Source organism: Populus trichocarpa, chromosome 14, assembly GCF_000002775.5.
Source record: "Populus trichocarpa isolate Nisqually-1 chromosome 14, P.trichocarpa_v4.1, whole genome shotgun sequence".
NCBI classification, from domain to species: domain Eukaryota; kingdom Viridiplantae; phylum Streptophyta; class Magnoliopsida; order Malpighiales; family Salicaceae; genus Populus; species Populus trichocarpa.
Window position 1 is genome coordinate 4,441,938 of NC_037298.2, and position 282,494 is coordinate 4,724,431.

A 282,494-nucleotide genomic window follows, 5' to 3' on the forward strand; every position below is an offset into this window, starting at 1 on the left:
CTGGCTTCCCAGGCAAGGATAGCCAGAGCATCCCAATGCCACGCGTCTCGGACCTGGGACACAATTGGCACCTTCAATATTAATTAATCACATGCTAATTCTCGAATTACCCTCTAACTTACATATAACTATGGCAGAGATCCTGGAGTTTTTCTTCTTCTTCTTTTTAGCTTATATTTTATAATAATAATAATAATAATAAATCTGCAGTTCTGACGGTCAAGTTTGGAAGTGCTGATTAAGGCAGGGATGTTATTAAACATGTTCAAATTGAATCCAATTTAAAATTTCAATGCGGACATCATATATGTTCCCTCTAATTATTTATACGAGCTTTGGCTGTATTCTCTAAAGACAGCTACGTACGTAATGATTTAAGAATTCGAGTCTTTAATGCTATTTAATTCACAAATCAATTCCTATAATCTACGGCAATGACATAACAAAATTTGAAAAAATAATAATATAAATACACAGTACCGCTGTTTCTTCATGTCCAAAACACAAATCACTATCAATCATTTCATTCCCAAAACAGTGAGTTACTGTAATTTTCTAGAATCAATCAGTTCACCTTGGGCCATGGTGATTTAAAACCTCACAACAAATCGGGGTTTCACACGCTAAGTTTGGAGATTAACAGGCCAATTTAAATTGACTTCAGGCAAGGAAAATCTAGAACAGTTCGATCAAGTTCATCTCTACTTGCTAATATGTCAAACCAGTAACACTGACTATGACTGTGGTCTAGGACGGACAAAACCAGCTCTAAGCTCTTCGAACGAGTGGTCTTCTTGTTCCAAGATTTTTCTTGCTGTTTTAGGGGCACAAGAAACACAAGGGGTGGCTGGTGTCAAGGCAGTCAGCATAGGAACTGAGGTTGTTGGAGGAGTTGAAGCCACTGGAACAGGCAGCGTATTCGGGTTTCTGTTTTCATCATCTACAGCATTGACCGATTTTGAAGGTGTGTCCATTGGTGTCCTGTTATAAGGAGGCATTGCCTTTAAGGTTCCACTTTGTGATGATTTCTGATCCTCCATGAAATTAACAATGTTGGCCCTAGAGGACATGGACAGAGAAACAGGAGACAGGGGCTTCCGGACCAAGCTTGACTCATTTTTGCATGCCTTTGCAGCAGAAGTAGCGTGGCGCTTCTTTCCTAGATGACCAACAATCTCTGAATTTCTCCTACCTACGAAGTTTTTTTCAGCTTGAAGGGTAAAGGATAGAAAAATTCAAAACTGAAAATTTTGGAACGATTGTTATGTGCTTATGGCTCTCAAGTAGCATGCTAATAAAGTGTCTTGCTTGCAACTGACCAAACAGTCGGTTCTTCCAGCTGAAAATGCCAGGTGCTATCCACCAATTTAACATTCAAAATATCTTCCTACTCTTGTGGATCCCACTAACCTATGAAAGCAAAAAAAGAAAGAAAGAAAGAAAGAAAGAAATCTGATTGATTGAGGATTTACCAGACTGAGATGCAAAACCACCATTCTGCCCGTATCTTAAATAGCTGCATCGATCTAAGACATTGCCCTTTTTGTTTGGATTTACAAAGGGAGATGTTTTTCCAGATCTGTAATTTGGAACCATCGCTCCACCAAGAGAGAGTTTCTGATTAATTGCAACTCCTACGGAAGTTCTTGACGGCTTCCTTCCGCTCTGTGATGGACTGGGTTTTGACCCAAAAAGTGCTTCCTGCTCGGCAATCAGCTGTACCTGAAGCTTCTTCTGGTCCTAAAAATACAATAAATAGTTACAATAAGATATGTGAGAAGATGTTTAGTTAAAAAAACCCCATACGCTTTCCTATATAGCTAAATGAAGTGAGGGCCATACTCTTTGCCTTATTCTTTCTTGCTCCTTCTCTTGCTTTAGACTGCTGTACTGCTCAAGCCTCGAAAGAAGTCGTCCCTATAAGCAATAAAGGATCAAGAGATCTACAATTTGGAATGAAGATAAAATCAAGAGCAGCGAAGATGTTGAACCAAACCAATACAATATTGGATAAACGACCAAATCCGATTTTGAAACATGGCAACTGATCTCTTGCATCAGTCTTTTATAGGGTCAGAAGCACTTACACCATCATAAAAGAATGGAATTCCTCTTTCTTTCTCCCAAGCCATGGTCTTTGAAGTCAATGCCTCAACCATTGCTACTCCACGACCAAGTGAAACAAAGTAATTCATTTAAAAGATGTATGACAATTGAAACCCAATTTTGAAGCAGTAAATAATCTATTTTCAAACTGCTCTGAGAAAGCTTGCATTTGTGAGGTCATGCAGAGTTTAACATCTACTTGAAAATTATACAGTTATGACAAAATATGCTTACCAGGAATTTTGTTAACCATAACACGGGCTTTCTCAGCACGTTTCAAGGTAAGATGTGCTCCTCTTCCGTAACTGTAACGATTTTCATCCTAGAAAAAGCAACATGTAAGGAGGTTTAATCGAGAAATGAAGAAAAGTAGAACAATAATTTAGTTACAAAGACAGTGAAAAAGTCCAACCCTGTTGTACTCCTCAAGCCAAGACTCTTCATCACATGCAGTCAACCACTTCTCCACCTTGTCAAGTATATCTTTCCTGCTTGAGGCTTCCTCTTTAACCATTGCAATATCAAGCTCAATCTCTTCTAATAGATGCATGGGGTCTTCAACCCCTGCAAAACGATAACCACAAAACAAAAGGACAGTGATCTAGGTGCAAATCTTTGAGCAGAGAAGTCGGATTTGAACGAGAATTTAGAACACAAGGTTGTACTATTAAACTAAGGAATTAAAAGATCTGCACGGACAAGAAAACATGTCAATCTTATTCATTATTGCCACATGAAAGCACTTCTTAAACCTGGTTGGCATTGACATTTTAAGATATTCAAGAGATCTACCGGTACAGTAATATTCATACTGCTTGGAGCATACTTCAACTTAGTACTTACCAGATGCTACAGCTTCAGTGGAATATTTTGCAGCAGTGTATGCTTCCAAGACCAAGTGTGTTTTCCAGCATATCTCCTCTAGCTCCAACCTCTTTTTGAGGACAAGCTCTTTCACTTTACTTGATTTGAGTTTCTCTAGCCTCGACACTTCCTCCTCAACCTGTGACACAGAAAAGTTTAATAAATACTTAAACACCCATTAATTCTTAAAATGAACTAAGTGAATTGCAGTAGATTAATGAATTAAACATTAGTTTCAACTCACGTGGTTTATAAAGTCCATGGAAAGCTTATTAGGCTCACTGATCTCAGATTCTGAAGCAGCAATTTTACTAGTAACATTGTCAAACATCCTTTGCTCCTCCATTGGAGTGTCCATCAAATTCCAAAGCTCTACAAGGGTAGTTGCAAGAACTCGAAGCTGGTAGAATCCCAAGTATCAGAAGGACCAAGCACAACAAAAAAACTAACAAGCGTTTTGCAACAATACACAACAACTTGTTCCCGCCCCCCCCCCCCCCCAAAAAAAAAAAAAAAATAAATAAACCAACCTTCTGCATTCTCTGAATCTTGACCTCTCGCAAACGTTGTATCTCAGAAGTTAACTTCTTAATGGTATCATCAGTCAAGTCTTTCACTCCTTGGCTGTCATCCAAACTTGGATGGATATCATGTATTGTCTGTTTAAAATCCATCCCAAGAACTCCACATATGGATTTTAGGCCATCCACACGGTCCACTATCTGCTTAAGACGGTTGCTCTACAGATGATTCGTATATTAAAACCGGTCAAAGAACCTCGCTTTTGCACCATAAACACCCAAAAACATAAGAACCAAAAGTTCATAAATCGCACAGCACAAATTATCAAAATGGATTCTAACACAATGTTCATAAAAGCATGCCGAATTGCTAAACATGCAATATGAATATCTCAAAATTCCTTTATTTTCTAGTCTCTTCCTTTCACGATGCACAAAAAATAATTAGATCTCCCCAAATTACTAATTAACTTCTTGATGATTAACAATAAATAAATAAATTGCACAACATACAATACTAAACAACTAGCATCCTCTCAACTTCTATATACCGAATCAACACGAAAAAACAAAAATAAAATAAAAATAAAATACCTTGTTGTTCTCGAGCTCAAGTAAGCGTTTCTCGAGTGCATCTAATTTCTTCATGGACAAGTCAGTCCCATCCATGATCACACCTTCAGTGGACCCAAAAATCTCACTCGAAACCTTCTGTAATTTCCCCACGACCTCAACAAACAATTTCCTCCTCTCTTCTTTCTTATTCCTCATTTCCTCGACTCGCGGCACAATAGCTCCATGCTCCTCTCTCAAACTCACCCTCACTTTCTCCTCCTCGCTCTGAAATTAAAAACAGACAAAAATTAAAGTAATTTTTTAAAAAAAATACAAGAAAATAAATGTAGGCTGTTCAGAATTTTCAGTTACTTTTACTGGTTCTTCACCAAGAACTGAGCGGATATTTTCGATTTCCGATTCAGCGAGAGCAATTGATTGTTGCAATTCGGATCTGCGTTTGTTCGCTGCGATCACTTTTCTCCGGTACACTTCGACGCATTCTTGTTCAATTTCGTAAACTAATTTATCCCTTTCAGTATCCGCCTCTCCTACTTCACTCCATATTTTCTTCAATTCTGTTAGTAACAAACTGCAAGTTGTTTCAATACGCGAAAATTGGTTGCTGTTGTTGCTGTGATTGTACATGATGGTGGTGGTGGAGGCGGCGGCAGTCTGTGGGTGGGTGGTGATTGCTTGGGATTTTGGCTTTTAAAGGGAAAAGTAACGCTTGAAATTTGATGGAGGGAGGGAGGGAAACGAGGGGAGAGAGAAATGGAGCGGGATGAGAGGAGCCGTTATTTTGGGGAAAGGGAGGAGAAGAGGAGTATGATTTTGACACGTCAGTGAGGTGAGTGGGAAGGTTGGTGACGTGGCTGAATCAGGAGGGGTTAAGCTTTCTAATGAGAGTTTTTTTTGGGGAAATGGTGGTGGACACCGCAGGAGCGATTTTTTGAATTTGAATCTGGGAATAAAGATTTTTTATTTAATTTCAGGAATGAAATTTTCTGCGAAATGACGTGTCGTTTTCATGAGATAAAAACGACATCGATTTGGCGAGCAGAGTCTTATTTCGAGTATTCATTTCCTTTCGTTGGTACCATAGTCATAAGACCGACTTGGAAGGAGAATCGGGACACGGGTTGGGATTGGTCCAACTTCTTTGGAAAACGGGTTGGGATTGATATGCGTTAATCTAATTTTTAATTTAAAAAAAAACCCAAAACAATATTTTTTTAGTAAAAAAATATTTTTTTCTACTGGCACAGCCATGACTAAATCTTAGATACCATTTACGCGAAACGATCTTTTAGACCCAATGGTTCGCAAAGAATCAAGAAAATAATTAAAGCACATCAAAATGATAAACGAGCTCCCGGAAACGTTATTTTTACATGGCAAGCACAAACTGCAAAGAAAATAGGCAGGAGACATTATTGATTAAAAAATAATTGCAATCAGATCAAGGCCAGCAAATTTAGAAAGGAAAAAAAGAAAGAGAAAAGAACATCAAGTAACTAAAAGTGTTTGGAATAATGGTTGTGGTTGCTTTTCACTCGAAAATATATCAAAATAATATTTTTTTTTATGTTTTAAAATTTATTTTTAACATCAACACATCAAAATGATATGAAAATATTAAAAAAATATTAATTTAAAACAAAAAAATAAAAAAAATTAATTTTTTAAAAAAATGCTTTTAACACAAAAACAAATATGACTTAAGTACGGATGGAACCACCCGATCACAGAAACTGCAGCTTCTAATCAAAAAAAGAAAAAAAACTCATTAAGATCTTGGAAGTTCTGTTCTGAATAAGCATAGAAGAAGAAAAATGCAGATATAACAGGCCTATCCAAATCTATAGATAGCGAATCCTTTTCGTACAGAGATCGAGGGATTTAGCTTGTAGAAATAGGCTACAAGGGCCATTTTCTATAGACTTTTTTTGTTTATTTATCAATCTATTCTGATTTTAGAGATTTCTTGGTGAACCAAAAGGCAAAAGCCTTGTTATCTTGTTCCCAACTTGAATTCTATTATATTTTTTTTTATGATTATTTTTTAAAGTATTTTTTATTTAAAAATACATTAAAATAATATTTTTATTATTTTTTAAAAAAATATTATTTTAATATCAGCATACTAAAACAATCAAAAAATCATTAAAAAAATTAATTTTAAAAAAATATTTTTTTCAAAAATATAATACCACCACAAAAACAAACACTATCATAATATTACATACTTCAACATCTCAAAATAAACAAGCATATTAGTTGCACTTGCCCACTTCAAGCTCAATCCAGGTCAAGCTGTCCATAATCCTAACCTGATATCCAAAACCAAACCAAATAAAGATAATCATCTGCAAGATTAAATAAAAGCAAAAAGTAGCCTTGTACTAAAAGAAAAAAAATCAACTTGCAACTCCATGTCCACTTTGAATTCAAATCCCACCATGTACCGCCATGTACTTGACCACCAATGAGCCCAACATGATACCATAAACAAATTCATAACACTAAATTCTTCAGAGCTAAATTATACAAGGTAGTGAATTTCATTTCATTTGAAATAATCGAAATATCTCGTTCAAGTTCAAAACACATAACAAACAAGAACAAACTTCATCCTGTTCAAAATCCCGATCCATTCTGATATGGTTTTGTTCTATATGTTTCGCGATTAAAATAATATATATTTTGCTCTTTTCCTTTTAAAATAATATATTTTTCCTAGAAAATAAGAGATTGGAGACAGTTTATTATATAGGCAGTTGTGTGTCTTAATAGATAGTAGTAAGGGGTGAAATCGGTTTCTTGGGTAAGGTTTAGTTTTTTTATAAAATGATAAACATAATTATTGTTGTTTTATGATTTTGTGATTTAAGTCGATCTAATATGTTGTTATTTTGATAATTTTAAAAAAAATATCTTGAATTGTTTTTAGTCAAATTATATTTTTAACAGTCGTTCAGGTTGCCTTTGAACTTGTTGAGTTAATTGAGTCACATCAAATTAACTCCCGTATTTCTACCCGTGTTCAAAGTTTAAATTGTGTAATTTCAAATTAATTTATTTTTAGATTTAAATTAATATTTTGAATTATTGACAACTTTAAAACTATTTCAATTGAATATAGCCCCTTCAAATAACCAGGAAAATCCAAATGAATAGGGGCAAACAACTCAAATAATCTCAAGTAAAAATTATAAATTCGCAGCATTTTGTACTCTTTGCCTTGCCTTGCCTTTTTTCTCTCTCTTCATATTCATCAAAATAATTGTTCTAGAATGATATAAATTTCTTGAGCTTAAATGAAGAGAACCTGTCAGGGATGGTGGAATAAAAAAATAGTCACAACATGAACTAACTGTGTTCTCAAATTCTCATCTCAACTTTTTGGATAAACAGATGTTAATTAACTAAATTCTCATCCAAACAAATGCAAGAATGGAAAAATATTGCATTTAACAGGTTGATCTTAAAAATAATTTTTAAAAAATAAAAAGTTATTATTTTAATATATTTTAACATAAAAAATATTTTAAAAAATAACTATAACTATATTTCCAAACTCATGTTGTTCTTTATTCTATCTGCCTCAGCCTGCAATTGACGAGGGAAAAATAAAATTAAGGGACTACAAAACCAAATTTTGAGTGAATTTGATGTCAATAAGAGAGAGAGAGAGATGTATAACATGAAGATCACATTATATTTTGTTGGGCCTGGTTTATATTTGATAGAGGGAGAGAGAGATGTGTAAAAATACATGTTTTAGAGGTTGATTAAAAGTTTAGTAATGATTATTTTATAAAATAAATTTTGTTTAAAAATACATTAAAATAATATTTTTTTGTTTTTAAAAATTATTTTTGATATTAATATATCAAAAAGATCTGAAAATATTAAAAAAAATTAACAGATTTTTTATTCAAAATTTGCCATACTCTTATTTAAAATACCAAATAGGAGTTAAGACAGTAGTTTTGTTAATTCAAATAGAAAAGGAGGTTGCAATAAAATAATTTCGTGTAAATCTATCCATCTAAATACACATGCAAAGGAATATTCTCATGCAGACAATATCCTAACCACTAAAAAATAAAGGAATAATTCCACCAGAGCTTTAAAAATATATATGAGCACCTTAGAACAAACTAACTTAGGTGGGGGGTCTCGTAGCACCAAATCGAGTGATACTACCATGTCCTCCAGGTGTCCCAAATTCATGCATCCTGTCAGCAAAAACCCTTGCCAATTATTGGATGAACTGTCTCTGCCAGTCGAAGCAATGACTTGGATGAGAAGAAGACCTTTTTTCTTCTTTTTTAACCATCTAGATCAGGTATAATGATAAGAACTTTGAATTAAGAGGTTTGCTTCTTCTAAGATCTCAGGTTCGAGCCATGTGGTTGCTTATATGATGATCACTGGAGGCTTATATGATCGTTAACTTCAGGAATTATGGGATTAGTCGAGGTGCGCGCAACCTGACCCGGACACTCACGTTAAACTAAAAAACAAAAGAAAACTAATTTTTTTATTATAATTTTTTAAAGGTGAAGCCCCAGTAGCCTTTTGAGACAATATTTTATGGGAGTTCATTTCTGAAAATACCAATTGATTAATATATATTGATAGATTCCTTGTCAAGCAGTAGTAATAAACAAACTACTGGTATCAATGGTAGACATTAGACAACTCTCCCTGCAAGAAAAACGTAAAACTAACACCAGCTGTGCAGAACGATTTGTGTTTTACATGAATTGTATATTTAAAAATATTTTATTAATTAATAAAAACTTTAAAATATTAATTAATAAAAAATTATAATTTATATATATTTTTAAATGTAATCATATAAACCACCGGAATACGAAACAGTACTTGGATTTTATCTACTAATTTATTTTGTGGATAAGTGTATCATTGTATTTATTCATTCTTTTTTACTACACTTTTTAGACGCGGTCACTGTATTTGCTACAATTAGAATAAACAACTAGGTAGTTTAGTTTCCGTGTGTTGTCTTGGGTTACTTTTAGAAACGTGTATTATTTTTAATTGTAAGACAATTGAAGAATAAAAAGCTTTTTAAACATGCATAACTGATATCATTAAAAGATATATAATTTAACTTTTAAGTAATAAATATGTAACATATAAAAAACTTACTTAAATTATTTTGAATTTTATATAAAAATTAAATTATAAAATGTAAAAAGACATTAATATAACATAAACGTTATTTGAGCAACTCAAGACAAAATGTAGCATGATGAACAAAAACAGTATGAAATCCCAACTTTAAATGAGAAGTAAAGTCCCAACAACTATTAGCAAGTAGATAGTAATAAATATTTGTCAACTCCTTGTTACTGTAAGGACCTGAATAACTTAGTTAAGTATCTGCAAAAATATTTTATGTGTCTGGATCCAATGTATAAAATGATTAAACATTCGCCTTAAAAGATAATTTTTCCTCCAAAAGAAAGCAACTTAAAAGCACCTAAAGCCTTTAAACTTTCTTAGGCAAGCATTGACTAGATAGTTTCCTCCATCAGATTGTGTGTGTGTAGCAAAAAAACTCCTAAGTGTAAATCGAAAAACCTTAGCACGCATTTAATTAAACAATCCAATAACCATTCTGTATAGTAATGAAAAAAAATTCATTAACAATAAACAAGAATGAAATTGAGAAAATCAAGCAAAAAATAAAGATTAAGATATCTCACATCGAACATGGGTAATTTACCTAGTCATGTTTAATAAATTCATCTATCAAAATAAATTTGTAATGAAAAAACACATAAAATTTATAATAAAAACCAACACACACACAAAATTTATTGAACAGTAATTAAAAAAATAACAATGCAAGGCTGTATATATGAAAAATCTAATAAAAAATGTATATTTTTTAAAAAAATTTGTATAAAATTAAGAAAAAATCACATATGAATCATACCTACCTAAACATAAAAACAAAATTTTATTTGAAAAAATATACACAAATGATGCTTTATTTTTTAAAAAACTATATGGAAACAACGAAAACACCCTTACATGCAGCATTATTTTTGTTGAAATCTAATGGTAATCTTGTATTTGAACTGTTTTAATAATAGAAAAAGACGGAGAAACCTCTCAACACATTTATATTCCTCCCCTAGGGGAATGACTACATCTTCTTTGTTTATTTTTTTAAAAAAGACAAAAGACGCCTCCAACTCAAAGGTTAAAAATTTGTGTCCTGAACGATAAAATCAATATCTATACTGTAGCCCAAAAAACCCGAAAAGAATATTGTTCCCAATCATTCTTTTAATGTCAAATGTATTTCATGAAAAAGACAATCCTACCTCCAACTGCATGCTTATCAAGTTTTTTTTGTAGGGACAATTTCGTCATTACACTACTCCAATCCACAATAATCTGTGTCTGGGTGAACAATCATACACTGAGTTTTAGTTTTTATTGTAATAAAACAATGACACACGGTGATTCCAAATTACATGTAATAAAACAATACTTTCTATTAAGAAGAGACTGTTGGGCATTACAACAACTTTTATTTTTTTATCTAATCACATAAAACACCTGTTTGGTTAGTTAAATAATTGTTTTTGTATAAAATCTCATATATAATTGTATTTCAAATCTTGATTCTATAGAAGCTAAAATAAAATATTTTTAATTCATAAAGATCTACTTTTCACATCAATTTTAATCAAACATATATTTTTTTAAAACTAGAATTAAAAGTGTTTTTCTTAAACCTATTTTTTCAAACCGTTATCCTAAAAACTATCACAACGCCAAACATATAGTAAGAATCGAACATAATTGATCTTCACTTCTTCAGTCGTGCTATATTCCTAGAAGCTGAAAAAAGCGCGTGTTTGATATCGTGATGTATAATATTTTTTATTTTAAAATATATCAGAATAATTTTTTTTTAGATTTTTTATATTAGCATGTAAAAACTCCTAAAAAGAAATATAAATTTAATGAATTTTTAACTGAGGAACACTTTTCAAATTCATAAAGTAAAAAAAGCTACCCGCTCCAAAACTATCACGCATCCCCAGTGTATAAAAATTCAAATGGAGTAGCAAAGTTTAAAATAATATGTCATTGACTAAACATATAATTAAATCGGACATCATCAAATAGAATAAGATCGGGTTTCAAATTCAATATGTTTGATGCACACATCGAATATCATTTCACAAAGAACAAGAAATAAAACAATATTTGTTGGGGGAGATACGACTAAATATATAATTAAATCAAACATAATTAAATCAGAATAAAATTGAATTTTATTTTGTTTGATGTCCGTATTAAATATCATTGCAAACAGACCATGAATAACAGATTGAAAAAGACAAAATGAAACAAGAAATCAGGAGAGATAAAAAAAAAGAAGTTTAGAGAGAGAATGAAAAGTAGAGTGAGGTTAGACTTTTTTTTTATAAAAAGTCTCTGATAAATTTAAAACGAAAAAGAAAAGATAAAAAATAAATAAAAAAACCTTGAAATTTCAGAGTCCCAAAATGTCAGAAGATAGACAGTGAACATACAACAACGACAAAAAACTCTCTTGTTTAGGAAGTTACCTAGAAACCCCTCTCTTTCCATTTCTCACTCTCTCTTCTTCTCTTCTTCTTCAATTTCTCTCCAAACATGAATCCTCCTCACAAAACGGAAACTGATCTCTTCCATAACCACCATGACCTGGTCCCGCCACTCCCTCCTCCTCCTCACCAGATCATCATCCCAACTCCTCAAACCCAATCACAACCGTCCATTCAAGACGACCTTTCCCTCCCCGAAATCGTCCTCTTCTGTTCCCCTTCCTCCCCCGATAACTCACCGAGTCAATCCTCCTCCGACAACGACGACTCACTCAGTCACCACCAAAACAACCTCCACCACAATTCCAATCGTATCCTCAACCCTCACGCGCCTGCCTTTATTAACCCTGAGCCACACATATCCACACAGTTCTACACGTTCAACGCTGAATCTCACACTCTTATGATCCGTTGCATACTCGAGCAGCGCCTGGCCACTCCCGACGAGATCCGGGCGGCGACGCCGTGCACGGTGTTGAAATCGTGGCGGAATGTCTGGAAAGATAGGAACGAAGACACCGCTTACCTAACGGGATGGAAAAGGATTCAGGAGAAGTTAATGGCGCATGTGGACTCTACATCTGGTAACGAATTTCTCTGTTTTAAAAATAATTCACAGCAATTTGTTTCTCATATTGATCAATGGCAAGATATAGTTACTAGTTTCCACGGCGACGCCGATTTAAAACATTTAGGGTTAAGAGAAACAATAGAGAGAATTAAACAAGTTTGGACTGTAGGTGCTAAGTTTTATGGAATACCGGAGAGTTTTATTAGGGTTTGTGTTGCTGCCTGTCCGGTTTGTTCCACGAGCGAGGGTTCTAATTCGCGGAATAAACGTAGGCGTTTTGAGTACACGGAGTCATTTGATGTGCCTGCGAAGGAAGTTCCAACGAAGTTACAGCAATTAGCAGCAAAACATAAGGTTGTGCTTTGTATTAGGCAGAAATATATTAGGTATAAACCGTTTATGGCAGAGGTTAAGGATTATGCCTGCCATAGGGCGGGGGAGCCAGTTGCAAAGAAGTCAAGGATGTTGAAAAGAGAGCCTTATGCGTCAAAGAGGTGTGGGTGTGGGTTTAGGATTAGGGCGATTGTTCCGATTACGAATTATAATGAGAAGGATAAGACGTTTGTGTATCAAGAAGAGGGGATGGCAATGTTTAAGTTGTATGCAGTGCATTCAGGGCATGAACCGGGGCCATTGGATGGGAATGCGAGGATAATACATCGGGTTGTTGGGCATAAAGGTGGGTTTATGATGGATCAAGAAATGGTTTATGGGGTGCGCGAGGATGTGGATAGTGAAGGTTTTGGTTTGTTGGGGAAGGATGATGGGGAATTTCGACTTTCAGTTTTGCAGCAGGTGCAAGAGTTGAGAGCTGAAATTGGGTTATTAGAAGGGAGATTGAGGAAAATCCCGAGTGAATTGTTGGGTTCGGTGGCTCAGGAATTGTATGATGTTGTCAACAAAGTTAGGAGCATAGGGGATGAGAGTTCAAAGACAATAGGGTTGCTTTCGCACAAGTCTCATTCAGATGATGTGTTAGTGGGGGGAAATGATCTGGCTCACTGGACTGATCACCATGAACGGCTATATGGGAATGGCAAGGAGGCAGAATTGATCGAAGATGATGAAGATAGTTTTGGCCGGACACTTGGGGATGTTGTTCCCTGGGACCAGATGAGGGCAGAGTGTAGGAGTGAGAAGGACCTGTTGAGTGAGCCGTCTAAGCCTGAAAAGTGGTTGAAGTGCAGTGATTTTGATGAGAAGAGCATTCTTGACTGTGAAGATACTAAACTAACCAAGCCCATGAGACATGATGAGGGTATAGTGACAGATGTAGGTCTTATACAGGTTGATAGTTTCTACCATGAGAATGCTAAATGGTATGATTCACCTTGTGGGTTGGACACCAGTGCAGATTGTGAGGACAGTGAATTCAGACATGGGGAAATTGTGTAGAGTCCTCAAGAGCCAGGTTAACCTGCTCTAACTTAGGGATTGAGATTAAATCATGCCCACTATCCATTCTGACCTCTGGAAGTGGGCTGTACATTTATGTATACTGAAGATTGGAGCTTCTCACATGCTTCTGGGTATCTTTTGTATACTGTACTGTAAATTATGGCCAACTGGTCCGATCTGCACGTATCTTATTTATAACTATTTGTTAACAACTTTGTGGACCTTAATTTTCAGCTGGTTCCTACGGGTAATGCGTATCTGTGATGTGTTAAAAATTATTATATGTAATTCTTTGAGAATGTTTATGTATTATATACCCAATCTTTCTTTCTAATATTATTGCTTGAAGTTGTGTGAGGCTTCTCTCCCTCCCTCCCTCTGTCTCTGCTCGGATATCTGTATTCTTTTCTTTGATGAAAAGCTCTGAAACATTAGCTTAAAATGCTTTACTTCTCTGAATTACATAACCAGCAATTAAGGCTGTTTTCTGGCTTGTTTATTGTCCTAGCTGTTACGATTGTCATCAGTTGTGAAGCTCCTAGAACATAATTTCTAGAGGTGCATAGATTCTCTCTTGTTTTCTTAATTTGCTATGTCATAGTCAATATAAGGCTTACATGTGAGCAATTGTTACATAATTTTCTGCCTTAATGTAAAGCAACTTTCATTGCTGTAGATTAATCATGCACCATTAGCAATCTGTTTGCATTCTTAGGTCTTGGAATGGGCCTGTATGGGTATTAAGTGAAAAGGTGAACTTAATCCATATGCCTTTAACAGTGAAATTCAATCATATATCATGTGCATAGAAAGTCTACTAAATCTAATATGTTCATGGCCAAGTGGTTTCTTGCTGGACCCTCTATTGTATGAAGTTGTCGATGAACTTGTAGTGGATTCCTTTTGTGTGTTTAGTAAAAAGTGGTGCCCCTTAGCTTATTTGTATGGAAATTCGATGTACAGGCTTCTTACATCACTTGCACAATTTATATTTGCGGTTTGCTTTTTGGAGGGTATCTTTCTTTCCTTCTTCATCTGCTTATTTGTCCTTTTAACTGAAAGAAAAAAAATAAAAACAAATCTTAGTTGATTTGTCCAACCTTTGGAAATTTTTAAATCTTGGTGGTGTTAGTTCCTTTTACCACATTATTAACCAGAGAGCAGGAGTCAAGGATACATCTCCTACTCTTCCACAATTAATATCTGTGTTCTCTTAAAATGGGTGCTGTTCTTTTTCTTTAATCTCAGGATAGTGTTAGTGTGATTTCTTTCAGCATTTATTGTGAGTTGGCTCTTTGAGGTTCCTATTTAAAAGTTTCTGATCAGACAATGAAATTTTGTTCTCTATACATGATACAACATTTTATCAAATTGAAGAATTTTTCAATTGTGGACAATGCTTTCTGGAATAGTTTTGCACACGTGTGCACCGAGACTTTCAACAGTCTATGCCACAATCTATATTTTGCACTTGGAGGTTCAAAAAGATGAAATATTAGCATGAGCTATGTATTTGTGCATGCAGACTGAGGCTCTCTACTGCTGTTTTGGCAACATCAAATGCAATTCAATTTACAAACAGCATGTGTCTTAGATCTTTTTCTTATGCTTTTATCTTTTATTGGTTCTGGATCTGGAAATCATTCAGTATCATTTTGTCTTGAAACTTTTTATCCTGTTCAATAAAAAAGAAAGTGTGATTTTTTAGCTAAATCTTGCATTGATGATGTTAAAATAGGAACATGGTGTGTTCATTATTCAGATCACTGATAAGTTGTTCTTGTAGGTGTTCTTTTCCTGTGCAGTTTTTCTTACATGGTTTTATCTAAAGGTTCAGATCATCGTGATAACTATTTGCAGAAGTGTTTCAATCTTCAGTACTGCATTGATCGGATGCTTATGAATGAGGAGCAATGACCTGAGCTTGCTCTCATTTTTCCTATGAAGAATTTCAACCTAGGAATCACAATGGCTATGTGAACAGCTTATGGAGGTGAGCTCATAAAACCCCTTTTGTTGGATTCTATTAATCCCGGGAACTGGTTATTCCATTATTAAATCTTGAAGGCTCCCAAATACTGAATTTTAATTTTGTATCACATGTATCCAGGTCTGGCTTACATGCCCAGCACCAGGAAGGCTTCTTTCTTGGCATATCCTTGCTACTAAAGCAGCTGGTATGTTCTTTAACAATTGATTCTAAATTTGGTCAGCAACATATTCATAGTAAAAATGTCATCAAAATTTTGCTGAAAGAGTGGAGGTGGCTGTACACATTGATTTACAGGATTTGCTGTTATGCACACAAATTTCTTAACAATTTATTTATTGCTCATGGCTTTCTGAAATAAATAGACGTGACATGTTTATCTAGAAACTCTCCTTTGCCATTGTTACTTCTGGAAATTCTTTGCCATAAGAAATGCCACCATTCTTATGGCAAGCTGAAAGGCACCTTAAGGCTTTGAGCCAGGTTAAGAAATTTATAGTCTTTTGGTAGACAAGCCATTGTTCTATTTATGCTTTTTGACATAAATCTGGTTCCATAGTCATAATGTTACTTCTCCTCTTTTTTCCATGGCTCTACATGTTCATGCTAGCCCCGGTCCCTACACTCACAAATCAAGACATTCTTAAGAGATACACATATCACATACTGACTCCATAGTTCATTATTCATCATATTCTATTGGCTTTTTAACTCTATAGTGCCTCCTTTGTCCTTTGAATAAACTTATTTAATCTTCATTTTTTAAAACAAATTTTTGTTTTGTTTCATTGCTGATGCACAACCTTATACTATCTGTTCTGGCTAGGCCAGACAAAAGTCCATTTGGAAGCACCTTGGAAACCATGAAGGTATTGCTTTGAAGATCAAAGAAGGCATACAGTAGGAAAAACCTTTGAGTAGGATCCAAATCCTAGGAGAAAAAAGTTTGCGTTTTTTGCCCCCCTAAAGAAAAGATGAGTACTATCGGAACACTTAAATCAACTAATGTTGTGTTTTTATGCTTTACTTCTTCCTTAACTTTGGCTCCCACATTATTTTCTGTTTCCGTTCTCTATCCTTATCTTAGAGGTCCAGCTCAGATATCTAAAATGCATCTCCCTTTTTTATACTCATGTAATTTCCTTTTCTCATTATCATCTCCCCCCTATCCCAAGTGTTGGATCTAGGATTTTGTGTATATCAAGGCATCCAAGATTCTTTGGAGCTTGATCACGCTAGTCTTTGGGGTTTAAAATTATAATCACGGTAGATTGCGAGCTACAACTAGATGTCATTTGACTATGTTTCCTTTTCTTGACTACAAGCTTGTGAAAGCGTGGCTGGGAACTAGAATCAAGTTCCCTCACATATTTGCTCCTTGTTCCTGCATGTTATATTGAACGCCATGTGGCTTTGTATTGAATATGCTTCAGACAATATTTATGAAAAATCAACTTGCCAATCGTACTTCATAATCAAGGTTCGATCTATATGTGATTTGCTGACAACAATGCTGGAAATTCCTTCTTCAGGGAATTACTTAAATTTGTTGTCAAATGTTGGAAGAAAAACAATTCAAAATCCCCCTTCGCCGCCTGCTCGCTTATTGCTGCCAATTATTTGATGGATGCTCATGCTCCAGGCACTGCGATCACGTGGACTTGCTCATCCATCCATGTAACTGGGCCTGATATTGGATTGATGTGCTTTTACACCAATTTTAACAAGTGGAATTCTCCCTAAAACTAGATCATGGTCTTACTGAAGTGAAAGAAACATTAAAGGTAGAGATATGAAATATTACGATTTTCATTAGATTGTGACCCATACAAACGGAGCTAACAACACTAGAAGGGCAACAGAAGCCAAAGCCGATCGTATCCTAAAAATTCCAAGGAGAGTTTGGAGGCTTAAATCTAACTCGTGGCAAGCATATAGACACAAACTCCCGAGTCAGCTCTTCACTATTAACTTCCTACTCCGATGGATTATAGAAACCTGTCATTTCTGTTGATGTTTGTTGCACTTGTAACTGATCAAAATGCGTTGATATGTTAGAGCTTGAAGCTAGCTTTGTGAACGATGGTACTTCTGAGGATGAATCAAGAGTTGTTTGAGAGGGGCTTTGAGCACACTGAGATGGTGGCTGAGGCTGAGGGAGGCGCTGCAATGTTGAAAGGTGGGCTTGAATGAAGGCCAACTCTGCTTGCAAATTCAATACCTGTGGTGACAAGATAAATTCTCATCAGAATCCTTACAAGTAGCATCCAAGTTTGAACTTGCAATCCTGGAACAAAAAGATATCGCCTGTTTTATGGCTCCTCTTTTTTTTGGATAGTAGGTGAAGAACACAAGATGCTCTTGGAGCTGCTGCAAACATACATCGAACGTAGAAACCGGACAAGGAAAAAAGTTCAAACTCTCGGACTTGTTCAAGCATCCTTGTTCCCTAGCTCTTAGAGCACATTCCGTTGATATTAATTATATTTTCCATATATATTGAACTCTCGGACTCTCTCTCGAGGTGCTTGAAGTAGTCAATGCTAACAAAGCAATGGCATTTTACCTAATCCAATAAAGCAAGCACCCAATAATTAAGTGGTTATCTGCCCAACGAGCCTAAATGTAGAAATCATAGGCGCTCCATGAACGACTGTGCGCTATCATACACGGATTTTTCAACAAACTATTCAAAATGAGAAACCCTAACAAAACCCACTAACAAAGGTTTGATCATGATAAAATGATCCGAGGTATATAAATAAATTGTCTTCCCGTGTGAATGCAAGACTTTTGGGCTCTAGCCAGTAGATTTACCACCTTAGAACCAACACATGGGTCTAGGTCCCACTACTATTATAGCTTCTTACAAGGAGACATTAACCCTCCTTAATTTGTTGATCATAATAAATGCATCAAGACTTCGACTTCAATATGTGGCAGATTACGAGTAATAATTATTAAGGACTATACATCAAAGTCAAAACCATAAACACTTAAATATTTCTCGAGCTTGCTGAAGTTTGCTTTGTACTCCGGCAAGCAACAAGATCCCCCTTCAGTCAATTCTCTCTCGGAGTTTTACCATTCACAGCTCAAGTTAGCTTAAATTTCACGCAATTTTGTTGAAAAACCATGATTAATTTTGTTACACCCCAAAACACTAATATATATTCACTCAAAAAATGCGCAAGAGTTTCACTCAATTCATTACATCGAGAAACCAAGTGAGAAGTAATGTTTGGAAGAAACCAAAGAGAAGTTAGTGAACCCTAAGTAGAATCCACAAGAAAACTTAACTTCATGTAAGAGCAGTTTGGGCCTAGATAACAAGAAACCCTACAGAAGGTTCACGTTAGCAATAATTGTTCAAATTCACGTATAAATATGCCAAACCAATGACTTGACGAACTAGTGAAACTGGCAAATAATAACGTGCAAACCTCGACCAGCTAGATTTACCTCTACGGTTCTAGTCTTCAAGACGAATCGTTATGCTGCCATGAACAAGACAAAGCCTGACGAACAGTTTGACCCATGTTGAGAATTCCTTCTAGCATAATTACTTGATGACGATCTAGTTTCTGATTTATCCATATATGTACAGCTCTATTTCAATTTTCAAGGACTACAAAAACAGAAAATTCTCTACATATGAACTAAAGGGGCCAAAAGCAAAACTTACACTATCATATTTAACGAAGTCTCTCCAAAGAAAATTTATCATATGAAGGTCTTTTGAAGGTAATTTAGAGGAGAAAGAAAGCAAGGGAAAGTTCTAACACAAAATCCCTTGCAGTTAATCATAACTTTGAAGCATAAAACACAAACCATTTGTAAGCGGCACGATCGATGTTGTCGACCCCAAATTAATTATGTCAATAGATGAGTACTCTTAGTACTAATAAGCTACAATTAATCTAGACAATATGGGAGCTTCAAGCTTGGATATATATATGTTAATCACTCACAATTTTATTCTTCTACCACCGTTCTGTGCAAGTTTAGAAGGGGATAAATGAGGAAGAAAGCTAAAGATGAAAACCCTGACCAAACTTAGCCTTCAAATACTAATTGAAAGGTTTTTGGCCAATTATCATCAAGAAAAAATATTTACCTGTTGTTGGAGAGTGAAAATGTGACCTACACAACCATAAACAGGGTCTCTAACCCTAGCCAAGGCCTCATAACAAAGAGTAACAACAGCATCAAGACGCTTGTGAGCAGGAATGCGCAAGAGCAGCTTAGAAGCATTGCTAGCACCAAAGACCTTGTGCACTGCTGCAAAGTGAGCTGTCCCTTGATCAGGATCAAAGTATGGTGCAAAAATGCACCCTTTTACACACTTTTTCCTGAGGAACTTGCAGGCACCACAAGGCCCACTCCCATTATTTGCACCAGCACTCATCATCTTCTCTCTGCAGAAATAATCCACTTCCTTGGGGTTTCAGTTTCACTCTTTGTGGGGTCTAACTAGCTAGATAGAAGATAAAGAGGGAGAGAGATAAAACGAAGGCATGGATGCGTATTTATTTACTCCTTTAGAGACCATAGAAAGGTCTGTTTAATTTTTACTACTTTGTTTTTGTTAATTATTAAAAAAAAATTGAAACTTTGGTGAAGGGTCAATAATGTGAATTGACTGGTTAGTTGAATATTGTTTTTTCATAAGAAAAACAGTTTTACTTTTTAACTCCTTGATATTAATTATTTTACCTTATATCCAAATGAGTTAACACGCATACCTTATTATTTTAAATTTAAATTAAATAAAAAAAATGCCCTTTCTTTCCTTCTTTCTTTTTTTCAATACTAATTAAAATCTAAGAAAAATAAATGAAGACTTTCATAATAATTGAGAAAGATTTAATATAGTTGGTGAAAAAATGATGGAAAATATATATCTATTATTTTTTATTAAAAAAACACATAGCTAATCATAATTAAAAAACGTGGAGGGATTAAATTTTAGCAAGAGAATGTACTTGCTAATTAAAACTTTAAAGCCACGGCAACTACAGAGGAAGCAGAGGGGGAGCAAGATTGCGTGAAGCAAACATACATGCGGTGAGGGACAGTGCATCAACATCCAACCGCCGCAGCTGTGGCCACGTGCGAGACCCCACGTGGGACAAACATCCTATCCTCCTTTCCCATCAAATTATTATTTTCTCTGCAGTCACTTCCATGATTTTATCAGAGATGGAGATGGTAAGTCGTGAAAGACAGAGGGACTCCCCCCTCCCCAGCTTTTAGAGCTCTGTTCCCTCTCACCTTGTCATCTTTGAGTGTAGGCAGAGCACTCAAGCAAGAGCTAAGAGTGACTGCAATAGTGCTAGGAGAGATCTGCAGAGTGTAAATGGCTACTGTTTGCGTGTAAAGACATATCTACTAGCACTGTAGCAGGTGTGTGCACTTCTTTTTTTTCTTCTTGCCTCAGTTCAAGCTCCACTGTGAAAATGATGAATGATTGCATTCATCCATGGCGTGTAATACCTGGGGAAGCGTTTGTTTTTGCGTACAAATTATATTTTATAAAATTTTAAATTTTTTATTGTGTTTCTAAATTATTTTAATATGTAGATTATTTTAAAAAATATTATTTTTATATATTTTTAAATAAAAAATATTTTAAAAAATAAATATTACAATAATATTAAACACCATCTCATTCAGTGTTTAAATGAGTCTAGCTAATTAATTGCACGGTACATGTATCGATAAAAAAATTGCACTGAAATTTACTAAAGAAGTCTTGCCCCGACTAATAATATGTTTGGGAGTATAGTTCGGGTTATTTTTTAAAGTGTTTTTTGTGTTGAAATGTATTAAAATAATTTTTTTTAAAAAAATAATTTTTGAGATTAGCACATCAAAACGATTCAAAATATACAAAAAAATTTTTAAAAAAAATTGAATTTTTTAGAAATGTGGGTTGACCCGCGTTTCCAAACAGGCTCTTAAAACATGTTTTATTTTTTATTTTTTTAATTACTTCAGGTTTATTTTTTAATTAATTTTCAAAATTTTATTTGAGTTATGTTTTATTTAGCTCCTATGTATTTTTTATATCAAATCAAGACGATAAAAAATTGATTATTCACAAATTTATTCAAAACTTTCCCGTTTATAGTGTTGTTTTTAATTAGTCCAGTGACTGTAATCTTAAAATTTGAAAAACTCTAGTTTTTTTTCTATAATTTAGAATTATAATTTTTAGAGCTTGAAAAGAACATAAATTCTTTTTTAATGCTACACACTACACTATTCATTTACTCCTGGAAACTATCATATTTTTCTAATTTCGTGCTCATAAAAATATTCTAAACATTGATGTAGAATATAATATTTTTGTAACAATTGTACTGTGACAAGCATAATTGCACGTCAATTTCTTGTACCGTAAAAAATATCATAATATATAGCCTATCATGACTACCTCCTTAAAGGGCATATATACAAAATGGTGCCAATATTTCTGGCCCTAGCTAAGCGGCTAATATCTCAAGCGAGAGCCATGGATCTCAAGATCCACACGAAGAGATCCCTACGGATGGCAGCGAGTAATATTTATACCTGAACTCGAACTTAAAATTTTTACCTGAATTTGATTGGGTATAGATTAAAACTGACGCAATTAGATTTCGAGTTTCCATGAATATTCATTGGGTATTCAACAGCTTGAATCTTTGATTGGTTTCTCGAACAGAAACCCAACAGTTGTTGCTGCGTTCAAGTCTATATGATCAAAGCCTATTCTAGCAGTGAAAAGCAATTGCAGATTTTTTGCCCTCTTGATCCTTCTGCCATACATAGGCGAGGACATGGATATCAAGAATATGCTTTTCAAGTTCTGTGACAATTACACAGCAAAGAGTAACAAAAATCAACCAACTAGCCATTCTCAACAGTAAACAAGCTATTAAAATTATAGTTCAAGCAACTCAACAATGATTTTCTTTTGGAAAGGCTAAATGAACATACCCAGTGATGGATCAATCTATTTCATACTAAATTTTTTTATTTTTTTATTAAGGCCATGACTAAAGGGACCAAGAAAAAGAAGACCTAACATAATGGCTTAACAAGAGTCAAGATCCATGGAAAGAGGGTCTGATAAGATGTCAAACTTAACTCTCTTGGGCTCGGCTACATGCCAGGCCCAAACACCTATGGGTCTGTCAATATGTCGGGCCTAATGTCCTTGAGCCCATGATTGCTTTAGAGTCAAACATCCAACATGAAAATCTAGAATCATCATTTCCTTACACTCTAGTTGTTCAAAAAGTCCTCTAAGAATCATTCTTTTGTCAATCGACATTAAAGTTGATTGTAAGGGTTGATTCCATTGACATTAATATTGTATATAAAATGATGTGAGGTCGTCCTCTATAGATACATAATACTTCCATTAACATTAATGTCGTGTAAAAAAAATTTACATCAATATTAATATAATAGTCTCCCTCCTTATTTTGATGCAAAGAAAAAAAAGACTTATGACCTCTCGAATAAGAGGAAGAAAGTTCAAGGTATAAATGTTATAAATACTCTTGTAATAACATGGGTAAATGATTCACAATCTTCATTCTCTTATAACATACTCTCAGCATTTATCAAACATAAATTAGGAACAAATATTTTTGTTCTTAGAATTCAATGCTTATTTACTATGAATCATCATAATAAAAGTCATTAATTTAATCATTGGAGGGTCTCTCAATCTACCAAAAGAGGTTGTTTTACAAGATATCTACCATTTGTCATTAACTCTTTGAACACTCAGTCAAAGAGAAAAGAAGACTAACGTGAACACATGATTATCTGTCATACAAACACTATGAAACACAAGTTCCCTAGTATTTTGGATTCTGAAGCATCATCACCAGCCTTTCTTTAATGGTTCGATTTGTAAAAAAATAAAAATAAGAAACCTAAAAGAAAAGAACAAGAATAAGAGACTATAGGAGGCTAGAGATGAAATAATGTGTACTATAGAAAAGAAACCAAATTTTATATTTATATATACTTGGTATGAATGTAAAATTTTGACATTTTAAGGTTATTTATGTAATTTAGGTCTGGGCTGGGGTCAGATAGGGTTCAGTTTAGGCAGGACAATATTCATACCCTATCCAAACCCGAATAGAAAAAAAACTTTTATCATTTAAAGTCAATTCGAGTTGATACCCATATGTATATAGATGGGAAAATATTTTGTGAAATATCTGAGAAAATATACTATTTATAAATAGTATGAATCACACCATGCAAATAGTATTATTTATGAATAGTAAAACAAGGTGAAATAAGGTAGCTCGATTAGACCGAACCAAGGAAAGAGAGAGAAAGAGAGGAGAGAGTGGAGCTCGGTCTTACCGAGTTTAGGGACTCATGACTCGTTTTGAATGAGTTTTTTATAGTAAACACTATTCATAAATAATAAATGAGATTATGTCAAACTAAAAAATGTGATAGAAACAGAAGAGAGAAAGAAGAAGGGGTGGAGTTTGATTTGACTGAGTCTATGTACTCTAGACTCGTTCTAAACCAGCTTTGAGAAAGAAAAAAAAAGAAAAAGCTCAATTGATTCTCGACCGAATCAAGTGTGTTGGACTCGATTGGGTTATGAGTCTTGTGACCTTACCTAGTCTTGTGGGACTCAGTTGGGCTGGCAGACCTAAGCTCTTCTTCTCCTTTTGTTTTTGCTTTTTTTTTTTGTTATGTATTATCACTGATTATTTCATAATGATGCCAATGAATGATGCGGTCCCGGTTTCTTACATTGAGAAAAAGACAGTAATATATTTCAATCCATGACATTTTGAATTGTTAAATATATTTACTTATTATATTGTGAAATACTGTCGCATCATTTGGAAAATTCGTTATTATGTCGGAGAAGAAATACAATTTATTTTTAAAAATCATTTTTAAATTACAAGTTAATAAGTACTTTTTACTTATTGGATAGTAAAAATGTTATCTTCTTTGTAAATTGAATGTCCCTATAAATGCACAATAAACCATAGCAAACACTTGGATAAGACATTCGAGGTTTTTGCCCCGAATAAATTTTTCTTCAATAAATAAATTCCTGCCATGAATATAAATTTTGTCAATTTTTAAGGACAACGAGACAGGAAAGTCTGCCAGTCAGTCAATCACTTCTCGATGACTTGGACGAGCAGGGAATAAATCACGTCAGTACACGTGGCATCCCGCGGATGGTCCTCTTCTCGTCCTCTCTCTTCGAGAAGGAAGAACATTTATGGATGCTCATGCCAGAGTCTGACGAAAAGTGAAAGAAAGGACATGCTAATGAATTGACTAAGGTAATTCATCTCCATTTTTATTTTTATTTTTATTTTTATTTTTATATATACATAGAAATAAGGTTCCTTGCCACTTGGCGTTTACTAAGATTTTACTTTTAATCAGATGTTTTAGCATCTGAAAACAATTTTAATGTTATTTGTTCCTCGGTAAAGAATACGAAAAAAAAATCTTTAAAATTATCTTTGTTAGGAGCAAAATTAAGAAAATAATTAATCTATTATGGATCTATTTCATCATGTTTTATCCATATTCCAATTCCAATAAAATAAATCATGGAACCAAAATATTACAAAAAAAAAAACAACAATAAAGAGTTAAAAAAAATCGAGCTCATATGAGTTGCTGGTTAAAAACGGAATATAAAAATTGATTTAAAAATACATTATTAATTCTAATATTATATTTAAAGAATCTTAATGCTTTAAGATTCTCAAAATTAGTAGTCTTGTTTTTTGCTAAAGTGATACGGAGGACAATTAATGTGCTGAGAAAAATGGTCCATACAAAGAGGTTCACACGAAATTACAAATAAGTGCCTTTTAGCCCCACTTTCTCCTCGTGAATTCTCCTCGCCCTTAACCACTCTGACTCAAAATAATCCAACCCAGTTCTCTACCATTTTTTTTTTAGATTAACTAGTTTATATATTCGATTAATTTTATAAATTCTAAAATTAATGATAGTAATCCTAAAGAAACTTGAACGAACTCATAATTATTAGAATACAAATCCAAAACTTGAATAATTAAACTATTCTTCAGAATTAGTTATCTACCGTATAGAAATAGGCTTAGGTCGTGATCAGGACGAGCAACTCCTCCCTTGCCCTAGGAGGAAAAAACAACAAAGAGAAGTTTAGGGGAAATCTGGTATAATTTATGTTTTTGTTTCCATATGTTTAGACACATGAACAAGAAATCTGTATGTTTTAGATTTTTTTTCTTGAAGCAGCTTGACTGTGGAAGTTTTTGGCACTCAGTTGTTGGTTTTTTGAAGTTTTTTTTTTAAAAAGAAAATAAAATGAAAATGAGAGCAGGTGGCCTCCTAATCATCCTGGCTTAATAATAGAATAACATCGTAGCAAACTGCCCCAATTTTACTGTAGTTTTTTGTTTTTCCTGAAGGTTAAAACTTAATCCCAACACGTACGGTGGCTGGTTCATTGCCATTCGATCGAAAGCTTATGAGCTAGCGTCTTAGGCATGCAGAGATAGAAGAATGGATTCACATTAAGAATTAATCCAGAAAAAGGAGATGAGGGTGTGGGGGTTTTCAAGTTTCACCATCATCATTGCACTTGCTGATCAATGATCTTGGGCCAAACTCTACAGGCCTTCGAAGCAAACATTTCTTTAGTTACAGGCTTCAAAGCTAAAAACAGGATGAATGCAATGACTGCTCTCTGGTTTTTTCTTTTCTTTTTCCTATGGCATTATTGATATGGGTACGACATGGGACGACAAACCCAATGATCAACTTGACAATCAGAACAAATATGAACATCTACCATCGTTTTTTTGTTACAAGAAATCCAAGCTGTGGCTGTCTTTCACACATCCTTGGTGACTGCTTGTATTTTCCAACTATGTGCCATGATTATTGTATATGGTTTTTATTCTGGAATTTGGGTAATATGTTATTTGTAAGGGAACATGGAGTAAAGTATGTTGCTCCCATTGAGATTACAAAGTGTTCATGACTCATGTGCAACAAACACCCTTTGCTGGAAAAGAGAAATGTCTGAGAATGAAAACCTGTTACATGGGCCATTCAACAATATACTAAACATCGTATTAGATTATCAAAAAAGGACCGATTTTTCAAAAAATTTAATAGTAATGATCTCTTTAAATCAAAAAAATTCTCAAGACCAAATCCCACCCGAATTCTATAGTAATACAAATTAATGTTGTACAAGCATTAATTTAATTTAAAGCATCAAAACTTTCAAAAGAATGGTCAGCATGATAGATTTCCTTGACAGTTTGACGAATATGACTTTAAAGGTGACAAAGGCATATCCATGGATTTCATGATTGTTCCAGTCCTAAATCTTTCTTCGACTAATTGACTACAATAATAATAAAAAAAAAACTAATTATTTCCTTCATAAAGTCCTTTTACTAATAAATTAGAGCACTTAACAGCTGCTTTGCCATATTTTATGGTGACATCCTTTAACGCATTTCTTTCAACATAAATTTCAACGACCACAGCTATAGCTATTGTAAACAATTTTTCTTTTTCTGATTCCTAGGTGTTGACCGCACGAGTGGCACAAATTAGAAACTTCAAACTTGTGGGGTCGGTCTGAACGAGACTTGCATTTTTTTGAGCTGTGATCAGGTTGCTACATGTTCCTGTTTGTAAAAGTTTAGACAAGCCTAATCACAGATTAAGGTTCAAGAGTAGACTAATTAGGAGCTTAAACAAAACTAATTAAGGTTCAGGAGTTTTTCGGACATGTTGCCAGATAAGTGGGCTTTTCTCAAATTCTGTAGGGACCTTGTTTCTCAAACTTCCTACATGATACATGATAGCTGTGATATTCAAACTATGTTTGCAGCTCTAATATATATTCAAATGGTTTTGTTTCCATCCTGAAATTCATATTGGACTCTTCTGTGGATAATTATCTTGAAGTTGAATAGCTTTAAAGAAAATTTCTTAGGTTTTGATGCTCGAAGATTAATCAGTCCTTCAAGGAAAGACAGCTTCTTGAAGCATGGGTCCATGGCTCTGTGTCACATGCGGTGGTCACTGGTCAGTAGAGGCTCGGTGTGTTATAGGATTGCCATGCTAGTGTTTCAAACAGTCAAGACAATTGGCCTTGTAGTTTAAGTTATAGAGTAACTTTGCGTTTGTAGATGGGCTAAACCCACTGTTTACATCATATGTTTTTACCGATTCATTAAAAAATAAAAAAAACCTTCTATTATCGATTCCGTTAATTCAGCATGAGTGTTTTTATTTTCAATTGATTATATCTTAGATTAAATAAAAGAAAAAATAATTTAGGTTTTCTTCATGGTGGATTATCCATTTGATATTATATTTTTAACTGGATTAAAAGTATAAAAATAGATTCAAGATTTACCTCATTATATAATAATAAATCGTGCCTTTTTTCCTCCAAAAAAAGTAAACATATATATTCCATTACACAAAATTAACTTTCTTTTCCTTTAAAGCGTTGTACTAAGCAATCACAAATTGATTTTAATGATTTTTGTTTTTATAATTTTATTTAAATTTTGTTGTCTAACATGTGTTGCATGATATGCTGATGTCGGCATTATATATATATATATATATATATATATATATATATATATATATATATATATATATATATATATATATATATATATCAGCTGTGTGCATTTGAAATTTGTATGAACGTTCAAATCAGCAATATTGTGACTATCGTGATTGTCATATCATGGTAATGGATAAAAAATTACGGGGAGAGGAAGAGGAGTGGGGAGGATAAACTCAAGGAACTGCTACAACGTAAGCAACTGGTGACGAAAGTTGTCAGGAGGGTTTAAATAGTGACACGTGTCGGTCAAACTAACAAGCTGTCATGGCTTCTTGTTCACAACACCACAAGGTTGGACAGGGCCCCGGACAACGTGGTGACTCGCCGTTACAAACTGTTGCTGATTTCACCTCTAGATTCAAAATGAAAATATAAAAAAATCAATTCTTGTTTATTATATATATAAAAAGATTGAAAATGAACTGAATTTATTTCACAGCAAGCGGTTTTTTTTTTTGATGAATTGAAAAATCATTCTTAATTTGATTTTCGGATAGTTTTTAGTGTTTTTTAGGTGGTTTAGTTGGGTTTTTTTTAAGGGTGTTTATTAAATAGTTTTTGGTCAAAATAAATGAAAAAAATAAATTTTCTAGCTAAAAAATATAGATCTAATTTTTCAGTCATCACAACAATAATAAATTATGGGCAAACAACTCTACTTTTATTTTATTTTTTCAAAAAATAAGTGCAAATAACAGGTCATTTGTATCTAAAAAAAAAAAGACTGGGACATCTAGGCATGGGCGGTTGGAAAGCCCCGTACATGGGCTTGTTTTTAAAGGCCCATGCATATTAGGTCACATAGACAATAACCCATGTGCTTTGACCTTTTTTTATTTCTCTTTCCAATCTTATCATTTAACTTTTTTGGCAATTCGTATTATTATATAATTAAATAAAATATAATTTTTTTTAAAAAAATATTAAATCTAGTGGAGTTTATGACATAAATCACACGTTTGATATTTTTGGTTTTAAACCCTGAGTCGATCTAATATGTTGTCGTCTCAATATTTTTTTAAACCGAGATGTTATTTTGAATTTTTTTAGAACATTCAATTTATTTTAAATTAGTTTTCATAATATATTTTGGTGTAGTTTTTGTAGTCTTGATTTGTTTTTGTTTATGTTTTATATGGTTATTATAATCATATAACAGGGTTTAAAAAATTAAATCAAGTGATTCAGAATTAATCTAATATGTTTTCTTATTATCTCAATTATTAATATTATTTAATCCTCATCATATTATTACATGTCCTTCATATTGTTTTTAAACACAAATATTTGTTTTTTTGTCACTGGTGTTATTTTTAATTTATTTTTGTGTACAAAAGAGTTTTATACGATCCGCAGCTTTAACACACTAAAGTAACCTAGTTATTCCTATAAATAAAAAAATCTATTAATGATGCGGTGAGGTGCGTTACTTCCTTTTTCAATTGAACGGCGTGTCGAGCCCCAACGTTGAGTTTCTAAGATCCATGAGGTCATGGTTTATGCCCGGCCGTTACATTCTTATTCACCGACTCAAATGTGTCAGTCTCCGAATTGAGCGACTTTTGAACGCCGAGCGTCGGCATTTGACCTCTTTTAGAATGACTGGCTGGCTGGCAAAGTATCGAAGGGACTCAAATGATTCCTCCTTTCTTTAATTACTCTTGATTTAGTTCAAACATTAACCACTTCTTTATAATCATGATCTGATCCTGTAATCATCAAAAACAAAGCAGAACCTACTTTAATTTGTTTCCTTAACATGAACCAGCTGTTGAGGGGATGGCATGAATGGATACTATTAGTCAAAGCACGTCAGCCTACTCAAATCTTAGCAAAAATTAGTTTCTCGATGCGTTCATATGCTTGACATCTTAAAATTATCTTACACATATATTATATAATATATCCATATGAGCTATTTTAAGTTTTTGCGTGATGCAAGTGTGGCGGAAATCTCTTTTATATAGATACATGCTGTTCTTCTCCAGGTATATATCAACCTAGGTTAAAAAAGAGAGGGTTTATATCAATCTATTAACACATTCATTTTTTAAAAATAAAAATGGAGTGCACTCAGCTTGATTTGGTCTATGGATCACACAACGAGCAGATATGACTAACGATTTGCATAGGATCCGGGATTTGCTGGGAAAATTAATTAAATGGCCCCGATAATATTTAATCCCATCAAATAAGGTTCATATTGTTGAGAGAGCGACCTTTAGGCATAGCAATTAAGCTATGGAGGTGAATCTGTCAAGTCCCATTTAGATATCAAATCCCAGCAATAAACTTAATTAATAAACAATGACTCGAATCAATATAGGTAGCTGGTGCGAGATGGCATGAATTTTTAAGATGGCTATATATACAGGGTCAGACTTTCTTCTGTAATATGATAAAAGAGCAGTAAATACACACACACACACACCCCTAACATTGCTCGCATGGATTTGTTATTACGTACTGGGTCTTAATTTCCAGTGAAGGTTTTGAGTTACTGTGAAGAAATAGCAAGAGGGAAAATTAACATGTTCTTGTAAAGATCCTCAAACTCTTGCCAACTTCACCGAAGCATCGCTTGTTCAGTAAAATACTCTTCTTGACAATTTTAGCGCCCAACATTTCATGCATGATCTTTCTACCGAAGGAATAAATATTTAACCTTTTCGAAGGTTGTGCTATCGATCGTGGCTACATATATAGTTCTCATCTTTCTCCAATTCTGATGGTCTACGGTACTGCATCATACATTAGGGTTTTTTTTTTTTAAAAAAAAAAGTTTACCCTCCCCCCCCTTTTTATTCTTAAAGAGGTTCCCTATATAGGTTTTACTTCCATGATTTCAGATAACTATAACTCTATAAAATTCCATTTATTTTCTTTAAATAAATCAGGTTGATAGAATTTTAAAGAAGTAATTTACTTAATTTTTTGACCTAGAAAGTGGAGTAACTATAACTTTGTGATAAATATAAACTGGATTTATAGGTGCCAAAAAATGGAAGCTCTCCATGAATTCATTCTCAAAAATAGTCAAAGGGATTAAAGTCTTGGTGCATATATGTTAATTGATGAAAATGTATGGTTTCCATTATGAAGAATCTAGCCCACACTTTTCGATGATAACAGGTAGAAATATCGTCAATTCGAAGTAATTACTAGATGAAATAGACCGGATTTTACACTTGAATTATAGTTTCAAAAGTTGGTATAGACAAACCACCCTTGCGATGGAAATATATAACGGCTTAGATTTGTAATCTGACACCCACGGTCGATCTGTTTTCTAAAAAAGTATATATCTATGCAATGCAAAGGATCATTGATCGTCACAAATACACATACACACACAAAATGAAGATCAGGGGGGATTGATCATTTGTCAAATCACAATTAATATCATTAATTCCTCATCAGTACCAATTCAGCCATTAATATTTTAAGGTTTAATCAGTATTGTAAAGCACATCACGGCAACTTGTAAGAGAAAACCAAAAAAAAATGATCACTCGTGTGTTTACCAAGTTAAGTTCTGTGTAACTTAAGCAGATCAACCTTTCCATTCATAGGATAAAACAAACATATGGGGGAGTTCATGAATTGACAGGGAACGATATCAGGAATAGTTTCCTGACTTTTTTTCACAAAACTTGTAAATTGTAATGGGCACCCGGCCCTCTCTCTAACCCCAAGCCAGGCAGGAGTTATATTATCTATCAGATCCTTTATTATTTATTAAAGATAATTACTAAGAATAAGAAATATTATGTAATTAAGTACAGTCTTTTAAGAATGGAATTAATTAAGCCTGTGGGTATTGATGTCTTGCTATACTAAAACCCCAGTGGGTTAAATTATTTGGCTTATAATATAGAAAGGAAAGGGAAAGTGAGTCATTTTCAACCGAGAGAGAGGGATGGTTGGCGTCTTTTGCCCTCTACGCAGCTTAAACCACGCAGCGGCAAATATAGACACAGACCCATTGACACGTTTCGCCCTGTGAAATCTACTATTCCCTTTTCTTTTCTTTATATTTTCAAGATAGCCAGATTCATTCATAAATAGCTAAAAACCAAAGTTAAGTGCTATACAAAGATAGATATACATCACTTTTTTATTAACTGATCATCAGAGAGAAATGAAAGAAAGATCAAACTTTTAGAAGAGGAGAGGGGAGAACAGAGATGATGATAAGTCTTGCTAGATAGACAAGAAGAGAAAAGCTTGAAAAGGAGAAAAAGAAAACAAAAAAAAGGACAGTTGAGAAATATATATATATATATATAGAGAGAGAGAGAGAGAGAGATATATATATATATATATATATATATATATATATATATATATATATATAGAGAGAGAGAGAGAGAGAGAGAGAGAGCTTGGCTTATCGCATGTTTGCTTCACGCAAGCAGCTAAATTGGAAGGGAAAGGTTTGCTCTATCGCGTGGCTTTAAAGACTTCACAAGCGTTTTAAATCCCACCATTAAAAAAAAAAAAAAAAAACCCAACAAACTCTAACCCCAAATACCCCATAACCAAGCACCATCCACCAAACCCCAGACCACCACCACATACACATACCCTTCTTCTCTCTTATATCTCATTCTTCAAATACAAACCCTAATTATGTGACAAACTACTATATTTACTTTCTTTTGTTTTTAAAGAAAAAGAAAAGAAATGAGTACCGCAACTACAAACCCTATAAATACTGGTGCTGGTGGTGGAAGTAGTGGCGGTGGAGGTGGTGGTGGCGGCGGTGGTGGCGGTGGTGGTGGGCCATGCGGTGCTTGTAAATTCTTGAGGAGGAAGTGTGTGCCAGGGTGTATATTTGCACCTTATTTTGACTCAGAGCAAGGTGCAGCACATTTTGCAGCGGTGCATAAGGTTTTTGGTGCAAGTAACGTGTCAAAGCTTTTATTACACATTCCTGTCCATAAAAGACTTGATGCTGTGGTCACAATTTGTTATGAGGCTCAAGCTCGCTTAAGAGATCCAGTCTATGGCTGTGTTGCTCACATCTTTGCTCTTCAACAACAGGTAAATTAAATCTCTTTTTAGTTACTATTTTATTTAATTTCATTGATCACAAAAAAAGAAGTTGTCATCTTTCTCAACTTGAAAACAGAGAGACAAAGTTATTTCTGTTGTTTTCTTTTCTTTTGCTTCTTAGTTGAGGCTATTAAGCACACCACTTGTGCTATTTTCTTGACACTTTTAATGTTGCTTGACACTTTCTACGTCTTTTGATTGCTTATGGTGGTATTAAGTCCGTTCTTGAAATTTGTTTTTTGAAGCTTCCCTTTGTCAATGCGATTAGCTGTTTTGCACTGTTAATCTTGCAGTTGACTTTTCTCTAGTTTTCTTCGATGAAATTAATTTCATGGGGTGGTTTATTTTGTCAATTTGTCAAACCATTCATGCAAGTTAGGTCAATTACCCTTTGCAAGGTAGCAAGAGAGGTGTCTAGCTCAGCTGTTCCAAGCCAGTGAGAAAGCAGATTCACTTGGCCCTCCTCTGGAGCTGCTCCTAGCGAGGGGAGAGAGAGCAAATATGGGGTTCTAAATTTTGTGTTTTTTCGTGCTGCGGCACCACTGCTTGGGGGATAATTTTGTGCTTTTAACTGAAATCAAGAACGCGTTTTTGATTGACAAATTAATCAAAAGCCTGAGGCGGTTACTATAATGGTATAGGCTGGAGTTTGTGCCACTTTTCTGTGCAAATCGTGGATTTGCAGTTATTCTGGGGATGGTCGGTTTTCTTGTTTCTAGAAGGTAACCTTTTGGGGTCAGGGCAATTAGGAGTCCCCTTCTCCCACTGCACAAATCGTTGGATTTTCACAGCAGGGTCTTTTAGGGGTACTTTTGTCAAGTTATGGAGCAGTCGAAGCACTAAAATATTATTTTCCTTCCATTAAATCACGAAACACTCTGTGATTGTTCTTCTTTGCATGTTCCATTAAATTACCACTTGATTAAACATCCTTTTTTTTAGTTTTTTTTTATTTAAATCTAGTACTTAGAATGAATGAGCTGATATGAACCAATTGATGGCTATAATATTTTATTTTCCCAATTCCTTTCTGGGTTTGATTATGCCGTGTATTTTACGAATAGATGGAATTAATTGGGCAACATTGCCCAATTGTTTTTCTTTTCTTCTTGAAAAAATTGTTATTTTATGGCAATTTGATTTTTTATACCATGATAATTAAGGGAAACGTACAGTGGCTGTTTGAGTCTATACTGTATAGGGCTTATGTGTGTGTGTGAATCTAAAATTTAGAAACAATTATTGGCTAGAACCAAGTACAACAGCCAGCCTCTCCTTCTCGTATTTCAATGTCAATAATGCAGAAGAATTCTGTGCTTAATCTCCATCTTCTATTCCTTTTTCAAAACAAATCTTTAGTTGCTCGCAACACACCATGTTCTTGTGCACATAATTCAAGCACCCTTTTGGCATAAACAAAGACGAGGAACCTCAAACTTGTGTCATGTTTATCTTTATAGGTCTTCGTTATTAATTAATCAATTTATGTAGTTCCATGTGTATTTCATAAATAAATAAAAATAGTTCCATGAATAACATCATTACTCGATTAACCTTAATTGTCTTGTTTTTGGAAGTTTGTTTTAACTTGTCTTCATAAATTAACTCTCGATAGAAAACACTCAATCTTGTGTTCAGTTATGGACACTACAACGACGACGGTTAAACAATGCACACTTATTCAATTCTAGTTTATGTTAGCTAGTGATTAGTTATTGTCTAAAAATAAAAATAAAATAAATGAAAATCATGAGTGCAAAGAAAACATATTTTCTTGTATTTTTTAGATTATAGAAATTATTATAAAGCTATCTTATAAATATGTTTATGTTATATTTGTATTTGTATTTGTATTTGTATTTGATTGTTTTTATTTTTGTCGATCAGACATGTTTATATATTTTCTGTATATGTTACTTGTCATAATTCACTAATCAAATATAATCTAATGACTAAATTAATTTTTCCGAGATGTACTAAATTGTTTTACGGAGTAATAATAGTAAAGATTTAGTCGGCTAACAAATGGATTGTCTTTGTTCTCTTTTGGCAATTTTATTTCTTACGCAGGTAGTAAATTTACAAGCAGAACTCTCATACTTGCAAGCCCATCTAGCAGCATTGGAGGTTCCGTCGCCACCTCCTCCGCCCCCGCCAACACTAGTGACCCCGCCTCCACTCTCAATAGCAGACCTACCATCAGCCTCTTCAATTCCCGCCGCGTACGATTTATCATGTCTTTTTGATCCAATGATGCAACCCTCATGGTCCAACATGCAGCCGCAGCGGCAAATGGATATCCGTCAGTTTGGAGGCAGCGGTGGCTCATCAGGAACTGGTGGCGGTGATCTCCAAGCATTGGCGCGTGAACTCCTTCATAGACGAGGATCTCCACCACCCGGGTTCATGTCATGTAGTGACACATTAGCATCACCATCTATCTCTAAATGAGACTGATCGACCTTATATTAACAAAGTACTTGTATTAATCAAATACCAACCAGGAAGCTGGATTTCCATGTTATTTTCACTGGCCATGCATGATTTAGTCGTTTGATAATTGATCACCATTTCTTTCTGTTCGTTTCTGTTTTTTGTTCATTCCTTTTCCCAGTGAAATTCTTCAGATGGGGACGTACGTACGAGTTAAAAATTAAAATTCTTATTCCAATTGCCGCTCCCAGTAGTATTCCAAGTTATCTGAAACAACAAATATATATATATAAATAAAGTTTTTCACTTGTTTTGGTATGTCGTTGATAGTGATTGAAAACAAACTTTTAATGCCTTCGATGCGGTCTGGGCATTCAATTTTGATAAAAAACCACACGGTCTTTCCTCCTTTGATAAGGAAGTTTCAAGCTACTATATTATATGGCTGTGCCTTGATTAGGATACTTGATGGAAGGACGTATAATTTGATGGTCAATAATTATTTTGGTTAATACATCCATCTGTCCTTGTGTTTTAAGATTATCCTCTCGAGTATATCATTTTAAGAAATATTCACTTTCATATACTCACATGTGCCCTTCTGCTATTTAAATTTTAAATGAAAATGCCCCAACAACAACCAAGAAATAAATAAATACTTAAAAAGCCTAGAGAAAACTTTCAAACAACGATATCCATAAACTTCTTAATAGAAATATGTTTACCATAAGAAAATAAGTTTTGCAGGATCCGAGATTGGTTTTCAAAATTTTAAGATTTTTATGAGTTGTTTCAATTTTTTCAAGATGTTCCAAGTTTTTATGTTTCTAGGTTTTTCATTTTTTTTTGTTTTTTTTTTCAATTTTTTTTTGCTGTTTAATTAATGGTTTTTAAAAATCCATTTGGTGTGGTATTCGCAATTCATAGACGTTTAATCAACTTTCAGAGGAGTTCGTTTTTTGAGCTTTGGGTGGTTTTGTTGGTTGCGTCTTAGAGCTTTGGACGTTGGGTCTCGAGTATTATTTCTCCAGCTCTACTGATTTTGCTTCCTATACTCGTCAAGATTTGCTAAGTTGGATCTTCGAATACCCTTTTGCCTGCCATTAGGCTAATGAAGTGTTTGTTTTTTCATGCCAGAATTGTTTTTTAAAGTTATTTTTTTAAAATAAAATATTAAATTAATATTATTTTTAAATGTTTTTTTTTATATAGTTTTGATATAGTAATATAAAAAATAAATAAGAAATAAAAATTATTTTAATATATTTTAAAGTGCAAAACACTTTAAAAATATATCATGTATTTCATTACAAAACACGTTTTAATATCCTTTTGGTGTATTAATTATTAATCTATATATGGCTTATAAAAAATATTTTTATATATATATTGCAAATTGTTTTTTCTTTTGATGGTTTGGTAAGGAAGTCTTATTTAAAAATAAATAAAAATACATATATGAGAGAAATATGAATACAGAAAGATATACAAGAAAGAAAAGTACTTGGAAATTAAAACACGCAATGCATAAGGATGTATACATAAATGAGAGATTTTAGGAAAACATTCTGATGCAAGTATGCATAAGCAACTTTAACTTTAATAGGGTGTTAAATTACGCAATTTGGATTCAGTTTCCACGCCCAACAATGGTGCGAGAGGACACGAAGCCTTCTTATTACGAAATCCACTTGGGGTCTAAAATTGTTATTGTTCACCACAAAGGGCATTAAGATGGTGCTAGAAGGATTATGTATGGGAGATCCAAGCACCTAATAAATTTCCCAATTGGACATGGAAAAGATAGAAAGAAGAAAAAACGTTGGGTACATTTTCAGTTGCACGGTGGTATATATATTCTGCATCTCGGCGATGATAATGACGACCATAAAATGCATTTTCTATGAATATATAGTCTCACTAGAAGAATTCCCAGAGGCCTTTTATGGGTTCGGGACATTACCTCGACACCAAAAAACTGGAAAAGATGCGGAGACCTAGGCTTGAACCAGCACAAGTGGAGAGCATCAATGGCAAGATTGCCGAACATAGTTCCATTTCCATTTCTTGGAAGTAAGAATTATAGGTCCAAATTTAAGGCACACGACTATAAAATTGTTTACCGTGGAAAAAAAGTTGCTTTGTCACTTGTCCGAAATCTTCTCCGCGGGTGGCAATCAACAAGACATTTTGCGATTTTTTTTTAATTAGTTTAATTTTTACTTATATTTTGGAGATTAGACTACAATATATTTCTATGTATTTAATTATCTCTATTATATATTCCTAAGTTATATATATTATTGTCATATCTTATAAACGTTTATGTTAGAATATATATGATATCCAAGTAAAAAGAAAGTAAGAATATCGAAAATGAAGTACATAAGAGATAGAGATGGTAATTATACCCAACTCTACAGTCTAAATACTCAATTTATTCGGATATGGATGCCGGGAGTACTGTACCCTTCGACCCAATGGAGGTTGGCCTCTGAAGTTAGAAGGGCTCCATGGAGACGGATGTGGAAGATCCTCCGCCTCAACAGACCTCCATTGCATCTCTAAGAAGAGATGGATTCCTCAAATGAGGAAGCTTTATGACCTAAAAACTGAGCCACTCTGTTTGCTTGTCCTGAGACATGAATAAAAGAGATGTCTGCTAAGGAAGATTTCCAGCCAAAAATGTCATCAACAGGGAGGCCTACATGGTAGAAGGACTCTTTCCACTTTGAGAAACACCTAGTTATAATTTGCGAATGACATTCCACCTCGAGGACAGTGACGCCAGTAAATATCCCGAGCTAATTGTAATCCAAAAGAAGTGCCTGAGCTTCTGCATCTACGACTCCATTGTGGCCCTTCACTCCAGAGTCGTTTTTCCTTCATATATACGTCGAGGAGGACGAGTTCGGAACAGAAAAGCGATCACAAGTGGACTACCCAGCTGAACCCAAATCAGTCTCACACCTAAGGCCTAGCCCAACCTTGAGACGATATCTATCCTAAAGATTTATTGAGTGGCCAGGCCCAGAAATCACAGCCTAGAGTCCTTAAAATCTAAACTACAAATATCTTGGCTTAACATCTTGCCTTGGCAAAAAATGAAGATAAATTTAAGAACAAAAAAATTGCAGAATCACCAGATAACATTTTGACTCAATAGGCATATTATTGCTGCACAAGTTCTTTGAACAATGGTGAAAAGTCATCTTTAACCTCAATCTGTGTTGATATTACAATTCAAATGAAACTAGGGGTAGTAGCGGATTGTTGACTGGTTAGGAAGAATTACTCTTTCCACTAAAAGAACAAACATATTATGCTGCCTCTATTTTAAAAAATAAAATCTTTTTTTTAATTGAATTTTTTTGTTTTTTTTATTTAATTTTAAATTAATATTCATAATTTAATTTTTTATAAAGTTATCACAATCTATAATAAATATCTTTTTATTTGGTTAGTGTTTAATTTTACAAACATCTATTTTGATTATCATATAATTGTTAAATTCTATAGAGTTTATGATCTGGATTGCGGATTTAATGGGTTGAGATGCAAAATTCAAGTCAATCTAATATGTTATCATCTTAATATTAAAAAAAAATATCATTTTGAATTTTTTTTAAAGTCAAATCATGTATTTTATTATTTGTTCAAATTATCTTTGAACTTATCAAATCAATTAGATCATGTCAATGTAATTTTTACGAGATTAACTTTAAACTAAAACTAAATAAAGATACGAAGGGAGAATTTAAGGTTGACCTGTTAAACCGTTTTTAATAACTAGTTTTTTCAGCAAGCGTAATATCAATTAGATCACGTTAATGCAAATTATCCTTATACTTATCAAATAATTCCTTTGAGTTCGAAAAGTTTTTTTTAGACTAAAAAAATAACTAGTTTGAATCTATACCTAACAATGAGAAACCTCTACATCTTACCACCACCACTTTAACTTCCTGTCAATCATGAGCATATATACAGGAAAGCAAAAATTTTCCATGGATGCAGCAAGATTTGGAGACAAATCGGAACCCTGAGAATTTCGCAATTGACTTACCCCGCAGCATATTCTCTCAAGACAAGCTCCACCTCTTTCACGACCCCGAGTCTTCCGAACCACTCAGCTAGTACTTCTGATGCTTCTTTGCCAATGATGAGTTTCTCTCTCTCCAAACCTATTAGAAAGTCCAAGGCCTGGTTGAGCTTGTTCTCCTTTTCATATGCAGCCAACACCAGAGCTACACATCTATCAGTAGGTTCAATGCCAGCCCTCCACATATTTTCGAATGTAGCGTATGCATTTTGACTTTGACCTGCCATTCCATAAGCATTTAAGAGGACTGCACACGTTCTATCATCAGGAGGAATACCCGCAAGCTGAATTGCATCGAACACTCTTTGAGCTCCATCAGCATCACCAATAATGGAGTACGCTCTTAACAGTGCCTTGTAAACTTCACTTCCAGCACGAATTTCTTGAGCGTCCATTTCTCTAAGTATCATCTCCCCCTTTTCAGGCATTCCAGCTCTGATATAGGCCATGATCATCGAGCCATATGATCTCCTATCTAATGGTTGACCAAGAAGCTTTAGCTCTTCAAAAGTTTCTTCAGCAAGAGTAAGATTGCCACCTTTGCTGTACATGTGAATCATAGCAGTTAACGTTACCTGATCACTTACAAACCCTCTCTCCTCCATGGCTAAGCGAGTTCTTTCAGCTTCTTCAAGCTGGTTGTTCATCCCATAAAAATGAATTATTTTGGTATAGTCACGAACATTAGCCTCAAAAGATTCTTCTAGAAGGGCAATTTCTACCACCTGATAAAGATGCAAAAGACCATGAGCTTATATCACATTGCGAGTTTAGAAACTCTGCCTGCACACAAAATAAGAACACTAGTATTCAAAAACGGAAAAGGTTTTGTACCTTGAATAAACTCGAACTATGTTAAGCACGAGAATGTTTTACTGCACAAATTATTTATACACCTCATTAAAAGAACATGTGCTTATCTTCCTGGATGTTGCTAAGAAAGCCATGGCATGTAACATGTTGTCAAGTAAATTCATCTCACTTCCTCAAACCTCACTAAAACTTAGTCCATTGGTTCTTGTGGCTTTTCTGTAAAGGAAAGGGCTATTTCCTGTGATGTCTTGGAAGGAGGAAAACAGCTAAATGCCAATAACTCCTTTTTAAAATGTCTTTATTTGCTGGTTACTAGAGCTACTTGCTGATAATTTCCTCATCGCTGCCGAAGAGGATTGGCAATTTTTTTTGTTATTTCAGTTGATTTTTTTTCAATATTGAACAGGTTGTGAAGTGGTCTTATACATACCAGATAGGGAAGAAGAAGCGGTCACCAACAGAACTAAAAAATAACCAAATGCTGAGTTTTTTTACAACTATTGAAATATCTCTCAAAGTGAATATGAGCATGAATTTATATACCCTCAGGATTTTAACAAATATAACATCAGGAACTATGAGAATGATGGATACAACTCATGAAATCTGCAGGATTGAATGATAATAACAGAAAAAAATGAACTTCAAGAAAAATGAAGGAACATGAATAGGAAAGGATTGAACATCAGAAACTGTGATGGGACAAGCAAAAAGGAAGAGAAGTAAAAAAGTGGACATTAACGGGTCCTCTCCACCGTTTTCTTTTGATTAAACAACCCCGGCGATTGAACCTATCAGCAATAAGAGAACTTATATTCATATGTGGCGCATTAAGCAAGAAGCCAGGTGCCCTTGCTTGCATCCTTCACAGCTGTGGATGAATGGGGGCATTTCTTGAACGCCATTGATAAATTTATGACAATATAAGACTGATATGTTTACCTTAAAAAAAAACACGTAACAGCACTCCTTCTCCATTTAAGCAATCCAAAAATCTAGCCATAAAATAAGAATCAAAGGTGTCTTGCGGACTGTGCTACATTCAATATATAAATGCTCCGAGTATTCATGTTTGCTTGTGCGTGTACGAACCACAGAAAAACAAACATAACAAACAAGCCAAACATAAAGTTGAACATCTGATTGATTCTGAAACAAAACAAGAAGCGTACAGCTAATTTATTGCTCCATGGACGACATAGAGGTTGGTTAAAGCTGTCTATATAATATTCAAAATTCAAAATATTCTGACAAGCCATTCATCAACAGAAAAAAAAGATTTTGTATTTTAAAAATATTTTTTAAAAAATTTTATTTATTTATTTTTTGTTTCAAATTAATATTTTTTTAGTATTTTTAGATATTTTGATGCGTTGATATAAAAAATAATTTTAAAAAATAAAAAATATTATTTTAATATATTTTTTTTAGTAAAAAATACTTTCAAACAAAACTACTCTAATCACGCTAAAAATAACCAAACATGTCACAGATGAAGATTCCTCATCACCGAATTAGATGAAGTAATGAAAACATAGATTCCAACAACAACAAACTCATTAAAAAGTAGGACTAATTAAACTCAAGATTTAATTACATTCAGTATTATTGATTTTATTAAAATTCTAAATAATGTTTATTTCTGTATTTTTTAAAAAACTTGAATTTTTTTTTTTACTTTAAATTAATTTTGTTTATATTTTCATATATTTATACTAGAATCAGAAATAAATTTTAAAAAACAAAAAGTATTTCAATATATTTTCAAAAATAAAATCACATTAACCAACGTGATCTAAATGACACTCCAAACAAAGTAAAAAAAAAAAATTCAGAGACAACAAATAGAACCCATCTAAGTATTTACATAAAGTCCATCGTAGAATACTTAACTTTGCCGGACAACAAGCATTAACCTTAAAAATAACACTCATCATTCATGTTTCAAACTTCATTCCAAATTCTCCCTGTACATCTTCCAATCAAACTTAAATAGTAATAATCAATGGACAAAGCAAGATTTAAGCAAGTGATAATCAATGAAGGCATTCAATTAAAGTGGAAAAAAGAGAATACCTCAAGATAAAGTGGATGTTCCATCTTGTTCAATTCCTTGAGAATAGAAAGCCAATCTTTTCTCCTTGGCTTCATAATCTTAACCCAAGCACTCAACAAACCACGCAAACTACCTTTCTTGTCATTGAAACAAATTATCTGTCTCATAAGCGCTTTACATCTTTTGGTCATCTTAAATGGCAGTTGAGATATGGCCTGTTTTTGTTCTTCTGGTATATTAGGACCTATCTCGACCCACCTAAACTTAGGTTTCTCTTTTCCTATTTCTCCTTCCACTTTCTCTTCTACATTGATAGCAGCTAATACAGGCTGAATTTGGGACTTGCAAGAAGTTAAAGTCACAGGTTGTTGACATAATGAGTTGCCCAGAAAGTGAAGGTTACTGGTTTTTTTGGGTTCGGAGTGTAGTGGGCAAGTTGGAGATGAAAACGGGAGAATGTTAATAACATAAGTGGCCATAGCCAACTTCGGGCATCAAAAAAACAAGACCCGATTGATCTTTTTGAGAGAAAAAAATTAAACGGTGTCAGTTGAATTGTGATTATGAGCAGATCTATGAAGAAATTCAGGTAGGCAGAAAAACTTCTTTGGATTTTCTAATTCCCCAGCCAGAGCCACAGCCAGCAGAAGGCAGAGGATGCCATTTCTTGTACTGTTGCCACTGAAAGTTTCTTTAAAAGTGAATTGTCAAGCCCATTTTAGCTTTTCAAATTTGGGAAGCCTGCTTGCTGGGATGTTGGGCCTTTTCCCAGATCACGCCCATTCTCACCGGGACCTTACCCGCTTTTGAATTATATGATCTTTTGCTTCTGTATACTCGTTATTTTTCTTTTTTATGCTAGGATTTTGGAAGATAGGTCGGATAATTTAAACTGTTTATTGCATTAACAGCACACACATATCCAGAAATATCATAAATTCGTGTTAATTATGAAATTTACATCTAAATTTGAATGAGAATTTATTTTAATTTTAAATAAAAAAACTGCTACGATTATAATGTTTTATATGTCTATCTTTACTTTTAAAGGGCTCTCCAGAATAATGATGAAGGATGGCGTTAGGAGTTTCCTTTTCTTCCTTTTCCAGCTTTTGGTCCGGGGATAGTGTTGTCCGATGCATGATGATGAATTCTCATGGAGGACAGCGGCTCATGATGCATTGGAGGCATTATCAGCGCCATTGGAACGGATAAGCCATCAAATGATGGTAATTGCCTCGTTCCATTGCATTTGTTGATTGTCGTTGAGGCATGGGCAGGAAACAATTGGTGATCATGAAGGAGTTTTTTAAATAATCGCAATATATAAAAAAATAAGCTAAATAAACATGATAATTAAAACATAAACAAAATAAATTAAAAAATACATAGAAAATAAGAAATTAAAAAAAATTCAATTTAAAAACAAAAATTAAATCACGCTTTACATTTGATCAGTCAAGCAATGACCCACGCAAGAGCTTTTAATTATTATTTTTAAGTTAATATGATGGATGACATGTTGTCCCCCCAATCATTTTTTAAAAAACACATGCTATTTGAGAATCTCTAGAATCCAGTTATTGTGATGATTGAAAAAACAGGTCCCAAGTCCTTTTAAAAATAAATTTATTTTCAATTTATTTTTTACCTGAAACAAGAACCTTGTTAAACTAATTTATATCACTCAAAAACATAAAAAACCGACATAAAATCTAAAATTAACTTAAAATTCAAAATCTTATTAGGCATATATCTATTTTCTAGATACTTTTAATATTAAAAATGATTTATCTCAACTTTCTTTATTATATAAAATTATTTGATATAAAAATCAATTAATTTGATGAATGTAATCATTATAACGATTATTTTCTTTCTGTATTAGAATCTGACAACTCTTTTTCTCCCCTCTCACAAAAAAAAAATTAATGTCTTTGTTATATCGTATAATAATAATAATAATGTTTTCCTTTGCTCCAGCTCGAACAATGAGATGAGATATTGAGATCTTGATCAAGCTCAGCTCAAATGTCGAGAGCCAGAAGGAAAACACGTCGTAACAGCTGTATATATTACATGGGGGCGGGCTTATCAAGGCCCGTAGGTTGGCCTTTTGATCGATTTCAACAACTGGCATTTCAATTTTCAACACTGAATTTTCCCAGTTTTTTTACGCAAGTTTTACGAATTTATAAGAGCAATTTATAAAAATATTTCACATGTTTCCTTTTCCCTTCAATTACAGACCATCGATCACAATATCAGTCATCAATTAAAGTCAATGAAAATAAATCAAAATCCACTAATATATATAACGAGACAAACCACAGTAATATTTTTAAGATTGTTAAAAAAACCTCATGGTTTGTGGAAAAAATAGAAAAAGTGTATTAAATATATTGCACAGAAAATACAAAATTCTGTATTGAATTGGAAAAGGAAAATGAATATAGAAAACATGGAACATCAAATAAAACGAAAAAAGTTAAATAGGAAACATAAATTTAAAAAGTTATATTGGAAAAATATGAAATATACATGCATTAAATAATTTAAGGATATTACAGTCTTTTAAAAATACTTAAAGATACGACAATCAATCAATTTTTTCTATAAAGTTCATGCTTTTACATATGAATTTATTAAACTCATTATCAGGTTAAAAAAATGTCAATAAAAATGACTAAAAAATTAAAAAATAAAGCGTATAATTAATAGCTTAATTTCCCCCCTTTCTTAACACTTAACGTGTGATTTTACACCATTTATAGCTTATGCTAACAAAGAAATTAATTAAAGATAAAATTAAGAGCAAGAGACTAAAACCGGAGAAAATAAAAGTAGCATATCCAAAGCAGTATAAAAAATAAATTAACAGGTCAATTTATATTTATTATAAAATGATGTTATTTTGAATAAAAATAAAAAATAAATTATTGAATCACTTTAACTTTTTCTGATCAACTTGATTGATATGCTAAGTTACATATAGATTTAATTAGATAAAATCTTAAAATAGTTTTTTTTATTAAAAAAAACAACACTTGTGAAATTGCGTTTAATAAGTGCCTATTTGGATATGCTATTCTACTGATTTTTAATGAAATTTTCATTATTATTTTTTAATTAATTTAATATATTATTAAAAATTCAATAAAATATTAATTTAATATATTTTAAATAAAAAATATTTAAAAAACTACCACTTCCGTACAGATCTAAATATGCTTTAAAATTGCTTGGAAGCGAACCGTCCGGTCTATCATGAAAGAACAAAAAAAAGTCATCACAACAAAGCACCCAAACTGTAAATCTCGAAATCACCCACCCCTAATCCCCATTATTACCATCGACCTGTCATCAACATCACGTTAAAGATCCCTAACCACTCTAGAGTACACTCTAATCCATAACAAAAGCCAAGGGCAATTCGGTCACACAATTTAAAACCATGGACTTTCCCGTAAGAGACAAACTAAACCCAAAACGCGATCTAAATCTTAAAATCACGGAGCTCCCCCCTCCCTCTCTGTGTCTCTCTTTTCTCCATTTCCATTTCCATTTCCATTTCCATTTCCCTCCTCTACGATTCACTTTCTCTCCTCTTCATGCCATCAAATCTAAACAAGCCAAACAATCCCTAACATTCCCTCTCCAGATCCAAGCTCCCCGAGTCACGAGCTCACTCACCTTCCTGACTCGGGAATGGCTTCCACGGAAGCCGATTCCCGGTTAAGCCAGGTAGTATCTCCTGCTTTAGAAAAAATCATCAAAAACGCATCGTGGCGTAAACACTCGAAATTAGGACACGAATGCAAATCCGTCCTCGAAATTCTTACTTCACCAGAACCCCAAGAACAACCTCCTCCGACTTCCACTTCCGACGACTCCTCCCCCTCCGAATCCTCTCTACCTGCCCCACTCCACGACGGCGGGTCCCACGAATACTCCCTTGCAGAATCCGAAACAATCCTCAGCCCTCTGATCAACGCGTGCAACACTCAATTCCTCAAGATCGTCGATCCAGCCGTTGATTGCATCCAGAAATTGATCGCCCATGGGTACATACGTGGAGAAGCGGATCCCACCGGAGGTGCAGAAGCGAAATTGTTAGCTAAATTGATCGAATCTGTGTGTAAATGTTATGATTTAGGGGATGATGGTGTTGAATTGTTGGTTTTGAGAACCCTATTATCGGCTGTTACGTCTATTTCCTTAAGGATTCATGGAGATAGTTTGTTGCAAATAGTGAGGACTTGTTATGATATTTATCTAGGGAGTAAAAATGTGGTTAATCAAACAACGGCGAAAGCATCGTTGATTCAAATGTTAGTTATTGTGTTTAGGAGAATGGAGGCTGATTCTTCGACAGTTCCGATTCAGCCGATTGTTGTGGCTGAATTAATGGAACCAATGGAGAAATCTGATGTGGATGGGTCAATGGCGGTGTTTGTTCAAGGTTTTATAACCAAAATTATGCAGGATATCGATGGGGTTTTAAATCCGGGGACACCGAGCAAGGCTTCAATGATGGGGGCACATGATGGGGCTTTTGAGACTACGACTAGTACAGTGGAGAGTACAAATCCGGCTGATTTGCTTGATTCGACAGATAAGGATATGTTGGATGCGAAGTATTGGGAGATTAGTATGTACAAGACGGCTTTGGAGGGGAGGAAAGGGGAGTTGGCAGATGGGGAAGGGGAAAGAGATGATGATTTGGAAGTTCAGATTGGGAATAAGTTGAGGAGAGATGCTTTTTTGGTGTTTCGAGCACTTTGCAAGTTGTCTATGAAAACACCACCAAAAGAGGCTCTGACTGATCCTCAGTTGATGAGAGGGAAGATTGTCGCGTTGGAGTTATTGAAGATTTTGTTGGAGAATGCTGGTGCCGTGTTTAGGACTAGTGACAGGTACAACCTATGTTATGCTTTTATAGTGTATACATTCTTGCTGGATTTTGCATTTTGTTGTCCATTAATTTTTTTTTTCACATTTATTTGAAATTTATTGTTATAAACTTGTTGATATATTTGATCACAATGTCATGTAGAATGATAGATACATTTACACCATTTGGAAGCTCTTGAAGTATTTCTTCTATGTAGCCATATACAACTATTATTGAGCGGAAAACAGATTCATTTTAGTGGATACATGTGCATTCTAGTGGTTTTGGTTTATTGTGCTGATGACGAAGAGATGGAGCTACAATTGTTAGATAGTATATCAAAGAGATGGAGCTACAATTTTTAGATAGTATATCCATGATAAAGAGTTCTCAAGCTAGATCTCAACTTTTGTATCAAAAGTATTTTTTCTATGCAATTATACATGACCATTGGTGGCTGGGAAACAGATAGATTCTAGTGGACACAGATGCATTTCAGTACTCAGTCTATTGTGTAGGTCACCAAGATGAAGGTACAATTGTCAGATAATATTTCCATAAAAAAAGTCTTCAAGGTTTTAGATCTCAAATGCATCCAGCATAAGCCTCCTTGTTTTGAAATTTGGTTAAAAAGCTGCCATTTTTATTTCCAAGCTTCATGGAGAGTCTATAGGTACAACCTTCATTAGCTCATGCAGAATCATCAACACTGTAGCTCAAGCAGGGTCTGAATTGGTCTAAATTTGTTGTCAGAATGATCTTAAGATGGAAAGACAATTGAACTACTGGGAGAGATAGGGTGGAAAACTTGTGGAGGTCAATTGTTGGTTGCAAATGGTATGCCAACAGTAATATGTAGCTGTTTATGCTACCCGGTAGAACTGGTACAACTTTGGCTGTAAATGGACTTCTCCCTTTTCAATGTTTCATGTACTGTTTTGTGCTGTTAAGATGCATGATTATGGGATCCTGGGAGAGGTAGGCAAATAGCTTAATAATCTTTTCATTTTCTGTTGTGATTGGGGTTGGAATATGTTGCAGAAAGCCTGATAGAAAAATGTTGTGTGGCTACATCATAACCTAGTATTGTTACCAATTTCAATGGTTAAATAATTAAACCCAGGAGAGGTAGGCAAATAGCTCAATAATCTTTTCATTTTCTGTTATGATTGGGTTTGGAATATGTGGCAGAAGGCCTGATAGACAAATTTTGTGTGGCTATATCATAACATAGTGTTCTTGCCAATTTCTATGGTTAATTACTTTTATCCAGTATTTCTCTCTCATTTCAAGGGATTAAGGAGTTTATTTCATGGGTAAGAAAATTGCTTTAGCTGAGCACTTGGAATTCCTGATCCTATGTAGGACAAATTATTGAGTGCCTTTTGGTTGGATGTAAGCCATGAAACCATAGCGATCAACTTATACTTTAGTTGAATCTTAGTTTAGAGGGTGAGTCAACTATTCCTATTTTGCTGTAACTTGGATTCTTTCTCCTCTCTTGGGCTCAGAGCTACCGTGGTATTATAAAGGGTCAGGTATCTGGTTATATTTTTGTGTGTGTGAAAGTCTCATGTGGTCCTCTTGCTTAATGTTTTCACTCTGAAGTTGAATAGTATTATTTTGGTTTCAGTCCAGTCCTTTCTCTATCAACAAGTGGCATTCTTGTGCTAAATGGTATTTGATGAAAAATGAGATTTATCTTTTATTACTTCTATGCATATGCAATTATGTTGCTTATGAAGTGCTACTCTCATAATGAAGTCTATCAAAGTTAAATTTGTGATGTGTTAAATATACTTGATTCTTGTGCTGAAACAGGTTCTTAGGTGCCATCAAGCAATATCTATGTCTTTCACTGTTGAAGAACAGCGCTTCGAGTCTAATGATCATTTTCCAGCTTTCTTGCTCCATTTTCATTAGTTTGGTTTCAAGATTTAGAGCTGGATTGAAAGCCGAGATTGGAGTATTTTTTCCTATGATTGTTCTAAGGGTTCTGGAAAATGTTGCTCAACCTAATTATCAGCAGAAGATTATAGTGCTTCGGTTTCTAGATAAGCTCTGTGTTGATTCACAGATCTTGGTAGACATTTTTATTAATTATGATTGTGATGTCAACTCATCTAACATATTTGAGAGGTATGTTTTCTTTTCTTGCTATAGATATCTGAGTTTGTAAAACAATTGATCTATAACGTTGGCAAAAATATCAAGGTTTAAACCATTTGATAAATTATGTTTTGCTATCTTGATCATTCAGAATGGTCAATGGACTCCTTAAAACTGCTCAAGGCGCCCCTCCTGGTACTGCTACTACACTTTTGCCACCTCAGGAGGTGTCCATGAAACTTGAAGCTATGAAGTGCTTAGTGGGTATTCTGAAATCAATGGGAGACTGGATGAATAAACAATTGCGCATTCCCGATCCTCATTCTACCAAGAAACCTGATGCAGCTGAGAACAGTCCTGAACCTGGAAGTCTTCCCATGGCAAATGGTAATGGGGATGAGCCTGTTGACGGATCGGATTCTCATTCTGAAACCTCCACTGAAGCATCAGATGTTTCAACTATTGAGCAACGAAGGGCTTACAAGCTGGAACTTCAGGTAAGTGATTTAATTGTATTTATATGCTGGCTACTGCAAATGGAATCTAATTTAAAATTTGTGGCAGGAAGGTATATCTCTTTTTAATCGGAAGCCTAAGAAAGGAATTGAGTTTCTAATCAATGCAAATAAAGTGGGCCATTCAGCAGAGGAGATAGCAGCCTTTCTTAAAAATGCATCGGGCTTGAACAAGACTCTGATTGGTGATTACCTTGGGGAAAGAGAAGATTTGTCACTGAAAGTGATGCATGCTTACGTGGATTCTTTTGACTTTCAAGACCTGGAGTTTGATGAGGCTATCAGGGTCTTTCTACAGGGATTTAGGTTACCAGGTGAGGCACAGAAGATTGATCGAATTATGGAGAAGTTTGCTGAACGTTACTGCAAATGTAATCCAAAAGTTTTTAGTAGTGCTGACACAGCCTATGTCCTCGCTTACTCTGTGATAATGCTCAATACTGATGCTCATAATCCCATGGTCAAAAGTAAGGTGTGTTCAAATCCTTTAGTTTATTCGGTTGGATATTTCTGATAGTGTGATGGATAAGTTTGTACCCTCCTCTCTCACATAGCTCTCTCTCTCTCTAAAAAAAAAAGCAGATGTCAGCTGATGACTTCATTAGAAACAATCGTGGCATTGACGATGGGAAAGATCTACCTGAGGAGTTCTTGAGATCATTGTTTGAACGAATATCAAAAAGTGAGATCAAAATGAAAGAAGATAATTTGGATCTCCAACAAAAGCAGTCTTTGAATTCAAACAGAATTTTAGGCTTGGACAGTATCCTAAACATCGTGATCCGCAAGCGGGGCGAAGAAAAGCATATGGAAACAAGTGATGATCTTATCAGGCACATGCAGGAACAATTTAAAGAAAAGGCTCGGAAATCTGAGTAAGAATAACTGGCTCTCCTGTTCTCCAAAACCCCATTGCTTTTCCACCTGAAACTTTATGGTAACTGATCCCACTCTGTCAAGTCATCTGGTTCTGCACCTTATGGGGCTCTCCAATTTGTGTGCTGGGCAATAATCTTAATGAAGCTAAAGGCTCTTAATTATACTTTTCAACAATTGTTTTACATGGTTATAGTTCATTAGTGCCTCCTGAACAATAAGCAATCCTTTGTGATAGAATTTTTTATCAAGAAAAATCTAACCATGTTTATGTCTTGATTATGCTCTTGGTGAAGTTGATATTTGTACTTTGAACAAAACTGTATATAATTCTCACATATTTATACGGACCTGGCAATTTGCAGGTCAGTTTATTATGCTGCAACAGATGTGGTGATTCTTAGATTCATGGTTGAGGTATGCTGGGCTCCTATGTTGGCAGCCTTCAGTGTGCCTCTGGACCAAAGTGATGATGAAGTGGTGATAGCTCTGTGTCTTGAAGGTATCCGGTGTGCTATTCATGTTACTGCTGTGATGTCCATGAAGACTCATAGAGATGCTTTTGTGACTTCATTAGCCAAGTTTACTTCACTCCATTCTCCTGCTGATATCAAGCAGAAAAATATTGATGCCATCAAGGTTGGTATTTGATATAATATCTTATAGATGGCCCTTCAGATTAACTTAAAATAAAATCAGTATTGTTTTGTGAGCCTACTTATCTTAGGCTGTCTTGTTGAGATTATGTATTCCTTGTGCTGCATGGGAGTGTATCTTTCATATTTTATTGGCTTTATGAAACTCCCTTTCTTCAAATTTCAACGTTATGAATCTTTAGAAGTGAATGGTGGGAAAATAATAGTAGGATGGAGTTAGAAGTAGGCTGAATATGTCCTTTTTTCTTAATGGATAAATTAATAACTTTTGGAGGAGGGTTCACACTTGGGATCTCTTTTTTGAATGGGAGGTTTGGATAGCAATAGGCTACCTCTGCTACTATTTCATGAATTAGGCTACCTCTGCTACTATTTCATGAATTATCTTTTTGCGGGAACAAAATGGTTTAAATGAATGAAAATGTAACATGAGAAGAACCGATAGAAGGTTAGTAGCCTTTATTGATGGGTCTGTGCTAGTAGTGCCAACCTTGTGTTAACAACAAATGCACATGCAGAAAGTCTGCAAGTTGTCACAAGAGCTTTAACTACCAATGATCTGAGTATTATATTCTTCAACTTCATCCCAATAACAATTTGCTCACGGATCTAATTTGATTTGGGTTTGCACTGTTTATAGGCAATAGTTACAATTGCAGATGAAGATGGGAATTATTTGCAAGAAGCTTGGGAACACATTTTGACATGTGTCTCACGCTTCGAACATTTGCATCTCATGGGAGAGGGTGCTCCTCCAGATGCTACCTTTTTTGCTTTTCCCCAGAGTGACTCAGAAAAGTCAAAACAAACTAAGTCAACCATCCTCCCTGTTCTGAAAAAGAAGGGACCTGGAAGGATGCAGTATGCAGCTGCTAGTGTGATGAGAGGTTCATATGATAGTGCTGGTATTGGTGGAAACACAGCTGGGGCTGTTACTAGTGAGCAGATGAACAATTTAGTCTCCAATTTAAACATGTTAGAACAAGTTGGAAGCTCTGAAATGAGTCGCATATTCACACGGAGCCAAAAGTTAAACAGTGAGGCAATAATTGACTTTGTCAAGGCTCTTTGCAAGGTCTCCATGGAGGAACTGCGATCAGCTTCTGATCCACGGGTCTTTAGCCTTACAAAGATTGTTGAGATTGCGTAAATTTCATCCGACTTTTTGTTTGTTTATTGGGCCTCTTTCACCTTCCTTTTTTTAATTTTTTTTTAAATTATCTGCTACTACTGCAGGGATTACATAATAAATTTGATTTGATTTCTTATCACAGGCACTATAACATGAATCGTATCAGGCTTGTATGGTCAAGCATCTGGCACGTGCTTTCTGATTTCTTTGTAACCATCGGCTGTTCTGAAAACCTTTCAATTGCAATTTTTGCAATGGACTCTTTACGTCAATTATCAATGAAATTCTTAGAGCGGGAAGAGTTGGCAAACTATAACTTTCAGAATGAGTTTATGAAGCCGTTTGTTATTGTTATGCGGAAGAGTAATGCTGTTGAAATCAGAGAATTGATTATCAGATGTGTCTCACAAATGGTTCTCTCTCGTGTCAATAATGTTAAATCAGGATGGAAGAGCATGTTCATGGTATTGAAATCTGCCACTTCTTAACTTTATTTATAATGAATATACTGTTAACCATTAAATTTTAGACCTCAATTTGATGTTATGAGATATCCTGCTTGCTATGTTTTTCACTCTTACGCATCATATTGCTTCAGGTTTTCACAACAGCAGCTTATGATGACCACAAAAACATTGTACTCTTGGCCTTTGAAATAATTGAAAAGATTATTAGAGATTACTTCCCATACATCACGGAAACTGAAACAACCACCTTTACAGATTGTGTGAATTGCCTGATAGCATTCACCAATAGTCGATTCAACAAAGACATTAGCCTTAATGCAATTGCTTTTCTTCGATTTTGTGCCACAAAACTTGCGGAAGGAGATCTTGGATTTTCATCAAGGAACAAGGACAAGGAAGCCCCTGGGAAAATTTCAATACCTTCACCTCGGACTGGAAAAGATGGAAAACAAGAGAATGGAGAAATCACGGATAGGGAAGATCATCTCTATTTCTGGTTCCCTTTGTTGGCTGGTAAGGAAACTGGATAAGTTGGCATTTGATGTTATGAATCTTTGTTTTATTTTCCTCACATTCAGATTTCCATAATTGCAATCCTTTTTTGACTATTAATTACTGGTGGCTGGTTTGTGCAGGTTTATCAGAACTTAGCTTTGACCCTAGGCCTGAAATCAGGAAGAGTGCCTTGCAAATTTTGTTTGAAACTTTACGCAATCATGGCCACCTTTTTTCTCTACCTTTATGGGAAAGAGTCTTTGAGTCGGTCTTATTTCCTATATTTGACTATGTGCGGCATGCAATTGATCCTACTGGAGGCGACGCCCCTGAGCAGGGGATTGATGGTGATACGGGTGAGCTTGATCAAGATGCGTGGCTCTATGAGACATGCACCTTGGCTCTCCAACTGGTTGTGGATCTTTTTGTAAAGTTCTACAACACTGTCAATCCGCTTTTAAGAAAGGTGCTATTGCTTCTGGTTAGCTTCATTAGGCGTCCTCACCAAAGTCTTGCTGGTATTGGTATTGCGGCATTTGTTCGTTTGATGAGCAATGCTGGAGATCTTTTTTCAGAGGAGAAGTGGCTGGAGGTGGTTTTGTCATTAAAAGAGGCTGCCAATGCTACACTCCCTGATTTCTCTTACATTGTTAGTGGAGAAGCCTCGGTAATAAGCCATGAACAAAGTGACGGAGAGAAGTCTGGTGACATGCCTGATGGTGATTCAGAGGGGCTGATGGCGCACCGTCTTTATTCTTCTATATCTGATGCAAAGTGTCGAGCTGCTGTTCAACTTCTATTAATTCAGGTACTCTTTAATTATTTTATTTTAATATCGTTTTGCGCACAATTTTATGTGTTGGTCTACTAGTTTGAAACAACAAACATGCTGTTTGTGGGTGTTGTGCTCTCCCTCTGCAGCTCTGCTTAGGTGTGAGTTCGATGGAAACACATGAAAGAAAGAGAAAAAAATGGAACTTTCCAAGGACATAGTGTTGAGATTTAGTATGAATGACTCTGCAAGGGGTTCCTAATCTGAAGAAATAAAAATTTCTAAACATAGGCATCCCTACTTTTTCATAAAGTTCTGAAAATTGGCTTTTTGTTATAGACAAATTGAGGTTACAGTTGAATAAATGAGTTTAATCTTGAAATCTTGTTAAGGTTGTTCACAAAAAGGAGACATGCACACAAATTATAAAATTCTAAAACAGTGGAAAGTTGAAGGGCTTCAGTTCCTTCCCATATACTGGTGTGTGTCTGCCTGCATGAGGGCTTGTGCCTCAACAACATGAATATTCTGATGGTTTTATAAGTTGATTCTTTTTTACTTTTCTTGTTGAGTAATTGCTTGATCAGAAACATTGAGCTTTGTTTTTCAATCCACTGAACATGAAGTGTGAGCATTTTATCATTCTAATTGGCAGGCGGTGATGGAGATCTACAGCATGTATCGGTCTCACCTTTCAGCTAAAAGTGCCTTGGTGCTCTTTGATGCTTTGCATGACGTGGCATCTCATGCTCACAGTATCAACACCAATATTGCATTACGTTCAAAGCTACTAGAGTTTGGCTCTATGACCCAAATGCAAGATCCTCCACTATTACGCCTGGAGAACGAGTCCTATCAAATTTGCCTAACATTCCTACAAAATCTTATACTGGACAGACCTCCAACTTATGATGAAGCTCAAGTGGAATCCTGCCTTGTCAATCTCTGTGAGGAGGTTTTACAGTTTTACATTGCAACTGCCCATGCTGGACAGACATCAGAAACTTCTCCCAGTGGCCAATCCCAGTGGCTGATTCCTTTAGGTTCTGGAAAACGAAGGGAATTGGCCACACGTGCTCCTCTTATCGTTGCAACTCTCCAGGCTATCTGTAGTTTGGGAGATTCTTTGTTTGAGAAGAACTTGGCACATTTCTTCCCTCTTCTTTCAAGCTTGATAAGTTGTGAACATGGGTCAAATGAGGTCCAGGTTGCTCTCAGCGATATGCTCAGCTCATCAGTGGGTCCTGTTTTGCTTCGGTCTTGTTGATCTTGGTGAGATTCAACTGCATTTTGGGTTGTCTCATATTTTATCCATCATAGTTCTCTTTTTCTTCATTTTACTTTATTACAACATGTTAATGGAGATATAGATTCGTAGTGTATGAAGAGTTAGATGGTTATGGATCAGCCAATACATCTGAACCTTGCTGTAGTTTATTCAGGAGCCTGGCTCATCCTTTGTTCAGAATTCACAGATGCCATTAGTTTTGATGTTGTATGCTAGTCATTTTTTTTCCGGGCCTTCCGATCAACAAATTTGAGAACATTACTTTCCTGTAAAAAGCTGCGAATTCAGCATGTGAGGTAAGAGGCCATTTTCTTGATTCTTCGATCACTTATTTTACTCTGGGTTACTTCAATGTTCAAGTTTTGTGAGTTAAGACTTGGTTTTTGGACGGCTATTTTTTCTTATATACTTGAACGAGTCAAGAGTGCTATTAGACTGACTGAATTTCATATATGCGTGAGGTAGTTTTATATAAAATACGAGTTCTTTAATTTGCAGGGCTGCACTTTTAGGGCATGAAGGTAAGCATTGGTTCCGAATTCTGATGCCTGGATTATTTCAGGCCGAGTATGATGGCGAACTCGATGTTTCGTTATCTTGAGGGGGTAGAAATTTGATGACACCAATTATGTCGCTGATACGCACATAGAAACTACATATAAAAAGGCCAGTACTGCAGTTCTCACTCGTATCCTAAGAATTATTCAGCCTTATAATGTATACACACGGCTGTCCAAAAAACCCTAAGTCGTAGATGCCACCGACTAGATCAAAGTCCATGTAAATACTAATTTGCTATGGCTTCCGCCGGTTAAAAAAGAAATACGCCGGCTCTCTTTTGACCAGGACTTGATCTATTCTTCAACGACTGCTGCATTCTCAGCATATGATAATCCCAAGGTAGTGACGAGAAGTATTGTCTGTATTTTTATGTAGGGCCTAATTGATCCGAAGAATTATTGCAAGACGACAAACTAAGTTGCTAATTTCTTTCTACCATTCCCATCCATATAACCCAAAACTTTCCACCATTCCACTGCATAGCCTATCTTCATCCTCGGCATTCCTACCATCATCCCCCCATCACCCGCACGCACAAGCCAATCCATGCTGAATTCTTTCAGAACTTGCTTGAGCTCTCTACACAGGAGGGCGAAAAACTTTCTTCAACAGCCGAGAAACACCGAGAGAGTTAGTAAATGCAACAGGAGAAAAAACAAAAGATTATTGTCATCAAGTTTTGATTTGCTAACTTACTCTTTCGCGGCCATGGAAATGTCCAACCAATTCAAACAAGTTTTCAAGGTCATAGACGCGAACGGGGATGGCAAGATATCTTGCCATGAGCTCAGTGAAGTTCTTCTGTGTCTTGGATATGAAAAATCAAAAGCAGCTTGGGAAGCTGAAAGAATGGTGAGAGAAATGGATTGTAACGGAGATGGATTTATCGATTTAGATGAATTCATCAATGCTGTGAATGACGATGGAAACTTTGGTAGCGGTAACAAGGAAGATTATCTCATGGATGTTTTTCTAATTTTTGATACCGATAAGAATGGCCTAATCTCGGCGAGGGAGTTGCAGACTGTTCTTACTAGCCTCGGATGCAAAAAATGCAGCCTTGAAGATTGCAGGCGTATGATAAAAGGGGTCGATAAAGATGGCGATGGTTTCGTGGATTTTCATGAATTTCGATCGATGATGACAACAAGTGCAAGCTGGCTAGAAGATTAGCAAATTTGCTACGTACGTTACCCCTTTTTCTCTTTTTTTGCTGTTTTCTGCTATCTTCAAGCACAAGTGTTCAAGATTCGAAGCCAAATGTAAATATCAATGATTGAATGGAAGAAGCAGCTTTACGAAAAGTTGGGAAAACCCTCACCTTATCAAATAATTGAAGTGGCGTGGTTTGTCATTCTTTGCATGCATGAAAACGTACGGGCCTTTAATTTTCAAAGATAAAAATCTTGTTTCTGATGAGATATCTACATGGAAAATTAAGGCTAGCTAAGTGCTTGTCAATTTTATCACCGTGATTTATACACGATCATGGACGGTTGTTTATGCTTGTGTAAATAAATCTAGTTTTTGTAATAATAGTTATAGTGGATAGATAGAGTTCGTCCACTGGTGAATTGAGACCCTCCTGTCTAAGATTTTCGTGAATCTTATCCGCTTCACTGGCCACAAGTTCCTAGACGCCATTCTTTCTATATGCAAACAAACATTGTGCTTGTCATGTTTCTTACCTGTCAATTTCAGAAATGGGAATTTCTGTTCCAGCCCTCCTTGTCCTGTCATTCTCTTTGCCCTTTCGGAGCCCTTTTGTCCCATGCCATCCTCTTCGCCAGCAAGGTTTGAAGTGAAATTGTGGAATAATTGGGCTTTGAAAATGGGCCTAGATCAATCTTCTATGATACATTACTTCTTTCTTAAAAAGATCGCAGTATATTCACACACACAAAAAAAAAAAAAGGCATTCCAAATTTGTTACTACAGAATAATCCACCAATCATCATTGTAAGTACATGGAAATTAGTTTCTTTTACCAATAGCTAGTGCATAAAAATAAAAAATAAAAAACTAAAGAGGAAGACAAATTCACGGCATAGCACGGGCCATGCTTAGTTCTAAACTATAGAATTAAGCCTAAACATGGCAGGCTTTAAGTTTATGGAATAACACATTAAATTGGACTGAAAACATTTTAGCCTAAGTCATTTTTTGATAACGTGACCATAATTAGTTTTCCAAAATTAATAGCAACCCAAGAAAAATTTCCCACAACAGCATGAAGGTAAGATCAATCTCAGCATTTTCGTAATTCTTCCATTTTTCTTTGGATCGGTCAAATTAGACTAATATATTATCAGATCACTGACTGGTTAGCTAATAAGTTTTATTAGCAAATGACATTTTCCTTCGCTTTACGATTCCTACATACACACACACACACACACACGACGAGATTGTAGTGATGATTAACGTTTTGGAAAAGGTTTTAACGTTCTAGGTACTTTAAAACCCTTCTTTATGCTTTGTTAATTCACATTCCATTGCTGCTTTGAACAAAATGATTAGTGTTTTTTCCAATTAATTATTTTAAAGATCATATGGGCTCATTACATTGACCCTTTTTCCAGCAGCACATGTCAAGAACAATAATTTTGCTTTCCTGGCATGTATTAGGGCATTGAATTTTCTTCTGGGGTTCTTCATTATATCATGTTTTTCAATAGCAATTCTTTTAGAGAGCCGATGAAATAGTGAGAAAGGAACTTGTTCTTCTCATTGATAACTTTTAGAATGCAAGGACTCCATATAAAAATGCAAACCGATCATTAGTTTAGCACATTGACATTGTCTTCCAACACAATATTTCACATAGTACGTACTACTGTATGCATTAAATATATATCCTTGCCCATAATTGCTTAAAAAACTATCAAACTGTCAGAATTACTTCATCCGACTTTCATACATGAAAGGGTTATCAAGTCTATTTCCACTCTGTCATCTGCACTCCCAAATATGTAGGAACCAAATTTTATAAAGCCTCCCAGCTAGTTTTATAACGCCTTAGCCAATCATTTGTCGATTGCTTTAAATATTAGGTTCATCGAAATTGATAGTGGCTAAAAATAGGATCCATTTACAGGTTTTAGCTGGAGAGAAATTGCATTCCTGACAGGCATCAAGTTCTGTAACGCTTACTCAAGAAAATCTTAAGTGATGGGATCACAAGTGAGTATGGTTTGGTTCATGCATGCCGAGAATGGTTTTAGTAAAAAAATTCAAGTGTTAGCACTTGTACCACTAGCACACCAGAGCCTTCAATAATTATTAATGTAGCAACAGTTGACCTGATTCGTTCTCTTATGCCCTGTAAGCTTACATGTGACAGGATATGTAATTAATGTCTTTAGGGATACCAATGTCAAAGAAGTTTGAGACTTCATGAGATAAGCCCTAAAAGAAAAGGATAGACTTGAGACTTGATATTGTTCCTAATTGACATGGAAGAGATTAGCGAGGCTGGCATCAGTTTCCCCATCAAATTTAATAATGAATCAATTAAGGAGCAAATCAGGGTTTACTAAAATAAATTAACAGGCCTGAATTAAATTAATTAAGACGAGAAAATGTGAGAAGAAATGGTTGACAATATGAACTAGCAAATTGCATTACTAGTGTTAAACTTTGAAAGAGGAGGTCATATAAGCAGTCGAGGGGATCAAGAGACAAAAATGATTCCAAAAGGGATCGCTATCAATCACATGGGAACCTCAATTTGTTTGGCTATTTAGTGTCTAAAATATTCGTGGTGCTCGAGGCGGGTTCAATTAATTAATTAAAGCATGAAGCTTTCAATTGGATTTCCATGGAGGACAGGAAATGGTTGCAACAATCTCAAGTCACTTTGAGAAAAAAAGTGGTTTCTCAAAGAGTGAGCGAACATGCAACATTATGCTAGATTCGAAGAGATCATCGACCATTGGTGACCTTCACACGGAAGTAATGGTGTGTTTTTCTTTGATGTGGTCCATACTTTCTCCATGGCACTAGTTTAGATTTACTGAGATATTTTTTTATTAATTTGGACAAGATAATGGGTTTGATTTGTTTAATAAAAGAGAGTGGATTAAGATAAGCATATACCCTATGTTGTCGTTGTATTAGCACGAAAGGCGCAATAATAGTTTTCTTCTCTTTGATTTGTACGTATTTTGTTTCTATTTGTTAAGGGAAGACTAAGTCTTCTTAAATACCTTGGTGCATATTCGGTATTTTGATGCATATTGTTTTGTTTTTTTTATAAGTATTTTTTGTTTAGAAATGTATTAAAATGATTTTTTTAGATTTTTTTATTTTTAATATCAGCACATTAAAATCATCAAAAAACACTAAAAAATATTAATTTGATGTTTTTTCAAGTCAAACATACTTTTAAAACACACCTAAATACATTTGAAAACACAATATCAAACAAGCATTTAGAAAACCTGTGATGTTAAGCGATGCTCCTGTCAGTCAACTAAGGTGAATTTGATTAACCCGGACTTGTGCGCAACCCTAAATTTTAACCATCATTTTCACTATCAATTATGTAATCACTCAAAATATTTTGAGTTTTTGTGGAAGGACAAGAAAACTGATGTTGAAGAGAATACAATAAAATGTTAATCGATAAATTATACAAATTAAGCTACAGGGAAAATAGTTAACTCAACATTTTTTTGCCTCCGGAATTCAAAAGTAATTCTGCCTCCTAAATCGTGCAACCTCATTGAGTGGCATTGTAAGTATTTTTTTGGGTGAATTTAAATAGAAAAAAAAAATTCTTCACATATGCTTACAAATTAATTATGAAGTAGAATAAGCATATATAGTCATCCTTTATATATATATTCGTTATTGTTTGATAATTAAAATTTTGATATTAAATTAAAAATTATCTTAATTTGAAAACTTAATTTTCTACGAGTTATAAAGATAAAATTTATATTATTTTTTTATTATATTACTGGAATATTACTCTAGATGAAAGAGAAGATAAAAGGTTTTGAGAAGTTGCAAAGAAGGTGATACGATGGTCATATATGGATTAAGAAATTCGTAATGGATGTGAACAACAGTGGGTGAACAATGAGGTTTTGTTTTCTGGTTCCAAAAAATGCGATTTGAAGAGAGCCATCATGCCACTATTTGATGAACAAGTCCAGGATTTGGGTATCTAGGAAGGGAGAGGTGATGGGGCGCCGTTGACTACGTAAGAAAATGATGGTTTGTATGCTATTCTAACCATAGAACATATATTCAAATATAATATTTAGCCTCTTTTGTTTGCTAGCTTATTGTTTTGATGAAGAGATTATAATGAATAAAATTATTTTTTAATAATTGAGGTCATTTTCTTTGTTGGCTTGTGGTTAATTCATGTGAGAGAGAGGCCATGAGAGGTGGTTAGCTGGCTTATGAACCTGATGAAGGGAAGATAGCAACGTTAAGGGGAGGAGATGGTGGATCGGCGTTGTCTCGGCGAGGACCCCTCCCTCCCTCTCTCTCGTAGATTCTTTTTCATCCAATCACCAAACTCTTTTCTAGTGCATCTTTAATTTTATTATTTTCGTGACGATATAGATTAGGAAAGGGTGGACTAAATTGATAGCTTCTGGGAACTATAAGAAAAAACGGTGAGAACTAGAAATTTTACCCAAAAATAAAGCTTATACTTAGCAAAATACAGAAAAATATATATGATCCATAATTTCATGTATAAATTTCTCGATTCTATTCTCAATGAGTTAAAAGAGAGTGTACATGAGTGTGTGTGTAACAGGGACGATGGAAAGTAATTTATTTTTAGAATGATGGTAAATTAAATTTTGAATAATAGAAAATATAACTAGTCATCAATTAATTTATTAAAGCCATTGATTCTGTAATGTTTAATCTTCATCATTGATTGATAACTAGTTTTTTTTTTCTTATAATAATCGAGATAATATGTATTAATATAAAAGCTAGAGCCATTGCGATAATGATACTAGAAAAAAAGAGTTCAATGCAAAAAAAATAAAATAAACAGATGTAAATATTATCTAATTGGATCATATTAGAATATCTCATAAGCCTTTATACAAATCCATGCATGTATAATTGAAATTGGAATTGTTAGTCTTCAACCATAAAGCCAAGCAGTGTAGAACAAATTGAAAATTAACTGATCAATCAAGGAGTTTTTTTAAAATATAATATTATTCCAGTACAACCAGATTCCCCCAATAGATACCATAAGTAAGCATAAGGATTGCCTAACTTTAAAATCTTCATTTGAACAAAAACTTTCACTAAAACAAAGCTTGGTTCGTAGAAATTTACTTGTTTACGAGAATGTTTCTTGTTTTTTTTTAATGTTTATTTGAAGACTTCAAGTTATTTTCTCTTATATTGTAGGAAGTCTTAGAAATTTTAGAGAAAAATTGTGAAATGGTCTCATATACCAACATAGAGAACTAGTTTTATTTTTATATTTTGTTTGGAGATATGATTTGTTATAACTAGCACTTATTTATTTATTTATATATATATATATAAAAGCTTTTTTTTCAATACTTATATAATATTTATTGAAATCCAATAAATATTTCCTAGGATGCTCAGCTTACAGAAATATCCACGTTTCACCCCAAAAAAAATGATCATGCAAAAAAGAAAAAAAAAAGTAGCTCTACAAATACGCAAAGGGTATAGGAAGAGTGGCCTTAATTTTGGTTTTGTCTCCACATGGTAGAGATATTTATTGACAAGTGGTGAATGGTAAATGGCAGAATGGGAAATGGGATTGCATTGAATGTAGTGTCAATCCGACATGGTTGCATCAAATGAGCTTCATTGGATTCAGGGCGTGGAGGTGATTGTTATCATTTTCGCTGTGACTGTGACTGTGATTGTGATTGTGATGGCAGCCAGTACATAAAACTGCCCTGCAATCTATATAGTATTCACCAGAAGTGGAGACAACTCCTCCTAATTCTCTCCTATTTTCTACTCGACCTCTAGCTTCCTTCCATCCATTTCACTCTCCAGCTAGCTAGGATGTGCAATATGCCACTCGTGCATGCTATACAGACTATACTATCGTTCTTGTCGCTGTTAGCTTAGTAGCCTAGCTACCTCTTTCTCTGCCTCAGCTCTCCCATTGTCAGTCGTTCTGTTTTCACCTTCTCTTTTTGTCAGCGCCACCCACGCTCTTTTACCTCGCACACTTGTAAGCCCACACGCTATGGTTTGTGATTCAACAACATACAGCACCATTGACGATGCAGTCAAAACACACATGTCTGTTTTTAGCAAACTTCTGCTTCCCGCCTCGTGCCCCTATCCAATGGGAACCTACCTAGTGCCTAGCTATTTGTAGCATCGTAGATATGTAATTTTACCTTGTATACCATAAAAAAAAAAAAATTATGGTCTTACACATAAAAAATTAAAAATTACACATACATGTATATCGAAAAATTCAATTTTTGTGTGAAGGTTTTTCATTCTTCAACTCTAAAAAAACATCTATGAAAGAGAATGCCTTCTAAAACCATAGAAAAAACAAGTAATTGAACATTGCGCACCGACCCAGTTTTTCCGATTTGTGCCTTGATTTAAACTTTTTGGTTCTTGTCATGCTCCAATTTGGCCCTACAGGTTAGTTTTGTCCTCTCCATCACTTCCCTTGTCGATTCCCTAGGGCTTTTACAAGGCAATTATAACAAACCTTTCTGAATTACCCCTAGAACAATAAATTTAATAATTAAGGAAGCCTTCATGTTAATTAGAAAGTCATCAATGTCATGCTATCTTGGATAGTTTATATATATATATATATATATATATATATATATTCAAGCATTGGAGTGTACTGTGTGGATCTTTTTTAGATCACCACAATATGCTTAGAACCAATCACATTAGATTATGCTCATTCTTGAAGTGACAAGTGGGCACTATATTGTGATAACTACGTACATACGCATCAAATACATTACTCATATGGGAGATATAAAGCATACCATTCAAGAATTCTTGAAAGAACAAACTATTTATTTGATGGGTGCAGTGGATAATATTATTATTATTATTCATTATCGAAATAATTGATTTGGTTCACTTGTAAATCAGATTCTCATAATCTCCGTTTTTATATCATGTTTTTTTTATAAAATCGACAATTATAAAAAAAAAAATCAGATCCTCTTAGTAACTCCACAAAATGGGACTAAGTTATCAAGGACGCAATGAATGCACATCTTTTATATATATATATATATATATATATATATATATATATATATATATATATATATATATATATATTCACGAGAGAGAGAAACATGGAACTTGCGATCCCTTGTGTTGCAAGGGACTTAATCCCCTTCCCTGGCAATCCGGGTAGCAAAAGTGAAGTGGGATGAAAATCAAGGAGCCATTAATTGCCATTATCAGAAACGTTGATACCATTTCACAGGCAAGATTGGGGCATGCATGTGCGTATGAGCTGGGATGCTTCAACGCTTTGACAAAAACCAACGGTGCCTGACGTCTTATGCTGACCACCCAGCTGACTAATTGCACTTCCCGTTAAATTATTTCCATTCCCTGCATTGATGGAACTCTTGAACTCCTACTAATTAGTAGACAGAATTATGATATATATTCAAAGTATACACGGTGATGGTGTTTTTTTTTAAAAAAAATCATAATTTCATTTGCATATTATCGATCAACTACTTAATTCCTTAATTTCACTATATGACACTAAGAAAATCGTGTGTGTGTGGGGGGGGGGGGGATTCAAATTCAAACGACCGTTATAGAAATTTAATGCAATATTGGATCTCTTATTGTAAAATATTAATTTATTTTTTATAACTATAAATATTAATTTCTATTCGTAATTGACTTTATTTTTCTTTGAGAAATTCTATTTTACAAGAAAAACAACAATATTAGATTAGAAGAAAAATGTGAGCCATATATTGAAAACTCTGAAACTAATTTTCACATTTTCAGATTAGACCCATTTTGTTGATAAGATTAAAGACATGTGTTCACTGATCATATTAATTATCCATGCTCTGATTTAACCAATTATTAATTAAAATTCTAATGAAGATTAATGATTTGCTTTAACAATTAGGGAGTTGGAAACTGTTCTTACAATATATTTTAGCAGAAGCTAACAAGAAATATCAAGATAAGAAAATAAAAAATAAGAATCAAATTATCAAACTTGTTCGCAAGTTCAATAATATAATTCAGTAAATGCTAGCTTTAACATAAAGTGCACTTCCAGATTAAATAGAGCTGACAGTAGCTTAGTCTAAATTACTCGACATTCATTTATAATGAAGTCGATCGGGTTTTAAGAAATAAACTCAAGTTTAACTTAATTTAAAAAATGAAATTGAGCCAAAATTAACCTTAATTAATAATCAAGATTTGAGGAAAGTGATATATATCTGCATGCCCTCTTAATTTTTACCATGCATGCAATGCTGATATATGTTGAGATCAATTAAAATCCACTGCATTAATCAAATTAATTATCCCTGTTGATGATGATGATGACGACGACAAGGAGGAGAGGGAAGGAGCTGGAGCTGGACATCCCATGATCGGCAATCATGTGGACCCAAAACAACGGCATTCACATCAACATCAATGCATTTGCATTCCAAGAAATCAAGAGTCCCCCTTAAGACACGCCCTGACTGCCCCCCTGACCTCCTGTAGGTCCACCCCAATTTCCCATGACCCACCCACTTCTTCCACTGAAATAACCCCCCTATCCTTCCATAGAATTGCTGAAAACTGCCACTTCTGGAAACATGAGTTACAACTAGCTAGCTCTTACATAAATATGATCAGTTTTAGTTTTAGTTTTTGTTATGTTCTTTGTCATCTTTGCTAATAAGTCAAAAATTAACATCTTTAATCTACACAGTACTGCAAGCAGATCAGTAACTCCTTCCTTGTTTTTCACTTGAAACGAGGTTCGAACGTTTAAAGGGTATGCAAAGAACAGGCTGATAAAATCGTCTAAAATGTAGAAACAAGCTGCAAGCTAACAGAGCGAGAGGAGAGGAGAAAATTTGTAGAAAGCAGGGCTTCAAGTACAGATTTGAGGCACGACAAAATGATCTTTCACAGCAGGGCCTTTCAAGACATTTTGAGGGGCGAAAAAAAGAGAGAAGACATGTTGGGACCCAATAGTGTGTGAGGGACAAAGGAGTGAGAGAAAACCAGTAGGACCCACACACAGCCCATGCGCACGCTGTCTTACCAAAACAAAACCCATCTATCATCGACCCGATGGTATTAACCGCCCTTGACCTAACCCTAACCCAACAATACCCTATCTATCTATAGTTCCATACCCAAAACACAAGAAGAAGACCTTCTCTCTTTCTCATCACCTAGCTTTCGCTTTTTTTGTTGTTCATTTCTCCCAAAACTTTAACCAGCAGCTCTCTCTATCTTCTTAGGATAGTAACTCGCTGCACACTTCGAAATTATAGCTTCAAGAAAAAAAACACATAGAGAGAGGGAAAGAGATCAAGATGGGCTTGATCCAGTTATATGTTTTGGTGGCTGATGCTTAAGAGACCCATCTCTTTCCATCTTTTGTGAAGGTTTCTGTTGGATTTAATCCATTTACAGGACAACCAAAGAAAACAAATCCAAAAAGGAAGCGAAGGGACAAATCAGGAACCAGCCAAGAATCTCTCCACAGCTCTCTCTCAATTTCTTGGGCTAGTTTTTGCATGTTTCAGCTAATTTAATTAGGTTTGCTTTCAAGATACCAAAAAAATGGATCCGGTTTCAGCTCATGGGCGTCCTCTTCCTCCTCCTTTCCACACAAGAGATTTTCATCTACATCAATTTCAACACCACCAACAGCAGAATTCTGAAGATGAACAAAGTGGTAACGGTGACTTAAACCGTGGTCAAAAGAGAGAGCACGATGAAATCAACAATAACAACAACACAGTTGAAGGCCTTGAATTGGTCCCTTCAAGCAGTGGTGGAGAAGGAGAAATCAGTAGAAGACCAAGAGGTAGACCTGCTGGGTCTAAGAACAAGCCTAAGCCACCAATCATAATCACAAGAGATAGCGCAAATGCCCTTCGATCCCATGTCATGGAAATCGCTACCGGTAGCGATATCATGGAGAGTGTATCAACTTTTGCAAGGAGGAGGCAAAGAGGGGTTTGCATTTTGAGTGGAACCGGAACAGTAACAAATGTAACACTTAAGCAACCAGCTTCCCCGGGCGCGGTGGTTACCTTACATGGAAGATTTGAGATTTTATCACTTTCAGGTTCGTTCTTGCCACCCCCAGCTCCACCAGCTGCCTCAGGATTGACAGTTTATCTAGCTGGTGGTCAAGGCCAAGTTATTGGAGGAAGTGTAGCTGGCCCACTTCTAGCATCTGGACCGGTGGTGGTTATGGCTGCTTCTTTTGGTAATGCGGCTTATGAGAGGCTGCCTTTGGAGGAGGATATTGAGTCGCAAACACCGATGCTCGGAAGTGGACCTTTGGGGTCACCAGGAATTAATAATATCGGCCAGCAACAACAGAATCAGCAGCAGCAGCAACTAATGCAAGATCCGAAGACATCTCTCTTTCAAGGGTTGCCACAGAATCTACTAAATTCAGTGCAACTTCCAGCTGAGGCCTATTGGGGCACAGGCGGCCGCCCTCCTTATTAGTAACAAAACAACAAACTTGTGGTTTTCTCTTTGTTTCCTGAATTAACTTCTAAGTCATCAATCTCCATTCTTCTTCTTCTTCTTGTATGCTTTAAAAGTTAGGTATCTTTCTAAGATGTTGTTGATCGTGTTGTTCAGCTGCCTTTGATTGAAGAAGGATGTACAAATTTGTGGGTTTTTTTTTCGCGGGTTTGGTGTTTATCATATTAGTAGCTCTTTGATTTAGCTTGAAGATGAAGCAGCATATCATCAGGATATGACATTACGATTATCTCTATTTCCCTTCATTTTCAGTTGCAGTTCTGGTAACTTGCCAAATAATTTATCTTCAATATTCTTCAAAGGCAACCAAAAACTTGCCCAGGTCTTTTTAATTTATTTCTTCTTCTCCTTATGATTGTGTGCAAACTGCAGTTTGAGAGGAGGTTCTGTTACATGATCCAAACACAATTATCTATCAATTCTTTTGGAAATAAAATTATATTATAGTTTTCCATTCCTAGATTGCAGTGAATTAATATTATATCTTCATCTCTGAAATTTCATTTTGTTTTCTTAATTTTCATACACATAAGATTACATACAATAATATATAGCCATTATTTTTTTCCCCTTTACACAGGTCCCAAAAAAATCCCCACTTTACAATACTGTCATCAGTTTATCATATTTATTTTTAAGGTAAGGACAGTTTCAAGGTTGGTGTAGGGGGAGAGGGAGTGGCAAAGCCTGATCACTGCACTTGAAGAAAGTCAGGTGATATATAGGAAGTTATGGGCTTAAGGGGATAAATTGTTTGTTTGTTCGTTTGTTTTTTGCTTTTTATGTGTGACTGGTTAGGGTTTTTAGTGAACATTAAGGAAGCAGTACTGGCATGGAGATGAACACTGGGTACTGGGTTCCACGTGCACTGCTCTGTAAAAGCTCCTTTTCGAGGCAACATTGATATATATATATATATATATATATATATAAAATAATTAAAAAAAAAAAAAACTTCGATGCAAAGGCAGGACAAACAGACCTCAAGCGTTAAAACTCTCTCCCCCTAAAACTGTCACTGCAAAGGGTAGGGACGAATCAAGAAGCAAGGTAAGCATTATCAAAGAAATGTTTTTGTTAAGAAAAGACTGAATTCTTGAGTTGATATATACCCCTTGAAACCCTAGATTTTGTTCATAACTTCTTTGCACTGAAAAAACCAGCATTGAATCGTTCCTTTAATTTATCAATTAGTTCTTCTAGCTAGGAGCCCAAGGATTTGATTTCATTTACCTTCTTCACTATATTCTTCAATGTATTAGTAATTAAATTGATTAATTGATATCTCTCTCTCTCTCTCTCTCTCTCTCTCTATATATATATATATATATATATATATATATATACAACCATAACTGTGTGTGTCTTTATTCTTGTCTTGCCATGCTATTTTATCTGCTAGTTGGATTAGCCAGTGCTTTGATTATGTGTTTGGAGCATTTCCCAGATCCTCTTATCACTATATATATTTTAATTACAAACTATCAGATTGTACAAGGTTTAAATTGAGGAAATATATATATATATATATATATATATATATATATATATATATATATATATATATATATATAAAATAAGTCACCTAGGTTTTGTACCTCTTGGGGGAGATTATTATTATTATTACTACTATTATTATTAGGTGGACCATGTTTGTTGTACTTTGCGAAAATGCCATTCTGGTTCTTCATGATTAAAACATCTTGATTCTTTGAACTTCACTTCAATGATTAAATCTATCTGTATATATAAAAATACTGAGATCATTCCACTCTTATAATGTTTGCCTTTTGCTTTGCTTTCTTTTCCGGTACCTTTGTCTTGAAAGAACTCCAAAATTGATGACTTTATACCACGGCGCACACACCCTGCCTTTCCTTCACCGGGCCCTTTCCGATTAGATGTTTTTTTATGTAATTTATCCCTCCTCGGAATATGATTGTAGTTTAGTGCTTGGGAACTTGTCCCACTGTGTCTTCTCACACGTTATTTTCTAAAGCTATAGTCATATAAATATTAGACTTGCAAAACATGACATAAAGATAATTAAAGAGCCCAATTATGAGGAGAAATGGGATACCAGGATCGATAGAAAATTTATGAAATCTCTATGGTCTAATAGATTGTTTATTCACCCAATTTACCATAGAAACAGAATTAGATTCAAAGATGAGATTTCTCTAGAAAAATCTTGTATAGAAAATCATTCAAGAGCTTTGATTGTAACAAGCAATTCAGCTTCATTTGAATCTTTAATTCCTATATGAGCAGAGAGAAAACTCATCAGAAGGCCATTGTGATCACGAAAAACCCCATCAATACCAGCAAGACCAGGTTTGTCAATAGAAAAGCCATCAACATCCCTCTTTAGTACTGTAAGTGGCTTAGGTGGATACCAACAAAAGAGGAGATCTTGAACACTTTTTATTTAACCATCAAACCAAACCATCACCCTAAATTAATAAATCAATCAAAGGCACAATAAGGGAAGTCTTAAAAAAAAAAAAAAAAACTTTGATCCACGCACATGCAATCTAGTTAATATTGAAAGAAAGATAGTATCATAATCATGCTGTCTATTATTGAAGAGGAATTCATTTCTAACAAGCCAAAGAGACTATGAGTGCAAGAACAACATAAACCATACATTTCCTTGGAGTTTCCCCATAAACAAGATGTTTTCATTGATGAAAAAGGTCTGATATATTCCAAGGACAGCACCGAGATAAACTCTATCAATTAATAAATCTTGCCCAAACACACCAGTGTGTATAAAAAGGTGGTCAATAGTTTCCTAAGAATCCAAGCATAGAAGACAATCTTGCTTAAAGAACACCCCTTCTCTTGCTTAAAGAATACCCCTCCCGACCAAGACACCATCTCTAGTATATATTGATTTCGCCAAGAATGGTCATCCAGCTGAAGATTTCAACCTTGAGAGGAATCAATCCTTGTCACATACCATTGAAAGAATTGCATAGATTAATCTGACTCAAAGATGAAAGCATACAGCACATGGATTTGACTGAATAATCACCATTAGAATTAAAAATATATATAGATGTGACGTTGTGCATATTGCTCAGCTTCTGTTTAATTATCTACATCTTTCATTCAATTTGTTCTTTTGTTTTTCAAACCTCCGATTCAGATCCCTTGCAGAAATGAGGGCCCTTTTGCTTATCTTATACTTCTACTTGGTATTCCTGTTACTTTGACCAGTTTCAGAGTTGCTCAAGAACTAGGAATGCGAGTAGTTAACTTGCGAGTGCATGGTTTTGAAGGTCAGCGTAACCTTTTGCAATAATCAACCAAGAAATTATTAAATGGGATTAGGTATAGATGGACTAATTAAAGCAATTACATCACATTTAGAATCTAGCTGCCACAATAATCAATAACAGTACAAAATTAAGACTTAATATATATCAACAAATCAGATAACGTTGATCCACAGATCTGTATGCTTAATTTAAGGTAAATATACAGGTGGCTAGCTACTCAATATAACTCATCAAACAAATATAAATTTTAACAAAAAAAAAAGGTGTTTTCTTTTGATAGATGCCTGGTTCGTAGGGTTACTTTTAATTAGATTCATGATTAAAAGCTAAATATATAATGTCACTGAAGAAGCAAAGCTGCCAACAGGTTTCTGGTTTAGCAAAGAGCTCATGGTTAGATCCTGCTTTTGAAGTATTTGAATTTGAAAAATTATATTTCGTTGCAAAAGAAGGTCAAAATAGTCTGAAAGGTAATATCTAAGCCCAGAAAAAAGAAAGTAAAACAGCCATGTTTTTCATTAATTTCAGACGGCTCAGTGCATTGGAAGGATTAAAGCCATGTCCAATTAAGAGAAGGGTAAGTCTATATAAATCACATATGCAAATGGCAGTCCTAACGTCTTATGAGGATTGTGAATATGTTCTTTAAATTTTAAATTTGCGTTATCAATTCCTAGCATGATGTTTTGATTTAAATTAACCTTAATTCTTTGCTCTTGCAATGTGTGACAAGCTGTCAAGCTCATTAAATATAACGATTTATTGAATTCTTAAAAATGGTTCCATCCTAAGGAAATTAGAAAACATCTCTATCTTACAAAAAAAAAAAAACCTCGGAGGGATGTGTTTTTCTGAGTAATTGATTTTGCTATTTTTAGTTAACTAAGTACTCGTTTGTCAAATTGTGATAGGTTTTGTTTTTCAAAGTGCTTTTTATATTTTTTTTACCTGAAAAAAAATTAAATTGATGTTTTTTATAATTTAATATACTGATATCAAAAGTTAAAAAAAAATCTAAAAAAACATAATTTTAGTGTATTTTTAATTAAAAAACATCGTGCATTATATTATCAAACACAAACTAATCCTTTAGTTAAATTCTATTTATTGAGATTTTTTCTAATAAGGTCTTAGAAAAGTTTTGTTCTATACCTAAATCAATGTATTTAAGAAAAAATATTTTCTCACTAGCACTCTTAGATTTTGAAATAATTTTGTGATTTGGGCTCTCAATCAGAAAAGGGTGTGCTTTGAAAGACCCACTAAAAGCCCATTTATTTTGCGTAAAATAATTTATGAATGGAAAGTATTTTACATGTAAAATATTTTTCAATATTTGGCTTAAAATAAAATATTTTACATGTAAATATTTTTCAATGGTGGTCGTGAGATGGCAGCAGTGATGAATAAAGTGGTCGTGGTAGTGATGAAGGAGAAGATGATGGTGACATGGTTATGGTGATGAGAAGATAATGGTCGTGGTGGTGAGAAGATAATGAAGAAGGTGGTGGTGAAGTGGTGATGGTAACATGGCAATGATAGTGAAAAAGATAGTTATGATGGTGGTGGAAGAGAAGGAGGTGGTGGTGATACGACGATGATAGTAAAGGAGTTGATGGTAAAGTGATGGTGATGTTGGCGGTGGTGAGATAATGATATATAATTAATATTTTATATTGATTAATTTTTTTATAAAATATTTTATAAAAAAATAAATATTAAAAAATATTTTTCGATAACAAACATGAGACCAACGAATGCTTTTTCACTGGTCCGTGGTAAGGATTGTAAGACATTGAAAGCCTTACACGGCTTTGATTTGACATCCGGGGGTTGCCATGCGGATGTGTAGTTGACTCCTGGGATTTCCATTTTTCAAAACTTAAAGATAAAAGGGATGTCTTTGTTTCATTTAACTGATAAATTCATTTACGTCGTCGACCCCTTGTAAGGTAAGGGATCGTGAGTGGATATTTAGAAATGTAATAATATTATTTTTTAAATTATTTTTTATTTAAAAATAAATTAAAAAATACTTTTAATATCAAAAAAAACTAATTTTTTTAAAAAAATAATTAATTAATTTTTGCCGGGCCCTGATACTCACTCCCCCCTCTTCCTGGAGATTCATCATTATCAGATAATTAAACTCAAGATAATTGCTTTCGCATTCATCATTATCAGCGAATTCTGCATCCAACTTAAGATAATTTGCTTCCAACCAAAATTGATTAGAATCCTGTTGGATACAGTTGAAAAACATTCATTCCCTCTAACAAAAACACATCTCTAGAGACAAGGATCTACAGTCTTGACTATAGCAATGCGGAACAATGAAGATTTTCATTGCTAATAAATAAAATGAATTTACACAAGCTGAAGTTCAGCTTAGTCCCTTGTCCTGCGGGACTTCAACTCCAGCTACAGATATTTTTTTTTTTTTTCATAATGGCTACAAATCTATTCTTATCTCAGAACTACCATTTCCCTTCCTTTCCCGCCATCCGGCAACAAATATTAATACACTAGCACAACAACAAAGATTATAATCCCCCAGTCTCGCTTCTTTACACAAAAATTGCGAGAGGATTCCAACTGATCAAGCACAAAGAACGAAGCATGAATCTTGACCAATCTATACAGCAATCAAATAACCAGATTGGCCCACAGAAATGGATACGAGAAACTAAATGCGTGGTCAACACTCTATCCGTAACCGCCGCATTTCAGACCTGAAGGTGGAACTTGAATTCAAAGTCCGGCGAGCAAGGGTTCTTATGTCCTCTCGAGAACAATCTCGTGAGATACGAACTAGCTCCCAAAGTGCACCTCCACTGATCATTTCTTTTGCATTTACTTCTGAAATACAAGTAGTTTGGTGTTTCAAGGAACAAGTCCGAGGGAGTTTTTCTCGACTGAAAAGAGGAAGTGGCACTTACCTTGCTGTGCTAGGTGGCATAGGGCAAGCTCAATGTGGCGTCTGATTGGTGCAGCTTCATTATTGGCATTTTGTACAATCCATGGAAGTGCACCATCTTCTATAAGAAGAGATCTGCCACTTTTTAATCCTGTGGTAGGCCAGCATAATGTTAAATATTAAAAATATAGATTTTTACACATTTTCCCATATGAATATGCTCATAACAGCAGACTATGCGCTATCAGATATATTATCAGCCAGGGTGATTTTGGACTGGATGGCACATTATCTACAGGTAGCTAACTTCTTGGTAGAAGAATCCAATCAGCTGAGATCATTTAATAGCATTCACTTGAAAAAAAATAAGGTGCAATAATTATCCCCTCAACCCTTATGTTGACCTGGTGCCCGGCAACCAAGTAAACCCACTTGAACAAAACCCAGGAAAAGCGCTAATCAGAAACTTCAACCTAAAATCAAACATTATACCAGAAAATATTTTCCCAAGTCACTCATGAATATATAAACTTTCCCTAATCACAAATGATAAATTTCCATTTTCTGATTTGACAAACTAACACACAGATTGAATGTAACATCAATGCTGTTATGGTCCAGATAAGCTTGTTTGCAGACCTTAGATACTAAATTTCATAGTCAAGCTCAAGATCATATGAGACTGAGAACTAACCTTGAGTAGATGCTCGGGACTCGCATTTTGCAAAGTTTGCAATCCCACGAGCAACTTGGGAAAGAACATCAGGATGTCCACATCTCTCCATTCCTAGCAAAGCCCTTATCCCACCTTCAGACCTCAACTTCATTTGTAGCTTATCTGTGGGACAAAAGGAATATAGGATAGCAATAAAGCACAATAAGTTGATATGACATCCAGTTTAAGACACTGAAAGCATACAATTTTCATTTGAGTCTCGAATCACATAGAGGAGGCAAATTAAAAGCTGCAGCAAATGTATTTCTCTCAGTGGCATCTTTTTAGCACTGCATATTTGCTGAAGCAAAGATAAAGAACATGTATTCGGCCTCCAGAAATTATTAAATTAACTTTCTTTTATGAGTATGCTCCAATTGTTATTGAACTTAGATTGACAAAAGAGAGACTCAATCCTGAGACCTTATGCCTCTTGTTCATGAAAGAGTGCTACTAAACTACAAGCTCAATGGTAAATTATCAAACCAACTATTCATCAAGAATTGATAACGACATGGTGTTAGATATACTCCTTTACTGAAACGAGTTCTATATTTTCATTCTTGGAATCCTGTCTTGATGAAGGTTTCGTAATCTTTTCAATTCTATTTTATACCTAAGTGATCTTCTTACAAAGTTAATTTACATGAATGACCAAAAATATGTGACAATAAAAGAAACAATATCATGACACAGCAGAACAAGCAGTATACCGTTTCCACACAGATTTGCAATAGCTCCAGCAACCATGCGTAGAGTTTGAGGATCCTCAGCATCAGCTGCTGTCATAGATAACAAACTAATTCCCCCTTGAACCATGATTAGTTCTTGATTTGCTTCTGGAAGAAAGGCAACAATACACAAAACCTATATATTTAGGAGCTGATTGGTGTTGGAACCATTAAGCAATACATGTGAAGATGACAAGAGAAAGGTATGAGTGACAATTACCATTCATTGCAAGATTGGCAATTGCACCAGCTGCTACCCTGCGAATAGTTTCATCCTCAAAGCTTCTAAGAAGCATCAGCAAGGAAGTAAGACCACCAGATTCAACAATCTTTTCTTGATTTGCTTCTGCATAATATACAAGGTGAAACACAAACCAGTTGCATGAAACAAAAAAAAAAGGCATAACAAAGTATTATAGTATGAACCTACGATCTACCACAACCCAACTCATCCATTACCACAGTAACTGAGTACTGACCTTCAGCAGCTAGATTAGCCACCACTTTTACAGCGTGTATTCGTACATTGGCATCTTCTGATTCGAGCAGCGACAAAATTTTTTGCAATCCAACTGTAAAAATTCATTTGTCACAAAACTTAAAAAAAAACATGGACCAAAAATGGTTTATGATTTAGTGAAGGCATTTTATTACCATGTTCATAAAGGGGGGCAATAAACACAAGGACCAAAAATGGTTTATGATTTTGTGAAGTATTTTATTACCGTGTTCATAAAGGGGGGCAATTGGAGCCTTCTGTCCATTCACAGTCTCTTTGAACTGTAAGTGCCTAACTTGTGACATACGAGGATCAACACCATTGAAACCATTTGCAGATCCACTTCTTTCAAGACTCTCTTTTGCCTATAAACATGGAATCAATGTAACCAGATTAAAGTTAGAGATGATACATGATTGTTTGACTGTGGTTAACAAAGGCTAAGGAGGGACAACTGGACAAGGATGTTGCATCTTGTAACCCATTATAATTAATAACTCAATCTGTGAATTAAAAGCATATTTAAAAATAAAACACGTCCCTCTGAATTAAGAGCAAATGATCATGGTTTAAGTTGTTATGCACACAAAAAAGAAAACCGCTAAATATTTCTAAATCGAATTATACCTGACCAGCTTCAAAGGTTAATTGCAATAACTGACTTTGTAGGATCGCAACTTCTTCTTCCAGACTCTTTTTCTTATAAGCTTCATCCTCCAAGATCCTGTGAAGCCTTACAATCTCTGTGTCTCCACCAGCCTAGTGCATGAAAAATAATCCCTTGTGCATAAATAATGAATAACTTTATTCTTCTTTTTTTGGTCAGTTGGGGGTTGATGATGGAGGGTTTGGTAAAGGTTAAGAGAGGAAAGGCAATACAAAGCTTAATCCTTACCCCAGGCTGCATAAATTGTTCAAATTGACTCTTAAGTTTGTTGAGCTCATCTTCAGCTGCCTTTCTTAGCTGAATTTCATTTTGAAGTAACTTTCTGAGCTCGGAAACTTCCTCAGAAACAGAGCCCAGCTCCTGAGAAATAGAGTGGACACAGAAGAAAAGGCTGGGGTAAAATTGAAAATATTTGGCAAATCAATTGTTAGAAGGCAAGATTAAATGCATTGAAAAGGGTTAAGATATAACAGCAACACATTCATTGCATCACAGTGCCACAAGTCCATTGCAGGACCAAGAGATTCTGTGCTGTACTATAAATGCAGCATCATAATTATCAGGGACACACCGGTCTGATGACCAAAAAATTACTTTATCAAAGGTCAATTTATACACCAGCTGGATGAAATGAAAAGTTTGAAAGGATTGAGTCCTAACTGCAATTCATAAATTTCAATATACGTCAATAAGCATCCTATTGTTAAACATCATGGTCATAAGACTCCATTCTCAACAGCAACAAGTGCCACAGAAAGAGTACCTCTCCATTGCAATTACCATTGATGAAGCCATCACAGTCATGCCTTCGCTGATTTGCTACCAATTTTTCCTCTAGCTCCTTGACAGATTCCATGTATTCCATCTGACACTTTAGCCTCTCCTTCTATAAACAACAACAAGAAACTTGAAGGAGTGGAAGGAAAAATATCATAGTAATCAAAATAATAGGGCTCCAAGTTGATGTTAAGAAGTAATAGGGAATGAAAGGAGCAAACTGCCAAGAAGAAACTCCTTGCTAAAGCATTTAAAGTCCCTGAATTTTCATTTTTCTTGCTCTTTCCAAGTTCTAAACAAACACTAAACCCTGAATGAGTTTATAAGATAAATAGTATTGACAAAAAAGAAAAACAAGAGTGCCATCTATGATCATTGCAGCCTCAGCTCTTTCCACTTTTGTACAAAAGAACAAGATCAAATGATTAAACACAGTGCTACTTTTTAAAAGCAATATGCAAGGCTCTTCTTCACATGAAATAATCAATAGCTAAACTGACCTCTAACGCTTCTGCAAAGTTCCTTTCCACCTCAGTAATTCGATTTTGTGCTTCTTGATTTATTCTTTCAACTTCATTGTCAAAGGCTTTCTGCTGCCTTTCATTTTCTGCAATGAGCTTGTCCACTTGTATTTCAAGCTTTCTAGATAAACTTTTGTAATCAAACTCTTCCTTTATTTTCAACATGTTCTCCACCTTCATTGCCTAAAGACAGATGAAGTAACATTTGCAATCAGTTGGTTGTTTATGCTACATGCAATGTCTAACATACACTTCTACATTGTCATCATAAACACACTATGCATAAATTAAAAATCTCATTAACAGGGATGCCATGTAAAAGCAGAATGAAGTCATGCGGTAAAAAGGTTGAAATACAAATCTCACAATAGCATTTGTACTTTGTCCATTATAACAGAGAAAGAAAGAAAATAGTTTGATGGCAGGTACTGCAAAAATTGAAGACATAACACATGAATCAAAAGTGCTCACCCTTTGTCCAAACAATATAGTACTTGAAGTTTCCCCCCGATGGCGTGGTGATGGGCCAATGGTCACAATTAACGAAGTTCTTGCTGTGCCTGCAGTGGGATGACATGTGACCAAAATATGAATGGGTATTTTTTTGCAGAGAAATCTGGAGTAAGAAGCAAGTTTATTTATGAAATAAAAGTTATTGAATGGTAAATTTGTAGATTAATTATTCCTCTCAAGAAAAAAAAGGGTAGGTTAATGGTTCAAACAATCCCTAATTTGGATCATCGACAACATCTAATGAATTGATCCAATCAGATAACATCAAAGCCTGAGAACAAATTGACTAACAGGCGACTCACCTCCAAATGAATCTTTAAGCAACCTCGTAAGTTTTGAATCACGAATCGGAACATGGGGACTATTCTCAGCCAGTGCATTTATGCACTTTCCTAATGCACTGAGCGAGAGATTAATAGACTTGGCTTCCTCCAGCATATGTCCCTCACTTCCTGTCAAATGAGGAAAGAGCATATGTTAAGTGACTACTGACTCATAAAACATGAGAAGCAGGTTTAAGAAAGCCATTTATTTCCACCTCATTTATCTCCACACTTAAAACATGATTGTCAGAAACCACACTCCACCTCATTTATCTCCACACTTATAGTACATAGGATACAAAGAAAAGGTAACATCTTCTGATACACACCTGACTTGTGAACACGTTCTGAACCTGCCAGATCTACCAAAACCAGCTTGCTTTTCCGAACAATAAGTTTTGAAGGTTTGACCAAGTGAGATGCATTATCGATTTCACTTGAAAGAGCATCTTCTCGTCCAGCAAATGACCTCTTAACATGAACCTGTAACAGATGCAAGAAGACATCAAACAGAAAACTAAAGAAAAACCGGATCAAGAGCATCAAAAGTAAAGAACAATTATTCACCATCAGAATAGCATGACTACGAGAAGATTCAGTATTCAACTTTGTATTTGCAGCAATTCTATTAGCTTCCCCTAATCTTAGCAGCTCCACAATACTCTGTTGGTCCCTGATTTGTACAACAGTTGCCCCAGGTAGTGAAACATCACCAGTTTTTGGATCTTCCACGATGGAAATATTATCATTTGCTGGAACAAGAAGGTCTTGGACGGCCTCCATGTAAAGCTATATGTATTTGTAAAGAACAAGAATGTTAGGTAACGTGTACACATGAACTGTAACAGGACAAGAACAAATCAAACATGATGAACTTTAGAAGTGGTTTTGTTCAATTTTTCACCAGCTAAATGTAGCAAAAACAAATAAAAAGAGATCATACAGTGGTACAACCATCTTTCACATAACTTGAGCCTAACCTGCAAATATGACACTGAGACAGAATCGGTCTCTGGAGAGATATCTGCTAAAACATCCTCCATTGCACGAGCCATGATACCACGAGAAGCTGTGTCATCATCTCCCAGGTGTCCAAGAGTGAAAGTTTTCCCAGTACCAGTCTGACCATAAGCCATCACTGTCCCATTGTAACCATCTAGAACGCTCTACCAAAAAAAAAAACTCACATCAGTACAACTTTTACATAAGACGCAACAAATCACATATGAACATCCAGCGTGGCTTTATAACCCATACAAAAAAAAAAGGAAGTGAGCAACAAGGTTCAAGGATGTTAGAATGGGACTAGAATATAATGTTTAGAGACCATTTGGCGGCAGCATTGTTGCTCAGTTCAGCAATGTATACAATAAATCAACCAAAATTAACCAACCTCAACAACAGGCTTAGCAACAACTTCATAAACTCGCTTCTGCGACGCAAATTCAGTAAGCACATCATCGAACTCATACGTATCAGCGTCCCAATTGTTTTTCCGAAGCTTCAACCTCTTAAGCTGAAATAGAACAAGAGCCGCAAAATCCATTACTAACACCACAGTCAAGCTGAAAAATAACATCCAAACTCAAATCAATACTCTAATAATGACACATTGAAACTACCTCTGGCTGCAACTCAACACAATCAGCAAAATCCGCATCTGCTGCCAACTCCTCGGCATTTCGTGGCCGCAATCTCACTGCGACTCTAACTCTTCCCGGTACTGTCAAAACCATTTAAAATTTAAAACCCACAGCACAAACTGATACTCTTTCACAACTCAAAGAGAGATCCGTTGCCATGAAGAGAAAAGAAAAGAAAAAAAGCCTTTACCTAAAACCGCTCTAAATGCTTTCTACTAGTGATCAACAAACTGATACTCTTTCACCACTCAAGCTTCGATGTGAATCAAAATGTAGTAGTAGAAAATAAAAATAAAATGTAAGGAAGGAACTGACCTCCGTCGGCGGTGGCGGAGAAGTTGGAAGGGTAGCTGCGGCGGAAAGGGGGAGGAGGAGCGTGGGAGGAATGGACTCTGGATTTGAACGAGGTAGATTTGAGATTTGAAGCAGTGAGAGGTTTAAGTGGTCTTTGAGCGCTGCTGCTGCCATTTCGAAAAGCACCATTACAGGATGATGCCATGATATTGTTACTTATTCTTTTTGAAATTACTTAGGTTGTTTTCCGTTCAATCTTTGGCGGTGTTGTTGATGTTGTTCTTCTGGGCTGGGCTGAGTGCAGTGGAAAGAAGTAACAGGCAGGGAGGGGTTGGTGTCCGGTTGCGGGGTGGGATTTCGGGGGTTCGGTGGATTCGAAGTTCAAACAAAAGAAATGATGGAGAATGGGGTCCGCTTTTGTCTGAGTATTGCAAAAGACAGAGATGGTCTTGCCAGGTTCCCGGGTCCCTGCACCCCTGTCCCTTCGGTTTTTTCGATTTTTGTTAGAACTTTAGATTATTATTTTTTTTCTTCTTTTTCACTTTTATTTGAAGTTTAAAATTTAATTTTTTCTTGTAGAGGGAGGAGAAATCTATGCGTTGCATCGAAGTAATCTCGTTTAAGTGGTGAAATCTCGTCTTAATCTCTAATTTATCTTATTGTTTACAGATTTTGCGAAATTTAAATTTTTGGTCGCGGCTGGCTAACGAAAATGCTCTTAGGATTGTTCTTTTATTGTATCTCCCGTTATTTGGAAAATACAAATTCTAAAGGATAATTTTGGCTCATTCCACAAATGAAAACACTAAAAATAGAAAATTCTCGAGGAAAATTCTTTTGGTGTCTCGTCAACATCTAATTGTAAAATTATTATTATTATTATTATTATTATTATACGTATACTAAAGAAAACCGTTTTTTCCTCTCGAAATGGCATAAAGCCATAAACTGTAATTTTTCCTAATTTCTTTACTGTAGTGGCAACATAACGTGGCAGAAATTGTAATTTTTGTTTTTTTAAAAACAATTTTTTATATTTTTTTCTTTTTTTACCTGTATTTTTATCATTTTATACTTGTTCTATTTATTTTTATTTTTTTAATATTTTTTTAATTTTTCCTTTTTTTTTATTTATGTTTTTTTAGGAAAAAAATATTATTCTTCATTTTTTACACTCTAAATATTCATCATTCTATATTTGTACTATTTATATCATTCTTTTTGTTCTTATTTTTATTCTCTTGTAATTTGTTTACTATTTTTTTTCTTTACATTTTTTTTAAAACACAATTATTATACAAAGATTGTTCATTTCTTTTACTATGTTAAAAATTAGCTTGAGATCCTATATGTTTTGATTAACGGATATGATCTTTGTTGTATTTTATTATATGTTAATATCGACATTTTGATTCATGGCTATATTTTTTATTTGATGTCAAAAAACACGTTAATAACACTAACACCTACACATTAATTCTTTTGCGTTGAAAAAAAAATTATTTGACTTGCTCGAGGCGAGTTAAATAGCCACATTAATACTTTATTTTTTGTTTATTGACACCGGTGATTCTTGACATATATAATTAAATGCATGCATAAATTTTTTTAATTAGAATTTATTTAACAAAATACTTTTAAAAAACTTATATATTTATTTTTTTTACTAAAAAAAATTATTTGATTCATAACGAAGCATGGCTCGAGTATCTAGTAAGAAGTAAGAACTAAAAGTGTATTTAGAATTGTGGTTGTAGTTGCGGTTGCGGTTCAAAATGTTTTTTTACTTAGAATTACATCAAAATAATATTTTTTTTTATTTTTTATATCAACAAAACAATATGAAAAAATAAAAAAATAATTTGTTTTTGTGTTTTATTATTGTTTTTTAAAGTGTTTTTTAAACTATTTTTTAATTGAAAAAAAATATCAATTTATGTTTTCTAGTAATTTAAATGTATTGATATAACATGGGGGTTAAAGTTTTAAATCAAACTAGCATAAATCTATTATAAAATTCGTTGATTTTGATATAAAAAGATCTGCTTTTGATATTTGAAAGGTAAATCTATCTTGTTGAGGTGTACTTGACAAGAATATTCAAACATGAAATATTTGTAAATAAATTTTGGTTTCTAATTTACTAATTCAGTTTAAATTGCATATAAATTATATGAAATTGAAACTTTGATGGTTAAGTCGGATTCACGCAAGTGATCATGAATGTTTTTTCTCTGAAAAATAAAAATAGAAGGTTGAAATTTGGCTTATTCGATGAAGAAAAAAATTTATAATCGCCATCTAATTGAAACAATAAATGGTCATAATGTGTACATCTTATAATAATGAGTGAGAACATGGAGTAGCATAAAGAGAAACCGTACATTAATTCATCTTCAAACTGGGTTTAGGTTTCATGAAAATTCAAATTTTTTTTATTAAATTTTTTTTTATTGGTTTGATATGCTGATATTAAAATTAATTTTTTTTAAAATTAAAAAATATTTTACTATATTTTTAAAAATATAAACATTAAAACACTTCCAAGCATCCTACAATGTTGCAGCTAATTCTGCTCATGTATATTCAAACATGGTTTGTGGTGGCGGTGTACTATTTTTACCTGGCTCATTAATAGTTCCATATCGCTAATAACTCTTATATAAATAAATAAAAATGCAGATATAATTCATTGAAAAATGTTCTTTTCCCAACAACATTAAAAATACTGAGCGGTGATTAAATTTGAGCTCAAAATTAAACTGATAAATAAAATATTAATTCTAGTAGTTAATCAAGACACCATAGAGCATGGTTTTTATTTATAGCTACAAAGATGGTTTATTATGGATTGTTATAAAAAAAAAAAGCCTCAAGGGTGAGGGTGTTTTAATATTTTTTATTGGCTAATTAGTTATTAAAAGATTGATTGGGTTTTTGTTTTTTTTTTGCATCATAGTCAACGAAACTTAAAGTTGTTGATCTAGAATTTTTGCTTTTCATAAACTTTTAAGCAATGAAAATACATTTTTACCTTCGATATCAAAAAATTATTGGGTTGATGGACAAATATTTTTTTTAGTTTTTCCATTACTTGAGTACAATTAAAGTGGGTTTTTGGCTCTATATTAGACAAATAAATCAAGTTTACACTTGGAGGTATTTTTGTGCTTTCACACATGTTTTTTTGTTTTTGTAGATACCAGGATCACGGGGCGTTTAGTATTTTTCATGTTGACTTGTTGTTTTTTTTAATTAAAAAAGATATTGGCGCGTGCACATCACACTCTAACCAGTGGGTGACGTTAGCGTCATTCAGGAGACGCACGTGATGTCACTCGGTAACCAAACCTGAACATTCATCATCTTCTTGGATGTGCTGTCATATCTTCTTCTACATGGTGTGGCGCATGATGAAGTATAATGGTCGAATTATCGCTAGCAATCGTTTTATTTTTTCCCTTCTTGTCTCTCCTTTCATGTAAAGTGCATTAGTGTTCTCTCTTTTTTTGATTTTTCAATTTTAATCCTCGTTATTTAAATTTTTTATTTCGTTATTGTTCCTTCTATGTAAGTTTTGTTTTTTTTTTTTTAATTTAGTCATTCAATTATAATTTCTTATATGTTTTGTTTTTCATTTCAATCCTTATTCTTTTTATTTTTTTATTTTTTCCTTTGTTCTTTTGTTAAAGTTTTTTTTGCTTTTAATTTCACCATTCAATTAGAGTTTTTATTGTTTTTTTTTTCAATTTGATGATTTGATCCTCATTCTTTTAATTTGTTTTTTATTATGTTAAAACTATTTTTTTAATTCAATTTAACCCTTCAATTTATTTTTTTTGCCTAAACTCTAATTGTTATTATTTTTTTATTTTCACTCTTATTTTTTAGATTCTTTTGCGTGGTTGGTTTTTTTTTTTTTAGGTTTCATCTCTAGACGTTTGATTTGTTAGGATTCGACTTCGTGCGATCTTATCATTTTGCATCGGTTTTTTTAACAATATTAGTTCTGTGATTTTCTTCAATTTCTTTTATAAGGTTCTATCCCGGTTTCATGACTTAGATCACGAGTTTTACATGCCTTTTTAGAATATATGTTTTTATTTAAATTGTCTTGTCGTGTTTGATTTTTCAAGATATTATTCCAATTCATCTACATTATTCTTTTTTTATTTTACACAAATAAACTTTATTTTTTAAAAAAAAAAATATTATTTTTTAAATAATATTTCTTATGTGTTCAGCCTTGAGTGATTTTTTTAGAGTGTTGATTTATCCAATAAGTTACGTTCGTGTTTATCTTTTAGGTCATTGGCTTTTTACGGTGTTGATTTATTTTTTATTGATTTAAATAAACAAATTCAGTGAACACATTCGGATGAATATTTTATTTTGTGCTATAGAATATCTTGATCCACATTCATATCTCCATTTTTTTATTTATCTTTTTGTTATTATTGGTGATTATTTATTTACATAAATAATTATTAATTTATTTTATTAGATGTTTCATATAGTTTTCGGTTTATATTTTGAATTTTTTTATATAAAAAACATATTAAAATGACCTGTATACCTAATATTTTTTCTGAAAAAAATTATAAACAGCAGATCACATGCATATTATTGTGATAAATAATGAAAATCACATGAGGCTAGTTGTCGCTGATAGCCTTTTATTGTTTGTTTTCGACCTACGTGTCTGGTAAAGAAACTACGTACAATGAGAAATCCAGTGCAGACTCAAGACCTCCCTCGTGAGCTCACTTAATGCGCCGACTAACCAGTGTAGTGCACCGGTGAGGTGCCGCCTATGCGAGAGAGAGAGAAAAAAAAACCTGTTTGGCTCCCCATCTTTTTGCTGTTTAAAGATGGGAAGGAAAGCAAGTCTTCTTGAATTAGAAACCAGAATCCCTAGTACAAGAACCGAAACTAGAGTTACTGTGTTAACAAGAACTTGAAGGGGATAAGTAAAACACCATGGAACACAACACAAAACATTGATTGAAAAGTGTAAAGATGTTTTTGCTCTTCTCAGCGTAAAAACAAGTGGTTTTTTAATTAAGGGTAATACAATCTTGTTACATGATCCACCATTTATTATTGATAGAGATAAATCGGTATTTTTATATTTTCTGAAATTACTTAGATATTGTTTGTTTGTGCAGTTTACTCGTGTTTTTTTAAAAAATTAATTTTTTTTGCTTCAAAATATTTTTTGTGTTTTTTTATTGTTTTGATATGCTAATATCAAAAATAAAAAAAATTATTTGATACATTTCAAAACGAAAAACACTTTAAAAACAATATTTACTATAATGTTGAACACTGCCTTAATCACCCGTAAAGAAAAAAAAATGGCATCCAAGGGTTTTTTAGTCTTTTATTTTTTTTAAGCATACCGAAATAACTTCCTTGAAATAAAAAACTTTTAGGTTGGTGTCCAGGGTTTTTTTATTTATTTTTCACTTTTTTTTTTATATATATATATATAATCAAGTTGACATAGGAGCAATTTGGTGTTTTAATAAATATAAAATATTATTTAAAAAATAAAAATTGCACGCGTCAACAGGTGGGAGGTGCTCAAGCCATTCAAGCAGTGTATAAGGAGTCGTTCAATAGCCGAAAGGTGGCTTTCGAAGCAATGTTTGAGTCATCCTGGCGGCCCCTCTATCCCTATATAGCACGTGTAACCAACGAACCTCTAGTTTGACGATGATAACCTTTTTTTCTTATTCTTCTTTTCTCTCGCCTCCTCGATTTTCATGCATGACCCTCTAGGTTTTTTAAAGCCGTCCTTCAATATGTTTTTCCTTCATAATAATTACTCTTTGTTTTTTTATTACTATTTATTTTTATTTAAAATAATTTATAAAAATGAATTTTGTTTCAATTTCATATTCTTTTGATTTTTTCATTTATCATATTTGATCAATTTTTTTTCATTCTCATCCCTTGATATTTTATTTCATTTTAATTGCTAGTTTTTTTAAAAACACAATTGGATGATTGAGAATTTTACTTTTTATTTTTTTTGGGTTTGCATTTTATAGGAGTAATTTGATCTTATGATTCGGGTCATATATTTTGAAAATTAGCCTATTTTTACTTGTTTCCTTTTCTAGGTTTTTTTTTTAATTGTTTTTTTTTTTTTTTTATCATTCGATATTAGGTTACTTTGCCTTTAACTTCACACTTTTTACCTCTTTTTTTTTTTTACATGAGGTTATCATGAGTTGCAGGCTAGTTAAGTTAACTCAAGTTATTTTTTATATTATTTTTAAATGAATTTTTAAGCTTTGCCTCTCATCATTTAGTTTGCTAGAGAGTTGATCTCCATTGTTTTATTTATTTTCTTGCGAGGTTATCTCAACCTCACAATTGAACCATAGATTTGACATGTTGATCAAAGTCAAGTTTTTTTTTATATCTTTTTATTAAATTAATTTTATTTATAATTCATCATTCAATGTTTGACTTGTTAGTAATTGAGCTTCAAATTTGTTTATATTTTTCTTTTTATGAAATTATCCTAATATTATTCAATTTTTATTTTGTGATCAATTAAGATTATTGAGATATTTTAAAATTATTTATAATATATTCTTTTATATTATTGATAAACGTATATTTTTTGTTATTAGTTTTTTTATAAATATATTATTAAATTAACTAAGTTTATTTAATCCATTTAATCAATAATATATGTATCCTATTTTTTCCATACTCATTTAACAATACTATCATCTTTTAAACATTATTATCATATTAGCCCGTGTTTTCGTAATGTGCCATTAACAATTGTTATTACAAATATAAAATAAATATGAAGATTATAAAATGCCAGATCCAAATGCTACTGGGTCTGACAACAGAGCCAGATTTAATTTTATTGGGTCTAACTGACTTACTGGACTTAAATGATATTGGGTATGGTTGCAAACCAGACCCAATAGCGGGAGGTCTGACTACCAAGCCAAACCTAACATGTTTTAGAAGTAATTTGGGTTTGGTTTCCAAGCCAAACTCAATAACAATGGGTTTAACTATCAAGACAAATTCAATAATTTTTGACATAAAAAATAGAAAAAACAACGCTATCAGTAACATTTTTTTACAAAAAAACAGCAAAGATAAACAATATTATCTATAGTATAAATATTTTATATTTACAGTGGCCCATAATATAATGAATTTATATGTATATTATATGTACAGTATTTTTTCCACGTTTTTCAAAGTGCAGTATAATTTTATATATATATATATTTTTTAACACTGTCCACTACTTATCACTAGGCCACCAATTTGGTTTCCATCAGGCGAATATTCGAGAAGATGGTAGAATGAATTAAAATATATTAAAGTCGGCAAGATTTTGATTTTTGAGAGTGTTACATCATATGGTGTAGTGGGGCCCAGAAAACTTGGGAATCAAGCTCGAGTTAAAGCACAGTGTAAAGAAAGGTTGTTGAGGGTAGGGTAATAGTTGGTTTTTAAATTGTTTTTTATAAATATATTAAAATAATATTTTTTTATTTTTTAAAATTTAATTTTAATATTATCATATTAAAATAATTTAAAAATAATTAAAAATTAATTAAAAATAATTTATTTTTCAAATCTTGAAGAATAACATACTGAAAGTCAATGTTAAGGTTGATTATGCACTAAAAATATATTAAAATAATATTTTTTTTATTTTATAAAGTATATTTTTATTAAAAATAATTTAAAAGTAAAAAAAATAATTAATTTTAGAAAAAATCAAGTTACTTACAAAATACAGCTGGAAAGACAAACAATATTCTTTCTTCCTCATCTCCTACCTTTTCATTCGAGCGTGGAAATTGAACGCGGCCCGAATGGTGGGATCCACAACCTTCAACTTTCTTCTCAACGAAGTAGTCGGTGTTCACTTTTCTATCAAATGTCTAGACAACTTCACAACTTCTCCTAGGAGGTTATCGGCTCGCTCCCTGTTCAATACAGAAAGAATCTCTCTATCTTCCCCAATATATACTCACACGCTCACTCCCTCTTTCATCAAACCCAATCCCTCACCCACCTCTCGTCCATGTCAAAGAAGAAAAACCGTCCCTCCCTCTCTTCTCTGCTAAACAAGAAAAACTGCCCCTCACCGGTTGGTGATCCTGCCGATCCTTCCTCTGTCAATAAGAATGGCAAACACCTCTCCTCCCTTTCAATTTCAAACCTCCGGAACTCGTCTCGAATCAGGTAGCGAAAGAAGAACAAGGGAGGCCTCGTGCCTTTCTTCCCTGTTTTAGGAAGAGGAATGAATTACAACATCCCATCGGGTGAGTCAAATTTTACTTGTACTGCAACATTTGAATTTTCATTTTTACGCCCTCGATCTCCTTCTCTAACTGTCATTTTGTTTTCTTAGTTATGGCAAATCCGATCACGGGGTGTTGTAGACACCGGAAGTTGGATACGACTTCCATCCAACCAATGAAGAATTAGGTAATTATTTATAATTATCTAATTCTCATTGATCCATCCGACCAATGAAGAATTAAACAATTAATTATAATTTTATAATAAATGAAGACTTAGTTATTATTGTAGAATAAATATTGATGCTGTAATCTACCAGTCGACGTATCTTGCTTTATATATGCTACATTACACTGTTAAGTAACTTGCAGTTTTAGTGGATTCTGTCACCGTGACATTTGCTTAATTTTTCTTTTCAAAACTTGTTCCCTTCCTTGAGTTTATTAGAATGACAAATGAATTAAAACATTAATTTTAATCTATGGTATTGTTGCTAGTTTTATTGCTCTGCAAAAAGAAAAGCAAATCTCACTGTCATCACACTAAAGTTTCATGCTGGCAAGTGCAAAAAAAAAAAATAAAAAAAAAATGATAATTTTAGTTTATTGCTTTGCAGAAAGAAAAGCAAATTCCATTTTCATCACACAAAAGTTTCAAGCCGGCAAGTGCATAACATTTTTTAATGTTAATTGATAATTAAGAGTATTATACTTGCATGCAAATTCCAGGTAGCGAGCAGTGGGCTGATGGCCCCGGCTTACGGGCTCTTGAGCCCACATGTTCTCACAGTTTCGAGCCTGTTTTGACCAGGGCAGCGTTGGTTGGATCTTTGAACACCCTCTCCCTCTCTTTCATGGGCTAATAATCACAATGAGGCCCATTTCATATGGGCTTCCCACGATAAACAATGACACTATATAGCGGCCCGGTTCATATAACAGATAGTGGCATTATATGAGCTATTCTCGACCTCATTATTTTATCCGCAAACCTTTACTTTATTTGAGAGTGAAATCGATACTTGGCCAGTAATTAATAAATTCACAATTTTGATACCAATTTTTTTTAAAAAAACTAATTATATTCTTCAAATTTTAAAAAATCTCAATAAAGTCATTTCTTCCATGTTTGAAGACGCATTCCATTCAGATTATATTATTTTTTTTAAAAAAACAATATCATTTGTAGAGAATTTAATATTTTGACTCCAGTTGAAAACTTAAAATTATTTATTGTATTAACAATCAGTGTTGGAAGATAGATACCACAGAGTAGTTCTTTTGTGTGACTTTTAAACATAAGTTCTTAAAGAACTGTTTGAAAATGGAAGACTTTTAAATTCCAAAAGACAAGAAAGTCAACATCTAAATTTCCTGGCAAGTGACCATGGCATCGACCATGGAGAATAATAGCAACAGTCCCGTTTAGTGCAAATTCATGTAACAGTGGATGTGGAGAATCCCGAATTGTTGAAGACTAAATACAAAGGAAAAACAAATTAAAAAACAAAGTAGCATGAAATAAAAAATAAAAATTCAATTTTATACATGTACAATCAAAAAAGTTTAATTCATTGAAGTTAGGTTTATTATGATCTTTCAGCCATATATATATATATATATATATATATATATATATTATTATTATTAATTGCTAGTTTATTCAAAAGTAGTTATATGTAACGGAACCAGCGCTTCATCCACAACAACAGGCCAGCCAAAACAAGAAGTCATCTTCCACGGTGCAACAAAAACCCGCAACCTTAGCTCTATCTCGTGTGCGCAGCCGTTCCAGCTGCATCACAAAACTAATATTAAAGGTTATTTACTGATTATACAGACAACAAAAACCGGGTTCTTTTAGAATGTCAATCAGCACCAAGTAATATGATGCTTGTAACCAAAACCTTAACTTAAATATGGAACCACTTGTCCTAACTAGCTCGGAAGAAAACAATAATTTATTTCCATTTAATCAGATAAGAATCACACTAAGAGATTTTTTTTTTGCACTCGATAAATTATTTGCTTACATTTATTTATTTTTGAAAAAGAAGAAAAAACAAGGAAAACCACCAATCAAAAATGGAAAAGTGTTGAAACCACTAGCGCCACCTGTCACTTCATAAATGAAGAAGCTCATCCCTAAAACCCCTAAACAAACACCACATAAGCATACTCCTTTTGCCACAGCCTCCGCTCCTTCACACAACGTCTCCTCTTCTTCTTATCTCTGTCGGAACCTGGCGTCATGTCCGCCCTCCACCGCCGCGGCTCCGCCGTCCTTCAAGCCGCCGCCGCCGCCGCCGCCGCCACCACCACGATCACCACCCCCATCTCAACTATTGTTACCATCGGTACCATTTCCTGAAATCCCAGCCCTGTCTCTTCATCTCTTAATCTCATACTGCAAAAATAATAATAACAAGAATTCACTTTCAATAAACAAGAAAGGAAAATAAGCTTAAAAATTGCTGCTATGAAGAGCTATAGCGTGTGCTTGAGGGAGTCTGCTCTCCAGCTTCCGCGCCATAATTGCGTTGATAATTACAAGAGGTTTATCTGATCCCCTTATTAATTCTCTTATTAATTTCTTTATCTGTGTAATTTTTTAATTTATTTTTTGCATTGTACATCGCCGTGTATATTATTATCATCATTATTATTATTATTATTTAACAGGAGGAGTGGAAAATGGAGGCCTCCCCAAGCTGCTGCAAAACCTAATTTGCATCTTCCGATGCGCAGCTTTGAAGTTAAAAACATGTAAGAAACTGACTTCATTTATGTCCTATTGTGAGTTTGATGAATCAATTGTTTTTTTTCTCTGTTATCGTTATAATCCTTGAATTTAACACACATGAACTTACAGCCTAAGACCTGGATAAATTATGATCAACGTAGACAAATCAGGGGCAAGGCATTTAACTGTAACTATGTGAACGGATTGTTTATTTAAAGGCTTCATGAGAATATACGTGTTCCCTTTCAAGAATTGATGCCATAAATGATTATGTGCTCTCTTCTATTGCAGGACATCAGCAGAGGATATGAAATCTCTTAGATTGATAACAGCCATCAAAACCCCATATCTGCCTGATGGTAGATTTGATCTTGAAGCGTATGATGCGTTGGTGAATATGCAGATTGCTAACGGCGCTGAAGGTGTTGTAGTTGGTGGCACAACTGGTGAAGGTCAGCTGATGAGCTGGGATGAACACATAATGCTTATTGGCCACACCGTCAACTGTTTTGGTAGCTCAATCAAGGTGATCGGAAACACTGGAAGTAACTCTACAAGGGAAGCGATTCATGCCACAGAGCAAGGTTTTGCGGTCGGAATGCATGCTGCTCTTCATATCAATCCATACTACGGAAAAACCTCCGTGGAGGGCATGGTTTCTCATTTTGACAGCGTGCTCCCTATGGGCCCAACTATTATATACAATGTGCCTGGCAGGACTGGCCAAGATATCCCCCCACGCGTTATTCATACTATAGCTCAGAGTCCGAACTTGGCAGGCGTTAAGGAATGTGCTGGTAATGACCGGGTTGAACAGTATACAGATAAAGGAATTGTGGTGTGGAGTGGGAATGATGATCAGTGCCATGATGCAAGGTGGAACCATGGGGCAACTGGAGTGGTTTCTGTTACTAGCAACTTGGTTCCGGGTTTAATGCGCAGACTTATGTTTGAGGGGAAGAATGCTGAACTAAATTCAAAACTCCTGCCCCTTATCGACTGGCTATTTCAGGAGCCGAACCCCATTGCATTAAACACAGCTCTTGCTCAACTTGGGGTTGCTAGACCAGTTTTCAGACTGCCATATGTGCCTCTTCCTTCGGCTCAGAGGGTAGAATTTGTGAATTTGGTTAAGAAAATTGGCCGGGAGAATTTTGTAGGAGAAGAAGACGTTCAGGTTCTCGAAGACGATGACTTCATCTTGATAGCTCGTCTGTGTTAGTCAGTTTCTCTTGTTGAGAGTTCTAGTGTGGGTTCGCCTATTTCTGGTAACAATTAAAATAAATATTTGTAAGATTACAATAAACATTTGTAAGAAAAAGTCTGGAAAAAAAATAGCCACAATTCCCCCTTTTCTAGTCGTGATTTGTTTTAACAAAACGTCTTTTTTCTCAGCAATATAATTTTTTTAATAAAAAAATGAAGGCGGTTAAAATAAATATTAATGGAAAAATTTATAGATTTAAATTATAAAGAAAAAAAAAAATCTCTTTCATGTGAACTTCCTTTTTTACTCATATATTATGTTTCTGTCCTGACAAAAATATTTATTTATATCAAAAGCATTGTTTTTAAATAAAAATATATCATAATTTAAAAGGCAAATTTTAATAACAAAAAAAAATCATGACATAAAGAATGATTATATATATATAGTAATAAAAAAATAAAAAAAAATAGATATTTGACTTTTATTGAGTATTTATGAGCAATTCTTTCTTAATAAGAAACTACATATTAGATTCAATTATAGCTATATTATCTATTCAAATATTTTTTTCAAATATTTTTTTTAATAATTTTAATTTTTTTAAATTTTTTTTAAATTATTTTAAAATGAAAAAAAAAACTAGAGGTTCATTTAAAAAAAGATGAGGCATGCCTAGGCGTCAAAGAAAAAACTTGTGTGCTTGCCTTAAAAAAAGCACAAACTGGGTCATGTCTATTTTTTTTTTTAAAAAGTGAGTCATATTGTTCATTGTAACAATTTTTTTTGTTATCTTCCATGATTGAAAAATCTAGATTTCAGTTTTTTAATCCTCAAATTTTAATTTTTAACTTGTTTTTATTTAAAAACACAGATTAACAACTCAACATTCATTTCAACAAAATTTAGTCATCTCATGGGACTAAAAAATTTGGGTTTGAGTTTATGGAGCTCAAAAACTCAATTTTATACTTGTTTTCATCTAAAAACACATATAAATAATGCTTTGCAATAAAAATTAATAATTTTATATGATTGAAAAATGTTTTTGAAATCTCAAAAGTTTATTTTTAATTTGTTTTCACCAAAAAAACATATCTAATGATCTTTAATGACCTATTTTCAATCATAAATCACTCTTTAAACAATAAAAAAAATTCAAAACTAAACCATATATATACCGGATTACACTTTTTAAAATGAATCAATTGAAATAAAGATTAATTTTTTTGTGCCCGACCCAAAGTTTTTTCTCATGTTTCATTTACTTTATCACCTCTCTTTTAATTTACTGAGACCAAAATAACGTGAAAAAAATAAAGTTTAGGATTAAAATATAAATAACTAAAATTACAGGGATTAAATTTAAAAAATTAAGCGACTAAAATATATGAAGCTTAGGACTGAAACATAAAAAATTAAAAATAAAAGGAGTATATAAAAAATCTGAAGAATTAAGGGACCAAAATATAATTTTGTCCGCTGTACACTGTTAAATGGAACGGACTTCCACTGTCAAATAAGCTAGGCTCTGTTTGGGGTCATGCTGAACTGTTTTAAGAATAAAGAAGGACAGAGTGTAAGGTGGTGGGTTTTTGGACGAGTCATGGATGGGCGGGCTAACGCTTTGCTCAAGCCCACACTTATGCATACCCAGGCCCATTTGCTTTTCGGGACAACAATAAAGTGAAAAGGTTTTCAATAATGATTAGTTTGTAGGTACAAGGCGTCACAGAACAATCTCATTGGGTGGTGTAATTAATCTTACCGTTACAAAAACTTCCTAATTTAGAATTGTTAGACGGCGGGGGGGTCATAATAATTTGCCACTTCTTATTGGGCCTGTTTGCTTGGGCAATCTATCACATCCAAATCCAACTTATTGTGGGCCAGGTGATAGCTGGACTCTATGATCTTTTAGTTACTGTACGAAAATGGGCCAGGGATAAAGTGGGCCGGAAATGCCTCTTTTGCTTGTTCCCTTTCCCGTTGAAATGTTGGGTATTTCTACACTACATCTAGGATGGAAAATATTTTATTATATTTTGTTGCTTGTTCAATGCTTTTGTTATGAGATATTTTTTACATGAACCTGGAGCTGGAATTCAGCTTCAATGGCAGCGTGCTAGAAGAATCCATTGTCATAACCAGTGGGTGCAGCAGAAAGTAAGGCAAAGTGAATGGTTAGGCAAATTCAAGGGGTTAGGGGAGTTTTTTCTGGGCTTCAACAGGCAGGTCACGGGTCTGCAGAACTTCACCGTCCGCCCTTAATCATCCCTGTTTCTTACTCATCAGCTTACAAAGATGACCAGCTCTAACCAAAAACTCCAAGAAATTTAAGATACAAAAAATAAATACTAATTAGAAATAAAAAGTGTTTTCTTAATATTTGGTTCATTTAATGTTTTATTTTTATTATTTTTAGGGTAAACTGAACAAGATCTCTGTTTTCTATATTTTAAGAAAATGTATTTAATAAACATGCTTTCTTAATTTTTTATAGAGCAATAATCTTTTTAGAACAAAAAAGAAAACTAGAAATAAAAAATGAAAAATTATTTTCTAAAAGTTAACACTAAAAAAAAAAATATTCCTTGATATTTCCTCACCTTATATTTCAAAATTAATTCCACTAATACATAAAACAATAAGATAATTGCAAGTGTGTGATCGCTGATGGATATCAAGCGGACGAGCTCTTTCTTGTGATTTAGCTATATATTGAAAATAGCTATTCATCCATGGATGGTATCACTGAGTGTGTCCGAAAAAAGAAAGAAATAAAACAATTACCTTATTTATTCCCAATATCCCAATAATATTAACGAAACTACTACTAAGCTTACTAGTCAAAAAACAAAGAAGAAAAGAATAAAGGACAAGGTGAGAAGATAGAAAAAGATTAAAGAAGGCAGACTCTTGCTTCCTATTAATCTTCTTGTACTTGATCTGCATACAGTAACTTCTCCTACATAGATATATGGTCATATATATTAGTTGTTGCTGTGAGCCAAGTGGTCATGGCGAGGATTAGAGCGCTTCTTTTGGAGCTGATAAAGCAAAGCTTGATTTTCCTGGTGTAGAAGAAATGCTTTCTTTCTCAGCTTCTCATTCTCTTCTATGATGCTTTTATTCTCCATGTACAGTTTCAAGTTCTTGATTTCCATCTCTTTCTTGACCAGTACCAGTGCCACCCTCTTCCCTTTTGACAACCTTCTCCTTCTGTTACATCATACAGTATTTAATACTCAAATTAATTTGAGATCAGAGACAGAGAGAAGTATTAGAGAGAAGTTGAAAGGAAACTAACCGGTTGAGTCTATGATATCGAAGGTTGTGTCCTTTTGATGGCTGTTGATTGCTAAGAGCAATATACAAGGGACTGCATGGGCTCAGTTTCGAACAAGTACCAGTACACATTTTCCCCCCTTTAAAGTTTAGTTTCTGCGTCACAGAGAAATGGGTGACTGTTCTTTTTCCTGTAAAAAGATACGTAAGGGGGGAAAAAGGAGAGCAAAGATTACAAGCAAGGTGGGTTTTGGGGCTTGTAGTAGATGGTAGAAACTAAGAGAAACCAAATGTGAGTTATATAGATGGGGTAATGCGGTCGTGCTTGTATCTGCATATGAAAGAAAAAGAGAGAGAAGCTTTTCATGATAATGATGGCATGAGGACTCATGATTACAAAGGCCAGCAATCGACGAGGAATGCCGAGAAGATGAAGGAAAAAAAAGAAGAGGGTTCTCCTTTTCTTTGGCCTTTTTTTATTACCATTTCAGAAAGTCTACAGACCAATAAGCTGGTTGAATTGGTGGGGGCTTTTGTTGGGCACACAGAATAGGACTATACAATCTTAACAACTTGAAGTCACTTTTTTTGAAATTTAGAACTTTCCCCTTCAGTTTCAACACGACTGTACAGCTTCTAGTTAATGTTAAGATCCTAGTTTGGAAAATACTAACGCGTAGAAACCATTCCATGTGCTGCAATGATGAACATGATTAATTAATTAAGCTGCATATAGATTTGGAATTCAATCTAGCTAGGGCAGATTAATTATCCAAGTTCACATGCATAATTAGGGTAAAAAATGCCCACCAACTATCACTGCAAACGTGAAACAGATGGCTTCCTGGAGTGTAAATAAATGCATGATGGAGCTAGATGGCAAAAATCTAGTCCTAGCAGGCACAAAATTAAGACACCCCTGGTTTTGCTCTACCGTAAGATAATAAGCAGCTATGCATGCTTTGTTGTTATCTCATGCCTCGTTTGCTTGTGGGAAAGCAGCATGCTTTGTTGATATCTCATGCCCCGTTTGCTCGTGGGAAAGCTTTTTTTTTTTTTGGGAGCTGGTTTCGATGGAAAGGGAGTTATTTTAAAATAAATTGGAAAATATTTTTTTAGTATTTGGTTATTTCAGAAAAAATGAATTAAAAAATAATTTATTTATATATATATTTTTAAGTTTATTAAAAAAATAAGGATTAAATTTGACAAATCAAAAAGTTGAATTAGGATGAAATAAAAAAAATATAATTTCATAAATTATTTCAAATAATAAAAATTACAATCAAAAGAATAGAGATTAAAAAAAATTAAAAGAGAATGGAATTTAAAAATAAAATTGATTTTATAAATTAACTCAAATAAAATAAATAACAATAAAAAATAGGGACTAAATTTGATATATAAAAAATCTTAATTAATAAAAAAGATAAGAGAAAAATAAATATCAATTAAAAGAATGAGGATCAAAGTTGGTATAAAATTCAAATTAAATCAAATTCTAATGGATAAAATTAAAAAAAAATTAAAATAAAATATATAACAATCAAAAGATTGAATACGAAACTTGATATAATTAATAAATAATAATATATTTTTGAATTTATAGTAACTTTAAAAAATATTTTCTGTACAAAATAAAAATAAAAGAAAAATGTTTTTCTAGAAATCAAATAATTGTTTTTTATTAAATAATATTTTATATTGATAAAAAATTTTAATTATAAATAAAATTAAAAATTTAGAAAGTTTTCGATAACACGGAGTCCTTCTGATTTCGGATCAAGTAGTTATTTATTAACAAATGGAGCAGCTCACCATGTTTGACAAGCACAAGAACAGCCACCGAAGAGTCAACACAGTGGATATTCATTAATAATTAGGTTTTGTATGCTGTCCAGAGAGAAAGAGAGAGAAAAAAAACAAGAAGAAGGATTTTAGTGTGGGCCTGAAAAAAAGTTATAGTCTGTGGACCGGACCGGCTAGTCAAAACTCAAGAAAGCCGTGGTTTCTTTTCCGTTAATTAACCTATAACCTTGAGTAGGTGCTGCTTGGTACAATGCTAATCTAACAAATGTGAAAAGGATTCATCTTTGCTGTTTTTTCTTGATGGATTGTGATGGATATGTCAGGTGTGTTGTTTTTTAAAGTATTTTTTTATTTAAAAATATATTAAAATAATATATATTATTTTATTTTTTAAAATTTATTTTTGACATTAACATATTAAAACGATCTAAGAATATAAAATAATAATAATTTGAAGTAAAAAATAAATAAGAAAAAGTTATTTTTTAAAAAAATCAAAATAATATATATTATTTTATTTTTTAAAATTTATCATTGACATTAGCACATTAAAACGATATTAGAATATAAAAAATAATAATTAAAAGAAAAAATAAATAATAAAAAATATTTTTTATTTTTCTACTGCAAAAATAAACAGGATCGAGCCAATTAAGAGCGTGTTTGGCAGTATGGTTGCAGGTGCTTTTCAAATAACTTTTCGTGCCAAAATGCATGTCAATGATGTTTTTTCATTTTTTAAAAATTATTTTTGACATCAACACATCAAAACGATCCAAAACGTACAAACCATATTAAATTTTAATAAAAAAAAAATATATTTAAATTTTTTAGGAACGCAGCCGCAGCCGCGTTCCCAAACATTCCCTAAATTAAAGCATGTCATCTCAATCTAAATGAAAGAATCCGTGAAAATTTTATATCTCACAAACAGTCTCAAAATTCAAATCTTGGTGGCTAATTAAGAAGGAAACATGGCCTCTCAACAATATTCAAATGAATCTCGTGTGTATTTGTATATTCTATGCCTGACCTTATCTTCAAAAGATGATGATGTCGTGAAGCAGGGGTCAAGTTATTTAACAAATCGATCATGCCAAGAAATTTGCCCGTAATTAACTTCACTCGAGCATGGAAAGAGCAGATTGTCAAAAAAGCTCCAAGAGAGTTTCAATGTCTAAACGAATTGTTAGACATATGGACATCGTGTATGAAAAGGTTGTTCTTGAAAAGCAGGCACAACCTTTGCAAATTGTCTTTGCTCTTTTCACTACAAAGTCCTTGCCGTATTAATTAAGCTCTCCAAATACTTTTTTTTTTTATATATGTATAAACAAATTGTTCAAGTTCAAACAGAATTCAGAAACTCCATTTTTCTCCTACCTACTCGTTATGCTTAATCATTTGCATTAACGAGAAAAAACGCACTAACAAGAATATTTAATTGTCGTGGAAACGACTTAGGTTGCATGCATTGCACTGTTTTTTAATCATAGTCAACGTGTCGGTCATTAATTACCAGATAATTCTTGAGAATTATCCAACTAGATGGAGCCACTTGCTCACCACACCCAAAATTGATCACCATTGTCGCGTCAGGATGTGAACAGACCACACGCTTCTCCATTAATCATGGGAATTTATGTTTTTGTGGCTTGTCTCACTTATTCTGTTGATGGCCGGTTAATTTATATCTAATCAGAATTATTAAGTACTTGGGAGCAAAACCACTAGCGTGGATTTTGGTTATGGCGATAGCATCTCCAAATCTTCTCAAAAATTTAAAAATATGTTTTGTATTATACTCCAATCATATTTTTAGAAAATTTTGAGTTGTTAATTTTTTGTAGTTTTAAATTATTATTTTTTTTATTTTTGAATTGTTTTGATATACTAATATTAAAAATAAATTTTAAAAATATAAAATATATTATTTTGATATATTTTCAAGGAAAAAAATACTTTAAAAAAACAACTTTTATTACACTCACATGCATATCCAAAGGATTTAGGGTTTAATTAAAGGCTATTGTCTTGACCCTAACTTTTAAATGAAAATACATTGTTAAATAAAAATTATAACACAATTTTCATGTTAGCATATGGTATTATGCGGTGAATCTGGTTGGCTAGAAAAAAAATAATTTTCAAAGAAGAGATTATTGATTAGGATGTACAATATTTGTTTTGATTATTCATCGTTTGATGTTGTCTTAAGACAAATGATGGAAACTATTAAGTAATATACAGAAATATTATACTTGTTCAGAGTTTAAGAAAACATCCTTACTTAGTCTAAAATATTTGTATATATTATTGCATGGTTTTATCTACTTTTTGCCTTTTCTTTTTTTAATATTGTATATACAACTTTTTGTTTTTCTTCCTAGTTTGTGATTAATTTAATGGCACTAGCACCAATTAATATTAAACCCTCTACTATTACAAAAACAAAAAAAAACACAACAACATGGAGATTCACGAGGTAATCACGTGTGGGAACACAAGTGGGGGCAGTAGCCAAGGAAAATGACCTTGGAAACGGAAGATGGGGTTAGGGCAAGGATAGTACAGAATCGAGGAAGAAGAGGGAGTAGTAGTCAATATGGTTAGGTTTTTCTTTTGTCCCTTTTCTTCATGTAATCGAGTACCACTTCCATCCTCATTTATTTGGAAAACGAGCCTCCTCCATTTGGCCTCATCTTCTTATCCACCACCGTCATCATCACCGCCCCTCCCCTCTCTCATCTATAAAATACTAGAGGTGTCATCATGACCATGATAGTGGTGTTTTTTTGTCCAAGTCGATCATGTTCCGAGCCACTTCACATGGTCCCTGAACTGCCAATTGGACACTTGGCTTGGTTAGCCCGCCATCCAGTCCACAGTGAACTAAAGACTAGATCATATGGTACTAGCTACATGGCATCGATCGAAGGCACAAAAAAAGACCACGATGCTGCTGCGCGAATTATACATGGCGTCGAATTGGCTGTGCCTATCGCTGACTAACTATATGTGTTTTTTGGTGTTATTTCCCTTGTGTTAGCTAGCCATTCATGTGCATGTACCTGCGTCTGATGCTGAGTTTTAATGCCTCATCATGCCCTCCCTGAACAGAAAAAATGAACCAGCTATTCGATGAGGACCTGGACCACAGGCCTTCAATGCTCATGCCTCCTCTCTTGTTAATTTGTAGGTATATGAATATAGTCAACTGTAAAATCAAGAGCTCTCTATTTTCAAAATTGATCTAATTATACTTGGACGACCACAGACAATAAGATTATTCTTCTTCTCTAATCATACCAGTGCTCTTTCAATTTTGTGTATGTGCATCTCTCATTCAGTAGAGACAAACTATGTTTTTATGGGCTCCTCTCTGTGACCTCATGCCCTGCCTTCAACTACTTCAAATATTCGAGAACAGCTAAACTGCATGTATATATTGTGTGTTATCAGACATCATTCGTTTTGATTTGATATTTCGTTTGTTGTTTGGTGTTTCGTTTGTTGTTTGTTATTGTGTTCTTAACTGTGTCAAGGTGTGTTTTGAAAATACATTTATCTTGAAAAAACATTAGATTAATGTTTAATTTTTTTGAAAAATAAAATTGAAATTGAAATTCTTGCAACAGAAGTCGAAAACTACGGTAATTAAGGAAAGAGACAGAGAATATTAATGGGTTTGCAACAGGAATTCAATATCAATTAAACATAAATAATTAACACAATGAAGAAAAACCCTAGAAAAATGAAACTATAGTAAAAATCTTAATGGGTTTGAGAGACACGGTGGATATTAGTTTCACATGCAACATAATTATGATGGTGAAGAAGTTGATGATGACTGTTCGAGCACCTCTCCCTATATCCCTCTACTCTCCCTATCCCTCTACCAAATGTGGTCCAAATCTTCCGACGCCAAGTTCAAAATTATTATCGATGAAGACCTCTGATGCTCATTACCCCTCACATTTCATTTCAACACTCATTACCACTCCGATTAAGATCTTGACTCTTTGCCAATGCCCAACTTTAACATGTGGGGAACTTGCACGGGTACTTCAGCCTCCAAAAGAAAACGTTTCCAAGGTGTCCTTTAATGCGAATATGGTCTTGGATGAACAATCACACTCGGTCATAAATCTGATTTCCAACACTAGAGCTCCGACTGAAGCATTCATGAGAAGAAATATATCTCAATCTTCTAATTTATATTCCACAGACACGAGCTCACGATTACTCTCACCAGATAAAAAGAAACACTAGGAGATGCAGCCGAGTTTCAGAGCTCAAGAAACCTGACTTCGTCAAGTAAATTATCAAAAATCCCAGTTCACAGAAGAAGCGAGAACCACCTATTCATTTAAAACTGGGGATTGCGATGACTAGTTATGAGGGGGTAATCCAAACGAATAAATGCTTGCTAAGTATATTTCCCAATGGGTATTGGGATAAGTATGGATAAGAAAAAGAAAAAAATGCTCACTAATTTGGCTCTAGCCTCTAGGTATAGATACCTTTGACTTGTAGGGACCTAATTAAAAAATGTAAACATGAAGACAAATATTTCCTCTAAAAACTATGAACACCAACAAAATCAATGGAGGGCTTATTTATAAGACTATTAAAAGTAAGGACCAAAATAAATTTTATCATATAATATTTTAGACAAATATCTAAAATGTACATTAATGCTCTGTATGGATGTATGGATGAGTGAGGGTATGGGCTGAGCTATAAATCCACCGCTCAATACCGATCTATAAAAATTAATAATATAAACTCAACCAAAAAAATAAAATTATATTGTATAGATCATATTTACAATTTGTAAGATATTAAAAATTAAATTGAATATAATTATAAAAGCAAACACAGCCCAGCTGAAATATTACATTTGATCATTTACTTGCATTGCCAAAGTACCAATTGCTGCTATGATTGCCGTTCAAAAGTAAAGTTCTTGTATACACACAAGTAACTAATAAATACAGAACGAGGGAATTGAAAGGATAAAAAGAGGGTTATACAGAGGTCGGGTCGGGAGGGGGATGGAGGGTTTGAGGTGGAAGTTCAAAAAAAATGGGCCTCCAAGATTTACAGCTATTACTGTATTCGTTCCTTTTGCTTGGTGCCATCACTGAGAATCTTCTTGTGTGGCATCAGTATCTTCATCCATTGCATCATCCAGATTTTTATCCTCAACAGGTTTATCACTACATTCAGTCTCTGTATCCGACATAGATCCACCTTCGGCACATTCCTCATTATCATTACTGTCAGAACAAGCCTCCGTATCTGAGTTAGAGGAAGAACCGAGTCTCTCCTTTCCTCCATCACAATCACCATCCACATCAGTGCCAAACTGATCTTTTAAATCAGGAGCAACAATTCCAATCATCTCACTTAATGCTCGACATTCACGATTCCTTCGGATGGCTACAGCATCAGAAGATGGCGTACTTTGACTCTCAGCCACTTGACCATTAGAATCATGACGATCAGCACCGCGTTTCTCATCATCATCTCCACTTCCAGGATATTCATTATCGCCATGGACTGAAGGAGCAGTGCTGCAAGCCCAACTGCCAACAACTTCCGAAGCTAAAAGGTCTTGTGTTCTGATTATGCCTCCAGGTTCCGTATCTTCCACATCCCTCTGATTCTCAGGGAGATTACTTGATTGAGAGTGATGCAAGCCATCAAGATGAATTGTCTGAACGTGCTCATCACCTTCATGCACACAATCTTCACCTTCAACTTGCATTGTGTCCCCAGCCAGAGAGCTATATTTGTTCAAATCAAAATTCCTCTCCCCATCAACACCTAGGCTTTCTGTTTCAAGAACTTGCTCCGTTCCAATGGTTTCTCCTTCCAAAACAGGTGCTGTGCCAACACCATCAATTTCAGAACCAAAGCCGCTCTTAACGTGATGCTCAGCACTAGTAAATTCTTCCTCTCGAGTATCTTGGTCTCCTTGACTTCTGGTATCACAGTCATGCTTCTCAGTGACACTTGCTCCATCACTAGAAGTAACAGTTTGGTTCCTGTCAAATCTCTGAGCTGAAGGACCTAAGCCAGCCTTTGCCCTGCTGTTGCTATGATACCGAGTCATTCCATTGTCTCTCACCAAATTGCCATCCATGTTCCCGGGATTTAAATTCAGATCAATATCCACTGATGTGTTATCATAATTCTCCTCATCTTCCAATGTCCTTTGCATTGCCTTCAGTTGTTCCTGCTGCTTGGTAAAGAGTCCAGATATCTCCTCGGTCGTGGAATAAAATGCCCGTAGCTGTGTCTCCCTGTATCAAAGTCATATTTTACAAATTTACAATGACACAAGGCACCATATATGTGTGCGTGTGTGTATTGAAAACCACAACTTTTTTAATTCTTACCTAAGCATTATTCTTTCCCTGGCACCTTTTAACCTCCGTCTTTCAAACTCAAGATCCCGCATTGCAGCATTTATCTCCAGTTCAAGGGTAGAAACTTTAGCCCAAGCTTCTTCTCGAGCCGCCTGCTACCAACAACAAAAAAAATATCAGCTTAAAAATCAATGGATTTCACTAAGGTGCCTAGGAAATTTTTAAGTCAGATGATTGTTCAAATAATTCTTGGCAACTCAACCACACTAGTATTCATTATTAAGCAATCTCGTTGGAATTGATAAAATTGAATATATAATTTACAAAGTCCAACAAGAAGACTCTGGCTCACATGCCTCAACAACATATTACTGCTGATAACAAAATCAAAGCAATTCATCTTTGACAGCAGTTTCAACAGAAGTTGATTCTAAGATTTTGATTGGACTAGTTATTAGTGAATTCACATGGAACTGCACATAAGCGTTACCCCCCCCCCCCCCCAGCATTCCCTTTCAGAAAAGAATTTCAATTGGGAATGAATTTACAATAGCGAAGAATGAGAAGTAGAACATATCTGTCAAGCAGACATTTAGAAATTAGAAGTGTGGGTGTTGAGGTCAGAAAGGACATTGCACATCACAGTTTAAGTGCTCATATTGAAATTCAGATAATTTGACGAATTGAAAAGAGAGTATTCATATATACCTTTTCGTTCTCAAGTTCTTTCCTCAGCCTATACGTTTCTTGTTCAAGTTCATCCACTCTCTGCTTAAAACACATCATAGCAACACAGAAATCAGTTCCAGAATCAATTTGCAAAAGGGGCTTATGGTATGGCAAATCCAAGCATCTAATATGGAGGTAATATTACTTTTCTTCCATTTGCAGAGGCCAGTTGCTCTTCACAAACTTGAGCTTCTAGCTGGCGAATTTTATTGTCAGATGCAACCAATTTTTGCCGTGTTTCTTCCTGTAGGATAAGATATCGAGAGCAGATGTTAAAATCATTCATATATGATTTCGAAATCAAGTGAAGTTAAGGCAGAACATACCAGTTTGGGCATCAAGGTTTCTACTTGTGAGCACCACTTTTTATCTTTTTCCTGAAAGGAAACGAATATTTAACAATTTCCAATTAAGTAAACACCTATAATGTCCATACATAAAGGACAATAAAATTTACAACCTGAAGCTTATTGATTTCTTCTTCCAGCTCTCTTTCCTGTTGCAAGGCAGCATTAGATAGTCGTTTGACTTCCTCTTGTGCCTCAGACTGAACTCTCTGTACTGCTGCCTTTAAATCAGAAGTAGCCTTTTGCCTTTCTTCTTTTCTCTGATCTCGTTCTTCTTCTAGTTGTGCCTCGAGTTCAGCTATAGATGCCTTTTGACTGAAAACAAAAATTCAATTCACTACTGTATTAATAAATATTCTTGAATAGTTTTTGCATATATTCTCAAGTGAAGTATCTGTACAGCTAAAGCATAATCCATTCATTCTCCTCTGAAAGTCAAACCAGACTAACAAGAAAGTACATGACTTATTGTTCAAAGTCCACCCCACTCTTTTCACCGCTTGTGCTGATGCCCAGTAGCATTTAGGTAAACATAGGACATATAAGAAAAGAAACGAAAAGAAAGAAGAACAAGGACGAGCATAGTTGAAAGATTATTATAAGTGAAAAGCAACCAGTCAGTTAAGGACATGTTATCCACTTCTTTGCATCACTTTTGACAATGTATGCTGGAAAGATAACTTTGAAACCCATGATCAATGCATAAATCTCTACAATGTAGCACAAGTAATTGTTTAATAAAAGTTGCGAAATAATAATACAGGAAAATATCATCAATCAGCTTGAGCAAGCTCCTTACCTCTTCATTACTTCGTTTGCTTCATTACATGACTGCCTAGAAGCAGTAAGCCTTTCGTTAAGGTCTTCCAAGACATGTTTTTGTTCAGCTGATATTCTATTGACCTCAACAAGCTCCTTTTGTTTGGCATCCAACATATTTTGCAATTCCTTAATGTGGTCAAGGTACGATTTTGCAACAGATTCTTTCATCTCTTTTATTTCCTGCAGAGTGAAACATAAATATTACCTCAAAAGTTTTGAAGGGAAATGGCTATCGCCCAATCACAGTTCAATTGAAGAAGGTTGCAAAAAAAAGGAACTTTTGAGGTAGTCCTACCCTCTAGCGTTGCATTAATTGTCCACTGCCCTAGGTCTCAAGCCTATGTTGATCGGAAGTGAAGACATTTACCGTAGTATTAAATGGGTACAAAGTTTTGAAAGGAATAAACCTAACTCATAAGCTACAATTCAGGAAAAAAGAGAGAAATACAGCTTGAATCCTCACTAAACAACTCAAAATAAAAAAGTAAACAAGTTAAATATCAAACCTAACCAGCTTCGACATCAAAATATTTCCTTAACACATCAGAAAAACTAAAACTCTTCATTAGATTAAAGCACCACTATTTTTCACTATGCTCAAATCAAATCATGACAAAGAAGACTTTTAAAAGAGCATACATTTTCATGACGATCAATGGTATTTTGCTGCTCGTTGCGCAAGGTGTCAATTGTAAGGACTTGATTTTCCAATTGCTTCCTTAATTCCTGCAAGGTGCAATACTAAACATATTAAAATTCCATTACAGAAACTTTTGATGGCCACGATTCATTAAGGACTATCTAAGCCATCAATAATAAAGACAGGAATCAAATTAATGATACCTTGTTTGACCGTTGAAGAATCCGAAAATCATCAAGAGATATAGGACCCTCAGGAGCACCAATTCCAATACCTTTCATTCTCTTGTTTTCCCCAACAATATCCTCTGTGCACAAAAGTAAGAAAACATCACTTTAAGGTCACAACCTTCAGAAGTGTTTTATGCAGATTGGCAATCGTACCCAACAAACCCCTGGTCCAATACAAACATTGCATCATGGTTGCCACAAAGAAGAAGACTAGAATATGTCTTAACTAATACTTCTAATGTCCCCAATATTTTTTAAAAAAAAAAATAAAAATAGCAGCAAGTGCAGAACCCACATGTCTAAACATAAATACAGAAAAACAAAATATTAAAAGAAACATCACAGAATTGAACATCCGGCGTAACATCAAGAACACTGTGATAAAAATACCTGCTTTTCTTTTTGCAACTGCACCTTCCATTGAAGAATTAGACCTAACAACTTCTCGATATACAAATGCAACTGCAAGTTCTGTAACCACGCAACACGTGAAACATTAATTGTCATGAATCTCACTTAAAGTTCTCTCTTTCATATGTTTTTCCTCAATGCATTCTTTTTGGAACCAATCACTAAGGAAAAAGTAATTGGTCCTGGTAGATCAAAAGGCAAAAATCATCCTACCATGCTGTGGAGGAGCAGCAAAGGATATAATATCCCCATGTTGAACTTTGCCTTCAGGGCTACTCTTAGTCAGTTTCTTCCAATTAAGATAAGTCCCATTCGTACTACAAAAAGGTTTTAAGCATTCAGAACACCAAATTTAATAAATGTCAGGGCGACAAGGAGTTAAAACGCGCAAACAATCATAACAACCTCGTATCTTTCAAGAAAACAGTTACATCAGATAACTCGGCCACGGCATTTTTCCTAAATATTTTACAATGATTTCCGCTAACAGCATTCGCTTCAACTTGAAACCGCGTATCCTCAACTAACCTTCCAATACAATGCTCCTCCCCGGTCAATACAATATTAATACCCTAATTCAGTAAAACAAAACAATTAAAAAAATGTCAAGAAATCAAAAATTAATCAAGAAATAAGAGATTAGACGAAAGATTATTTAAATCTTATTACCTGAGCGCGTTTACGGGCGTTATTGGAAATAGCAGTGAGGACACCCCAGACGTTAGGATCAGGGTTAGTGAGAGGTTGAGAAGAGAGCTTGGAGGCTACTGAGAGTATGAAATCTTTGGGTGTTTGTGGTTGATTCTTGGGCGACGCGTCATCCTGGGGGTTAGGGCATGGAGGGGCATGTTGTGAGGAGTCTGATTGTGAGAGTTTTTGAGCCGACGGGGTCTCAGGGTTTTTGTCTCCTACCACCATTGGAGAGGGAAAGAAATTGGCGGGGATTTTGAAAACCCTAGTCTGTTGTGTATTTTTATGTGAGAAATGGGAAAGTGACTGGATAATAGCTGAGACTGTCAGTAGCTTCCATGGGAAGATTGGGGCTCTCTCCGATTAGGTTCTGTGAAATTACTGCAATTTCGGATAATATTACTGCAATTTCGGATAATATTATTGGGCCTTAGCCTCTTGATTAGGAAATCATTATAAAATGGACTCGGCTGTTGGGCAGTGCATATATTCCATAATAATAGTTAATTATGACTTTAGTCCCTATTGTTAACGAATTTAATTAGTCAGTCCTCTTGATTTTGAAAAATACTATTCCATCTCTATATTTTTAAAGGTTTATTCCATGTCATTTTTCAATTTTTTTTTTATTTTCTCGAAAAATAAAAGAGAAGTATATAAAATGGAACACTTGATCAAGAAATAACTAAAAATATATTTTTGGAACAAAAACTCTCATATTCTACATGATTACACTATAATTAACTCGATAAAAATTCTAAGAAAATAAATGAGAAAACTCCATAATAATACGATATGACTAAACCTATAATTATTGTAATTAAAATGATAAAATACTAATTTCAAATGTTTGCTGTTATGTTTTTTTTTTCATTTAATAATTAAAGATATTTTCAGATAAATTTATGCATCAATAAAATCAAATTCTTTTTCCGAGACGATTTTAATACCCTTTAAAGAAAATTATATGAACCACCAGCCCGATCAAATTTGTAGGATTGAATTGTTCTGTTTTTTAGGAAACATTTAGAACGCTCTCAATCTCTTCCCATATTTCCTTTTTCTTTCCTGGCTTGAATCCATATTTGTTAATGTTCAAAGGTGAAAGGCGCGATATCCAGGAGCTCAATGCCAAAATCACTTCGGAAACACAAGAACGTATCCCTGCAATGAACATTTCGGAGCTAAAGGAAGGCCATTGAGCATTTACCATCATTTGAGAAATCCCCGATGCTGCTCTCCATTATCTTCTCCCGTTCTTTAGCATCTCTTCTGGAGCGTAGTAGACCTTCAAAGATTTTCGCAGTTAAAGGTAGGCCGTTGCACTTTCACACTACGTCTGTGCCAATTCCTTCCATGTCCGGACGTGATATGGAACTTCCATCATCAAATGCATATTTCGCAAACACCAGCCATGCGTCTCCTTCAGTTAATTCTCGTAGACGACGAGTTGGAACGGTGGGCTTGACTGATGCTATGCCGACACTGCGCGTTGTAACAGCAATCCTGCTTCCTTGGGCCTCATACTCATCTACCAGATGACTTGACAAAAACACCAGCACCTGATCCAAGCTGGTCTGAGAGCTAGCTTCCACCTCCAATCGCTAACCTTCATAAGCAATCTAATCCAACAAATCCCTGGCTGCTTCATAATATGCAGTATCTCTAAGCTCGTCAGGCCACTCTTTCACATATGCCTTGGTGATCTGCTTCTCCTCGGCATCGTTGAGAACTTCATTAACAATGAGCATCAATATCCTCAACTTCTTCATTAGCCTACCGTTAAGTCTTTGCGCTTTGAAGAAGTCAAGAAGCCGACGAGAAGCCATTCTATCGAACTAAACCTGGAGGGAAGTGGATAGAAAAGCTCCTACTAACGCAACAGTCATAGCTTGTTTTCAGCTGCTTGTGAAGTGGTATGAGAATGAGAGAGAAAATGGTGGAGGAAACAAAGAAAAAGAGGAATCGAGATTAATTAACCTTCGAAGTAAGCAAGAAGTGTGTTTCGTTTTCTCGGTGTGCCTATTGATTCGGAACATAACAACACTTTCCAGCAGCAAAATGCCTTAATGCGTGGGCTAGGGGTTTACTTGGAATCGGTTGGTTTAATGACGGAGGCCCAGTGCAAAACAAAGAGAAGTGAAATTCGATAGGGGCCTCACTTCCTATCTCCTCTCTCTCTCTCTGTCTATTCTTTCCATGGCTAACTATACGCTTTCTTCTTTTCATCAGCAGTCCTTTCCGTCACCTTCTTCCTCGAATTTCCACTAAACCAAGACACTTCCAAGCAACCATAAACCATCGTCAGAAAAGGACTTACAGTTTTAGAAAAGGGGTTCATCGTAAAGCAATTTGATCCTTCTACACTAATCAAATATGATACTGCAACTAAGAGGTTGGTGAAAATAAACATCGCCCACCAAAAACTCAAAACCACTGCGTGATCTTCTTGTTCCCTGGTCTGTTTTAAAGAAGCAAAGCACTGCCATATACAAGCAAAACTCGCAATCCATAATACATATGATTAACCTAACAATGATTATATTTCTTCCTAACAATGATACCAAAAGTACTTTCTTTAAATGTTACATTTCTTGCGGCATAGAAGATTTTGCTTTACATTATCCTGCAGGTAATACTCGGTGCCCGACTTTGGTATCTCCTTGATAGCTCTAATTAAGTTCAGCTGTTACTGTTAAGAGGTGAAAAGTATATCCAAGAGATTCAATCCTAAATCAATGTTACAAACACAGCAGTATGTATCTCACTGCAATGATATCCAGACATTCTGAGGTGGCAACTAGCCAGCAAGTGGGTTAGCATGTATTGTCACGCGATTGATCCTTATCTCTGCAAGAGGTCTATCTCCTGGTCCTGTTTGAGTCTGCACAAAACCAAACAGCAGTCAACGTTGCTGTATCTGGCGAGAAGATGCAAAGGTAAAACATGTATCATGAAAAGTAAAAATCACAGCCCTAACACGAGTAGCAAACAACAAGGTATATCAATCTTTTGAACAGAAATTCACTGCCCCAAGGCTAACTATCTCCTTTTCTTCCAAACAGGGAAAAAGAAAAGAACCATTAACCATGGCTAGCACAGCCTACCTTTTCCATGATATCAAGAACTTCAAACCCATGAATTACTTTTCCAAACACAGAGTACAAACCATTGAGATGGGGTTGCTTTGCATAATTTATGAAAAACTGGCTTCCATTAGTATTCGGCCCACTATTTGCCATTGAGAGTGTACCCCTCGCATTATGCTGAAAAGAAGAGAAACAAAGCATCAGTCATTTAGCATTACCCGCATCACACAATTGGCATTAGCATATGCCCAGTTCTAAATTGTATAACCTATTACAATAAATGCAGTATAGTAGTATACAGCTAAAAGCAAAACAACGAGAGCCAATACAACTAACAGTCTCCAACAACTCACACCTCAGTCTGTTAGCATTGATTGAATTGGAGGATGATGATAAATCACCACACTCCAACCAGCTACTTAATATGTTTTAGCTATCTTGTGACCATGCAGCCAACAAGAGAAAAAAGAAATCAAGTTTATCATTGTCTAAGCCTCAATATCAACCATACTCTTGTTTCGTTTTAGAATCCTTGAAGTAAATGTCCTTTATAGAGGCGAGGGCTTGGTTTGTAAGGTTTACAAAACGGGACAATATTGTCTCCGAGGATAACACAAGCGAACCCACATCCTCAAATCTTACAAACGTGGATACTTTCATACAAAAGCAACAGCTCTATTAAGAATTCTTAAAGGGTGACAATAAAAATTCCCAGAAAATAAATTCAGATTGCAGAATGCATAAAAAAAGTAAAGAAGCTTCAGACAAGATATATTAAAATACCTTGAGAGATTCTCTGATCTCGTCATTGAACTTCTTTCCCCAGATACTAGTCCCTCCTTTGCCTGTCCCTGTTGGATCTCCACCTTGAATCATAAACCCTTTAATATTTCGATGAAATATGGTTCCATCATAATACCCACTAGCACATAGAGCCAAAAAATTCTGTAAAAAAATCCAAAACAAAGCCCAAGAACTATAGGTTAAGCTCTTTAACTTAAAACCTACTTCTATTTCTAGGGTTTAAGAACTTGGAAAGAATTTCTAGTTACAAACATAACTCCTAATTACGGCAACAAGTAACAACACTGAATTTAATCTTTCAAGACACAGTTACCGACTGACCTCGGAGGCTTTGGGAACTTCATCACATGCGATTTCGCATTTGATATCCCCAAGATTTGTGTGAAGAGTGACCGACTGCAGAGCAAAGCAGATAAACAATTCGTTTATTAGTTAAACGAGGAATGTAGTTAAGGAGTTCGATGAAATTTCGTAGAGAAAACTAACCATCTGTATGGTCAATTAGCTCACAGATAGGCAAAGCCTGTTTGTTTTCTGGTCCTGGTGGATGCTAACAGCTTCAACAGCTTAGCGTTCGACACCTTTGAAGAGGAACAGAGCGCAATTTATAGAAAGTGATAAGGGCCCTATTGGGGTTTATGGTTTTGGGTCGTGATTTGTTGTGAGCCTACTTTAAAACTGGGCCTTTGGACCCATTTCAATTGACGGAAGAATTAAATCTAATAACCTTAACATTGTTTTGAATTTGATCTGCTTTACTAACCCCCACCCATTGCCTGAATCTTGAACTACGATCTGTATCTTGAACAATGTTGAATCCTAAACTAGTTATTAATAAAAAATAAAAACAGAAGGGGGTTTTAATGTATCTTTTCTTGTAAAATATTATTGATTAGAATAGTAATTTTTTTATTTTTTTAACAATTTATATTTTTTTAATTTCAATTATATTTTTTAATATTAGATTCATTGAGAAGTGGACTTCAAATTTTTTAATTTATTTTTTTTAAATTATCTCGATTTTATTATCTGGATCACGAGTCTGATGAGTTAATTCGAGTTTTTTTCTTATTTTTTTAATTAATTTTTTTTTAATTTTATTATTTAACATTAAATTGTTTAATAATTAGACTTCGTGATTTATTCTAGATAGTTTTCTATAAAGTTATATTTATTTTATGACTCAGATCACCGGTTTGATAAATTAACTCAAGTTGATTCAATTTTTTTTTGTGTTTTTATTTAATGATTATTTTATTTTAACTTTATATTTCAACGTTGGATTTATTAGGAAATAAATTTTATAATTTTTTTTAATTTAATTTTTATAAAATTATTTGAACACAAATTTAATAAATTAACTTGTTTCACTCCAGCTTTTTCTACTTTTCTCAATTAACAGGAAACAAAAAGGGGGGGGGGTTATCTAGTCTTTTTGTATAGACACGGAAAATTGATGGGACAAACTTGACTTTTAACTTTTATTGTGAATGAATAATTAAATAATTTAACTAGCTTTATAAATAAATAAAAATATCAACTTTAATCAAGGGGTCTTTTAAATATTTTTATTTCTCAAGCACGGTTAAAACACTAAACTATCACAGGAAGCAACGAAAATAAAGTTTTTTTTATTTACATTTTTTTTTTGTTACATCAAGTGTCTACGGGAAAATTTTGTATTTCACATATATAAAATATTAATAGAAAAAAATGTGGTTGGCCATTGATGCACGTTAGTATCATGCCATTTATATTTTATATACAATTTTATTTATATTTTTTTAATTATTTAATTATTTTTTTATTGATTATTTTCTTCAATTCCGTCCTTAATCATCAGGTTTTATATGATTTTTATATCAATTTCAGTACTCATTCTTTTGATATTTTTACACCTTCTAATAATTAAATTTTGTTTAAACTTCACCAAACATCATTTTATTTTATTTTTTTTCATGTCGAATTGACCCTCGTTACTTTTTAATGATGTTTATTTTGTTTTGAATCTTTATTCTACTACATTTAAAAAAACAAATTATCTCTTGACATTTTTTTTACCAGGCCATGGGTTTCGAAGGCTAACATAAGTTGATTTTAATATTTTTTCATGTCATTTTATAATATTGATTTTTTAAACTTTATTATTCAATATTTAGTTATTGTGAAATTGGTCATCGTGTGTTTGTTTTTGCTTTATTTTTATATATAATTATCCAAAATTTATACTTATAATCATGAGATTGGTAAATTAACCTGAGTTGATTTATATTTTTTTATTTTTTTATTGATTTTTCTCAATTTCATTATTAAACACCGAGTTAACTAAGAATTATGATTTAAAATGTTTTTTTATTTTCTTTTCATAAAGTCACCACACCATCGTAACATAAATCACAAATTTTACATCTTAACCTAGGTCATCTAAATATTTTTTTTAAATAATATTTTTTTGATTTTTTTAATCAAATTTTGTTTTTTTATCCAGACTTTAAACTTATAAAACTAATTACGTCATCAAATTAATCTGAACATGTTTTAAGTTTTTTTACCCCTCTTGAAAAACATGTTAATATCATCTTAATATTAAAAAAAAAAATGATCCGAAACTTGCGATCTAGTCTATCCTGCAACATTAGAGATGAATGGAGAAGAAAAAAATATACCGGTGATGTGTGTATCACCCAACGGCCCCGCTTTCAATCCATCCATTTCATACACATTAGTTTTATTCGCTACTATAAAATACTCTAGTTTCTAAAACAATTTGCCATCTAAATTAAAAATTAGTTATTTATTATTGTAGAATATGTCCAATTTTTTTGTACCCCGACACACCCCACCATGTAGCTTGACATGCTGCTTTTGACACTCATTATTTTTTTTTTTTTAGTTTAATATGAGTATTCAGACCAACTTGCGTGCACCTCAACTAATCCCACAGACCCTAAAATTAACGACCATGTAAACCATCATATAAGCAACCACAGGGCTCGAACCTGAAACCACAGAGGGAGCAAATCTCTGATCCCAAACTCTTACAACTGGACCACCATCTAGATGGTTACATTTTTACTTGTATCTACAGGTGACAAAATCAACAGCACAATATTTCGAGGATATCAATCGAGTCACCGACCTTCAAGAAATTCACGAATTTAAAAAAAGAAAAGGCAAATAAACACAAATGTGATTCGACAAAATCCCAAAGCAACTAAGACGGTAAAAATTAAAACCAACAAATTAAAAAATTTAATTTTCAAATTTAACTCATTTTTATATTGTTTAAATTAAAAATTATTTCCATTTAAATATACAAAAAAGTAGAAAAAAAATCAAATAGAATTACAGAATCCATACCAATCGAAACCTTAAACAACCAAAAGAGCTTATATACTAATCTTGTGATTCTTCCATTAAACTAAACACATGCCCAGCAGAAGCTGTAAGTACTTTTAAGTTTTAAATACAAGGCTTGTCCTGTGAAGCAAATGCACCCACCATATCTGGTCACTGCCAAAGAGTAGACTCATGCTTTGACCATTTTCAACAAAACATTATGATTATAAATAAATAAATAAATATATATATATATATATATATATATATAAAAACACGTTGGGATTCTGGCTTTCTGCTTTCTAGCCAAGCCCATTTTGCGCAGAAAAATCACCATTCTAGTAACATCTATCCTAACCCTTTTGACAAACCCTAAAATAGCACGAACTTCGAGATAGTGGACCCCACGTTATTGAAAGGGTGGATCCCACAACATCTCTCCACGTGGGATCCCATCTAAAACCAACAGTTCCCCAAGCACCATCACAGAAAAACGAACAGATCCCTACATTAAAATAATGTAACGCGTAGCACTCGATGAATGAATACAACAATAGGAAATGTACTGCCGCTAAAATGCGCAGCTGACTCACCTCACCTCACATCACCTCATCACTGATAAATTCAAAAACAAAATAAATTAATAATAAAAATAATCCTCTCTAACAAAATAACAACTCAAAATCCAATAATAAATAAAAAGCAAATTAACTGAGCTAGATAATTACGATTCAGGACATGAGAATCGAACAAATTACAGTGGCAAAGACAGTGACCTGAACAGGTACACTCACGTGAACAGCAGCACTACCATCCGCCGTGCTATTCTCGGATCCAAACGGCGTCTCAGCTGGGGCACCACCAGGCGTCTCCACAGGCGGAGCAGGGGGTGAAGCAGCGAGAGGAGATGGAGCCTCAACACTAGCCGGAGCTGGACTCGATGCAACCGGACTCGGACTCGGTGCACTCACCGGTTCCCCTGCCGGGGCTGGAGACGGAGCTTTCCCGAACAACTCAACCGGTAGCAGCACATTATCAACAGTGAAAATCACTAGCGGTGTTGAGTCAAGGACCGTTTCAGCAACTCGCGACGGACCGATTCCAGTGTGTAGAGTCACCGAGTCACCCGCACTTGTAACCGTCAGATCGAACTTACCTGCACCGTTACTAGCCAACGTAGAGATCGGGTCTTTGCTAGTTTTCAAACTCCCAAACGGACTGTAAGTAGCCGTGGCATGGTACTGTAAGAGCGAGACTATTTCAGCATTGGTGAGCTTGCTCAGATCAGGTACTCCAGCAGCCTTGAACGCCTCGTCGTTTGGAGCAAAAATAGTTAAACCTTTATCCGCCGCTGACTGATACGTTTTAATGACACCGCTAGTTTGTAACAAACTCGCAAATGTTTTGCATCCAGCCTTTTCGAGTAACGCCGTAATGTTCACACTTGACGGTGTTGGGGCCGGAGCTGTTAAAATCCCTGGAGCTATAATCGGCTGGCTGATTTCAAGAATTGAAATATTATAAGGGACTTGCTTCACAGATTTAGTGTAAGAGGAATCAAGTTTCGAGCCGGGAGCAGCGGAGCCGAAGCCGACTTTACCACCTTGGAGATCTGTAATGTTGACGAATCCGAGGTTACCAGGGGCATTTCCAGTAGTTTGGTAGAGAGTGGTGGATAACGTGGTGCCTTTGGAGATCTGATGGAGTTTAGTTGGGTCATAGTAATCAAGGACAACAAGAAGACTAAGGGCATTCTTGATGACTGAAAGTGGATGTTTGGCTGCAAGAGCAGTCATAGCCCCATTGTTGAGAGCCAAGACAGTTATTGTCTGGCGAGTGTTGATTTCATCGGCTAGTTTTGTTTGGGTAAGGTACTTGTTGAACTCGGAGTATTCCGGGAAGCCTGAGAGAATGTCGGTTATGTTGTGGGCTAAGATGGTGGAGACGAGTGCTGATAGTGTGAAGGAAAGAAGGAGAGAGTACTGTAACGTAGCCATGGTGGAATTTTGAGAGAGGGAATGAGAGTGAGTGGGTAGGCGTGGAGAGGGAGTGATAAAAAGGGGAAAGAGGAGAGGAAGGGGTTAGTGGGTAACCAGAGTTAATTGTGGTTGGGTTTAAAGCTGGGTTAGTGGTTGGGGGGCGGGGCCATGTGAGGGGCAGGCATGCTTTGGTTCACAGCTGGAAATGTTAAAGGGCTTTCTGCATGGATTGGTGGCAAATGGTATTTGCCATTGCTCCTCCTCTTGTTTGTGGGGAAAATGATAAGAGTGCCCTCACGGGTGGTTAGCTTGGTTCGTGCCACTGCCACGTGGAGGAGATCATAAAAGCAAGTGATATTATGATGGTTTTGTTGACGGAATGGGTATAGTAACGGTTATGAAGATGTTTTGCTCAATTTAGGTTGTTGAATCAACCAAGGTAAATCTAAGTCAAATGATATCATTTTATTTTTATTTAAAAAAAAATCAAGAGTTGACCAGGTTAGTTTTTTTTAACTAAATTAACATGTAACTAGAAGCACTTGATTTTATCGTATCTATAATTTTTTTTATAATTTAATTTGAAATTCAACCACAACATAATTATAAATAACAATTTTTTTTATTAATTCATCGGATTAAGCTGGATTTAATGATTATAATTTTACTGAATAATTACAGGACCAACTTTGTGGATTGAAATATAAATTAAACACCTTTCCTAATCAAGTTTAGCTCTCATGGCTGGAATTAATCATCATTTAATCAAATCTTGAATCAATTCATAAACCGGAACGGAAAGGCGCATTTATGAGGAAATTTTTGATATCTTTTGAATTTGAATTTGAATTTGAAATAACAAGAGGGGGACAGATTAACTCAGCAATTGATCCAGTAGCTGAAGAGCAGAATTTAAAAGAGAAATCATGAAGATTCTAGAGAGCTTCCAACGTCCAGATTCATCATGGCTGGAGACTAGGAGGTGGACCATCTGATATTATGCTGTTTCTACCCATAAACGAAAAATCTGACTTGTTTTTTCTAGATGAAAAATTGCTATATGGCTGTCGATGAAAAAACTTCATGTATACACCATGTTTTCCATGGCTAGTTGATGTGCTTGGCTGGTAGTTGGTATTCGTTTGAAGAAACAAGCTCCATAAGGAACAATCAACTCTATAATACTTAAATTAATATGTGTATACAAAAAGAAAAAATATAGATTGCATGAACTAGCTTGGCTTGCCCTAACTTTCAATGGTCTGGCCTGACTTATCTTTGGCCTTTGTCTCGTTGTGGTTGGGATTGTCTTCACTTTGTTGCTTGTTTTGTGATTGGTTAAATTTATACACTCCAACCTTACAATTTTTTCATTAAAAAAAGGTTGTATTATTTATAGAAAAAATAATGTTTTTATTTTTATTTTTTTATTAATATGAATGTCATGGTCAGTTTACGCGTACCTTGACTAATCCTATGAGTTTTAAAATTAATGATCATGTAAACCTCAAATAATTATGAGATTTATAAAACTTAAACCAACAATATTTAAAAATAAATCTAGAATCTTTTATTAATTCAATTATATTTTTAGGATTAAAAATAATATTTTATTGTTTGTTTGATCATGATGGATCCGAATTAATATATCAAATCATGTGTATGAAAAGTTTGTATGGTTGATGGATTGTACTAAATGATGTGAAAATCTTCCTTGCTGGTTAGTACGACGTCTCTGATAAAGTAGATTCTTCTTTGAATTTAATTTTTCATTTAAATAACAAAAAGAAGGAAAGTGAGCTCCAATTCTCTTTATTCTCTGCTTGATACAGTCAACAAGTTCGTGATCCTGAAAAATCTGCACTCTGTTTATATTCCGTATGATCTCAATATGCAGGCAGGCTGTCACAGAAAACAGCATCGAGTCTTCTAAAACTTTCATAGAGTAGCAGACTGTGATCTGGGTTATGTGTGGGATGGTTTTTGTGAATAGATTTAAGTTTTTTTTTTTTTTTTTTTATCTTTGGTTGAAAAAAAATATATATAAATTCACTTTGTTAGAAATATCTTTTGACTTGCATTAAAATCTTGTCATGGTTTTTTTTTTTCACTTGAGATTACGTTGAATGTATTCTAGAACTTTAATGATTTTTTATTAATTAAAAAAAATAAAAGAATAATTAATTTGATATGACTTGATAAAAAACCTAAGTCAACTTGATATAAAATATGAGTAAAAAATTATTGATTTTTTTTAAAAAATTAATCAAAACAAAGTTATTTTGATTATTTTATTTTTAAAAACGGGCCAATCGGGTTGACCTTCCTAGCTCATGACTTGAACCTTGCCTCTGATCAACTCTCGATTTGAGTTTTAAAACTATGATGTCAATCACTTTTATCTATGTATTGACTTAGATTAACCCGTAGTTGAGACCTTGCCCCAATTAACCCTCCGGGTCAGGTTTTAAAATTATAAAAATAACAATTTTTATCCTTAAATTGCTTCGGGTCAACTTTGGCTGGCCCTCTTGATTCGTGACCTGAGTCTTGCCCCTGGTTGACCTCTGAATGATTTTTCAAAACTATAATAATAATCATTTTTATTTTATGTTGACTTAGGTCAACCCGGGCTGACATTTCCAACACATGACCCGAACCTTAACCCAAGTCATTCCTCAATCCGGGTTTTAATACTATGATTGTAATAATTTTTGTTCTTATATTGACTTGGGTCAACAATCAACTACACTCGTGATCAAGGCATTGACCTAAGTCAACTCTCGAATCAAGTTTTAAAACTATAATAAAAATAATTTATATTTTCATGTCAACACGGGTCAACCTGGGTAAACTCACCTAGTGACCCGGGTCTTGACTAGTAACTCGGGTTTTGCAACTTCCATGTTTTTATTTTTTTTAGTTTTAAATTATTATTTTTTATATTTTTAATTCTTTTAACATACTAATATTAAAAATAAATTTATTAAAAAATATTTTAAAATAAAAATTATATTAAAAAACAATCTCCGCCGAAACCAAAACCGTGACTAAAAGACACCGGTGAAGGACTTCATTTTTCTTCTGTGAAGAAAATATAACGTGACAGGTAGATTGTCCACGGTCCATGCCAAGGACGTGGAAAATAAACGGAAGTTAAAGAATGAATGTACCAAATCACAGGCTGTTTGTACTCGATCAAAATAGGACCACATCAGGTTTGATGTATGGTTCTCGAGCAATCACATATTTGTCGGCAGCAACGCAGCACCACACGCAAGCCAAATCCGAAATTGGCAAAATATTATATATACTGTATGTTGCTGCTTTCCAATAGATGCCTTGTGACTGTGTGCCCCCTTAACATTCGAAGCCTCTATTAAAAGGCCCACTTGCTAGTTGGGAACCCACGCTGGAATCAATTGGTTTTCCAAAAGTATTTGGTAGATTTTGGAAACACTTGAAAAAGATAATGATTTATTTGGGTAAGCTTATGCGTATTTTGACTAATCTTGTGAGTTCTGAAATTAATAATCATGTAAACCTCCAGTTGCCCTGAGGTTTGTGAAATTCAAACTGGTGACATTTAAAGAGCAAATCTAGAGTCTGACCAGTTGAGTTACACTCTCATAGTCTGAATTTTACATATAATGCAATCGATAGGTCGGTCATTTATATTTTTATAAATAATTTAGCTCATTAACTTACCCCAACACATCAATTCTAGTTAACACACATTCATGTCATTAACTTTGTTGATTTTAACTTTAAATTTATGGTTTTAAATCATTTTAACATGTCAGTGTTAAAAATATTTTTTTAAAAATAAAAATATATATTTTTGATATATTTATAAATAAAAATACTTTAAAAAGTAATTAATAATATACTAACAAACAATCTTAGAGGATGCTTGGGATTATGGTAATGATTGTCTTTTAAAATACTTCTTGTTTGAAAATATATTAAAGTAATATTTTTTATTTTTTAAAAATTATTTTTAACATCAGAATATCAAAATGATATAAAAATATTAAATTTTTTTTAATTTGAACCAAGAAAAAATTAAAAAAATTAATTAATTTTTTTTTTATAAAAAAACACAATGTTAATCTTAAATCAGTCTAAGCGAAACTTTGAATTGGTACAAATGATTTGAATAGTTTCCTTAGGTGGGACCACGACACGATGTTCTGTGGATTGAGCTTTTGTCAATCTTAAACTATAAGCCCAGATGTATATTTTTTGAACAAAGCCCAACTGAAACTATTATTGCAAATTCCATCCTTGCGCTATCTTGGGTCAAATGAGCCCTAGGAAATATGAAGTTTCTGGTCCTCTAATTTTGAAACACAAAGCCCTGAAAAACCAATTCAAACGACTTGACACGTGGACACTCCTTCAGGCACTGGCATAGTCCACCTGTCTAAAAACGGATCCCACTTGTTCATGCTAGATAGTGCGGACCCACTAAACAGAAAGGTCATTGACGTGTCATGTTCTTGTCAGGATTTCTGCAGGACAAAGCAAGCACGCTGACAAGGCGCGTGTAAGTAAGCCATCATCAGGATGTCACGCAACATGGCAACAAGTAGTGCTCATGTGGTGTTGTACTTCACGCTTGATTTATTTGAGTGGGGGGGTTTTGAAAAGGACAAGCTACATTTTAGTTCCTGTAGATTTAGTAATATTCAAATTAGATCCTTACAAATTAAAATTTCTCACTCCTATGTAAAACATAGTTAAGAACTCCTGGACGATTATAAAAACGAGTTAAGAAACTAATTAAAAAAATGAACCAGTAAAGTGCCGCCAGCTATTTAAGATTGAAGAATCACACTAGAGTTTCTGGAGACTTAAAGAGATTAAACTATATATACCATGATGAAATGTTGTGAAAGTTGTAGGGTCCAAAGTATAGTTTACCCTAGAAAAACAGTCACGTGCATTTTCCTTTTGAATTTTGTCTGCAGCAAGCAAGCACGCAAGGCAGTTGATTATGGTCAGAAAATCTGACACCTCTTTAACCTCACTCATAAGGGAGATGCCCTATGCTCGTGGTTAATTAAAGAGGTGGAGCTACAGCCTTTTGTTTTGGCTTCTGAATTCACTTTTTGAAAGAAACCTCTGCCTCCCTCTCTCTCTGTGTCAATGCCCATTAAACTCACAGTCAGGTACACGATCCTGTGTCTGTTCTTGTTTTTGTAGATACACGACAATGGAGAAAAGAGTATCTGAAGAATCAGCGCCGTCGATGAAACTGTCTCTTGGGATTGGTGCTGGTGATCATGGTGATGATGATCAAGATGATAGACACGTGTTCCCACAGTTAACAGAGACTCAGTTGCATGAGCTTAAACAGCAAGCTTTGATATTCAAGTACATAGTAGCTGGTCTTCGCGTGCCTCCTGATCTTGTAGTTCCCATTTGGCATAGTGTTGCTAGCAGCTCTCTTGGTTCATTTAGTGGTGCTGATATTTATAGGCAATTCCCAAGCTGTAAGTCAATATTTTTTCTTTAGTTGTTGTTAAGTCACTAATTTCCTGGGCGAGGCTTGTTTTAATTGCTTGATTTTTCTTGGGGTTTGAGGTTAGTGGATTTGAGCTTCAAAATGAGGTTAGTGGATTTTGTTAACTAGATTTTTTTGTGCGTCTTTAAGCTTACACATGCTTAATTAAAGACCTGGCCTTTCTTGGTTTCATGGTGTTAATTGGATTCATTTTTGTTTTATTTGAAAAAGTGGTCTTGCTTTAAGGCGATTGTGCTTGTTTCTAATTTTTTTTTCTTGTTCCAAGGAATGTGATTTAGAATTGTTTCCAGATGCTTTTGTATATGCAAGCCTTGAAATTTGTTACTATCGCCCTTTTGGGGGGTAATGCTTCTGTAACTTGAAAATATAAGTTGAGATTAATAGTCCTACACAACATGTCGCATGCTGGGATGATCTTATCTTTGTTTAGCAGAGGTTGGGATTTTTTACTCGATGTAACACCCTTTTGGGGACTCATGCTTTTTTCGAAAAATGATGTGCGGTGGGCATGGAATCTGAATTTTATGTTTGTTTAGGTTAATTTGTTATAAATTTAAATGAATTTGACCACCTGTATGAATTTGCTTTCTTATGTCAGTTGTGGGATTAAGTCCTCAGGGATTTGATTATAGACAAATGATGGATCCAGAACCTGGGAGATGTAGAAGAACTGATGGGAAGAAATGGAGGTGTAGCAAGGATGTAGTTGCTGGTCAGAAGTATTGTGAACGCCATATGCATAGAGGCCGTCAACGTTCAAGAAAGCTTGTGGAAGCTTCTCAAACTGCTGCTGCTTCTGAAAAACCATCACCTCACAATTCAAGCAAGAATTCAGACAATCCAACCACTCATTCTTCTAATTTAGCCAAAGTAAGTTCACAGATAAAAGCCCCACCTCTTAATAATACCCCCACCATTTTAACCACTTGCACCACAAGTTGCAATTCTGACATTGAAATCACTGGCATGAGCTTGGCCACTACTGCTAATTCTGACTGCAAAAACCCCTTTACAACCATGACTACTAGCATTGTTACCGGCTACAAGAACACTGCAACAATGATCGCTAGTGCTGTTCATGCTGACATTACAGCCACTGGTAACGACTACAAGAGTAGCATCAACTTAAAGAGACACTACATTGATGACAGAAACAGTAATTGCAGCAACTCTGTTACTTACAAGGGTATAATCGACAGAAACTGCAGCAACAAAAAAATAAAAAATGCTGGTAGCAATGTATCTCAAGGATTGAACTTCTCCCCGAAGAGTGTTCTTCAAGGTAGTATACATTATGTGAATTGAAATTACTAGTGCTATGAGAAGAGATTTTCACTCTAGCTTGTGTATATTTGACTATACTTTTCAAAACAACAGGACATGTTTAATGGTCTGGAAAGAGTTAGTTAATTTCTCAGTGAGTTCCATATTGGCTTCCTTACTGACTTTCTCACCATTGTTGTTAGAGTTTATATCCAACTGAAGAAATGCGGTCTTAGTTTGTAGTTCACTCCATTCCATTTCATGAAAGAATGCTGTATGTTAGGTGGTGTAAACTCAAAAGTAGTGGTTGCTCTCTAGATGCGCTGAGCAATTTATCCCTGCCTCCCTGGAGGCTTCAGTCCGCAATCTAGTTAGTGAGTCCATTATAAGTTTAATTTTTATTGCTTAAGCAATCTGTCCTGTGCATTTTCATTGAACAATTGGATCATGGATTATTTGCTGGATTTTTTCAGCAGCGCTAGACTCGGGCCTCCTTTCAAAACCATTCGTAGAATGATTTTGGAGTAACAGTTTGTTTTGTTTTGAAGATTGGATTCACACGTTCATTACTGTTGTTTTCAGTTCAAGGTTGCGGCGCCTCACACATTTACATGAATGATGTGGAACTTGAACTGGGAAGGTGTAGAAGAACAGATGGAAAGAAGTGGCGATGCCGCAGGGATGTTGTAGCTAATCAGAAGTATTGCGAGATGCACATGCACCGAGGTTCTAAGCAGCACTTGGAAGCGTCCAAACCTGCTGCAATTCCCGCTACAATCCCATTTGTCCCTGGGAATGTTCATTCATATCCTGCAACGAACTTGCCAAGTAAAGCAGATCGCAGAAGCTTAAACACCGATCTCTGTATTTCGATCCCAACAAGTCCTCAACTGATCATGACCAATGATGATACAAGAACTATCAGCAATAGCAGTGACACTACCATAAGCGACACCATGGTTGGTACCTATCAAAACAAAAACCTTTCTTCTTAGCTTGTTATTTGGATTATGTTGAGTTTGTTATGAACGCGTTCCATTATCATATGAGATCAGATATGAGATCAGTTTTTTGGTGTTCTACCGAGGAAACAAGGATGCCTTCGTTGCTCTGTTGTAATGAGAAATTGTGTAATCAACGAACACCTAATGGTGTAGTTTGTTATATTATATCTTGTAACTATGCTTAGCTCGACTAATTGGTTCTTAAATTGTCCACTAGAGATCAAGAAAAATGGTTCTTCGGTGTGCATGAAATTCAAATGGGATATACATATGTTTTGTGACTCCTCAAAACGGTATTAGGAACGTATCTTCCCCCCGCTTCTACACAGCAAGGGGCTGTGTAGATACAGAAATCACGAAAATTTATCTGGATATGGTAGATTCTATGTTCTACGATAATTTGCATTAGGGTAATAAAATAATTGCTTCTAGAATTTATTTTGAGAAAGCAGGTTGTTTCCTGAATTAAAAAAAAAAGTGAGAATTCTAAGACTTTTTTAACTTGATATCATGATAAAGCATTATTAGGTGATCTGTTTAAACCCTAAATTGGAAGGAATTTAGTCTTTTTAGTAATACTAGAACAGAAAAAAATAATAATTTATAAATAGTTTTTTAGCCCTTTCTCTTTCACTATCTTCTGACTTTTGGATAATTTCAGGGAGGTTATTGTAATTTACCTTTTCTTTTGTAATTTGCCCTTTGATTATGTTTGCCAGTTCAATATTTTGTGATAATCTAAATGATTGTGAAGATAATCCTAGAGGGGCACCACACCAGGACTGGTATCAACACATGCAGGTAGTGGGGATCCCAAAAGTCCTCCTGGTGGTGACAGAGCCAGGTTATTAAAGAAAGCTGAAGTTATGGAGGCGGCGGTAGAGATTTACGAGGAAGTACAATCCGGCCGTGGGGTCAGAAGTTTTATCCAAGGCAGAAGACTTCCAACTTTTCCCTATGTTTATATCACACCTCTGCTGTTAATCTGCAATTAATTCTAGTCAAACCATGTGATTAAAGTTACAAGAGGTGTAAGAGAAGAATAACGTTTAATTCCATCCTATGCAGACAACTGATATCAGCCACATGATACAAAAATATATTAAAAAATATATTTATTTTTTTATAAACAAAATGTATTTACAAATTTGTGCATTTCAGTACTTCTGGAACGTAAAGTGATTTCTTACAATTTGGATTGTTTGTTCCCAAGGCTGATTTTACAATAGTGACACAAAGAAAGAATCACACTCCTAGAGGCGATTATATTCTGAAAGGCAACATGAGCATAATGCAGCAACACAAGGATTAAAAAGAATCATCAAATGCAGGTGCCTTTCTTGTGATTAGTTGACAGGTAAAAGCTGACGTGAGAAGCGCTGAATCGAGTTCATGTTGTGACAGGAAGTCAGTTGGAGCCGAATTCCTCGTTCCATCGTTCAAGGTCTCCCCACTTGCTTTTGCTTAAGCTGGGTCTGATTACAGCCAATGCCTTCTGAAAGTCTTCATATCTGAGCGGTCTTACCTAATCAAGCAAACACCACATAGCATCAATTTTACTCAAAATCTAGATACAATCAATGATAGATCTTCAATTTTACTCAAAATCTAGACACAATCAATGGAAAATCTAACTTGAGAAATATATTTTACTCAAAATCTTAACCTACAACGCATTTAAAAAGACCAAGCAATAATTTCAGAATATCTCTCAACTGCAGTCTGTCCACACACCAGAAAAAACAAAATTGTCATGAGATTGCAGTTGCAGCGTTTTGGGCTTGCGCTCAAGAAGTTGCAGGCTCAGGTTAGAAGGTGCCTCAGGAGTGAAGGTTTTCTTCGGGAGATGTGTTTCAGAAACCCTACTCCAGACAAACTACGCTTGAACAATAGCATTTTGAGAGGGGAAAAAGGATTACTTACTTCCAAGTTTGGACCAAAAAGAGGGCTATTGAAGATGAAGTGAAAACCAAGTTTGGGTATGACAGTTTAAAAGTCACTCATCTGAGTTCTTTTAATAGCTTGGAATTAAATTCAAATGCTCATATTCTAAAACAAGGGATATCCTCAAGTGTTAATAAGTGAACCAGCTTCAGTTTTTAGCAATACTGGTGATTATGGTTTGAAGGTCATGCATGAAATTAAGGTCAAGAAATCTTCAAATGGATATGGTAATGGATTCAAATCTATCAACAACATACCATACATGATTGCCTAAGATTATTTATGGCTAATTTACCAGATCATAAAAAGAGAAAGACCATGTTTTTAGCTGGATTACCTGATTTGCCTTGACAGTGAGAATGTTTGCACCAAGCTCCCTAATTGGCATCATTGCTGCCTCTTCACACAAGGCTTGTAAATCACTTCCAGAATATCCTATAAATTACAGAGTTAAAAGGATTGAGATATTAGTTTGAAAGTTTTATTCACTGTCATTAATGTTTGAGGATCACTTTTGTTACAAGTCCTCTAAGTGGCATGCATACATTGACTGTCGGCCAGCTATAATACATGTCAAGGACTTTACACATCAAAGATTTTCCTATCAAATGACATAAGCATTGAATGTGTTCAGTAAGCTATATTGAGCATATCCTATAAGCAAAGAGCTGAAGGGATTTAGTTTTTAGTTTGAATGTTATTTTTTCCTACATGTCATGGCCATCCAATAAATGCAATATTCAATATGCTATACGAGTACTAGTTATCTTACCTTCTGTCTCTCTAACAAGCTTTTCAAGGTCTCCACCTGTCACACATTGTAAGCTGTAAATTATCACATTGAAGTAAAACAGACACTAACCATGATGCATACAAAATTTGCTTTTCCAATGCACTGTTTCTGTTGGATTATCTACAGTTTGGCAAAAAAAGTTTGAGATGCTGAAAAAAGGCAGATGCTCAGCAAAATTGATTAAAATTGAAGGTTGGTTGCACAAAAGAAACATAGAAGGATGCCAAAAAGAAGGGTGTGGGGGGGTAAATAATAATTAAAAGTGTGCAAAAACGGGTTGATGTTGGCAATTCAAGGAGTAAAGGCATGCTAAGGTCTATTATCTTTTTAGAACTTACCAATGATTTTCAAATGAATATCCATTTCATGTTAAAAGATGACTATGATTGCAGCAACCAGCTTTTTTAAGCATTGCTCTGAATTTAGAAACTAATTTTCTCAGGACATTTCAAATGTCTTCTTAAGTTATTGTTTCAACCTATAATGAATGAGACCACAAAACCAAAGCAGGAACAACATATTCTTAAAGCATGGTATGCAAGGGTATGGTACTTTTCAAATAAAAAAGATCACTGACAGCATGAATTAGAGAGAGAGCACACAAATACCAGGTAAGGAAAATGCTCGGCCCTTGAGTTTATGTTTCAAAAGAACCCTTCTAACGTTTCCATCCGGTAGAGGTACATATATTCTTTTTACCTGTTCAGTATTTCACATCAAACTCAGTCACAAAAGTTAAATAAACTAAATTTAGGAGAGAAAATTGATTGAATTCATATAAGCAACATATGAAGATGATTTTATCCAATAAGGAAGAAGAATCCAAATGAAAAAAATGGCATAATTTGATTCTTCTACCATGCCCTTTTGCTATATAACAACAAACACTTTTAAGACAAAAGCGAAGTACTGATGAGTTAGATTATTGTGAAGGTGCCGAGGCACTTTCTCAATGCACGGAGAGTAGGCTGTAGTCAGTTACAGAGGTGGTTTATGCTCAACCCATCTAACTAAACCAGACCTAACTAGAAAAATCTGAGCTGATACCACCTAAAAGATAGAGGAGAGAAAAAATACTTCAAATTTGATATCTGTGCCTACGATGGGCCTGAATATACCAAATGGACAGATATCTTCTCTCAATCCACGACATCGATAATGTAGTTATCAGCATCTCTGGCACAAATGCCTAAGCTCATATTATTGGATGGAACTATCTAGGCAACATTAGGCTAGATGGCAGCAACATTGAGGGGAACAGGGACTTAATTGGAAAAACAAATTGATTGCCTCAATCTTTGATGTTTGGGACCTAGGCTTACAATAGACTTGAATGATACAAATAGAAAACAAGCCCTCTCTCAATCCACATCACCAGGAAGGCACCTGATCATGAATACCAAGGCTCAAATTATTTTAACAGTCCTGCCTTGGTAACATTAGGCTGAACAATGCCAACATAAAATAAGGATGTTTTGTTGAAAAGAAAAGTATTATCCAACTCATTTAAATCAAGCTGCAGCAAATTCATGGAACAGTATACTGACCAATCTCCTAAGAACTGCATCATCCAATTCCTGCGGCTTGTTGGTGGCACCTGCAATAGAATTTCACAAGGATCTTAAATCATGTAACCACAATGCCTATCACAACTATTTGGAACCTATATTACATGTCATCTTGAGAGTAAAATGAAAAAAATAACTGGATGTCAGTTTGGTGTTGAGTTCTGTAGAATGATGCATGCTATTGAAAAAGAATAGATATACTTGTTTCTTAGGAAAATGAATATTTAAGGCTAGGAGTGATCCAATAGAAAAGGAAATGAAGCAATCACTTCATGAAGGTTCCATAAACTTCAACAAGAGTGTAATTTGAAAAGTAATGGGAAATGCTGAACCAGAGAAGTTGAAGTTTACAACTTGTTTCCTTGACTGCAAATTTTCTGTAGACAGAGGAGTTTGGCCGGCCACTAATGCATGTGTGTTCCATATTTAATTGATCAATATCATTTGGAAAATAAAGCAGACACCATGATTACAAAGACAAGTTTTAAAGTAGAAGTTGGAGCAAAAGTCAACACAGCCTCCATGAAAACAATATGGAAGTGAAGTTGAAAGACCCAAATGCTAAGAGCCACAGCTCGATTACATAAAGCTTACCAATAACAATTACTAAATCATTAGGATTAGAGGTCACGCCATCAAATTGTATTAGAAATTCAGACTTCAATCTTCGGCTTGCATCATTCTCATTAGCCAACCTTGTTGACATAATACTGTCAATCTGTTAACAATCAGGATAAACAAAATCATTATATCTGCAGAAATACGAGACTGGCATTAGCCATAAAAAAAGAAAAATAACAGAAACTGAGAGCGAAACACAACTTAATTTTTAGCCAACACCTAGCATTACACTAAGGACTAAGAAGGGAATATAAAATATAAATTACAGCAAATACAGAACTTGTGAACAAAGCCTTAAATCCCAAATACAAAAAGGATCGAGCTTGAAGAACAACTAGGATGATAGTGGTGTGCTGGTAGTGGCGAGAAAAAGAAAGCCAAATGTAAACAGATTTTAATTTTAACTCAAGTCACAGCAGTGACAGAATACAGCTGTCCAAGAGAAACCAGTTATTGATACCAAGCGAAGCATAAAACTTTACTGCAAATTCCCTAAATAATAAAATCACCATAGATACTACCAAATTGCAATACCAAACAGATAGGAGTTGCAATATCAATTGTTTAATCCACTAAACAACCAATGTCAGCCAACTATTTTAGTCAATCCACTGTTCTTGACCAAAATAAATGCAAGCACCACACATCGTACATCAGAATAAAAGAAGAGAAGCATGGCTTCAGTTGAAATTGACCATCATAAAACAGTTTGCAGAATGAGTAACATACTTCATCCATGAAAATCACAGATGGCTGTCTGGATATAGCAACAATAAAAAGAGTACGAACAAGCTTTTCAGCCTCTCCCACCTAATTCATTACAAGTAAAAAAAATCATTAGACAATCTTTAGAAGGACGCAAAGAGCCAAGAACACAAGGCAGAATGCTTTTCTTTTCCTGATTTTAGTAAGGAAAAAAGAAGAAGAAGAATAGTACCCATTTTGATGTTAGGGAAGATGCTGAAACATTAAAGAATGTAGCTTCAGACTCTGAAGCAACTGCTTTGGCGAGCATGGTTTTCCCATTGCCAGGTGGACCAAAGAGAAGCAGACCTGAATAACAAAGATCGAGAGTTATTATTGATGAAATAAGATCTTAAGTTTCATAATAAATCTCAATATATAAATCTTTGTTACCTCTAGCAGGTTTCCGAAGGCCAGTGAACAAGTCTCTTCTCCTAGTTGGCAAAATAACCATTTCCATCAAACTTTGTTTTGCCTTCTCAAGTCCAGCTGAAAATGACTTACATCACTAAGTCTAAAATGTAAAAGTTAAAAAAGTTGCAAACAGAAACAAACAAAGAAATTAGTTGTCGCAACTCCTTACCAACATCTTCCCATTTAACAGAAGGACTTTTATCCACTATTGCTGTGTTTATCATTTCAATCAATTTTGCATCATAGCCATTACCAGAATCTTGCCTTTGTTTCGAGGTTATAGCTTTATCAGTCTGATTCTTGATCACTGGAATGTTTCTAGTGGAATGAGCTGACTTCTGTGACAGGTCTTGTCTAGAATTTGATGATGAAACTGCAGCAGTAGGCGCATGAGTTAAGGTGTTCTGCAAAAATTTTGGGAAATAAAAAAACATATGGATAATAACATAATCAACATCACTTGGAAATCCAAAACATCCAAATTTTGCAGATACTTCAAAAAGAAAATGATAAGCTTGTTGAGAATCAAAACAACAACAAAAACAAGGAGAACAATGTCGCAAGAAACTTTGCAAAATTAGATATCTAGTTGTAGGTTCCATCGAATCCTGGATTAATCTTTATTACAAACTGTACTTTGCTGTTTCTATGGAAAACTTTATCTGAAAAACAGGACCCATTCTGGTTGTCGGCAGTTACTATTATGCATTGATTCCAGGTAAGGATTTAAGTTTAATCAAGTATTTGAGGGTAGCTGTCTAGGCTAAATGAAACAGAATTACCTATTCTGATCATGAGCTGTAGAGAATTGGCAATTTTCTAAGGAAAAAAATAATTCAGTGCTTACATTTTTCTTTCTGCTCAAACAATTACACGCAGTGATTTTACTTTGACATCCATATATATACTCGTGAAGCTGAATTTTTGACATCATAAATGACTGCAAGAAGACATCCATTTCTAGCAAAGGGAGTATCCACATATCCATATTAAATTCCCTTCACAACAATTGTAGTCCATAGAGACTCTTCAGTATACATAAAAACCTAAAATTCCTAAATACACATTGTCAGCAGTTTTAAAATCAGGTTCAAATTGCAAGCAGCACCTAGAGGTTTTGATATAGTAAGAAAGAATTCCAAAGTTCAACACCACTAGGCTACAAACAAAATCCTACCCTTATTCGAACCATAAGAAACCAACTCCCTTCATTAAATGTTCAGTCAGTCTATAAAAAACATCAAAATCCACAAAAAATTAAAAGATTACTTCTTTTTAAATATAAACTTACAGTGGAGCCAAACCAAACCATACCTTGCTCGTTGAAGTTCCAGCTGATAAAAAAACAAGAGAAAAAAAGAGGTATTAATATCATCACTCTACATCAATCATTTCAATTACCAGAAATTGTTTTCTTCTTAAAAAAAAATAATAAAAAAAGAGCTTGCCATAATCAATTCATGTCTAGAATGATTACCTCCTCGCCGATTTAAAACTTGTAATCTCTCAGAAACTTGACCTTGCCATTTGGATATTTTTTGTCGATACGATTTCACCTTCTCCAGCTCCCTATTTTGAACAATTTAAAAAATAAAAAACCCAATAGTTATTAGCTACAAAAGAAAAAAATCAATCAGGTTAATTACAATTTCTTAATTGAAATTACCTAGGGCTAATATAAGAAGGCGAAGGTGTAGAGGCAGCTTCGATGAGAATCCGTTGAGCGTTTTTGTAATAAACAATGGCGTCATCAATTAATCCCCATTCTTCAGCTCTAACGGCTTTATCGATCTCTTCCGTGGCTAGATCGAAGTATCCTTTCAGTTTGTACGCGATTCGTTCGTTAGAAACCCTAGTGCCAGGGTCCATGCCGTCCATTGGAGTAGAGGTCGACGTAGAGTTAGGGTTTTGGTGTTGTGAGTGTGAGTCTTCTTCAGGAACTGAGAAGATTGTACTTAGCGAGTCGATTATGCCTTTCAAGAAGCTCATTTCTCTAAGAAGAAGCCGGGCATGGAAGACAGAAAAAGAAGTCATGTCAGAGATTCGAGAGAGATGATTATCAATGGGCCGGCTACTGGTCAAAAATAATAAAAAAAGAGCAGAACATCTTACTGCTGGGCCTCAGAATAAGGACTGGTTATGTATGGCTCAAGTATCTACTTCAACCTTAAAAGTTAAAAGCAAGCCGTCTCAGCCTGCAATGGAGTCTAATGGGTTTGTATGCACATTATGCAACGCCCAACACTTTACCGTCAGGCTAGGATATAGGATATGCGGGTGGCATGTGTTTGTTAAAAATTTGATTTTTTTTTGGTTTAATATTAATTCTTTAATATTTTTAGATTTTTTTATACGTTAATATCAAAAATAAAATTTTTAAAAATATTATTTTAATATATTTTTAAATAAAAAATACTTTGAAAAACAACTACTATCATAATATCAAAAACTATCTATGCTCAATTATTTTTTTGGATAACCATGGATGTCCGAGCTAGCATACGCACATCTCGATTAATCTCCCAAGACCTTGAAGTTAACAACAATGTAAGTCTCCAGTAGTCCTGAGATTTGTGAGATTCGAACTAGTGATTCTGAACAGCAAACCCAAAACCTGACCAATTAAGCTACACTTCTCGAAATATATATGCTCGGGTTCTATAATAAATGGTGATGGCAAATTAGAAATAGGATCGGGTTGTGCCATTAGATTGGGTTTTGCTAGTACCCGTCAGTCTGCTTGGGTTCAGCAGAGGACTTTATTCCCTTACCAAGACTAGAAAATTTAATGATGGGCAAGCATTAAAAAGATGGCTCAACAATAGGATTTTCCAGCCTGAATCACCATTCAAATTCGTCATGTTTCATGTCTGTATGTTCCCTAAGTTTTTTGCGCGCACAATTTATTGAATGAAAACGTTCAACGAAAATTTTCAGTGCTGATTTGAAATACACGCGCGTGTGTCCCTTCAAATCAACAACGGAGAATTGCCGAGTAGCAATGGATATTTCGTTGCTGATCAATCAGTAAAGCACAAATACTGTCCATCGCTAATTTTTACCGGCAACGGATTCTAGTTGTCCGTTGCTGATCATACCATTTTTTTTAGTAGCGTGGCATTCACCATCAGGGGCTATTCGAAAGATATATACCCTTCAGAAAGTATAATGTGTTTGATTAGTGCAGAAGATATTGATTAATCACAGGAATTATTACTTAATACGATGCATATATAAAATGACGAGTCTCCGATTCCTTAACGCAGAAGGTGTTGATTATTTCATAAACAAAAGTAATCGTGCCTTGCCATTCAAAGGTATATATTATATTTTAGTTGCTGCAGTGGTAAAAAAAAGAAGAAGAAGTCATTACCTGAAGAAAAAGTCATCTTATCTTATCATATTAAATTGCTTGTTTAGTATTGAGGATGAATATGCTTTTTTTTTTTTAATTAAAATTTAAAATTTTATTTATTTTAAATTAATAATTTTAATATTTTTGAATTATTTTAATATAAATTAAAATAAAAAACAACTTCTATTGGATCTGATGATCAGTGTACCGTAATCAAACTCTGATTTAGTATTCGTGATTTAGCAAGCATAATGGACCTTACTGTTGAAATTATCATAAAGACCATAAATATTTGTTTGCTTGCAGCTGTTTCCTTCCTGCATTTCACTTTCGATGATGCAACCTAAGCTTTCTGATAATACTGATTATATATTTAGCTTCGTAGACAACTTGAGCTGCACAAACTCTCACCACAAGAAATGGGCATTCTCTTCACCATCTTCACCGTCACCGCAGCAGGACTTCTCTTTATCATTATAAGCTTCTTGTATCTCACATTTCAAACCTACTCAGGAAAATCCATCAAGAACCCCAACTATCCACCAGTAAATGGCACGGTATTTGGCCAGCTCTTCTACTTCAACAGGCTCTATGACCACCAAACTGAAGTTGCCAGGAAACAGAAGACTTTCCGGCTTCTTGCTCCAGGCCAGAGTGAATTGTACACAACTGACATAAGGAACATAGAGCATGTATTAAAAACAAAATTTGATAAGTATACAAAAGGTAAGTATAATCAAGATATTGCAACTGATCTTTTTGGTAAAGGTATATTTGCTGTTGATGGAGACAAGTGGAGGCAGCAGAGGAAGCTTGCTAGCTTTGAGTTCTCGACGAGAGTTCTTAGAGATTTTAGCTGCTCTGTGTTCAGAAGAAATGCTGCTAAACTTGTCAGAGTTGTCTCCGAGATGGCTATTGCTGATCAGATTTTCGATATGCAAGTAAGTTCAACTGTTTTTCTTTTTTCTTTTTTTAATTGGATTGATTAGACTAATTTAAAATTGGATATATAAATGTTTGGATCTTATTAGTAGAGAAGGATGGTATAAGAGGGAATAAAATTTCTGCAAGTGTTCTGAAATTGTACAGTTTTAGTCCATAAGAACTGATCCATAGAATAAAGTTCTGAAATTGTGATCATTTTCAATGTGTGGGTTTGACTTCGTAAGCCAAACAGGTTCTCCATAGTTTTTGTTTTTTAATTAACAGGTATCATTTATCTTCTATTGACATAGCACAGAAAAGAACACTTCATCTGATCTGGTATTTCCCATTGGTAGGATACACTGATGAGATGCACTTTGGATTCTATATTCAAAGTTGGGTTCGGAGTGGAACTGAATTGCTTGGAGGGGTCAAACAAAGAGGGAATCGAATTTATGAAGGCCTTCGATGATTCAAATGCCTTGGTCTATCGGCGCTATGTAGATCCACTGTGGAAACTGAAAAGGTACTTCAACATTTGCTCTGAAGCTTCCCTTAAGAAGAACATCAAAATCATTGATGATTTCGTGACCAACCTGATCGGAACAAAGAGAAAACTACAAGCCGAGGAACGACTTTATGTGAGTGTTTCTAGTGCTGGACAATTCCCTTTAGTGAATTTAAAGAACTTTTACCTGTTCGGTTGTTCAAGAACTGACCAACATGTATTGATAATTGAAGAACGACAAGGAGGATATACTGTCAAGGTTTTTGGTGGAGAGCAAGAAAGACGCCGAGGAAATGAATGATAAGTATCTGAGGGATATAATTCTGAATTTTATGATTGCTGGCAAAGATACCAGTGCAAATACCCTGTCATGGTTCTTCTATATGCTTTGCAAGAACCCGCTAATCCAGGAAAAAGTCGCGCAAGAAGTGAGAGATGTCACAAGCAGTCAAGATGATGTGGTTAATGTTGAAGAGTTCATTGCAAACATAACAGACACAACACTCGAGCAAATGCATTATCTTCACGCAGCGTTGACAGAGACCTTGAGGTTATACCCTGCTGTTCCTGTGGTAAATTTTCAGAGAACTCATGGACTTCAAAATTCTTTAAACTATATATATTATTTTTTATGGGCGATAGTGGTTGTTTTATAGACGCATCAAGAGAATCACTGATGCGATTATGCTAGTAACATGGTTTTTTGGTCTCAAGGACGGGAGGTGTGCAGAAGTGGATGACATTCTTCCTGATGGCTTTAGAATGAAAAAGGGTGACGGACTATACTACATGGCATATGCCATGGGTAGGATGCCTTACATTTGGGGAGACGATGCCGAGGATTTTCGGCCAGAAAGATGGCTCAACAATGGGATTTTCCAACCTGAATCACCATTCAAGTTCATAGCATTTCATGTTAGTATCTTCTCTTCGTTTGTTGCAGACATAACGTGTCAAACAATTTCCGAAGTTGTTGGTTGTCCCCTTGCAGGCAGGTCCTCGGATATGTCTGGGCAAAGACTTCGCGTACCGGCAGATGAAGATACTATCAATAGCCCTTCTTCGGTTCTTCCGCTTCAAATTAGCTGACGACACAAGAAAAATAACTTACAGGACAATGTTCACACTTCACATTGAAGGAAGTCTGCATCTTCGTGCTATTGGAAGGACCAAGTCATGAAGAAAAAATATGTCAAGCAAATAATTATGGCCTGGTGAATCTTGTTTGTACTGTATACATTGATACACATATCAACTAAACAACTGTGATTTCTACCGGTATGTTAGCTGCTGCTGTCGGACGACTTTGTCACCTTGGTGATAAAATTTGCGGGGAAAATTTTCATTTGTCCTATTTTCCTTTTCTAAACTATGTGCCACCAGAAACAAGCAGCTTGAATTTATCTAATAATCGTTATCAAGCTTTAATTTAGCATTAGTGACTTTAATTTGAATCATCACTGTCCAGATATTCCTTGTGCAAAAGATAAGGAGTGCTCCGTTCTGTTTCGTTCATGTCATTTTCCTAGCTTCCACATCCAAAAGTTACAGCGCATGGGATGTTTCCAGGCTAAGCTTTAAAGCTATTCCCCTACACATATTTGCCTTATCTCAACAACCATTCATTCCAAGAAATGGACATTCTCTGCCATCTTCACCTTCACAGAAACAGCACTTCTCTTTATCCCCTCAACCTTCTTGTTTTTAGCACTCAAAATCTTTGCTGGCAAATCTACCAACAATCCCAACTATCCACCAGTTAAAGGCACAAACTTTAACCAGCTTCTCTACTTCGACAGGCTCTATGACTGTCAAACTGAGCTTATCGTTTCTAACTCTGGAGTGATTGTGTATTCTTTGATGATGTATATCAATTTCTTTTATATATAATCAAGTATTGAAAATATTTATCCCAATACAATAATAAAATTAATGAATATATACTTTTAAAAGATATTTTTCCTTATTAAAAGACATAAAAAAATTCATTTACTTAAAAAAATAAAAGAAAAATAGCTCAGCTGGTCTCATCAAACTATAGATGAAAGATCTATATACTCACCATCCAAAAATTCATTCACTACTAGACCATAAATAAATCTTCAAGAGAAAACTTTTCACTGAAAGCTAATAGAACCATCCAAAAATACAAAGCAAGATTTATTGTTAAATGTTTCAAACAACAAAAAAAATATAAATTATTTTGCTACATACTCACCTATGTTAATAATAACTTTTATATGAACATTAATAGTTATTACAACTATTAACAAATTAGAAATATATTAAATTGATGGGAAAATAGTTTTTTAAATGATGATTTTGATGGAGAGGCTTATATGTGTTAAAGCAATCTTTTAACAACTATTAATGAGCATAATTGGATTTGAAAAAGTTGTGTTTGAGATTAAGTCTCATTTCATGAAACCAACTCTGATATCATGTTAAAGCAATTCAAATTAACAAAAAACAAATACAAACATATGAGAGAAAGAGGCTAGAGTTTTCATTAATCACAATATTCTGAATTGTTTAATTAACCTAAATACAAAGAGATTATATATAGGTTAAACCGAAAATACTATTCTACCCTTAATAAATAAAACAAGATAAATACATATATATATTTCTTAACAATATGAACATTAATAGTTGTTACAACTAAGAGGTTTATTGTTAAAGAAAAAGAAAAAAAAAAGATTTTAAACTTGTTAAGTTATTATATGGTTTGAAACAAGCTTCTAAACAATTACATGAAAAGTTTGATAATGTTATATTGTTAAATGAGTTTAAAATCAACAAGGTTGATAAACATATTTATGTAAAAAATACAGATAAAAGTTATTGTATGTATTTATATTGATGGATGTTAATTTTGGGTAACAACAAATATGAGATCAAGTTTCTCAAAAAAAAAAAAAAAAAATTAACTAATATGTTTGATATGAAAGACTTTGATATTGTAGATGTATACTAAAAATAAAAAATTTATAGGATAGATTAATACTGTCTTAATTTTATTATGTTGAGAAAAATTTTTAATTTTTTTTCTTCTAAAAATGACAATAACACTATCAAAACATTCATGAATATAAGTATATATTTGTCAAAAAAAAACAAAGTTGAAGAAATACTACATTTGAAATATTCCCAAATTATTTGAACCTTGATGTATATTATGAATTGAACAAGATCAAATATTGCATATTTAGTTAACAAATTAAGTAGATTTATCAATAATTGAAGTTTGAATCATTGAAAAACAATAAATAAAATACTCAAATACTTGAGATATATTTTAGAATATGTACTATACTATACTAAGTACCCGACAATACTTAAGAAATATAGTAATATGAATTAAATATTCGACGTTAAGGATTCAAAATCTATTAATGGATATATTTTCATACTTGGTGAAGCAATTATGTCTGGGAAGTCCTCCAAAAAAACATGCATCGTAAGATTCATGATAAAATTAGAGTTTATCATTCTGGATAAAATTAAAAAAAAAGCTAAATGACTTTAAATTTTTCAGAGGATATTTCATGTTGACCAAACCTAGTATCAACAATTTATATTCATTGTGATAGCTAGTTGATAATTGGAATGACACGGACTAACATGTATAATAATAAGTCTATATATATACATAGTAAATATAGTATTATTAAACATTTTTTCTCTAATGAAATTATTTTTATTAATTATATAAGATTAAAGAAAAATATTATGAATCCAATATATAATTTATGGAGAAAAATAGACTTAAGAATTACAAAGATAAAAGAATATCATGATCGGAGATTCTAAGATTTAGTTTTAATTAATGGCGATTTTAGCAAACAAAGAAACCTGGTTTCTTTCTATACCCTTTTACATATTTATGAAGAGAGCTCAAATGAGATACTTTCCTTGGAAACAAGGCTTCAAATTGCGTCAGGAATGGCTCGAGACTTGTCTTACTTGAATAGAATTGGAGAAGCCAAGAATTTGAGTTTTTTTTTTTTTAAATTTAAATTAGCATAGACGGTAATTTTTTTTTGCAAACTATTATAATTGAAAAAAATTAGGAAAATAACACTTTGGGCAGTTGAGATATTAAGAAATTTAATAGGTTGCACTATTCTCAATAGCACAACTTAATATAATTAAAAGAAATAAATGGTTATGATACTGGGATTAGCACAACCATTAAAAATATATATAAAAAAATTAAAGAATTGTACTACTAGAAAAATTGTAAGAGTTGCACTACTCCCTGTTAATTGTGCTATTAAATTTAAATTGGTACATAGGAGGTGTTTGATATTACCGTCCAACTAAGTTTTTGAAAATATTCTATCTTTTTAGTTTTAAATTTTTTTTTGTATATGTTTTTAAATTATTTTGATATATTAATATCAAAAATAAAATTTTAAAATAAAAATAAAATTTTAATGTATTTTCAAACAAAAAATACTTTAAAAAGCCATTTTTATCACATTCCCAAACAGGTACTTAAGCCGTGTTTGTTTTTGCGGTGTTTTTGCGCTTTAAAAAAATATTTTTTTTTTCAAATTAATTTTTATGTGTTTTTGAATTATTTTGGTGTGTTGATGTTAAAAATAAATTTTAAAAAATAAAAAAAATATTATTTTAATATATTTTTAAATAAAAAATACTTAAAAAAATAATTTTAATTATAAATATTATCCTCGTGCTGGTCATAGACCACTATTTTCGTGTACAAGGGTCTCTTCCTATCCATTACAAAGAAAGAACACGCTAAAACTAACAATCAGGGGACGACGATTAATTCAATCTAGACATGTCTATGCACCGTCTGATATTAGAACACCAATATTAGGATATGGCAATAGGCGTGACGATCTAATAGTTAATTTTTTTTTTTAATTTTAAATATTTTTTTTATATTTTTGAATAATTTTGATATATTAATATTAAAAATAAAATTTAAAAAATAAATAAATTTATTTTAATATATTAAAAAAATACTTTAAAAAATAACATTTAAAAAAACAATAAAGAAAGAGGAACGACACGGAGGAAGATACATTGGAGGGGTAGCAGGGGTTCTTCAAGTTTTGTTTTTTATGAAATAAAAAAGGATGAAAGTCGAATCCATTTAAATATGAACAACCACCTTCCTTGTTTCACATGGTGTTAGCTTCAACATGGCCTCCATTGACTCTCTCTCTAATCCATTCACCCTCTCAGCTTTAGTTCTAATCCTATCTATTTTCACAGTCCAACTCTCCATTAGAAAGTTGAACAAAAAGCAGGAAAAACACAAGTACCATCCAGTTGGTGGCACGGTGTTTAACCAACTTCTCAACTTCAACAGGTTGCATCATTACATGACTGATCTTGCTGGGAAATACAAGACTTACAGGCTGATCGCCCCCTTCAGAAGTGAGGTTTACACGGCTGATCCTGTAAATGTTGAGTACATACTCAAAACCAACTTCGAAAATTATGGCAAGGTATCTATTTCTTCTTACTGTGATCTATTTCGTTAATATCAGTACCAAATGCTTGGTCCCTGTTTTTATGATGTGGACTGTGTAAGATTAGCCTGATGAATTCAACACCCAGTTTTGAATATTCTCAAAAACCCTGCTAGTACTGTCGATACTCGACGATACAAGAAAACTTTGGAGAATCCAAAATTAGGGGTTAGAATTTGAGAATTTGTTTTGACTGTTCACTTTTCCATGGGGATTAGATTCCAATGGCTGAAAGGGTAATGGTTTAGCTTGCTCAAACTTTGTGCAGGGGGACCATAATTACAACAATCTAAGTGGGTTACTAGGTGATGGGATATTCACTGTTGACGGTGACAAATGGCGCCAGCAAAGAAAGGTTTCGAGCCATGAGTTCTCCACAAAGGTTTTGAGGGACTTTAGCAGTGTGGTCTTCAGGAAGAATGTGGCAAAACTTGCTAATATAGTGTCTGAAGCTGCAAAAGCTAACCAGTCAATGGACATACAGGTTAGTCTTTGATCCAATGTCATAGAGTAAACATCATGAAATGATTTTCAAATTGCGTGACCTCTTCAGCAGGACGGATCCAAGATACAATTTCAGTCGGTAAGTATATACCTAAATTAATTAAGATCTGAAAAGGTCAAAAATTATAAGTTATTAATATAAAGTTAAAAAATTTACATATATTTTAAAAAGTTACTCCACAAAATTCTATTTTTTTTATAATTCACAGTTATTCCGTACGAGACTTCATGTATTGAAAACGTTGTAAGATGTTCTCATTATCAACATTTTCAAATATCTCTTTTTCAATATAAATAACCAAACAATCATTTAACAAACCATCCTTATAACTAGCCATAAACTATTTATTTTAACCATCCAACACATAACCATAAATTATTTATTTCATCAATTTCTCACAATTTTTTTCTAAGTTACATTGAAAATTCAACTACAACTAAACAACACAATTAAATGCATTTCAATTATTGTAAACAAAACAACACATATTAAATACATATAACTAACAAACATTTACTTTGGTTTTAAGAGTTCTTATCCCCCGCTTATATGACCGGCCCTACTTTCACTACCAACACCTAATTTTTCTTCTTCAATTGTGCTTTATTTAAAGCCGTTTACATCCTATTATTCCAAGAACATCATATTTTCATAATTTCACTTTTCTTAATTTAATATTTAAGAACTCTAATTCAAAATTTAAGAATTTTGCATAAATTTTGTTAATTTTTACTTAAACTTATACAATCGAGTTTATAATGTCTTGCCCAATAATAATATATGGAATTCGAATGTTAACTAGTCAAAGTTTTCTGCTTCTCTTTTTTTCTTTTAATGTCGTGAGTTTTCTCTCTATTTCTTTTCTCTCACTTGATTTTCTCTTTAATTATTGAGTTAGATATGTTCAATGTTGGAAAAGAAGGATATGGTGTGGTAACTAATTTATAAGAACATACACAAGAACAAAGCTAAAGAACAAGAAGAAGAATGAGATGAATGATATTTTTATTAAAAGTTTTTTTAAAAAATAAACCTTTATAGCTCTTCTTTATATCTCTCTATACTTGTGTATTATGTTTAAGATTATAACCTTATTTATAGGTCCCGAGTCTTAGATAATCAAGGAATTAAACTATTCAAAGGAAATCCTAATCTAATAAGTAATGTAACATTCTAATTAAACAGTATTCTAATAAACTAGTCTATTACAAATCCTTCTTCATCAAGGATTCCTACATTAATTAGGATTCCTCATTTAGATAATATTAAAACTCTTACAAACTCTAAATCCTAGTTAATATTGAACTTCAACATTCAATACTCACTACCTCATCTATATCTTGGTTCCTCTTCAGGGTTTTAGTAAAGAATCTCTCAATTTTTTTTTCTTTTCTAATGTTTTTTAGCATTGGCTAGCAGCTTCAAAGGGAAGAAGAAGCTGAATTTCCAGTTTTTCAAGCTTATTTATGAAATGAGCTTACATGTTATTTTTAGTCCGACTATTGATATTCTCGCATGGCCTTTTTAAATTTAGAATAACCTAAAGTTTTAACCCAAGATAGAGCAATGTATCAGGAGGCTCCTCATAAACTTTCAGCCCAATCTGATGACCGGATTGAAAATTATGCTTGATAGTATAAAATTGATCAGTAAGTGATTTTACATCAAAATTCAAATTTTCTTATTTAATCATTGCTAGAACCATATCAGTTGTTTTAATAAGTTCTCAAAGCCATTTTCTTATTTCAAAATATATTTATTTTTTCTTTTCATCATGTTTCATTTACATGCTTACTATAATTTCACGGTAACGTTACCGATTTTTAACCGAGGCTTCAACCAACACTTTTTCACATAGTTCTTTTTCAACTTTTATTTTTCATTTCCGTTTTAATTCCTTGAAATTATTTTCTTATCATCAAAACACATCCATTCAATTTATTTTTTTTAATTCTTCTATCCATTGAAACCGTTACCGGTTTTGGCATGATATATATTTCATTTGAATTTTTTTTGACAGCGTGGGCAAGTGCCCACATTGCCCACATTCTGGATCCGTCCATCCTTCTAAGCTTAACTAGTTGTGCAGGATCTGTTTATGAAATCAACCTTAGATTCGATATTCAAAGTTGCATTTGGGGTTGAGCTAGACAGCATGTGTGGATCCAATGAAGAAGGTGTCAAATTTACCAGTGCTTTTGATGATGCAAGTGCATTGACCCTTTGGCGATATGTTGACGTGTTCTGGAAAATCAAGAGGTTTTTTAATATTGGATCGGAAGCTGCATTGAAGAAAAACGTCAAAGTGGTTAATGACTTTGTGTATAAACTAATCAATAAAAAAATTGAGCTAATGCGTAACTCAGAAGAAGTTTCTTCTGTGAGTATCTCTCCTTGAAACTATTATTTCTGATAGATTGCAGAGGCATGAATTTTACTTGATCTTACATGGAAAATGCAGTTAAAGAAAGATGACATTTTATCAAGGTTCCTGCAAGTGACCGAGAGTGATCCAACATACTTACGGGACATAATTCTCAATTTTGTGATTGCTGGAAAAGACACAACAGCAGCTGCTCTATCATGGTTCATCTACATGTTGTGCAAGTATCCAGCCGTGCAGAAAAAGGTTGCACAAGAAGTAAGAGAAGCAACTAAAGTGAAAGAGATCACAAATTTTGCAGAATTTGCAGCCAGTATTAATGATGAAGCTCTAGAAAAGATGAACTATCTCCATGCAGCAATTACTGAAACTCTTCGACTGTATCCATCTGTGCCTGTGGTAAGAAGAAATTATGTGCACTTGCAATTCCTGGCTGCAAGAAACAACACAAATAAATTTGTGACTATTTACGAATTCTTCAAGACTGAAACTACGATTCTTGAGAAATAAATGCCTTCAATTCTCGCAGTATACTTGATGTTTCAACATGCTTGTATAGAGTTAATAATGCTTCCTGGATAATTGTATAATTTTTTTGTTTCTGCATCTCAAAATTCTTTGCTTTGCAGGATGCGAAGGTTTGCTTTTCTGATGACACTCTACCAGATGGCTTTAATGTGAGAAAGGGAGATATGGTGGCTTACCAACCTTATGCAATGGGCAGGATGAAGTTCATATGGGGCGATGATGCTGAGGAATACAAGCCTGAAAGATGGCTCAATGAGGATGGCGTGTTTCAGCAAGAAAGCCCTTTCAAGTTTACAGCTTTCCAGGTTAGTGGAAATAAAGATCTGTCTAATTCACTTGATTAACATTCAAATAAATTTTCTGCTGCCTTTGCTGTGCAAATCATTAAGATCTATTTTCAGTGCTTGCTCAGCTTAACTTTATGGACTCCCAATCTCGTTGACCAAATGACTAAAATCTGCCTTTCTGCTGGTTAACAGGCAGGGCCACGGATATGTCTTGGGAAGGAATTTGCTTATAGGCAGATGAAGATCTTCGCGGCTGTCTTGTTGGGCAGTTTCATTTTTAAACTCGCTGATGAAAGGAAACCTGTCAATTACAGGACAATGATTAATCTTCATGTTGATGGAGGCCTCCATGTTTGTGCCCTCCACAGAGACAGTGCTTAGCTCAGTATATCTGTAATGGTATTACATCAATAAACATGGGCGTAAAACCCAGCCCAAACCATCCAAGGTAAAAGAGGTTAAACAATGTTTTCCTGGTAAAGCAAAGACTTGAAAAATCAGAGGATTTATATGGATCTGTGGGGAAAATAAATCCATGTTTGTTCAAGGAACTGGCATTGAAGACCCCTCGGTTTGATTTAGAGGTGGATTTGGATATAAATCTATTACTAATAGGCACAATAATTCCATCGTTTATTGACCCCCATAAGACGACAAGACGGATCATGCACCTTCTTAAGCAACTGCAGAGATCTCTGAACTTGTTTAAACAACAGAATATCCATTAATTCATATATAAATATGAAACAATGAAGCTATACCTTAGAAGGGGCAGTAAGCTTTGGGGGAGCTTGGACCACATCTCCAAACTGTATCTGCTCACGTCCAGGAAAGTCCTGACTCTCCTCGGATTTCTTTGTTTTTCTTCCACATATTAAAATGTGATCATGTAGATGTTCAACAACCATATGCTTGAACATGCCTGTGAATGGGGTTTAGATACTAAAATTTGAATTCACATGCAGCCAAATTAGAAATGAAATTGAACAGAATTTCAAGTACACCAAGTCCACTACATGAATCCTTGTAGCATCCTCTTCAAACTAGAGAAAAAACCTACAGGGGCCATAATAGAGTGATATCCTCCACTAAGTCCTTGGCAAGTTTAATGCATTAACCCGTAGCCTTAACATTCTGCCCGCGGCAATTATAAGTGCATGCCCCCCTAACAAAAATCCTACCGTTGATCCAAAATTCTTGGAAACTCTGTGTCGACCAGCTGACCACAAACACATCAGGTCCGAGTATTGCACTCGAAACAAATAGTTAACATTTCTAAAAATAAAATGCAGACATAAATAGCTGTCATGAAGTAGCTTTCATTGCAAAAATTAGGTTAGTCACAGGCACTACCATTACAAAAATCACATTAGCTTCCTGAGTAAAAGGTTTTCCCTGTAAAAATGAGATAACAAGATGAGACCCATGGCACATACTTGCTCATACTTAATACATCCCAGAGAGAGTCTGAGGGCCACATCATGAGTTAGATGCAGAACTAGCAAACTCAGTATCTAGCTCCTTCCTCATATGAGTGAATCAGTGAAAGCACTCTACTCAGCAAAGCCTTATTCCCAAACATAGTTGTGATCAGTTACATGGATGATTTCCCTCTACTCTATTCTGTATTAGCCAACTTTCTACATGTTTCATGGTGGTATAAGTACCCAATTCTAAAGCAATTTTAGCAATGTAAAACAGTCATAATGACAAAAACTTCAAGAAGTCAAGTTTCAAGTGAGCATGAACTTTCACCACAAGAGTTCTCCGCGAACAATTTTCGACCAATCTAATTCAATGTTTAACTTTACGTAGCTAATAACACAGACATGCATGTTGAAAGAAATCAAGCATTACTCCCAAGTTGTCAAGAATTCACAAGAACTAGAGGTGTGCAGAAGTGGATGACATTCTTCCTGATGGCTTTAGAATGAAAAAGGGTGACGGACTATACTATATGGCATATGCCATGGGTAGGATGCCTTACATTTGGGGAGACGATGCCGAGGATTTTCGGCCAGAAAGATGGCTCAACAGTGGGATTTTCCAACCTGAATCGCCATTCAAGTTCATAGCATTTCATGTTAGTATCTTCTCTTCGTTTGTTGCAGCCATAACGTGTGAAACAATTTCCGAAGTTGTTGGTTGCCCCCTTGCAGGCAGGTCCTCGGATATGTCTGGGCAAAGACTTCGCGTACCGGCAGATGAAGATACTATCAATAGCCCTTCTTCGGTTCTTCCGCTTCAAATTAGCTGATGACACAAGAAAAATAACTTACAGGACAATGTTCACACTTCACATTGAAGGAAGTCTGCATCTTCGTGCAATTGGAAGGACCAAGTCATGAAGGTAAAATATGTCAAGCAAAGAATTATGGCCTGGTGAATCTTGTTTGTACTGTTTACATTGATACACATATACAACTGTGATTTCTACCGGTATGTTAGCTGCAGATGTCGCACGACTTTTTTCACCTTGGAGATAAAATTTGCAAGGAAAATTTTCATTTGTCCTATTTTCCTTTTCTAAACTATGTGCCACCAGCAACAAGCAGCTTGAATCTAATCATCGTTATCAAGCTTTAATTTAGCATTAGTGACTTTAATTTGAATCATCACTATCCAGATATTACTTGTGCAAAAGATAAGGAGTGCTCCGTTCTGTTTCGTTCATGTCATTTTCCTAGCTTCCACATCCAAAAGTTACAGCGCATGGGATGTTTCCAGGCTAAGCTTTAAAGCTATTCCCCTACACATGTTTGCCTTATCTCAACAATCATTCATTCCAAGAAATGGACATTCTCTGCCATCTTCACCTTCACAGAAACAGCACTTCTCTTTATCCCCTCAACCTTCTTGTTTTTAGCACTCAAAATCTTTGCTGGCAAATCTATCAACAATCCCAACTATCCACCAGTTAAAGGCACAAACTTTAACCAGCTCCTCTACTTCGACAGGCTCTAAATGGCCAAGAAACAGAAAACTGACCGCTTCCAACTCCGGAACAAAGTGAGGTGTCCACGCATACAAGAAACACAGAGCATGTGCTAAAAGCAAACTTTGAAAAGTATAATAAAGGAAAGCACAATCAAGATGTTTTTACTGATTTTTTTTGTGAATTGAAATTGTTATGATATCCCATGTAATCACCATTGGAATTCTGGTGCACACATGCATTGTAATTATACGTAAGTTATGGTTTAACTATTAAGTAAAGCTCTACATATTTCGATCTATATATATATATATTCGGTGGCCAACCAATCATAGACTTCAAAATAACAGCATAAAAAATGGGCATATTAAAAATAATATTACTTCCTCAAATATAAGTGATAGTATTGTTGTTGGTATCGGATAATAATCTAAAACCATATTAAATTTATATAATTTATAACTATTTGAACTATAGCTAGTAATATCAAACATTAACCAATTCTCTCATATTCAAAAAAAATAAAAAAATACATAATTTAATAAAATTCAACCATTCTCACGTATTCTCTTAAAATTATTAATTCTCACAAATTCTCACAAAAAATTATCAATTACAAAAAAAAAAAAAATACATAATCACTAAATACCCAATTCATTAAATTTATACGTAGTTGATGTAATTTATAAATTCAATTGGTATAATAATATCTAATTAATATAATTTATACCTAAGTTACTGGATTCAGGTAAAATATAACATCACAAAGTAAACCCTAACATAACGATAAACTTGTTAGTGTTACTCAATTAACCGTCACTTTCCTTCCAACCTACACAGCGTTGTCTATGTGATTATACTACTTCTACTGGGCAGAATCCATTAAAATATCAACATCCATCTTCCTTGTTTCACGTACTGTTCAACTCCAACATGACCTCCATTGATTTTCTCCCTGATCCGTTCAAATTCTCAGCTTTAGTTCCAATCCTATCTGTACTCATAGCCCAACTATTCACTAGAAAAATGAACAAAAAGCAGAAAAACACAAGTCACATCCAGTTGGTGGCACGGTGTTTAACCACCTTCTCAACTTCAACGGGTTGCATTATTACATGACTGATCTTGCTGGGAAATATAAGACTCACAGGCTGCCAACCCCTTTCAGAAGTGAGATTTACACTGCTGACCATGTAAATTAATGTTGAGTACAAACTCAAAACCAATTTTCATTTGTCATATTTTCCTTTCCTAAATTGTGTTCTACCTGTATCAAGCAGTTCAAATTTACCCGATTATCGCTATCAAGCTTTCATTTAGCAGTAGTGATTTAGGACCAATGAACTTTAATCTGAATCACCAATATTCAGATATTAATCATGCAAAAGACAAGGAGTGATTCTTTCTGTTTGGCTCACGTCATTTTCCTTGCTTTCTAGTACAGAAGTTACAGCGCAATAATGTTTATAGACTAAGCTTTATAGCTATGGCCCTACCACGTATTGACCTGATCTCGACAATCACTCATTCCAAGAAATGGACATGCACCCCGCTATCTTCACCTTCACAGCAACCGCACTACCTTCTTGTTTTGAGCACTCGACAAAATCTGTACTGGCAAATCTGTCAAGAATCCCACCTATATACCATTAAAAGCCACACTCTTTAACCAGCTCCTCTACGTCAACAGGCTCTATGACTGCCAAACTGAACTTTCCTCTTCTAAACTTGGAGTGTAATGTGCATTTATTATATTGGTTTTTATACATAAATTAAATACCAAGGATTTTCATTCTAATATAAAAGTGGAGTCAATCGAATGTTATAATCTTTGAAGATATTTTTTCTTATAAAACTACATAAGAAATCCCTTTGCTTAAAAAAATGAAAGAAAATAGCTCATGTAGCCTTCATCATACTATAGATAAAAGATCTATAAATAACGATGAAATTGAGCTAAGGAGTATTATGAAGGTGGAAATGATAAAAACATTTCATTTTGATTTTTTAACTTAGAAAATAAGCCTAGAAGATAAGAATCATTGAAAAAATGAGAGCTAATAGAATCATAAAAAAAATATAAAAAAAACTTGTTATTAAAAATTTCAAATAATAACAAATAAGAATTATTTTGATATATACTCATCTATGTTAAGAATAACTCTTATATGGATGTTAATAATCAATTGTGCAGCTATTAACAAGTTAGAAATATATAAAATTAATATAAAAATAGTTTTTTTTTAAATGATGATCTTGACGAAGAAGTCAAATGGAACAACCTGGAGGGTTTGTTGTTTAAAAAAAAAATGTAAACTGGTCAAATTATTATATAGTTTAAAATAAATTTTTAAACAATGACTTAAAAAATTTGACAAGTTTATGTTATCAAATAAATTTAAAATCAACAGGGTTGATAAATGTGTTTATGCAAAAAACACAAACAATGATTATTTCATTGTATGTATTTATGTGGAAGGCAAAATTAACTTTAGGCAACAATGAATATATTATTGTCACCATTTATTTTTGTGTATGAAACTGCGTTGAGTACATTTTAAAAGTGTGTTTACTTGAAGAAACATTAAATTGATTTTTTAAAAATGTTTTCCAATAGTTTTGGTGTGCTAATGTCAAAAATGAGAAAAATATAAAAATATATTTTAATACATTTTTAAATGAAGTACTTTTGAGAAGTACCATGCACCTCAATACTAAATACACGTTATGTTTATAAAAAAAAAGTGTTAACTGATAAGTTTAACATGAAAAGATTGGATGTTGTAGATGTCATACTAAAAATAAAATATTTTAAGATATATGATAGATTTGTATTGTCTTAATCTTATTATGTTGAGAAAATTATTGATAAATTTTTTAAAGATAATAATAGCACACTATCAAAACATCAATGTATATAAGTATACAATGTTGAAAAACAAAGGTGAAGGGATACTCCAATTGAAATATTCTCGAATTATTGAGAACTTAATGTATGTTATGAATTGCATAGGACTAAATATTGCATATTCAATTAACAAGCTAAGTGGATTTACCAATAATCCAGGTTTGCATGATTGAAAATTAAGCAATAAATATGATACTTAAATACTTGGTTTACATCTTGGACTATAGGTTACACTAGTATAATAAGTATCTGACAGTACTTAAGAGATATAATGATGCGAATGAATATTTGACACTATGGACTTAAAAATCAACTAATGAATATATTTCCATACTTGGTGAAGCGACAATGTCTTGAAAGCCCTTCAAGAAAACATGCATCGTATGATCTATTATAGAATTAGAGTTCATTGCTCTCTTGATAATGTTTGAGAGGAAATCGAGTGACTTCAAAACCTTTGAGAGGATATTTCATATTGGTTGAAGCTGGTGCCACATATTTGTGTCCATTCATTGCGATATCTAATCAACATCTGAAATGGCAAAATATAGCATGTATAATGGTAAGTCTAGATATATATGTCGTAAATATAATACTATTAAACACTTATTTTCGAATAAAATTATTATAATTAATTATGCAAGGTAAAAAAAATAAAATTATTATGAATTTATTTACTAAAAATTTAACAAGAGAGCTTGTATATAGTTCATTAAGATTAAGAAGAATTGGCTTAAAATTTTTGAAGATAAAATAGTTGTAACCCTACGGGCTGAATGAAGATTTCAAGATTTAGGTTTAAGTGGTAATGAGTTTAGTAAACAAAGAACCTAGTTTCTTTCCTCCCAGCATATTCTCGTGTAGAGAGCTCAAATCATGTACTTTCTTGAGAAACAAGGCTTTAGATTACGATAGGAATTGCTCGAGCCTTGTCTTATTTGCATAGAGTTGGAGAAGCTAATAATTTGAGTTTTTTTGTATGAAAATAGCATAAGTGGATTAATTATGATTTTTTTATTATTAATTATGCTAGCTTGTATAAAAAGATTTCCACTTGTGCTACTTTTAAGAAAAATCTCCAAAACTTTTTAGGGATTTCAAGTCCTGGGATGTATTGCTTGATCAGGTAAAGTAATTGTAGAATGGTACTGAAGGCAATATTGATACAAAAAAAAAAATTTAGTTTTCCACTTGAGAAAATCTCCAATAACTTTTAGGGATTTCAAGTCCCGGAAAGGATTGCTTGTCATCTAAAGTAATTGGAGAATAGTGCTGAAGGGAATATTAACGATCTAAAAGAAATAAATTTAAGAAAATATCTTTCTGTGATGCATGATCATGCATGTGAATTCCCTGTTTCTTCAGTCGCTATCGGGGCTGTGGCTTGCAAGATGGGGTCCTGAAGATGCATACATTTCACCCACCCAAGAACAAAAGTTGTGGGGGCGGCTGGTTATGTTTTTTCTGGATTCAGCTGAGACAAATTGCTTGTTGACAGCTAGAGATCACCACGGCATCTTACCTTGCTCTTATCTTTCTTGCTTCAAGGGATAAGATGAGCCCACCATTCTGATAAGATGCCACCGTGCGGTTGCCAACCATCAACTTGCAAGGATCCCATCTCGAATTCGTTATCCTAAATTTGTAGTTCAACGAGGTGAAGTAGTGGAGTTTCTTCCTTTCCATTGCAAAGAAGAAGAAGAAGAAGAAGACGAAGAAGAAGCAGCTTTGTCTGAAACTAATTGTAGGAGAAGGCATGTTTGGGAACGCGGCTGCGGCTGCGTTCCCAAAAAATTTGAATTTTTTTTTAATTTTTACTAAAATTTAATATGGTTTGTATGGTTTGGATTGTTTTGATGTGCTGGTGTCAAAAATGATTTTTAAAAAATGAAAAAACATCATTAGCATGTATTTTGACACGAAAAGTTATTTGAAAAGCACCCGCAACCACACTGCCAAACATACTCTCAAGTACCAGCAGAAAAGGTTGCATTAGTGTGGGTGGAGTGTAATGGATATTTTTTTTAATTTTTTTTATATTAGCCCATCAAAATAAAACAAAATAAAATAAAAAAAATTAACAGGTAAATTTCTTTTCTAAATACACTTGTTCGAACTATGAACAAGTAAATCATCTTTAAATTTTATCATGGGATGAGGGGAGATTAGAATTTCTGAAAGACCACATAGTATTATTTTTTTCTTGGCAAACTGATGTGTATAGAAATAGCAAATTAATAGATATGATTCTTTCCTCCAAGAAAGTGCTTAGAAGCATAATAGAGTAAGAAAAGTTTGTTGATTTTCGACAACTTCAATTACAGCTATGTTTGCTAACTGAATTTTTTTAAAAGTATATTTTTGTTTAAAAATATATTAAAATAATATTTTTTTAAAAATTTATTTTTAATATTAACACACGATTTGAAAGCACATAAAAAATATTAATTTAAAATAAAAAATAAAAAAATAATTTCTTTTTAAAAACAATTTAAATACATTAAATCAAACAGGTACCACATGAGTTTTTAACACGATAAAGCTAAGTGAATATTCATTCCTCTGACCATCACACAGGTACTTAAGTGGATATGGCAATAGGCGTAACGATGTAATAGTATTTGATTCAAACTTTATCTTATGCCAACAATTGTCAATTGAGATGACATTACCTTTTCAAGTACCATAGTTTCCATGATGTAGTGAAAGATATTGATTCTCTCTCTCTCTCTCTCTCTCTCTCTCTCTCTCTCTCTCTCTCTCTCTCTGGTCCAGTTACACATGAATAAAAAAAAACAAGATTTTTATCTAATTACAGTAAAAAAGGTGAAGAAAAAAACATTAACCTCACTCTATTTCAACTATAACTGGGTTAAGATGAATCAGATCAAGACAAAATAAATGGAATATAATCTAGCTAGGTGCTTCTTTAACAAATCTCCAAGGGTACAAATTCTTAAACTTCCTTCGGTGTGCTCAATTATAAGAGAAGTTAAGGAGTTAGGGTTTATAATTTATATATGAAAAAGGGAGAAACTAAGAAAGAAAGTATTGTGTTTTTTTTAAAAAAAACTTCTTTTATCAACAACTTTTCTAGGAACAGGGCTGAGTTTGAGGATTGATGCAGTCAATCTTGTGAAAATTAAAAGTTTTGAATATTCCAATGATAATCTTACACTATTAGATGAGAATTTAATTTAAATAGACTATGTAAATAGTATAATAAATATTTTTATAAACTAATAAGATAAATTTAGGTTTAAGAAAAGGTTTTACTACACCAAACTAAATTAGCATCTTAAAATTAAGATAATAAGAGATTTAACTATTAAATCGAGTTTAAATTTTTTCAGGTGATTTTACATACAATTTTTCTATAAAAAGTCATTTTAATACTTATTGAACAATTATATCTTTTAGAATTAGACCCAGAAGTTATTGTTTGGATTAATTTTATTATTTTTCTAGGATTTTTTAGATTTATTATTTTTATTTCGAATCCTGTTTTAATTTCCTTATTTTTTTTAATTAGATTTTAAATTGTTTTCTAGTAGAGATAGATTTTCCTAACTTATATAAAGGTATTGTAAATCTTTTTTTTAAAAAAAAAACCACTATATAGTTAAATTATAGAGAATACAATGATAAATTTAAAGTTTATATCTTCAAATCTTTTTGTTCAGTAAAATTTCTGTGTTTTTTATATTATTGATGTACTAGTGGCTTGCACAGGCGTCAACTTTGAAAATTAAGTTTTTACTGCTGAGTTAGGAAAGCAGGAACTCCAAGAAACTATAAAATATTATATGATTGTGATTATAATTGATTTGATGTTCAAAGTCCCCTTGTAATTTATGCATCGTCTCCTTCCTCCTACCATTATTTCTACATCTTCTTCATTTTCTATCCTAATTTTTTTAACCTGTAGATTTTTTTATTTATTTTCAAATTCATAATAAAAATTAAAAAAAAACTAAGTCTTCAACGTTTTTTCTTCTCCACCGCATATCATAAAACTAAGATTTATGGTTTCTCAAAAACTCAAGCTACTGTCATTTTTAGTTTTCGTATTTGAATAACAGGAATCCAGAGTTATCGAGAAACCACATTTTCCCAATTAATTCACTAATTAACTCAATCTGTGGTCAAAAGAGTTTATCAAGGACAAATCTTTCCCTCATCAACAACGACGCATTCAGTGCCAGCAACGAGTTTGAATCATTTACATTTCTTCTCTTATCCGTCAGTAAAAGAAAAAATGGGCTAATAATACAAAACCTTTGCTCCCCTCTGTTCATCAATAATTCAACCCTATGCCACCATATATATATATAATATTGTTACTTCAAAATCAATGGCCATCAATCACGATGACATCTTACCTTGCTCTTATATTTCTTGTTTTCTTCCTCCGATAAAGTGCTCAGAAGCATTATTGAGTAAGAAAAGTTCGCTGATTATCGACAAGATTCCAGCTGGGCCTTGCTGACTGAATTAACATTTTCAGCACACGAGTTTTGAACATGATAAAGCAAGTGAGCATTCACCTGACCGGCACACCGATATTAAGATATTGCACACCATCGCCATCAGTGGAACCCCACAGCCTCATCACCATCAACCCCTAATATTATCATTGTAAATCCTCTTCTTCCATCCTTTCCATATCACAATCCTTAAGTTACAGTCTTGCAAACCAAGATTACGCAGTTCATAGTTTGTGGCCTTTTCCGACGTGTGCTGTTATGGCTGACGATGAATGGAGAAGGTGAGCAAGAGAATATCAATGAGGAGAGAAGAAGTGGAACGGCTAAGAGTACTATATGTGGGAAGGGTAATATGGGGTATTCATGTCTAATTACTTTTTTATTTTCTTAAATACATCTAAAGTTAAGAAAACTCCATTATATTTAACCAGCTTTTCCCCGTAATCTATAAAAGCATAGTAGTAGTTATTTTAATTTTTAAATATATTAAATAATATTTTTTAATATATAAAAATTATTTTTGATATTGTATATTAAAATAATCTAAAAATATTAATTTAAAATAAAAAAAATAAAAAAAATTCAATTTATAAAAAAAACACTTCCATAACATATATCAAATACTATCGTCATGCCGTATCAGCACCCTCCTGTTAACAGCGTTGAAACGCCGTTAAACCTTAACACGAAATGGAAATCTCATTAGGAAAAAAAATATCTTAATTTTTTTTCACAATATTTTATCTTGTCTTTTTAAATATCAAAATTTATATTAAACAGTTGACAGTAATTTAAATATTAAATCAGTAACATGCAAATTCAATCAACGGAAAAATTAAATTTATTATTATAATTGATTTAATACCCATATTAGCCTTATAACTTATATATCTTCTTCCTCTTGCTATTATTTCTTTCTCAATTGTTATTTTTTTATTCGAGTTCCTTTCCAAAACAAAGATGGTTACTGATGACGCTGGAAAAAAATTCTTGGGAGGAATATAAAACTGAATCTGAAAAACTTACTGACCCGACAATATCTTTAAGAAAAAAAATTTAATGCTTAAGTTAATATAGTATTTGAGGAAAGTGATTTGTATTCTCTATACTTAAATGTTTCTTAAACACTGTTTAAATCTTGTATTAAATTTTTGTTGTATTAGAATTGTGTTGAGTCTTGTGTTGTCCAGAAACCTAAAGTACTTTAGAGAGATATATTCATATAGATATTTTTAAGATAAATATTTAAGTTTTAATATATTTTATATAAATATTTATTAAATATCTAAGTTATAAGATATTTATGTAGATGTGTATATTGTATAAAACATTATATAGACTTGATTGAACTTGGTTCAAGAATTAATATTATTGTATAGTTTTTTCATGTATCATCAAAGTCCCTCAAAGTCTTACAAACATATGTGTTAGGAAGAATTAACCTAGCAAGAGAGAAAAGGAAAATACTTAAAATGGATAATGTTACCCTTTGGGTGTACAATCTGCCATAAAAGGTTGTTTGTGGATGTATACATAGCCACCGGTGTTGTCATGGATGTAGCTGCTGACGTAGCCATAGGCCTAACGCTTGCTTAGCCGTTGGCATGTCATTGGCGTAGCCTTGGACATAGCCATTGGCAGTCACCGATATGTTGTTGGTATAATTAATGCTGTGTTGGGGTTTTGTTAACAATGAAAAGAGCTTTTAAAAAACAAGAATGAACTGTTTTTTTGTTCGTTCCTCATATGCAACATCATTGACGAGGCTGAAAAAAATCCTCAGGAGAAAGAAGGAAGATTGAGAGCATTTTTCATATGCTAATAAAATTAACTTAAAAATTTAAGTGAAAAATACTTTAAAAAACAATATCCACATTAACTTCAAATCTCAAACTGTGCTGTAAAATTTGTTCGGATATCTGCATACATGTTAAGCTCAAACACAAGAAGACCAAAACTAAATTCTGATACTGATACTGTTTCTCTTCTCTTTTGGAAGCTACAAAACTATAATTGATTTAATACCTAAAAATAAACAATCTAATATCAAATCTCCAATTACCTATAACACAATTTAAATTAAGCTAGAAGCTTAGATTCCTGGAAAACCTAGATCATACAAAAACCAATTCTAACACAATCTTCAAAACAACTTAATCTCTATCATTATTGATTCCCAAACTTAAATCTCATCAACCTAAAAAACTATAACAAAATCGATATAAAAATAAAGAAGAGGCACCTACGAATAGTGGGATCAAAGAAGTAGTAGAATTAATAAATTATGGATTATAATTTCAAATAGAGTTTAATTTGTGGTCTAATTCTAATTTAACAACATGGGTGTGATGTGATGGTCCAGAAGAAAAGGACGGGTGATGTTTTATTTTCGTGTGATTAGCCAATGTGAAGGAAGAGAGAGAGAGAGAGAGAGAGAGAGAGGCAGAAGAAGACGAAAAGAATAAAAAAAGTAGAAGAAAAAATTACGTGAAAGATATTTTTATCAATCTTTAAATTTTGAAAATAATGAGATGAAGTAATGCCATGCTCAAACAAAGAAGAGTCGTGATAACTAACCGCTACTTTCCTTACAACCTGCCCAACGTATGACTTTGGCTATTTAATCATGCTGCTTCTACTGGGACGAATCCATTAAATTATCAGCAATCATCTTCCTTGTTTCAGATACTGTTCAGCTCCAACATGGCCTCCATTGATGTTCTTTCAAATCCACTCAAATTCTCAGCTTTAGTTCTAATCCTATCTATATTCATAGTCCAACTCTTCCTTAGAAAGTTGAACAAAAAGCAGAAAAAATACAAGTACCATCCAGTTGCAGGCACGGTGTTTACCCAACTTCTCCACTTCAACAGGGTGCATCATTACATGACTAACCTTGCTGGGAAATATAAGACTTACAGGCTGCGCGCCCCTTTCAGAAGTGAGATTTACACTGTTGACCCTGTAAATGTTGAGTACATACTCAAAACCAACTTTGAAAATTATGGCAAGGTAATTTATTTCTTCTTACTGTGATCTATTTCGTCAATATCAGAACCAAATGTTTGGTCCTTGTTTTTATGACGTGGATTGTGTAAAATTATCTTGATGAATTCAAGAACCAATTATGAGTGTTCACAAAAAAAATTGTTAGGGTGATGAGAATTTGAGTGGGGATTTTTGACTGTTCACTTTTCCTCAGGATTAGATTCCAATGGCTAAAAGGGTAAAGATTTAGCTTCCTCAATCTTTGTGCAGGGGGACCATAATTACGACAATTTAAGTGGGTTACTAGGTGATGGAATTTTCACTGTTGATGGTCACAAATGGCGCCAACAAAGAAAGGTTTCGAGCTATGAGTTCTCCACAAAGGTCTTGAGGGACTTCAGCAGTGTGATCTTTAGGAAGAATGTGGCAAAACTTGCTAATATAGTGTCTGAAGCTGCAAAATCTAACCAGTCAATGGACATACAGGTTTGTCTTTGATCCAATGTCACATCATGAATTGATTTTCAAATTACGTGACCTTCTAAGCTTAACTGGTTGTGCAGGATCTGTTTATGAAATCAACCTTAGATTCGATATTCAAAGTTGGATTTGGGGTTGAGCTAGACAGCATGTGTGGATCAAATGAAGAAGGTGTCAAATTTACCAGTGCTTTTGATGATGCAAGTGCATTGACCCTTTGGCGATATGTTGATGTGTTCTGGAAAATCAAGAGGTTTTTGAATATTGGATCGGAAGCTGCATTGAAGAAAAACGTCAAAGTGGTTAATGATTTTGTGTATAAACTAATCAATAAAAAAATTGAGCTAATGCGTAACTCAAAAGAAGTTTCTTCTGTGAGTATCTCTCCTTGAAACTATTATTTCTGATAGATTGCAGAGGCATGAATCTTACTTGATCTTACATGGAAAATGCAGTTAAAGAAAGATGACATTTTATCAAGGTTCCTGCAAGTGACTGAGAATGATCCAACATACTTACGGGACATAATTCTCAATTTTGTGATTGCTGGAAAAGACACAACAGCAACTGCTCTATCATGGTTCATCTACATGTTGTGCAAGCATCCAGCTGTGCAGAATAAGATTGCACAAGAAGTAAGAGAAGCAACTAAAGTGAAAGAGAATACAGACTTTGCAGAATTTGCAGCCAGTATTAATGAAGAAGCTCTAGAAAAGATGAACTATCTCCATGCAGCAATTTCTGAAACTCTTAGACTGTATCCATCTGTGCCTGTGGTAAGAAGAAATTATATGCACCTGCAATTCCTGGCCGCACGACACAAACAAAAAGTTATAGTAGGAAAACTGATTGACTGTTCGAATATGTTCAAATAAATTCATGACTATTTACGAATTCTTCACGACTGAAACTATGATTCTTGAGCAACAAACACCTTAATTCTCACAGTATGCTTATGTTTGAACATGCTCTTATAGAGTTAATAATGCTTCCTAAATAATTTTATAGTTTTATTGTTTCTGTATCTCAAAATTCTTTGCTTTGCAGGATGGGAAGATTTGCTTTTCTGATGACACTCTACCAGATGGCTTTAACGTGAGTAAGGGAGATATGGTGGCTTACCAACCTTATGCAATGGGCAGGATGAAGTTCATATGGGGCGATGATGCTGAGGAATACAAACCTGAAAGATGGCTCAAGGATGGCGTGTTTCAGCAAGAAAGCCCTTTCAAGTTTACAGCTTTCCAGGTTAGTTGAAGTAAAGACTGGTCTAATTCACTTGATTAACATTCAAATAAATTTTCTTCTTCCTTCGATGTGCAAATTATCAAGATCGAGTCATCATTAAGATCTACTTTCTGTGCTAGCTCAGCTTAAGTTTATGGACTCCCAATCCCATTGACCAAATGACTAAAATCAGGCTTTCTGCTGGTTAACAGGCAGGGCCACGGATATGTCTTGGGAAGGAATTTGCTTATAGGCAGATGAAGATCTTTGCGGCTGTCTTGGTGGCCAGTTTCACTTTTAAACTCGCCGATGAAAAGAAACCAGTCAATTACAGGACGATGATTAATCTTCATGTTGATGGAGGCCTCCATGTTTTTGCCCTCCACAGAAACAGTACTTAGCTTTGTAGATTAATCTTCATATTGATGGATGCCTCCGTGTTTTTGCCCGCCACCGAAACAGTACTTGGCTCTGTATATCACTATATCTGTAATGGTATTGCATCAATAACATGGGCGTAAGGCCCATGGATGGTAATCGCTATCAATGGTTTGGGTTTTTATTATATTAAAACTTATTCTTTAATATTAATATCCTATCTATCATCTTTTAGGTTCTAGATATCTATATATGTATATTTATATTGTTTATTATATATAAATTAAAATTAAATAATAAAATTATAAATGTTGCGCTAGCATCTCGGGGTGTGTGTGTGTTATATAATATATGCAGTACAAATGTATATTGCTCGAATTAGAGTTAAGTTCGAATTTAATAATATTTATTACTTATTTAAATTATCATCCCAAAACCCAACGCCAAACCATCAAAGAAAAACAGGGTTAAATAGTGTTTTCCCGGCAAAGCAAAGACTTGCAAAATCAGAGGATTTATTCAAGAAACTAGTATTGAAGATCCCTCGGTTTGATTTAAAGGTGGATTTGGATTGAAATTATATATATACTAAAATAAAACGTTGTTTTCATGTAGAAATGAAAAAAAATGTAGATTTTGCCAATTTGTTTTTAGTTGTAAAATTGTAATTTTTTATTTTTTTTTAGAAAACAAGTTTTTTATTTATATTTTTTCTCTTTGTACTTGGTTTTTTTTTTATCATTTTACACTTAGCATGTTTATCACCATTTTTTTATTTTTATTTTTTTTGTAATATCTTTTTAGTTTTTCCTATTTGTTTTTTTATATTTTTTGAAAAAAAATATTATTTTTCTGTTTTTTACACTTTGAATATTTATCACTCTACACTTGACCTATTTATATTTTTTTTTGTTATCTTTTTTCTTTTGTAAATTGTTTTCAAATCTTTTTCCTTATATTTTTTTTTTAAAATATTATACAAAGAAAATAATGTTTCACTCCATTTTTCTACTACGTTAAAAATTAATTTGAGATTTTACATGTTTTTATTAACACATGATATTTATTATATTTTATTATATATATTTTTATTAATCTTTACTCTATTTTATTACATGTAAACATCAATTTTTTTAGTCACAGTTATATTTACTACTTAGATGTTAAAAAAACAAATTAATAACACCTAAAAATTAATGTTAATAAAACCTAAAAATTAATTCTTTTATGATAGAAAAAAAATTATTCGATATACAACAAAACAAGTTAAATAAACACAACAAGTTAAATAAACGTGTTGACACTTTATTTTTTATATTTATAAACGCAAATAATTTTTAATGTATTTAATTAAATACATATATTAACCTTTTAATTTATAATTAAAATTTTTAAATAAAAAGACACATTTTTTTCAAATAACTAGTCTTACTATGAGGCACAACTATTCCAGCGTTTATTGACCTCCATAAGATGACAAGCCTTGTTCATCTCTCGATAGATGTAAGCTTCAAAGTTGCATGATCTACAAACAGAAATTATTCGTTTATAGCATCAAAGCCTTAACTCCGAATCACTTTGCCCAGCAAAGACATTGTAGTTTATTAATCAAATAATCGAAAAGTCAGGCCAAAAACGTTTTCAGTCACTAAATTTGAAATGAATAAAAGGCTTTGCCAGTCACAAATTAATGATGATTATCGTCTATTATGCCCAGCAGGGATGAAAAAGGGCCGAACCTTTTTTCTTAACTCAAAGGAGAAGACCAAATTGGATCACAGAGAGCCGTCCATGATCAAACTCTTATACATTAGATAATATACAAGCAAGAAAAGACGATAAAAACAAGATGGATATGCATTATGCTCGTATCATTGCAATGACGTTGTAGTCACAGGAGGCGGAAGATGAAGCCCTGGTCTGGAAGTCCACCCTTTGCGACCCCTGTAGGCCTCAATAGCTTGTAAACGAAGCCTTTCCCGAGATGCGTCATGGACATTCTTAAGCAACTGCAGATTTCACAGAACTTCTTGTTTGAACAACAGAATATCTACTAATTCATATATAAATATGAAGAAACAATGAAAGCTATACCTTAGAAGGGGCAGTAAACTTTGGGGGAGCTTGGACCACATCTCCAAATTGTATCTGCTCACATCCAGGAAAGTCCTGCCACTCCTCGGATTTCTTGTTTTTCTTCTTCTTTGCTTCCAAATACCTACATGTATTAAAAATGTGATCATGTAGATGTTCAACAACCATATGCTTGAACAAGCATGTGAGTGGGGATTAGATACTAAAATTTGAATTCACATTCAGGCAAATTAGAAATTAAACTGAACAGAACAAGTGCACTAAGTCCACTACATGAATATTTGTACCATCTTGTTCAAACTAGAGAAAAAACCTCCAGGGGCCATAACAGAGGTGGTATCCTCCACTAAATCCTTGGCAAGTCTAATGCATTAACCTGTAGCCTTATGATTCTGCCCAAAGCAATTGTAAGCACCACATGCCCCCCAACAAAATTCCTACCGATGATCCAAAATTTTTGGATACTGTGTCGACAACCTGACCACAAAATTTCAAGTACGAATATTGCACTTGAAATAAACAGTTCACATTTCACAAAATAAAATGCAGACAGGAATAGCTGTCATTAAGTAGCTTTCATTGCAAAATTAGGTTAGTCACAGGCACTACCAGTGTTGTCAATGGCAAAAGGCACTAAAAGACGCCAAGCTTGTAAAATGCCCAAGGTGTTAGGTGCACGCCCAGGCTCTCGCTGAATGAACCAAGGCGATATGCTATAAATTAAAAAAAATATATATGTACAATATTATATTATAATATATAAATCTAAAATATATATCTTCGCAATTAAGATTAGATCATTAGAAAATATAAAATATCATAATATAGTCATATAAAGTTATATTTTTCACCCTTAAAAAAAGATAATTTAAAGTAGCAACAGTGTTGTCAAAGGCGAAAGGTGCCAAGCCTGTAAAATGCATGAGGCACTAGGTGTTCGCCTAGGCAGCACTTCATTAAAATTCATCGCCTAAGGCTAATAGAGGTGTTATGGCCTTGCTTGTAGCGCTTGAGCAAGCACCTACGCGCCTTGTCACTGGGCACTACCATTACTCACTGGCATCTATTACAAAAATCACATTAGTTTCCCGAGTAAAAGGTTTTCCCCATAAAAAAAAGATACCTATGGCACATACTTGCTCATACTTTAAACATCCCAAAGAGAAAGTCCAAGGGCCACCCATCATGAGTTAGATACAGAACTAGCTAACTCAGCATGTAATCACTCTACTCAGCAAAGACTTATTCCCAAACACAATTGTGAATAGTTACGTGGATGATTTCCCTCTACTCTATTTTGTTTTAGCCAACTTTTTAACATGCTTTCACCGTGGTATATGTTATCCAATTCTAAAGCAATTTTAGTAAAATCAGGGGGTGTATGGACTTTCACGAGGAGTTCATCGTGAACAATTTTCACTCAATCTAATTTAATGTTAGACTTTACTTGGCTAATAACACAGACAATTATGTTGCAAGAAATCAAGTATCACTTCCAAGCTGTCAAGAATTCACGAGGACTAAAAGAAGAGGGATGGCTTCAAAATGCTTACTTTTTCTTGCGCTCGCGGCGTTTCTCAACAGTTTTTGATTTATGCAGTCCCATTTCAAACCTAAGATCATTTACTTGCTTTTTCTTCTTCTTCTTCTTCCTCTTTTCATCTCCACTACCCTCCACAATTTCTTCGACACCTTCATCTTTCACCATTGTAGCTTCATTCCCTTCCTCATGAGCTCGTTTCTATATATATATATTTTAAAAAAAAACATTCATGCATAACCAGAAACAAAAAGAGAGAGACAGACAGACAGACAGAGAGAGGCATTTATCAGTTTCTTAAGAGCTCAAAAGAAGCACTTACTTTCTTAGCATCACCGACTTCTTGTTTCGTATTCTCTTGACCGGACATTGAATTTTTAGCAGAGTCTAAAAAAAACAAAAAAAAACGTGTAAGTAAAAAGACAAAAAAGGGGGGAAAGAGAGAGAGAGATTGGGAGGTGAAGGAGGGTGTAGAGAGAAAGGGGGTACCGTCGTGAAGCTGAGAGGTTAAAGAGATGAGTTTGCGGAGTTTGGAAGGGAGAGCGTCCACTTGGGAGGATTTTGGTGGGGGAGGTAGTAGAGAATGGGATCCTCCATGCGCCGCTCTGTAGTTTTTCTCTCTTCTTCTTCTTCCTTTACCTCCCATCTCTCTCTTTCTTTTTTCTTTTTAGTTGCTATCCCTAACCCTAATCAACTCTACTGCTGTTGGCTGGCTGCTCCTCTTTCAGGTTTTTTCTCTTGCTTTCAACTCTTTTTTTTCCTTCTTTTTTATTAATTTTCACCAACTCAGTGTCAAGTAAACACTATTGCGTGGCGATCAACTTTCAATTCTTATGGGACCCACTTTATTACCATAACTATTTATCATAGATGTTAAAACTGACCCGGGTTAATCTAGTACAAGTCTGTGATCATGGATTAATCCGGTTAATACAAATTAATTTATTTATTTTTTTTAAAAAAAAGAATAAAAATAAAAATAAAAATTTTTGACTTTTTATTTTTTTTTATTTTATGATAACCGAGTCATTCGTCAACTTAAACTTTTAATTAACTCAATTCTCATTCTATTTTTATTAAAACTAAACTTTAAAAATATAGTTGAAGTTATTTTTTAAAGTAATTTTCATACTAAAATACATCAAAATAATATTTTTTTATTTTTTAAAAATTATTTTTAAATTCAACACACTAAAATAATACCAAACATTAAAAAAAAAAAAATTTTACACCTCAATCAACTTGCAATCGAACAAGTTTTAAAATAATGGTATTTGTAAACAACATTGCTATTTCTTTTCTTCTCTTTTTTCTAAGCTATCGTCCAGTTCATCATTATTAACATTAATAAACACCAATACTGTATTATTATTATTATGGATGCTTCAAAAATAAAAATATAAAAACTTTTCTATCCGATGCACCAGGATTCTTATTTTTGTTCTTTTTCCACTACACAAAAAATCAAGCTCTCACTATTCCCAAACAGCATTTACAATGTCATGCAAAATATTTTTTGAAAGATAACAATGAGATCAACGCCATTAACTTGTTCTTTCTTAACCAGAATCTTCAGCTATCTATATTCAATTTTGACAGTAATTTGAGCTTATACATGTGTACAAAAGATGCGAGGTGGAATGCAGTTGTGTTTCATTTACAAAATCATAAGAAAAAAAGTGATGGCCAAAAAAGAACTACTCAACCCTCGGGGAATCAACTCATCGAAGACAACAAACTACATCTCAACAATGAATCAAAAAGTGCAGTAACTACAGTGGGACTCAACTCATGGACATGAAGAGCTGTTCCACTGCTAAAATACATGTGTTACATCCACAGGACAGCCGCAAACTGTAAATTTAGCAATCGACTTGGTATCTGATCCGGGGCAGCAAACATACCCTTGTATACATTAGTGGCATCCTTGGTAGTATTGCGTATCTTCTGTATTCAACTAAAGAAGTATTTCAATGGCCTAAACGCTGCGATTTTATAAGTGGGCTCAACCCGTCGCCTTCCCAACCAAGCTTGAGCATCTGATCGACCACTTTCAAGCTCAACTGCAAGCAGCAATCAAGGGAATCACCATAAGGTTTCACTAACAACAAGCATTTCGATCACAATAATGACACGGTCAATTAGATCACTAACAACTGAAATAGATTACAAAAAGTTGAACCATTTTCCCACCAAAGCATTGTTTTCAAATAGACATAAGAAAGCAGAGTGAACTGAAGAATACAAATTTGTGACAACACTGTAATTACTTCAAAATACATAGGGCCAAGTGCACTGGCGTTTCATATGTTGCCATGGGACGGTTTAGCAAGTTGAACACACGATGATTAAATAGAAGATTTTTGGGGACAAAGGCCCCTTAAATGTTCTAACTAGACCAGGAGCACATTGTCAGAGAAGTAAGAATATGAACAAATTGAACTTACAGCTGGATCAGTGAAGATTATCAACTGTTTATCTGCAGTTGATACCAAGAGATTTGTGCTATCATTGTTTAAAGCCAGAGCAGTAATATCCTGGCCTTCTCCAAGTTTCAAAACATGAAATACCTGGACACAAATTGGCATGCTAGTTAGTAAAACTCAATTAACTGTGAGACCTACCAGGTATATCATGAGCAAAAACTTAATAGCAAAGGACACTTTAGAGCCAAGTGAAGTATTCGTGGGGCACTACATTAAATGTCTATGCATTCATGAATGCCCAAGACATATAAACAACAGGTCTGTCCATTGAAACAGGAAGGAAAGCATCCTTTATTTCTTAAGAATCTTAACATGTAAGCATTATTAGGTCGGGTCACAGAGGAACAAACATTTAAAGGTACAAGATTTGCAGCACTTGAAAAACTAAGATAGGTCATGCATATAAATGATTTAAAATTTTCTCGAGTTCTTATACCTTCAATGTATAAAGATCCAGGAAACAAATTGAAGGGGAAGGAACATCTAATCTGTTATGTTCACCAGTGTCCTCTGATTCCAGATTAAAATCTGCAGCCCCTGGCTTCTTCAAGCTTATTTTTTTGTTGTTATTAGAGGTTTCATCGTTTTCCTGATATGAGTTCATGCCAATCAAAGCACTCTTCCCATCCACAGAAATTTCAATGCAACTAACACAGCCAGATAAAGGAAGTTGTGCTCTAGCAATTGGTTTCCCGTTTAGAGTATAGGTGTTCAGAGAATTTTGACATTTGTTCCAGGTCATCACAACCCCCTCGGATGAAAGACAAACAGAGTGGGCCTCCACACCAACCAGCCTTCTGATCAAACGGCCCCTTCTTATAGAATGCAACAGAACATCTGATGATTGGGAGCAAGAAACAACAATCCCAAGATCTGAATTGACACAACAACACATTATTTCTCTGTGGTGACCACGTAGAACATGTATGGGACCCTCAATGCGACACCTCCTGCTTTTTTCTGCCAGGTTAGTTGCTGTAGTGCTACTGGATGCAGGTGGTGTGCCTGTGTCTGTGACCTTGGAAGGCTCTGACATGCTGCTTGAGCTTGAAGTGAATGCCCTGTGTATCTTCCAGAGTAAGACAGTAGTGTCCCGTGATCCTGTGACGAGATAGTTGCTATCTGGTGAAAGAGCAAGGCAAGTAACTGGAGCACAATGCGCAACTGCAGTTTCTAGGGTTTTTGCACCATCTGCTGATAATAGCTTGATACTGTTATCTGCATGCCCACCTAAATACAGTCGCAGATGATTGGATATATTAGTTTATCAGGAAAATACAAAACAAATTCCATATGATAGCGAGAAATTTTTTAGTAAGCTAGGCACACAACTAGAAATCAATCAAAATAAGAATTTATACAACAAAAGAAACAAATGACAAAAAATAATACAACTTATGTATAGATGTTTGACTACAAGCACGGATCAAAGGGTGGAAATTTTCCTTATTTCTATAAAGTATCAAGATGCCAAGCAGTTTTCAAAGTGAAAAGAGAGTGAATAGAAATAAAAATGAAAATCAAAGTGATTAAAGAGTGCAATGATGATCTTTCACATAGAATATTTTCCTTTACCTTCTTAGAAAGAAAAAAAGGAAAATGCTTGCTTTCATTTGATTGAAAATCTTGCATAAAGATTTCCAAGTGTGCACCAGTTTTTGATACTTTCATATGATTTTTGCAACAATTTCATTCAGATTCAAGCTCTAGAATTTTCTATATTCCCTGCCTATTTAAACCCTTGAGGTTTTCCCTGTCACACCCTGATACATCCAATATACAATCACAAGGTTGGAGAGCAAAATAACCTTGTAAACCCAGTTTTTGTTTTATTTCCTTTTCTTTTTGCATGATAGGGATTTCTGTTTAAAATAATTCTGTTATAAGTGAAAGAGATACAATAAAAAAAATTAGAAGCCCTGATGACCTATATGATGTCTTGAGAACAGAGATTTCAGTTTCCCCGGGCATTGAACATTACATCCCAGGCATAAATAAATAAATAATGGCATAGCATCCAATATCATTGTAATGGCAATTATAAATGACTCGCGTGTTTTAATGCAAGTATTCAATATGATACTGAGTAGTGCGCACTGCTAACAAATGACACCTTTTTTTCAAATTTGAAGTGGTAGCTAAGACAAGTGAAACTTTCAAGGCAAAAATCTCAGATTTATATCCTTAAAGATTTTTCACAGCTTTAGGAAAGAAATGCAAGCATCTTATTCCAGAATAGAGAATGTGTACGCACACAGCATGTGGATCAAATGATGCTTACCAGTAATGATTTCTTTGTCATGAGTGATGGAAACCACCGCTTTGCCTCTAATTCCAGATGAAGCAAATGCTAGTGCTTGGGGAAAATGCCAATCATCCCCAACAGATCTGGATTGCCCTTTAAAAATTCGCATGAATGTTCCACCAGCAGAGCTTGTTAAGGCCTTTCCATGTTGAAAGAGAAAAGGTGCACCATGGCCATCTGGTGTGTTGGGTTGCCACTTGTGCTGGGCAATGTGCGCTGCTGGTGCATTTATATCAACAATTATAACAGCGTCTGAAGATGCATGAATGGAAGCTGCAGGTAGATTGCAGCGTTCTGGGGCCAGAACGGCATATGGCCTGACTTCTTTTGGGTTCCTGAAAATAGTCTGACATAAAAAAAATATTGAATCAAAATAATGTGCTACAAATTAATACTACTGATTTTTATGATGGAATATCCTAACATGCAACCTCACTGATCCAAAAAATATGTGCATAACAAGATTTTTATTACTATCAAAAGGACCATCAACTGTTATCACATTGTCCAAATTGCATCTAATGGATCAGCTATCTAAATGTCTGACATTTCTCCAGCCTCTAATCACAGTGAAACTACCATAGCACTAATCCTGGGACAACCAATGACATGTTCCTCCTCCAGCTTACTCGATCATCACGTCACCAATTACCGTGACCTTCCATTAAGAAGCAAGCACTAACCCCAAAACAACATAGATGGTTTGTACACAAGGTTAACTCCTCAAGAATTAGCTATTTTTCAGAACTTGTTACCCAGCATATCCAATTGGTTGTTCTTAGCCAATTTGTATCATCTTAGCATGGATTCTATTGGTGTGGATTGATAGCAGGTCTCTGCAGTAGTGTCTTTATCCAACAGAACAAACTAAATCACAGTAAACATGCATGGCAAAAGGCTAAGTTGAAGATGAACTGAAACAAGCACTTTGACTTATAGATGCTTATAAGAGAATCACAGGCTTCTACAACTGTATCAGCACTTTTAAAACTTAAATCTTCAGCCAAATTCAGACCTGTAAGTGAAGAACATCTGATAAGGGCATTCGCTTCAAGTGAGGAACAGTCAAAAGTTGGGATGGAGTCTGTCCAAAGTAAGCAATCTGGTCTTGTGTGGCACGTTGTTGTACCTTTTGTGAATAAACAAACAAATAAGAAATAAGAAACAAAACATCGGCTTAACAAACAATAGAGGATGGCAGAATTCACTTACTGGGTCAATGATCTTGTCAATATCAACCGCCCCTTCATAGGTGATGTAAAAGAAAACATTGTTTGCTGCTATAGCTTCTTTACCACGTTGCTTATAGCTGCATGATCCAATTCATTAAACAGTTGAAATGAAAAGGCCAGAGTTAATTTGAATATAAATTAAATTTGTCCAGAGTAAGATGTTCAGATTGCAAATAATGAAACCCAAGGGCAAGAATGAGAGACGTTACTCGGACAATTTTGCTCAAATCTTACCCAAATACAAGATCAATCCATTCATGCAAATGTGTAGACGCGTGCTCACTCTCAAGAGCCATCTGATGCTTATGGATAAAATCAGTAGTATTTTCAGCCCAAGGAGGAAGTTTGACAGAATCTGAAAGAGCGTATTTAATCACAGTAAATATTTCAACTCTGTAACTTCAAACTATGTTTCACTTACTTCACTAAAATATGAAACATACCGAGCTTTCCACCCAACTGTGTCGTACCAAAGTCAATTGAATTTTCATTGGTTAAGATCTCAGGAAGATAAAAGAGCTCAGGAACCTAAGCCAGACAAGAAACCACCACCCCCAAAATGTTAAAAAAAAATATATATAGTTTATTAATAGCCAGTATTCAAAGGAAGATACAGGGAGCAACTTATTATCATAGAAAAGAAAATTGTAGAAAGTGTGCATACAAGAACAGCACGGAGAAATGATTATTATTAACATGAGACAAAGAATCACGCCAAGCATTAAGATAAAGAGGTGCCTTTTATGCTAACTAGCCAGTTTAGCATGGTGCATTATTCAAGTTGTTAAAAAGTTGACATGCCATTACTTTGCAAGAAAAATATATATAGATGAAGTTTATCAAACTAAATTATGTGAATAAATTATAAATTCATAACTATATATAAAAGCATGAACTTTATCAAAACATTTGATTTGACAAAAATACACTCAATGTTTTATATATTTTGATAACTAATTAAGTCATTGTATCACTTATAAGAAAGAAGAAATAAAAAAAAAATATTAGCCATTGTATCACTTAAAAATACACTCAACGTTTAATTATTAATTTTCAATTTTTAGATTTCTTTCTTTCTTTCTTTCTTTTTCATTTCTAGCCCTTCATTTGTAAAAATAAATAAATAAATAAATAAATATCACTACCCTTTATAGATACTATTATGTATTCATAAAAAATAAATAAATAAAAGGAGCTAGCCTTTTTAAGATACTATTATGAATTCACAAAAAAAAAATTATTATCTTTGCCTTAGTCATATGAATACTATACCAGCATATATATGATAAAAAATAATAAATATATATACAATAAAGTAGGCAACTTTTACTCTTTTTTTATGACTCTTAGCAATTATTGTAAGGGTGCCTGGAATGTATTTAATTTGTTTCCTAAAATATCATTATCAAATTTTAGAATCAACTAGAATATTTTATACAACTTTTATGATAGGCATACAAAACAAGTGCCGGGAATACCAGTAAAATATAAAAATAAATAAATCCTCTCACAAGTAGGAGTCTTATTTGTATCTAACATAATCCTTACCATTAAAGAAAATAAAAAACAAGAGGATGATTTTCTCTTTTACTCAAGGGTTTTCGAAATGTGATGGATTTTTTTATGTTCAATTATATTTTTTACCTTTTTTATTGGAAAGCAATTTAGTAGAATCAATTGTTTCACAGATTTCGTGGCTTGGGTTAAGATTGTAATTTACAAATATGTTCTCTATTAAAAATGATAGAGAAAAATTATAAAATTAATATTACTATTACTATTATTATGCTGGCAATGTTTTCCTTACCTATTTTGTTTGAACAGTTCTTATTGAATAAAAAATAAAAGTTAATATTATATAATCATCAACACTTTAAATAAAAAACCTTTGACTTGTTAGAAGTAAAAGGTTAAAAAAAGGGCAAGAAAGAAGACAAACTCGTGGGGAAGTAGGGTAACATTTTTTATCAAGAAAGGTAACATTAACCTGTTAAAAAAGGAAAAATAATATGAAAGAAGATTGATTATAGTATGGAACATAAGGTATGTTTTTATTGTCATGAAAGGTGAAATTAACGGTTAAAAATTAAGGTGATATAATATGAAAGTAAGGTGAGTTAAATGTAGTCATTAAATAATATGATAAAGGCATTTTACTCTAATTAAATGTTTCCACAAAGATAATGCTTTTATGGATAGTTATAAATCTTCAAACAAAATAGATGACATACCAATTCCTTCACATCACTCATGTCTTCAGTAACTCCTTTCCAGGTCGCAGCAATATCTGAAAACATCCGATCTGCATGATCAAATTTTCCACCTTGAAGTTCAATTGAAAGTGTTGTAAACGGTTCAACTCTAGCAAGATAATACAAAACCTGTCACAGAACAACCATAAATCATATAAACTGCAACAACTGCATATCAAGCATTCAAACGGTACAAACCACTCTTTCTCTCACTTATTTCTACTTTTTTCAAGGAAGGACAATTGCCTTACTGTTCCAGATAGCATTAAACAACATGCCCAAATGGCATTATATTTGTTGATATGAGCAGAAGAATACAAACAAAATGCAATGCATCAAGGGGGAAAAGGCTCAAATACAAACAAAAGAGAGACAATATTCAAAAATCAGAGATGGGGAAGGGGGAAGGGCACAAGGCAATCAGGCGCAACTGATCATGTAGTAGTGCCTCCAGCTGGATGAATTTGGTGCACAAACCTAAATCTACGTAACAATATAATGCCACAATTGAGTTAAATCCAAACTCCAAGATACTAAAGAAGGTTCCTTAATTCAAATAAAAGCCCAAACATCTCAACTCCACACTACATAATACGTAGAAAATAATATTTATATTTTAAAATGAAATATTATTCATAGAAACATACATGGCTCCTGGTATTTTCAAAACCTAACATTCATCCAAAATCTATATCTTGCATCCAGATTCAATTTTGAATAAGGTCTGATATTTAGCATCTTTATTTTGATCAATTTGGGTAGGATTCAGGTATTCATTTTCAAGATGATTGTGTTGTAAATTGTTAAGCATCAAGTACCCCCCCCTCCCAGATTGGTTTTTCTTCTTTTTGATTCCCCAATATGCTCCACTTTGATTTTAGAAATTTTGTGACGAATATCCCAGATTCTTGATACAGAAAAACAAAAGAAATGAATAATCTTCATGAACAGAAATGCACAGCTAAAGGTGAATATACAACTATGATGGGAGGACTGATTTCACAAGATTAAATGGGAAAAATAACTTACAGTCCCTGCACTTGAGTAATGAGAACCATAATGGAATTTTGGAATGACTGGATCATCAAAGCTAGAATATCTCTCTTGGAACTTTTTCAGCCGATCAGGATTTAAAGCACCAAGAGGCTGCAAGTATATATCCTGCTATAATGACAGTAGACAGTGCAATTATAAAATAATTGAAAGAGTTATTCAAGTTATGTCACCTTTGAAAGATCTCGATAAGAAGAAGCATCAGAAAGATCCAAACTTTTTGAACTGTAATCAGAAAGAACCCATGGGAAAACTGGATACTGCAAGGAAACAAAAGAAGATTTAGAGATAATATGCACAACCTTCCACACTAGAACAAGAAATTAGCCGAGAAACATACATACCTGAGTGATGTCATTATAACTACGCCCAGCCAGAGTATTGAGCTGCATTAGATACTCGAAGTTGCTAATCTGCATAATGGTTGTGTTTAAACTTGTCATTATTCTGAATTAATGTTGCAAATGTGAATGAAACTTGCAATATTACAGAAATGAATTTGAGTATATACCTCCCACCTTGCCCAACGTTCCATAAGTTGAGTTCTTTTCAAAAGTTGTTCAGGTCTCTACAACAGGAAAAAGCAAGCAGCTTTCATGATATAATGGAAAAGACAAATAAACATCCAACAGGTAAAAAAAAACACACATGCACACATCTTTTAAGAACTACATAGTCAGGTAGAAATTTGCAAAACCTGAGTAGCCAGATAAATATTATTCAAATGAGGAGGTCTTGATTGAACTACAGCTTGGTAAGCATTTCTTCGTGCCTCAGTACTCTAAAGGGACAAAAAAAAAAGGAACCAAAAATTTATTCCACGGTCAAGGCTGGTGGACAGAATTCTATTGGTGCAAAGAAAATGTTCAAGATACATTTCAAGTGAAATACCCCAAAATCAAAGAAGAAATTTGATCGGTCAACCATAAACAACTCCAGAGCACTTCTTCTTAGCAAATACCTGAGGATGATAGCAAACTGGTATGAAGATGAGAGTAGAACAAATGAGAACTGAACAAAATGATATTATGGACTTGTGATACCATATAACAATTTATCTGCGTAAGTGCAATAAGTTCATGCCTATAAAATGATGCCAGAAGATACACTTATGGTCAATAAATGGGTTGAGTAAAGTTCTGGAAGCCAGGCAACATATGAAGTTGAACAAAAGGCATATGTCACAGGTTATTATGCACAGTTCCAATGTCTGTAAACCCAGAATCGCACCAGCTAAACAGCCCGATTTCTGGGATGTAGGGCAGACATTTGGATATTGTACTAATGTCAGTACACAGTAAGACCAGAATTCATTTAACATTATTGAGAGACGCATACAATAGAAAGCCTGCAGGCATAAAAAATTCAGAAAAATAACTCCGAGCATGACTCCTGAAGTCTTCTAAATCTAAAATTTTATAGTTATCAGCAATTGAGAAAGCACAGTGATTTCATGACCAGAAAAGGCCGTGTCATGACCAGACAGTATATGAAAAGACTGAGAAGGTAAAAGCTTTATGGAGCAATCACTCGACAGCAGGTTCCTTATCCCCATAGGTCAAGGAATGAAAAGCAAATAAAACACAAATCCTTCCAAAAAGGGAAGATCACGGTTGTGCTTCAGAAGACATTGCTCCAAAATCATTTTATCTCTGATAAGCATTACTCAACTATACTGCACATACTCTAGTGTCACATGTTGAAAAACAAAAGGATAAAGAGTCTCAATAGAAGCTACCAGCATGAACCTCATGTTACCTGCTTGCATATCAGGCTAGAATGCTAATACAACAAATGAACCCAGAACAAATATAATACCATTTAGCAGCTGGACAAGACCAAGAGAGTCCTTTAGTCAACCAGCAGACAACCCATTAAACCAAATCAACTTGCAATCCCAGATATTACAAAAGAAAAGAGAATATCAGCCTTTTTTTGGTAAGCTATAGTGGCTATCTTTCCTTGTCATGACTCAAGTTAAAATTACGACCTGTGACCTGCCTACATGCTACAATTGCATTCCTTTGACAAACCAAACACATTATAGGAATATAAGACACTCAAATTGTTCATCTTCAAAAATAAATAAATAACAAAGATTCTTAAATTGTTTGAATTAAAAAAAAATACAAGTCCAGTTAAACTAATAAAAGCCCAATAAATTTTACCTCCGGCTATAAATCTGATGGAGGGAAGACATCAGCCAACTGTGATCCTTTTCTTGGACTCCCGATTCAGAAGATTTCATTCCATCAGCATTGCTCTCAGTGGTATCAACTATAAAGTTTATTCTCCTAGTAGTTACCTGAAGAAACAATTGCTTCATATGCTCAGTAACTACATCCAGATTAACAGCTCCTTGTAAAATGTCAGAGTTTCCTGTTTTCATGTTCTCAAAAAGGAAACAGGCAAAATGCTCTACTTTCCTATTGTTGAAAGCAGGAGAAGGCTTAGCAGCAACTTTTATTGAGTAGAAACAAGAAGATTGAATGTCATGTGTCACAATGGCACAAACTACCAGCAGGGAAACGTAAAGAAATCAGAGTGGTTTTGTAAGCAAAATTTACAAATCAAAGGCCATTTCCACCATTGAACACTGCAAAAAGATCATAGGGCCACATCTCACATGGACTGGCATCATTTCAACTACAAGCTGGGCTCGAAAATTACCACAAATGACATCTAAGTTTGTATCAATCACCTCCATGATATTCCACCATAATTATATAATCAGCAAGCATGAATCCCAGGGTTTCTTAAAATAAAGTTTCCTATGTCCTTATATTCCAAAATTCGCAAAAACCAAGCAAGCCCTTAGTGGGTGAATTTAATTTCCATGTGTTCCTCATCAGAAACAAAATTTATTTGCTTCTGGTGTTTTAGGATCTTGATGTGGCATAATTAGAAATTATAGGACAATAACATCCTAAATGTAAGATTAAAAACATCGAAAAGAGAGAACTTGGTGGATGATTAAAAAAGAATGACATGCTAGTCTCATAGAGCTTACTTGAAATGTTCCTCGCATAACTGTCAGTGGCCGGACCATAGATGATGGAAGTTCAAGAATGATTCTTTCATCACGTTCACTGGGCACATAACCTGGTGTAACTGCCGATGCATTTTCCAAATCTTGGTCCCTGGCTAGTTGAGTGTCACTAGATTCTGCTGGAGGCTGCATACTTTGATCAGTTGCTCCAGACAGTCTCAGCTGACTCTCCCCACCCTGCTCTGTATCAAAGGATCTAACACCTAAATTCTCAATTTCTGCATGTTCCCCATCTTCATTTAGTATTTCCACTGATATTGCTTCTGCTGCCAGAACAGGAACATTTCCTTTATCATGCTTCAGCTCAATTTGATCCTCATAGTTAGCAGCAGCACCAAAATGATTAGATCCTCTATAATTCCTCCTCAAACATCTTCTCATTCTTGAAGAAGTTTCCATAAAATCTAGCTTCCAGAAAACCTACACAATTGTAACAGCAGTTTTTAGAAAAGAAGCTCTTCTATATAATATATAAGAAATTTAATATGAGAACAGAAAAACATTAAAACATTAGATAAAAATATATTAATGCCAAATGGTTTTGATAGTGTAATACACTTCTATAAGTTATCTCACACAACATACACGCTCAGGATTGCACAAGGGGTCCCCAAAGGGCCCAAAAAGACTCTTCATCTCTATCAGGCAATGTATAAGTTTGCGCCAAGCACGGATTCCACTGGATAAATGATGACAAGATATCACATCAACTTGAGCACGCCTGTCCACCTAGCAAAGAAATAATAATAATTGATCCTGAAGGTTATACAAGAAATGAGAATACGTAGCTAGCACGACTCAAACCTCTAATCGCTGCATGTTTCTTGCTAAGGCAAAGCTTGCAACAAGGACTGCGATAAATTTATAGGATAGAGCATTGAGATCTTTCCCATAGACTGATCGTGTGTCAGCTGGTTGTAAGCATTCCATCCATGCAACTCCCATGGCTTCATCAGTATTCCATCTCCTAACACGCTCCATATCATTAGCATTTCTTCGCTGTGCAGATGTGGCCATCGCAACAGCACTAAGACCCCGTCCAGAACCAATCTTAGCATTGCGTTGAAGATCACGTGCAGCTGCCAAGGCAGCGGCTTTTGCACCAGCCTTATCCTTATGATGAGCTGGTGTTTTGTTAGGCACCTCCAAAGACTTTTGAAAGCTTGAAAAAGTATGTAGTCTATCAGTTTTTCGCTCCAGCAAGGAAGAGTCACGCTTAAGATGTGTGGTTGTTGCAGGAGCAGGGGTTTCCCCACCTGCAGCACCAGCAGCAATCATCGCCAATGCCATCGCAGCTGGTGGTGATGCAAAAGCAGCTGCCCAAGCAGGAGAAATCATGCAGAGTGCAGCCTGGAGAAAATTGATTGAAATACATGACACAAAGCAGCAATACCAATGCTTTTTATTTTATATTTTTTTAGAGCACCACCAACGACTTCTAAGAAAAAATTAAGGAGCAGAATGGAAAACATGGCATTGTAGCTGCTGGCTATCCAAGGTTAAGAAACATCTAAACAAGAACATATAACAATTTCAAAAAGAAAAAAAAAACAAGAAAGAGATGCAAAGATCAGTAACAACAACAGACAAATAAATGGTGCACGTGCTTCACTGGGTTCAGAAAGAAATCAAGTCATAAGGCACTAGCAACAGATAATAACCTGTGAGCTTCAGAACTTGGCAATGAAGACCACTTTGGGCATGCACTCACACTAGAGATGGTCTACAGACATTTACTTCCAATTATATACTTCTGCCCAATCTTCTTCCATTTCCTAACATTCTAAATCATAATAAGTGCCTTAAAAACAATTTCCCATGATACCTAACACTTCATATGCATTCTGGCATGGGAAGCAAAATTGGTAAAAAATTTAGCCTCCAAACACATCAGCAGATACAATTGTCAAAGGACTGTTCAAAACAAGCATTAGAATGGTGCACAAGAATATGGCAACTTGCATAAAATGGTGCAAAGCATCAGATAATTCGAGCAAAAAAAAAAACACAGAGGCGCAAAAATAACTAAACAAAGTAAGCATATTCACTAGTTGCATTTTTTCAGGGGAGAAACGATGGTTCTCAAATCAACCAAAAAAACATCCAGAACAGGTATAATTTGACCAAAAGACAACATGCATTATAGCTCAATAACCTCTATTGGTAGCGCATCAGCAGCTAAAGCGCGATCATCAACAACAAGAGGATTTAGACCATCAGCAGTTGCAAGCTCATGAATTCCAGCTAGAAGAGGCCGCCACCTCCTCAACATAGCAACAAATGGAGGTAAGATACCCTCAAGGTACTGTTTACGAAGGGGTTTCCTCTCTCTGCCAACAGCATGCCATACCTGCGACATACATGATACCCTAAATTAACCATAAAAAGAATCAGCATAAATGAATAAAACCACAGCATCCAGCTGCATGACCAAGTGGAAGGCAGGAATAAGAAACCTCTTAAATAAGATCTCAGATACAAATGAAGATCAGAATGGATAACAGGAGGAAATAATTACATCCACAGTCTGGTGATATACCGTAGCAAGACAGTTTTATGCAGAACTAACCTCAGAGTAAAGAATACAAGACGCAACCAACACTCTCTGTCTTTTTGAATCGGAAATTGGCATGTTCAGAACAGGTGAAAGCACACTGTAGATAGATAATGAAAATTAGTTCAAGAATCGCATACCAATAGCACTTGGAAGTGAACAACAGCCAAAGAAATTATGCTAAGGACCAAAGGAGAACATAAACCAATGAAAAGTAGTAGTAAAAGAGCACCTATGCAATACATTATAGTGAAAGTGAATTTGAATAGACAAGAGATTGAACAGGAAGCACAAGCAAACACACACGCACGTAATGAGAGAGCTGAATCACACTGGAAAACAATGACGTTTCTTACACCCCTAAGGAAATCAGGACTCACTTTGCCCTGCAAGTATTTAAACTGTTTATCATCAACTACCTATATTGGTTAGTGAAAACCTGAACAAAAACTGTAGAAGGGTGGAAGAACTCTGTGAAAGAAAAGCAGAAGCAAAATATGAGCTGTATGGTAAATCATCAACTACCTATATTGGTTAGTGAAAACCTGAACAAAAACTGTAGAAGGCTATAAAAGAAACGTAAAAGGAAAATATGAGCTGTATGGTAAATTATCTGATAATGTTTTGTATTCATTAGCTTGGAAGAAAAACATTAAATGCCTATTTTAGATGATGTAGTTGCTCTTGCCATTTGTCAGCTCTACAGTCCTAGTAAACCCAGGCAAAATTGACAAAAAATTAAAAGAGGAGGGGTTTTTAAGTACCCCTCCTCACAAAACACTATTAATTAGAATAGTGTTTTTTTTTCTTTGATTTTTTCTCAATCAACGCATTTTTTTTATTTCATTTATATTATATTTGCTTTTTATTGGGTTATCTCACTCTCATAACACGGATCACGAGTTTAACGGGTTAACTTAGTTGACTAGAGTTTTCTTTTTCTTTTTTTAATTAACTTTTTTTTCCAATTTCATTCTTTAATATTGGTTTGATGGGAATTAGGCTTCATAATTTGTTTTGTTTACTTTCTATTAGGTTATTTCAGCCTCATGACCTAGGAATAGTGCTTAGCAGGTTAACCTGAGTTGACTCGGGTTGTTTTTTGTATCTTTTTTTTAATTGAATTTTTTTTCAACTTCATCATTCAACATTTGATCGGTTGAGAATTGAGTTTCATAATTTGTTTTGATATGTTTTCTATTAAGATATCTTAGTCTCATGATTAGAGTCGCGAGTTTGGCATTTTAATCTCGGTTAAATTTAGTCATTTTTTTTTCTTTCTAAGAAGTAATCTCGATCTCATGACTTGAGTTCTTCAACATTGGATTTGTTTTTTATTGGGTTGTTCTCGTCTCATGACCCGAGTCGCGGGTTTGACAGTTACCCTAGTTGACTCGGATTTTTTTCTTTTTTTTAATTGACTTTTTTCCCAATTTTATCATTTAATATTGTGTTTAATGGAGAATTAGGCTTAATGATTTATTTCGGTTTGCTTTTTATTACATTATCTTAGTCTAATGACTTGGGAATAATACTTAATAGGTTAATCCAAGTTGACTTGGCTCATTTTACGTCTTTTTTTAATTAAAAATTTTACAAATTTTATAATTCAACATTAGGTCCGACATGGTCAATTGAGAATTGAGTTTAATAATTTGTTTTAATGGTGTTATCTCGGTCTCATGACCAACGTCATGAATTTGGCAGGTTAACCCAAATTAAATCATGTTAATTTTTTTATTTTTTTCTATAAAGTTATCTCGGTCTCATGATCCGGGTCATGGATTTTGTGGATTGACTCGTTTGTTTTTTATGTTCTTTTTTTAATATCGTCCTTCAACATTGGGTTGATTGGAAATTGAACTTCATAATTTGTTTTGAATTGCTTTCTATGGAGTTATCTCGGTCTTATGACCCGGACCGCGGGTTTGACAGGTTAACTTAGGTCGCTTTTTTAGGGTTTTTTTTTCAATTTCATCCTTCAACATTGTGTTGATTGGAATTAAACTTCATAATTTGTTTTGATTTATTTTTTATGGGGTTATCATAGTCTCATAATCCGGATCGTGAATTTGACATATTAGCTCGGGTTGACCTAAGTCAATCCAATATGTTATTATCTTAAAATAAAAATAAAAAGATCTTTAAAAAAAAAATAGTCAAACTATATTCTTATAGGTCGTCCGGGTTGCTTTTGAACCCGCAAAGTCAATTGGGTCATATCAGGTCAACCCCAATATTGTTTAAATTTTTTTCTATTAGAAAAAAAACATTAACAATATCTGAATTTTTTTTACGCTCAAGAAAAATTTAACCCAACTCGCAACGTAGAGCGGATCAATGATCTAGTATACACTATAAGTAAACAACAACAAAAACCATACTGAAATAAAACATTCATGTTTATGACATGGAAAAAAGCACCACCCAAGTCGGTGTTGACTTGAGCAAGTCTCATGGGAGATGGGAATGCCTATAATAATTGCATACGAACAGGTGCTATCCAGTTCAGTATAAACAATCAAATAGCTTGGTTTCTTAATTGAGTTCCCCAGCTGCATGTTGCAGCTATGACATGCGCCTAATTATTCTTAAAAGTAATTCCTATTCGTGTTCGATGATGATTTACAGCCACAACTTATATGCATTGCTTCATGTGAAGAGAACTAAATCACCGGAAAAGCAAATGAAAAATGTGGCCATAAACGTTATAATAAAAGTGTTCGATGCAAAAAAAAATATTGTTAGAAGAACCTCTAGAGTTCTAAGCCATAAAAACATTTTCAATTTTCCAAGGCAGCATGGTGTTAAGAGGTGGTTATAAGAAAACATAAACATGTACATAGTAAAGATCGCACTCTATTCTTTAAATCCAATAGAAAATAAGTTCGTTATTTTATAAGAAACTTGGAGGAAAAAAAGTTGAAAGATAAGCATTTAAATTACCTCCACAGCAAAGCTGACCGTGGTTGTCTCATTTGCATTTGAGCACTGTTTTCTAAAGAGATGGTGTTGCCAGCTTGTCGGACAAATCCTTCCGACATCCCATCCTCCATGCTTACATTCCTCATGAGCATACTGGTTTCCCCATTGTCCTCCTCTCTCATAGAAAGAAGCACCATACGGAGGATGCATAGAAATGGTTGGTCGCTGTCCAATAATTGATATAGTGCTGCCATTCCACCCATTCCAGTACCAGATCCTCCACCTATACCAAGACCACCACCAAGTCCAGACTCATCTAATAATAGAGCTTGAAGCATGGCAACTGATTTTTTTACCAAAGGAAGTTCAATCCAGTTTCCGTTTGCATCTTTTTCTAAAGTAGACCTCCAAGATTTCCATCCACTGCCACCACCACCAAAGGGAGCTGTTTTTGAAGGCAGGCCGACACCATACCATAGTCTGCTCCTAAATTTCCAACCCTCAGCTAAATCCATTGTACAGCTCCCATATGACACAAAAGCACATGAAACAGATTCAAAAGGCTCAGCTGCTGCTGCTGCGGTAAGACGTTCCATCACACTCGCAGAAATTTGCCCATTTGCATCAGCCATTGAAGCAAGGACCTTAGGAAGTCCCATGTTAGTGTATGAAATAGAAATTTTTAAATTCTATTAACTGAAAAAAAATAGAAGCGCAAACAAAACATCCTGAGAAGTACAGCATAAAATTCATAGCTCTTCTGCTGCCAGTAGCTATGACTAGAGCAACCAAGCAGGAGGGGAAAAAATATACATACATCAAGAGGGAGTCCCCCAGAGTCACTAGATCTGCGATCACCCAAAGCTTCAAGTGAATCAGTACCAATTGATGCTGGGGAACTAGAGTGATTATTCAGGGGAGATACAAGAGAAAGTGGAGGTGATGAACTGTCAACAACGCTTGATGCACTAGAAAGTTTGCTTTGTAATCGCAAGTGATCTTCAACAAGCATTAAAATAACAATAGCATTTTCAACCAGTGCCACAGAAAGCTGAGCAGCATTTTCTGCTTCCACCTTAGCATCTTTGGGTGGCAAACCCCCAGCTGCAACACCAGCAGCAGCCGCAGCAATTACTTGAGTCTGCAGCAAAAGAAAAGTTTGATGTGAATGTGAGTGCACCTATCCTCTCATAATTTATCTTTCAAGAGTTTCAAGTAATCAAGCAGCAATAATGGTGCCATATAATGCAAATACAGTAAATATAAAGTTCACTATGGCCTCATATGGTTCTAGCTCTCCACCTACCCAAAATGGCTTTGAATTGGATACAAATAACAAAGTCACTGTGATCAGAATGTTGCCCACCATGCTAGGCCAAATTGTTGGGTAAGGAAAGTTTGTTGATATTGTAAATGTTAAAGCCATATCAGTCATGGTTATGCTAGGTCTCATTATCGTTAGACCACATGCTACTAGGTCATAGATAGAACTCTGAGCGAATGAACTGGGTTCCAATTGATGCCAAATTCATAAAATGAAATAAAATAGATTTGATAAAAACTAAAATGGAAATCAAATACAGATGAATTCATATGAATGCTTTAGCGTGCAATTGGAAGTTTTCTCCCGCTCTACTCTCACTCACTTTGCACATTTTCCAGACAGATTCAATTTTAGATTTTGGCGTTACTCTAGAATGCTTATTTGATTTGAGGTCACATCTATTTATACTTTTTATACACTTGAAGACTCATCCAAAATGGAAATCCAGAATACCTGACATAATATTCCTAAAGAGCAGAAAAGTACAAAAGTTACCTGAACCTGCAGTTCTCTAGCAGCAAAGTCTAGCAACGCACCCAAGAGCCTTCTTTTAAATAAAGGTAGTGATTCTTCACGTCTTCAAATGATGAAAAAGATTGACCAAAAAGAGAGAAATATTGGCTATGAGGTATCATCAATAAGAGTGTAATAGCAGCTGTAGCTCAGAGTTAATGGATTACAACAAAGGTTTAACTATCAAATAAAGCTAGCATGATGCTCAATTGGGAATTCTATAGACATCTGGATAAGTACTATGTGGTCCAAGTAGTACAGTCAGTAATCACTGGGAAAAAATTCAGTAAACACCAAATGGATGAAACCCATTAGGAGACAATAAAAGATACAATCAGAGTTTGAGTCAACCAACATGGTAATTATTAGAGTTTGAGTCAGCCAACATGGTGTTAATCATGGTTCATGAAGTCAATTGATACTCAAAAAAGAATAAACCAATTTGAGCAGAAAAGGGAAAATTCCCAGAAGAAGGCCTATAAGATAATGGAATACCTAACCCGTTGGTCTCCTGTGCTGGATCCCCCAATGATAGAAAGCCATTCTGCACAATGAATTGTAGCTTCAGTATCCTGTAAGGAGGAGATGAAAGCTGATATGAGCAGAGTTTGAAGGGAACACATCCATTCAAAACAGATTTAATAAGAGCAACACATATAAGCAAAGGTATAGCATATAAAACACAAGTGCAAGTAGAAAATATGAGCAGTTACAGTTTTATAACAGTGTATGTAACAGATATTTACACTAGCAGTACTTTCAAGCTGCCACATAAAAAGCACCATTGACAGCTGTGGTTTCATAAGAGTGTACGTAACAGGAATTTACACTACTAGTACGTTTCAAGCAGTCACACAAGGGCAATTACTGACAGCCATGGTTATGTAATGGCCATATGTCCGCAATCACAAAGCAATAGTGTCCTTGATTTAAAACCACTAGTAAGAATGAAGATCAAATTCCAAAGAAAACTTTGAGGTCATTACTGACTTCCAGGATTCTAAAGTCAATAGAATTTCAGTATATTGCAACTGTCACGATGCTGATAATTTATGAATCGAATTCCAGGATATCATTTCAAATTCTGCAATGCATGAGCTGATTCCACATTGATGCTTAAATAACTCAAGTCAAATGTATGGAACGCCAAGATATGCAGAAGAAACAATAAACATATTTGATTGGAATCAATGATAGAGAAAAGAAACATAATGGCCATGCAATTAATATCAAATGCCGGATGTCAAGACTAAACTCCACAGAGCCCATCTTCCAACTGGGAATAGAGTCATATAATTATAAGAAAAGGATGGATAAACACCCACCTTCCAACCATCCTTCTGGCGCATTGAGTGCTCTAACATTATAATCAAGAAGTTGTGTATGAGGTCTTCTATGTCTCCCAAGCTTGCCAAGTTAGAATTTTTGTTTTCACCCATCTGAAAACACATGAAATTACAAGCAAGAAGAATCAAAGTATGACCCCAAAAGTTTGCTAGATTAATTTAAAGACTCTATTACATATGAAATCCTCCTACTCTAACTAGGTGCCACGCCCCTAACAATTAAACAAAACAAATTAAGAATGATGTTAGATAATGTTACCTCATAATTAGAGATTAGAATTTCTAGAAGCCACTCAGGCCATTCCTCCATTTTTGTCAGGCTGCTTCGGTTTTCTGGATGACTGCAAGCCAAAAACAGAAGATCCTGAAATCATATAGAATGCAGCAGCTCAGAAACTAAACAAAATACAGGGGAACTTGATAAGGAAAACTAGAAATGTGAGGTTAAATAGAGAATTTAAACTGCATATTCGACTTATTGTATCAGGATAACTATTTGCAAAGGAGTTCCAATATGCCTACTTCTAGCAATTTAGCATCATGCATTTTCTCGAACACTTAGTATAAAATATTTGTTGTAGAAATAAGAATCCACAAAATAATTATGCATAAACATGTTGACTGAAATAAAACTAAACGTTTATCCATTTGACACCAACTGAATGATTCAATACTCCTATTAGCTGGTCACCTAGGGGTATGGAGAAACACACTATAAGTTGCAAGAACAAACTCATTGGGCTGTCTTATGGACAATCAAGAAATAGATCGACAATTATAACCCTTCAGCTTCACATCCTACAGTATCTTCCAATATCTAAGTTCCAAAAACTAGAGAACATATTGTTCATTGTTAAATCTGACTGTCTAAAATGGTTATTAAAATAATAATACAATAGGGAACTTCTTGACTGTCACTTGATTCAATAAATAAAAGATAGCATCTCCCACCCTCTTCTCATCATATTCGAAATGACTGAAAATGAGCACTCCCTCGCATTAATCCACATCTGGTCTCCAACTTAAAATTTCCAACTATTTAAAGAAAACCCCAGCTGTTACTGCGTCTCCAGCTTAAGGTTTGAAAATTCCCTCTATTGGAAAACTCTTATATAACTAGGGGAGACTAAAAGGTAAATCTGCAAAGCATAGTAACATCATAGATTAACTTGTGTAGCCTTTACTGATAACAACACTAAGGCAACAAAAAATGCGAAGACTGAATTTTAGAATGCACAACTTGGGCAAGTATTAAGCTTCATTCTTTTTCATTATATATACCAGAAACAAATATGGTTCAACAATGATGATGAGAAGCCAAAAAATGCATGCACAGAAACATATATGACTCGCTCAAATAGAAATACCTGCAATGCTCGACTTTGCAAGGCTCTGGATGCGTAAGGCAGAGACCGCAACAGAACCAACAGAAGTTGTGAATGTTCAAAGCGATGTCCAGAATCATAAAAGTTTAGCCCTTCCTCTGTTGAAGAAGCGTTAATCTGAAAAGCCAAAGTACTGAATTACAAGGATTTGTATTTGAAATCATAAGGAAACATTTATGGATTTTTACTTTGCAATGACAATAAATATTTTCAATAAAACAAAACTAATCCTTGATGAACACATTCATAGGAATGGATGAGACTGGAAAAGAATACCGAGGCTGCCAATAAAGCTGTGTACACAGTGGTAGTCATAAGCCTATTAGGTGCTGCCTTGAAGGCCTTCTGTAGTGCAAAAAGTAGTAGAGAAACTTTATCATCAAACATTGTACCACTTCCATCATGCAGGCCACCACCAAAAAAGTTGCTAGCAGTATCAGAGGGTGCATGGGAAACAAAGTTGAAATGCCCAGAAGTTACAAGAGCACCTATTAGCCCAATGATTGCAACAACAATGCCATCGCTTCTATCAACATTGTAAACATTATTCCTTGCATTATCAGCACTAATAGAAAGGTTTATACCACCCAAATTCTTAGCAGATGGGTTTTCCGAAACAGATGACATCCTTTCAATTTCCATGCCAGGGGAAGTGGTGACAGGACTGCCACCACCACCACTGTCTAAAAATTCAGGTTCATAATCTTTGTCCTGGGAAGTCAAATCCCTTTCCTGTTCATCATTCTGACTTCTTTCTGAAGTACCATTACCAATATCTAGTTCAGTTTCTTGAACTGGTAAGCTATCTTCGCTCTTTGCCACCAATTCTGGAATGCTATGATCACCAGCTTTTGCTTCTCGCTGAAGCAGAACAAGAAGGGTTTCTATACCACCACATGTTATGAATGACTCTGCAAACATGTGAGCTCTGGCTGTATTTGGCTGCACGACTAGCCTGTAGATAAGATTCAAAACTCTGGCAACCTGGAAGAAGATTTTTGCAGGAGTCATTTTGGATAGATTTATAAACAAATGGCCAGTAATAGAATGCCATGAAATATAAAAATGGGCCATATAATATATGATGTCTATACAGCGAGATTATGGATATATGAATCTTATTTTTTGAAAAAAAAAAAAACAGGAAAAGATCACAAAAAAAACCCACATGGCAAGCCAATAACAATGATTATGCTCTAGAATAGGAGGTTAAAAAAACAGAGAGAAACATAACAAAATCATGCAAGTTAATTATGGGTAAACACAGATTGCTGAAGCAACCGATACATATATGAACATGCACAGAAAACAATGTTCGATATAGTAACTCTACCTGATTAGGTTGAGGGCAATCAACCAAGAACCCAAGTAAACAACGGAGGTCATCTGCAGCCACCGCAGGAGATGCCACTCCTATTAGAAGTTCTATGATCACTAAGAGCTCATCAACCAACGCATTCAATTCGCCCACTGGATGTGTTGCCTCATTCAACGAAAAAGCATTCACAGAATCCTTCTCACGAACTGTCCAATAACATCTTCTGCAGCCATCAAGCAGCATCTGAATAGCATTGGCATCTCGCATTACCAATGACTCTAAGAAAACCATGTCTGCTAATGAGGACAGTAGCTTCTTTTGCAATCCATAGTTGCATAAACTCCAAATTCTCAGATCCAGTAACAGTGAAGTGAAAAGCTGCACTTTGAGTGCATGGTTATGTTTCTGGGACTGGCACAAGGAGACAATGGCAGCAACAAGTTCCTCATCTCCAACTCCATTGTGATTCCCAGCATCCAATGAGGACAAAGTTTGGAGAAGATAATTTAAGATTTTTGAGAGAACCTCAGGCCCTCTGGTACGACAAAACTCTTCATTGTTCCAAGGGTGTTGAATAGCTATGGAAATTATCCGGAATACTGGAGCAGCCAGAGTAGCTGTGGCCAAGGTTATGGGAAGATTTCCTTGTACTGGTTCTAGACTATCTTTATGCACATTGCTTACTGATAGAGGAAGTAGGGCAATGGGGCCTCCATAAGCCAATGCCCACAAAGCCTCCACCGGTCGCATTCGTGTAGCAACATGGACTTGTCCAAGAACCTCAGCTGGCCGTCGGAGAATACCTTAATGGACACAAATAGAAAATATAAGAAGTAACATATATGTGACTAGATTATTCAGGGCATCGTAAAAAAGGGATGCCTCAGCCATACACAAGAAGACATCACAGGTTTCTGTAAAATTGATGTTGTAGCCCTCAGCTAAATAAAATTCATAATACTTATTGTCAGGTGAATTAGGACCGAATCTAGGAATAAAATAGTGAACCAGATAGGAGGCAATTTAAATTGGGTTTAACTGGTTAAATGATAAGAATAACAAGAGAGAGAGAGAGGGAGAAAAGAAAATAACAATCTTCTAACTCTACTCATTCAATTATTTGTTATAGTGAAACATAAGAATTCGTAAAAAAATGAGTGGAGAGAGAGAGAGAGGCTCTTGGGGGGGGGGGCATCTTCAGAGATAAAAGTCCTCTTACAAATAATGACATGGCATGTACAAACCAAAACTAGATGAAAAGGGAAAAGAAATAATTTCAAAATCTACATACCTGCAGCACCAGAAGGAGAAACATCGGGACAGAAACGCCCATTGAGCAAACTGGGGTGATAGAGAAGGTGAATGCACCCTCCAATATCTGCATCCAAAAGTGAACTTTCCTCTGCCATAGTTCGAACTTGGTCATTTGTAGCTCGCCAAGGAAGCCCTGCAGCATTACCAAAATGAGGAAGCACATCCCCTCCTCTAGAAGCTAAGCGTGTCATCCTTTCTGGGCCGATTGGCTCCTTAAAGATATAAACTGGCCCCATCTCAGCAAACAAAGGACACTGCCTACGACGACGCTGTAAACCAGCCATTGTAGGAGGAGGGTTTGTCCCAATGCAGCAAAATGCTAGTGGCTTTGAAATTCGAGGGAACTCAAAAGGACGAGTTTCATACAAGGATCCATCAATGTACAATCTGAGTTCACTCTCTGTTTTCCCAATAAGTCCCTGCTTGCAAATATGCTCCAAACCAATAAAGTACCAGCATTGTGGCTTGAATGCATGAGTGAAATGTAAAGATGCCTTCTTTCCCTTTCCACTGCCACTTTCAACAACCAAAAACTGAGCATGAAAGTAAGCCTCTATGCCCTGGTTGTCAGCAGATAAGAAACTGAACAATCTAGGCATGTGGGCTGTCCCTTCACCAGCAAGTGCACTGGCAGCAGCTGCAGCTGACATGGCAGATGATTTTCCTGACTTGGCTGCTGCAGCAGCAGCAATTGCAGCCGCAACAGTAGCTGTGTTCAACGTGTCTGCAAATGATTCAATATAGATCCATGTTGCAAAAGCAAATCCATTGGTAAATGGCCAGCGACTCTCTCCTGGACCAAGTAAACCTGAGCTTTCACCATCAAACTCAAAAGTAGATGCTGGTCCCTTTGACTCCTTTCCACCAATTGCCTTCTCCAACGCTAGCATTAAGCGAGATGCCCATGAAGTAGTAAGCGTTCTCGTAATTACTTGTAACCATCTATGCAAATCAACAACATTAAGTGAATGCCCCGCTAAGTATTGGATACAGTAGCATAAAGGAGTCCCATCCCATCCCATCTGTTCTGTTAACCCACCAGCTTGAACAAATATTTTCTCTGCTGTCCCCAAAAGTACTCCCAACAAACCAGCCATAGAACACATAGCTCTGTTCCTTGTGCAAGCCCGCAATATAGCGAGCAACCCCCTAACCATTCGTGTCCTAGGGGACATGAAAATCTCACTGTCACCTACCCAAGGAAGGCAAGGAATAAGCTCAGCTGCCACAATGGCTGCCCGGGAGTTCAGCATCACACTAGGAGGGTTATGATCCTCATCCTCAAAGCTTTCAACTCCACCCATTGTAGCCAGAAGGGAATCGACAACCAAGTAAGCAATGCCCTCAGTTTCCTCCCCACTTCCAAAACTCTCAACTCCGCTGACAATGTTCTTCAGCTTGTCCAAAATTTCAGGCTTTCCCATTATAGCAGAATCCACCAGATGCAATAACTCTGGGGACACATTTGGCATTGCAGCTTTTGGCTTAGCCTTTTGCGGTGAACTGGTTGGAGAGAATCCATCCATAAAGAAACCAGAATCTAGACTGGTTGACGAGTGTGACTGCTTAATTGCATGACCAGATTGTCTCTCAGGCCCAGTGCTCAATACAGAGCGATCATGTTGAATCTCCATGGTAGGAGAAGAATCACATTCAGCACCATAATTACTGTATGAATTCGAAGAGACTTCTCCAAACCTATCAAACGAGAATCTCTCACTCTCTGAATCCGATGGTTGGTTTGAATCAATATTACCAACCGCAAACTCACCAAGACCCCTTTCTTGTTCTTTTAAAGACACAAGTTCAAACTGATCATCATCATCATCCTCAATATCTACAGAATCAAGCCTGTCATAAACCGGATTTTCATGTTCTATCTCCTCTTGACCACCACTAAGCACATTTACATTCCCTTGACGAGATTCTCCTACACTATCTTCTTTTACAGCACTATCTACTTCCCGAATATTAAGACTTTGTCCGAACTCCTTTTCTTCTTCTTCTTCCATTGTACACTTCTTTTAATTACAACAACTTGCACACCGCAAGCGATCCTATTAACCAGAAAGAAGAAAATTCAAAATTGAATACCACTTCAATCTATGAAACCAATGCTAGACAATACAAATACTACAGTGCGAAATTAGCTAACGTAAATTGCAAAAAATTTAGCTCAAATACTTTCTAAAATTTAAAATTCAGCGGGATCTAAACTTCAAAATCACATACATTTATTTCAGTAAATTGTATTTATACACTAATCTGCTTTTTCACTTGAATAACCACCTCAGGATCTCTTTAATCACCATTTAATCGATCAAGCAACTCTCTCTTACACACACACATAACAAATAATATCAAAAGCCAGCAAAGAGAGCAAGCTCAGATCAGATCAGAGAAAAATCGCAAATGTTACTGAAATAACAGAGAGGAAGCTGAAAATGTGATAAGAAATCGATCTTACCTTTGAGAAAAGAATCGGTCTGGTTCGATTTGGGAGAAGTATACTGGTAGTAATTTAATTATTATTTTCAAAAGGAAATAAGAGAGAATGAAAATTAAAGAGAGAATGATCTGAGAAGACGAGAGGGGAGCCGAATTGAGCGCGAGAGACAAGGTGGACTTAGCAAGCCCAGTCAAAAACCAACGCAAGGCAAAGGGTGGTTTAACTAATTAATTAACTAACGACTTAACAATTATTTTCTTTTAAGCTTTTTCCTTTTCTTTTCTTTTTTTCTTTTTTTTTTTTTTTTTTGAGCCGGAAAATCTTTGTTCTCTTTGCTTACTTTTTACGTGAAGCGAAATAAATTTTTACTCCTATCGAGGATGTAATAATGTAATAATAATAGTAAAAAAGAGAGAGAGAACGCAGGGAAATATAAAAGACCAAGAGCCAAGAATTTCCTTGTTTAGGGCTAAGGAGATATGGGTTGTCGAATTAGATTCAGGGGTTTCTGGTCCTGGGTGAATCAAGGAGTGAAAATATGGGCTTTTGGGTCTAAATTATAGGCCTTGGATATTTGGGCTAGAAAACCTAAATAGTATCATTGGAGAACAAAGAAGATGATTTGTTGAGATTAGAGATGGTCCTCGATTTTCTTAGCATATGTATATATTGTATTAAAAAAATTTAAATACTCAATAAATATATTTATATGATATAAATTTATATTTTAGATTACTCGGGCTGATTTCAAGTTTAATTTGACAATAACAATACTCAATCTATTATCCATTAAATCTAAAAAAAATATTCATCAATCCAGGTGATATCGGTATCATCCGTTCATATTCAGGTAAAATCGTGATCCCTAAAACCCACCACTTTCCTTCTCTACCATACTCACTCCTCAGTACTTACGCTTTGTTGACTCGGTACACACCGAGTCCTTTATTCATACCTTGCCCACTTGCACCCTAGTAGTCTACCCCAGGCAAGTAAACTATTCATCGTACAGCAGCCAACGGCCATGACCGGAGGTACCATTCTGCATCTAATCACTATGGTCGTCCTGATCACCGCCGCCACATCACAGGCTCCTCCCACTAAATACATCAACCACACCGTCGGTGACAATGCCGGCTGGTTCTTCAATTCCACCACCAACACCACTGCCACTAACTATTCCTCTTGGGCTGCCTCCCAAACCTTCAATCTCGGCGACTATCTTAGTAAGCTACGAATTTCCAAATGTGAACGCACGCGTGAACATTTTCCAAGTGTTTGTTAAATTGATTTTTTTTTCAGTTTTCAAAACGAGCTCAAATCAGACGGTGATCCAGACCTACAATCTGACAACATTCAAAAACTGCTCAATCGATGACACGTCATATACCGATACCTTCGTCTACAACGGAGGCAACACGGTTTTTAATCAAGCGTTTACCATAATTGTACCGTTGACTATTCAAGGTCCGAATTATTTCTTCTCCGATGCTAGTGATGGCATTCAATGCCAGCATGGATTGGCCTTTGATATCAACGTTAGTCGCGGCCTTGGATTGCCTCCCAGTCTTAATCAGCCGCCCCCTCCACCGTACAGGGAGCCTCCAGGTCCCGACTCAGGTTATCCGCCGATCACTATTCCGGCCAAGGGAGAGGGGGCAGGAAATAGTGGATTTAAAAACGGGGCCAGCGTGCAAGTGATTGCGTCTGTGAGTTTATTTGCTTTGCTGGCAGTCAATGTTGGGGATAGGGGTGGTATTTTTTGAGTTGTTTGGTGTTGGATTGGTAATTGTATACATATGTAATGGGGATTTTTTGTTATGTTTGGGTGTTGATTTGAAGAGAGGTTTTTTCCTGAATTATTTTATTCGTGAATTGAAAAAAATTTGGATGTACTTTGTAATTTTTATAAACTGAAATGAAAAGATCAAACATATACTTTGTTTTCAGCCTATTTTTTAATAAAAAAATACATTTTTCTATTACAGGAAAATTCAAGTAATTTTTTAAATTATTTATTATAAATAATTTCATTTTAATCCGATTGATAATAATAACTCTAAAATCCATAGTCGATTATTATTTGATGTAAAAATTAAATTATTATTTTTTTTCATTTTGAAAAAAAATATAATATTGGGGTAATTTGAATTTTTTTCATAGTCAATTGATCAATAACAAGTTACCTGGAGTATGTGAATTTTTTCATGTTTTCTAAATAATTAAATTACCTCCAAATAAGAAAAAATAAATTTGTTGATTGAGGGTGTTTATGCTTCTTCTTTTTAAATACAATGAAATGAAATCTTTACTTTTATAATAAGTCATGCATCAAATGTTTTTTTTATCCTTTCACATGGATTATTTTTTTAATTCTAAAACTATAGTGGGCAACTTGGTTTTTTTTGCTTGATTGATTTATATTTAAATTCAAAGGTTTATTGACATATGATGTCCATACGCCGAAGTGTGTGACATCTCTCGGTGGTTAAATCTGTCATATCACCGTATCATTGAAAGTGTTATTACATTTTTTTTCTCCCGATCAGTGATACCGACGATGGTGAGATAGTTTATCGTTGATGAGGTTTTTTTTATCTTTTTTTCTCTATTTTTTCATAAAATTATAAATTGATCCTCTTTGTTTTTAGTATTTCAATTTCATTCATTATTCTTTAAATTTTTAATTTTTGTTATTGGTTCTTTTATATATATAAAAAATATATTTTTTTAAATTAGTCTTTCAATTCCAGTTTATCACATATATATATTTTTAAAAAATTTATCTTTGTTCGTTTGATTTCTAATTTCCCAAGTTTGTGGTGTATTATTATTTTTTGATTTGGTTCTTTTTTTTTTCTTTCGTTAAAGTTATTTTTCTTTTCAATTTAACATTCCAATAAAGATTTATAGGTTGCTCTCTAGCTTCTTCTTTTTTCACTATTGTTCTTTTAATTACAATTTTTTTTAATTTCAAATCATCATGTTCAATAATTATTTTTTTTCGATTTCATCATTCGATGTTTGACTTGTCAGGGATCGACTTTTGTGGTTTTTCCATGCACGATGCTTATGATTTAATAACCCATGTCACAAGTTTGAAAAATCAACGTTGGGCAATTTTTTTTGTGGCTTATTTTATTTTTTAATTTCATAGTTCAATATCATTTTTTAAAAGATTGACTTTGTGGTTTTCTTCAATTTCTTTTATACCAGATTATTTATATCTCAATATCCGGGCCACAAGTTTTACAAGTCAGCCCAAGTTGGCTCGCTCCTTGTTATTCAGGTTACAAGTCTATCATGTCACTTCGGGTTGACTCGAGGTGGTTTTTTTGTTCATTTTTATTCAGTTTTATACTTTCAAATTCTTGTTTATCCAAGTTATCGTGATGTTTTTATTTTAAAAAATATCAATTTACTATTGTTATTTTTTTTATTGTTAATTAAAATAAAATCAACTTATTAAACTTGATCGGGCTATAACCCGAGTCATTTTGTTTTTTTTTTCTTTGAATCACGCTCATGACAACTAGATTATCATTGCCTTTTTCTTGTTTTTTTTTAAATTTTATTTTTTGCTTTTATTTCAATTGATACCTTCTTTTAACATGTGTTTTCTTAAAAATATATTTTTTTAATATATGTTTGAATTAACTCCCCTCCTCTATAATTTTTTATTTAGCTTTTTTTTAATAGATTTTTTCTTATAAATATTTTTTATGTGTTTAATTTTTGAGGATATTATTATGATTCATCTAATTTTTTTCATGTTTTATATACATTAACTCTACTTGTATATATAATACATGCAACATTGTATAAATTTTTTTTCTTTTATTATATTTAATAAACTTCATGTGTGTCTATTTCTATTATTATTTGATTGAATAAAAAAATAATTTTAAAAATAGATTCAATAAATATAATCAAATATATATCTCATATCGTGCTGCGAGATTAAATATTTGGTTTATATTTATCTCTCATTCTTTATAGTTTTATTTTTAATTATTATTAATGACTTGTTTTTAATTTATTAACATAGATAATTTTTAATCTAGTTAACTAAATTCATGTATAAGTTTTTTTATTTTTATTTATAATTTTTTATGTAAAAAAACAAATAAAAAAGTTTAATATATATATATATATATATATATATTTTATAAAAATAAATTAACATCTCCAACTCGCAATTCAACTCTTGTTCGAATCAAATTTAATAACTACACCTACTGGTTTTGCTGAAGAGTTATTGAAAGTTTTGACCGGACAAGACATAGCATGACAGCAGTTAGATTAAGAGTCGAGTGCGGAAGCAGCATCATTGATTTCAACCCGTATGGTTCCATGTATAACTAGCTGTCTCTTTCATGGGGCAGGATAGATTGTGTTTTGTGTTTGTATTTCAAAATGGTCCCAACACGATGCCGGGTGCCATTTCTTCTGTTTACACACACACACACACACACACACACACAAACCATAGAACCATGTCTCCAGGGATACAAACAAGCTGAACCTAGAGTCCATTACTTTCTGCCCGGTCCCAAGCATGCTACCTTCGGATTTTATTCTTCTTGTTCCTTTCCACCAACTTCAAGGCGACTAAACCTGCAGGCCCATCCATAAATCCAACCCTTATCCAGTAAATAAATGATATTCCCTGTCTACAAGTGTTTGAGAGAGTTTCTATTTATGCTTTTGATGTTTTTTAAAATTATTTTTAATTTAAAAATTCATTAAATTGATAATTTTTAGTGTTTTTTTATAGTTTCAACATGCTAATATAAAAAAATATAAAATAAATTATTTTAATATATTTTTAAACAAAAAATTATTTTAAAAATTTTGTGTGCCATAATCACAAAGATACACCAATACATGTAACAAATATTTTTTTCATGAAATTCTTTACATGTTATTTGTTTGTTTACGTGACTACATCATGTTTTTTAAAATATAATTTTTTTATTTTAAATTATTATTTTTAGTTTTTTTAGGTTATATTGATGTCACCAATAGTTATTACAGTAACATAAATGATTAATGTAGTTAACGAGTTATTATATTTGATAACTTAACTCGAGTCAGCTTAAAAAAGAAGAAAACGGATTTTAAGAAGATACCCTCTTACCAATCCTCTAATTTTAATGTGGACGATTTGTTTTTAATCTAATCAAGAAACTTATTTAATTTGATGCATAATGGTTTAACTAATATCATTGTAAACTTGGAAAATAAAATAAAAATACAATAATAGAAACATATTATTAATATCACATAGGATTGGTGAAAAACCTTCATTCATATAATATAGAGAGCAAGTTAGTAACGATTACGTACCCGATCCAGGGGTGGAACCAGGAAAATAATTTAAAAGGGGCCAAAATTATAAAAAACAATTAGGAGAGGTCAAAACTTAAGAACCCGAGCCCTGTCAGCCCCCCGGCAAACTACAATCCTAATTTAAAAAGCTACTTTGCTAATATTTATTATTGTTTTTTAAAATGTTATTTATTTAAAGATATATTTTTTATATTTAAAAATTTATTTTTGACACACATTAAGACAATTTAAATATATATTATATATATAATTTTAAATATCAAATAATATTTAAACGTATTTCCAAAAACCATAAAAAAATATATATATAAAATACAAGGGTGAAGTGGAAAATCCCTATCTTATTAGATATTTCCAAACAAGTCCAAAAAAAACGTACAGGATTATGGAGGGAGAAGGAGTGCAATAAAAGCAGGCAATTGAATGTTATGGTCGTTATAAATTAAATAAAGAAGATCAATGCTTTGTCTCCCGCTCTCCTTCCTCCGCCATACCTGGCCCTCCCTCTGCTCTTCCATTAGTTTTTCTTTTTCTCGTGAAGTAATATTAAATGCTCGCATCTCCCACTCAAGAAAGAAAGGAACCGTTACTTTCAAGAGAGAGAAAACAAACAAACTCTCAGGGGCATCGCAGTATCAGTATTACTATCTTAGCGTAAAGCAATCATAACTGATTCTACCTCCATTTCTCTGTTACCTAATTTCTCCACTGTAAATTCCTCTCCTCAGCCTCTCCATACAATAACAATAGCAATTCATGGACGTAATGCATCGCTGTTTGATTTTATTTTCTTTCTGATTTGTTTGTCTTTGTGTTTTCTTTTTCTTTTTGGTGGATTAGGTTTAGTTGTGCTTGGAATCGGGGGAAATGGGGCTGATTTCAGGTATATTTTTGGGGATCATCTTTGGAATCGGGTTGATGGCTGGATGGAAACACATGATGCAGTACCGAAGCACCAAAAGAGTTGCCAAGGTTCGTTAATTTTGATTGAGATACCTGTCGTTTTCCTTTCTCTCTCTTTATTATTTGTTCCGTAGAAGTTGCTTGAAAATACTGGGAGGTGCATTGAATCTGGAAAGTTAAATGCGAACTCGAATTTCTGTCTGCAGGCAGTTGATATAAAACTTCTCGGGTCACTCAACAGAGATGATTTGAAGAAAATATGCGGTGATAATTTTCCTGATTGGATATCTTTTCCTGCTTTTGAACAGGTCTGTAATCTTGTCTAATTAAGTGCTCCTGTATTTTAAATTGAGTTTGAGCTCTAATTTCATGCTGTGTTGTCATTTTGGAACTTGTAGTATATTTTTGTGAAGCTAAAGGACAACATGTCATGTATCAAGAAAAAAAATCACCTTCTGCATCGTTGCATGGTTAGGATGTGGTTCACTACTAATTCGTACTCTGGTTGCATCTTGCAGGTGAAATGGCTAAACAAGCAATTGGGCAAATTATGGCCTTTTGTTGCAGAAGTAAGATTCTTGTTTTTATTTATTCTTATTATATTTTTTTGCTTACAATTAGGTGTAATTGGGAAAAAATTTCAAGTGCACTTTAGTTTCTTGTGAATTCGATTTTTTTTAGAGAAAAAAAATCTATGTATACTGGTAAATGCTGTTCATGTTTAGGCAAAAAAAAATAAATAAAAATCCATGTATATTGATAAGAATTACAGGAAGATAGAATTTGATGTAAGGAGAGTGTTGCAAATCAAAGATTTTGTAAAATTTTAATGAGCCTCAAAAACAAGCTTCTTTCCTGACATGATAAACCTGAGATTGTTGGCCGAATATGTTCACAGGCAGCTGCACTGGTGGTTAAAGAATCTGTTGAACCACTATTGGAAGACTACCGACCCCCAGGGATTACTTCTTTAAAGTTTAACAAATTTTCTCTTGGAACTGTGCCACCCAAGATTGAAGGTATGAATCAACAGATGCTCATTTCTGTTATGCAGTTGCATTTGTTGCCCTACTTGTGTCTGATGAAGTATTCTTGTGTCATTTGAGATTGATAGCATTCAATTATGACAGCATTCAAGTAAATTAATGCTTGGAGCCATTCTTTTAAATAGGACTTCAGAAAGTATTTCTGGCAATTTTTTAATAAACAAACAGCATGCAAACATTTACCAGGAATATTTTTATTTATCAAGTATGAATGTTTTCACCATTGAAATGCACTTATTTACTGCCTTCACAATGTTATATTGCATCGTTCCTCGACTTGCTTCTTTATTACTTAAATCAATGCAGGCATTCGTGTCCAAAGTCTCAAGCAAGGTGAAGTTACCATGGATATTGATTTGAGGTGGTGTGGTGATCCAAGCATCATTCTAGGCGTTGAAGCTGCACTTGTTGCTTCCATACCCATTCAAGTTGGTGGATCAATGACTTTGACTAATAACCATATTCTCTTGACTTTTCTTCATCCATTTGGATCCTTTTTGTTCCAGGGAGTACTTATCTGAATAATTTTATGGTGAAAAAATGCTACAGCTGAAAGATCTTGAAGTTTACACTGTTATCCGTGTTATCTTCCATCTTGCTGAAGAGATTCCATGTATTTCTGCACTCGTTATTGCTCTACTTGCTGAGGTACACCTTTTTAAAGTTTTAAAAGTATCTGGTTGTTATTTTATATGTTTCTTTGTAGTGATGTGCGTTTAGGTTGGTACTTAAACTAGTACAACAAATAAGTGGCTTTGATGGATTTTTTTCGACAATATGAATGATTTCTATGTATAGGAAATATGCGTGTATAATTTGGGCTGTACTAAAATAGTTAGGCTTTGTTGGAATATCTTTATCATAAAGCTCTCGCAAGATTTCAGAGAAACAGAAATAGGAGGGAGAAATAGAAATCACATTGCTTGGACATGCCTCTCTTTTCCTTCTGGTGTTCCTGTGACATTAGATATTTCAACTTCTTCTTGTCTCTCTCTCTGTTTTTTTTTTCTTTTTTCCATTCAATTTCTTTCTTATAACAGATATGTAACTATCATTTCTGGTGGAACTTCAAGATGTTCCAGCTTGAAGGTTACACAAACAACAAAACACTACAAAGTCACGATGAAATCATATTTAATGAATGATTAAGCTCACCAAGATTTTAAGTTCTTTGAGTGGTTATTGTATCCAACAGTATAACAATACACTAATCTTATATTAATTTCAAGAATTCATTTGACATTATTGATATAATGTAAGGAGTTGCATATGGATGAGGATTGTTGTTGAACTCGAGAAATGAGTTAGTTCCATTATTTTATTTAACTTCAATAGCATGCTCTATTTGGCTGTTAGTGATGATCATCAGCTGGTTAGTACTTTGAGTTTAAAGGAGATGGTAATTAATTACATGAATGCATGCACTAAGTAATTGTTGACATCATTACAGTTATAATTTTTTCAGAAATTACTAATTCTTGTATCATCAATCAGCCAAAGCCGAAGATAGAATATGTTCTCAAGGCTGTTGGTGGAAGCTTAGCAGCCCTTCCCGGAGTATCAGATATGATTGATGTGAGTATTTTCTTCCATCTATCAAAACTTATGCTCTTTTGTTTCATTGTCAGTTTGGTATCCCTACTCACTATTCTGCTCTTATCACATTTGGTAGGATACTGTGAATTCAATTGTCACAGATATGCTTCAGTGGCCCCACAGGATTGTTGTTCCACTTGGTGGTATCCCTGTTGACACAAGGTAAACAGCGAACTTCATGGTTTTTGTTTTCTGCTCTGAGAGTTGTTACAATATTTCTTAATACATTTTGGCTGTCTGAGTACTCAAATGTGTTTGAAATGAATGTATATCGTTGTTCTAAATTACAGTTGCAGTTGCAATTGTGATTTCTGTTGTGCTCCCAACTGTGGAGTTGCCAGCGTCACATAACTGTAATGGCTGTTCTGGTCACAAATTGTGATTGTGCTCATGATTATGATTGAGTTCACAGTCATGGAGTTGCTGGCTCTAGATAGCTGTAATAGCTGTTGTGGTCATGAATTGCTAGCAATGCTTGGAAAATTTTGGAATTAACAAGAGTTTTTTAGAAATTTAACAAATTATCTTCAAGATTACGCAACTCAAATGACATGCAAGCATTAGTTGTATGATGCTATTTAACATATTTCAAAATATTACCCATAAAATGTCCCTAAGAATTATTTCTGATTTAAAAAAAAATCACAAACTCAACTTTACATCTATACCTGTTGAACAGTTCCAGACCACAGAAGTGTAGTTTATGAAAGACAATATAATCAAAATCTTATGATCATAAGTTTCTATGAACAATTTATGAAAGTATATGTTAAAAAGTTGATATATTTGCCTTAAACCTCATTTTAACACCTGGGTGACTGGGTCTAAACATTAGAAGCATAAAGTGGAGGATTGAGATTTTAGATATTAGTTTACTTAAGATATTTCTTGTTCTTTAATTTCAGCGAATTAGAGCTTAAACCACAAGGAAAGCTTACAGTGACGGTAGTGAAGGCAAATGACTTGAAGAACATGGAAATGATTGGAAAATCTGATCCTTATGCAGTTGTATATATTCGGCCAATGTTCAAGGTTAAAACACAAGTTGTTGATAATAACCTCAATCCTGTTTGGAATCAAACATTTGACTTGATTGCTGAAGACAAGGAGACACAGTCGCTTATCCTTGAGGTTTTAAATCTCTCATACCCCTCATCCTTTTGCTCTTGTTATTCTATTTTGCCTTTTTCAGAACAATGCTTGCGTAGTTTCTTATGCACCTCTTACTCTATATTTTGTTTTGTTGACATAATTGACAGTCTAGCTTGAATTTCATTTCCATGTGGGCCCTTATTGTAATTGTCGTGGGGATCTGAGACAACTATATATTTGTCATGCTAGAAATATGCACTGAATGAGTTTCGAAATTTTCAGAACCTAAACTGTGAGGTCTGCTTTCTTTTCTGTTTGGAAGGGTGGAAGATTAGGCCACATAATTGTCTCAGAAGTGCAAGCACAACATTTACCATTGTATTTTGTAATTGCATGTACAGGTGACTTCATAGTCCTTCTCCCAGCTGCGCTTTGTCAAATACATGCATCCATCTCTAATTTTTCTTTTGTATCCATGCTAGTCTTTCTCCCAACTGCACTTTGTCGGATACATGCATCCTTCTCTAACTTTGCTTCTCTATCCATGCAAGCATACATTTACCATGTGTTGGTATTGTGTGATTTGATGTGTTGCTATTCTACGAAATGCCAGCCATTATCTTTATGCAACAAGCAGTTGAAGTTGCCAAAGTTTATGGAGACATCCTCTCTCCCCTTTTAATTCTATGGAACTTTACCTAGTTTTTACTCTCTAGAACTCAAATATGATCTCAACTACTTGTGTTTTTGACATAGTTGATCTCTTCTGAAAGAGTGTCATATATTATCCTTTATGACAATAATGTGATGAAACTCTCTTTAACAGGTCTTTGATAAGGACATTGGGCAAGACAAGAGATTAGGAAGAGCAAAATTGGCCTTAAATGAGCTGGAAGCCGAAACTTGGAAGGAAGTGGAGTTGAGACTCTTAGCATCATTTGATACCTTGAAGGTCAAGGATAAGAAGGATAGAGGAACTATCACAATTAAGGTAACAAAATATGGCATAATTGTAGTTTATTTTCTCGTTTTTTTTTTTTACTTTTTATTCGACTAGTACAACAGCTGGTGATAATTGGATCATATTTATGTCCATTCTACTGTTTCTTGATTCTGTCTATGAATCCCAGGCGTGACATATTTTTAATAGTTTCGAGGACCAATATAGTTTTGTCCATTATTTTGCTCTATTTTCATCTTTAAGGCTTTATACTTGTCAGTTTCATTTCATGTGCTGTCGTTATTGGTTATGTTTATATTTTACGTTGGGTTTGCAGGTCTTGTACCATGAATTTAACAAGGAAGAGCAGTTGGTTGCTCTAGAAGAAGAGAAGAAGATTGTAGAGGAACGAAAGAAACTAAAAGAAGCTGGAGTTATAGGGAGCACAATGGATGCACTTGATGGGGCAGCATCACTGTTGGGATCAGGTGTTGGAATGGTGGGCACTGGCATTGGTGCTGGAGTTGGCCTTGTGGGAAATGGCCTCGGAGCTGTTGGCAGTGGCCTGGGCAAAGCAGGAAGATTCATGGGCAGGACAATCACCGGGCAATCCAGCAAGAGAAGTGGCACCACAACTCCAGTCAATAATGTGCAAGAAAATGGTGGGGCAAAGCCCCTGTAGTCCCGCTGGTGAAGAATGTGAGCTTGGCCTCGAATTTTACTATGTTTGAAAAAGAGTGATTATGGTTAATTTTTAAAATGTTTTTTATTTAAAAATACATGTTTTTTTATTTTTTAAAAGTTATTTGTGATATTAACCCATCATAATAATCTAAAAACACTAAAAAATATTAATTTGTAGTAAAAAAAAAATTATTTTTTTAAAAAATATAAAAATAAACAGGCATAATGATTTAGCTTGAGATGTTGCTTTGCTCCATGTTTTTTCTACTCATGTTCTTTCTGCTACTTTGGTATGGATATCTGTTATTAGTTTCAACTGTATAATCCTAGTTGAATTATTTTACGTGAATGCGTAGCAACAGTCTTCTTAAACACTGATAATACCCATGGGTCCTGGTGAAGCGGTTAAGCGCGCTCTCGTCGCTTACGAGGTCTGGGGTTCGATTCCTTTTTTCGTCTGCAGCCGGCTCTTTGGGGAGCATTTGCCACCCGGTGCGCAAAGGGATTAGTCTGGGCAGCGCTCAGGATACCCTTGGTTCTACTAAAAAAAAAAAAACACTGATAATACACATTTTATATATATATATATATATATATATATATATATATATATATATATATATATATTTTCTAGCCGTTTGGGCTGTCTAAACTCCAAACGGCTGGAATTTCAGTCCAGAATTCGAAGCCAGACCGGGGTTGACCTGGTTTGTTCAGTCTTGTCCGGCACATTCTTTTTTTTTTTTAATCAGGAGCTGCGCACATGAATTTTTTTTCATGCATATTTTTTAACACGCAAGCATGAGTTTTTTCTATGCATAACTGACTCCATTTTCTATATCAATAATATTATTTATCACTAACATTTTATTAATAGTGTGCATGGCACAGCAATCATAACATGATATAATAACTAATGACAACTAAAGCCAACTAAAGCTGGCCAATGGTAACACACCAATTCTTTCTGATACGATCTTCCCAAAGCTACATCATAGAAAGTCAAGTCAAATGGTTAACATAAACAAATACACAATCTCTTTCTTTCATCTTATTTCTTTCTCTTCCAGTGTATTTTTCCCTTTTCGTATGTTTATGTTTATTGACTTAAATATTTGATCGTCTCCTGTCTTCCAAGGGGTTTGTTTTTCGAGAACATGTCAGAAAAAAAGGTTTAAGCCCGTCAGTCAACCAACCTGGTTACAGAAAACTTCGTGAAATTTTTTCCAGGGATTCATCAAACACTATTCAAAAATAAAGTGATTGTTCAGTTTTGAATTCGCCTTTTCTGGTAAAGTTGACTTTTGTAATGGGGTTTTTTGAATGGTTCCTGAATTATTTTTTCCATTGGGACACTGGGTCATGGATGGATGAGAGAATCCTTTTGCATTGAAATAAACAGAGGTACAGACACAAATTGCGTAGTTCAAGGTCTCTTGGGTCTCTTTAAGTGAGGGCATCTCAAGATGCTAAATGAAAAATGAAAAATCAAAATTATTTTGATTTTTCAAAGTTTATTTTATATGCATGTTCTAAACAAAATGTTATTTTATTATTTTTATTATAAAAATAACAAAATACTATTTATTGCAATATTTTTTTTTTGTTATTTTTTTCTTTGATTTTTTTTAAATCTATGTTTTTTTATTTGTTTTTTATGAGATTATCTTGATTTTATAACTTGTGTTATGAGTTTGACGAGTTCATCTAAGTTCATTTGAGTTATTTTATTTTTTATTGAATTTTTTTTAATTTTATACTTTGATATTGGGATGGTTAAAAATTGTTTAGATTACTTTTAGACTTGCTAAGTCAACCGGGTTATATAGGGTTATTAAAATACTTGTGTAGCAAATATTTTAAAATATAATTAACTCTTCTACGTGGTTTTTTACCATTAAAATGTACATTAAAAAAAAATATACTATTCAGGAAGCTAGAAGAGAAGTGCAGGACTCTGTCCCAACTTAGAGACAACTAAAATCCTGACTTGGTTTGGAGGTTCAGTTGGCTAGGAGTCTTTAGGCTGGAAAGTTTTGTATAAAGGGCTAATGGTGCAAAGCCGAATTGATGGATTCTAAGTTTAAATAGAGCATACCTGTTATTGTTGGCTCAACAGAAAGAACCCAGGCCCCTTACAACTCTATGTTTTTTTTTTTTTTTTTCCATTTCCTTTTGAGATTCAGCCCATAAGCAAGGGTAGAGTTGAAAGGCATGGATCAAATTAAAAAACATGAAGAAAATAGATAGTTATAAAATTGACTTGAAAAGTTAACTTTCATCTTTTTATTTTGCAAATGACCCATTTCTAGTCCCTTTAATTTTTAGAAAATTCACTTTTGGTTCAAAAATTTTTTTTTTTTATTTTGCTATCCAAGGTTCGAGGTTAAAGATATTATCATTGAATTTTGATGATAGAGAAAGAAAATATCAACTAACATTGATTTAGACCATTAAAAAAATCGTTATTGGTGTCAGTGAGTTTTATTTGAAGAAATGTGTTTTAATGGGATGTTCTTTCAACTTCAAATTCTCTGAAAGAGTAGATTTGATCTCATGAAGTTTTTGGATTTTAAATTGATTTTTTATATTTTTTTGTGATTTATTGAGTTATTTGAAGACATGACAAGTTTGTTTAGATATCTTAGGTATTTTTTAAGATATTTTTAGATAAAAAAAATGATTGAAATTTGATTTTTTTATGTAAAACAACCATGCCCTGACTTTCTACCACCCTTTAACGACTAAAGTATGGACACAACAAGTGACATGTTGCCTGTTTTTTTTAAAAAAAAAAATTAAGACGAATGACATAGAAAAGAGAAAAAAGTAATGAAGGCCCAAGCCCACTCACCTAGATTTTCTTCTTGATACTTTAGTTTTTTTTGCAAGTTTTGTTTATTAATATCTTTTCAACGATTCTATTATTCAAAATTAAATTAGATGATATTTAAATTTTTTAATTAAACTCGGGTCTATAATTTAACAAATTGCAAGTTCTTTATATTGGATCGGGTTTAGAAGGTTTGCTTGGTCCCTTCTTTTTTAAACTGATGCCTTTTACTTTATTTTTTTCTGTTTTTTTTCAATTAGGTTATTTGGTTGTTTGATAATCTGAATGAATTTAGGTATGATTCTTTTATTTTTTATTGGTTTTTATCAATTTATTTTTATTTTTTTTTTCATATTATCAATTTATTTTACATAAAAAAATTGTCTAGTCCTCGATGAAGCATATATCTAGCGATAAAGGCTTTGTGAAATGCAAGATGTTATACGCCTAAATTGGTCACATGGGTTGATTCATTTAATTACTAATCGGACAAAAACAGATCGCAGTCCATCCATCGAATCTCAAACTCGTGATTTTATTGAAGAAAAAAAATGGAATTTACAGGTTAAAAAAGAAAAAGAAAGAAAAAAACAACCTGTCATCCAGAAGAGGTGTGTATTATACGAGATGGTACAAACAACCCTTCGGGAATCCATCCAAAGGGTTCTTGTCATCAAAGATCTGTCCACCTTAAAATAGAATACGTTCAACTACTGTCTACTGTAGTGTTTATTATTGCACTAGTAATTATTTTTTATTTATAAATATATTAAAATAATATATTTTTTTGTTTTTATTTATTAATATTAACATACTAAAACAATATAAACAAATAAAAAATTAATTTTTTAAAAAAAAACACAACGACACCGTAAAAACAATCAAACCTTAAATCACTAATAAGTGGTGCTGACTGTAACTGCTAACTATTGTCACCTCGTGCCCTGTTGAATGCTTGCTTGGCATCAAATGCCTCACATTCTCATTGAATTTAATCTTCCGCTTCTCATTGAATTTGGAATCACATCCTTTAGTCATGTTTAGTTAATAGAATGGTTAACTACTTCAAGTGAAACTGAAGTAATAGACTATATTATTATATTGTTTGGAAACGCAGTGCAAATCGTGTTTTTTTTAAATTTAATTTTTTTTATTAAAAATTAATTTTTTAATGTGTTTTGGATCGTTTTGATGCGCTGATCTCAAAAATAATTTTTAAAAAATTAAAAAAAATATTATTTTGATGTATTTCAACACGAAAAATATTTTGAAAAGTTACCGTAACCACTCTCCCAAACATGTCAATTTGGGAGTAATTATATATAAAAATGATAAAACCCCTGTATGCAATGGGAGAAATTCACTAGATTCATGGGGTTTTTTTTACATAGAAAAATATAAATTATTTGAGTTTCAAGTGACTACTTGATAGAATTGTTAATTAAAAAATAAAAAAAATGTAGTCTATGATTGAGAATTTAGTAAAATACTTGATACTCAAAGGAGATGAAAAATATACTAGGAACAGGGTACCTAATCAATATATTTTTATACACTGGGATTTCTTAATATTTTTTTTACAGTACAAGAATTTTTAGGGTTAGACCAGATTAGTATTAATTATTATTTAAGAAGGTAAGCACATTCTTTAAGATCATCATATCACCCCCTAGTAAAAGTCGGCCCCCGACAAGCGTGGGCTGTAAGACTTGTGGTAATAAAATAAATAAAATAGAGAACAGGTGGTGGGATGCACATGACCTCGCTGTATCACTGTCCTGTTAGATTCCTTTCACTAAGCCACACAAGTCAAAAACTACCCTGGAGATTACCCAAGTACCCTTCACCTTATCGTCTTACAAATAAAAAAAATCCTGGTCATAGGCAGAATGAAGCTCCCCTTTTGGTGCTTTGGTCTTTGAGCAACAAAAAAGCTGACGGAAAGAGAAGATGTCCTTTGTAAAAGTCAAAACCTATCGAAGGTAAAAACTCCACAAACCGACACACAGTGACCGCTCTTGGGCTTAGCATGCTTTATCTACAACAACAAAAGCACGAGTAAGCTTTGAAAACCTCCGAAAATCAACCAGAACTTTAGTGTGTGCTTAGGTGTAGCCGTGGCTTTTGAGATTGTGTTTTTTTTTTTTAAATAAAAATATGTATTTAATTAATACTATTGTAAAATAAATCGATTTTCTTATTAAAAAAAAGTTAATTTAATTTATATAAATAATTATATATTAAACGCGTAATAAAAGTTGAAAATTATTTAACCATTCCAATGCCTTTTCTCTATGATTAAAAAAACAAAAACTATTACAATACTAAATAATCTTTTAATTTACCACTTTAGGGTGTTTGGAGCTGTGGTTTGATAATATTTTAAAAAAACATGTTTTTTTTTTAAATTGTTTTAATATATTAAAGTCAAAATTAAAACAAAAACTTTTAGGGCGATTTAGATTTTAGACTTGTGGAATGTGGACCCCTGCCACCATGGTTACTTCCGTTTGATTAAAAACATACTGATTGTAGCTTAGCTAGCTTCACAAGATCATTCACCCACGCTTATTAATTATCGCGTGAATCACACTCCCCCTACTTCAAACATTCATTCATAATAAATGTTCTTCCATGTATGAGCTGAAGTCCTATATTTAGAACAAAAACATCTTATTAAATAAAATCTATGAACATTATAAATCCATTTACCTGAGAAATTTTATAGCATTTGAATTATAACTATCAATATTAAAATAAAAATATGAAGAATTGAATTAAATTATACCCGATCTCACTTAAAAGTAATTAGAATCTCTTTTATTTGTTATTTTTTTTTATAATCTATTTCTCACATAATATCTTAGATTTTAATAATTATTGCTTAGACATAATAAAGTTTCTCGTGTTAATAGAGTTTTGCCTAATTTACTATAACACATTTAAAAAAAAAAACTCAAAAGCTTTTTATAGCTAGATAAGTATTTAACTGTATGTTTAAGATTACGATGAAAATAATTTTTTATTTAAAAATAAATATTTTTTATTTTTTTATATCAAAGATACTTTTAAAAAAAAATAATAATTTCAAAAACAATACGAGATACCAGACCTCCTCAATCTCTTTTTTCTTTAAAAAAGGCACAGTATCCAATTCACCAAATCCACTCACATGCTTCCTAGATTAAACCATGACAACCCACCCAAAAAAGGACACGTGTAATTAAAATAAAAAGAAACTGGCTGTTCAGCACTCCTTCCTCACACATCCATGTTACCCAACACTTCTCCTTATCCTGAAAAAAAAAAAAACCTTCATCTTCTCTAACAAATAACAAACCAGTGAAGAAGAAAGAAATACTGCTAGGAAGTAGTAACAGACAGATTACATAGTCATACACTACTCTCATGAAAACCTTAAACTAAGACTAAACCTTCATTTCCTCTCTATCTACAACAATGCCATCTCGCCACCTCCGATCTCTCTCTCCACCCCCACCCCCACCCCTCCACCACCACCACCACCACCACCACCTCTTAGCTCCGCTCCTTGCTGGAGCACTAACACTCTTTCTAATTTTTATTGTTATACTTGTAATCTTGCTCTATCGCAAAATCACGCGCAACCGTACAGCTCCGATAACTAAATCCCCAAATCACCACCACCAACAATGCCGCTGCTACTCTTACTCCCTTCTCCGCCGTGCAACCTCCTCATTCTCACCCTCTAACCGCCTCGGCCACGGCGGGTTCGGATCAGTCTACAAAGCTACACTTCCTAACACTAATCAACATTTAGCTGTTAAATTAATGGATCAAAACGGTTCACTTCAAGGCGAGAGAGAGTTCCATAACGAACTCTCTATTGCTTCTTGCTTGGATTCTCCTAACATTGTTTCTCTCCTTGGTTACTCGTGTTCGCGAAAGAAGAAATTAATTTTAGTCTATGAGTTAATGGAGAATAGGAGCTTACAGGAGGCTTTGTTTGATAGGAAATGTGAAGAGTTAATGAACTGGAAGGTTAGGTTTGATTTAGTTATTGGTGTAGCGAAAGGACTTGAGTATTTGCATCATTCTTGTAACCCTCCCGTGATTCATGGGGACATTAAGCCTAGTAATATCTTGCTTGATTCGTTTTTTAATGCGAAAATTGGGGATTTTGGACTAGCAAGATTGAAGATTGAAGAGAGTAATGGTGTCGTGGAGAAGAAAGAGGGTTTGGGAGAGGAAAATGGGTCGATTTTGGAGGAGACGGAGAGTGTGGGGAGTGTGTGTGGAGAGAGTGGGATTATTGCTGTTGGTGGGGTTGAGAGGTCGCCAGAGAGTTTTGGTGGTAGGGTCTTGGATTCGGATGCGTCACCGGAGATGGTTTCTCCGGAGGTTGGGGTGGATAAAGGGAGTGTATCGGAGGCGGGGTTTGATAAGATGAGCGTTGATAGTGGGAGAGATTTGATTGGTGGAGGGAAGAAAGGTGGGTCGAGGAGGGATTGGTGGTGGAAACAGGATAATGGAGGTGGATCGGAGTCGGGGAGGGTGAAGGATTATGTGATGGAGTGGATTGGAAGTGAGATTAATAAGGAGAGGAGACCTAAGCAAGAATGGAATGTTGTGTCTCCAGTTTCGAGTGATAATAAGTTGTTAAGCACGGAAAGTTTGAAGATTGAGCCAAAGAAGCATAAGAAGCGACTGGAATGGTGGGCTTCTTTGGATGAGGGAAGAATGAAGAAGGAGAAGAATAGGAAGCCTAGAGAGTGGTGGAAGGAAGAGTTTTGTGAGGAGCTTACCAAGAAAAAGAAGAGAGGACTTAGTTCGAGTAATAGTGGAGATTTATGGTGGCAAAAGGATGATGATTTGGTACAAGAGAGGAAGAAGAAGAGGAAGAGTAAGGGCAGTATTGATTGGTGGTTGGATGGGTTTAGTGGTGAATTCAGAAATGGGAGAAGAAATAGCCAGGATTGGGCTAGTGGAGAGATCCCCAAGAGTGGTGGTATTAGCAGCACGCCTAGCATGAGAGGAACGGTGTGTTATATCGCTCCTGAATATGGTGGCGGCGGCCTGTTATCAGAGAAGTGTGATGTCTATAGTTTTGGTGTTCTGCTCCTTGTGGTGGTTTCTGGGAGAAGACCACTGCAAGTAACTGCCTCGCCGATGTCAGAATTTGAGAGGGCTAATCTAATATCCTGGGCTAGGCAACTTGCATACAACGGGAAGCTATTGGATCTTGTCGATCCTTCAATACTTTCATTGGATAAGGATCAGGCATTGCTTTGCATTACAATTGGTCTACTCTGTTTGCAGAGATCGCCTAGCAAACGGCCTACCGTGAAAGAAATTGTGGGGATGCTCTCTGGGGAGGCAGAGCCGCCCCACTTGCCATTTGAGTTCTCTCCGTCACCGCCGTCCAATTTTCCATTTAAGTCTCCAAGGAAGGCCCGGTGAGTTTTACTGGATTTAAGACATCGTTGTAATTCAACTGTACAGTGTGTACCGTTGCAGCTCTTGTAGGTCATTTCTAATTTATCATGTTTTGTAGAAACTGTCTGCTGAGATTGAAATGAATATACATCTTGTTCATAAATCCAGGCTTGCTACCTTGTTAGTGTTTTGTATGGGCCTCCACCTTGTGTTTCCACGTTTTTACTCACCGGAGAGTTCTGATTTTTAGGCACAACCACATTGACCTTTGCTCCTACAAGTTGTTGAGTTTTAGGAATCCCAGGATTAACGGCTCTGTAAAGATACAGGCAGTGATGGAGAGATATCATCAACTTTACAAATGGTGATCCCACCATAAAGCAATTAATACATGTTTGCCAGGTGCCAAGGAGTGCAGTTTTTGCTTTTTTAAGACTTTTGGACCTAAAGGGACCTGGAAGATAATATCCTTTTTCGTTATCTGCTACCTTTCCAAAGCTCTCTCATCAGTGAGCATGAAATTCAGTTCAGGGAGACAGATGGTGGCCCAGTCTAATTCTCTTGCAAAATCATTTTTTGCAGCCGCATTGTAATCACTGTGGTGCCTGTATTGGCAACGCGCGTAGTGAATATACTACGCACGCTTGCGTAAACAGTAAGGCATGGGCAGAAAACACACTTGCATTCTGTGTTTTTCCAATCCTTTAGTTTCAAATACAAAGTCAATGATGTTGATTAGAACACTTGTGAGGGAACTGAACTCAAGTTCGGCCGATGGGAATTGGACTATACATGGACTCAAAGAATGACACGAGCTTATAGAGGCCCTCCATCTTCATACTTGCTATTTTAAGATGTTACTAGTACATTGGCATGTGTTTTGCCGAAGGTAGGACTGATTTTTTAAAAAAAATGTAAAAACAATATTAAGAGAATGAATTTTTTATATATATAGTATTATTATTAAACTTAATCAGATGAGCTAATTTTAAAATCTTTCAATTTAATTTTTTTTGTTTAACTCAAGTTTTTAATTAAATCATGTAGGAGTTAACTTAACTTAAATTGATTAATTTTATAGGTCTAAATGTAACTTTGATGATCAATAAAAATATAAGTTAATTTAAAAAAAAAATTAAGATGATTATTTTTTTTAACATTGAAAAAATGATAAATAGGATCGACCTCGATCCTCTCGCAACCTGAGTCATGGATTCTATTAGGTTTAATAATTTTTTTATTTAATTATAAGATAAAAATAGATGTTCGCAGGATTAAGTATCTTCTTAAAAATAGATATTTATTTGAGACAATTATCCATATAAAAAGAAAATAAAAATCAATATTGCAATCTATTTCCCAACTAATCCAATACAAATTAATTCAATATTAAATGATGAAATTGAAAAGGAATAAATTAAGAACAATTAAAAGACCGCAAACAAAAAAACATATCTTATCGGTGAGTAAACTCGTCAAACTTGTGAATCAGATAACTCAGGCTAGTACGTCAAACTTGTGAATTGAGTTATGGACCCCGCTTATAAAAAAAAGGACTATAAAAAAGAGAAGAAAAAAAAGAAACCTTACCAAACCCATAAATCGGAGCAACTGGGTAACCTGAGTTACCTTGATAAATTTATAAATCACGACAAAAAAATAAATAAATAAATAATTTTAGAAAAATCATTACAATAAAAAAAAACATGTATTCAAGCAACGTTAAAAAAACAAACAATATAGAGACTATACCAATCCACACTATCTTCTTAGGAAAGCTAATGTGGTCTCCCCGCTAGTTTTTTATTTATTAATAATAATAATAATAAATGAATAAATAAATTGCCACTATTGATTGAGCGAACGACCTCCAAGGCTTTGGCCTGGAGTGCCAACTGACATGGTTTTCCCTGTGAAATACTGTAAATGTTTCCCAAGTTTTGTCAAAAGCCCTGTCTATGACTAGTTAGTAATTTCGTACTCCTGTCGTTGGGGAGACACCAATACCCCTTTATCTAGACAATGCTGGACGTTTCCTTGTTGGTTCTTTGACTTCCACTTTATGTTGTTGAATACAGAATCATCTAATTTGCGATTGCATTTTGCTCTGTATTGAATAAATTCACGGCGAGTTCTTCCCTAAAGTCCGGTAGATTGTTGGTGCGTTGAAGCTCCCTCCTCCGTGCAAGTAAAGTGTTGGCCAACTATATTAGAATCTTGCCAAAAATCCCCGTCTTTTGAAAATACTAAAACCGTGAGGCTAAATTACTGTCTTCACATTCATAAAAAAAGAAAAATAATGTTTTTTTTTGCTGCTTTGGGGTGCTCTCTGACGAGCTTGGCATGTGAACATCAAACTCTAGGGTTCCCCTTCGCTTACCGAGTTTGGACTGCATGCCTCTGATATCCACATGGTTACTGTATTTGGGCAGCAAGTACAGAGGACGCTGTGGCTTCTATCTAGCTAAAATCCATGCATACACAGCCAACCAAAGCACTATTGTAGAGGCCCGAGGGCTAGCAGTCGAGCCCTTAGCAGAGCTGAAATACTTGGCTATAAATTTTAGAGGCTTCAGGAAAATTTCATTTTATTGCGCACAGGAATTGCTGCTGCAAATATTTCAAGTTCCCCTCGACATGGTCGGATTTCTGGATGAGGTCATGCTTAGACACCACGCATGTCACAGTTTGACGTTGAGCTGTATTTATTCCGAATCTTGGTGGTGATAATTTCTTTCGTATTTATACTCAACAAACCTGCAATCAATTTCCAAACAAGCATGCAGATGGCTGGTTGGTATTCAGTATTCTTAAGAGCCTGGAGGACCATTTAGACTCGTAGAGATAAGACCTGGGCCGTCATTTTAGGAGGCAGAGTTATGGGTTCCTACCCAGTCCTAGCTAGCACACGGTGGTGCCGCTGGTTGGTCAGTGGCTAATGCCCTGATATTAATGACCACAGCTGTGGACGGTGGTCCCCATTTCAGTCAAAGTAATTGTTCATTCTCATTAATGGCTGCAGTTGATTTGACTGAGGACAGTGAACAGGGTCCAGAAATGTGGGCCATTTTGATCCATGATGGGCTATTTGTGCCATGACCTGGAGACTTTCCTACCTTGATTATGATCTACTTCGACGTTACTCTCCGCCCACGCACAGGAAGGAGGGGCACGAATAATTAATGCTTTTGTTGAACTTAGCTATCTTAATTCTCGTGTAATTGGGTAATAATATCTTCAGGTTTTGGGTTTGATTTTTTTTTTAACAAGAAAATTATGAGCCATTAAATAAACAGGTCTGATATCAGTTCATGTTGTTTTTAGATTTTGTTAATACCAGAAAAATTCACTTTTTTCGTTTAAATGATTTTGTTCCTTATTTTTAATATTGGATAAAATGAAATTAATCATTAATAATTGCACTTAGACCCCATTAACAAAAGTAGAAAAACACTTTTTAAATTTTCTTCAGTTTATTAAAATTGATCAATCAAAATATACTTTCTAATCAAATAAAGTTTTGATTTGATTTTAGAAAAGTATTATCTCTTTATTTTAAATTGACTATACTTTTTAAAAATTATAAAAGAATAAAAAATATCATATTATTTATTAATTATATCAAATTTCACTCTTAATCTTTTGATTGTTATATATTTTATCTTGAATTCCTTTTTTTATTTTAATTTCATCACTTGAAATTTGATTTTTATATCAACTTTGATCCTTATTTTTTTATTACTATTTATTTTACTTGAAATAATTTATGACTTTTTTTAATTTCATCATATTTCAACTCTTTTATTTGTAATATTTTGTTCATATTTTTTTATTGTTATTTATTTCATCTGAAATAATTTATAAAATTGAATTTTTTTAAAAAAATTTATTATCTTTCGGCTTTTAATCTATCAGATTTAATCTCTATTATTTTGATTATTTGAAATAATTTTTGAAATTAGAATTTGCTTTTAATTTAATCCTCCCTCAACTTTTTTACTTGTCAGATTTAGTTTATATTCTTTTAATAAATTTAAAAAAAATAAAAAAATATTTTTCTAACTTATTTTTTATAGCATAATCAAATATTAAAAATTATTTTTCAACTAAATTTTCATGATATTTTTAAATATAAATAAATGTTTTTTTTCCAGAAAATAACTTAAAAAAAAACTATTTTAAACCATGGCATTAGCTTTTATGTTTGTTGGTTTAGGGTTCACTCGGCCACGCCATAAAAGGTAAGCCCAGCCAGGTTTACTCTAGCCCAAGCCGACGTCACCATCCTACTGCGATAGAGTTCAAGATTGTGTGTAGCCAAAGCCCATGTGGTGGCGCGCCTTGCATTTGGAGGGACCGCAAGTGTATATTACTGTGTACTTCCCATGAAGCTCCTTCTGTTGCAACGCAATTGTAGCTTAATAATTTCTGATTAATTTTGTATTTTAAAAATATTTTTTTAAAAATTTAATTTAATTTAATTTTTTTTACTTCAAATTAATATGTTTTTGGTGTTTTAAGATTATTTTGATGCGCTGATATTAAAAATATTTTTTTAAAAATAAAAAATATATTATTTTGATATATTTATGAATGAAAAACCTTTGAAAAACAATCGTAACCACATCTCCAAAATATTATTTGAAGAAAATAATAATAAAAGAGCATTATTATAGAAAATACAAATAAAATATTTTAAATGATATGGTATTTGTCTCTATCTACAATTTACACATTAATGTTTTTGAGAATTTGCTATTAAATACACTAGGTCAAAATGTAGTGCTTCTATTTGAAATCATCGAGACAGGAGTCTTGATTTTAATTCAAGCGAAAACTAGCATGAAGATTGATATATTAATTGCAAAAAAAAAAACAAAAAAACACAACCAAGCCATGGAATAACCTATATATATATATATATATATATATATATATATATATATATGTGATTTTGAAATAACCTCGAAGTAATTAAGAATAGACCCATGATTGAGTAAAACCTTAAGAACGTTATCCAACTACCAATATATATTATGTGATTTTCTCTTATTTAACAAAATTCACTTTTAAATTTCCTGTCAACTTCTGGGAAATAATTCACGTGGTGAACTTAATTAATTACTTATCTTAGCATCCCATGTCATTAATTGATTGTCAATATTCAACCTTTTGCTGCTGGGAAATCTATCAAATAATCTAGCTTTATTGTAGTAATCATCAAGAGAAATAAGATTCTCTTTATCTACCAACTTAATTGTTGAAAAATCTTTTTGAAACTCTATATATATTTATAATGTGATGAGAGTGATTTTCATTAGAAACAAATAAATAAACAAATACCAGAATTATATGAAAATTCTAAAACCATAAAAAACATAAATCTAAAGTTTTTTTTTCAGAAAATATAAAAATAAACGATAGCGATATCAAATTTATCCTCTAAAATCGGAGATTTTATTGAAAAAATTATTTACAAAAATGAGATCAAAGCTTGATTTTTACTATCCATGAAAATTCTATGCTTATTTTCGCAAATGGCTTCTCCTGTTCTAAGGAATAGTGTCAATAATTTTATAAAATCAAGGAAATATTTTATTTTTAGGGATTAAAATCAATATTTTTGTAAAATCAATGAAATATTCTATTTTAGGTATTAATACTTATTTAATAATTAGATTTCTAGTGGTGAATTCAGTTCATCTAATTGATTTGAATAATGGGATAGGCTGAAGTGATATCACCAACGAAAGAGCCATGCTGATTTCTGCTCCGAGCGAATGGTTTGGTTAGTAGAAAAAAGGGGGTTTTGGAATGTTTCACTAGAGAGGAGGGTGATAGTTGATGTGGTGCGATCTTAGCAAAAAAAATTGACAAACGCAAACGAAGAAAATTAAACAGAGTGTAGTATAGTGGGTGCGTTGGTCTTGATGAGTTCAATGGAACTTCAAATGAGATAAGATATTTATGCTTTACTGCAAGAGAGAGTGAAATACAAAAAAAAAAAAATCAATTATAAGGTTGATTTTGATCTGCAAATGAAGTGTTTGATGAAATGCTATTATAAAAGTTTTAATTTCTGACAAAGTTGTAATGTTAGCTTGATGAGAAAGTGATATTTATAGGTTTAATGACAAGGTTATAATATTTATATTGCAAAGGTTTTTTAGCCGATAAATAAAATACTACAACAACAACAATAATAATTTTATAAGCAATTTAAAATTTATTATTTTTATTTAGAGAATGTAAAATATTATAAAATTGTTAAAATTCAAGATATAAAATATAATTTAGATAGAGCAAAAAGCCATCAAACTCTGAATCTCTCCATTTACTTCTCAATTTAAAATTTGATTGGCAAGCGCTATAAGTTGCCATACATAATTTCCAATTTGGATTTTTTTTCTTGCCTTAAAAAATTAATTGCGATCATGAAAGTGTTTGGCTGTGTTAATTTTTAATATTTTTAATTTATTAATATTAAAAATAATTTTTTTAAAAAAAATATATTATTTTAATGTATTTTAAAATAAAAAATATTTTGAAAAACAACAGTTATCACAATAAAAAAAATCATTATAGAGCCTATTTGGTATTATAGTAAAAGTTACTTTTTAAAGTATTTTTTTCATTAAAAAATACATCTAAATGATATTTATTTTATTTTATAAAATTTATTTTTGATATTAATGGATTAAAATAATTCAAGAATACAATAACAAATTATTTTAAAAAAAAATTAAAATTTTTAAAAACACACCACCTACCATATTATTAATTGTATACTTAAAAATGTGATAACAATTGTTATTCAAAGTATTTTTTTATTCAGAAATATATCAAAATAATATATTTTTTATTTTTTTAAAATTATTTTTAATATCAGCACATAAAAAAAATCTAGAAATATAAAATATATTAATTTTAAACAAAATAAAATTTTTAATTTTAGAAAAACATTGTTTAAACCATGTTACCAAACACACTCTTTCTTCCTAACTTTGATCCATAGTTATGAAACCCGGACCGACCTGGCGGGTCGACCCGGTGGCTAGACCGGTCCGGGTTTGTTAAAAGACCGTCCGGTGCAACAACCTGGCAAAACACGATTGACCCGGCGGGTCGACCCATAGCCAGAACGAGACCCAATTTTTTTTTCCTTTTTCAAATGTGGTTTCTGTCCTTCGGCCTCCCTTCTTATTTCTTCATCTTCTCTACAATGAGCTGTTGTTAGCAGCGAAGAGGAAGGGAGAGCGAGGGACGCTACTCTGCTCGGCTGCTGCTGGAGGCTGGTTGAAGGAGAGAGAGCTGGGTCTCGGTTTAGCAGAGATGGGGAAAGCTGGAGACGACGTCTGTGGGGCTGGTCTCCTGTGTCAGTGGGCGACGGCTCTGATTTGGCCAAGAAACGGAGGCAGTCGGGGAAGAAGAAGGAGGGGCTCTCTAGTTTTGGCTAAAAGGTCAGGGAGATGACTTAGAGAGGGATGAGGGAAGTTGTGGCTAGGCTTTTGTGGCAGCTGCTCTGGCCAAGCGAAAATGGAAGCTTTGGCTGGTCCTGGGAGAGAAATTTCAAAGTCAGGGGAGGCGACGGCTTGTTATTGTTGTTTTTTTTTTTTTTTGTAAAGATAGGGAAAATTTTAGGGCTTCCTATGTGCCATCCTTTTAAAATTCTTCGTTCTTCAATCGATTGAGCATACTTCCTTCTGAAGTGATTGATAAACAAAGGAATTTAGTACACAACAGTAAAGAAATAGAAGAACATGATTATCGACAGCTTTCAAAAGGAAAAAAAGGAGTGAATCTCAGCAGGGGCCCATCAACCCTGATTTTTAAAAAGAGGAGAAAGTTTTTTTTAATTTTTCTAGATTTATCTGTATTAATTTGAGTTGACATATAAAAATCGGCACCCCATTTCTTATCCGGGTTAATTTTCAGACAGGTTAGATAACTTTGATTAGAACACCAACTACATTACTAAAACCGGCAGGGCAATAAAGTCCATTTAGAAAACAACCAGAAAAAAGGCACGGACCTACAAGTAGGAGAAGGAATTAATTACCTAATTAATTCGTGATTTCCAACCACAAAAAAATACCTCTTCTCTCTCCTTCATAAGCTCACCACATTCTCAACTCTGCAACAACTCAACAATGGATCCTTATGAATTCCTTCATCTATCTCCAAACCCAGACGGTTCACTCGCTAGAAATTACCTTTTTCCTTCAGTACCTCCAGTTGAGAAACCCCTCAGTGATCCAAGCAAGCCCCAACTCGCTCTTTCCAAAGACATCCCTCTTAACCCTACCAAGAATACCTTTATTCGCATCTTTCTCCCTTCAAACCAACCACCAAGCACTAAACTTCCTGTCATTCTTTACTTTCATGGAGGTGGTTTTGTTCTTTTTAGCGTTGCTTCTCTTCCTTTCCATCAATCTTGTTGTGCCATGGCTTCGAACTTCCCTGCTTTAATCCTGTCCGTTGAGTATCGTCTTGCACCTGAACATCGCCTCCCTGCAGCGTACGATGATGCAATGGATTCTCTCGCGTGGGTCCGCGACCAAGCAATCAATGGCGACGATCCTTGGTTGAAAGAATACGGAGATCTTTCCAAGTTTTTCTTAATGGGCAGTAGCGCCGGTGGTAACATTGTGTACCATGCTGCTTTACGTGCGCTGGATGCTGATCTTTCGTCTATTAGGATCAAAGGGCTGATAATGAACGTGCCTTATTTTGGTGGGGTCAATAGGACCGAGTCCGAGATTAGATTGAAAGATGATAAGATCTTGCCGATGCCAGCCAACGATCTGCTGTGGTCACTTGCATTGCCTAAAGATGCTGATCGTGACCACGAGTATTGTAACCCCATCGTTGCTGGATCCAATGATGATGGGAAGATCAGACGGCTGCCGATGTGTTATGTTAAAATTTATGGCGGGGACCCCCTTTCGGACAAGCAGAAGGAGTTCTCGAAGATGCTAGAGTCACTTGGGGTTCACGTGGTGACAAGTTCTGATCCCGATGGCTACCATGCCGTGGAGCTCTTTGATCCTAGAAAAGCTAAAGCTTTCTATGATGAAGTCAAGGAATTTATCAGCACTGCTTCACCCGCCACCAACTCCTCCATGTGAGAAAGGAGACTGCAAAATTTCGTAGTATCTTCTTTGATTTTATTTACTTTGAGTCACCAAAATCTATATATTGGCAATAAAATGATACTCAGAGGATACCATGTTCTCGTCTAGTACTTTTTATGTTGTTTTCAATAAAGAATCGTATTCGTGTGATTTAATTTATTTATTTTCTATGAGGTTCGAAGTATTCATATAAAATAACCGATGGTTATAAATCTTAAACATGCACGTGTATTTTGGAATAGTCCGATCGAGAAAGAAGTATAGTTACTAGTTACACGTGCAGTAAATTAGAAATTGCTTTTTTAATTTTGTAAAATGAATTAAATAGTCTTTATAGTTTTGAAAACTAATTAATTAATTAATCCTTTAATTGTTATTAATTAATCTTGTTTTATTTAATTTTGTTTGGTTTTAAAATATATTTTTTACCATTCTTTTTATATTATCTATTTAAAATAAAAAAATTAAATTAAATTAAATTAAAAAAATATATAAAAAGTAAATTAAAATAAATTATGAATTTCAATTCATATTAATTAGGTTTTTTTTGAAATTATTTTTTATTTAATAATATGATAGAGTATTTTTATTTAATTATATAATAAAAAAAATAAACGATCATAAAATTCAATATCAATTTTATATTAAGATATTTTTCTAATAAGAACATGATAATACGTTGTAAAAAAAGAAAAATAAATAATAAAATTTAATTCTTAATAAACATGAATAAATAAATAAATAAATAAATAAATAAATGTTAATATTCGAATGACAGCAACACTAACATGTGAGGAGGGGACCAGTGATTTCCCTTCCTTGTTAATAATACCAATTGATCAAAGTCTCGTTAACTTTACCTTCCTTCCTATAATTCCTCCTCTTGCGTTCTGTTTTTCACTCTCCTTCAGAATTTACTTCGCTATCCAATCCATGTCAACTTGCTCTGTTAAGCTAACAGATCTCCTCGATTTTGTGGAGAATCCAGATGGCTCCCTCACCAGAAACAGTCCATTTCCTGAAGTACCGCCGACAGAACAAACAACTCCAGATTCCAAAGAACTTTCGCTCTCGAAAGACATCCCTCTAAATCCCAACAACAAAACATCCCTTCGTTTATTTCGCCCTTTGAAACCCCCTCAAAAACTCCCTCTCATTATTTACTATCATGGAGGTGGCTTTGTTCTTTACAGCGCTGCAACTCTTGCTTTCCATCAAACGTGCAGTGACATGGCTTCTCATTTCCCTGCTCTCGTCCTGTCTGTTGACTATCGTCTTGCCCCTGAACATCGCCTTCCTGCTGCATATGAAGATGCTATTGAGGCTATGAAGTGGGTCCAAAACCAAGTTTTGGATATCAACGGCCCTTCTTGTGAACCTTGGCTTAAAGAATACCTTGATTATTCAAGGTGTTTCTTGATGGGCATGAGTGCTGGAGGCAATATTGCTTACCATGCAAACTTGCTTGCCTTGAATATTGATATCAAGCCCTTGGAAATCATTGGGTTGATATTGAATATGCCCTATTTGTTAGGATTGTTGCCATTATGTGCAGCAATCATAGAGCATTTACAGCCTATCTTCTAGAAGAAGATGGCTGCCATTGCCATTGTCAAAGAGGGCTGCTAGGTGCAGCCACCATTGTTGAAGAAGAGCTGGAGTTGGCAGCCACCTTTGTTGAAGAAGAGCTGGAGTTGGCAGCCACCAATACTTGAGAATTGGTTAACAAATCGAACGGCTGCCAAGGTGTTTCTTCAGAGGATATGGTGGGGATCCGCTTGTTGATAAGCAAAAAGAACTGGTGAAGATGTTAGAGTCGCGTGGAGTGGACGTGGTTACAAAGTTTGATGAGGATGGCTTCCATGCTGTCGAGGTTTTTGATCCTGCAAAGCTCAAGGTCTTGTACGATTATGTTAAAGAGTTTGTTAACACTACTGTTAAATGATCATATTGTGCTGGCTACATGAACCGGGATCAGTAAGGTGTTCGATTGGCAGTAAGGGAAGATTACTGGTCCTGCCAAATCCACACATACTGGTTTGGCAAAGTTAAAGCTTTGTAATGGAGTTTTCTATTATTCTAATAAATGGTGCATGGAACATGATTTACGACTTCTTTCTCTGAAGCACCAAATCAATATAATATCATAAATAAGCATATATTGGAGGTAAAATTTTCCATGTCTTTTAAATACTCTTGTTATTCATTGTTTACTTAGAGAGTGCTTGAGTGTAGTACCGGTTGCTTTTCAAATAACTTTTCGTGCTAAAATATATGTCAATGATTTTTTTTTATTTTTTAAAAATCATTTTTGATATCAGCACATTAAAACAATCCAAAACATACAAATCATATTAAATTTTAACAAAAAAAAATATTTTTTAAATTTTTTAGGAACGCTGTGCAAACGTATTCTTAGTTACTGGCACAGTATGGGCTCCATTTGCGGGTTGAATTAATTTTGTTTTTTTACATATATAAAGAAGTTAAGCTACATGAAACTATTAAACTTTACTTAGTGTTTTAATTTAATTAAATTATATAAAAATTATTTTAATATAATTCAATTAACTTGAAAATCTAAAGAAAACTGGACAGTAGTAAAAAAAATATAATTTCACTTAATTTGTTTTTTAAAGCAAGTGGGATGGTGAGGACTTTAACAACAAATGATCGGGAAAGATGTTTCTCAAGTCCTTCTCAGTCGTCACTTCGCACTAACTGAGGACTTGAACAACAACAAATGATCAAGAAAGATGTTTCTCAAGTCTTTCTCAGTCGTCACTTCGCACTAAATTTCTGTAATTAATTAATGATTAGTAGACTAGCACACCAGAATCTCTGTCACCTTCATGGGTCTAGTTGCGGAGGCTACGTACGTTGAGTTTAACGCTGCCTTACTTTCGCTCTTTAGACATGGATTTGAGCCCTTTGAAGATTGATGGGATTAAATTGAACCGGCCATTATATGGTGGGAGAAAAGGAACAAAACTGAGGTGAAACATATATATATATATATATATATATATATATATATATATATATATATATATATATATATATATATATATATATATGTTGGCATTGCCAGAAGGGGCGGACCGTGAGCATCCATATTGCAATCCAACGGTGGATGGACCACTGAAGAGCAAGCTTGGGTCATTAAAACGCCATAAAGAATGGCGAAGAAGTACAGAATGAATTTGCCAAAAATGGAACAACTGACAAAACATTTACTAAGAAGTTAAATAATTGAAATAACACCAGAGAATAAGAGAAACCAAAAGTTACGAGTCAGCAAATACTCTTATCTAAGAAAAGATTGCATAGCCAACACACCACATAAACAGAGGATGCGGCTTCATGACCATACTATAAATTTAATTCTTCTATACTAAGTAAGCCAACGATGGATGAGACTCCTCGTTTTTATTACTGAGTATAAATTCTTCTATACTAAGTAAGCCAACGGTGGATGAGACTCCTCGTTTTTATTACTGAGTAAGCCAACAACCCAACAAGCATAAGTGGCAGCAACTCAAGATGAGAGAAGGAGGATTTAGAATCTATTCCAGCATAAATTTGAGGTAACAACATGAGTTTATATATTAAACAACAATTTCCTTCCTTAATCTGGAATGCCATGAAATAATAAGAGAAAATTTAAATATTTATAGATTTACTATTATATTTAATTTAGTGTCAGTTTGGTTGGTTGTGGGTGAGGTTCACCCGCAGCCACACATATTACCGTTTGGTTAAGAAAAAAAAGTGATTTATGTTGGTAGGACCCACCGATTTTGCAGCTGTGCCGCAGGTTTTGTAGAAGCAGCATTTGTTGCTTCTCATGGGGAAGGAATAAGTAAACAGTGGAGGCATGCTCTACTGTTCTGGCCGGACCGGGTCTGGTTCAAAGTTAAAAATGCATTGAACCGGGTCTGACCAGACAAAATAAAAATAAAAATAAATTTTTTATTTATTTTTAATTGTGTTTTATTCGAAAAACTAGTGTTAAACATTATTCAATGACACTACATAAATTAGACGGAGATCGCTTGATGACGTAACATTTGCAGAATTTGATCGCAATCCCAACTTTGTTCCTGATTATATTTTACCTGATGTTGTTGCGCTCTTAAGAAATTTTATAGATAGTTTAATGGAATAATAAAAAATATTTTATATAAAATATTATTTATTTCATGATGTAATAGTAATAGTTAAATCTACAATATTTAAATTAAAAACCATAAATATTAATATATATATTTTTTAAAATTATTTTATAATCTCAATTTCAAAAGCATTCTTAACCAAATACATTAAATTACTTTTTGTTCAACCTCAATTTCAACCACAATTTTAACCAAATATATATTTTTCCAAACCAACCTCAACTAAAAGTACTTTTTATAAAATATTTTTTTTCAAATCTCAACCATAACAGCCACCGCAATACTAAACACACCTATAATATCTAAAAATCCCATTAAATCTCAAAATAATATATTACGGTGCCTCTAATAAGCATTTTAACAAACAGTTTTTCATGCACTTGTTTCATAATAAATTTCATGTTTTAAGTTTATCTTCAAAGAATATATTCACAAATAGTTCATAGATGTTTCATCTAAAAACAAAATAGCTTTATTGAAGCATCTTTACAAGCATATCATATACATTGTTAGCATTGCCTAACAAACTACACTACTTGCCTAAACACCACCATAGCTGCAGCTACAAACCTAAATGTTACTAAGATTCTGCAGAATTTAATCTTACCTCTTGCTGCACAGGGTAGGCAGGCAGTGGCATCATAAATTAGCTTCAGGAGAGCAATTCAACATGGCCGTGTAAACAAATGATGACCATAACCAGTCCCAGACTGAATCTAGTGAATGAAGGTCTCCAAACAAGAACCTCAAGGGGTTGGTCTAGAGCTGGGGCTTGGGGTTTTCTCCTTCCAGATTTCAAGTTCGAATCCTTCTGCCACAAACTCTTGGAGCCACGGTCGCCACCTTGTGTAAAGGCTAACTCCAAGCACACCAAAGGTAACCCAGAATACCCTGCATCTCTAAAAAAAAAAAAAATCCTAATCAAGAGAACCAATAGATTAATCTTGGGAATTGGAGTGAGAAAATGCACCGATCCCAGACTACATTTAGTGAATGAAGGTCTCTAAACAAGTGAACTAATAGATTAATCTTGGAAATTGGAGTGAGAAAATGCACTCAGAAGTGTGCTTGCTTAACTCTTTGCGCAGTTTCATATTGTTCCTCGCGAACGATCTGCACGAAAACAATTTCTTTTGTGGAAACTAGCCTATCTTTTATTAGCACTGTGGGGAAGACATGGAGTGAAAATTGCTCTAAGAGTCTTGTAAGCAAGTGTGTGTGGTGAAGTTGCTAAGAGCATCACTCACTTATATTTTTAACCCAAACATAGCTGTTCTCATTAAACCAAAGTATGATGCCAAAGGATTAACACTATTCTTGATAACTCCTGCCTACACTACTGAAGAATTTAATGTTAACTTTCATTTAAATAAGATCTTCTTGAGATCAGCAAACATCAAGTAATATTCTAATTTTCACAAACAACTCATATTTGAGTTGTCTTCTTTTATATTTTCTTTGTGGAGAATATAAAGGAAATCCAAATGACTCTCTCTGTTTAAGGAGGGGTTGTCGAGATATTAGTTAAAATTGTAGTCTAATTAGGAATCATTTTTCTACCTCAACATATATTACATTTATTATGACCTTTTTATATTATTATTTTCTTTTTTCTAGAAAAGGTTATTTTTCTATATATTTAGTTTCATGATCAGGTGGTAGGTTTTTTTTATTAATGTTCATATATATTAATTCAATTAAAGGCATGCAAAAAAGAAATGATATTATTAACGGAAATGTTGAGTACAAGCAACAAAGTAGAACCGTGGTTATAAATTAATGGAATTCTGTTGCTTTTTGTATTTTGAGAAATTTAGTTCGACAGTTTTTTTCTTCTTTTACTATGAGAAGTGATAGATGCCATGCGTACAATGGGGGAATTCTTTTATTCCTTGGTTCCTCAAATGATCTACACCTTTTTTTTTCGTATTAAAACTAAGTATATCAATATTCTGATTTGATTAAAAGGAACAGTACTCTCGATATATTATCTTCCAAGACTGATAATTAGTGTTTTGGACTTGCAGTTACACTACAAGATTTAACAGTTTTACCGATGGAAATTTTTTGTCAGTGTAAGACACATATTCCGTCGGTAATTAATTTACCGACAGAATCACAGACGGAAATGATCCGTCGGTGAATCTTTCGTCGGTAATTTTTTTTCCGTCGGTAAATCCGTTGGTAATAAAAAAATAAATTTATCCGCTTCATTTCGTCTGTATATCCCTCGGTAATAATATTTTTTTATTACCAACGGATTTACCGAGGGAATTACCGATGGAATTTCCGTCGGTAATTATTTAAAAACATTTTAAAAAAATTCATTTTATAAAATTATAAAATAATTAAATTAGCATAAATTAACACTGTATAATATATACTCAAAATGCTTGGAAAAAAGAATAAGAAAATCAACTCAAACAAATTTGCAACAAATAAATAAAACAAAAAAATAAATTCAACTAAAAAAATTCATATGAAAAAAATAAAGTTGCAATTGCTAAAAATTTAAAAATCCTATAAATAAATCAACTAAAAATTGATCTCATATGAAAAAAAAATCTCACAACAACATTTATACAATTATTAAGAACAAAAACAATTAAAAATAAAATAAAAAACAAATATAGTGAAAAAAATCATGAAAAAAGAAGAAAAAAGAAAAATCTTACCTTAATGTAGTTGCAAGTGAAGCTAAGGAGAGAAAAAATATTTCGTTAAGCATATTAATTAAAAAAAAAACTAAGAGGATAAAAAAAGAAAGAAGAAGAAGACATACCCAAGCATGGAGGAAAAGAGAAGGAGATGAGGAGAGAAAAGAAAAGAAAGAAATATATATTGATGTTTTTTACATATAGTGAAGAAGAAGAAGAATAATAATAACAAGTAGAAGAACAAGAAGAAGAAGAATAATAAGGAGAAGAAATGAGTCTGTCTCTTGTGAAATAAGGGGATTCAGGCTTTTTATTGGGGCGCGTTACCGACGGATTTACCGACGGATAATTGAATATTAATATTTTTTAATTATTATGTCGGTAATTCCATCGGTAATATTTAATTTAAATTTTCAATTTCGTAAAATTTTTTCAGAAACCGCCAACAATTACCAACGGTTTTTCAATCCGTCGGTGATTCTGTCTGTAATATTTAAATGAAAATTTTAAATTAATTGAATTTTTTCAGAAAACCACCAAATAACACTCTCTGGAAAATACCGAGGAAAAATTCCGTCGGTAATGTCGTTGGTAAAAATGGCACGTCATATTTTTTTTTTGCTTTGTTTTAAATTTTTTTCCCACGGTAATTCCGTCGGTATATACTGAGGGAATATTTCCGTCGGTAAAATTCCTCGAAAATTTACCGACGAAAATATTCCCTCGATATTTCTGTTTGTATTTATCAATTTTCTGGTATTGGTTTATGTTCATATGATTCTGCAAATTCTACACAACTGAAGACCAACCAAATCTCCTTTGACACACTCTCCACGACCTCTCCCATCAACCAAATGCAAGCACATAAACTTGGCTCAAGATATGATATGTTGTTCTTTTATATATTATATTTGATGATAATTTTATTTTTTTTATTTGACTCAAGATATAAAATCAATTTTTTAAAGTATAATACAAAAATAAAAACATAATTAAATTAAATTAGAGAGTTTTTTTTTAATAATAACTATTAGAAATACTCTTATATAATTTAATTGGAATTTTACTTTCTTCTTGTTTTTAAAAATTATATTCTATCAAATAAAATACATGTTATTAATGATATAAACTGTTATTAAATATATAAACTATCAAATAAAATGCATTGTTGATGATATAAATTGTTATTAAATATATAAACTATAAATTATAGAAAGAAAATATAATTTATAAAAATTTAGAGAAAATAAAATTTATATCAAATCATAATAGAGTTTTTGTAATTATTTAGTATTATTATTATTATTGAAAAAGTTTTAGGCACTGTACTTTTATGTTTTTTTTAATATTAAATTTTTTATGTGTTTAAATCATTTTAATATTCAATATTAAAAATATTAAATTATTTTGATATATTAAAAAAAATACTTTGTAAACAACAAATAATACACTTTTAAACACTACCGTATACGCATCATTGGAGGCTTTGGATTCACTAACGTAGTATTCCAAGTTCCAACAACTTCCTGTCTAAGCTAGATCCACGTCAGACTTGATGACGCATAGGTGTCCACCCCTCCTTCCTCCTCTCCAATTTAATCACCAAACTAATACACAACTCCAATCAACACCGTTCAATCAACACCGGAAATCGTGATTGGATCAAATCCTACGTACGTACTCCATAGATTTGCTTCTTTACATAGAAGCATATGCACCCTATCCTCACCAACAACAACTTAATCGATTCTAGCGTGGACAAATCACTTAGATCTCTTTCTTCCTTCCTTCCAACTCTTTCAGTGTAGAACAGTCTACCAACATAATACAATGGCCAGCGGTGGCGGTGAGGCTCCACCGATTCCGCCGAATGCTAATGGCGGCGAATTTCTACTCTCTCTACTCCAAAGACCTAACCACCATCATCCACCGCACCAGCAGCAACAATCCCAATTTCCTTCGCAATTCTCTCCTTTTATCACACCACAATTACAAAATCAACATCCTCAGCCTCAGCCTCAGCCTCAGCCTCAGCCTCTCGGTTTTGATCCTGCAGTTGCAGCTGTGGGCCCCAGTTTACCACTACTGCCTCATCAATTGCTGCAATCCAACGGCCGTGATCTTCTCTCAAATACCCCTCCTCTCTGGTCACACAATCTCGGCTTTCCGCAGAAAAACCATGCTTTTCCTCACCCCCACCCCCTTGGAAATCAATTCCAAGGGAATCAATATTTAGCAGATGATTTGCAAAGATCAGGGCTTTCAATTGCGGAGGTTAGAGCTAATAACAACAACAATAATAATTTGATTCAGCATCTGCCTCAACAGAAGCAACAGTTAGAGCAAAAGCTACAGTTTGGTTCTTTTTCAAGTGCAATTCCAAGCCCTGCTGACGGTTTAGTCAATGCGAATTTGATGCGAGAAGTAGGACCAGGGAGCAGAAATTTCAATGGATTGGAAAGGAATCGGCATCTCGAGAAGCAAGCAAACTCGCATTCGACGAATTTTGAAGTGCGACAGCCAGGAGCCAGCAGTGGAGGGCGGGGAAACCTTCACAAGGAGCAGCACCAGAATTACAAGTCTCCGCCTCCGGGGTTTTCGAATAAGCCTAGAGGTGGAGGAGGAGGAGGGAATTGGGATCATGGAGGTAGGAGGAGAGAATTAGAGCATACTATGTATAGGGAAAAGGGAGATTATAGTGAATTGAACAATGAGAAAGCGAGGAGAAATGAGGGGTCAGTTGAGGTGAGGTTTACGAGACAGCTTGATCGTCCGGGTCCACCTCCTGGGAGTAATCTTCATTCGGTTTTGGGTTCAGAGATTAAGGAGTCTTTGATCAATTTGGATGGTGAAGATGGAGGGTTGTTGGATGATCTTGGTGAAGAGCTGATGGATTCTTTGTTGCTTGAGGGTGAATCTGATGGCAAGAAAGACAAGAAGCAAAGTAGCAAGGTCAGTTGTTTTTCTTATCTATTTGGCCTTTGAGTTTTAAAGTCGGTTACTTTATGTGAACCTTTGAATTTTATTTGATGTTTAGGGAATTAAAATTTCAAGTAACTAAGAGTTTGATATGAATCTTCCACCGACATTCTCAGTAGATATGCTTAATGAAAACTGAACTAAGTGTAAGAAAATATAATTATGAAAACTGAACTAAGTGTAAGAAAATATAATTAATGCTTAATAGCAGTTTTTATTATCTTCTCTAATTGTGAATCTGTTGGATTAACTTGCGGTTTGATAATCAGGAGTCTAGATCAGATAGCAGGGGACACAACATACTTAGTCAGAGGATGAGAATGCTTAAAAGGCAAATGCAATGTCGTTTAGATATCGACAGGCTAAATGCTGCTTTTCTTGCAATTTATGAGTCACTGGTACCGCCAGAGGAAGAAACGGCTAAGCAGAAGCAATTTTTTATGTTGTTGGAGAAACTAGTTAGCAAGGAATGGCCTGAAGCTCGATTGTACCTATATGGTTCATGTGCCAATTCATTTGGAGTTTCAAAGAGTGATATAGATGTTTGCCTCACAATTGAGGATGCTGAGATTAAAAAGTCTGAGGTCTTGTTGAAGTTGGCAGATATATTGCAGGCGGATAACCTCCAGAATGTGCAGGTAAATAAAGATTGCTTTGTCCTTTTAGAGGATAAATAAATTCAGAGTTAATGCAATAAATGTCATTTAACATATTTTGTTTCTTCGATCTTCTGTGTTGTTTGCTCGATAAAAGAAAGTGACTTGTGTAAGAATCCCCCCCTCCCCCGTGAGTGCATGTGCCTGACATTTTTTTTTTAAATAATTCATAATACCATGTATAAACTAACCTTCCTGGCATTCTAATGAAGTTCTATCATTCCAAAGGGTAGACCTGGTTTTATTTTTTTATCTTTCCAACTTACTTTCTGTTAAATAATTTTCCGAATGCAGTGTTCTGATTAACGAGTTACCATTGATAGTTTCTAAGATAGATCATTTGTCCCAAATCCTGGTGGACTATATAAATAAAAACACAAAAGTGAGTCTTCTTAGATTTAGTGCCAAATTGTGGAGCCTGCAGATTAAGTGCTCATTTGGAGCTGCTGTTCAACCTGCTTTTCATGAAAATTTGAATTTTTTTTTCTTCAAACTAATTTTTTTTAGTTTTTTTGGATCGTTTTGATGTGCTGATGTCAAAAATAAATTTTTTAAAATAAAAAAAACATTATTTTGATGCATTTCTGAGCAAAAAACACTTTGAAAAACAATTGCCACCACACTCCTAAACACCCCCTAAATAAGCTAGATTTTGCAATGCTTGGTGACGAATCTGTTCTTTTATTTATGGATTAGTTTTTGTACCACAAATAGATTTACATTATCAATCCTTATGATTGAAAGCTAACAGGTAATCTTACTTAAAGGCAATTTTATTGATGAAGGAAATTATTTGAATTATAAACGGAGACAGACATCTTCCAAACAAAGTAGTACACACTAGGACAGCTGTAATACCAGAGCCCTCTCATTTCTTTGAAATTTGATTGCCCAACTAAGAAAAACCTGGAGAGGCCCTTGTGGTTGAACAACATAGGGATGGCAAATCCCACAAGATCTGTTTTGGAATGGCTCCATTCTCAGAAATTCTTGAGTTCTAGTCCATCAACAGTCACGGAAAGGCAAAAGGTTGCAAAGAAAGCTCACTTCCATAATGTCTTGCTGTTTTTCCATCTATCCAAACCCATCAAATAGATCAATAATAACTCCTCTGCCTTACTTGCAATGACCCCCTTCTCATCAAGGATATGTAATATGTATAATTGAAAGATACGTGATACAGATAATGATTTTTATTGCTACCTTAAATTGCACTATTTGGCCACTGGCAACTGTTTTTGGGTGTTTGGCAAGCTGTTTGTGCTGTAATTATGCCTTTAAGAGGACAAAGTTGTATGGTATTACATTTGTAGCGTGCATGTGTTAACATAATTAGATTACCATTACAACTCCATGATGAAAAGCAAAACTTTTTGTTGCTGATTACAATGCTTTGCGACTAGCTGTTTTATGTGATCTATGAGCTACAAGATTGATTTATTATGGCCTACTAACACCTTAGAAATCTTTTTGATATTTTCCTTGTTATTGTTAGGTTGCCTATTATTTTAGACATCTTTAGAGGCCTTTTCTCTTCTTGCAGTCAGGTAATAAAATGAAAATCATTTGATAAGATGGTAACAGGCATGTTTTACAAATGCCCACTTTGGTAAATTTACTCTAGAACCATATTATAATTACAGTTGTGTGTGCTTTCATACATGTGAGCTGACAGCAGCTCTGTACTTGTTGCACACACATTCAGGACGCGTCATCATTTTGTGTGTATTTTGCACATCAATTCAGTGAGCCATTGATTTACCTGGGTAATTTATTGTTCAGTGTTCTCCACGCTTATTTTTCTTTGTACTTGTCCTGTTTGGGCCCTTATTTTCATGTATCCACTTGTGTGAGTGAATGTGTTTCTCCTCTCATTTCTGGTGACTCTATTATCATGTTATTAATGAGTAATTATTTTGTAAGCTTGGTGATATGAGGCCTTATAAGTCTTTGCAATTATGTGCTTTTACTGCTTCCGGATGATATTCATTTTTCTACCTTTTTTGTGTTAATTTACTTTGCAAGTGCTTGGACAACTCTAAGATGATTAATGCATTTCCTACGGACATACGCAGTTCATTTGCTTAGTCATCTTTTTTTCAGCTATATCTAACCTTGAGGCGCCTCTCAGAAATAATTATCTTGTTTGGATAATTCCTCCATGAGGTTAAAAGTAAGAACATGCTCTGAAAAAATAAGGTAGTATCCTTTGTGAGATTAAATGTGAGAAAAAGCCCTTGGAAAATAATTTAGAGATATGTAAGCCAATATTGGATCCTTATGTAGGTGCCTTGTCAATCCAGTTATAACTTAATTACTATCCATTTCTTTCTTAATGCAATGTCTTTTCTGCATCACTAATTGATTTTGGTTTATTCCCCTTTAAAATTGCTATGCTGTTTGGATGTCTTGTTTGATCTTCTTGGTGAGTCCATAATCCCATCTCTTTTTGCAGGCGTTGACTCGGGCTAGGGTTCCCATAGTAAAGCTTATGGATCCAGTGACTGGCATCTCTTGTGACATCTGCCTAAACAATGTTTTGGCTGTTGTGAATACCAAGCTTCTTCGGGATTATGCACAAATAGATGTGAGATTACGGCAGTTAGCTTTTGTAGTGAAACATTGGGCCAAGTCAAGAGGAGTAAATGCAACTTACCAAGGGACCCTATCTAGCTATGCGTGAGTCATCACTAAAGAATTACTATAATTTTCGGAAACTTTTCATAGGCCTATATGATCTATAGACGTTTTTGTTCGTTGACTGTGTTTTTGGTGGCTCATATTTCTTTCTTTTCAGGTATGTTTTAATGTGCATTCATTTCTTACAGCAGCGTAGACCTGCTATCCTTCCATGCTTACAGGTCTGTATTTCTATTCTACTTGTTTATTTTGGAGTTCTTGGTAGGGTTGTTTTTATCATTGCAGTTATTTGGACATTTCAGTATATGCACGTACCATGCTTTAATGTGATTCTTGCCCAAAGATTAAGGGAATTGATGTGCTTTTGATTTCCTTTCACCCTTATTATACTACTTCAGTTGAATAGATGAATGTCCCATAAAGCAATAGCTGGGGAAATATGAACCTTTTGCTGGTTATCAGCTCAGGATTTTCAGTTTTAGTTAGTGATTATGTGTCATAGCATGGTGATCTCTGCCGTGTTGCCAAAATATTTACTTTTCAGTCTTATATGGTACTGGACATTTGTTCTCGATTGAGTAGCGAGGCCAAGAGGATATCTAATATCATTCTCTGCTTTATTTTATCAAGTAATTCCTGCCATGTTGTTGCATCTGATCACACTTCATAGGGTAATGTATGCTTACTGAAATAAGTTCACTGAATCAGTTTGTTGATTACATCAACCATTGGAGTGACCTCAGTGATGGGTCCCACAAAGAACCCATCATGAAATGGTTATGATTTCCGGGAAACTCATTTAGGACATATTTGGACAATAGCATTATCCAGCTTCAAAATCTTCTACCTGAATAAAGCATTTCAAAGTGAAATTTGCTGCTTGTTTTCTTACTTTTGTCTTTTGCTGTAAACTTGGCTTGTTCCTTAATTTTGTGAGCTGCTCTCTTTCAGGAAATGGGAACAACATACTCTGCTATTGTAGATGATATTCGGTGTGCCTACTTTGATCAAGTTGAGAAACTCCGTGGTTTTGGATCTCGTAACAAGGAAACAATTGCTCAATTAGTATGGGCATTTTTCAATTATTGGGCATATCGTCATGATTATGCAAATGGTGTTATATCTGTTCGAACAGGAAGCATAATCAGGTGATATGTACAGTCCAGCATCCTTTTGTAGGATTTTTATTAAGCCAGCTATGTGATAACATATACATGCATTGTAATTATTTCATATCATCGCAAAGGATAGAAAGCTCTTTTTTTTTCCCTCATAATGTAGGTGAAACTGAGAGTCAAATGATTTTCGTTCTGCTTATTGTCAGCTGAGATGTTTCGTACACTTGACTAACTGTATTCTGTGTTTGTTTTCTTACAGCAAACGGGAAAAGGACTGGACAAGGAGGATTGGGAATGATCGACATTTGATATGCATAGAGGACCCCTTTGAGATATCGCATGACCTTGGTAGAGTTGTGGATAAATTCAGCATAAAAGTTCTGAGAGAGGAGTTTGAGCGCGCAGCAGATATCATGCAGTATGACCCGAATCCCTGTGTAACGCTTTTTGAACCCTATAATACTCCTAGTTGACTAGCCTCTACTTGGAGAACCATAATAGATGTATTTATGTCCAAGTTATACCCTGCGTGTAAAGTCACTTTTGCCATCTTATCCTCATTTCTATATATGCCTTCTGCACGTCTTATGTTTTGTCTTTTCTTCTATTCTTGTCCCCAGTAAATTCTTCAAATTCTTACTTTAGGTTTTTCCGGCCGACTGAAAGTCACCTATTATTACTCTCTGTAATGGACTCCAAGATGTTCCAACTTCCAACCATCTCGGAAGGTTGGAACTGGGGGAAGTAACAGAATTATAGTAGAGCTTCTTGTCCTAGTTATTTCGCTGGCTCTTTACTCCGAGGTTGGTTTGTTTGATGTTTAACAGAGAGGGAAGTGAATTATCTTGCATGGTCAAAATTGGAAATGGCAGACAACTATACATGCAAGATTTTCCTTCTTTTTTACAAGCTGATATACATTAGTGATTAGTTAGATGTGGTAGAAGGGAGGGGAGTTGGGTTTTCAGTATCTGTCACGCATGGTAGCAACGTTGAGGGACTAACTTCAATGATCTCTTGCATGAAGTGTCAAGAATTTCAATTCCTGGAATTACCTGCGAGAGCCATCACCAGTGAGCCAGAGTGACGATAGAATATGGTTAGTTACTGGATAGGTGTCTTTTGCCATGTTGCAGGAGTTAATTATTTTAAAAGTAGAAAAAGATGTTAAGGTGATATAATATTTTTAAAGAAATAAGAAAAATTTAAGACTTCGTATTAATAACCTGATTATGTTATGTTTTTAATAAATTTATTTAATTTAATAATATAATTACAAAAATCGATAATAAATAAAATGATAAAAAAATGACAATAATTAACTATAAAAAAGAAGTTTTCAATTGTCAATATTATATCTATGGTGCTTGCGCAACTACATTAGACCCAAAACATTAAAATAGCAGAGAAAAAACAATGAAGGAAAAGAAAAAAAAAGTTAAAAAAATATCTAGTAAAAAGAGAAAAAAAATTAAAAATAAAGCTATTATTACAATATGTAATAAAATGTTTATTGATCTATAATAATTTCCCTACCTCATTTAACTTTTGTGCATGTAAGGAGTCAAAGGCATTGTCTTAATTTCTTGTTAAAAAAAATTCAAACCATTATTTTGAAAGAAAAAAACCTTATTCTGATTTATTGAAACATAGCTATAAAAATGGGTGTTGGGAGTTTTGCTTTTTCGACCTTCTTCGCCATCACGAAACAGCTATTAATTATTTTTAAAAATATATATGATAATTGCATTCTACCTCCCTTATTAAAATATTTAAACGTTAATATAAGGTATTCTCTGATATGAATATTCTATCATCATCATCATCATCTTTTATATATATATATATATATATATATATATATATATACTGTAATTTTCATTACTATTTCTCAATAATATGTGATAAAACACTTTTATTGAAGATGTTTATGTCAGTCAATGAATTAATTTAATATATTTATTTAATCATCATAATCCTCGTTTAGTTATCTACGTGAGCAGCTCCACAAAAGAAAAGGAAAAACAAAAAATTCAATGCTAGAGATATGCACACACTATATTAACTTCAGAGATATGATAACAGTAGCGGATGATCCTCGCCATGAAAATTTTTCTTTATAACAATCGACAACTAAGAGTTTGTAATTAATGCAACGTACGACCCAAGTAGCATCTCTTTGGACTGATCGATTGAAATGCCTTGCTGGTTTTGTTGATGGACCTTGATAAGAATGGAGACTTTTACAGGTCTTGCAAGTATTTGTTAAATTATTTGTGCCATGAAAGTGTAAACGAGGAAGAAAGCATCTTTGATTTTGTCATCCTCCCTTACTGTGTGAACTAAACATTTTTTCTCTCCAAATTATCTTCTTCTGAACCAACTACACATTTCATGGAAGGTACGAAACCAAAAGACAAAAACAGGCTGTTTATTCTCCATGTGTTGCGTGACTGTCCCCTAGCTAAGGAACGTGAATAGAAGGAGTTTCTTTGACTCAGGTCTGATACCATGGTTGATTAATAACCTGGCTGAGGTGAGTGTGATAGGAATGGATATGCATGGACGTTGTTATTTGGGTGTGCATTATGGAACATCTGGAAACGGCGTAATCAGGGGATTTTGGGGGGGGGGGGGGAGGAAGCACAGCAGCCGCAAGCACTGTAAAGGCAATCCACAGCTTGACAGGTGACTCACAGAGGGCAATTGACTTCGCTGATTGCAGTTCACATAAGCTTAAGGAATTAAACTGGTGGGATGGGCGTATCCTCCCATGGAGAGGATGAAGTTAAGCTTGGACGGGTGTAGTAAAGGTAATCCAGGTGTGGCAGGAGCAGGAGGTCCGATTAATTAGAGATAGCCTTGGGTCTTGGATTAAGGGTTTTGCGGTTAGCAGTACTGGCTTGTGCACTTCTGTCAAGGCAGAACTATGGGCAGTCGTTACTGGTCTAGAGCTGGCATGGCCAGTGGTTCTTCGCAGATTGATTCTGGAGATGGATTCTGATAATTTCTTCCCACTCGTAGAGCTTGAAGCTGAGCATAGAAAGAAGTAAAAGGATTGTTCTAATAATTTCTTTTATTATAGAAGCCTTATGTGACATACTGAATTAATGCGTGTTTGGTACTGTAATTTAATAGGTTTTTTTTAATTTTTTTTAATTATTTTTTTTTATGTTCTTAACTTCAACCTATCTAAACTATAAAAAAAAAAAATATGAATTTTAAAAAAACTTTAAAAATAGAAATTACAACGATGCAAACGGACACTATGTGTGTCTTGTTAAAATATATAACTTGGCAGAATCGCCATGGTTTTGTCGAGGAGTGCCTCGTCTCTATCAAAAGAGAAGGAAAGAAAAACCCCCTTCTCTCCCGAGCTTCTGTTCTCAAGATGGCAGTCTCAACTGATTGTCACAAAGCCCAGCAAGATTTCCCCAAAGTCCTGATTCTAAAACCAATTTCATTCCTCGCTCACGTTGGTGAACGACACGTTGCATCTAACAAATTCACTTTCTTGAAAGCCTATGAGTCCTCACTCCCTCTACACCAATTCTTGTCCACTCACTCTCCCTCTATAAAAGCCATCCTTTCCTCTGTTGGCACACCCATAACCGCTGACATCCTGCAGCTGTTGCCAGAGGTCGGTGTGGTTGTCACTACTAGTGTCGGACTTAACCAGGTTGACCTCCCTGAGTGCCGCCGGCGTGGTATTAAGGTTGCCAATGCAGGCAGTGTTTTTTCAGATGACGTGGCTGATTTTGCTGTTGGGTTGTTAATTGATGTTTTGAGGAAGGTCTCGGCGAGTGATGGATATGTGAGGAAAGGGCTTTGGGCTACTAAAGGGGACTACCCTCTTGGTTCTAAGGTTTAGATTAAATTCCTCTCTATTTTATATCCATTTTGTCTTCTTGGTTCTTAATGCTAATTCTTGATTGCCTGTGGATTCTTAATTTTGTTTATCAGAAAGAAAATGTTGCCTCATGATAAAGGAACTGATAATTGTTGAGGGTTGAGGAGCTTTGAGCAAAGAACACCTATGCATTTAAATAGTTTGTCATTTTAATTTTGTTGCTGAATATTAAGAATCATAATTTGATGACTAAAACCATTCCATTTCTTGACAATGAGACAAATGGAGATGAAAATTTCTATCTTGGCAAAAAACGCGATTGAATTGCACCCTCTAGTCAACTGATTATTTAAGTTATTTCCCCCCTTTTGTGAGTGGTGATTTCAGTTGGGAGGCAAGCGAATTGGGATTGTTGGATTGGGAAATATTGGATTTGCAGTTGCTAAAAGGTTAGAGGCTTTTGGGTGCAGTATCTCATATAATTCCAGGAAGAGAAAACCGCATGTTTCATACCCTTTCTACGAAAGTGTCTGTGAACTTGCAGCTAATTGCGATGTTCTTGTGATATGTTGTGAATTAACTGACCAAACCCGCCACATGATCAACAAGGAAGTACTGTCAGCATTGGGGAAGGAAGGTGTCATTGTAAATATCGGACGCGGGGCTATCATCAATGAGAAGGAAATGGTGCAGTGTTTGGTGCAAGGAGAGATTGCTGGCGCTGGTTTAGATGTGTTTGAAAATGAGCCAGATGTTCCTGTGGAGCTCTTTGCAATGGACAATGTTGTTCTGTCACCACATATTGCCGTCTTTACTCCAGAATCATTTTTGGATTTAATGGACCTCGTGATGGGGAATCTGGAAGCTTTCTTCTCAAATAAACCACTACTTTCTGAATATGGGGATTGATGGATGTTTTAATTAACTCTTCTATTTGCAGGTTAGTTTTTTAACTTTCTTCTAATAGATCCCTGTTAGTGAACACATTTCAACTAGGTATGTATTTTGATCATTATATTGATTGGTACTATATCACTGGCCATGCTATCTGCAACGAGTCATGCTTTATTCTTGCGGCATTTGTTCATACACTACTAAGGAATAATAATCTTTACCAGAAAAGAGAAGGAAAAATTCAATGGATGGCCTGCTTAAGACACTAATAAGAAGTAATACATTTTTATTTTGAGAAGATGTAACACAATTAATTTCTTGTGAACACACTAGTCTCTGAATGTGGCTGACCTGCTTAAGACAGGTCTTGAGAGGGGCTTAGTCATGTGCCCAAGAGCTGGCTGGTCACGCCCTTAATGCTAAAATCATAAAATAGAAAGAGACTTAGTTAGGGTCAGTTTGAGTTATTAGCATATGTTTTTAAGGTTTAATGTTAGTAGTCAATGTATGCTAAATTAGGAAATTAGTTTTGTTAAGGAAAAAGATTCCGATCACAAACTGAAAAAGGAAACATATCAATTTGGAATAAAAGAGAAAGCCAGATTATCCCGGGCACCTTCCCCTGATTAAAAGGATTACTGAAAATTCTACCCACTTTTCCTTTTGTTTTTCCAAAAATCCAACTTTTCCTCTACACTATGCCTTCTTGTACATGTGGACCAATCAAATAAAAATAAAGTAAGAAATAATTTTAATTTACAAGTGCCAGTGAGAAAAGATTCAGTGATGGGCATACCAACACTGAAGTATTTAGGTGGTATTCTTTCTTGCAAACGGAATCACTTTTCCATCAGAAGAAGATTGACGAATGTTTGTTTCATTGTGTGGTTATTTGGTGTCAACTACAAGCATAACAATCTCTTCCTCTTTCTGTGACTCTCGAGCAAAATTTGTTTGTTTCCTTCTAGTAATTGTCCTACAATCTGCATGCGTGCAGGAAATAACTGAGTAATGAACGAGAAAGTTAATGAGATGTCAAAGATGATGCTGTGCTATCAGTACTTGATAGTTGTGCATAGCCTGTATTGGAGGGGAAAGTTCTGCACAAGAACCTTTTTATGGCCATCAGTGTCGAGTATATTAGTTTTTTAAACCTCTAATCCCTGCCGTTGTTTATCAATGACGCTTTAAGCAAGACATTGAAGATCGATACATAGTCAATTTCTTATACTTCATACGTGTTAAACTCCACGAGGATGCTGGTCACATTGATTGCCTAAGTATTTGCACTCTATTTATGATCATTGCAGGATTAGATTACACAGCTTTGCATATTGATAGCCTTAGATGGATGAAGTATTTCCGTGTATACCTTTCAGTATGTAGATTATCGGTTCCACATTGATAGTAGGATTGTTCTCCGAAAACTTGACACGCCAGAGCAGGATTGTTGTTTAATTCTGTGTTTATTCAAAGTGGAGAAGGACAATTCCTAATCATTTCTAAACCAGACAAAGTTTGAAGTAGAACTCCTTTCCTCATTCGTTCCTAATCAAAATTACCCATCATGCCTGTCGTGACCTTGAATACAACAAGGAGAGGATGTATAGTAAACCAGCTTTATTTCTTCTTATTTTCCCCATTGACTAACAGATAATATGGCACGGGGTTTTGTATTCTGCACACATCCTGTCCACAAATTAATGCATAGTTTTGCCTTGCTCTGTCAATCACAACACTACATCAGGACTTGGACAACAAATTTTCCATCATGTTCTGTTTTGAATACTCGTTAGCATAGTTTCACATGATGGATCCATTTCACCTTCTCCATGAGAATATTGCCTTGTATTTTGGAAAAATTAGTCTGCACATTGGTTTGTGTCATTGTGTGAATCATGTCTCCATAGAATTTTCCTTAAATCTCTATCTCCTAACTCAGAATTTGTACAAACAAAAGCCTCCCGTCTCAGGATCCCAAAACCCTCAATGGAACACGAACAATACCATCAGCATCAATCCCAAGACATTCTGCAAATGCTAGCACTTCAACCACTGCCGTTCTTCAAATACCATGAGTCCAAATAGCAAATAAGTTATGTCGGATTTGTAGGAAATAAAAAAGGAATTGATTTTGCAAATAAAACATGGAATTATTGTCTCAGATTTTTAGGAGTTTTTGTTTCCTGTTTTCGTTTTTTATTTTTTTGATTTCTTGATTTTGTGGCACTCCTGATTTGGTGGCCTCCTTTACTATATATCTCGTAACCAGAACTATAGAAAGAAAATTCTTCTTCTTCCAAAAACCTACATGGTATCAGAGCCTCGTGCTCTTTTGTTTTTTCTCCTCAGCAATGAATTCCTTCTAGCTCTTCTGCACTTCAGAAACCATTCCATTAAATTGCTGGCATCGTTGAAATGCTATGTTATACCAGTAAAATTAGATTTCTTCTTTAATTATTATTGCTAGAGAAGTGATTGTCGAGAACATAATTGATGGGAATGTAATACTCATGTTTACTTTAAAATGAAAAAAATCTAATGAAGTGTTTTTGTGTTTAGTTCATCTTTAAGAGTTCATGAAAAAAGTTTATTCTTTTATCCTTAAGATTTAAAGTATATAATTTGACAACAAGATATTTATCTCTTTTAATATAAACACTTGTATTAATTTGTATTTAATTAAAATAAATCTAACAATAAATTTAATTTTGTAAAATTACAATTATTGAGTAAAATAATATATTTACCAACAAATCTCATAGCGTAGATATTAATTATTTGATACTAAATTAAAGTCACTAAACATATATTAATTGTTTAAATTTATATTATAGTAAATTCGTATATATGAATATTAGTCATTCAAAACATTTATGTGATCGTTAATAAAAATAAGGTTAACTGGGTTGATAGGTTAATCTATGTTTTGTTTTTTTATATATATAAAAAATTCTTAAAACAACAGATCTCATCCAAACTAGATTGTAGATTCCAAAGCAAAAGGGAAAGTCATAGCATAGCGTGGCATCACGATTGACAGTGACCATCACTTCGTTCAGCACCATGATTCCAGAAGATACCTTTCTTCTCATTTGCAAGCTATCTGCTCTGTTTGTTTTGCCAATTATTTTTTAGCTTGAAATACTTTATAGGGTACCCTCTATTTAATTCATAAAAAAAAATCAAGAATTTTCCATTTCCGTTGATGGAGAATCAAGAAGAACAGCAAGATAACACGAGTGATCAAAACCACAAACCCCAAGACCTACCGCAAGTCCTACTCCTAAAACCACCACCAGTCCTGTCCGTTATTGGAGAACAACCTTTTTTATCAAAAAAATATCAATTCTTGAAAGCATGGGAATCCCCTCTCCCTTTACTCCAGTTTCTTACCGCACATGCTGACTCTATCCAAGCCATTCTCTGCTCGGGTGCCGCTCCAGTCACAGATGATTTACTCCAGCTGCTTCCCTCCGTGCGTCTTGTCGTCACTGCCAGCGCTGGTACTAATCACATTGATTTGGAGGCATGCCACCGTCGTGGAATCTCTGTAACCAACGCGGGCAATGTGTTTTCTGACGATGGCGCGGATGCGGCAGTGGGGTTGTTGATTGATGTGCTGAGAAAGATTACAGCTTCTGATCGGTATGTGAGGCAGGGGCTTTGGGTCAATAAAGGAGACTACCCTCTTGGTTCTAAGGTCATGAATCACGATCATCCCTTAATTATCAATCATGTTATTTGGTTTAAGAATTTTTTGGTGACCACCACCATTCTGTTTTCTGATTCTTTGTGGTATTGGTTATTGATAATTTCAGTTGAGAGGCAAGCGAGTCGGTATTGTCGGATTGGGAGGCATTGGCTTGGAAATTGCTAAAAGGCTAGAGGCTTTTGGCTGCAATGTTTTGTATAATTCAAGAAAGAAAAAGGCACATCTTTCGTATCCATTCTATTCCGATGTCCGCCAGCTCGCAGCTAATAGTGATGCCCTCATCATTTGTTGCGCATTGACGAACCAAACCCGCCACATGATCGATAAGGATGTCTTTTCAGCATTGGGGAAGGAAGGTGTCATCGTTAACATTGGACGTGGGGCTATTGTTGACGAGAAGGAAATGGTGCGGTGTTTGGTGCATGGAGAGATTGCAGGTGCTGGGCTAGATGTGTTCGAGAACGAGCCTGATGTTCCAAAAGAGCTCTTTGAATTGGATAATGTTGTTCTATCCCCTCATAGAGCTGTCTTTACCTCAGAATCTTTCATGGCCCTGTGTGAACTTGTGGTAGGCAATCTGGAAGCTTTTTTTTCCAACACACCCTTACTTTCACCCGTCATTGATGTATGATTAATGCACATTATCGGCTTAGCTTTAGCTTCTACAATCTTAATATAATAGGAGTCCAAAGAGGCCTGTAATTCTAGTAACATCATTAAACCAGTCCTAAATTGAGAATGAATCATCATCGTCAAGAAAATAATCATCAAACCTCCTTCCAAAAGTCCTAGTCCTTGAAACACCGCTAGTCTTCAAATATTATAGAGGCAAACTCTCCCAAAAACTCCATTTCTTGACACCATGGGACTCACCACTTCCTTTAGACTACTTCTTGAGCACCCATCCAAGCTGTTCTCTCTCATGGAACCTGTCCATTCAACACCAACATTATAAGGCTGTTGCCATCACTGAGCCTTATTGTCACCACAAGTGCTGGACTCAACCAAATCGACTTGCAAGAGTGTCGTAGGAGAGGGATATCTGTAGCTTATGCTGGAAGCCTGTTTTCTGAAGATGATGCTGATATAGCAGTAGGGCTGTTGATGGATGTGCCGAGAAAGATATAGACTGGTAATCGGTATGTGACACAAGGGTTGTGGGATAACAAAGGATATTTTCCTCTATGCTCTAAGGGAAGGATTGATCTATGTATTAATATCCTGTTTCTATGTATTAATCTATATATCAACTGGATTATTGATATCCTGTTTCTATGTATTAATCCATATATCACTGGATTATTGATATCCTGTTTCTATGTATTAATATATCAACTGGATTATTGATATCCTGTTTCTTTGTATGATTGATGGTTGTAATTTGTTTTTCGTAAAGATGTTCAAGGTTGCCATCACTGAGCCTTATTGTCACCACAAGTGCTGGACTCAACCAAATCGACTTGCAAGAGTGTCGTAGGAGAGGGATATCTGTAGCTTATGCTGGAAGCCTGTTTTCTGAAGATGATGCTGATATAGCAGTAGGGCTGTTGATTGATGTGCCGAGAAAGATATAGACTGGTAATCGGTATGTGACACAAGGGTTGTGGGATAACAAAGGATATTTTCCTCTATGCTCTAAGGGAAGGATTGATCTATGTATTAATATCCTGTTTCTATGTATTAATCTATATATCAACTGGATTATTGATATCCTGTTTCTATGTATTAATATATCAATTGGATTATTGATATCCTGTTTCTTTGTATGATTGATGGTTGTAATTTGTTTTTCATAAAGATGTTCAAGGTTGTTTCAGTTAGGAGGCAAGAAAGTTGGGATCGTTGGACTTGGAAGCATTGGCCAAGAAGCTGCAAAAGGGCTAGAGCACTTTGGCTGCAATATCTTGAACAACTCGAGGACCAAGAAACTGCAAAAGGGCTAGAGCACTTTGGCTGCAATATCTTGAACAACTCAAGGACCAAGAAGCTGCAAAAGGGCTAGTTTTAATCTATATATCAACTGGATTATTGATATCCTGTTTCTATGTATGATTGATGGTTGTAATTTGTTTTTCGTAAAGATGTTCAAGGTTGTTTCAGTTAGGAGGCAAGAAAGTTGGGATTGTTGGACTTGGAAGCATTGGCCAAGAAGCTGCAAAAGGGCTAGAGCACTTTGGCTGCAATATCTTGAACAACTCAAGGACCAAGAAGTCATCTGTGCCCTATCCATGCTATTCAAATGTCTGTGAACTAGTGGCAAATTGCGAGGTCCTCATAATTTGTTGTGAATTAAATGATCAGACTCGCCACATGATTAGCAAGGAAGTGTTATAGATGTCGGACGAGGGGCTGTTATAGATGGTGAGATGCTTGAATGATGCAAGGAGAGATCGCAGGTGATGGATTGGATGTGTTTGAGAATGAGCCTGATGTTCCAAGTGAGCTCATTGCATTAGACAATGTTGTCCTGTCGCCACATAGAGCAGTCCACACCGAGGAAACTTTGATGTCTTTAGTCGAACTTGTGATGGGGAATTTGGAAGCTTCCCCCCCCCCCCCAAATAAACCTTTACTTTCTGCTGTAATATTGGATGGATGAACAATACTATAATTCTCCCTGTTTGCAGCTGCTGGTTGGTCTGTCATGAATTAATTCTAGTATTTCGATATTGATATTTTGTCCTTAAATATTTATTATCTTCATGGATACATTGCTTCTTTTTGGAAATTGTAACTGATTTTCGAGGTCTAGAAGTACTGCTTAACCTAGCTACTTGCTACACTGAACTTTTAGTTTCATCACCATCTTTACCATAAGCCATTCTTTCTATCCAACCACAGTATTTACTTGTTTTTCTTCTTGTAATTTCACTTTGTATTAGTGTTCTATACTTTTAAATAATTTGTAATTTCTAAGTATATTTTTCGTAATATGATTTAAATTCCTGTAATAAATTAAAGTCGCTCGAGGTAGCTATAGAATTTTCGGATTGGTTAAAAAAAAACAGACAAGCTGAAGGTGGTCGAATTAATGAAAATCCAGAGAAACACTGGCCAGGGAGTGCAGGTGGTGGTGGGATTTATGGCCAGACGCAGGATCATGGGCTTAGAATATGGGCTTTTAGTTCAAGTCCAGCTACTGAGAACTGGGCTATGGACTATTTTTCTTTTTTCCTTTCCTTTTCCTTTTTATGGACTAAAGCTTGGTTAGAATCTTGGCCACCCCAAGTCATCATTGAATCTGATGATTTAACTTACATGGACATTTTTATTTTCAATAGCTCAGAAAAAAATACAGTAAGCAGCTTGTAAGCAATAAAAGCAGTCAAGGAGAAAACAAGGTATAGTTTTGAAGTAAACTATCATCAATACATTGATTTAGATTATGTTTGATAAGATTTTTGAAAATTAATTTAAGTTGTTTTTTTAAAAAAAAATTTGATTGAAAAGAAGTTACGAGTGAATCTAGTTAGAATTTTTTTTGAATTAAATAAAAAATCTGTTATAAAATTGAGTCGAATCTTGATTTAATAAAAAGTTGAGATTTTTTACTATTAACTTATAAATTATAACTAATGCTACATTTATTCTTCAATAATTTGTTATAAATTAAAGTCATTTTAGTTCATTTTTATCATAAGTTAATTATTTATAAAAATAATTTTAAAGTCATGACTCGAAAGTAAAAAAAAAAACTCTTAATTAATATGTTAATCATTGATCATGGTTAAATATTTGTTAGTTAAATAGTTTAGAGTTTATGCAATTCCACATTTAGGACATAGCCCACCAATTATAATATGGTGAGATTTACCTGAATATGTATAAAAAAAGGTGGTCAATAATATTCACTCCGAATCGGGCTATAATTGATGTATCATCAACGAAAGATCATGAACTTTGACCTGCACACTATGGAAGGCAGAACTCATCAAACCATGATGTTACAAGTTCTTATTTTCTCAAGTTATCAAGGAAAAATGACGAGTTGTAGAATGTGCTGATGCTTGTGCATGAACATAGAGCAGCATGCAAGTTGCAATTGCAAGCAAGTATCCAGTGTATAATCCTATCATTCTTTGCTTAAAATACTCGCATCTCATATAGATGGTGCCCCTTTAACAAGACAAAGTCCCACCCAGATTTTGAATAGATCTCGAACCATAGCTTGCTAGCTGAGTTAGTTAGATCTCGAACCATAACGGCTTGCCAACTCGGTCCAACACATTGAAATAAATAAAGAAAATGTCCTATCAAGTGGAATTTTGTACCCTGTCGAACTTTGGAGAATGCTAGATTGACAGGGACGCAAGGCCCAGAAGAAAAAAAAAAAAAAAAGAAGAGCATGATTAGAGGGAATCAATGCCACATAAGATTTTTGAAGGAGTTCGAGAAAACTAGAGCTTTCATCTTTGTCTTTTGCCTCTTAAGATTAAGCGCTAGAGATACTTTGGCAGAGGGCATTATATGCTCGAGCACGATTAAACATTATTAAGGGAGTCATCAAGTGGTCTTTAAAACAGTGTTAATATTGGACGGACAGCGGTCACGGTGTCTGAAGGGGCGTTTAATTAGTTTCGGAAAAGTGTTTAGAAAAATAAAAAAACATTGTGGAAACTGACATTGTTGTTGTTTCTTTCGTTCTTTACAAGGTTATGCAAGCATTGCATGGTGTCTTTTCTCGGCTAATTGCCCGTATGATAAAAATATGTTTATACTTAGAAAGAATATAAAAATAAATTTATTTTTAAATTAAATCTTTTCATTTTAAAACAAGAAGAATATAAAGGATTGTTTTCATTTCTTTTCGTTTTAAAATGCTATCTTAGCAATCTCTTTCGACGTTCATAATTAATTCATATATTAAAGGATCTAGACTGAGGCTATAAAATTAATGAATAAATAATATATTTCTATAAAATAAAAAATAACTTTCAGGAGGACAAAATGTGTATCTTTTTCTATGAAACAGGCTAGCCTTGATTCAAGGGTGTATTTAAGAATTTCTTGATTTTCCCCCCCTATCACTAGCTCTTCGATTCAACTTTGATTCTGTATATTTATGAACTTCTAGTTTTAAAACTATTTATTGGGATCTCGTCCATGGATGATATCATTTAATTAATCCCTTTTTTAACACTCTAGTTTCTGGCGTCAGTAATTAATCACTAATTAATCGTTCATGACTGTCATAGAATTGGAACCATAACTCCATAAGCAGCTGAGATAATTAAGATCTAGAATTTAGAATTGGTTTCGACTCGAGTCTTACTTGATGGTTTATGAATTTCTTAACTCTCATAAATTGATAGGTTTTTTTTTATAAAAAAAAAAATAAGGGATTGCCCTGTTTGTTTTTGTGTTTCAAAAGCGTTTTTGAAAAAAATTAATTTTTTTTTTCTTACTTCAAATTAATATTTTTTTGATGTTTTCAGATCATTTTAATGTGCTAATATTAAAAATAACTTTTAAAAAATAAAAAATATTATTTTAATATATTTTCGAGTGAAAAACACATTCTCAAACAAACTACAAAATGGTTTATGAATTTCTTAACTCTTATAAATTGATAGGTTGCTTTTTTAAAAAAAAAAAAACAAGGGGCCGGGGGTTTTGAAGAAGAAAAACAAAAGTTGAACAGCGACAAATTAAATTATCTAGGACATGCATGTTTTAGAAGTATGCGAAATTAATTCAAAACCATTTTTTTTTAATATCTAGCTTTTTTCCGTATAATTTTAAAAACTCATTTGTCACAACTGATTTAAGGAGCGAAATTTAAAATAAAAAATTAAAGGAGAAAGCATACTTTATTGACCATCCAAACAACTGCTTCTGATTCCCACCTTTCAATTAATACCCATAAAAAAATTATTGAAACCCATTAATTACCAATCAAATAAAACAATCTTTGACACGTTGATTGAAAATAAGAGGTGGAAGTTTTCCTGATGTTTTTGAATATCATATGTGGTTATCATGCAAATTCCCTTAGATGACAAGTGTCCAATTCATTGCCGCACGTTTATACGAGCCGCCGTGGCGATTATATATATATATATATATACAATTTTCTTGCTAGTCATGCGGGCAGTAAATCCTCATATGAGCATTTCATTCTTTGCTTTGAAAAAACATTTTTATAACATTTCTATTACTTGATTTATCAAAAAATTAATAAAATAAAAAAACTCGTACACATGCAAGGTTATGAAATTAACAATTTGTTTGCTGAATTTTTTTTTGAAAGGAAGTTTCATAAATTTCTGAAAAATAAATTATTTTTTAATATTTAAAAATATCATAAAAAATAAATTTGAAAACATTTTCTGGTTTTAATTATGTCATAGAAAATAAACTGAAAATTAATTTATTAATATTTTTTAAAACATTTATTAAAAAAATGAAACTAAATCTAACATAAAAAAGTTAAAGAAAAATGAAGTTAAAAAAATAAATTTTATAAATTATTTTAAATAAAATAAATAGCAATAAAAAAATAGAGATTAAATCTGACAAATAAAAAAATTAAAAAAAAAACTTAATTTTATAAATTATTTTAAATAAAAAAATTATAATAAATAAACAGGAACTGGTGTGATAGATAAAAAATTTCTAAAGGACAAAGTTAAAAAACAAAATTCAAAACAAAATATATAGTAACCATACCAAAAGATTAAGAATCAAACTTTTCTTTAATTAGCAAATATTTTTTATTAATTAATTTTTTTAATAATAAATAAATATATAAAGTTTAAAAAATAATTTTTATAAGATTTTTTTTATCACGAAACATTCGAATAATTATGCATAGAGAATGATGGTGATACGTGGTTCATCACAGTTAAAAACCCCCCTTTATGAAAAGTTAACCAGTTACTTTTTATATTAACCGGCTTTTAAAAAATTCTAATATTTCACTTTCTGAAAAAAATAATTAAATATTGCTCTTTTATTTATATATATATATATATATATATATATGTAAATAAAAGGGAATGATTAGAAAATGCCCTATGTCTATAGGGTCGTTTTAAATAATATCCTCTGCCAATTAATTGAATCAAACAATTCCAATGAAACCTTTCATCCAAATTCGATGCCAATAGCTAACATATTCAGCTGAAGGGTCCGAAAACAATAGAGACGATGGAATTAAAAAAAAAGTTTCAAACGTTTATAGAAATCACTTTTTCATTACTATTAATAAAAGATTAGCTAAATTAGATAGGGAATCATTTTTTTTATTAACATAAATGATTTCTTTTTTGAGAAAAAACCACTTTATTATTTAATTTTAGTTAATTTTGCATCAATGAAAGTATGATTTATTTAAAGGATAGCCTCAAATTAGTTCCTAATCTACAACTCTTTTTTTTTTTTTTCAATTAGAGCCTCAACCAATACATTTTACCAGTTAAGTCCCTGGGGTATTTAGGAATTCTTTGTTTGATCCTTCCATCAACAAGCATGCCTAACATTGTCTACAAGTTGTGAAATTAATTGAGAAAAGGCTTGGGCTAGTTTGGAATTATAGTAACGGTGGCCGGTTCAAAGCGTTTTTCGCTTAGAAATGCATCAAAATAAAGATTTGTTTTTTTTAAAAAAATTATTTTTGAAATCAGCACATCAAAACAATCTGAAAACATAAAAAAAATTCATTTTAAGTAAAACAAATTCAAAATTTTTGAGAACACGGTGCAAACACACCCTAAAGGCACATTTGCTGACAAAAGGATCCAATTGAATATTATTGGATACATTAGGGATCCAACTGATTAAAAAAGTTGCAAGTGAGGACAAACACAAAGGGTATAATTGATCTAATTCAGAGATGAGGAGTATTCTTTTGTAGATAAAGATACTGACGACACGTATGAAAGCAGAATTTAGTGAGGTGAAATTGAAAATGTAAAAGCAACACGGGCTTACATTACATGGTGGAAGTAAGCTCAATGGAGCCCACGCCCCATGTATCCAGCCAGGAGTTACCAGCCAGTCTTTTGATACTAGCATTTTTCTTTTTTGTAATGGACAGAGAGATGGGATCTCGAGGGTGCCATGGTTTTTAATTTTATATTTTGCAAGTGTCCAATTAGGCCCTTGAAGAATAATATTATGCGTGCCACTTAATTATACTTGAGCTAATCAAAGTTGCATGAAGGAGGTTCCAATCCACGAATTCAATTCTCCTAGCTTTTCCGCATATTTCTTTTTTGACATGTATCTAGTTAAAGGCTACCGCACTTAAACTTTTAGCTTTAGGTCATGCGTGTTTTGTTTTTTTACATTTTAAATTAATAATTTGATGTTTTTTTTTTATCGTTTTGATGTGTTGATATTAAAAATAAATTTTAAAAAATAAAAAATATATATTATTTTAATGCATTTACAAGCGAAAAGTATTTTAAAAAGTAATCATTGTCACAATACCAAACATGTATGGTGTCATGAATCATTTAATACCATTGATTTTTATTGATTTTGGTTTTTCATATATTCGCATCTCAACTCAATTATCAAATCTATGGTATTTTGGACTCCATCCTGTACCCCAACCTAGCATTGGACAACTCCTTGCATGCTCTAAACTCGACCGACCTAACCTTTATTAGCCTAGACATAAACCCGATCCAATTCATGAGAGCATTGAACCTAGTATTGGTGCATCCTAGGAGTGCCTTGGACCTAGCTTTGGCACTCTAGAACGATACTTTCCTAACCATTTTTTATATATAAGCTAAAGAATAACAATGCGTATTAAAAAGCAAATACGAACAAAAAAAATATGTAAGAACATAATGACAACAAATATCAAAATTACTATAGTTATGATATCATAAACTTAGAAGGGACATTCAAAACTGAACATATCATGACACTAATCAATCAAATCCAAGCTACAAAGTCATATATTCTTCTCATACTTTTTATTTACAAAGTTATTAGCCCTATGATTATCCTCACACAAAACATGATAGAAAGATAAGTTGTGAGGAGAAATAAGATGCGATGATAAAAAAATTCATGAAGTTTCCATGATCTATCATTGACCATCTCAATCTTGATCTTTGTCCAATACTCACTAGCCCATGAGTATCCGGTCAATACCCAATCAAACCTAGACTTTGCTACCTTGAACATAGCCCTGTTCTTTTTTAGTTATCGTTCGACGTGATATATAGTGAAATATATAGAAAATAAAGAGTTCTCCAACCCTAGGTTATATTAATCCTCAATTGTGAAGGAAGTTTTTTTAATTTGTTCTTAAATCAATAATTCATAAAATTCATTTAAGAATAACATATCAAATATTTGTATTAGTAGCAAAATTGAAATGACCGATATAGAAAAAAAAATATAAACAAATCAAAACTAACCAGGAAAATAATTAAAATTAAAAAATAACATTAAAAATAACTAAAAATTAAAAAAACATAAACTTTAAAGTCTAATTTAAATTTTTTTTTGATACCAGCTCATTATAATTAACCGACTTTCTATAAATAGAACTTGTAGATCCTACTTATAAAATTTGAATACGATTTAATAATCGAATAAAAAATTATAATTATTTTTGTCAAATTAAACATTTGAGTCATCCATTTTTTTTAATTTATTTATCTAATTTATAAACATATAATATTTCATGTCATCCCTAACCCGACCTCACCTCAATATCCTTAAACGATGATGATAATTGATGAAAGCTTTCATTAATTAATGATTGGTGGTGCAATTATGGAAGCAATGAATAGTGAAATTTTATTTGAATACGTCAATTTGTTTATTTTCAAAAAATTAAAAAGATTTTTTTTCTAATGAATAAGATCAAATATTGTTATAAGATTAAGTTGTTAAAGATGCAAATAATATAAAACAAACGGTAGGAAATAAAGGGACAGAGAAACTAGTAAAAAGAAGGAAAAAAGAATATTTAATTTTTTGAAAAATCAAAACCAAATAATTACAATTATAGTTATTAAACCCAGCCAAGAGGCCTGGTCCCGGGTTTCATGGGTCAACTCGAATCAACCCGGAAAAATTAAAAAAATTAAAGTTTTAATCAACCCGGAAAAATTAAAAAAAATTAAAGTTTTAATATTTTATATGAAAAAATCAAGAAAAAATCAATGTAAATATAGGCTATATATATTGTAAATAATGAAGTTTAAAAGAATATTTTTTAAAAAAATTATCCCACATTAAAAAGATATTATGTTAAGCTTTTAAATTAAAGTATTTAAACCAAAAAAGTTTCTTATCCCACATTGAAAAAACATAGCTTTTTTCTTGGGAACATAGAGTATATATACTAATGGGTTTCAAATCTCACATTAAAAGAACATAATTTTTTTTCTTGGGAACATAGAGTATATATACTAATGAGTTTCCAATCTCACATTGAAAAAAAGATAACTTTTTTCTTGGAAACATAAAGTATATATACTAATGGATTTCAAATCCCACATTGAAAAAACATAGTTTTTTTCTTGGGAACATAGAGTATATATACTAATGGGTTTCAAATCTCATATTAAAAAGATACTATGTTATCTTTTTAAGTTGAAGTATTTAAACCAAAAAGTTTTTTTTATCCCACATTGAAAAAAAATAATTTTTTTCTTGGGAACATAGAATATATATACTAATGGGTTTCAAATCCCACATTTGAAAAAAAAAACACCGGGTCTTGGCCAGGTCTCGCCCGAGTCATGAGTTGACCCGCCGGGTCGACCGAGTTTGATCGAGTCATTGCACTGACCGGTCTTTTGAAAAACCCGAACCGGTCCAGCTCCTGGGTCGGCCGAGTCCCGGGTCGACCCGCCAAGCCAATCCGGGTTTAATAATTATGATTCCAGTGGCTTCTTTTCTATATATAAAGATAAGAAGTTTTCAAAAAACTGAAAAGGAAAATAAAAAAATTGAAACCCTTACATTCAGTGGTTGCCTTGGAAGAACAAAAATTTCAATCAAAAAGAAATTGAACGCGGATGGGGCCTTTTGTTCCTCGAATGGTAGAGTGACAACAAAAAAATGCTTCTAATACGTGGGTTCATGGTTTACCATATAATATTGGTATCGGTTCCATTACAAAAGGTCAGCTTCAAATTTACTAAATTTACGTACTGTTTAGCATCACGGTGACTTTTATTTTTAAAGTATTTTTAAAATATTTTTTATTTAAAAATATATTAAATTAATATTTTTTAGATATTTTTAATGATTTTGATCTATTAATATTAAAAATATAAAAAATTATTTTAATATATTTTTAACTAAAAAATACTTTTGAAAAGTACTTATCAAACAGTCAATAAAGGAGTGTCTGAGAGTGTGATAGCGGTTATTTTTCAGTGTTTTTTACTTGGAAATGCATCAAAATAATTTATTTTAAAAAAAAATTATTTCTAACATCACAACATTAAAACCGATTTGAAAGTAAAGAATTTTTTTTAATTATTTAAAAAAAAACTTAAAAAGTCTCCAAATATCCTCAATGCTCTTCAAATTACTTTGGTTATAGTTAATTTACGGCCAAAGGGTGTCCATCCATCCAAATGGAGATGTCATCTCTTTGATTTTTTCAGGATCTTCATCTGTGCACATGTTCAAGTACAAGTATGAGAAGTACTAAAAAACAAAGAAAGAAAGAAAATAAAGTACGTAGGAGTACATGATATTGTACGTACGTACGTGTATGTGGGCAACATCTTGGTAAAAATTTATAGCTTGGAAGAGGGGATCAGGATATTCTACGAGGCGCATGTATAAAAACAAAGTTTTTCCGACTTTAGACACATGCTAATGTCCGACCTCGCACGCAGCATTTATAAGCAGCCAATAGTTAATCAATGATGGACATGCCTCGAAGTTTTTTCTACTTGGAGAATTCCGACGAGTAATTAACCTTTCTCTTCAGAAATACTCATCACATTGTAAAGATCTTTGCCTACTGCGCAAATATTTATTGCCCCCCACCCCCTCTCTCTGCGGATCAGCTTGCGTGTATCTTGACTAATTCTACAAGTTCTGAAGTTAACGACCATATAAACATCAGTGACGTGAGGTTTATGAAACTCGAACTAATGACTTCTAGAAAACAAACTCAGAGTCTGACCAGTTGAGCTACATTTCTTAGAATTTTTATTACCTCTCTATTAATTCTTCTAGTGATGGTTATTATATTTGTTAGCAGAAGGGAAAAACATATTACTAGTTCAAAACCAACAAATTAGCTTTGATTATTACCATACCCTCCTTGATTTATCATAACCAAAATATTACATCACACCGACAGAATATTCTCCGTCGAAGTTTAAACATTGATTCTTAAAAAAAATATTAATGAAAAATTATTGTCAAAAAATATATTGTCAATGATTTATATTGTATCATTTATTCTATTGATAATATAATTACCGATGGATTTGTATATAGCATACCAAACAAAAAAAAATTCCAACTTTCATTCCACCAATGAATATGACATATTACCGACAGAATAAACCATTAGTAAGTCCATCGGTGATCATATGCATATCATTGATAGAATTAAACCGTCAAAGAATTACATCTAGCAATGGCAAGTCTTGTAATTTCTTTTCAACTCTCTAGAACTCTCCAATTGACTCAGTCCGCCAATCGTTCTATCGTGATGTAAATTCCATCGATAATTCTGTTAGTATTATATTTAATATTTTTTTAAAATAAAATAAACAATACAAGAAAAATATTAAAAACAAATTAATCTAAAATAAAAAACTAAATTTTTATTATTAATTTAAAAAATAATAAATCAAATACAATTTATTTAGTGGACAAAATTTGGAGGTGGAAGTAGAGGCGGAGGCGGATCTTTATTGGAACTAAAAAGGTGACGAGGTTTACCATATGTACTAATAAGGGTTGTCAGCATTTGCTCAAGGGCATTCACTTTATCCCTCAAGTTGGCTATCTCAGACTTAAGTTGGGTCATCTCATATCTAAGTTGGGTCATCTCAACACTAAACTGGATCGTCTAAACTTAAACTTGTTCTAGTACAATCACTTGAATGACTGAAGATTGTTGGCTCGATCTCATATCTATACAACATGTGAATAAATTAAAATCACAATACGGTAACACCATTTATGTGTTGGAAAATATTGACAAACTCTCACTCGAAAGCATTTCTCCACCGTCTTCATGTCTTGGAATGTGGTTGATTCTTATTTTTAAGTGAGACTTAAAATAGTATGAAATTATTTAATCTATTTTAATAGTACCTTTTAATGATTATCGATTTTCTCTGAGAAAAATTCAACTCCTTCAAATTTACTTATATTGTACAATAAAATTGATAAAATATAAGACATACCAATTAAATAATCCATTATTTATTTCATTATGAAACACCTAATTTAAAAAATCAAACTCAATTTCTTCAAATGACAAACAAATATAATTTTTCAATATATCAAACAAACCCTAACATGTATAAATCATGCATTCATACAAAACATCTTTATAGGAAAAAACTATAAAACAAGTGAACACACAAATGAACTATATATACTACATAAAAATTTCAAAAAATAACATAAAATTAAAATTGGTTAAATTTTTTTGATAGATTTGCTTAACTGATGTGGCGAATCTTAAAAAACAATGAATCAGAACATGGATAATGATAGATTGAGTGTTCAGGTGATCAGATTTACGATGATGAGAACTTTATTTGTGATAAAACGAGGGGAGAAGAATGTTATTTTGTGCTGAAAGAAGAAGAAGAAGAAGAAATGAGGTAGGGGGAGAGGAAATCTACCAGGTTATAACTTTAATATTACCGACGAGTGTTAACAACAATTATATTTTATCAGTAATTTCATCTGTAATATTAAAATATCATATTTTTTTATGGAAATAACGACGGAATAATTCCTAGTTTTTTAATTTCTTGATTTTTACTTGTAATTCTTTCAGTATTTATCGATGAAAATTTTTTGTCTGTAAATATCAACAAAAACAAAGATATTATATTTCATAAATAAAAATCACTGTAACTTTTCAAAAATATTTTTTCTTCAAGCATTTCTTTTTATATTTGATAATTTTTTAATAGTGTATCCTATTTAAGAAACCTCCCTCCCTCTCCCTCCCTCCCTCTCTCTCCACTGCTTTAAAGCGACCAAAGCCAGTGCACGGGACTCGGCTCATCGATCTTCGAATCTTCCGTGAGGGCAGGCAGTAAAATATTTATACATGTTGTCTACTCTATGGCCACATATATAAACTTGTTCGTGAAATAATCATATACACAGACAGCACATGCATGTAACCAAAAAATAAACATATAGCTAAATTAATGAAGTGTAAGTACGTAGGGCCATTACACAAAGTGACATAAATCTAAACCGGAATCTAGTTTAGTGGGAGTTGGCATCCGTGGTAGAGAACCTTTCTTTCTCATGGGTTCTCACACTTTATTTTTTCCTTTCAAATCCTACTCAACAATATCTATATATACACTATAATATATACTATTTTGCTATATCTTGTAGTCAATTTTTACTCAAACATGAGTTGTTCAAGGGTGTTTTTGAAAAATTAAAAGAAAAGCTAGGCATGCATTGCTTTTTACAAGGATTAAGTAGGGGTCAGTGGCCGTAATCAGTTGTTGTTTAAACAGAGCTGCGCGCTGCGGCTTTATGTTATTGTCAAGAATTGAGGTCTAATTAATATCACAGGATTGAGATGTAATTTGGAGAAATATATATATGTCACATCTGTTTCGAAAACTATAGAATCCTTTTATATAGTACCATAGATGATCAGTAAATAATAATTAATAACCATGCGGACAAAACATGAGACTAGCTAGCTAGGCAGGCTGGCTAGAGCATACACACTCTCTAAAGAGGAATGACGCAACAGTTAAAAACAATAAGATTCCAATATTGTTCACTTACTTTCCCAAGGAACGGTCTTGGATTTTCACTCCTCTGCCTCCTAACTGCCTATTAAATTCTACATACCTCCTCATTCCCCTCTCATAGTTCCATTTTCTCCTCTCAATTTCTCTCATCAACGTCTAAAGTAGATAACAGTCCTTCTAGTTCCTATAATATCTTTTTGATCCAACTAGAAATTGAAATACATATAACATTGTATGCCCATTGATTGTTTCCCTTCAAACATGACAATTATGCCTCCTCCTCCTCCTCCTCCTCCTCCTCCAGAGCCATTAGTATTTGATGCTTCAATCCTTCAACACCAAGCGAACTTACCCTCTCAGTTCATTTGGCCTGACCACGAAAAACCATGCCTTGAACCCCCAGAACTTGCAATCCCTCCGATTGATTTTGGAAGCTTCCTCACTGGAGATCCTTTGGCGGTCTCAAAACTTGCCCAGCAAGTAAATGAGGCATGCAAGAAGCATGGTTTCTTTGTAATTGTTAATCATGGTGTTGACTCAAAGCTTATAGCTAAAGCTCATGAGGGTATGAACATGTTCTTTGGTAAGCAGCTCTCGGAGAAGCCAGTTCAAAGGAAGATAGGAGAGCAATATGGGTATGCCAGTAGCTTCACTGGAAGATTCTCCTCCAAGCTTCCATGGAAAGAAACACTTTCTTTCAGATATTGTGCTGACAATCAGTCCTCTAACATCGTCCAAGAATACTTCTTGAATGTAATGGGAGAAGAATTCAAACAGTTCGGGTAAGAAACAATAATTAATTTCATTCAAAAAAATTAAAATATTACGCAATGCTGTCTATGTAGAATTTTAGCAAGTGAAGACACTATGCAATAATTTGTGATTTTGTTTTGAATAGGAAGGTGTACCAAGAATATTGTGAAGCCATGAACACTCTTTCCCTTGGAATTATGGAGCTATTAGGAGTAAGTCTAGGAGTTGGAAACGAATATTTTAGAGATTTCTTCGAAGGAAATGATTCAATAATGAGACTAAATTACTACCCTCCTTGCCAAAAACCGGAATTAACTCTTGGCACTGGGCCTCACTGTGATCCTACATCCTTAACAATTCTTCATCAAGATCATGTCAGTGGCCTTCAAGTGTTCGTCGAAGAAAAATGGCACTCCGTTACTCCTGATCCGGAAGCTTTCGTCGTTAACATTGGTGACACATTCATGGTAAGACCATCAACAATCAACTAGGCTAATCGGAACCCTTTAATCAATTATTACTTCCTCCATCCCACAAAGAAAGTCCATTTTTACCATTCCGAGGTTTTTCCAAAAATAGCACATGTCTAAACAAGGCATTAATTACTATATTAATAATTTGACCAAGAACTAATAAAACTTGTGTTGTTGTTTCAGGCTCTATCAAATGGCATTTTCAAGAGTTGCTTGCATAGAGCAGTGGTAAATAACGTAACAGTAAGGAAATCCCTCGCTTTCTTTCTATGTCCAAAAATGGACAAGGTGGTGAAGCCACCAAATACTTTGGTCGACTATAAAAATCCAAGGGTATATCCGGACTTCACATGGCTAGCTTTGTCAGAATTCACACAAAAACATTACAGGGCTGACATGAAAACCCTAGATGTCTTCACAACATGGCTTCAACAAAAAAACAACTGCGGGGGTACCAAAAATGCTTCTTCCTGTTAATTAGGCTGAGGAAAGTGACATTATAACAGTGGACAATGCTAGGTGCAAAGAAGGAGGGACTTGGTTCTTCATGGTGTGTATTTAGAGGAAAAAGGCAACAGAAGAACCAAAAAACAGGCCAGCCCTGTAGTAGCTGCTAGTGTGTTAGTGTTGGAGAGAATCACATCAATGCAAGTACGAAGCAAATTGTAGGAATAAAGATTTGAATGGGCTCCATATATGCATGTCTTCTTATTGTTTTTTATTATTATTTTAATTTTGTTAATGCAAGACATGTATAGATTCTATGTACTTATGTGTTTGGACACCACCAAATTCCGGTTGCCTCGACTATCTTTCTACTTGGCACGTAACAATACTCATTAATTAGATTCCCAGACGAAAACTTGTCGCAGATGGTACAAAATCTGAAATAATGTATTAATTGATTACAAGATACATGGTGGAAAGCGTTCTAATTCGATGCCCTGAATCATAATCCCAGTAATGGAATTTGTAACCAACAAAAAACAATGCTTTAAATTCCTGTTTTTAAAACAGAATTCCTCTGAAAAATAAACGCAAGCGTTGAGGCTCCATCTGCATATTTTATCGGAATTAACTGTCCGGCTGCCGATGTTCTCATCAAAGTAACATCCCAGTGGCTAGAATCGGTTTTCCGACTCACAGGCTCAAATTCTAGCTACTCTCTATTAAGTAACTCATGAGACACATTGGATCTTCCATGGACCAATAGAAACTAGATACCAGTACTAGCAGGATAATATATATGTGAGTGTGTGGCAAAAATTACTTTCATTCTCTCATGATCATGAATATAAAACACGACCCAGATAAAGTCTGAACGAGCAAGCAAGCAGTCCGTGAATCTTAATTAGCTGACGAGTCTCTGTCAACTTAACTTAAAGTCTATAAACTTTTCTCTTTTCCTTTTTGCAGGACGTGCTATATGCAATGTCTTTTCTTCATGCTTACGACAAAAGAACCTAGCAAATCGTACGAAAATTCTCGTTACTCAAGTTTACTTTCATCCAATTATAATGGGTTTCAGTAGAAAAGGAAGAAAAGAAAGTCGGGTAAAGCTAGTTAGCACATGCAAGTTTGAGGGCTTCAAACATTAAAAAATTAATTGATAAAAACGTAGTAATAATAAAGTTCCACTTATATATGAAAGCTGTTCTTTTGGCTTATCCATCATCCTAGCAATTTTCCTTTATCTCATGATTGTTTAGAATAAGCATGACTTAACAGGGAGATCAGCTAAATTAACATGGTTTTGGTAAAGTAAGCAACTGGTGCGTGGAACCTAGCCAGCTATTCTTCACTCCATGGAAAACACACACAAAAACACTTAGCCAAATAATTAAGAGTTTCAAAGACAAAGTATGGCCTCTAATTTGCTCTTCATTTTCAACCTTAAAGATGCCAACTGTGAGTTGAAATATTTATTAATTATACGAGTCGAAACAAAACTAGTACTTCACTGACGCTTGCACTAACGCTAAAGTGGAGAAGAGCTGTATACCTAACATGTATATGTTAGGGTGTTAATTTCTATAGATAGTTGATCGAATTGCTCCCCCATGTGATTCAGCATGTTCAAGAGCTACCTTAGTTTTTACCATTCGGTAGGGTGTTACAAGTATTTTTTATAAGAAAAAAAGAAGATTTTTAAGTGAAAATGTATTAATTTAATGTTTTCAATATTGATTTTAATATTCTTGTATCAAAATTATTTGGAAAAACTTTGAGAATTATTATTTTTATGCTTTTACAATCCTAAGATATTTTTTTTAAAAAAAAATTCTAATATACTGAAATCGCATGACTAAACAAGGCTTAAATTTTGTCAGCTAGGGTTCTTAAATTTAAGTATCCACATGATCACCTCATGATATAAATAAGCTTATGGGGGTGCCTATCTTGCTTGACCTTGGTATAAAACAAATGCTATGTCGGGTGTCTTCACTACATGTCACTTTTTGAGGTCATAGGTCTTAATTGAACTACATGATAAATTATAAATTAGTCTTTCTAGTTTTGCAAAATAAATTATATAGTTTCTTTAGTTTTAAAAACTAATTAATTAGTTCATTGAACAGTTTTTATCATACTTAATTTAATATTATTTTGTTTCAAAAAATTTATTCTTTTCTCATCGACCTTTCCATACTACTTACTTGTTTTTCATCTTTTTATTTATTAAAATCAATTTAAAAAAATCATGAAATGGACGAAAGGGTCTAATTAATTAGTTTTTAAAATTAAAGAAATTATTTAATTTATTTTGCAAAACTAGAGGAAGTAATTTATTCTTAACCATACCATGGAACAGCTTATCTTCATTTTTTAAAAATTATATCCCATCTTTCTTCGAGATTTGAATTTAAAATATCTTAAATTTTATTACGATTAAGTTCAAATTTTATTACGATTAAAGTTTTTTTATGATTTATATGTAATTCTTTAAATTATGATTATTTTTTATGAATGGAATAAAATTTGGAGAGTTAGAAAACTTTTTCAACCCCCTTTATCTTTCTTTTTTTTTTCAGCCTTTTCTTCTTAGCTTTTCTTGTTTCTTTTTTTTAAATATTTTTTTCCAGCATTAGTTTTGATATTAGAGACAAAGTTTTTAATTGTTTTTACAATTAAACCATCGATGAGCTTGTTTAAATCCTTAAAATTCAAAACAAATCGTAAATCCTGGATTTGTGATAGCTTTAATCAACAGTGATATACTAAAAAAAACAAAAAAACAAAAAAAAGGAAGAAAGCAACGCACCAGTGGCCTAAAACGCGGAGCAATTGATATTCAGAGACCTTTTTATTTTCATGGCAGCCTTGGAAACACTTGACGCCGGGGCAAACCAGCACAGGAGAGCTGCAGCAAACTTGTATCTTTTATTTTTAGCGACTAAAAGCTTTATTGCTTAATTTCCCGTAATTAGTTAACAATTTGGATCATTTGAATTGATATTAAATTTTATAATTTTTTTTTATTTTTTTCTATGCAGTTATTTTAATCTCATGACCTGAGTCACAGGCTTGATGAATTAAACCGGGTTGACTCTATTTTTTTTAATTGATTTATTTTCAATTTCATCATTTAAATGTTAGATTGATTCGGAATTGAGTTTCATAATTTTTTTTAATTTTTTTTTGCTTATCATTGTTTTAGGATTCGGATTTGACAAGTTGACTTGGGTTTTTTTATTTTTTTTAATTGATTTTTTTTCAATTTCATTCCTCATCAATGAATTGATTAAGAATTGAGTTTCAATCAATTTTTATTTTTTTCCATGATATTAACATGATCTCGTGATCCAAATCACGAGATTCAAATAACTTAATTTATACATGTTAATTTGAGTTGATATGAATAAATTAAATATATTATCATTATTTTCTGTAATTTTAGTCAAAAGTAAAAAAGGCAAATCGAATATCAAATACACCGACCCCGGTACTGGCTTAGCTTAGTCTACACCAACCTCATCATAGACCATATTTGACTCGCTTGTTTTTGCCATGACCTAAAAAATCTCATGATTTACAGATCAATATATTCACCAAGTCCACAATCATCATGATCCAACGATCACCAAGCGATACGAGCAAGCTCAAGGATATTTTCCTAACATGCACACGTTAGCAACCAAAAGCCACTAGTTAGTTGTCGAACAGTTGTGATAAAACATCCAGCAAATTGCACAAATGCGCTTTAGGACCAACAAGATTGTGGAGAAGAATAATGGTGCTGTCCTCAAGTAGTAAAGCATCAGTAGCGAAAACAATAATCTATCAGATTATGAATCTACAAAAGATCTTCCAGGTCCAACAAACTTCCAGATCTTTTTATAAAGGATTGACCAGAAAGGATGCCTACAAAACAAATAAAGATGATGGTTTGTCAAGCAGATACTCGCTGATGAAAAGCTGGAGCACATGATTCTGCAAAACAAGGCCATATTGTATCAACAGGACCCTATATATGAACATGAACTGTCTACGATATGTTTTAGACAAGAAGCATTCTCAGGACAAACTCATTATATATTCACATAATTTTTATCCAAAAACATCAAACCCTTTTCCGTACGCACAGGTTGCTTAATTTTCTAATGGAGATTTAGTGGGGGATTTGAGTCATTATTGAGATAATGGGGAGCAGAAAAGATGCCCAGCTTTGATTGAATTTGGAATATAAGGGAGAAAAGGCAGGTTTAATGGAAGTGGACTAAAAAGGGTGTTTGCGAGATAAGGGAATTAGAATATGACAGTTAAACCAGTCTGAATTTGATGCGTTTAACCTAAATATATTTATTAACTAAGTAGTTTAACGATAGTGAAGACATTTATTTATTTTGGGCTTCAACTACAAGTTGATCTCTGATTCTTGAAACCTCTCCTTTTTTTCTGAAATCCTCTGGTACAACACCCGTACGTTCTCATGGGTTCTGTTTTCTGAACCATAAGGTCTGAAGATGACCATGGTTTTATTTTCTCTCTCTCTTCCACTACTTAAGTTACCATGACTTCTGGTAAAAAAGTAACTTCCTTTAATAATGCTCTACTCACTTTTCTGTCACCAAATCGCTCATATCTTTTAGTCGTGCTGCCACACAAAATTCCATGACTTTGACAAGCGATTAGATACTCACAACCTGGAAAAAAAAAATCATTTCATTTCGGGGAAGGAACAAAAAACTAGAATAGAACGAATACTAGACTTCCTGTTTTGCCTTTTTCGTTAGCGTCAGGATTTGTGAGTAGAGATTGGCTATTCAGCCTGACCCGTCTCAGAAAACCCAGCTTTTACATAAATGGTATTGCGGCCTCATCCAGTCGACTGTGCCTACCCTTAAACCCATGCTAGCCCGACTAATTAAGTATCACAATTTTTATTTTGTTTTGCTGTAAATTCTTCCTTTTAAAAGGTCCATTATTAAACATGATAATTTCTAATACATAATTATTCTAATAATGATATAAAAACTAGTATTTGTTTGATGCTATAACGAAAATCCCACCACATGAAAACCTTAACTGAAAGCCCTCGCAGTCCAGCACACCAAAAAAAAAAAAAAAGTTCCGACACAGGAACCAAGGTACACAATACACCATCGTATTCCAATATTGTCCAAAGAACATTCTTACAGCCAGCAAGTTGACTTGGGCCGGTTTAATCCGGATCCTAGACCTATCTCGAAAAAAAATCAAATAAGAAAATGATTAGTTTAAAAATTCAAGTCTACCTACAACTCGATCAACCCATCAGTAAAACTTGTTAATATTAATTTATCTCATTCCATTCAATCTCTTTGTTATCTTTCCTTCCTTACTTTTCAACCCTGAGTTTTCTTTTTCTTTAACCACCTCACTAATACATTTTTTTACTGCCTATCTCTCTAGCTCGTGGTTCTACAATGGATATCCAAGAACAACAAGAGCAAAGAAATGAGAGATTAAAAACGAAGAAGAAGAATAAGATGATGATAGATCGAGATGGCAGTCGCAACAAAGAAATGGAAGGCATTGATAGGATTGGTGAGTGTAACATTAGTGCGCTACCACTTTGCGTATAGGAATTCTAGCCTCTTATTTTTTATGTCCGATGTCCTCCTCGTCCTCCTCTGCTCCCTTACCAGTCTCGGCCTTCTCTTCCGCGAATCTGAACATCTCATTCATTTTTTCTTCTCTTCTCTATTCTTTTCCATTTCTAATTTTAGAGTTTTTCTTTTTTCTTCCTTTCTTTTGAATTATATTATGATGATGAAATTGTTTCTTCTTTTGGTGAACAATGCAGTGGTTAGTTTAGGAACGGTGATAGTGGAGAAGGAAGCAGGGACAATGAATGTTGTGGCAAGGCCTAGGAAATTGCGAGCATTAAAGAGGGGTTTTAGCATGTTTAGGGTTTGATTTCATTCCTCTTTATGATTATTATTTTTTTCATTTTTTTGTGTTTTTCCTTTTATCTAGGAAATTTTGAGCTTTAAAGAGCAGGGATTTTAGTCATTTTGGGCTAGGCCTAGGAAATTGCTGGCTTTGAGGGTTTTTTAAAAATAACTAGGTTTTTGACTCTCGGGTCTTCCCCAAATCAACCATCGGGTTAGGTTTTATAACCATACCAAGAGGAATGTGGAAAAGAGAGGACAAAACCAGACCCAGCCCACCACAACCACCCCATCTGTGGGAGGTTACGTAGTTTGGATTGTTGGACTGGCTCGCTGCATTATTGCATTAGATACAGTTTTCATTTCATTTTCTTTGTTCTCCGTCATTTCTGCTTCTCCTTCAAAGAACGGGGAAATATATCACATCCTCACTTTGAGAAGAAAGCAGAAGTAAAATATCATTAACAGTATCAACAAGTGTCATCATGCTAGCCTGAAATGCCCCATCTTGTGGCCTTCGTCACCGTGTAAGAGATAGTTCTCTTAATACTTACCATGTATGTACTGTGAATGTTCCTTAATACGCCTTCACATGATTGTCTTGTATCTCAATACCATGGTCAGGAAAACACCCACACGAGCTACGAGAACTTGAGCGTACAACTTGACATTGAGCTTTTTACAAAAAAAAAAAAAAAAAAAAAAAAAAACAAGAGGATTTTACAACACCTGAGTTTCAGTCATGCTCTTGTGCCAGAAAGAGATGTAGTCAAGTCTTTCTAGTCACTGACTAGAAAGAATGTCAAGAAGAAACTGTATCACTCCAAAGCAGTCAGCTTATATACGACCAATTAGCACTAAATTCAAAAGTTATTGCAAGGGAAAACCACCACATCAATTAGCCATTGTTAACAGAATACAGATGATTCACATTTATATGAAGGGTAACTATTCTTGTCTAAACTAAACTAAGCTGCGAAGAAACAGAGACAGAAAGATACAGGGAAGAACTGCCTTGTGGGGGTTTACTTTACAGGTCAATAGCACAGAGCTTTACCTAGTTCCATATGAGGGATGGTGGAAACAAATTTAATGAATTACAAGGAAACAATAACCAATCGGGATAGAAGGAAATGCAGCAAAGAAAATTCAACCACATTCCTTCTCTTGATCTAAATCAATGAACTATTCCTTCAACTCCAGAGAGAGAGAGAGAGAGAGATTGGCCGTACCTTAATAGCCTTTTAAAAGTTCACTCGCTTAGGTTGCAATTTCGAAGGTATGGATGATCATACTTGATGTACTTGGTCCAATATGGTCGATATTTAGTCATTGCTAACTCCAGCCATGGCTTCATGTTACCGTTATAGTGGACAACAGCTGCATTTTCAATTTCTGACCTATCAATGCTTGGATTATAACCCAATCCAAGCACATGCCATGATTTCTGAAGAGGATGTGTCAGATTATAAAATGTAATCAGCCCTGGAGGCAATGTCCCAAGCTTCCACAGTACCCTGTCTTCATTCTGAAATTCAACAAAATCAAAAAAGAAAAATCAGAATATTAAATCACACTGCACTCACATCTTGACTATCTAAAACAAAGGAAGTTAACCTTTTAGTCCATTCAAACAATAACAAAACAAACTGTACCTACATGCCACGCCTTCAATGCATAAAAGAGTACGATAAAAACATCTTTTTTGACCACTTCTAGTAGAAAAAATTAATTAGCACCTAATATGAAATGCTGGTTTGAAATAGATAAACTTCCTCCACAGCACCTAAATTTAAGAATTTATGTACAAAAAGGGCACGTGTAGGAAGAGCACAACAAAGCATGAAATATACCAGGGGTTTCAACAACGTACCATGTTTTGCCACTTGTGATATATTCCTGTAATATCCTTCTTTTTCCACACCTTAAGATCAAAAATATTCATCCCATATGCCCACCCACAAGAATTTGGATCAAAGTGTCTGGCAATATGGGGATTTGAAAAGTTAAGGTACTTATCAAACCGGTGAAAACTTTCACCACAGGTTTCCACTGCCCCATTCACTTTTCCATTTAGATCCACTGACCACAATTTAGTTAAATCTTTCTGCACAACAATGTCATCATCAAGAAACAGGATCTTATCCAACTTGGGATAGACCTGTGGGAGATAGAACCTCAAGTGGTTAAGCATTGAAAGATACTTAGGGTTTCGATACTTCAGATTTGAAGAGCCAGATGAGAGAGAAGTTGGATGATTTGCTTTGAAGTAATACTCTTTCATTGCAGCAGATTCAAGCTGGCGCAGAACTGGGCAGTAGGATGAATTGAGCCACTTGAATTCATCAACATTTTCAACATGGATAGTAGCTTTTCCAGGAGGGTTCAGTAGAAACCACATATTCATCGCTCCAAAGTTGAGTTTATCAGTAACAAGATGGAAGACATGTTTGGAAGAATCCTGCAATTGCAACCAAGAAGAATATTAGAGAAACAAGCAGCTTGCATCCAAGTCCCAGAAAATGAAAGGCATGTTTGCACTATAAAAATCCCTGGACAAAAATATAGTTTAGGAATAAATTCTTGAGAGGAAAAACAGCTTGAGGAATGATTTTGTAGTTTTTTTTTTTTAATTTGGGAAATTAACAGTATTGGTATCACAAAATAATAAGTCTGCAGCACCTTGGCATTCATGATGGTTGAGTTGACAACAACTGATGCAGCCAAGACATTGTCAGAGAAGAGGGCATAATGATAAAGATTTGGATTTTCCAAATCCTCACTTCTAGGAAACTTTCTCTTCTCAAGAGGAAGGAGGTAGTAGTCAATTGTTAGGCGCATAGACAAGCAATGGATTCCATTAGGAACTGTTTTGGCAGCCAGTTGACTCAGGAATGTGCTCTGTTTTTTTAAGCTCCTAACTTGTTCATCTGCTGTTTGAAGCATTGCTCTGAGCTTTCCAGTAACCAACTTGCAGTCATACAATTGCTCTCTTGCTTTTGACAGAACTTGGCCCATTGCTTTTAACTTTCCAGGTGCACTAAAAATAAATCAAGCATGCAACATAATATCCTTTTTAAGAGATTGCCATAATCATCAACATGAAAAGAAGAATAAGATATAGATTATAACACACAGTAAAGGACAGTGACAACCAACACTGCTCTACCTGGGATGTAGATCAGAATCAGCCGATGACTCTCCAAGGGCACGCTGACTCTCTTTGAGCCGAGTCTGAAGTTCCTGTAGCAAGTCACGCTTGTTTTTCATCTTTGCAATGCTCAAATACACCCTTGCCATTATCATCTGATCCCGCATTAAGCGTACTGTTGAATCAGAGTTCTCATTATCCATTTCTTTCCTCCATATACTGTATTTTCCCAAAACAGCACCATCAACTAATTTAGAGCGTTCAATGGCTGCATTTTCAAGTCTTGCAGTTGCTTCATCATCTTGCCGCAGTAACTCTGCAACACGTTTTTCACGTCTTTTCTCCCTCAATTGCTGCATAAACTCTCAAGGCAACAAAGTATACAACTCAGAAAGCTATTTACGCTAAACAATAATTTAATAACTCCAATGTTTCCCTAGTTCATAGCTATGGATCTTAAGGCAAGTGGGGAAAGGAGCCGTAGCAACCAGACAAAGCATTCAAGAAAGATAATTACCCTTCGAGCTAGTTTTGCAGGTGTGTCACCGGATCGAGCATTATCTTCTGCAGGAGACAAACAGAAGAAGATCGGATAAGCACCTGAGCAAGAACCTTATGAAAGTATCTGGTTCAAGAATTATATTACCAGAAATGTTGTCAACTTTTCCCTTAGATGCTTCCTGCTTGACAACCGTAGCTGTTTGGTTTGTCTTCGGAAAATTAATGAAAATCCAAGCTCAGAAAAAATCAGCAATCAAAAGTTGACATAAAACTCACAGAAAAATGGTGCACAGGACATAGTATTAAGAACAAGATTCAACCAAAGCATGACAGTCATCCTAACCTCAGAAGCAGCCTTATTGTCGACTGGAGTCTCTCCACCAATAACTTTCCACGAGGCAGACAACTTGTTTTTTCTAAAAGAATCAAGACTCAAAGGCCCCAAATCAGCTGTGCTGGATGCGATAACATCAATGACCTAAAACAAAGTTTATTCTAATTAGTACATCATGTGATCGAAAAGTAAACCGAAGACCTACCAATCACCACATACAAGAATTACAAACCACGAAATCTCCAAGTAAATCAGCAATTTGTACTTGCCTCTTTTGAGAAAAGAGGCTTCACATGTTGCAAGGCCAGCCGTTCTCTCCAATCCAATTGCTGCACCAACCAATCCAATATTTATTCGCTTTACCCAAACTTGGCTCAGACGCACAGATCATATCTAAAAATAACGAGTAAAAGATGACAAACGTTCGAAAAATATACCTGCTTACCAGAACCAACTGCATTATTATTATTATTTTGATCTGCATAGCAACATTAATCACTTAAAAGATGTAAATGCAAAACACCGAAGCCGAAGCTTAATTAAACACACTAGCTATTGACTAACTAACTCGACAATGCCACTAAATTAACTAAAAATAACATATTAATTGAAGCTTTTTTTAGCAACAAAACTATATAAAAAAAATAATGTTTCATAATAATTGAAAAAATAATAAAAAGGAAAATAAATATCTGTTAAGCTAACCAGCAGAGGAGCTTGTTATAATGAGTCGTCGACCGACAAAGAAAATCAACGGCGACAAAAAGCAGAAGAAAATCACGAGTATAATCGGCAATCTAGATCCACCACCACCACCACTTCGGTTCTTGTTCACGCCCGAACTTGATAATCCCCGCTTCAACGCCATTGCCTATCAAAACCTAAAAAGAAAAGAAAACAGAGAGAATGAAAGCGTGTTATTGAAGGGAAATGCAATGATTTGATATTATTATTATTATTAATGAAAATGTGAAGTCAGATTTTTTCGGTAAAGAAAATGAGAAATGTTCAGTACATGAAGAAGATACAGAGGACTTTCGCTTTCGATTTCGATTTCGATTTCTTAACCTGGAGGATGAGAGAGTGCAAGTAATTTCTTTCTTTTATTGTTTCTTCTAATTCTTTACAACGATCGAATTAACTGCGTGTCGGATTACGATGTCGTTTTCATAGACAGTCTGGACTCTGGACCTTGCTTTTAGTGATTGGTGAGAGTGGGACCCAATACCGGCGACAATAGTGGTGTTGTTTTTAATTGAATACTGTATACGTGGGTGTCTATGCGTGCGTAATGATTGATTTTTTTGATACCCTCTTAGCTGTTGCTGGGATTCTGAGGTTGTTTTTTTAAAAACAAAATTGAAAAAGTATTTAAATAATAAAATTTTATTATTTTTTTAAATTTATTTTTTATATTAATACATAAAAACACGATATAAACATATAAAAAAATAAGTTGAAACAAAAAATTCAAAACTTTTTAAAAAACATGGTTAAATTGTAAAAACAAAAAAAATTAAAAAAAATATTTGACACATTTTTTTCTTATGCTTTCGTGTTTTTTAAAAGTATTTTTGAATTAAAAAATTATTGAATTGAAATTTTTTTAATATTTTTAGATAATTTTAATATATTAATAAAAAAAATTATTTTAAAATATTTTCAAACTATAAATCATTTTAAAAAATACTTTACAGTTCACGCTATAATTTCAAACACTTCATCATTTATAATAGTCCTTTGTCAGTGTCAACAAGCCCTCCAATCCAATCCAGCACAGATTTCTAATGTTACGTATGTGCATGATGTAGAATGTTTTTTTAAATATTTTTAATTAAAATAATATTTTTTTATATTAATATATCAAAATTATTTAAAAACACTTAAAAATATTAATTTAATATTTTTAAATTAAAAATAATTTAAAAAACACTTTATAGAATAAAAAAAAAACACTCACTACATAAAATACTTTTTAATCGCAAGAAATCAAGGATATCTTGCAAACTTGCTTTTAGTAGCAAATAGAGGTGACAAAGACTCACGTCCTCTTTTAAATAACAAATCATCAAATTAATTTATATAGAAGGGCCAAAGAGTGACTGTGACAAGAAGAAGAATCGAAGTAAAAATTAAGGTCACGTTTGGTATTCATGTTTTTGTTACTATGTATATGCTCACCGTATTAAATTCTCGCTGTATTGTGATTTAAGTGAGTTTCCAAAAAACTATTTCAATTATAGGTGTTTTCAGAGCAATTTATACGTTAATTAAGATTAAATCCTTTTTTAATTAAAGAATATTGCCCTTAAAAGTTTGGATTTGAAAAATCAAGTGAAAGAAAAAGCAGCCTTAACTACTAAACCTACCCTTAATGTTTCATTAATTCAAATCACGGATAATAATACAGAACATATTGGATCAAAATCAAACATGAATCTTTGAGACAACTCTGTAGCTGCAATTTTTTTAAAAAAAAAAACTTTTTGACTTGAAACGATCTCCTTTTGAAAACTCGTAAAATATATTGAACTTCCAAATTATATAGGGTGACAACTGACAACGACTTCCATTGAATAGCGTGCACAAATAGCTACCTTTGTTGCTCTGTAAGTTTACATCGTCACGTGTCTATGAATAAAGATTGCGAAAAAACAAAGTAAAAATGTTTATCATAATTGTATTTTCAATAAATTATTTATTTAAAAACTCGTAATGAATATCATCTTCCAGTGCATTATATTATACTATATTTTAAAAGATATGGAAAAAATAGGATGTTTGTACTGTAGAGGATACTATAATATCATGAGAGCGTTGTATTTACTGTTTTTTAGTTAAAAAATACAACTGTTTTTTAGTTAAAAAATGTGTGGCCGTCAAATTCAATAACATTGAGTTTAGTATTGTTGTCAGATCCAAAACACTTAATATATTCTTTAAATTCTTCATATATTTTTTATTTAAAAAAAAAATTATTATTAACCCGCTGCAAAACATGGATCAATATGCTAGTTAATATTTACACTTAGTAACATTAACTTTTTACCATTAAATTAAAGGAAAATTTACATTTACTTTCCAAAATGTTTTTCACAAAAAAAAAAAATTAAAATAATATTTTTATTTTTTAATAATATAAAATTATATATAAAAAAATTATTTTAAATAAAAAATTATTTAAAAAAAAAACTCTATTTAAAATGCAATTACAAAGAGCACCTAAAAGTTCATCTATAACTGGACATCAACCATCAGCTTCCCAATTCTTGGACAAATTTTGAGCCAAGTGCATCCATGGTACTAATAATTATCGGCGTGTATTGAACAGTAAGCCCATTAGCAACACAACATTTTCAACCTCTAGCTGGAAATCTTGACTTCCTGGACAGCGTAGTCATTCAGAGATGGTAACCATTGAGCAGATCCAATCGTTCATCCCAAAAAAACAAATCCAGAAGTACTACAAGGCCTACAAACTTTCGTGGGCCGAAAAAGATGGCCAGGCATATATATATATAAAAAAAAAGGAATTAAAACCTCATTCCAGGTAGATTAACGAATCTCTAAACAAAGCTTAGATTACCTATCGAAATGCAGGAATGGAAGTTTCATGTGCTGGAAAATAACAGTAAGATAGCGTTTGGAAAACATTGCGGAATATGATGTAGATGTAACGTACAGCGCAAATCCCGTCACGTATTCTTCAAATTGCAATACGTACCAGCCTGTTCTACAACATGTTGAAACTCTACGCACATGATGATTTTTAGTCTGCTGTCTACCCATCCCTTTATAGTTTCTAATAATACAAAATAAGCAGATCTCAGGTCCAGCTGCTCATGCTATACATCTCAAGCCTACTGAATAGAACCTAACAATGTGCAGCCTAATTACCTAAATATGACATAGTAAAGCCTCTATAGAATTGCCACATCCAAGTAATCTCCGATCTGCGCAAGAGAAGTACAAGTTAGTGACATTCAGATATGATTATTGTACAGTTCATGAAAGAAAGCCATCTTGTTTTACCTGGAAGCCAAGCTGAGCCAATGCTTTGTTGTCATCTAACTTCCCATTTCTATGAGAATCGGTCTTGCCCACCTTCATTAAGCAATAGAGCATTCACAACTAGAAGAAAACAGAACTTCATGATAGGTCTCACTAGGTAGGAGGATGCATGCATTAATAACAAGCTGTGTGAATATTGAGATTATATTCACCCATCCAACAGATGCTTAGATGCGAGATTAAAGTGGCTATTTAACAAATAAATGTGACGTGAGGCCTCCACATATGATCTTTTTTGGTCGATGGGGGCAATGAAATGAAACGATGAAAAGAAATTATTTGTTCATTCTCTTAGTGACACCCATCAAGAAAAGAAGACAAACATGATTATAGTCAAGGAGCATTGAAATGAAGCATTGGTACAAGCAAATGGATTGATATGTCACCATAAGCTTTTAAGATGAAGGGGAGGTAGGAGGAGATGGCTTGTGCATGCAACATACATGAATTAGAAAAGATGAAAATTCCTCCTCACATGCATGCACATGTGCGCAAAGAGATTGAGGCAGGGAGAACTAACCTCTCTTACAACAAAACGATCATTTGTATCAGGAAATATGAAAGCAAAGGACAGTCTTGCATCTCTTCTCTTAGCTGCTGGTGTCACCACTCTGACCTGTGAAAGAGATCAGATAAAAATGGAGCCAAAACTACTAGAACTAAAACACTTAATGCCGAGAAGAGCAAGCATCACCACTAAAAATGAGAAATACGAGATTTGGCCAGAGCACGAACAGCGAAATCAAGGTAGCAAAAAAAATATTATTCAGACTGTTTTGGTGCACTCATCAATTCTCAAACACCAAATTCATAAATCAATACAAAGTCAAAAGAGCCATGACTCCTATTTCTAATCTCATTACATCTCCACAAAGTATAATATTGCAGAGAAACAGATTGTGCTCAGTGGATTGACAAAACCAAACACTCTCAAGAATGCAGGACCATAGAGGTTCTTTTACAACTTTAATTTCCAAACTGGTTATAAATAATTACTTCATGACACAACAATGTGATAGCCCAAGTACACAGGCACATCAGGTACTGCCCCGGAAAAAAAAAAAGTACTATATTACTTGAGCCCTTCCCCCTTCCAAGAAAAGGAAAGACAATTGCGTCAAACTCCCAATTGCGGAGTATCAATTATCAAAGCTAATAATCTTAAAATTGATCAAGTAATAGTACACCTTATATCTAAGAACTTGAGATAACTGAGCATGCAAATATAAGCACACATTATATATTTGCTACAATTCTGATACTCTTATTGTTGGGGAATTTCCGGCACCCCCATGCGCGGACCGGGGGTGTTTTGATATTTGCTCATAGGAGGGTAAAGCACACTGACATAATATTTTACGTGGTTCGGCAAAACCGCCTACATCCACGGGAGAGAGTCCATATTATTTAGAGATAGAGAAAGGATACAATAAATACATGGAGGAGGATCACTCAACTCCCAGCTCACACACCCTGCTGCATATGGCAGCAGGGCTGCTGCCCATGGCAGCAGCTCCTCTTTCTCTTCTTCTCTTCACGTTCTCACACACTCTCTGCACTCCCTACAATTCTCTCAATCTTGCTCTCAAATATAAGCCTCCTTTATATGCATTTCTTAGCAGCCTTCTCCAGCACATCAAGGGGACAATGGGTCCCGAAATCATGCCACTAATTGTGGCATTAGTGATGCTTCCACTAAGCCACAATTAGTGGTGGGGTATTGCCACTAAATGGCAATATCCCAACAATTATCTCCTTGTCCACTTTTCCCATCCCATTCTGATGGGAAACCCCAACGCAAAAACATTGGATGCTTCGCAACCTTGGGAGCGCATCTGCTCCTAAGTATAAGGCCACAAATTTCACCAATGACATGCCAATTCCCATTCAACATTCATAAGCAAAGCAATGCAACGTCTTCTCAACTTACAAGATCAGTTAACTCGTGAAGAGTAGCATCCTTCCATGTATAAATCTGAACCTCGTCTTTCGGCTCCTTGCCTCTCACAGCAAAATCCTCCTTGCTATGATGTTCTCCAACCTGCCAGGAAATTCAGTAATTCACAAATTATAGTTCAATTTTATGTATAGATTCTTATAATTTGCTCCACAAATTAAGCATACCTTGGTAGAAAAACCGAAGCAATAAAGTACATGTCTGCATATTTAACAAAAAAAAACATATTAATCACTTCATTATCAAAATAAAACACAGATTAAGTATATAAAAAAAAAACTTCGAAAGGTGTAGTAATTTGAGACCCTAGAAAAAGCAAGAAAGGGAGAAAGGAACGTGTACCTTCTCACGATCAATAGGCGGAGGAGGAAAACCTCTAGCAGGAGGAGCTAATGGTCTGCTCCTTGTCTCCTCCGCATTTCTGCCATTCCCGCCATCGATCGATTTTTTTCTCTCTCTCTTGAAAGTTGAACGGGCACTTCAAGAGAAGAGTTGAGAAGTAACTGATGGCAATTTTGGGCTTTGGGTCTAGGCTGGAAAAGTCTCCGGTTGAGCTAAACTGATTTAGATTGGAACTCATACTTTGTATACTTTGTTTTTTTAAAAAACAAATAATATTTTGCTTGTGTTTGATTAATATTTTAAAATAAAATAAATAAATAAAAATATATTTAATTGAAGATATCTTAAAATAATTTATTTTTTTTTATTTTAGGAATATAAAATGCAACGGAACATGTTTTTATTTTTTTTTAATTTCAAGACATTAATTAAATACTATTTTAAAATTTAAATAATTTTCTAAAAAAACACTAAAATCAATGGAATTAGAGTTTATTAGTTGACTTTTTATTTTGAGCATAAGTAAGACCAACTCCTGCTATCACAATATGTAAAAGAATAAATTACTTATTACAAAAATAAAATCCAATACTTAAAATAAAAATCTAAGATTGAATGAAAACAACGTAATAAACATCTAAGATATTGAATCACAAAAAATAAAAAAAATCTCGCAGAACCAAGCAAGACATACCAATAAATAAAGTAGCAGGAACTATCAATCAAAGATCAACCTGCTAACAAAAGTTAGGAACCTGAAATAATATAAAAACAAAGGGGTGAATTCCATCAATTTAGTGAGAGAATATTATTTAATATATATTTTAGCTATTTATAGGTATAAGGAATAAAACATAACTACACGCGCGTGTGTACATTAAGTATAATAGTATATGGTAATGCAATACATGTCAAAGATCAAACAAATTATGACTTTTACACCTGCCATCATTACTAGAAAAAAATGAAAAATAACAATAGAAACACTAATGGATAATATTTCGTCGCTACTTTTCAATTGAAATAGTGATGGAGAATTTTCATTGGAAATTTTTTACGAAATATATTTCGTTGGTAATTTTCAACAGAATTATTGACGAACTAAAAAAAAACTTTTTTGGCAATTCCGTGGGAAAGTTGACACTCATTATTTACAAACGAAACTAGTTGTTGAAAAATATAAATAAGTTATAACCAATAGTTCCTTCCCCCTATTCTTCTTCTTCTTCTTTTACTGTCGCTACCGCCGCTTCCTCCTGCCAAAAAATGTTTTAGCTTTTCTTACAAATATAGCCACCCCAACCCGTTGATGTTGATTTACATCTATAAGTAATGTCGGCATCCATTGTTGATTTTTTTTGTGAAGCTTCAATACACAAAGTAAGCAAGCCCTCTTATTTTTTTTAACCCATTTGTGTTTTCGGTCAATTTGCTTGAGAGAGAAGAGAGATAGTTGTCATAAAATGATGAGAGAAAGAGAAAGTTGTTGGTTTGTCATATTCCAGTCACAAAAAGGGTTGGTTTTTTTTTTTTGTATCAATAAGTTTCGTTTGACGAGATGAGCTATATTGAGGTATTTTTTCCCTTCATGTTGCTAGAAAAAATAGATTAGGGATGGAGAGATGATATTTTCTATCATTTTAATTATTTATTTTCAAACAGAATCTAAGATGTTTTAAGTTGGTTTATTGGTTTATTAACATCATAATAATGTTTATTGGGTGTTTTAAGATGAAAATAGATTGAAAACTACATTTTTTTAGGGTAAAAAATTACCAACTCATTTTTCCAACCACTTGCCTTGTGGTTAAAAACTAGGCAAGTAGGCAGACACGTCGTCATCCTTTTTTTTTTTTTAAAAAAAAGAGTATACGACATGTTATCTATTTTTATTGCAAAAAAAAAAAAAAAACCAGGCATGTAGGCCTAGCTTTGCAGGCCTATGTGCATGGCCTTTTCTTTTAATGGGCCAAGTTTTTTAGGCCACCTAGGTCCAAATATTGACCCCATTTTAGGTTTAATTTAATATTTATATTAAAATTAAAATTAATTAAAATAGATTAATTAAATGTATGTATGGGATTCCCAACCTATTATGTATTTGATTTTAATTAAGATTAATTAAAATAAATAAATATAACAAATTTTAGTGAATTTTTAATAAGATATTTTTAAATTTTTACTTGGTTTACTAATAAGATTGTAACATTTTTCCTGATGTTAATAGGCTCTTTTTTTTTTATGCAACCCAACATAATATTTTTATTTTATTTTATTCATTTGCTTTATTGTGTATCAATTTTTATTATTGTTTGATTAAGTAAAAAATAAAAAAAAATTAAATACAATCAGGTACATGACATTAATTTTTTGATTTACATCATCAAAAAAAATAGAAGATGAAAAAAAAACTTCAGGGTTTACATGGTCGTTAACTTCAGGGCCCGTGAAATTAATCGAGGTAAGCGTAAACTAGTCTGAACACTCACGTTAATAAAAAAAAAATATAATATCTACAATAAAAAAAAAAATAGAAGATGAAAAAAAAACACTCTGAAGTAAATCAATACCCCCACTCCGCATGAGCTACAGTGCTATGAAAGTGAGAGGATGCGTGCCATACAAAGTTTCCCTAACCTCTCAACAATCATACTATAGTTTTTTCTTTTCTACGGCTTTATGATTTGATGTAATTATGAGATGTAAATATTAAAAGAAATAAAATATGGAAATTATTGTAACTGAGTTCTTAGAAAATGAATAATCAATGTTTAATAAATATATACCTGCTGGGTTTTTTACACCTAATTTCTACAACCACGCATCTAATCAGTATACTCTTTGTTCGCTCTTAGCTGCAAGGAGAAACAGAGGCTGCGTGCTTAATTAGTTCTTACACAGTCAAAAGCTCATCTGGGCCAAGATAGTGAAGGGTCCCCCGACAGAGCCATCAAGACTTTCCCTAAATGGAAAGCCCTAACCACCACCACCACCGAACCCTAATGGTGCTGCGTCATTGATGGGCCCCCCAAGAAAATAACGTGCGTGGCTTTATAAATGATATGATACTACTACAAGTCGGTGCAGCTGCCTTTATTCCTTTTAATCTCTCGAACCTATTTTGCATCTGTTTGTGGTTATTTTTCTTTTTGGGATGTTTGTTTATGGGTTCTCAAAGGAAGGGAAAGCAATTCACATGGTCATGCCAATTCTGCTAATTGTTAGCAAGTTTGTCCAACCCTGTGACACCCTTTACAGAAATTTGCAAAATAGAGGAAATTAAGTGGTTTAGACAAGAGTATATACTGAGCAATTGAAGAGTAATCCCACCCAGCAACTACTAGTATGACGATTCTAAATAATAATAATAATAATAATAATAAATGATTTTACTTGTTGGATAAAATCTAATCCTTATAAAAATTGTATTTTGAAAAAGGAGGGGGAAATGCTTTTTTAGCATTGTTTTAGAAAATTTATGTGCAATTTTTTTGGAATATACAATGAATTTGTAAAATTCCTTAAGAATTTTGCTAATATTTCAACAACCTTAAATATTTTAATTTCTGAAAATTAACGGTTAACATTCTGGTATAAATGCTGGATTTATCAGTAGGCTGGTATTTAAGTATAAGAGATGACTAGAAAATTTTTAGAATTATTTTGGATATTTATCAATTTTAATTGAGAGTGTTTTTCACCATAATATACGGATTGTGGAAAACACTTTCGCATTCCAGGATAAGTAAATCCTGTCAGGGCATCTACATGAATTTTTCCTATAAAAATTTACCTAGGTATACGAGTTCATAATAAATTTAAAATACTAGATTTATTCATGAGTGTAAATCTTCGTTTTGAGTCATAGACGAACCACCAGTTAGTAACTCATCAACATCTTTAAATCATATTCATACCAGACAATGCAATTTACCTCAAGTAGTGTGTACTAGGAGTACTTATATTTTTCCTAGTTACAACCAATTTTTTACTCTAAAATTTCAAATAAAATGAATCTATTTGAATTTTTAGTGACACTAAATTAAATAATTAGATGATAATTTCTTGATCTCGATGCTTGCACGGGTGACATCTAGTATGAGGGGGGACATCTAGTATGAGGGCGGGCTGCAGAAACTAAAATATGATAAATTGGAAGAGTTTTAATCTGCTTACTTAATTCTAAAAGTAATTTATTTTATGTTTTCAATGATTGGATTGTCTAAGTTTTCCAATTTATCATATTGGAAAAGTTTTAATCGGATTGATATTTATCATATTGGAATATTTTTTTAATATATTACTCCGATATATATTTAATTTAGTGACACTAAATTAAATAATTGGATTGATACTCCGATAAATTGGAAGAGTTTTAATCGGATTGTTTTCAATTTATTTTAGAATCAAGATACTTTATGCATTTAAAGACTGGTAATGATATATAACATAATATTGCGGGCTCTTAATTACCACTGCAAATTAAATTAGAACTCACAAAGGATTAAGATTGTTTAAGGGGTGTCTGTTTGCGGTTAAGAAAAAAAATAGCTGTGAATAACAGAGGGTTAGAAAATTGGCTATTTCAGTTTGAGGGAGAGTGGGAATTGTCAGGGAACCGAATACTGAGGCATGAAAAAGACCACACCTTCGAATATGATGACAAAATGAATTGTCAGGCCACATACTTGATTTACAAGAAAACTTATATGATTTAAAAAATATAAGCTAAATTATTAATTTCATACTCGTACAAAAAAAATAAATTATTAATTTCATACTCGTACAAAAAAAAAAAAACTTATTAGTGACTCATTGTTGCTTCACTATGGACACTATTCCACCGCTATGGATATCGTCCCAGCATTAGAAAGAGTTTACTGAGACGATTCTAACATCTTTGTGAAAGGTTGCACGACGACACTAAAAAAAGTTGCCTGCATTGTTAGAGTAACAACCCAAAAAACAAACTAAACAAAATTAAACTAAACAAAATATCCAGAAGTAAGTATCTCATTCTTATATTTAATCAATAAATTTAATTTAATTCAAAGATAAAATTTTTTTAAAAAAGCTAAATTTAACAAAAAATGATAAATAAAAATACATGAGATAATCCAAGTTATTTTTAAAATTAGTGAAAATTTTTATAGAAAGCAAATAAAAAAAATAACGAAGTCAAATATCCAATTAAATAAATGTTGAATGATGAAACTAAAAAAACACAAGCTTAAAAAAAGAAGGAAAATAAATCAAGCAAGTCCAAACGAATCTTCTAAACCTGTGTTAATCTTCCAAACTTGTAACCTGTGAAATTCTAAATCCAGACTTAATTAAAAAGCTCAATTCTCAAGATATTTCATATTAAAGGATGAAACCGAAAAACATATTGATTTAAAAAAATTTCCAAGATAAAAAAATAGAAATAAAAAAAATTAAGATCAAATCTGATAGGAAAAAAAACTTAATGAGGAAAAAATTGAAAAAAAAATCTCAATTTAAAAATTTATCTCAAGTAAAACAAATAGCAAATAAAA

General features: G+C 34.0%; 31 protein-coding genes, 3 long non-coding RNA genes and 1 other non-coding gene across 53 annotated transcripts; 21 read left to right on the top strand and 14 right to left on the bottom strand.

Moving 5' to 3' along the window:
• Positions 1-440: 440 nt before the first annotated feature.
• On the bottom strand, positions 441-4,843 carry LOC7464864 (65-kDa microtubule-associated protein 4). Its single transcript, XM_024584743.2, has 11 exons — positions 4,419-4,843; positions 4,086-4,331; positions 3,501-3,710; positions 3,215-3,370; positions 2,950-3,109; positions 2,519-2,670; positions 2,341-2,428; positions 2,088-2,161; positions 1,843-1,917; positions 1,473-1,740; positions 441-1,192 (listed from the first exon to the last, which is right to left on the bottom strand). The coding sequence occupies exons 1-11, from the start codon at positions 4,692-4,694 to the stop codon at positions 735-737; spliced, it is 2,163 nt and encodes a 720-aa protein (XP_024440511.2). The 5' UTR covers positions 4,695-4,843; the 3' UTR covers positions 441-734.
• A 6,797-nt stretch (positions 4,844-11,640) lies between these two features.
• LOC7464865 (uncharacterized) lies at positions 11,641-14,021 on the top strand. Its single transcript, XM_002320026.4, has one exon. The coding sequence runs from the start codon at positions 11,745-11,747 to the stop codon at positions 13,659-13,661; it is 1,917 nt and encodes a 638-aa protein (XP_002320062.3). The 5' UTR covers positions 11,641-11,744; the 3' UTR covers positions 13,662-14,021.
• Positions 14,022-15,575: 1,554 nt separating this feature from the next.
• Positions 15,576-16,934, top strand: LOC112324085 (uncharacterized). Its single transcript, XR_002977752.2, has 3 exons — positions 15,576-15,657; positions 15,775-15,841; positions 16,486-16,934. It is a non-coding gene; the product is annotated as an uncharacterized LOC112324085 (long non-coding RNA).
• Positions 16,935-17,439: 505 nt separating this feature from the next.
• LOC7488902 (LOB domain-containing protein 19) lies at positions 17,440-20,192 on the bottom strand. The gene is made up of 2 exons (XM_002320693.4): positions 19,772-20,192; positions 17,440-17,875 (listed from the first exon to the last, which is right to left on the bottom strand). Exons 1-2 carry the CDS (start codon positions 20,063-20,065, stop codon positions 17,630-17,632), a joined length of 540 nt encoding a protein of 179 aa, XP_002320729.2. The 5' UTR covers positions 20,066-20,192; the 3' UTR covers positions 17,440-17,629.
• A 12,587-nt stretch (positions 20,193-32,779) lies between these two features.
• LOC7464866 (LOB domain-containing protein 18) lies at positions 32,780-35,959 on the top strand. Its single transcript, XM_002320027.4, has 2 exons — positions 32,780-33,361; positions 35,444-35,959. The coding sequence occupies exons 1-2, from the start codon at positions 33,002-33,004 to the stop codon at positions 35,822-35,824; spliced, it is 741 nt and encodes a 246-aa protein (XP_002320063.1). The 5' UTR covers positions 32,780-33,001; the 3' UTR covers positions 35,825-35,959.
• Positions 35,960-39,633: 3,674 nt separating this feature from the next.
• On the bottom strand, positions 39,634-43,455 carry LOC7488903 (pentatricopeptide repeat-containing protein At1g01970). The gene is made up of 2 exons (XM_002320694.3): positions 42,798-43,455; positions 39,634-40,633 (listed from the first exon to the last, which is right to left on the bottom strand). The coding sequence occupies exons 1-2, from the start codon at positions 43,254-43,256 to the stop codon at positions 39,869-39,871; spliced, it is 1,224 nt and encodes a 407-aa protein (XP_002320730.1). The 5' UTR covers positions 43,257-43,455; the 3' UTR covers positions 39,634-39,868.
• A 2,830-nt stretch (positions 43,456-46,285) lies between these two features.
• On the top strand, positions 46,286-56,354 carry LOC7464867 (brefeldin A-inhibited guanine nucleotide-exchange protein 2). The gene is made up of 11 exons (XM_002320028.4): positions 46,286-47,693; positions 49,493-49,810; positions 49,932-50,277; positions 50,345-50,767; positions 50,878-51,170; positions 51,537-51,810; positions 52,468-52,973; positions 53,102-53,423; positions 53,558-53,939; positions 54,062-54,729; positions 55,349-56,354. Exons 1-11 carry the CDS (start codon positions 46,486-46,488, stop codon positions 55,958-55,960), a joined length of 5,352 nt encoding a protein of 1,783 aa, XP_002320064.1. The 5' UTR covers positions 46,286-46,485; the 3' UTR covers positions 55,961-56,354.
• A 147-nt stretch (positions 56,355-56,501) lies between these two features.
• On the top strand, positions 56,502-57,846 carry LOC7488904 (probable calcium-binding protein CML23). The gene has a single exon (XM_024585118.2). The coding sequence runs from the start codon at positions 57,089-57,091 to the stop codon at positions 57,713-57,715; it is 627 nt and encodes a 208-aa protein (XP_024440886.1). The 5' UTR covers positions 56,502-57,088; the 3' UTR covers positions 57,716-57,846.
• Positions 57,847-66,779: 8,933 nt separating this feature from the next.
• LOC7488905 (AT-hook motif nuclear-localized protein 22) lies at positions 66,780-68,606 on the top strand. Its single transcript, XM_002320030.4, has one exon. The coding sequence runs from the start codon at positions 67,349-67,351 to the stop codon at positions 68,249-68,251; it is 903 nt and encodes a 300-aa protein (XP_002320066.1). The 5' UTR covers positions 66,780-67,348; the 3' UTR covers positions 68,252-68,606.
• Positions 68,607-73,901: 5,295 nt separating this feature from the next.
• LOC7488906 (kinesin-like protein KIN-UB) lies at positions 73,902-81,619 on the bottom strand. Its single transcript, XM_002320695.4, has 19 exons — positions 81,199-81,619; positions 80,863-80,963; positions 80,634-80,756; positions 80,221-80,406; positions 79,808-80,029; positions 79,570-79,723; positions 79,220-79,369; positions 78,876-78,964; positions 78,384-78,587; positions 77,870-77,992; positions 77,335-77,466; positions 77,067-77,198; positions 76,666-76,804; positions 76,420-76,512; positions 76,161-76,286; positions 75,923-76,048; positions 75,189-75,332; positions 74,517-74,645; positions 73,902-74,436 (listed from the first exon to the last, which is right to left on the bottom strand). Exons 1-19 carry the CDS (start codon positions 81,380-81,382, stop codon positions 74,276-74,278), a joined length of 2,718 nt encoding a protein of 905 aa, XP_002320731.1. The 5' UTR covers positions 81,383-81,619; the 3' UTR covers positions 73,902-74,275.
• Positions 81,620-91,605: 9,986 nt separating this feature from the next.
• Positions 91,606-93,578, top strand: LOC7488907 (4-hydroxy-tetrahydrodipicolinate synthase, chloroplastic). The gene is made up of 3 exons (XM_002320032.4): positions 91,606-92,033; positions 92,160-92,243; positions 92,512-93,578. Exons 1-3 carry the CDS (start codon positions 91,957-91,959, stop codon positions 93,440-93,442), a joined length of 1,092 nt encoding a protein of 363 aa, XP_002320068.1. The 5' UTR covers positions 91,606-91,956; the 3' UTR covers positions 93,443-93,578.
• Positions 93,579-96,208: 2,630 nt separating this feature from the next.
• LOC7488908 (uncharacterized) lies at positions 96,209-97,516 on the bottom strand. The gene is made up of 2 exons (XR_002977686.2): positions 96,738-97,516; positions 96,209-96,649 (listed from the first exon to the last, which is right to left on the bottom strand). It is a non-coding gene; the product is annotated as an uncharacterized LOC7488908 (long non-coding RNA).
• A 5,850-nt stretch (positions 97,517-103,366) lies between these two features.
• LOC7488909 (uncharacterized) lies at positions 103,367-109,217 on the bottom strand. 2 transcript variants are annotated; one of them, XM_002320697.4, is made up of 13 exons: positions 108,750-109,217; positions 108,486-108,652; positions 108,294-108,397; positions 108,060-108,140; positions 107,643-107,746; positions 107,439-107,525; positions 106,777-106,979; positions 106,091-106,292; positions 105,957-106,007; positions 105,776-105,874; positions 105,610-105,669; positions 104,932-105,053; positions 103,367-104,835 (listed from the first exon to the last, which is right to left on the bottom strand). In XM_002320697.4, the coding sequence occupies exons 1-13, from the start codon at positions 108,996-108,998 to the stop codon at positions 103,668-103,670; spliced, it is 2,697 nt and encodes an 898-aa protein (XP_002320733.2). In that variant the 5' UTR covers positions 108,999-109,217; the 3' UTR covers positions 103,367-103,667. The 2 variants fall into 2 exon arrangements, with proteins under 2 accessions (XP_002320733.2, XP_024440736.1); XM_024584968.2 differs by having other exon boundaries at positions 104,932-105,056.
• A 2,017-nt stretch (positions 109,218-111,234) lies between these two features.
• LOC7464871 (peptidyl-prolyl cis-trans isomerase CYP18-1) lies at positions 111,235-113,287 on the bottom strand. Its single transcript, XM_002320699.4, has 5 exons — positions 113,150-113,287; positions 112,985-113,059; positions 112,643-112,804; positions 111,878-112,036; positions 111,235-111,654 (listed from the first exon to the last, which is right to left on the bottom strand). The coding sequence occupies exons 1-5, from the start codon at positions 113,150-113,152 to the stop codon at positions 111,571-111,573; spliced, it is 483 nt and encodes a 160-aa protein (XP_002320735.1). The 5' UTR covers positions 113,153-113,287; the 3' UTR covers positions 111,235-111,570.
• Positions 113,288-116,490: 3,203 nt separating this feature from the next.
• Positions 116,491-118,096, bottom strand: LOC7464872 (fasciclin-like arabinogalactan protein 10). Its single transcript, XM_002320700.4, has one exon. The coding sequence runs from the start codon at positions 117,997-117,999 to the stop codon at positions 116,734-116,736; it is 1,266 nt and encodes a 421-aa protein (XP_002320736.1). The 5' UTR covers positions 118,000-118,096; the 3' UTR covers positions 116,491-116,733.
• Positions 118,097-122,969: 4,873 nt separating this feature from the next.
• LOC7464873 (growth-regulating factor 9) lies at positions 122,970-126,834 on the top strand. 4 transcript variants are annotated; one of them, XM_024585179.2, is made up of 4 exons: positions 122,970-123,479; positions 124,110-124,793; positions 125,357-125,733; positions 126,533-126,834. In XM_024585179.2, exons 1-4 carry the CDS (start codon positions 123,200-123,202, stop codon positions 126,581-126,583), a joined length of 1,392 nt encoding a protein of 463 aa, XP_024440947.1. In that variant the 5' UTR covers positions 122,970-123,199; the 3' UTR covers positions 126,584-126,834. The 4 variants fall into 4 exon arrangements, with proteins under 4 accessions (XP_024440947.1, XP_024440946.1, XP_024440948.1 ...); XM_024585178.2 differs by having other exon boundaries at positions 126,559-126,834; XM_024585180.2 differs by having other exon boundaries at positions 126,498-126,601.
• A 44-nt stretch (positions 126,835-126,878) lies between these two features.
• On the bottom strand, positions 126,879-133,940 carry LOC7488910 (uncharacterized). Of its 2 annotated transcripts, XM_002320701.4 has the most exons (13): positions 133,529-133,940; positions 133,340-133,431; positions 133,177-133,196; positions 132,032-132,266; positions 131,842-131,937; positions 131,642-131,757; positions 131,434-131,514; positions 130,678-130,801; positions 130,063-130,112; positions 129,124-129,214; positions 128,495-128,530; positions 128,060-128,157; positions 126,879-127,303 (listed from the first exon to the last, which is right to left on the bottom strand). In XM_002320701.4, exons 1-13 carry the CDS (start codon positions 133,894-133,896, stop codon positions 127,187-127,189), a joined length of 1,524 nt encoding a protein of 507 aa, XP_002320737.3. In that variant the 5' UTR covers positions 133,897-133,940; the 3' UTR covers positions 126,879-127,186. The 2 variants fall into 2 exon arrangements, with proteins under 2 accessions (XP_002320737.3, XP_052302936.1); XM_052446976.1 differs by lacking the exon at positions 131,434-131,514 and having other exon boundaries at positions 133,529-133,925.
• A 1,592-nt stretch (positions 133,941-135,532) lies between these two features.
• LOC7464875 (cytochrome P450 704C1) lies at positions 135,533-138,081 on the top strand. Its single transcript, XM_002320035.3, has 5 exons — positions 135,533-136,158; positions 136,498-136,782; positions 136,883-137,221; positions 137,364-137,564; positions 137,641-138,081. Exons 1-5 carry the CDS (start codon positions 135,637-135,639, stop codon positions 137,827-137,829), a joined length of 1,536 nt encoding a protein of 511 aa, XP_002320071.1. The 5' UTR covers positions 135,533-135,636; the 3' UTR covers positions 137,830-138,081.
• Positions 138,082-141,826: 3,745 nt separating this feature from the next.
• Positions 141,827-146,409, top strand: LOC7488911 (cytochrome P450 704C1). Its single transcript, XM_002320036.4, has 6 exons — positions 141,827-142,135; positions 142,428-142,643; positions 144,754-145,044; positions 145,126-145,446; positions 145,677-145,880; positions 146,055-146,409. The coding sequence occupies exons 1-6, from the start codon at positions 141,827-141,829 to the stop codon at positions 146,241-146,243; spliced, it is 1,530 nt and encodes a 509-aa protein (XP_002320072.1). The 3' UTR covers positions 146,244-146,409.
• Positions 144,758-149,034, bottom strand: LOC112324073 (uncharacterized). 3 transcript variants are annotated; one of them, XR_002977716.2, is made up of 5 exons: positions 147,850-149,032; positions 146,624-146,784; positions 145,752-146,163; positions 145,190-145,480; positions 144,758-144,946 (listed from the first exon to the last, which is right to left on the bottom strand). It is a non-coding gene; the product is annotated as an uncharacterized LOC112324073 (long non-coding RNA). The 3 variants fall into 3 exon arrangements; XR_002977712.2 differs by having other exon boundaries at positions 146,624-149,034; XR_002977713.2 differs by having other exon boundaries at positions 145,756-146,163; positions 146,624-149,031.
• Positions 149,035-158,729: 9,695 nt separating this feature from the next.
• Positions 158,730-161,478, top strand: LOC7488913 (cytochrome P450 704C1). The gene is made up of 6 exons (XM_002320038.4): positions 158,730-159,204; positions 159,451-159,666; positions 159,744-160,034; positions 160,116-160,436; positions 160,708-160,908; positions 161,100-161,478. Exons 1-6 carry the CDS (start codon positions 158,896-158,898, stop codon positions 161,286-161,288), a joined length of 1,527 nt encoding a protein of 508 aa, XP_002320074.1. The 5' UTR covers positions 158,730-158,895; the 3' UTR covers positions 161,289-161,478.
• Positions 161,479-162,903: 1,425 nt separating this feature from the next.
• LOC7488914 (uncharacterized) lies at positions 162,904-165,664 on the bottom strand. The gene is made up of 5 exons (XM_006375252.3): positions 165,389-165,664; positions 165,222-165,286; positions 164,913-165,100; positions 163,360-163,483; positions 162,904-163,274 (listed from the first exon to the last, which is right to left on the bottom strand). The coding sequence occupies exons 1-5, from the start codon at positions 165,543-165,545 to the stop codon at positions 163,137-163,139; spliced, it is 672 nt and encodes a 223-aa protein (XP_006375314.1). The 5' UTR covers positions 165,546-165,664; the 3' UTR covers positions 162,904-163,136.
• Positions 165,665-166,448: 784 nt separating this feature from the next.
• Positions 166,449-192,621, bottom strand: LOC7464880 (BEACH domain-containing protein C2). Its single transcript, XM_024585074.2, has 32 exons — positions 192,423-192,621; positions 189,933-192,012; positions 188,657-189,444; positions 187,600-188,307; positions 187,306-187,440; positions 186,198-186,302; positions 185,918-186,031; positions 185,088-185,164; positions 184,575-184,656; positions 183,573-183,896; positions 182,777-183,399; positions 179,846-179,930; positions 179,432-179,626; positions 178,081-178,626; positions 177,862-178,005; positions 177,238-177,696; positions 176,396-176,532; positions 175,119-175,188; positions 174,925-175,008; positions 174,739-174,795; positions 174,572-174,640; positions 174,401-174,487; positions 174,204-174,320; positions 173,154-173,303; positions 171,366-171,450; positions 171,157-171,277; positions 170,903-170,999; positions 170,706-170,819; positions 169,667-170,036; positions 167,822-168,615; positions 167,347-167,469; positions 166,449-166,962 (listed from the first exon to the last, which is right to left on the bottom strand). The coding sequence occupies exons 2-32, from the start codon at positions 191,965-191,967 to the stop codon at positions 166,870-166,872; spliced, it is 8,988 nt and encodes a 2,995-aa protein (XP_024440842.2). The 5' UTR covers positions 191,968-192,012; positions 192,423-192,621; the 3' UTR covers positions 166,449-166,869.
• Positions 192,622-193,268: 647 nt separating this feature from the next.
• LOC7464881 (cucumber peeling cupredoxin) lies at positions 193,269-194,353 on the top strand. Its single transcript, XM_002320039.4, has 2 exons — positions 193,269-193,630; positions 193,707-194,353. Exons 1-2 carry the CDS (start codon positions 193,429-193,431, stop codon positions 194,168-194,170), a joined length of 666 nt encoding a protein of 221 aa, XP_002320075.4. The 5' UTR covers positions 193,269-193,428; the 3' UTR covers positions 194,171-194,353.
• A 3,830-nt stretch (positions 194,354-198,183) lies between these two features.
• LOC7488915 (calcium-dependent lipid-binding protein) lies at positions 198,184-204,112 on the top strand. 3 transcript variants are annotated; one of them, XM_052446822.1, is made up of 12 exons: positions 198,184-198,410; positions 198,597-198,728; positions 198,866-198,967; positions 199,058-199,228; positions 199,558-199,678; positions 200,012-200,133; positions 200,255-200,353; positions 201,200-201,280; positions 201,378-201,463; positions 202,207-202,432; positions 203,220-203,384; positions 203,671-204,112. In XM_052446822.1, the coding sequence occupies exons 2-12, from the start codon at positions 198,624-198,626 to the stop codon at positions 204,013-204,015; spliced, it is 1,623 nt and encodes a 540-aa protein (XP_052302782.1). In that variant the 5' UTR covers positions 198,184-198,410; positions 198,597-198,623; the 3' UTR covers positions 204,016-204,112. The 3 variants fall into 3 exon arrangements, with proteins under 3 accessions (XP_052302782.1, XP_024440721.2, XP_002320076.3); XM_024584953.2 differs by having other exon boundaries at positions 198,187-198,466; XM_002320040.4 differs by having other exon boundaries at positions 198,188-198,466; positions 199,178-199,228.
• A 6,018-nt stretch (positions 204,113-210,130) lies between these two features.
• Positions 210,131-212,428, top strand: LOC7488916 (receptor-like serine/threonine-protein kinase At2g45590). The gene has a single exon (XM_002320041.4). It carries the CDS (start codon positions 210,310-210,312, stop codon positions 212,287-212,289), a length of 1,980 nt encoding a protein of 659 aa, XP_002320077.3. The 5' UTR covers positions 210,131-210,309; the 3' UTR covers positions 212,290-212,428.
• A 7,895-nt stretch (positions 212,429-220,323) lies between these two features.
• LOC7488917 (probable carboxylesterase 8) lies at positions 220,324-221,554 on the top strand. The gene has a single exon (XM_002320042.4). The coding sequence runs from the start codon at positions 220,416-220,418 to the stop codon at positions 221,391-221,393; it is 978 nt and encodes a 325-aa protein (XP_002320078.2). The 5' UTR covers positions 220,324-220,415; the 3' UTR covers positions 221,394-221,554.
• Positions 221,555-222,332: 778 nt separating this feature from the next.
• LOC18109117 (probable carboxylesterase 8) lies at positions 222,333-223,344 on the top strand. The gene is made up of 2 exons (XM_052447020.1): positions 222,333-222,904; positions 223,158-223,344. Exons 1-2 carry the CDS (start codon positions 222,333-222,335, stop codon positions 223,342-223,344), a joined length of 759 nt encoding a protein of 252 aa, XP_052302980.1.
• Positions 223,345-229,881: 6,537 nt separating this feature from the next.
• On the top strand, positions 229,882-236,217 carry LOC18105212 (UTP:RNA uridylyltransferase 1). Its single transcript, XM_024585201.2, has 6 exons — positions 229,882-231,183; positions 231,480-231,848; positions 234,322-234,545; positions 234,664-234,727; positions 235,458-235,654; positions 235,884-236,217. The coding sequence occupies exons 1-6, from the start codon at positions 230,062-230,064 to the stop codon at positions 236,095-236,097; spliced, it is 2,190 nt and encodes a 729-aa protein (XP_024440969.2). The 5' UTR covers positions 229,882-230,061; the 3' UTR covers positions 236,098-236,217.
• Positions 236,218-238,892: 2,675 nt separating this feature from the next.
• LOC7488920 (glyoxylate/hydroxypyruvate reductase HPR3) lies at positions 238,893-246,752 on the top strand. 4 transcript variants are annotated; one of them, XR_008057278.1, is made up of 4 exons: positions 238,893-239,489; positions 239,862-240,414; positions 245,480-245,668; positions 245,901-246,752. XR_008057278.1 is itself a non-coding variant. In XM_052446990.1 (3 exons), exons 1-2 carry the CDS (start codon positions 238,893-238,895, stop codon positions 240,381-240,383), a joined length of 1,119 nt encoding a protein of 372 aa, XP_052302950.1. In that variant the 3' UTR covers positions 240,384-240,414; positions 245,480-245,849. The 4 variants fall into 4 exon arrangements, 2 of the variants coding, with proteins under 2 accessions (XP_052302950.1, XP_006375318.2); XR_008057279.1 differs by having other exon boundaries at positions 246,184-246,711; XM_052446990.1 differs by lacking the exon at positions 245,901-246,752 and having other exon boundaries at positions 245,480-245,849.
• On the top strand, positions 243,341-246,752 carry LOC7488921 (glyoxylate/hydroxypyruvate reductase HPR3). Of its 4 annotated transcripts, none has more exons than XR_008057280.1 (3): positions 243,341-244,071; positions 244,190-245,222; positions 246,184-246,711. XR_008057280.1 is itself a non-coding variant. In XM_024585071.2 (2 exons), exons 1-2 carry the CDS (start codon positions 243,577-243,579, stop codon positions 244,712-244,714), a joined length of 1,020 nt encoding a protein of 339 aa, XP_024440839.1. In that variant the 5' UTR covers positions 243,341-243,576; the 3' UTR covers positions 244,715-246,752. The 4 variants fall into 4 exon arrangements, 1 of the variants encoding a protein (XP_024440839.1); XR_002977788.2 differs by lacking the exon at positions 246,184-246,711 and adding an exon at positions 245,480-245,849; XR_002977789.2 differs by lacking the exon at positions 246,184-246,711 and adding an exon at positions 245,489-245,849 and having other exon boundaries at positions 244,190-245,042.
• LOC127904278 (glyoxylate/hydroxypyruvate reductase HPR3-like) lies at positions 244,946-246,417 on the top strand. Its single transcript, XM_052447021.1, has 5 exons — positions 244,946-244,995; positions 245,076-245,183; positions 245,480-245,621; positions 245,901-246,013; positions 246,165-246,417. The coding sequence occupies exons 1-5, from the start codon at positions 244,946-244,948 to the stop codon at positions 246,415-246,417; spliced, it is 666 nt and encodes a 221-aa protein (XP_052302981.1).
• A 12,332-nt stretch (positions 246,753-259,084) lies between the features above and the next one.
• On the top strand, positions 259,085-260,995 carry LOC7488922 (gibberellin 20 oxidase 1). The gene is made up of 3 exons (XM_002320047.4): positions 259,085-259,783; positions 259,900-260,221; positions 260,411-260,995. Exons 1-3 carry the CDS (start codon positions 259,236-259,238, stop codon positions 260,702-260,704), a joined length of 1,164 nt encoding a protein of 387 aa, XP_002320083.3. The 5' UTR covers positions 259,085-259,235; the 3' UTR covers positions 260,705-260,995.
• A 6,476-nt stretch (positions 260,996-267,471) lies between these two features.
• LOC7488923 (polygalacturonate 4-alpha-galacturonosyltransferase) lies at positions 267,472-271,746 on the bottom strand. 2 transcript variants are annotated; one of them, XM_024585676.2, is made up of 11 exons: positions 271,603-271,746; positions 271,293-271,468; positions 271,025-271,065; positions 270,857-270,916; positions 270,597-270,731; positions 270,399-270,462; positions 270,270-270,313; positions 269,771-270,105; positions 269,284-269,641; positions 268,475-269,062; positions 267,472-268,129 (listed from the first exon to the last, which is right to left on the bottom strand). In XM_024585676.2, the coding sequence occupies exons 2-11, from the start codon at positions 271,453-271,455 to the stop codon at positions 267,854-267,856; spliced, it is 2,064 nt and encodes a 687-aa protein (XP_024441444.1). In that variant the 5' UTR covers positions 271,456-271,468; positions 271,603-271,746; the 3' UTR covers positions 267,472-267,853. The 2 variants fall into 2 exon arrangements, with proteins under 2 accessions (XP_024441444.1, XP_024441443.1); XM_024585675.2 differs by having other exon boundaries at positions 270,270-270,316.
• A 2,520-nt stretch (positions 271,747-274,266) lies between these two features.
• On the bottom strand, positions 274,267-277,153 carry LOC7464882 (uncharacterized). 3 transcript variants are annotated; one of them, XR_008057219.1, is made up of 6 exons: positions 276,958-277,153; positions 276,783-276,816; positions 276,589-276,699; positions 275,179-275,269; positions 274,620-274,691; positions 274,267-274,540 (listed from the first exon to the last, which is right to left on the bottom strand). It is a non-coding gene; the product is annotated as an uncharacterized LOC7464882 (transcript). The 3 variants fall into 3 exon arrangements; XR_008057217.1 differs by having other exon boundaries at positions 275,179-275,274; XR_008057218.1 differs by having other exon boundaries at positions 274,620-274,718; positions 275,179-275,274.
• Between the last annotated feature and the right edge of the window lie 5,341 nt (positions 277,154-282,494).

Excerpts from the sequence above, each read along its gene's own strand:
- LOC7488916 (XM_002320041.4), top strand. The coding sequence starts at position 210,310 with ATGCCATCTCGCCACCTCCGATCTCTCTCTCCACCCCCACCCCCACCC.
- LOC7464873 (XM_024585178.2), top strand. The coding sequence starts at position 123,200 with ATGGAGAAAAGAGTATCTGAAGAATCAGCGCCGTCGATGAAACTGTCT. Across the intron at positions 123,480-124,109 it reads TTATAGGCAATTCCCAAGCT|TTGTGGGATTAAGTCCTCAG; the intron begins GTAAGTCAATAT and ends TTCTTATGTCAG. Across the intron at positions 124,794-125,356 it reads CCCGAAGAGTGTTCTTCAAG|TTCAAGGTTGCGGCGCCTCA; the intron begins GTAGTATACATT and ends TGTTGTTTTCAG.
- LOC7488920 (XM_052446990.1), top strand. The coding sequence starts at position 238,893 with ATGTGTGTCTTGTTAAAATATATAACTTGGCAGAATCGCCATGGTTTT. Across the intron at positions 239,490-239,861 it reads ACTACCCTCTTGGTTCTAAG|TTGGGAGGCAAGCGAATTGG; the intron begins GTTTAGATTAAA and ends TGGTGATTTCAG.
- LOC7488905 (XM_002320030.4), top strand. The coding sequence starts at position 67,349 with ATGGATCCGGTTTCAGCTCATGGGCGTCCTCTTCCTCCTCCTTTCCAC.
- LOC7488911 (XM_002320036.4), top strand. The coding sequence starts at position 141,827 with ATGGCCTCCATTGACTCTCTCTCTAATCCATTCACCCTCTCAGCTTTA. Across the intron at positions 145,045-145,125 it reads ACTCAGAAGAAGTTTCTTCT|TTAAAGAAAGATGACATTTT; the intron begins GTGAGTATCTCT and ends TGGAAAATGCAG. Across the intron at positions 145,447-145,676 it reads TGTATCCATCTGTGCCTGTG|GATGCGAAGGTTTGCTTTTC; the intron begins GTAAGAAGAAAT and ends TTTGCTTTGCAG.
- LOC7464865 (XM_002320026.4), top strand. The coding sequence starts at position 11,745 with ATGAATCCTCCTCACAAAACGGAAACTGATCTCTTCCATAACCACCAT.
- LOC7464880 (XM_024585074.2), bottom strand. The coding sequence starts at position 191,967 with ATGGAAGAAGAAGAAGAAAAGGAGTTCGGACAAAGTCTTAATATTCGG. Across the intron at positions 184,657-185,087 it reads ACAGGAGACCAACGGGTTAG|ACGTGAAGAATCACTACCTT; the intron begins GTATTCCATTAT and ends CATCATTTGAAG. Across the intron at positions 166,963-167,346 it reads TAATCTTCACTGATCCAGCT|TTGAGCTTGAAAGTGGTCGA; the intron begins GTAAGTTCAATT and ends TGCTGCTTGCAG.
- LOC18105212 (XM_024585201.2), top strand. The coding sequence starts at position 230,062 with ATGGCCAGCGGTGGCGGTGAGGCTCCACCGATTCCGCCGAATGCTAAT. Across the intron at positions 231,184-231,479 it reads ACAAGAAGCAAAGTAGCAAG|GAGTCTAGATCAGATAGCAG; the intron begins GTCAGTTGTTTT and ends TTTGATAATCAG. Across the intron at positions 234,728-235,457 it reads CTATCCTTCCATGCTTACAG|GAAATGGGAACAACATACTC; the intron begins GTCTGTATTTCT and ends GCTCTCTTTCAG.
- LOC7488902 (XM_002320693.4), bottom strand. The coding sequence starts at position 20,065 with ATGATGAGTGCTGGTGCAAATAATGGGAGTGGGCCTTGTGGTGCCTGC. Across the intron at positions 17,876-19,771 it reads TTTTCACTCTCCAACAACAG|GTATTGAATTTGCAAGCAGA; the intron begins GTAAATATTTTT and ends TTGTCACCACAG.
- LOC7488909 (XM_024584968.2), bottom strand. The coding sequence starts at position 108,998 with ATGGTGGTAGGAGACAAAAACCCTGAGACCCCGTCGGCTCAAAAACTC. Across the intron at positions 108,398-108,485 it reads GTTTTCTTGAAAGATACGAG|TACGAATGGGACTTATCTTA; the intron begins GTTGTTATGATT and ends ACCTTTTTGTAG. Across the intron at positions 105,875-105,956 it reads AAACCTTGATGCCCAAACTG|GAAGAAACACGGCAAAAATT; the intron begins GTATGTTCTGCC and ends CTTATCCTACAG.
- LOC7464866 (XM_002320027.4), top strand. The coding sequence starts at position 33,002 with ATGAGTACCGCAACTACAAACCCTATAAATACTGGTGCTGGTGGTGGA. Across the intron at positions 33,362-35,443 it reads TCTTTGCTCTTCAACAACAG|GTAGTAAATTTACAAGCAGA; the intron begins GTAAATTAAATC and ends TTTCTTACGCAG.
- LOC7464881 (XM_002320039.4), top strand. The coding sequence starts at position 193,429 with ATGACCGGAGGTACCATTCTGCATCTAATCACTATGGTCGTCCTGATC. Across the intron at positions 193,631-193,706 it reads CAATCTCGGCGACTATCTTA|TTTTCAAAACGAGCTCAAAT; the intron begins GTAAGCTACGAA and ends TTTTTTTTTCAG.
- LOC7488906 (XM_002320695.4), bottom strand. The coding sequence starts at position 81,382 with ATGGCATCATCCTGTAATGGTGCTTTTCGAAATGGCAGCAGCAGCGCT. Across the intron at positions 76,049-76,160 it reads TGCCAATCTTGCAATGAATG|AAGCAAATCAAGAACTAATC; the intron begins GTAATTGTCACT and ends CCTTTCTTCCAG. Across the intron at positions 74,646-75,188 it reads GTCCCGAGCATCTACTCAAG|GATTAAAAAGTGGCAGATCT; the intron begins GTTAGTTCTCAG and ends GGCCTACCACAG.
- LOC7464867 (XM_002320028.4), top strand. The coding sequence starts at position 46,486 with ATGGCTTCCACGGAAGCCGATTCCCGGTTAAGCCAGGTAGTATCTCCT. Across the intron at positions 47,694-49,492 it reads GTGTTTAGGACTAGTGACAG|GTTCTTAGGTGCCATCAAGC; the intron begins GTACAACCTATG and ends GTGCTGAAACAG. Across the intron at positions 50,768-50,877 it reads ATCCCATGGTCAAAAGTAAG|ATGTCAGCTGATGACTTCAT; the intron begins GTGTGTTCAAAT and ends AAAAAAAAGCAG.
- LOC7488904 (XM_024585118.2), top strand. The coding sequence starts at position 57,089 with ATGCTGAATTCTTTCAGAACTTGCTTGAGCTCTCTACACAGGAGGGCG.
- LOC7464875 (XM_002320035.3), top strand. The coding sequence starts at position 135,637 with ATGGGCATTCTCTTCACCATCTTCACCGTCACCGCAGCAGGACTTCTC. Across the intron at positions 136,159-136,497 it reads ATCAGATTTTCGATATGCAA|GATACACTGATGAGATGCAC; the intron begins GTAAGTTCAACT and ends TCCCATTGGTAG. Across the intron at positions 136,783-136,882 it reads AAGCCGAGGAACGACTTTAT|AACGACAAGGAGGATATACT; the intron begins GTGAGTGTTTCT and ends TGATAATTGAAG.
- LOC18109117 (XM_052447020.1), top strand. The coding sequence starts at position 222,333 with ATGTCAACTTGCTCTGTTAAGCTAACAGATCTCCTCGATTTTGTGGAG. Across the intron at positions 222,905-223,157 it reads AAGCCCTTGGAAATCATTGG|AGGATATGGTGGGGATCCGC; the intron begins GTTGATATTGAA and ends GTGTTTCTTCAG.
- LOC7488917 (XM_002320042.4), top strand. The coding sequence starts at position 220,416 with ATGGATCCTTATGAATTCCTTCATCTATCTCCAAACCCAGACGGTTCA.
- LOC7464864 (XM_024584743.2), bottom strand. The coding sequence starts at position 4,694 with ATGTACAATCACAGCAACAACAGCAACCAATTTTCGCGTATTGAAACA. Across the intron at positions 3,110-3,214 it reads CCATGGACTTTATAAACCAC|GTTGAGGAGGAAGTGTCGAG; the intron begins GTGAGTTGAAAC and ends TCTGTGTCACAG. Across the intron at positions 2,429-2,518 it reads GGCTTGAGGAGTACAACAGG|GATGAAAATCGTTACAGTTA; the intron begins GTTGGACTTTTT and ends TGCTTTTTCTAG.
- LOC7464872 (XM_002320700.4), bottom strand. The coding sequence starts at position 117,999 with ATGGCTACGTTACAGTACTCTCTCCTTCTTTCCTTCACACTATCAGCA.
- LOC7488907 (XM_002320032.4), top strand. The coding sequence starts at position 91,957 with ATGAAGAGCTATAGCGTGTGCTTGAGGGAGTCTGCTCTCCAGCTTCCG. Across the intron at positions 92,034-92,159 it reads TGCGTTGATAATTACAAGAG|GAGGAGTGGAAAATGGAGGC; the intron begins GTTTATCTGATC and ends ATTATTTAACAG. Across the intron at positions 92,244-92,511 it reads AGCTTTGAAGTTAAAAACAT|GACATCAGCAGAGGATATGA; the intron begins GTAAGAAACTGA and ends CTTCTATTGCAG.
- LOC7488921 (XM_024585071.2), top strand. The coding sequence starts at position 243,577 with ATGGAGAATCAAGAAGAACAGCAAGATAACACGAGTGATCAAAACCAC. Across the intron at positions 244,072-244,189 it reads ACTACCCTCTTGGTTCTAAG|TTGAGAGGCAAGCGAGTCGG; the intron begins GTCATGAATCAC and ends TGATAATTTCAG.
- LOC7488922 (XM_002320047.4), top strand. The coding sequence starts at position 259,236 with ATGCCCATTGATTGTTTCCCTTCAAACATGACAATTATGCCTCCTCCT. Across the intron at positions 259,784-259,899 it reads GAAGAATTCAAACAGTTCGG|GAAGGTGTACCAAGAATATT; the intron begins GTAAGAAACAAT and ends TGTTTTGAATAG. Across the intron at positions 260,222-260,410 it reads ACATTGGTGACACATTCATG|GCTCTATCAAATGGCATTTT; the intron begins GTAAGACCATCA and ends TTGTTGTTTCAG.
- LOC127904278 (XM_052447021.1), top strand. The coding sequence starts at position 244,946 with ATGGGACTCACCACTTCCTTTAGACTACTTCTTGAGCACCCATCCAAG. Across the intron at positions 244,996-245,075 it reads CTTGAGCACCCATCCAAGCT|TGCTGGACTCAACCAAATCG; the intron begins GTTCTCTCTCAT and ends TGTCACCACAAG. Across the intron at positions 246,014-246,164 it reads AACTCGAGGACCAAGAAACT|ATGTTCAAGGTTGTTTCAGT; the intron begins GCAAAAGGGCTA and ends TTTTTCGTAAAG.
- LOC7488914 (XM_006375252.3), bottom strand. The coding sequence starts at position 165,545 with ATGGGAGGTAAAGGAAGAAGAAGAAGAGAGAAAAACTACAGAGCGGCG. Across the intron at positions 165,287-165,388 it reads AACCTCTCAGCTTCACGACG|ACTCTGCTAAAAATTCAATG; the intron begins GTACCCCCTTTC and ends TGTTTTTTTTAG. Across the intron at positions 165,101-165,221 it reads AAGTCGGTGATGCTAAGAAA|AAACGAGCTCATGAGGAAGG; the intron begins GTAAGTGCTTCT and ends ATATATATATAG.
- LOC7488913 (XM_002320038.4), top strand. The coding sequence starts at position 158,896 with ATGGCCTCCATTGATGTTCTTTCAAATCCACTCAAATTCTCAGCTTTA. Across the intron at positions 159,205-159,450 it reads ACTTTGAAAATTATGGCAAG|GGGGACCATAATTACGACAA; the intron begins GTAATTTATTTC and ends ATCTTTGTGCAG. Across the intron at positions 160,437-160,707 it reads TGTATCCATCTGTGCCTGTG|GATGGGAAGATTTGCTTTTC; the intron begins GTAAGAAGAAAT and ends TTTGCTTTGCAG.
- LOC7488915 (XM_052446822.1), top strand. The coding sequence starts at position 198,624 with ATGGGGCTGATTTCAGGTATATTTTTGGGGATCATCTTTGGAATCGGG. Across the intron at positions 199,229-199,557 it reads TATGGCCTTTTGTTGCAGAA|GCAGCTGCACTGGTGGTTAA; the intron begins GTAAGATTCTTG and ends ATATGTTCACAG. Across the intron at positions 201,281-201,377 it reads GAGTATCAGATATGATTGAT|GATACTGTGAATTCAATTGT; the intron begins GTGAGTATTTTC and ends CACATTTGGTAG.
- LOC7488903 (XM_002320694.3), bottom strand. The coding sequence starts at position 43,256 with ATGGCCACTTATGTTATTAACATTCTCCCGTTTTCATCTCCAACTTGC. Across the intron at positions 40,634-42,797 it reads AACATCCACTTTATCTTGAG|GTGGTAGAAATTGCCCTTCT; the intron begins GTATTCTCTTTT and ends CATCTTTATCAG.
- LOC7488923 (XM_024585675.2), bottom strand. The coding sequence starts at position 271,455 with ATGGCGTTGAAGCGGGGATTATCAAGTTCGGGCGTGAACAAGAACCGA. Across the intron at positions 270,463-270,596 it reads ACAATAAGGCTGCTTCTGAG|ACAAACCAAACAGCTACGGT; the intron begins GTTAGGATGACT and ends AATTTTCCGAAG. Across the intron at positions 268,130-268,474 it reads ATCACAAGTGGCAAAACATG|AATGAAGACAGGGTACTGTG; the intron begins GTACGTTGTTGA and ends GTTGAATTTCAG.
- LOC7488910 (XM_002320701.4), bottom strand. The coding sequence starts at position 133,896 with ATGACTTCTTTTTCTGTCTTCCATGCCCGGCTTCTTCTTAGAGAAATG. Across the intron at positions 131,938-132,031 it reads TGTTAAATGGGAAGATGTTG|CTGGACTTGAGAAGGCAAAA; the intron begins GTAAGGAGTTGC and ends AGTCATTTTCAG. Across the intron at positions 127,304-128,059 it reads TCACTGTCAAGGCAAATCAG|GTAAGACCGCTCAGATATGA; the intron begins GTAATCCAGCTA and ends TTGCTTGATTAG.
- LOC7464871 (XM_002320699.4), bottom strand. Across the intron at positions 112,805-112,984 it reads AAGTTCCCAAAGCCTCCGAG|AATTTTTTGGCTCTATGTGC; the intron begins GTCAGTCGGTAA and ends ATTTTTTTACAG. Across the intron at positions 111,655-111,877 it reads TTCTTGATATCATGGAAAAG|ACTCAAACAGGACCAGGAGA; the intron begins GTAGGCTGTGCT and ends GGTTTTGTGCAG.